The 288,358-nt window shown below is 42.0% G+C and overlaps 3 protein-coding genes and 1 long non-coding RNA gene across 10 annotated transcripts; 2 read left to right on the top strand and 2 right to left on the bottom strand.

The window, feature by feature from the left end:
* The first annotated feature begins 17,676 nt into the window (after nt 1-17,676).
* CUNH5orf63 (chromosome unknown C5orf63 homolog) lies at nt 17,677-39,190 on the top strand. The gene is made up of 4 exons (XM_036310853.1): nt 17,677-17,754; nt 31,973-32,093; nt 37,622-37,678; nt 38,551-39,190. Exons 2-4 carry the CDS (start codon nt 31,980-31,982, stop codon nt 38,725-38,727), a joined length of 348 nt encoding a protein of 115 aa, XP_036166746.1. The 5' UTR covers nt 17,677-17,754; nt 31,973-31,979; the 3' UTR covers nt 38,728-39,190.
* A 10,987-nt stretch (nt 39,191-50,177) lies between these two features.
* Nucleotides 50,178-53,507, bottom strand: LOC118655852. Its single transcript, XR_004967424.1, has 3 exons — nt 53,423-53,507; nt 52,029-52,112; nt 50,178-50,249 (listed from the first exon to the last, which is right to left on the bottom strand). It is a non-coding gene; the product is annotated as an uncharacterized LOC118655852 (long non-coding RNA).
* An 11,740-nt stretch (nt 53,508-65,247) lies between these two features.
* MARCHF3 (membrane associated ring-CH-type finger 3) lies at nt 65,248-203,247 on the top strand. Of its 5 annotated transcripts, XM_036310848.1 has the most exons (7): nt 102,210-102,282; nt 104,835-104,955; nt 112,014-112,189; nt 167,806-168,049; nt 171,202-171,406; nt 196,206-196,415; nt 202,691-203,247. In XM_036310848.1, the coding sequence occupies exons 4-7, from the start codon at nt 167,862-167,864 to the stop codon at nt 202,847-202,849; spliced, it is 762 nt and encodes a 253-aa protein (XP_036166741.1). In that variant the 5' UTR covers nt 102,210-102,282; nt 104,835-104,955; nt 112,014-112,189; nt 167,806-167,861; the 3' UTR covers nt 202,850-203,247. The 5 variants fall into 5 exon arrangements, with proteins under 5 accessions (XP_036166742.1, XP_036166741.1, XP_036166743.1 ...); XM_036310849.1 differs by lacking the exons at nt 102,210-102,282; nt 104,835-104,955; nt 112,014-112,189 and adding an exon at nt 65,248-65,465; XM_036310850.1 differs by lacking the exons at nt 102,210-102,282; nt 104,835-104,955; nt 112,014-112,189 and adding an exon at nt 159,692-159,753.
* Nucleotides 203,248-218,155: 14,908 nt separating this feature from the next.
* LMNB1 (lamin B1) lies at nt 218,156-257,104 on the bottom strand. Of its 3 annotated transcripts, none has more exons than XM_036308995.1 (11): nt 256,430-257,103; nt 241,000-241,156; nt 240,337-240,462; nt 237,695-237,865; nt 236,126-236,251; nt 230,867-231,087; nt 229,848-230,073; nt 228,842-228,946; nt 225,507-225,626; nt 221,419-221,526; nt 218,156-218,833 (listed from the first exon to the last, which is right to left on the bottom strand). In XM_036308995.1, exons 1-11 carry the CDS (start codon nt 256,786-256,788, stop codon nt 218,792-218,794), a joined length of 1,761 nt encoding a protein of 586 aa, XP_036164888.1. In that variant the 5' UTR covers nt 256,789-257,103; the 3' UTR covers nt 218,156-218,791. The 3 variants fall into 3 exon arrangements, with proteins under 3 accessions (XP_036164888.1, XP_036164890.1, XP_036164889.1); XM_036308997.1 differs by lacking the exon at nt 256,430-257,103 and adding an exon at nt 243,070-243,370; XM_036308996.1 differs by lacking the exon at nt 225,507-225,626 and having other exon boundaries at nt 256,430-257,104.
* Nucleotides 257,105-288,358: the final 31,254 nt, after the last annotated feature.

Below are 288,358 nucleotides of genomic sequence, written 5' to 3'. Positions count from 1 at the left end.
TTTATTAAAAAGAACAAAGAATTTTTGCTCTCACTAAAAAGATGTCAACATGGATAACATTTCTTTACTGAGAATAATGCAATGGGGCACAATTCATTATTTTTTTAAAAAATCTTAGTTTAATATTTTGTGATAAAATTGGGTGCAGCTTTGCTGGCTGCCACACTGAAAAAGATGCTTCTCAAACACATGTCCATCCAAATGAGAGGAAAAGTGTTGGGCTTACCAAATTGTGAAACTTCTTTTCAATCTCATCCATCAGCTATGTGAAAGTTTTTGTAGAAATTTGCTACTAAAGTTCTATTTTTCTTCCTCTATTATTTGATCTTCTGAACAAATTGGAACTTACTTTATTTTCATATATTTAATAAGTAGTCAAAATACACTGAAATGCTTTATTTTAAAATCAATTTTGAAATCATATCTCTAAATTTTCTAAGTTTGTGAAGTATGGTTTTAAAATTTTACACATTTATACAGCTTTGGCAGCAAATATAACATTAATGATGGAAGCATTTTAAGCCATTATTTTCAAAAGGCTTTCTCCATAGCACGAGTTTCTTTCAAAAAGTAATGGATAACCCTAACCTGTCGGCCCAAGGACTGAAGGGTCCTGGGTTCAATTCTGGTCAAGAGCATGTAGTTGGTTACAGGCTGGATCCCTGGTCAGGGGCACACGTGGGAGGCAACCAATCTATGTGTCTCTCTGACATCGATGTTTCTCTCTCTGTGTCTCGCCCCCTCCCTTCCACTCTCTCTAAAAATCAATGGAAAAATACCTGTGGGTGAGGATTAACAAAACAAAAAAAAAAGTAACGTATCTCATTTCAGAGGAGTAAATTAGTTTAGTTGACTGGTAAAAGTCTTCATTTGAACCCATTCTTTCACTAATTGGGTGATTTGGCAAAAGTCACTTCACCTTTCTGTGCCTCAGTTTCCTCATCTGTAAAATGGAATTAGTAGTTCCTACCTTCTAGGACTGTGTGAAGAGTCAATGACTAAACCCACTTAAAATAGAACAATGCCTATCCCATAATAAACCCTAAACAAATGAAGCATTTAAGAATGTTTAGTTTTTCAGAAATTTCCACCAAAAGTCCTACTGACAACAACTACTTATCATCACAGAATGTCAGCATAATTGAACACATGTCTTTTTTGTAGAAGAAAAATGCACAACTTTACGTTTAACTCTGCTTTAGTTATTTTGACCCAACATAACCCACAAACCTCTCTGTGACACAAAAGATTGTCATGGTTACTTCCCATTTTGTTCAAAATATAAAGATACTATTATTTGCAATTCTGTTATAATATGGTGCATAAATTTCTTTAGCTGGGCACAATAAACTACAATAGATGGAAACATGCAAATGAGAATAAACAAATGAAGATACTGCGGCAGCCTTCATTATTGGAGGACTCCTGCTTTGCCTGTTGGCCTATGAGTCACTAGATATCAGATATTAGTCAGCTTACTTCCTTTTTCTACTTTTAGATAAAATGTAAATATTAAGGAGATATCCTTTTTCTTCCGCCTTCCACTGTGGAGTCCACTGATCTGGTCCAGTGGTTTCCCAACGGGGATCCTCTGGATTCTGCCCAGAGCTTCTGAGTCAGACTTTCAGGTTAGGCCTGCTTCTCCACCAGCTCCCAGGCTGCCTTAGACTGACAACTAGATGACTATCTAACCTTCCCACGAGGGAGGTTCCCTGATCATAGCTTTGGCAGGTGGTCATCCCCTCTTATTTTGGAATCCCGTAATTGTCAGAAAATGTTTTCTTCTGGCTCCCTATCATTTTACCCACATGTAGGAGGATTTTGCTCTCTGGTGTCACACAGAAAATGATTCATGCCATCTCCTCTCCCATTCCCTCTCTCTACTCCCTATACCCTTCAACCAATCCCTATTTGACTTGGTTTCTGGGATGCCTTTCCATCCTGACTCTCCTCCCTTGGCTGTTCTCCTACTTGGAAATGTTGCTCAATATTCCATATGTCATCAGACCAGTTCAGGAGCAATGAGTGTGTGACCTCCTCCAACTGCTGCTGCAGTGGCATCGTTAATACCAGAGATTCGTCATCACCAGCTGAGGTTGATGTGTTCTCTCCAATAGGGTGCTTCATGCATATGCACTACATATATTCATTGGTAATAGAAATACCTTTTGTAAGTGAGATGAAGCATTTTCAAACTCTCACCAAGACATTCCCTCTGTTCTTGTATATGTACTATACTTGTCTACAGTGCGAAGTCTTAAAGATCTGATATCATCTATTTCGTGTGTCATAATCCTGTTTCATATCATAAAAAACAGGAGATCAAAACAAACCCGGAACCTAGTCAGGTCAACTGGTACCATCCAGACCCAGTTCTGCCGTATAACTCTTAGTGGGTCACTACATTTTCTGCATCTCTCTGTGCTTACCAATAACATGAGAATAGCAATGCCTACCCTCCTGACTTCAGAAAGTTTTAGCAAGAATTAAATGAGTTACAAATTGTGAAAGCCTTTTAAAATTATTTAAAATTTTAAATATTATTAGTATAATACAACCTGTAAGCACTTAATAAATATTAATGGGGAAAAGAAACAGAAAAATAAATGATAGAGAGCAGACTGACAACAAGAAGGGAGGATCAGAGGAAAGATAAGAGATAAGATCAGTTCAAGCCCTTGGCACCTTAAGGCAGTGTCTGTCAGTGATGGCAACACAGAAAGAATCACAGTGCTCCAAGTCCAGTGCAGTGTTTAAAGAATGCTGGGCTTAGTTTCTGGGAAGGGATCATCTCACCCACGATTTCTATAGCCCCAGGCAGTTAATGAGGCATCTGGTGCACCTGTTCAGAATTTACCCAGGAAGACAAGTAATGGGTGGGAGGCAGGAGCTAAGAAGCAGGGCTTATATTCATCAATGCACATTGCTAGTCTTCCGGGGACTGAAAACTATTTAATTGCTGGGCAGCAAATCCCATTTGACTGTTTAAGTAAAAGGTAATGATTAATATCAAGCTAAAAGTGTGTGCCTTTCTGCATTTTATTAAATAAAATACACTAATGGCTTATGTATGAAATAAAATTGCATTTTAAACAAGCTTTTCATTCTCCCATGAACTAAGCATCACAGGATATTTGGTCCTATGCATTTAGTCATCCACCCATTTATTCAAACAAACATCTCTTAAGTGAATATTATGTGCCAGGCTTTATCTCACAGAGAGCAAGGCTAAAAGATGAGTAACATTAGTCTGTGGACTAGAATAGCGAGTTTCAACCAGTGTGCTGCAAAGAGGCACACTTAGTGTGCCACAAGAATTTTAAAACATGCAATACCTGACTATTTAGTCAGAGGTACTGACCTCTTTTTCCTTAGGTTGACAAACAAAACAATGATAACAGCCAAAACAATAATAGCCATCCAGTGTGAATGAATCAAAAACATACCTCTTTTTTTTTTTTTTTTTTTTTTTTTTGGTCAGGTTAGCAAAAAATATATTTTTTGGTGTGCCATAGAATTTTACTAATTAGTTTATATGTGTCAGGAGGTGAAAAAGGTTGAAAACCACTGGACTAGAGGGTGGCGGGAAGGTGACAGAGAGACAAGGAGAGAGAACAACTTAAATGCAATATGACATAATAGCACAAAGGTTGACTCACGGTGCAGGGGGCACACAGGTGATCTTTGAACAGTAAATGACTCTGGACTTAGTTGCGGAGCTAAGAAACCACTCCAGGTGGTTTAAGTATACAGAATTAGGTGTTAACAAAATCATTGAAAGATCTGGAGGAGCAGTCCCTATACTGAGCCTGGAGGAAAGAATCTAGACTAATATTGCAGAATTGCACCCCCAAGGGGAGCTCCCCTCTCTGCCATATTGGGGATGCTTGGGAATCAAGAGGCTGCCAACATAATGTGGTCTCAACAAGTATACCTCATCAGCAGCTTTCTAGAGATCACAATGGTTGGTTCTTCAGGGGTGGGCAAACTTTTTGACTCAAGGGCCACAATGGGTTCTTAAACTGGACCGGAGGGCCGGAACAAAAGCATGGATGGAGTGTTTGTGTGAACTAATATAAATTCAAAGTAAACATCATTACATAAAAGGGTACGGTCTTTTTTTTTTTTAGTTTTATTCATTTCAAACGGGCCGGATCCGGCCTGCGGGCCGTAGTTTGCCCACGGCTGTACTAGATCCTTACTGGAAAAGAAATGAATGAATGAATGAATGAATGAATGAATGAATGAATAGTAGCAAACCACCACTGCTATTGCCATTTAACTCAGTTCTCAGCAGTGGAGAATGTAAAGTTGGAGAGATCTTAGGGCAGAGAAGGGAAAGGACTGAAGGAAGAAGGATCAGCATGTATGAACACAGCCAGCATTGGAATGACACCCGAGAGCTTCACACAGAACCAAAAGGCAGCATTTGAAATGTCACAGTCTCCTTGGGCATTATCATTACTGACATTGCAACATGAAAGTCAAACCCACAGGTGTGCAGTATTCTGGTGGAGTAAATATGAATGCAGAGGCAGGAGATAGCAATGCTCTTCCTGGCTCTGCCACTAACATTACCCCCTGGGGGAGACAGGGGGTGTCATTTAACATTTCTGACTTCACTCTCCCCGCCCCCCACCTGTAAAATAGAGTTTCCATGATTCTCTGCTAATAAATCAGTAATTAGTAAGAAACAGAAACATTGAAACTCATCATCTTGGTGTGAGTGGTTTCATACACACTAGCTGGATAGTCAATTTAATGGGGGAAGGGAAATCTTCATAGTACTTGCAGAAACTGGCCTTGGGCGCAGTAAATTCCTTTACTAATAATATAACTGCAATTTTGTTAGGATAATGTTAGAACACTGGCACCCAATAAATACTTGTTGATATGAAATAAAAATGCAATCATCATGACATTCAGGTTTCCTTGGAAATGCAAACCCTGCCATGGCTTGCTGTAGAAACCTGCAATCATGCCGCACGGATTGACCGGCAAGACAAATAAATGAGAACACAGAGCTTCCCATTGTTTGCTGGGCCTTGCGCTCAGCCAAGGTGAGTGCTTGGCGAGCGGAGTAGTCTTCCGTTTCTCCGTTTTCATGAATATGCAATTCACCTAGTCATAATAGATATATTTCATGCAGTTTGGAAAGCCACGTGTGGCTTCTGCTCCCGGTTAGAGACTAAGAAGCTCAGCAGCTGCTGAAGGTCAAGCTACCAGGAGTTACTGAGTTACAGCCCACAGACGGCTGCGGAGACCATGTGGCGAGTAAATCACCTGCAGGAGCACAGGTGACATTACATGGAGAACTTTAAACATCTCTCTCTCTCTCTCTCTCTCTCTCTCTCCCCCCCCCTCCCTCCCTCCCTCAAAAGGAATCCACAAAAGCTATGAGAGGTAATATACAATCAGATAAGCTTGGTTAGATTTTCTGCCTCAGCATCTGCACTTATGTGAGAGTCAATGATGACCAGAAAGGAGACTACTGCTAAACCAAGAAACCACAAATAACCCCAGAATTAGATGGGGGAGGGAAAAGGGGAGGGCTGCAAAAAAACTGTGAGTAGATGTCTTTAAATAGACCATTGACCTCACTATAGTGGAAGGAAAGAGTAATTTGGGGCTGTGAGCTTTCCCCCAGATGAATGGAGCTAGTAACATATTACTCTGCTGTGTCTCTGTTGCTTCATTTTTACACACTCACACACATACCACACACATTTGGTAAGAGAGAAATTTCATAAAGATGCTCTCTGCCTTAACCAATTAACAATTACAGAATAAGAAATATGACTATACTATAATTAAATTGTCACTGGCAATACAAAAGGGCAATGCCAAAGTTTTCTTGTACTTATAATGAGTTTTTTCTTATATTAAATGTCTTATTCTACCATGCTTATGCCAATTATTTTGACTAATTGGAATAACTGACCCCCACTTTCTTTCTAATATTGATATTTGCCAAAGTATTGTTATACTCCAGTCTATCTGTTTTTCCCCAGAAAGTAGCTAATATTCTTGATATTCTAAAGAAATTTTTTATATTCATTACCATCCCAAGACATTTACTCTGAATCCTGGCCAACTTGACTTGCTGTTATTAAAAAAAATGAAATATTAAAAACTTAGGAATGCCTTTTTTTGTTAATGCCTGCAGGGTAACAAGCACCAATGGGCAGTTACGTGGCTTGTTCAAGCTGAAATATTTTTTCTCTGTTTTAATCTTTTTTAAAAAATATGTCTTTATTGATTTTTAGAGAGAGAGGAAGGGAGATGGATAGAGAGATAGAAACATGAGAAAGGAACATCATCAATGGTATGCCTCCTGCACAGCCCCTACTGGGGATCGAGCCCACAACCCGGGCATGTACCCTGACTGAGAATTGTACCAGTGACCTCTTGGTTCCTGGGTTGATGCTCAACTGATCTTTTTCTTTTTTGTCTCAAGTTTTACATATGTCTCCTTTGCCCCCAAATGACCCCTCCCCCAGCCATTCTCACCCCCGAGGGCAAGCCCCCACCACCCCATCAACTGATCCTTTTAATGTGTGGTAGCCAATGGGAGTTTGTATAGAGCTATGAGAAAATGGTCTTGGACTTAGGGCAGGGCCAAAAGGTAGGTGTCATAGAAGACTAGCATCTCTTACATTGCTGGATTACTCTTTAAAGGTTTGTTATGAGGACTGATAAGGGCAGAGCAGGAATTGTGGAAATGAGACCCCACACAGGAATTATGGAAAAGAACTAGAGAGCCTGGCGCAGGGGTAAGCCTTGGGTTGAACCTCAGAGGCCATTCCTCCAGCATTCTTTGGGCCACAGAGGGACTTGTGGCTTTCCATGAGTGCTTGCTCTGTGAGGACATCTTCAGGAGGCAGGGGGCATGCAGGCCTGGTTTGGGTTGAAGGGGAAGACTGGCTGGCTCTCAAAGGCTGAAGCGGATGACTACCAGGCTCACCCAGAAGGCCCTTATTCCCTCAGCAGCCAGAGAGCACAACTTCCCTGCATAATGTGGGGTAAGACCTGGGTTAACCAACTGCTTCAGGGGTAAAGAAGAGCATTACCTAGCTACTCCAACCAACAACCCAAGCAGAATTCACAAAGTGGGAGAAGACCTTAGAGATTTCTTGTCTAAATATCCAAACATAACCTCATCTTATGTTTACAGTTTCTGAATAATTGCTCTGCTTTTTTCTTCATTTTGCCTGAGCAGGCTCATGAAGTAACTGCAATAAGGGGTGAAAGCTTCCACAGAGGCAATATACTAGCCATAAACAATACCTTTGCCAACCCCAAAGTTTCTCATTTTCTTCTGGCTGTTTATAGGAAAAAAATAAAGCTTTATTAATTATTCTAACCATTTGCCAGTTACTTAGGTTTCAAGGATGCTTTTATGTATTTTAAAATCACATTTGTGTTCAATACCAACAGAAATGAACAGAAATGCTGTGTAGGGTCATAGTACATGGAGATGGTAGTTCTTCCCCCATTTCAGCTATTTCACTCTGAGGATATTAAACTATTGCCAAGATCATCTTCCCTTCCGTGCCTCAAGGACAGATTTAATTTTGTACAACTCTCAGACTTGATGGCTAACAGCAGTAATGCCGAACACAAACATCTGGACTCACGATGGGAAATTGTGAGAGCTGGGGTGCAAACCTGAGTGAAAGGCATGAAGAGCTTCCACATCTCACCCACAGACTGAGAAATGAAATGGAAGGGTCTTCTATGAGGTAAGGAGGGAGATTGACAAGATATGAAAACTGAACTTCAAAGAACATTCTCCTGCCATCAAAGTGGTAGTCAACTTGGAATTTTTATGTTGAGAAATGGTAGAGCAAGAGATATAGAATACAGGGATTTTTATTTATTTTTTATTTTTTTAAATATATTTTATTGATTTTTCACAGAGAGGAAGGGAGAGAGATAGAGAGAGTTAGAAACATCGATGAGAGAGAAACATCGATCAGCTGCCTCTTGCATATCCCCCACCGGGGATGTGCCCGCAACCCAGGTACATGCCCTTAACCGGAATCGAACCCGGGACCTCTCAGTCCGCAGGCTGACGCTCTATCCAGAGCCAAACCGGTTTCAGCAGAATACAGGGATTTTTAAAAAGCAACTTGCGCCATAACCGGTTTGGCTCAGTGGATAGAGCATCGGCCTGTGGACTGAAAGGTCCCAGGTTCAATTCCGGTCAAGGGCATGTACCTGGGTTGCGGGCACTTCCCCAGCAGGGGATGTGCGGGAGGCAGCTGATTGATGTTTCTAACTCTCTATCTCTCTCCCTTCCTCTCTGTAAAAAAATCAATAAAATATATTTTTTTAAAAAAGCAACTTGCAAACACTCTTAACTGAAATAATACACTGTATCCCAAAATGCTGACAGAATAAAGTGAAGGGGAAGATTTTTAACAATTGTGTTTGAAACCTTGATCCTAGCCCAAAATATAAGGTTGACCCAAACCCTCATGCTAGATATTGAGGAAATCCAATATATCTCTTACTAACTGGGAAGAGAAGGGGGAGGAGGGGCTCCTATAGCCACAGAATTCCTTTTTTAAAATAAATAAATAAATAAATAAACTTTCCAGCCTTCATTGAATTGTTGCTCTCTGCGGTTTTCTGTGATCACACCCATTATATCAGTGACCCAAACATGAGACCCAGTTCCTTCTTGGTAACTTCACTTGTCACCTGCCCCCTCACCTCCACCACCAAAACATCAGCAAACACATTTAGCAGAACTTTCGCTGGAAAGGTAGAAGCCACTGCATGGGTACAATGGGGAAGATGTTATGCAGGCTGTCACATCTTACACTGTAAGAAAAGCAGTTGAAAAACCTTATCAGTCCTTTCAGCCATCCCATCTCCAGTAATTTCTTTATTGGTTGTAGCCATCCTAGCCATTTAACCTCCCTGATCCTCTCACCTCTTTCCATTCACACTTATTATGGATTGAAGTATGTCCCCCCAAAAAAGATATATTTAACCCTTAGCATCTGTGGAGTGACCTTGTTGAGAAATAGGATCTTTGGAGATATAACCAAGTTAGGATAAAGTCATTAGAGTGGGACCTACTCCAATACGACTGGAGTCCTTATTTTTATATATATATATATTTTATTGATTTTTTACAGAGAGGAAGGGAGAGAGATTGAGAGTTAGAAACATCGATGAGAGAGAAACATCGATCAGCTGCCTCCTGCACATCTCCCACTGGGGATATGCCCGCAACCCAGGTACATGCCCTTGACCGGAATCGAACCTGGGACCTTTCAGTCCGCAGGCCGACGCTCTATCCACTGAGCCAAACCGGTTTCGGCTGGAGTCCTTATAAGAGGAGAAGAGGCACAGACAGAAACACACTGGGAGAATGTCATGACCACAAGGATAGAGACTGGACTGATGCAGCTATAAGCAAAAGAACACCAAGGATTGCCATGAAACTAGAAAGAAGCAAGGAAAGATTCTACCCAGAGCCTCAAAGAGAGACACCTTCATTTAGGACTTCTGGTGTTCAAAACTGTAAGAAAATCAATTTTCTGTTATTTTAGGCCCCCAGTTTGTGGTACTTGGTTGGCAGCCCTAGGAAACTAATAAACACCACCACGACCACCACCCCCACACCCCCGCTCTTCCTTCTTTCTCCTCCCTCTTACTTTCTCAGCAGAGGCATTTAGCATCTCTTCTAATATCTTGGCACCTATCCTTGAATCCTCAGATCCTGGATCCTTGACAAGTGGCTGAAGAAGGGGTTTTCCTACAAGGACAGTTCCCTCCCTAAGAGGAATTCTGGTGCCAAAGGTTAAGAAAATATTCTTTCTCAACTACCTAGAGTGTATTCAAACTGTTCAAATAAACCATCCAAGTGTCCAAGTTAGATTTGGGGATCAAAACTCAACAAATTAGCTGTTGCTCTTGATCAAATAAGCAGACCCTTGCTTCATAACCATTGACAGCTTCCCATTGTCAATAGGGACAAAGGCCTGCAGGTTCATCAGAGCCTACAAAGCTGGCACATAAACTGGCCTCTCCCTCCCTGTGCCTCATCCTGGACTGCCCTCCCACTTCCACTCTTTGCTCTGACCACACTGGCTTCTTTCAGTTCCTCAGTTTCAACACATACTCCCTCTGCCCTCAGAGCACAGGCTCTGCTGCTCCTGCTGCCGGAACCTCTTTTCTCCAGATCCCTGCCCCCACGCCTCTCTGAACACACGCCTAATCAACCTCTGATCTCAGCTCAACTGTCAAGTCCTCTGAGCCACCTTTTCTGACGCCCCAGGACTGAGTCACGTCTTCCAATTACAGACCTTTATGGCATCCACTGTTTTTCCTTAGAAATGTTTCTTAGTTTTTAATTACAATAGAAACTCTCTTAATTGAGCTCCTCGGGGAATTAACTGATGTTTTCAAATCCATTTGTAAAATAGATTGACTGATAGATCAGAGCATAATAAGTGCTTGTGGCTTCTGCCACCTAACATATATATACCTTCATCACTTCTACCCCCACCATCTAAGATCTATCCTTACTAAGAGGAAGTTGTTTTTGTCCCCAATCCTGTTTATGGCAGTTGTACTTGATTACTATAATTATGTAGTTTAATTAAGTATCACCTAAACTGATTAAGTGTGAGCATAAAAAGAGAGTTGCTATTTCTATGAAAACTATGTTAAATGCTTTGGAAAGTGGCGGGGGGTGGGGGAGGAATTGGTCTTAAATTAGATAGGACAAGTGTCAAAGACTGGAGAAAAAAGATAATAAAAATCTAAATGAATTCAAATTACCTCATAAGTGTCTTTCAGTTCCTCCACTTTAAAGTATCTGAAACTGGAAATTGCCAATGATACACATTTTGAGTGAGCTTTATGCAAGAAAGATGATATAAAACTCCAGTTACTGAATTGATCCTCAATGAAAGCACCGTGGCCCTATCACATTTGGCAGATATATATATATATATATGTTTAAATATGTGTTCTAAATAAAAAATAAAAATGTATGCATACATACATATACAATACATATTTTAATGATTTCCCACTTTAACTGCATTTTACAACTACCTACTCAGCTACTAGTCTTGCTCTCATTGGAGAAGAGGCCTTCTACAGTAAATATTTATTGATGTGATCATTTGTTTAAGATTCATCTTTACTTGATTGTGAGTTCCATTACAATAAGGGGCATGTCTGTTTGGTTTGATCCCAGAGTTCTAGTGCCTAGCAGTGACACATAGTAGGTATTCAGTAAGCATTATTCATGAGTGAAAGATAACTTCCACCCAGCCGGGTGGCTCAGTGGTTGAGTGTTGCCCCATGAAGAGGAGGTCATAGTTCAATTCCTGGTCAGGCAACATGCCTGGGTTTGGGGCTCAATCCCCAGTAGGGGGCATGCAGGAGGTAGCTTGATCGATGATTCTCATCATTGATGTTCCTATCTCTCCCTCTACCCTTCCTCTCTAAGAAATCAATAAAAACATATTACATTTTTAAAAGATAATTTCCCTCTATTTTGTACTGTGCAGACATAGGAGATAATATAGCAAAATATTTAAGCATATTTCTTAAGATGCTCAGATCAGTGAAAAAAAAAAATTATCTCTCAAAATTCTCCTGAGCAGTCAGTGTTAACTTCAGCACTGTGGTAGGCCAGTCAGTGTGCCAGGGCATGTTGGAGGACTGAGGTGTCTTTTCTTTCCAACTATAGCCAGGACTGATAAGTCCTGTTTTGTCTGAACAGGACTCCCTGGATGGGTGTGGAGCTGAACCAGGGAATCAAGGAGGCACTGCTTACTCTTCTCTCTTCTCTTCATGCTGTGAGAAATCTATCCTCCTCCATGATCTGGGATTACTGAACATAACAGAAGGTTTTAATCCACAAAAATGAATAACTTTTCCCATTTCAACTCCATCTGCTGCTTCTCTAGGTAAAACAACTTTCCCTGAGGAAATGATGTAAATGTGCTCAAGTGTTCTTAAAAGATCCCACATAGCACAAAACAGTTATGAACTAAACCATGTTTCTTTTCATTTACACTTAAAAAGAATATGTCTGTGGTAGTGGGAAAAAAATATATAGGTAGGAGTTAGGGAATGTTTTCTAATCCCTGCTTCATTGTGATTGCCCTCCTTACTCTTTAATTTCCTTGTCTGTAAAATGGGGTTGGTAAAAATATGTCTTACCTATCTTATAGAATTATTGTGAAAGATCAAATTAAATTAAATACATACAAACCCATGAAGTGCTATAAAAGGTGATGCAAATGTTTACTGTCATTGTTACTACAAGATCCCCATGCCATTTTTCCTCAACAACTTCAGTCCTTGCCACTCTATGCTGGGCAGGCTATACACCGTTCATTTCCTTTAGCAGGGAAACAGGTAATTTCTGTTACGTAGTTTGAGATGTTGGAGGCTACTGGTGTTGCAATAGACAGTAATGGTCCTGCTCCCCAAAACCTTCTGGGAAAATCCACATCTCCTCCCGTAGTCTTTTCAAGACAGACATATGAAGAAGGTATCAGTCAAGGCCCCTGGGAAAACAGTAATTTCATTTGCCAGTATGGGTTTAAACTTGAACAGTCTTGGTGTCCATTTTTTAAGTGTCATATCTTTTGGTTCCTTCCTAGTAGCTCAAACAATAGAAAACCACAAATCCACTTCCTTTAAATAAAATGTAAAACTCTACATTCTCTGTATAATATACGTGCACTCAAGCTATACTAATTTATTCTACAATTACTTTTATTTTTTAGCATTTGTATTTGGCTCTTATACTACATAAATAATGGTGTTTACATGGGATGATGTTTACATGAAAAGTTCTTTAACTAATATAAATGGCATAAGTGGATTACTGATCAAGCCTTAATACAAATAAACATTTTTCTCCTCTTAAAATTTTCTTTACTGTCCTCTGAATGTCTGGCACAGAGTGGAGTTTTTTAAATGTCAAGGGGAATATAGAAATCAGGCTTCTGAAGTCCATTCTCCTCTGGTTAGACAGGCTTATAATTCTGTTTCCTGTGATGCTTGGCCTGGGGGAGTCAACAGTGACCCTACTGACCCAACACATCCAGACTCAGAAGTCTGTCTTTTTTTGGGGAGGTTGCCACTGTTTTTCTTTATGACCTTAAACATAACACAATATCTGGCCCTTTACAGATCATTTCCTGCGAGTTTGCAGTACTGGAGATTAGACACTCCAGAGACAAATACATAAGGACCTCACTATAAGGACCAGGGGTAAAACCTACCAGGTTTCTAAACACCTCCATTGTCATGGTAACATCACCCAATTGTGGCAATTACTGGGACTGTCCCTCCTAGTCAAAGTTCAGAATGCATATATTTTGAATGGCAGCCGGGAGCCAGGTTACTGTAAAATACAGTTGGCAAGACAGTCACCACCTGTCAGGACACACATTATTTTTCTAAGGTATTCTCAAGGGTCAGCATTGACATCAGAAAAAAAAAAAAAGGCAATTTCTTTACTCCTGCTCTCTCAGAAGTAAAGCCAGGGGGTTGGAGTGAAGAGGCCTCCCTCCACAACACACCTCTAGCTCTTAGGTGGGGAAAGCCTGGCTCCAGGTCACCTCTGGAAGAACAGGCAACATGTTCTCTAAAGTACCCTTAGAGTTATCTCAGGAGCTGCAGGCCAGACTGTGTACCAGCAGGCTTTCTACAGAACAGTCACAGTCTCAGAACTGACCATAGAGCTGGCAGGGCGGGCGATCTAAGAGGAAAAATTCAACCCAGGTGAGTTCTGAACTGACATGCCAAAACACAAAGATCCTTGCACCAGTCCTGTCCAGATTCCCAGGGTTAGTTTGTGATTGGAGTCCAGGCCTTGAGGACTGGTCAAATGCTTACGACAAGCAAGCTTCGACTGAACAAACTGTGCAAGACTCATCACTATACTAAGACCTTTACATCACTTGTTACATGTTAAAATGTGTACATATTCCATATTTAATAATTTTGCTAACAAAGAACTTTATAATTTTGCTTATGAAATTATTTAACTAAAGTAACTAATTTAAAATAAGCTGTGATTTCTCAACACTCATCATATATATTTAGAAACTCTCACTCAAGAAGAACATCTCATTTAAAAACTGTTTTCAAATTTAATGAAATTGTTATGAACACTAAATCCAGCAATGAATGAAGTTGACTCAGTATTATATTTTGTGACCATTTAATAAATGCTTGTTAAGTCTGCTTTGTCAGTTTTCTTTTTCTTTTCTTTTTTGTGCCTTTTTTTTTTTTGAGACAATAATTTTTCCTTGTCAGACTCTAAGACATCTTCCCAAGCACAGCTCATATGCCAAGAATTGTGAGCCTGTACCTACAGGCTAAACTGGTCCTCTGTGCTCCTGGCATTCAGCCAAGCACTACCAAAGTGCTTGGGGTACTGACTACAGTGAGTTCCAGGCCATTTCATGGACATCAGCCCTCAACTACTAGTAAAACTATTATGTGGACACACTAAGTCTTGTGCTATCTCTGAACTTACTAATTAAACTCAAATTCTAAAAATTTGTGAATGTTTGGCACCTTAGAGAAATTTACCATATCCAATGCTAAAAGCCTTCACTGTTGGCCTTTGGTGAAGTCATTCTTCTCCTTCAGTGGATGAAATCAGGTTTCACAAATCCAATTTATTTTGTTTTTCAACAAGCAATGAGATCTGGAAGCTGACATGGAGTTGCATTTCTAGGACACCTTTCTGTTACTCCACAACATGTTAGTTATACATGCGCCACCAAGGTGTTTATAACTAGACCCAAGATAACTTCTTTACAAATATTCTATCAGCATCTGTAGGTGGAGTGTACTTAGTTGATTGACTTTTTCCACCCCTGAAAGATTAGTTCTTATCAGAGTGTATCAACTGAAAAATAGCCACAGGTAGTCTGTTGGTGGTCACAAAATCCCCTCTTTTGCTTTCAGCAAATGCCAAAGTGATAAAGTAAGAATTTGAAAACTCTACTTTCTAGATGTGTCCTCTAACAATGTCACATAAACAATGTGGTTTGTTTAGGGGATTCACTTCTGACCTTGGTTTGTTTTGTGTCTTTTTTTTTTTTTCATCACTGAAAACATATTGAGTGTATAGTGGTAAACTCATGGATACTGGCATCAGACAGCATGAAATGGAATCCCAACTCTGGCAATTCCTCGCTCTGAGAACAGGGCAAGTTATTAAGCCTCCATTTCTTCATCTGTAAAATGGCACTAAGAATACTTAATAGAATTGTTCTCCAGATTAGCAAGTTAATGAATGTAAAGCTGTTGCTGAGCAATCAATAAATGTTAACTTTGAATATTACTCTTATTATTCATCATTTTCTCACTATTTATAGTACTACCATTCAAGCCACCACACCTACACCCTGGCTACTTAGCCACCTCCTGCCTTCCCTGCTTGTACTCTGCTCTCACCTACCCCATTGCCTTCTCAAAGTTGAGGATCCTTCAGAGTGGAGACGTAACTGGACAACCAATGGGTCAGTGTGCCTGTCACTATTTGAGCCAATTAAGCAGAGACAGGGTTGAATCATATATGAGTGTTAATTCCAGTACTGCTGGCAGTAAGGGAGAGGAGCAGGTCATCCACAAAAAATCTGCTCTGCAACCGCCCATCAGTCAGCTGCTTATATTGGGTAGGACAAAGACTACATGGGGAAATAGGAATTACCGGCATGGAAAAGTAGGCAATGCAGGCTGGGGCGGGCTCTAGTGTTTGGAAAACAAGGTTGTTAATCTTTCCATGATAATAGGCAGTTCTTAATTGAGAATGGACCAAATTCCAAGGCTGACTTCCAGGTCCAAGGTTGATTCCCAGGTCCCAGGTGGGTGCAACTTCCAGCAGGGTTAGAATGTCCTTTCTTTAACTAGACCAAGGCAATCATGGTAAACAGAGCATGATTAATGTTTCCTATAACTATAGCTAGTCCCTAATATTCTATTTTTGCCTCTAACAGAAATGCAATCAGTTCAACCCCCTTCCCACATACAAACATAAACAGAGTAAAACAAAAATCCCTCCAGCTACCTTTAGCAAAAACCCAAAAGGCCCTGTAACACCTGACTCCTGCCCAGTCTCTTTAGCCTATTTCCACTTCCTTTCCACTCCCATGCTGCTGCCATACTAGTTAGTCTTCTGTGCATTGCCCAGGCCAGACTCTCTTCAGTTCTAGCCTTCCCTAGGCCTGGAGAGCTCTGTCCCTGCCTAACCAGGTACAATACATCCCTAGCCAAAGGCTGCTCTTTAAGTACATCACATTCAGATTTTTTCATAGGTCTACATTCCTTACTTTCAAAGTACTAGATTCACTGAACACAACCTATTTTAAGGATCATTTCCTAAGGTCTGATTTGCCTATAGATTTTTAAATGCTTTTTTAAAAAATAAATCTTTGTTGTTGAAAGTATTACATATGTCCCCTTTTCCACCCGCCCCCCCATTGCCCTCTCCCCCAAGCCTTTACCACCCCACTGTCTGTGTCTATGGGTTATGCATATAAGCATATGAGTTCATTGTTTGATCTCCACCCCCGTCCACCCTCCTCTGCCTTCCCCCCGAGGTTTGACAGTCTGTTGGATGTTTCTATGTCTCTGGGTCTATTTTTGTTCATCAGTTTATGTTGATCATTATATCCCATATATGAGTGAGATCATGTGATACTTATCTTTCTCTGACTGGCTTATTTTGCTTAGCATAATGCTCTCCAGGTCCATCCATGCTGTTGCAAATGGTAGGAGTTCCTTCCTTTTTACAGCAGCATAGTATTCCATTGTATAGATGTGCCACCATTTTTTAATCCACTCATCTGCTGACGGGCACTTAGGCTGTTTCTAAATCTTAGCTATGGTAAATTGCGCTGCTATGAACATAGGGGTGCATATATTCTTTCTGATGGGTGTTTCTGATTTCTTGAGATATATTTGTGGAAGTGGGATCACTGGGTCAAATGGTAGTCTCATTTTTGATTTTTTGAGGAAACTCCAAACTGTTTTCCACAGAAGCTGCACCAGTCTGCATTCCCACCACCAGTGCACCAGGGTTCCCTTTTCTCCACATCCTCGCCAGCACTTGTCCTTTGTGGATTTGTTGATGGTAGCCATTCTGACAGATGTGAGGTGGTACCTCCTTGTCGTTTTGATTTGCATCTCTGGGATGATCAGTGACTTCGAGCACTTTTTCATACGCCTTTTGGCCTTGTGTGTGTCCATTGTGGAGAGTTTGCTGAGGGTACAGCTGCCAGTTTCCTTCATAACCTAGCTCACTCCAGACCCAGAGGAGGACAGTAACCACTGAATGAATGAGTGAAGGAATGAGCCAGCAAACGAATGAACAAATGCAGGAAAGGGGATAAAATGGAATGGACTGCACATTCTCAAAAAGTTGGCTACTGACTTTTGTTATTAAGTAGTCCCCAAACACTCTGGGTCATTTTCCGTGTCCCCCCTCCCCACCCCCACCCCCATTTTTTAACAGTTCGGCTTGGCTTGGTGTGTTTTTTTTTCTCTTTTCAAGTATAATGGAAGGCAGGCGCGGCCACCCTTCAAAGGGGCGATCTGCTCAGATCTGAGATCCACACACCGGCCTGAGGGACGGCGGGCGGGCGGAAGTGCGGAGCGGGAGCGCCCGGTTGGCGCTGGGTCTCTCTGGCGGGCGGAAGTGCGGAGCGCAGGGCGGAAGCGGCGGCTCAGGCGGAAGCGGCGGCTCAGGTGGGTTTCGGTGACCCCCCCCCTCCTCCCCCCCAGCCTCGCAGGCCCCTGCACTGAGCCTGACGCGGGCGGGAGCGGGGCGCAAAGGAGCCCCCTGGCTGTGCCGCACGCGGCCAATTTCCAGTGTCTTAGGAGAGACTTTAATTAAACCGGGAGCCATAAATCCATGAACCACCAGAGGGGGTGCAGGGATTGTAAACGTGTGTGTATGTGTGTGTCTTCTCGCGGGTTGGCGCTCTGGGAAGTGAACAAAATAACGGGCGAGAAAAGGCAGCTTTTTAAGAGGAAGCAGGAAACATTTCAACTTCGTGCTATTTACAGTGATTCACAGAGGACCCGTCCTCGGTTTAATTAACGTCTATGAAATGGCAGTATAATCTCCACGGGCAGGCTGCTGAGATGACTCTTGATTAAAATAAATATGTTTGAGCAACCATGCCGACCTTTATTGGGGGTGAAAAGGTTGAAAGATGCAATTGGGAACATTGGGAACCCAATACTCTCTGGACCTCCTCTCCGCTTTATTGGGCAAACGCAGCCCGCTGGGTGCTGGGCAGTGAGATGATAAATCGGAGACTGTACAGTTCTCAGCAGATAGCCTTGTCGGTTACCCCCGACAGATACCAGCTCATGCAATTTTTTAATCAGAAGTAGAAAAGTTCCATCTACATTGTTACTAACGTGAAAAGGCAAATGCCTGTTTCTAAGTCTATCTTTAACAAAAACTAACAAGGAGTTTTTGGCCTGGGTGATCTTTATTCTTGTTTCTTTCTTTTATAAAATTTATCTTTGTTAATTTTGTTTCTTAATAGAAAGTTCTATATAATACTTCATATTTTAGAGCACTTTTTAAAAAATTCACAGTATGGCCCAAGATTTTCAGCTTCTTTGGGGTAGCCATAGTGTCTGGGATCTGTCATTCCCCAACCCTTTTAGCACATTTACTAACGTAAGCAGGGCTTCTATAACTACACAGCCACTAGAGCCATGTCTCCAGTGTGCATGACACTGCAAGTTGAGGTGGCTCTTAGAGCCACATTCTTCTCACTTAGTAATTATCTGAGGAATAGCTTATGAACATGTATATGATGCTCTCTACCAATATTTGAAGCTGTATACATTGAGATTTAAAACATTTGGGGAAAGAGGTATACCCTGGAAATAGTGAATGATTATAGCAATATTGGAGTAAGGAATTGCCTGGAACCTGTCATGAAAATTAAAATTGGTTCTGTCGTGAAAATTAAGATTGGTGGGGTAGGTACTTTAGACAGGTAGACTCTCAGATTTCTTTCTTCATGCTTCCTGTGGTCAGTAGTAGCCTCCTGCCAAGGAAGGATCAATATTTTTTGTCTCCTTCACCAGAGGAAAATGTGGCTATGTGGTTTTATTTAGATGGACTGATGGCAGGTAAGGTAATAGAAATGAGGATTTTCCAGCTTAGGAATTTATTGGACTGTATTTCTACTTTATTCCAGATGCCTGACTCTATTGTACTCTTAAGCACCCAGAGGCAATGTGGAGATATGTCTTCAGAAAATAAGTTATTTTTTATTATTAAAGTTTTTATTTCATAATGTGTGCATACTTTAGCTGGCTTATACTCTATTGCTAGGGCTCCAGGTTCCACATGTTAGCATGATGGTGCTCTGGTACAGGTAGTAAGGTTTTTTATGTTCCTTATTTTAAATCTAATCTTGCCACTGCTTAATTCAAGGAGTGTACATCAGAGGAAGCCAAAAGCCAGCTGGAACAGTCCCTGCATGCAGTTTTAATATTGTTTGCAATTATTTTGAAGGGGAGAAACCATCTGGATCCTGAGATGTGTCGCTATACAGATAGCAGGGACTAGTGAGCTTACTTCGTTCTTCCCCTAGTTAACATGTTTGAGGGACAAAATCATTTACGGAAGAATATGCAAAATAAAAGGTTTTGGCTAAGTTTCTCATAGGTATTATCCCATATCTCTAACTCCCTATCCCAGTTATAGCCACAGGGAAACTGGAGGTATAAAAACATTACTTATTCTCTTTTTATTTCAGTTCCTACCCAAAATAAGGTTTCCAGAGATAGAGGCAAAACTCAGAATACCTTCTATTTTAAGGAAGTATCCATCTCCAAGGATTTCAGAGCATTTCACCAGTAATACATAGTAGCAACCATTTTGGCTGCTGTAGGCTTCATCACTGCGGTATTGTGTTATTTGTTTGTAAAACTTTTCTCTGCCCAAGGTGTGAATTCCTTAAGGGCATGGAAAGTATCCTAATCGCTTTTATATTTCTAGTACGTGGCACAGTGCCTGGCAATTGCAGACACTCACTATATGCTACCGAAATAAAAAGACAGTGTGAAAACATCATTGGGAATGCAGCAAGGTAGAGAAAAGAATATCAAACAATAACTTTAAGGGGTTACTAGATGCAGTTATAAATGCTGCAGTCATTAATACTTTAATAACCAGCCTGGAATGGGGAAAGGCATATTTGAGAATCCATACATATGGTCACCAAACTGCCTTCCAGGGAGATCTGGCCTGTCAGTTGCAGGGCCGTTGTTGTTTAGAATGGAATATGCAAGCTGAAAGGCTTCACCAGCCCTGTCTCCACCCTCCCTCCACCCCTGCCATGCTCAAATCCTCACCCAAACACTTGTTGAGTGAATGAATATTTGAATAGTATCCATTTGAAGATATATCAAATTATTAGCTTACCTAGGGCACTCATATCTTAGTTTGGTCCTGCCTTAAGGATAGAAGACCTATATATGGTGGCTATTTTAAGTCTGGGTTGCCCAAATAACACTGAAGGAAAGCCACAATCATCTTTTCTACTTCACTAACATTCTGGAGGAGTTCAAAATCAACTTTTTTGTGTTGTAATTGGGCAGGCATGTGGTATTTGTTGCTTCTTTTTTGCCAGTAAAATTGCAGCAGAAATCAGAATGTTACTGGAAATAAATGAACTCCCTCTCATTGTTCCTATTCTTTTCATATTAATCATGAAATAATGGGGAAATGTCAGGAGGAAAAACATGAGGTTGAATTATTTGATTTTTTAAAAACATGTAGTTCTTCCAGTCAACCAAGAGAAAGGATACTGTTATTTAATAGAAATTCAGTAAGCAGCTTAGGACATAAGACTGAAAAAAAAAAAATCCAAAATTTAGCTTTGTTTCTCCAGATTCAAAAATAAAGCTAATCTGAATGTTTTTAGGCTTAGAGATCAGAACCTCATTCTTACAGTAAAAAAATTCTGCCATCCAAAGCTGAGATTTTCCTCATTCTCTCCTTCCTTAAATTAGGCTTAAACAAATGTGGTATCTGTTATTGGTATACTCTGAGGATTAATATATAAAGCTTTTTGAAATTTTTTTTAAAGAAAGGGGAGTGAACTTAGAGATCCCTTTTAATTCTGAAAATTGTTTGTTGGTCTCATTATATATAAAAATAGGTCATTGTTCAAGGAGAAAATATAGAGAAATGAACAAACAAATGCAGTATGGAAGGCTTTGATTAAACATTAGCTTCTTTATCCATTAAGCAAAGTCACTTCCTAGTTCCAAAATATTTTATCAGTGTTAGCTGTTAAGTAACAGAATAGGATTCAGAGGATTAGAATTCATGTAACTGAGGGTTGCTAGGGCCTGACCTCAAGAATGCTTGGTTTCCAACATTCGAATTGACCACTGTACTTCACAGGCCTACGTATTGTTGGTATCACACGTACAAGAAAATGTTAGAGTTAGTAATTAAAATGTTCCAAAGTCATTTGCTACAAAATGGCTAAAAATAAATGGAGCATCTTTCAGGTCTTGTGTGGTCATGAGAATAACTTTGCCTCTTGGGCAAGATGAATTGGAAATGGAGTGTCAGTGATGAATGGAAGACATTGCCTGAGTGGACAGATTCTGAATGACAAACAGTTGTTTTTGGAAATAGGATTGTGTGCTTTTTAAACAGCAAAGAAACTGGCATTACTAGCTGGGTACAAATAAGACTAAGATGTTTTCAGGAAATTGCCTTCTTTCTGGGCAGTATTCAGTGGCAGAAATATCTTCAAAGGGAATGGGTCATTTTGGTTAAGAAGGATAATGTGGGAAGCAGTCTGCATAATTCCTTATGCTCTTTGTTCTCATCCCTTGAACTAGAATGATTTTACCCTCATCTTAATGCTATCTTTATGGAATGAAGAAATTTTCAAATTGGTTTTTAAACTCTATTAAGCCCTCATGTATGATATAGCCCAACCACATTATTCAGGTTTTCTTGGCTTTCAGACACAGCTTTGCAGCCATTATGTCATAATTGTACTGAACATTGTTGCACACTGAATTCAGGATATGCCTCTCTGGCTCCAGGCCAGATGCTGAGTCAGTGTCTTTGGGGTTGAAGATAAGGGGAAGGGTGTAATATGTGCAAGCCCTGTGTGTTAACAGGAATTAGTCCAGGATCCCCTTTAGACCTCTGGGGGCAAGAGAGAGTATATAGTAACAGTACATTACTGTTCTTAATTGGTATCTGTATTTTTCTCAGCTGAATGTTTTTCTGGAAACCCTTCCCTGACATTGTAATTTGCACTAACCCCATTACTGAGTAGACCCCTCTGAAGCAATGATCTGGAAAGTGTGACTACTAAGGTCCAAAGATTCTAAAACAAACTTTTGCCTACACTAAAGATTCCTTCCCCTTCCACTCAGTATTTGTCAGCTTGCTCTAGGCCTAGGCAAACACAGCACTGCTTCTGGATAGGGAGGAGAATGACAAGATGATGATGGTCTGCCATTAAATATCACTTAAAAAATAAATATAATTAATGAAGGGCTGATGCCAACACCTCTGACTTCAGGAAAAGTTACTTTGATGCCTAATCCAAAAGCAATTGTAATACATAAAATTAAAACTTTTAAAAAATCTTTATTGATTTCAGAGAGGAAGGGAGAGGGAGGGAGAGAGAGAGAGAGAGAAACATCAATGATGAGAGAGAACTATTGACCAGCCGCCTCCTGCACAACCCACACTGGGGATCAAGCCCACAACCCAGGCATGTGCCCTGACAAGGAATTGAACCAGTGATCTCCTGATTCATAGGTCAACACTCAACCACTGAGCCACACCAGCCAGGCAAAATTAAAACATTTTAAAAATCACTTATAATTGTGTCTAATAATAGGAAAGAATAATACATTATTCTTCCCTTTTAAAGGTGCTTTTCCATCACAGATGCTCAAACAGCTTCAGGATGAGTACCTGGTCACTCTAATGTCAGCCCTCCATTTCCCTACTCTGTCCTTTCTGAGGCCAAGGCTTCCAGTTATGATTGAGGAGCATAAAAGCGAGTTTGTGATGAGCAAGTGCCTTTGTACTTTTGCTTAGATCTGTACATAAATTTTGTTTTTTTTTAAAGGCCTGGCATTTTTAAACTGCTTCAAATTATTTGTTCTGGGCCTTTTGAAGTTTTGGATTATTGCCATGGCATTTCTTCTGCTTGTGCTTTTCCCTTCCCTGATCAGGAGGACATTTGGTTCCCAAAGCCTATGGGCACAGTTTCTCCAGGTCTCAGTTAAATAAGAGAACAGAATGAGGCATAGCCTTTCCATTTTACAGTACAGATAAAACTGAGACTTAAAGAGATGAATAATTGCCTAGCATCTCCGAACTACTTAGTGGCAGTTGCCTGTCTTTTGGGGTTTACCTCTATGAAATCATCACCTAGTGACATCCTTAATAGAAGATAAATATGTTGGTTCTTTAATTAGTGATAGCCTGTCTTAGAAATTTGTATTTCAGTGATGTCCACAATCCTAAATCTTCAACTATGTGTTTGAAATATTTTTCAGTTTTGTAATTCCCTATTTCTGAGACTGCTATACTTGTGATTTAAATCTTCCATTTGAGGCCAGTTGAAAGCACATTTCATTCAATAGATCCATCATCATCATTAATACTAGTATTAATAACAATACCTTCCTTGTAGTATTACTTAGTAATAAAATATTAAGCCTTATTTCTCTCTTCTGCTTTAAATTTATACAAATGTTTTTACTTTTATTGTCTCTTTTTAAGACACTCAATCACCTTTTGCCTTTACTCTTTCCCCCAACGCACAGCCTACATCCTCACCAAAAATATCTATTTTTAGTTAATAAGTTATATTAGGCAAGAACCAGACAGGTATTTCATTGTAGGGGTAGGCATTGGTTGGAAGATTTCATTCGTTTGCAGCAGCAGCAGACATATCTGACTTGTGGCAGATTCTTTCACTATCCCTTTTCTAGTCTGAGCACTCATCACTCTTTTTGACAATGGGCCCTCATTCTGGAAACACTTTCCCCCCTTGGTTTCTGTGATGACACTTTCCTGGTTTGCATCCTACCTCACCAACTTTTTATTCTGCCTACTTTGCTGGCTCCTCTCTACCCAACTTCTAAATGTTGGATTTCCTCAGAGATCTGTCCTGTCTTTTTCTATATTATTATTTCAATGATCTCATCTAGTTTCCTACATGTAAATACAAATCCTAAACTGATGGAGTCTTCAATTTTATCTTTAGCTCTGGCTTCTCTCCTAACTACAAAACCTGCATATGCCACTCTCTACTTGTCCCTCATTGAGGTCTGGGTTCCATACATTTCTCAACCTCTTCCTGCCTCAGTTGTCCTCATTTTAGTAAATGGCACAGCCCCCACCATAGGCTCAAGGCCAAAAACTGGCAGTGTCCTTACCATCATCTTTTCATTCCTCATATCCAAATCATTGTCAAGGCTCGTTGGCCCTATTTCTGCCCTCATCCACACCCTCCTCACCCAGGCTACTGCACTAGCCCCCTAACTGAGTCCCTACTTCCACTCTTATTCCCCAACAATTTATTCTTCATACAGCTGCTAAAGGGATCTTTTAAAAATGTATCTGAGATCATGTTACTTCCCTCCTCTAAATCTAATTGTACTTAATAAAACCGTGTTCCCTAATAGAGCCCACAAGGCCTTAAGTGATATAATCCCCAGAGACTGTTTTTGAACCCTGTCTCCTGCCACTCTTCCCCTTGTTTATTGTGCTTCAGCCACTCAATCATTTTTTTTTTTAATAAGCCAAGGTAGTGCTCACCTTGGAGCTTTTGTACTACCCTAAATGCTCCTCCTTCAAATGTTCCTCTTCCTTTAGTCTCAGCAAAAAATGACACCTCAGAGTACCTTATTAAAGGACCTGCCTTATCAATAGCACATCACCCTGTTTTACTCCCTCCCCCCCTCTCTATTTATCACTATCTGATGCTATCTGGCATTAAAGAGACTCTTTACTGTCACTAGAACATGGACCCCATGAGGGCAGATACTTTGTTTTCTTTTTTAATTATTTATTGTTGAAGATACTTTGCTTTCTTGTTCACCACGGAACCCAGCATCTATAATAGCATCTAATACATGGGAAACATCAGATAACTTGAATGAATAAATGAATGACTCTCATCCCACACCTAAATTGCCATAATTGGCCCCTAACTCTTTCCCACCTCCATTCTCCTTTTCTCTGCAATCTGTCCTGCATGCTGCTGCCAGATCAGTCTCCCAAAACTGATTTTATCACATCACATTCTTGTTCAAAACGCTTCAGTGGCTCCCATCAAACAGACCTCAGCATTCCTACTCAGCGCCTTTGTGTCTAACCCCAACTTTGGGTGCTTCCCCCTTTTTTTACATCCAAATCCTCCATGATTTAGGATCCTCCTCTAGTGGAAGCACCTCCAATTCAGCCCATGGTGCTCTTCTCTTCCTTTCTCATAACATTTACAGTAGCCCATTAGATGTCCCTGTTGTAATCTCCTATATTTACATTATTTCAGTTAAGATTTAACTCCCTGTCACCCCGATAAATTTAATTAAATTTTTTTTAATTTAAAAAAGAGTTTAACTTTTTTCTACTGAATCCAATGAAGTACATCTCTCCATGATTCTTGTTGTTTGTAACTAGTATGTGGAGTTGGTTCCTTCATGTGAGAGTTTTATTTGGAGGGAAAGAAATGAGCTAAACACCAAACAGGATGAAGAAAAAAAATGTATGGCTTAATTTTACTGAGAATTTGAAGGGTGTGGGATATGGGGGCACAGTGCATATACTAAATGCTTTATACCATCAGTTAAACTATAATCTTACCAGATAGGCAAGGCCCACACTTCAAACAGTTAAAGAACTTTTTCACAGAGCGGTGTGTTGAATGTAAATTAACGTAGCACCGGATGAGTACAAACTGAGGAATAGACACTTGAAAAATCCCACAGTCATGGTAATAATTGGAAGGGAAATGCAAAGGGATTTTTGTCTCTAGACTTGTCTGTGACCACTCATTCCTTTCTCGGACTGGTTCCCTACTGGCTTCTCTGGCCCGCTGTGTGGTGAACCTACTGGCACTGAAATCTGGAAGTAGAAGCTGCAGGGAGTATTGTGGACGTGTGGGGTGAAAGGCTGCTTCTCGTTCCCCAGGGCTGGGTGATCATTTTGCAATGTCAAATCATTATGTTGGACAGCTGAAACTAATACAATGTTATATGTTAAATATACCTCAATTAAGAAAAAGAAAGAAAGAAAGAAAAATAAAGGAAGGAAGGAAGGAAAGAAGGGAGGAAGAGAAGGGAAGAAAGAAAGAAAGAAAGGAAGGAAGGAAGGAAGGAAGGAAAGAAGGGAGGAAGAGAAGGGAAGAAAGAAAGAAAGAAAGGAAGGAAGGAAGAAGGAGAAGGAAAAGAAGGAAGGAAGGAAGGAAAAGAGGAACTCCAGAGAAAAAAGAAACGAAGAAAGAAGAAAGTCCTCCGATCCACCCTCCGTCAGTGAAAAGAGGCCCCAGGGAAAGAAGGGTCGCCCCTCCCTCCTCGCTCAAGAACCTCAGAGAGAGAAGAGAGCTCCACATCCCCCATCCCTCACATCACAGAAAAGCCCGCTCCTCCCTCCGCTCCCGAAAAAAAAGCTGCATTCCCATGCCAAATGGGCCCACAAGTGGGTGGTTAGCTCAGGGTCTTTGTTGCAACATCTTGCCTGAGTTGGCTCCACTTCCTAGGCAGTTCCTTTGACCAGGTACCCTGACTCCTGAGGCTGAGGTGAGGGCCCCTCTCCAGGTTAGGCCTTCCACCCCCACCCCCTGTTTCTATTCTGTAGACTCATTCTAGCCCTGCTTAGTCCCTTGGAATTGACATCTCAAAGTATCTGCTCAGTTTTCAGCTTTGCATGCTGCCTCTCCTTGTCACTCTTGGCTCCAAACTTGTAACCAAGATCCCAGGCTAGGCAGCCACTTGTTTGAGGAGAGGGATGTTTGGACATAGCTGACTGACCAAAATGCACATAGGAGCATTTGTCCCTGTTTCCCTGGATTAGGTAGAACCCAGTGGCCCAGAGTCCCTAAGCGCAACCCCACATCATTACATAGACTTTCAGTGATCTATCTATATAAAACCCTAATATGCAAATTGACCGAACAGCAGAACGACCTGCGGAACAACCAGTCAGCGGGGGGCAGGGCCAGTGAGCAGGTGTTACCAGGCCACCAGCCAAGGCAGATGCCAGCAGGGGGGCCCCCCCAATCGCCCCGCCGGTCACCCCGCAGATCAGCCCTGATCGCCGGCCAGGCTTAGGGACCCTACCCATGCACAAATTTTGTGCACCAGGCCTCTAGTCTAAAATACAGGCAGTCCTCGGGTTACATTGGAGATCCGTTCCTACAGCACAACGTAACTCGATTTTCACCATAAGTCAGAACCCCCTATACAAGCACCTACGTCACTCACATGGAGCACATACACAGCAGTAATAAAGTGAAACAGTAAAAAAAAATTTTAAAGAAAGATAACAATTTCTGACCTTTCCTTGTGATAAATAATAAAAAAACACAAAGCACATATGTACATACGTTGAAATGACAGAACATTTTTTTTTTAATAAATACTGTAAATGGGAGATTGCGATGTAACCACGAAACGACATGTTGAGTCTGACGTAACCCGAGGACTGCCTGTAATAGGTTTTGTTCCCAATAGGGGTGTGTGTGTGTGTGTGTGTGCACACGCGCGCGCGCATGTGTGCCTGTGCGTGTGTGTTTCTAGCCATCTGGATAAAATAGGAATGTTATACTTAGATGGTAATGAATGTGAAATGGGCACTTAACATCTCACATGGCACAAATGGCTAAATGGAAGCCCTGAGCCTCTCTTTATGGAACAGGTTCAGTGAGAGCTACGGTAATAGTGTTTGGTTAATGTCAGTACAGCATTAAATTTACATTATACTCTTGTGAAGAAGCTCCAACATTACCTGCTAATAACCAAGGTGGTACTTGGGCTTAGATAGACTTTTTGATTTTGCACATGAACTAACACTGCGGCTTGCTGATGAGGGATTATGTGAGCTTGGAGATTTGGTGTGCCAAAGGATTCTTTGTATGAATAAAAATTCTGGTCAGTGAAGGTCAGTTTCTCTACTCAAGCGAGAACAATGTTATTTCCCTTCTAATCAGACACACACAGTGTTTGAAGACTCCAAGAGTCCCATATAAGTGATGTGCAGCCATCGTCTGGTCAGCATCTCATGCAAGAAATGAATAATCCTTAATAGAGCTCAAATGACCCTGGCTTTTTTCTGTACTCTAATCAGTTGCTTTAATGGTATGCCTTCAGTGCTTCACAGGGAAAATGCTATAGAGTTAAGTTATCTTCATCTTACTTCAAGGAGGGCTGAATTGGTCCAATCAATCCTCCCCCCATGTTGTACTTGATTCTGCTATAAAGACCACTGAAGTCAGCCTCAGTTTTGTTAAAAGCCAGCATTCCCTTTCTCTTTCAGGGTGATGTGCCCCTGAGCAGCAGTGGACTTGAAACAGCAGGAGTCACCATCTTTATTGTTCGGCTGTGCAATTTGTTTTAGGCACATTCTAAATCCAGTCTTATGCCTCCTGCTTTTTTTTTTATGTGACAAAGGTGACCCAATTGTGATTCTTTGATATTATGAACACAGCTCTTTTTGCTCGTATCACAGAGGCATGTAACAAAATACAAAGGATAAAGTTATGTCTCTGTGTAGTAAGGACACATACTTCATGACTAAATTCAATGACATAATCAAAAAGGTGTTGTCCTCTCACAGTCATGAGCTAACAGCCAAAGACTGCCTTTCAGAATATTTTTATAGTGCTGAGATACTGTTAAAAAATAATAGAACTAATGAAAATGTCACATTGACAGAGTAGCTCGTATTAAGATTTTACTTCAAGAAGGCATGACTATGTGAATGTGACTTTGACAGCAATGGTGTTAGGTTTACAAAGTTAATAAAAATATTCTAAGGAGAATATTATAGAGTTTCAGTTGGAGTGTATAATTTTTTCATCTTACCTTTTATTTCTAGAACTAAGTGGACTCCAGTGTTCAGAATTTTAGCCTGAATGTCTTAGTTCTGCCTAGGAGAGGTATATGGAACTTTTTCTTTATATCAAGCTCTAATATAATTTTATCATATAAAGGAATAAGTTAATTTAACAATATGGTAAAATGCATGTGCCTTAGGACATTTGGAAAATATGCAGATAGTAAAAATTACATAACGCTAAAGTATTGCTCAGTAAATAAATATGCAATGTTTAAGTGATTAAATACATACAGAAAGTAGAAATGAAGATTAGCAGTACAAAAGAGAACTCATTTTAAACAGACTAGTTGTAGCATCACTGAAGACTTTACTTAGCACTCTGGGTTGGCTGAACAAATATTCCAGCAAATCTGGAATGAATAGCAACTCTGTTTACTATGACAGGCTTTATTTGTCTTGGGCACAACCAAGACCACATGCTGTGTTTTGTCATGTTGGAAATACTGAAGCAGATTTCCATTGTGAATGTGAATTGTTTTTTCAAGCTTTAACACCTTAGTCTCAACTCAGCTAGGTAAAAGCAATACATTTTCCTTTCCTTACCAGCCAGACATCAATAAATCTTAAATCCCTCCACCAAAAACATGTCAGGCAATTCAATGTCCTAGTTGTAGTCTCACATCACAGTCGTAGATGGCCTGATTCTTCTTATTTCCAAGGGCTGTCTTTCTGCCTTTATTCCAACAAAACTGTTAATTTCCTTTATCCTCCATATAGTACAGCTTCCTTAACTCCATACCCTACAAAGATGTGATACTGATGGCATTGGGCCTTCTCAATGATGCAGACATTTCCACCTAGTATAAACATGGCTAACATTCAACTTTCCCCCTTATTTATATCCTGGGTAGACAAAGCCATGTTTAGCAGCTGTTGTCTCCAATTACATTCACCTTTTAGAGTTGTTGATTCTGCTGAATTTATGGAAAGTGTGTATATCAGGGCTTTACATTTGTTGCGAGTGGCACAGCATATCATGAAATTATTTAGATATATTTTCCACCTTAGAGTAATGCTGGGTAGCAGATCCTTGCAAAATTCTCATCACATTCTTTGTTTATGCATAATGATTATTTAGTAAGCAGGGAGATTTAGGGAGAAGTAGAAGACTAAGGGTTTAAGAGTGAAGGAAAGGTTGTTGTTTTCACAGATTAGGATCAAATCTTTTTGTCCTGTGGTCTTTATTCTAGTTTGATATGGATTGGTGTTTTTCTTTAAAGTCTCTTATCATTCTGTCTGAAATGAGTTTAAGGCTAATCTTATACTGAGAAGCCTGGTAACCAGTAGGGATTAGCATGTAATTAATACAGTTTTGTTGTGGAGCAGTGCAGGGAGAGATTTGAGGTGGTGGTAAAGGGGCTGGAATCAGCCGCAGCACCCTCACCCACAATTTTATGGACACTGTGGAGCACTAACCTTTAGTTATGATATGACATCTGCCCAAAGAGTGACTCTGTGCACACTGAATGTCTGATCAGGGTTAGAGGTGAGACTAAAGAGGGGGAGAAAGACTCACTTCAATACTTTTAACATTCAAAGAAATATATGAACACCTACTATGTGCCAGGTTAATTGTAGATGCTTGGGGATACTGGGTGACCAGTACCTGCTCTTATAGAACTCACATTATGTATAAGGGTCATATAGGTAAAGAAAAAATTTTAGATAGTAAAGTATAAAAAAAACTATAGCAAGTATTGAAGAAAGAGGGTAGTGGGCTGACCAATAATAATTGTAAGAAAGTCACTAAGGCATCTATCTCTAAGGCATCTATCTCTGGGCATGAGCCCAGACCAAGTAAGGAGAAGCTACTTCAGGGCTTTTCATATAAAGGGACAGCAAGTGCAGAGATTCTGATGAAGGAATTATCTTTGGTCATTCAAGGAACAGAAAGAGAATCTTTATGTCTGCAACTTGCCAAGATAAAGGAGGGGAAGGTGATAGATGAAGTTGAAGAGATAGGAGTAAAGCAAAGTTATGAATATTCCAAGAATGAATTCATCTTGGGGATATTGGTAAATGATAAACTCAACAGTTCAAAGTGAAATGATCCTCTTTGTAGTTTAAGGACAAATATGGAGGGTAACTAGGAATAAGTAGGGTGTCTTATGTCAAACAAAGTAGCAGCATGAGGGAGCTTCACAGCCTAGTGTTTGACATGAAGCTATTATCAAACTGCTCTTCCTGGAATATTTCCAGTAGAAACACTAGCATATTTGTATGTTTTCAAAAATGATGGCAATTTTCTTTTAAAGTACTTCTTGAGAAGTTGAGAGTAAATTTTTGTTTCTGACAAGTTAACTCGATCTAATTCTCCCCTATAGTTCCTCTGTACAACTGTGTTTCCCATCCCCGCAGAGGGGCATAGATCTCATGACCTTCAGCTGGGGACTTGTGCTGCTTACTTATGGCTGGGTGTTGGTGAATGCTTGCTAATAAGATAAGCTATCTCAGAGAATAAAATTCATCTCAGCAAAGTCCACATTTTAGGGGATCATCAGGATGGGGCAAAATCTGCAGGTAAAATTTAATTTTGTATTCAAATGAACCCATGCAGTTTGCTTACAGAAACTAAGTGATTAGCTACACAGCTAATCCATAAGTATGGATTTCTTCCCCCATTCTAAATTTGGTTTTGTTTGGAATACAGTGAGTGTGCAGGCATGGTACAGATTTGCCATACATCTGACACTCCTGGACTTCAAAAAGCAATTCTGAAATCTTCAAATTCCATCACAGGCTTGCAGCTTACTGTTCATATTATAAAGAGCAAAGTGTAGAGCACCTATGTTTATTGGTTTGTTTTTCTTTTGGCAGAAGCAAGATGCTCTGGTTTCAAGGAAATAGCATACAATTTGCCAAGTACTCCTTTAGACTCTTCCTGAGAAATCTCTCTGCCTCTAAGACTATTCTGCCTGTGCTGACCTTATTCACAAAGGTAGAGTGAAAAATAAAATTACTGCTTTAAAAACATAAAGTATTTAGATCATTGGGTGAAGAAAATAAGAAAGAAAGACGTTGAAAGTAAAGGAATAAACATTCTTCGGACCTGTTCCTCAGTTTTTCAGTTTCAGTATCAGCAGTAGTAACTCTATTCCTCCCCAGATACCTCATTGTCTCACAATTAGAGGTTAAATTAATATATTTAGTAGTCATCTGAGAACCCTACATTGAAAGAAAAAGCTATCAGATTATAATATGATGTTTATAAATGTATCACTTGGAAACTTAGTTCTTATTATTTGTGATAGTTATGTTCTATAAAGTCGCCAAAAACACTGAATTAGCAAATGCTGGACCTTTGCTCCTAGGGAAAATACAGGGTTAGATTCCTATGAGCTTCCATTAACATTTTTGTCAATCAGTCAGTGCATAACCTTGTTCTGTTTAAAGACACCTTGTTTAATACATGTTGTTGATTCATTAATGTTGAACTCATAGCCAACAGCACTATAACTCATGCCTGAACAAAGCTTATCTAACACAATATTTTCTCCATAAGGCACATCAAAGCCTTCTTGTGCTTAGAAGCATTAGCACCTCAACACTATTAACAGGAAGCACAAAAAATAAAAAAATAAATGGCACTAAACAGATCACAAGAAGGACGCTTGTTTACACATATGAGCTGAAACAAGGAGGCAGAGCATCATCTTGTTCAATCTCAGCTGGAATGTAACTCAAAATGTGCTCTGTTCTGTACACATGCATGTCTGTGAATGACTACAAAAGGTCCATGAGTTTTTGATCTTGGGGTTACAAATAAGTTTCAGTGAATAAGTGAACTCACACACACAGAATCCACAAATAATGGGGATTGACTGTGTTTTCTTATCCCTGACACTACTTTTATTTTTTATTTTTATTTTTTTTTAAAATATATTTTATTGATTTTTTACAGAGAGGAAGGGAGAGAGAGATAGAGAGTTAGAAACATCGATGGGAGAGAAACATCGATCAGCCGCCTCCTGCACATCTCCCACTGGGGATGTGCCCACAACCCAGGCACGTGCCCCTGACCGGAATCAAACCTGGGACCTTTCAGTCTGCAGGCCGACGCTCTATCCACTGAGCCAAACCGGTTTTGGCCCTGACACTACTTTTAAAGTATAAAAGTAGTTTAAAATACACACACACTAATCTTAAAGTATAAAAGTAGTTTAAATTTTTAAAAGCTTTCCCCCCCGATATTTATAATATAAGCATTGCTGATTTTCTTTTGCTAGTTAACATTACTTTGTGTGATTTATAATCAAAAAAAGAAATAAAGTGCAGGGTAATAGAATTAACTTTAGTGAATAATACTGCAATTCAAACAAAAAAAAAGCATTGTGTTTAATAGATTTTTCATAATTCGGGCATTTTAACAATTTAAAAATATCTGATGGTTATCTAACAGGAAAGCTTTAAAAAACTTTTAAAAATTAATATCTCATTGAGAATAGTTACTCTAAACTACTTTTCATATCCATGAGTATATACCACACTGTTGGAAATTATGGAACAAAACTATTTCATCATCTGTGTCTATATATGAGAAATGCATGTGAGAATTAACCACAAAAATAAAATAATCCCTAAAGCAAATGGTGCTCATTCAGCCTAACAATTCTGCACTATTTTTCAGTTTGAGCAACAGCCAAGTTAGCTGAAAACATTTGCAAAAACACACACTAATCTTCCATTCAGCTTAAATTTTGTACTGAACTCTTTATATGTGTCATTAGGCATATAATATCACTCTCACCTTCAGGAGTTCACAATCCAAAGAAAAAGCACAGTATTAGCTCTCTTTCAGTTATAAATAATAAAAAGTACGTCCCAGAGTGGCTTAAACAAAAAGGGATTTTATGGCTTGATCTGGTTTCAGGGGTAGCTTCATTCTGAAACTAAGCAGTTGCCAATCTCTTCAGTTCACATCCTCTGGGTTAAACCTGTCTTGACTCTGCCTCTTCTCATGAATGACTGCAGTGATGCCAAGCCCCAGATCTCACAGCTTGGGTATCAGAAACTCCAGCAAAAGCCTCATAGCTATCTATTGGCTCTGATCTGCCCAATCCCTGAGCCATTCCATTTTAGCCAAAGGGATAGGATGTGCTTGCTGATTGCCTTGTTTCTCAGGAATGGAGTCCACCACAGGCTGAGAGCAGTTCCTGTGAGGCAAAATTACAGCATTCTTGCTGCAAGAGGTATGAGTGGTGGACAACCAACCCAACAAATGTTTGTTACATTTCAGGGCTAGAGTAAATAAGTGCTCTATTGGTGCCATAGAAAATCCTAGACAAGGATGTTTGAATGGTCCAGACCACTGAGTCTTACCCTTTTTCAGTTTATAGACTTCTTCAAAATTTGATGGACCTTTTCTCATAAACACACACACACACACACACACACACACACACACACACACACGATAATTTGCACAAACTTCTATGGATACTAGCTCTTAAAAACAAAACAAGAAAAACCCTGATCTAGGCTCTATTGAAGTGTTTTATTATAAAAGCAAAATGTTAGTAATATGGTATTTCTGCTACTTAGCTTGTTCTTGTTTTTCCTTTAAGAACTTCTATTGACTTTTTGAAACTTTCTCAGAAAAATGTCAACATGATTATCTCAACACATCACAGACTATTCGTAATCTGTTTATTGATGATGCTCATAGTAACAGCATGAGCCTAATTCTCTGAACCAGGAAATTAGGGCCAGAAAGATCCTTCTGAAGGAAAACTGACTTTTGATGCTGTGGGTCCTTATTTTGAAATAAGCTGTGAGTCTCAGGACTGCACCCTATTTCAAAAGACAAAGCTCTGCCTACAAAGAAGACTTTTTTATTTTAACTAAAGTTACTGTCATTTACAGTGAGTTTGGGGAAATATAAGATAAAAATAACTTTCATAGTCCTTGCATAATAGGCTACCACATTTCATAACTTTAATGGTTGTAAAAAAAACAAGGAGAAAAAAACACACCTTGAAGGACAAAATATGTGACTGCCGAAGTGTGTGTGATTTATTGTTGTACATTCACAGTCTTGCAGGAACTGAGAAGCTCACAGGTGTGGACAGACCCTATTCACTGGTTAGGCCTGTGCAGAAGAGTGTAAACCCTCTTGTGTACTGAACTGTGCACCTGATACTGTAAACATACTATAATAACAATGTCTCATATGGACATGAGAAAAATCATGGGTCAGCAGCAAGCTTTTTAAAATGTTTTTACTTAAATGTAAAGGAGAAAAAAAGGGGGGCAGCTTTTCCCCAGAGTATCATGCGTGAACCTACAACACCCTGACCTCTTTCTCTCCTTCATTGTATGAATAACCAACCCTGAGAGCACCTCTTAGAACTGGTTTTAACCTTTAGCTGCAGCAACTGTGCTGCTGCATGTGTGTGTGTGTTTGTGTTTGTGTGTGCGTGTAATCATACATTGCACATACCCTTGGACATGTGTGCATATATATGATGTTGTACTCATTGCACATACCCTCGGATCCCCACAGTTTGGTCACCCTCCCAGCTTCCCCTTTATAGTATGATGAGTTAACAAGTGATGGCCTACACAAAGTGAGACCCAGCTATTTAATCTCTTGCCAGATATCACGCCTCTTGGTGGAATTATACAGGTTTTTGTAAAAAGTCCTTGCTGCTGTCTCAGCAGCCAATCAACTTATAGGTTGTTGTTTTTTTCTGGGTTTTTGTTTTCTTTCTAATGGAAGTGTGAAAAGTTCTACATTCAGTTGAAGTTCCTGGTGAAGAACCACAATTGAAATTTTTTCAGTGATAAAAATTTGTATATTTGTATGTCAAACAGTCTAGCTAAAACTTGATGTAAATTCCTCCTTTTTTGCTTAATGAATATAATTTATTCAGTATGAAATCTTTATATGTTTCATGTGTTAAGAATAAATGTACATTAAATCTTGGTTAAAAAAAAGCTGTGAGTTAAGCTGGGGGAAGGGCCTTTCTTTTATATAAGAGCTTATCTCTTCCTGTCATGTTAAAAAGCAGATCCTATATAATAAAAGGCTAATATGCAAATTATCCCCTTGACCAGGAGTTCGACCATGGGGTGGGGCCGGCCCACCAACTGCCCGCAGCCCCTCCCCCAGGCCAGTCTGGCCTGATTGGCCCCAATTGGCCAGCCAAACCCCACCCATGCATGAATTCGTGCATGAATTCATGCACCGGGCCTCCAGTCCTATATAATAAAAGCCTAATATGCAAATTGGCCAAACAATGGAACAACCGGTGGAACAACCAGTCGCTATGACACGTACTGACCACCAGGGGGCAGACGCTTAACACAGGAGCTGCCCCCAGCCCACAGACCCCAGGCCAGCCAAGGCAGGTGCCAGTGGGCCCCCCGATCACCCCACCAGTCACCCTGCAGAGGGAGGCGACCAGCAGTGGAGTGCGAGACCAGCGGGTGGGTGATGCCAGGCCAGCCAAGGCAGGTGCCAATAGGGGCCCCCGATTGCCCCACCAGTCACCCCACAGATTGGCCCTGATCACTGGCCAGGCCTAGGGACCCTACCTGTGCATGAATTTCGTGCACCGGGCATCTAGTTTTATATAAGCACCAGGAATGTTGAGTATATTCTTAGCTCATTGCAAGAGAACCTATAGCTAGTTCCTATTCATGAAATCTAGTCCTGAGAAGCCTTTAAAATCTGCCAACAATCCATAGCATTCTCAACAGACTCCTCTACTATGTGGTTAGAGCACAAACAACAACAGGCACTAAAATGTGCTTGCTTCTCAGGTGGAGAATTATCTGGAAAACCTATTGCTGACACTTATAATGGGGAAGAGACAAGACATTAAAGAGTTGGTACATTCATCATCTGAAATATTTTTCCCTTTTTAAAGATGGGACACTCATTATCTAACTCTATTGTAGTGGGTTTATTCCTGTGGATTAGGAGAAACAGGCTGGCAAAGCTCAGTGTCCCCCATTCAAGATAGACTTTTAGCCACTCTGGTGATGTCAGCCAGGCCAGGAAGGTGCTCCTTGGAGTATAGATCAGTGAAAAATAATTTTCCCAGCTATCAATTAGATGAAGCCAGTGACAAAAAAATGTAAGCATCTAAATGTATTGTGTATGTGTATATGTACATATGTATCTATATATCTACCTGTAATACATATCTAATAAATAGATACATTTGTTATGTAAATATATATTATGTGTATATACACATGTATGTGTAACAAATGTAAACATCTAAATTTATTAGGTAGGTAGATTGATTTATGGAGACAAATCAAAATAAAACATCTGGAAAATGCTGAAAGCCCATTTACTATGAAATATTAGCTATTTATTAGATTCTATGACAGTGTTTTATTTTGGAAATGAACGTGTAGAAAACAACCTGTTAAAATACGTATAATCTGCTTCTGTGGTTTTTGTCAGGTTGCTGCCATTCTTGGGTCTCATGGCTTTATTTTTCCTTCCTGTAGGATCCATGTCCCCTTTGTGATGAAGCTAAGGAAGTGCTGGAGCCTTATAAAAACAGGGTAATGTAGTACAGTGTGGCTTTATGTATACGGGATGGATATAAGGTATCTGGATCCTTTCTTTAGGAAAAGAGCGTAAATGACTTTTCATTTACATTTTCTTTCTGATTTTCAGAGAGATAGATGTTTGTGCTAATTTCCATAAAATCATTACCACTAGGTGTTTCTCTGAGCAGTACTTGTTTCCTTACTCTTTCTTTAAAATATATTTTATTGATTTTTTACAGAGAGGAAGGGAGAGGGATAGAAAGTTAGAAACATCGATGAGAGAGAAACATCTATCAGCTGCCTCCTGCACACCCCCTACTGGGGATATGCCCGCAACCAAGGTACATGCCCTTGACCGGAATCGAACCCGGGACCCTTCAGTCCGCAGGCCGATGCTCCATCCACTGAGCCAAACCGGTTAGGGCTGTTTCCTTACTCTTAATGTGAGTCAAAGTTAAATATCAGGTGCTGTATTCATGCTTTTTCAAAACTTTTGTCCCTATTCCTTTTCTCTTATTTTGTCATTTCCATGGTTCACCTGTAGTAAAGCATGACATTTTTTAAAACCAAAACATGTCTTTCCTGATTCTCAGGAAGTTTCCCTGTGAGGACATATTTTATTTCATTGGGAATGGAGTAGTGCCTGGACGATGAATGTGACAGGTATAACAGAAAAGTAGCAAAATCTGGAGTTATGGAATATAATGAAATCAACCAAGTGGTAGAAATCAGGGACATTAGATTACTTTGGACCTCACACAAACAAACCACAATAACAAAAGCCTCTGAGTGTTAGAACCAGTCTCAGGATCAGTTTGTCACTAAAGTTATTGCATCATTCCATGTTCTCAAAAATATAGAGCTTTAGTCTGTCTCTGTTTCAGTTTATTTTACAGGAGGTGGACATCACACTTCCAGAAAACTCTGTTTGGTATGAGAGGTATAAATTTGACATCCCCGTCTTTCATTTGAATGGCGAGTTTCTGATGATGCATCGAGTAAACATCTCAAAACTTGAAAAACAGCTCCAGAAACTTGAGCAGCAAGGTACTGGAGGCTGATGAAAGCCCTCGTGATTTTCCATCCTCGCTGTCCAGAAGGCATCTTCCCAAGGAAATGACCACGGCCTTGTATTCCTTTTGTCACCTGTCACACAGCCCTAATAAGGTCTGAACTTAGTGGTACCAAATAAATGTTGACATTTCTCTTCTGATTGATGGAAGTACCAATTTGAAAACTGTTTACCTTTGGCATTTTATGAAATAAGAGGAGTGTGTTGGCAGGGAGGGTGGGAGAAATCCATTTGTTTTATTTCTTTTTCTCTTTTGTTATTTGTATTAATATGGAAACATTTCACATTCATTGGACAGGGCCATTTATAGGAAGAAGGCTCTATATCCCTGCTGCTGCCCCGAGGGCTTAACTTTTTAATGGAGGAATAAATGCTCTTCCTCTCAGTAGATAAAGTGAAATGTGAATTGTTAATAACTGTGCACAGTCAATAAAGGGATGTTTTAACAAATACATCTGCATAAGCCTGTTTCAGTGGAACTTAATAATACCTGTTTAAAATTAGAGCTCATTTTTCTGGGTAGGAGAGAATAATTATCTGAGCCAAGGAAAGCTTCATTTAAGAAAAACAAAAGAAAGATATAAACTCCCAAAATGTATATAAGGATCTCAACATGCTTTGCATGTAGTCAGTGAGTTGATTTGTAATATTTGAGTACTGCCTTTGTTAGTTTTTCAGTTACCGTCAATTGAGTTAATTAAGCTTATTATGAAACAGTTTTTAATATCTTATGGAAAATTCACTTCTGACCATAACTGGACAGATATGTCATCTAAAACCAAAATGTTTTTTGCCATTTTATGTAAAGTATTAAAAATGTAGTTGTGTACTCTTATTTATATTTAGTCAGGTTTGGCCAGTATAAGAGTGGGTTCATTTAAAAACAAAACTGCCTTTTCCTCTTAAAATCATATCATTGCAATTTTATCAATAATGAAATTCTTCTATGAACTATTTTTTTTTTTATTGACTTTTACAGAGAGGAAGGGAGAGAGATAGAAAGTTAGAAACATCGATGAGAGAGAAACATCGATCAGCTGCCTCCTGCACATCTCCCACTGGGGATGTGCCCGCAACCAAGGCATATGCCCCCGACCGGAATCGGACCTGGGACCCTTCAGTCCGCAGGCCGACGCTCTATCCACTGAGCCAAACCGGTTTCGGCCTTCTATGAACTATTTTAATGAATTTGGATATTGTGAGTTCCTTGGCTAGATTTAAATTTGACCAGTACGGCCAGGCTGGTGTTTCTCAGTGGTTAAGCATCGACCTATGAACCAGGACGTCATGGTTGGATTCCCAGTCAGGACTCATGCTGGATTGTGGGCTCAATCCCCAAAAGGGGGCATGCAGGAGGCAGCCAATTGATGATTCTCATCATTGATGTTTCTATCTCTCTTTCCCTCTCCCTTCCTCTTTCTGAAATCAATAAAAACTTTTTTAAAAAATGTCATATATGAGGAGTAATCTGACATTCAGAAATTTTCAGGGACTTAGCTTGAGGACACACAGTCAGCTGTCAGAACAGGTCTTGCCACCCACTCTAAATTACGGCTCACGGCATGGGTATCATGTTATTTCAAATAGAGCAAACTCAACCATTCTGGATCCAACACACATTAAGAAGTAACTTTAAAAACCTTCCAAGATAAGAGAAAAAAATACTACAATTGAGTAGCAATGTTTATAATTTATATATTTCTGGAACACATATTATTTGATTTTATAAATATTAATTGAGCTCTGTGATAGGCAAAATTGACCCCAATTAACCCTCATACTGTATTCCCTCCCCTTGAAGTGTGGGTGGAACTCAAGAATATGATGAAATATCACTGCTGTGATTATGTTACATGGTATGGCAAAAGTAAATAATCCTGGTTGGGCCTTACCTAATCAGGTGAGCCCTTTAAAAGCACAGAATTCTCTCTGGCTGATTATAGATGAGGAAATCAAAGAAACATGTTCCAGCTAGCTTGGAAGGGAGTAAACATCAGTCCTATAAACTGTCTAATGGGGCCACATGGCAAGAAACTGTGAGCAGCCTCTAGGAGCTGAGAACAGCTCTTGGCCAACAGCTAGCAGAAAAATGGGGACATCAGTCCTACAGCTGCAAGCAAATTAATTCTGTCAACAATCAATGAGTCTAGAAGAGGATCCTGAGCTCCAAATGAGAATCACAGCTAACACCTTGATTTCAGCTCAGAATCTAACCATGCCATGCCTAGACTTCTGACCTTCAGAAACTATGAAATAATAAATGTGTGTTTACACAGCAATAGAAGTCCCTACAACACTGAAGCACAATCTTAGGTGGTGGGATTACAAAAATAAGGTACTGTCCTTGTCTTCAAGATACTATCTCTTGGGGAGCAGAGAGCAAGTTAATAAAGCGCTACAATGTAATGATATGAGAACTGCAACTGAGACATGTAAAAAGTGGTACAGCAGCCAGATGGGAAAGTGGCAGAAGGCCTCACAGAAAACCGGAGACTTAAACTAGGTCTTGCTCGTTGAATAGAAGCAATGGGAGAGGGGCTGAGAGTGAGGAGGGTATTCCATCCTGAATAAGTAGCAGGTGGAAAAGGTAAAAGTGGAAGGGCATGGCATATTTAGAAAATGGCAGGTGGTTTTGGGTGGCTATAGTGAAGGGGAAAGGATGAATGAGATGAGACTGACAAGATTGATGAGGGTCCACCTTGTCAAGGACCTCATGAAATGTGTGGCTTTTTCCCTGAAGTGGTCCTTCCCTTGCTTCCTGGCCTCATCCCTCTGGCTCCTGATTCCTGTGTATCTGGGCACCCTGTGTTCCTCCTTCTTACTACAGGCAGTATGAGGCTATGTGACCCATTTCCCAGGGTGCCGGTCCTTCGGGGCCATCAGTTGGAAAAGTTCCAAGAGTTTCAAAACCTGCTAAGGTATGAGACAGGGAATCCATGGGTTCCATTCAGAAAGCGGGGCTGGCCAGAGAGCCTGGAGTTTGTTCTTTTGGAGCACTTCTTGCCTGAGTATAATGGAGGTGTATAGGGAGTGTGAGGACTTCATCCAAACAACAAATTTCTGACCTTAGGATTTTTAACAAGTAAACAAAAATCCATTATACTTAAGGATCTTAAAATTACGGTGTTGGCTGAGGCACCAAAAAACAATAGGTGTTACATTCCATAGGAAGTACTAGATCACATAGGATTGTTGGAGATTGGAGAAAGGATATTTTTATATTTATTTTTTTATTGGTGGAATTTTATTTTTTAGGTGTGTTCTTAGTTCCTACCAAAGTAAAAGGTTGGGGTCACCTAATGTCAAGAGAAAGGGACAGATAGTTTAATATATGTCTCTGGGTAGGAAGAACACAGTGGTCCAGTTCCCTTCTGGGAAATCATGTGAAAGATAAGCTAGCAAGCCATGTTGGGTACAGATTGAAAGGGAGCTGCTGTTGCTGCGAGTATGTCCAGAGGAAGGATGTGTGGGGTGTGTGTGTGTGTGTGTGTGTGTGTGTGTGTGTGTGCGCACGCGCGTGCTCCTTTGGGGATCAGATCTGGGTCAGTCATGAGCAAGGGCTGGCTTTGGGAAGCCTTAGGTGCAGCCAAGCCTTAGAAGAGCAGGAGCAGAAGGAAAATACTAGGTTCCTAGGGGCTGAGGAAGTAAGTGGCGGCTTAAATGGAGAGCACATTTGCCTGAGTCTAGGGAACTGAAGCTGAGACATCACCAGCTGTGAATGCAACCTCCCAAGAACCTGCAAAAGCCCCTTTGAAATGTAGTCTGCTAAATGTTTACCAGGCCCAGAAAGCTGAAAGCCATCTTACCACTTCACCAGACAGTATTCCTGCTTCTCTCCACTTCTCCTACCTTCTCCCATCCCAACCCTAGAAGAATCAGAAGCTTCCAGGAGCAAAGAGAGAAAGACCTCCCCTTCCACACCTTCCCACCTGCACATGGCTTCTCACAGGGCTAAGGGTGAGACTTAATTTTAAACCAAGGTCTAAGTTTTCATTATGACTTAGGAATAGATGCAATAACCAATTTGAAGTGACCATGGGACTTTCTATTGCTTGAGAATGCTAAGAGTCCTTACACTACCTGGTTTTAATTTTGTCCTAAACAGAGTAGGAAATTCCCCACTCAGTACATACTGGGAGACATAAATAAAGATGCTATCTGATCGTATTCTATATTCAGAGTACATACGAATTACATGTGCCTAATGTTATTTCTTACCTATAAATATTCATAAATTTACTTTATTAATTCTTATTTGAGAGAGTAATGTGGGCATGTGACTAAGAATCCTGGAGGTTTTCATCAATCCCTCTGGTCCCAACAGCGGGCAAATCAAAAGGCAGCTATCTAGAAACACAGCATAGATTCTAGAAGGTGGTTTGATTACACCACTGTTGATAAGCTTAAGACAATGTCATGTCACTTAGTATAGTCATTTTCATATGATATTTGTAGCAGCAGTTACTTTTTCTTTCAGAAATTATATTTGCAAAGATCAATTTTTTTTAATTTCTTTATTGATTAAGTTATTACATATGTTGTTTTTATATAAAGACTGTTTTCGACACAAGAAGCTCATCATAATATTCTTCCACTCCCAAATGAAATATTGATATAACCTTTCCTTCCCTTTTTTTCCTAAGCTGATGCTTTAAAAAGGAGTGGAATAAACACTGAATTTGGGACTGCATATTGCTGATCTTAGTTACAGTGCTGCTGTCTTCCAGATGTCTCACCAGATCATTCGCAGTAACTCTTTGGCCAATTTATCACAGGAAGCAGAGGTTTGCTCAGGGTATGGTTGTTCTGTTTGTTTATAATAATGCAGCAACTTGTAGAAGTCTGACAGTAGGAATCACAGTAGGGCCGGGCCTCGGGGAAGTATTCTGAAGGAACCGTAGAAATCAAAGCAGAACGCTTCTCACTGTGCCTCAGCTTCTTTCTTTTCATCTTCTCTCCAGACTCACCACTTCCCCTGCTTACTCAGAGTATCTGCTTTCTCAGAACTGCAGCATGTTCTTGCCGCATTCCTGCTGACCCTTCTGTACACTAATGGTCTGAGACTTTCAGCTTCTCTATTCTGAAATCCCAAAAGAGGAATTTTTCTCATCTAGCTTTTACAGCCAGCCACCCAAGTCATGTATTAGCTAATCAAACTTACAGAAAGAGTTACCATTGGGTCCGGTGCCCATCCCTGGCCCAATCAACTATGGGGACCAAGATCATTTGGTATGCAAATCATAGTCACTGCCCACTCAACAGAGATTAAAAGCATGGTTGGCAATAATCAGTAGCTCTGGCACACATCCAAAAAGTTGTAAGAGCATGTCATTCTACCATGTTCAAAAGTTCATTTATATCCTACTCATGAGAGTAATGAGGACTTGAACTAGGAAAATGGGAGTTAGAAAGAAATATCAGGAGATATTCTGGAGTAAGGTTAACAAAACTTCATTACTGACTGGAGGGGGTGAGGGAAGAGTGAGTAGAGAGAAAGCATGGAGCCCGGGATGAATCCCAGTCTTGCTGTGTCTATTGGGTAAGTCCTAGTACTTACTATTTGAGACAGAGAGCATGATAGGAAGGGAAAGTTAATTTTTGGTTGTGTTTGGTAGATGGGAAAGATGGGACATGGGAAATCTGCCATGCTTGTGGAACATCTAAGTAAAGATTAAAGTTGGAAGTTCAAATCAGAGGTCTGGGTGTGAAGTGCAGAATATGGCTAGAACTGCATCCATCTGGCATGGAGATAAGGAGACTAGGACTGAGCCCTGGGAAATACCAATCTTGACCACCTGGGTAGAAGAAGGGCCAGTGAAGGAAATGGGAATGAAAGGAGATATAACTAGCAGTGGGAAAAGTTCATGCAATTTTATTATTTGATGCCTTTTGTTTTATAGCACCAGTTTCTAATCACTGGAACCTGTGAATGTTACTTTATATGCAAAAAAAAAAAAAAAAAAAACAAACTTTGCAGATGCAGTCAAGAATCTTTAGATGGAGAAATTATCGTGGATTATCCAGGTAGGTCCTAAATATAATCACATATGTCCTTATAAGAGGGAAATTTGACTACAGAAGAGAAAGCAGGCATGGCTGATATGGCTCAGTGGTTGAGCGTTGACCCATGAACCAGGAAGTCAGGATTTGATTCGTGGTCAGAGCACATGCCCAGGTTGTGGGCTTAATCCCCAGTAGGGGGCATACAGGAGGCAGCCGATCAATGATTCTCATTATTGATGTTTCTATCCTTCTCTCCCTCTCCTTTCCTCTCTCTGAAATCAATAAAAACATATGAGAGAGAAAGAGAGAGAGAGAGAGAGAGAGAGAGAGAGAGAGAGAGAGAGAGAAAGCAGGAGATGTGACAATGGAAGCAAGAGGTTGGAGTAATTTATGAAAAGGGGTCATGAGCCAAGAAATGCAAGTGGCCTCCAGAAACTAGAAAAGAAAAAACAAAAAACAACAATGTTCCTTAGAGCCTTCAGAAGGAATAAGCCCTTCCAACATCTTGACTTTAGATTTTTGGCCTACAGAATAGTAAGAAATTAATCTTGGGTTGTTTTTAAGTCACAAAGTTTTGGTAATTTGTTACAGCAGCAATAGGGAACTAATACAAATGGTGACTTGACCTTATTGAGAACAATTTTGGCAGGGGGGAGGGAAGAAGATGAAAGAAAGGAAAGAGAGAGAGAGAAGAGAAGAGAAGAGAAGAGAAGAGAAGAGAAGAGAAGAGAAGAGAAGAGAAGAGAAGAGAAGAGAAGAGAAGAGAAGAGAAGAGAAGAGAAGAGAAGAGAAAGAAGAAAGAAAGAAAGAAAGAAAGAAAGAAAGAAAGAAAGAAAGAAAGAAAGAAAGAAAGAAAGAAAGAAAGAGGGAAAGGGAAAGAGAAAGGGAAAGAAAGCAAGAAAGGAAGGAAGAAAGAAAGCATTTGAATAGCTCAGACAGAGTGGCTCAGTTGGTTGAGCTGGGGGGTGGGGGGGGCACATACAAGAAGCACACAATGAATGCATAAATGGGTAGAACAATTGATCAATGTTTCTTTCTCTCTCTCTCAAATCAATAAATAAAAATTTTAAAAAGCTAAAAAAAAAAAGGGGGGGGAGTGGCTACCAATGTCAATCTACTTCTGAATTCTAAAGTCTAGAAGGGCATAAAGCTTTGGGAAAGGGCAAGTATTAAAATAATGGATTAAAATACAAAAGATGGAGAAGAACATTTCATAGGCACAGTGCTAGCCAATAAATTAGACAAAAATTAAGAAGAATTCAGTCATAAGCCCACCATGTCAAAGATGTCCCTTCCTCATGCCAAATGTTAGATTTAAACTAACATTGGAAAGCTTTCTACTTTCAGAAAGAGGGCAGGCCTAATATTAATTTGAACTTTTCTTAATGAATCAGAAGCACCAAGAAATAGAAAGGATGCAAGTTAAAGACAAGTTCAACCTATGGCCTCATTGTGCTACTCACAATGCACCAATAGACCCAACTCCCTTTAGAAAGCCTGCTGGCCTTACTGTAGCATTGTACAAAAGACCCCAGCAATGACCCTGAGTCCTCCCACTACAGCCAGCCCATGCCCTTCCCACTAAGGCAATAGAGAGGGAAACAAACGGTAGAAACCACTTCCCTCAAAACCGGGTTAAAACACAAATTGCATCAGGGGACTAGTTTCACTATCAGCTGGGAAGCTTCTTTATTCAGGACAACTTATTCCTTGACCAGGTAAGGAAGATGTTGTATGTTCTTTCTCCGGAATTTAATACTAAGAGGAGAAAATGGGCATCTCTTAATAATCTGGATAATAAAGGAAGCATTAGAAGTTAGGGAAGAACTGCCAGTAATAATGGAAGCATTAGAACTTGGGAAAGAATGAAGTTTTAGGATTGAACTCCACCTGCCCCTAAATTTTCTTTGTAAAGTTACCCTGAAAGTAAGGCCAGCATCACTCCTTTAAAGTTGGAGGAGATTAAGACATCCAGAAACCACATTCTGATTGTGGGATTCATTCCCATTGTGATTGCTGACTTCTAGTATCAGCCTTTGGTTCTGCATGACAGCACTCGTTTTCCAAACCAGCAAAATTCCTGAATTTGGCAGGGATCCTGCTCTGTGAAGCATTTTCAAGTTAGAGTTTTTAGCAATGTCACATTTCTCTAAGCCAGCAATAAGAAAAGGTTGATGAAGCAAACAAGGATGGCACTGAGTTCTGACCTAACAGCACAAAACAACCTCCCAGCCAGCAGGTGCAGGCTACACATTCAGAGTGATCATGGCCTCTGAGTTATAGAAATATTTTTCAAAATTTATTTACCTTACCAAATAGCTTTAGTAGATAAAACATAATTTAGTTATTTCAATTTTATTGTATTCATTTAAAGTCATGTTTTCTATTTGTATATGTGTGACTATGGGGAGAATACAATGTTGCATTTCTTGACATGTTGTATAACCTCTACACAAAGTGGAACCAAAGGATGCCTTCAAAAGAAATAAAGGACACTGCTGTCATTCTAAGTAAATTTTCCAGGAGAAGGAAGAGTGGAACAAATGATTATAAATGATTAGGAGGAAGCATCATTTGCCAATGGTGCAGAGCCTATAATTATGTGTAATTCCCTACTTAGACGTTTTAGTTATGCTGAACATTGAAAAAAAAATCTAAATGATGGGGAGGAGAAAAGAAAAAGGGAGAGATTTAAGCATTCAATGTAAGGCATTCATTTAAAACTGAAGCCGTCACCTCACCATACGGGACAGTTAAAAGTTTGATAGTCCCACTGGCATCCTATTGTCAAATCATTTTTTTTTAAACCATGGATTTGGGATCCTTATAAATCTTCCTTATTATTTTGAAGTCAAGAAATGGTTCCTCCTGCCCACAAAACATGATCACTTTTTGCTGATATTTCTTAATGCTCTGACTGGTTTTGCATATCTGGAAAAGATAAATCTTCAACTTTGGAAATAAATCTTCTTTTTCCTCCCTGTCAAATCCATAACATGATCATTTTCTATCACTGACAGCACCATCAGATACATAGACGTGCCTTGCTTGGTTAGAAGTATGTTGTGATTTTTAGCATGAACAAGAATGTGGTTAGGGACCCACACTAAGACATGTTCCGCACACGTTGCAAATTCTGTTTGGTTCTGTCCTAGAGGCATCCCATAAAGCCCAGTTTGACTCAGACTCATTCAAGGCTGATATTCTCCCAAATCTGGTGTTCCAGGGAGGGGAGAGAGGAGGCCTTCAAGACCTGGCATGTAGCAGGTAATCTGAAGATATGAGACTAGATAGGTACAGGGCCTGCCTCTTCAGATTCCTAGGGTCTTCTCCACCCCACACTGGAGGTGAGTTTATACCAGAATTGGTGCTCTGGGGAGGAGAGGCAAATCTGAAGATAAGCAAACCATAGAATCACTCAGAGGCATCAGAAAATGAAGTTTGAGATTCTACAACAGCTCTGATTTTTTTCTTTGTTCCCTCTCATCATTTATAAGTAAAATGTAGAACAAGAGAAGGGGAATAACAGTTAAACTACATAGAATTATATAGGATTTTCTATTCCTCACCCCTCCCCCCCCCAAAAAAAATTTTCTTCTTTCAGTAATCCCAAGATATAAATCCCATGATATAAATACTGTAATTCTTTCAGTATTATAGGAGTGGGCAGAAGTAGGTTTACAGTTGTAAAGCAAATAAATAATAATTACTAATTATACAAATATACAAGAATAAACTGTGTTTTGTGTACTCATAACTGTAAACCTACTTTTGCCAACCCCTGTATTATCCTTATTTTTGAGACCAGAACATTGAGTCTCAGAAAGGGGAAATGACCTCCATGAGGTCATGCAGTGAGTCAAAACAGCCCAAGGAATAATACCCAGTTTTTCTCTCTTTGACCCAGAATATTTACCCTACTGGCTTTAAGCATCTCTTTCCTCCTCCCTTTGGTGGTTCTCTTTTGAACCTGATCCCTCACCAACTGTGGAGTTAAGATGGATCCATGTTCAGAATTGTAGAACTGTTGTCTAAAGCTCCCCCAAAGGGCCTGTTTCCATTGCTTACCTGCACAGCCAATGTTTCAACCTGTGATAGAAATCCCTTGGAGGCATGTACTGGGATCCCTCCCACCCCAGACTGCTGTAATGAACTCTGCTAACAACTGTGATTGAATACAGTTTGTTGTAGTCATTGTTCACTGACAGGCACAGATAAGAGCCACATCACAGCAAGTGGGGTTCTAAATGGTGTTCCCTGCTTGGTTAAACTCATGACAGGCACTTGTCAAGGGCGCTGTTCCCAAACTGCTAGCAGCAGGCAGTGTCACTGCAACACCTTCCAAAACCCACAAAGGAGGCCATAACAGATCCCTAGCAAGCATATTGTCATACACTGAGAGAAACGGTTTCTAAATTTTAACTTTGCCCAGCATCTGGCTGACCCTCCTTATGGAGAACATAGGTGTGGCTTTGCATGATTTAGAGAAAAGGCAATCTCGGTCTTCCTGATCCTTAAGACTTCCATGGTTTCGGATCTTCCCCACAATAATGCTTGTAAGTGAAAGTTATAATGTGTGGTACATTCACCCTATGCTTTTCAGACATGGTGCTCTTATTAGAAGCTTATGAGCACCTGTCCGTGAGGACTGAGCCAAGAGGCAGCATGGGTATGAGATGGGAGGTATTGCCCTGGAAGTAAATCAAGTTGTTCACCCCAAAGGAAATGTTTCTAGGGAAGCTGTCTGAGCAAGAGGTAAATACTAAGTCATTCAAACAGGCCCTAAATGACTGTTTCATCTCCTACAAGGTTAGGTCTGATTCCAAAGAACTCACAAAATGGTGAGATAGTATTTCTCTTTTCAGTCAATCCTTTTAGCACAATATACATTCCTTTGTTAATGTTAATAGTCTCAAACCTTTTTTGACAAGTAATTAAATAGCTACAATTTGGCTGCTCTGTGTTATTTCAATAATAGTTTTTGCATTGATTCTAAATAACAACAAAAAACACCCCATGTCTTTTTGTGGTCTAAAATACTATATTGCATATATCTCATGCCTTCTCAGCTCTCTAGCTGCTGTTTTATGAGTCTACTACATTTTCTCAAATCTGCCTCCTGTTTCAGTACTCATTGCTGTTGTCACAGTTTAGGGCAGCGGTTCTCAACCTGTGGGTCGCGGCCCCTTTGGGGTCGCCTAAATATATCCTGCATATCAGATATTTACATTATGATTCATAATAGTAGCAACATTACAGTTATGAAGTAGCAACGAAAATAATTTTATGGTTGGGGGTCACCACAGCATGAGGAACTGTATTAAAGGGCCACGGCATTAGGACGGTTGAGAACCACTGGTTTAGGGCTTCATCATCTCTTGCCTACACACTGAAAAAGCCTAGCCTCCTCGACGGTCTCCCTGCTCACCTACCTTATCACCACCTCCAATTATCCTTCCGAATCACCACCTGATCAGACCACTCACAAACCATCATGGCTCTCCATACCTACAGTAATGAAAACCAAACTATTGAATTTAGCCTGGCAGTAAAAGCCATGTATCTAGCTCCCATCTACTGCACCCTTCATGTATCCTAAACTCAATCTATTCCAGATAACTTCCCCTTGAATGAAATCACCATCATGCCTTTGAGCATGGCTTTGGTGTCTACAAAAATCACCCTTTTTTACTCAACTCAAATGCCATTTCCTCTAGAAAATTAATCACTCTTTCTTCCAACTTCATACAGCACCATATATTACAATTCACCCCTTTAAAATGTACATTTTTTTAGAATAGTCACAGAGTTGTGCAACTATCACAATTTTAGAATATTTTAATCATCCCCCAAAAAAACACTATGCCCATTAACAGTCCCTCCCCAAGTTCCCCTCCCCACTCCGCCTCCCAAACCCTAGGCAACCACTAATCTTTTATCTATCTCTATAGATTTGCCTATTCAGGATATTTCATATAAATGGAATCATATAATACATGGTTCTTTGTGACTGGATTCTTTCACTTAGCATAACTTTTTCAAAGTTCAACCATGTTGTAGCATGTATCAGTGCCAGATTCCATTTCATTGTTGAATAATAGTCCATTGTCTGATTATACCACATCTTATTTATGCATTTATTAGTTGATTAACATTTAAGTTGTTTTAGCTTCTTAGTAATTATGAATAATGCCTCATATAAACTTTGAATATCATTTAATAGTATGGCATAGTATTACAGGGTTTTTATTTGTTTGTTTGGCCTGTGTTTAACACTTGATTATAACCTCTTTATGAACAGAAACCATCATTTTCACTCCATAACCTCCACATAACAAGTATTCAGTAAGTGTTTTACAGATGGATGGATGAATGGACAGGTATTGTAGGTTCTTATTGTTTCAATTATCATACCAGTACTTAGAATAAAAACATCAGAGTGGACCCAGTAAATTTACCCAATAAATTATAAAATTCCAACACTGGTGGTTCTTAAATAATCTTTAATCTCTGCACTAGTTTCTGGACCTGCACACAGGATACTACAGTTGATTATTTCATGGAGGCAGCTCCTTGGCTAATAATAATTGTGAACTGAATGGACAGAAGCCCCCAAAACACCAGACTTTTTCTTTTAGATTAACTCCACAGTATCTTGTTGTTCTTGGCTTGACTGAGGTTATTATTCTAGTCCAGAGTGATGATTCGAAAGCCTGGCTGAGCATCAGAATCCCTCATGGAGCTTTTTCAAGGTACTAATTACCCAGGTCCCACCTCCCAGATTATGATTGTGTATCTTGAATAAACAGCCAGGTACTCACATGTTCCAGAAACTATAAAGGTACATCTGATGCATAGCCAGGTTCAAGAATTCCTATTTCAAAAGTTGCCCTGAGGTTAAAATAACTTTATAGAGCATGTCTGAGCACTTTACTCTTGGAGAGTATTTTACTTATCTTAGGATCATGCCCACTAATACTACCTAACATATATAAGGCACTTTTTGTTTGGAAAGAGTTTTGTAGTCATCTTTTATTATCTAGGCATGCATGCTGGGTGACCTTGTACCAATCACATAATCCCTTCATGTCTCAAATTTCTTCAAATATAAACTGTAGGTGGTGATTCTGACCAATCCTCAAGAGGTATTGTGGAGATTAATGGAGGACTGTAAAGCACACAAAAATATTTACATCCATGCTTATTAGAAAGGTATGAAGTCCTCGTCACTGCCTTTTAAAATAAAACAAATACCAAAATAAACTATTAAACAAGCCTTTCCACAACCTTCATCGTCATCTGAAAGATCCTTTCCCAGCTCCAAAGTACAGCAATTCCCCCTCTGCACCAAGACTAATAAACAGACACAATCTGCAGTCACAAAGAAAACAGAGCTAATGGATGGCAGCAAATAAATATATAAAGCAGCCCTGAAATGGAGTTTAACCTCATTTATCACTCACAGTGCAATTAAACATTATATCTATAAATACACTCTTCTGAAAAATATTTTGTTTTTAATATTCTTGTAAAACATTTGTGCATAAGACTTGTTCACACAAGTCTTAAAGGTCATGCTACATACTCACCGTTGATATTAAGCCTGAAGTTGTTTTCTAGTTTGCTGACAGTTTTTACATGGCTATTAACCTCTTCCCATCTCCCCCACATGACTGAAAGAATATATGGTCAAAGTGAGACCTTAAGACCTATCTCAGGTTGGGGGTGCATGAGAATGGAAAGGCAAAGGAAGAGCCTCCAACCTCAGAACCAGTGACAGGTCTTGTATGGATGATAACCCTCAACCAAGGTCTCGTTTACATCATATTTTCAGCTTCTTGGAAACAAAAGTCAGAAAACAGACTTGGATTTTCCTTTTTTTCCATTTTGCTTTGAAAGGACCACAGAATTTCAAGAGCCAGGTCCAATTACATATTCCAACTCATTTACAATTGATGATTTCTGTGACTCTGAAGGACAATTAATGCCCTCACACCCACCATAGCTGATTTGAGCCACACATCCTAAGCAAGCATGACCTTTCTGGGACTACTTGACCTTGATCACACTCTTTCCCCTTTGTGCTTCAAAGGGTTTGGGTTGTATTCCCAAGGGCAGCTGTCTGCTTTAGTTAACCTCAGGACATGCTAACAATTAAGTGCTATTAAACAAATATGTATTGAGTACATACATCTATAAATAATACTGTAGTGCTAACTGTGGAGGCTACTAAGAATTCCTTGACATGCTTACAGGATTGCTATAACTCAATAATCTTGGGTTCTTGAGGCAGGTGAAGACCAACAACCTCCTCACAGGGACTCCTAAGGTTTGGTCAGTGGACATGCAGGTTCCCTGGGGACTCCTAGACTGGCCTTCAGCAGAAATCAAGCTGAAATGTATTTTACTTCTCACATAATGTTTTTCTACCTGCAATATCCTACAGACCTCCACCAGAATTCAGAAGCTCCCCTGAAAAGAGCCTCAATAAGGGAGCCTCATTGGTTGGGAAAATTATTTATTATGCATAGTTATTGTTTTTTTAAAATAAGGTTAATTTCAGCATGTTTCAACCTTACTCATCTTTGAGAGTCACAGCATTTTTGCTGAACTTCTTAAAGGGAGAAAGAGCCACATTGGCTTCATTTCAATAATAAGGAAAAATTAATGCTAATACATACCTTCAATGGATTCACTTAGGTATCCCAAACATTTTCTTCCATCAATATGGAAAATCCCCAGAAGTATGCATTATGAATTTTTCCTGTGGAGAGATGCAAGTGGTTACTGTAAGTTGTATAATTTCCTCTGAGTCTCATTAAAAAAAATTTTTTTGTTAATCTTCACCCAAGAATATTTTTTCCATTGATTTTTAGAGAAAATAGAAGGGAGGGGGAGAGAAAGAGAGAAACATTAGTTGGCTACCACATGCACCCCTATCAAGGTGGGATCAAGCCTGCAACTGAGGTATGTGCCCTTGACTGGAATCGAACCCGGGACCCTCAGACTGCGGGCCAACACTCCATCCACTGAGCCAAACTGGCTAGGGCCTCTCTGAGTCTTTCAAAGTCCTGTTTTCTCTATATTTCAAGGTAAGTATCCCTGTTCTGCAGATCTAAAGCCAAGACATAATGAATTAGTTCCATTGCTTTCCGTTGTGAAACATAGGCCACCACATTTCAACCCATGCTCTCCTTGAAATCAGATGGCATTTTAAGGGAGAGAAGAAATCAGGTACAATTTTCTGGTCTAGTGCTTGTTTTACATATTTTTCACAGGGTATCTTAAGAATCTTAGATGAAATTTAAGCATCTTTACATGTTAACTTTACTCTCTTTTAAAAATTAAAAGGAAAAAAACACCCAATGAAGAAACATTCAACCATTTACTCTTGGATCTTTATGATTTGGAACATAAAATACAATCTGGGCAAAGCCAAACAAGACACTGGAGGTTTGAGAGACAAGGAGAATGCTGTATATTGAATTTAGGATTTTGAAATGCCCCACTTTGGTAGTTTCCCATTTATCTTCATGCAGAAGGTCGACAGTGGCCTGTTTTGGGTTTTTTTTTTGTGTGGTAGATATTTTTTTTGCTCTAGAGGAAGATTTCTCTGACTGATCTTGGATAGGCATAAAACAAAAACAAAAACAAAAAAACCCCTCTTCTACAAAACCAGAGAAGTGCCCTATTTAATAGATGTTAAATTTTTCACTATTTTAATTTTTATGTCACCCAAGTATCTACCTACCTCCTTAGAGCATCTCTTTATTTTTTATAGAAAATTTTAAATGAAGTTATTTGTTTACTTTCTAAATATTATTTGGCAGGTTAACAATAATACTTCTCTCACTTGTATTTTAGTCCTAATGATTAACAGTAAAAATACTACTTAGTAGTCTGTACTTGGGGAGAAAAAGCTATTTCTTGGTGGGCAAAATTCAAACTGAGATGGAGACTTCATAGGTCACTTACATAAATGAGTTAGGTTTCATGATAAGGGAAAGGGATTAGGAATTGAATTGACTAAGAGAGATTCTGGTTTAGTGGAAAAACTAATCTGAGATCAGAGTGTATTAAAAATGCTCACATTGTTAAAATGTCCATATTACCCAAAGCAATCTACGTATTCAATTGAATTCCTGTCAAAATACCAATGGCATTTTTTACAGAACTAAGGTAAATAATCCTAAAATTTATATGGAATTTCAAAAGACCCGGAATAACCACAGCAATCTTGAGAAAGGAGAACAAAGTTGGAGGTATCACACTACCTTATACCCACCTGTAATATAAGGTTATAGTAATCAAAACAACATGGTACTTGCATAAAAACAGACATATAGATCAATAGAACAGAATAGAGAACCCAGAAATAAATCCACACCTACATGGACAATTAATCTATGACAAATGAGGCAAGACAGTCTCTTCAATAGGTGGTGTTAGTAAAACTGAACAGACACATACAAAATAATGAAACTGGATCATTTTCTTATACCATATACAAGAATAAACTCAAAATGAACTAAAAATTTAAATGTAATACCCCAAACCATAAAACTCCTAAGAAAATATAGGCAGTCAACTCTTTGACATTACCTTTTTTTTGATACGTCTCTTCATGCAAGGGAAACAATAGGAAAAAATAAACAAATGGGACTACATCTAAAGAGTTTTTGCATAGGGAAGAAAGCCATCAACAAAACGAAAAGACAACCTGCTGATTAGGAGAAGATATTCACCAATGATATATCTGATAATGGGTTAATATAAAAAATACATAAGGAATTCATACATCTTAACCTAAAAAAAGGGGGCCAATTTAAAAATGGGCAGAGGACCTGAACAAACATTTCTCCAAAGAGCACATACAGATGGCCAATAGATATATGAAAAGTTGCTCCACATCACTAGTCATCAGGGAAATGCAAATGAAAGTCACAATGAGATATACCACCTTACATCTGTCAGAATGACTATCATCAATAAATCAACAAACAATAAGTGTTGATGAAGAGGTAGAGAAAGGGAACGCTACCTCACTGTTAGTGGGATTTCAAATTGGTGGAGTCACTATGGAAGACGGTATAGATCTTCCTCAAAAAATTCAAAACAACTACCATATGACCTATTAATCCCACTTTGGGGCATTTACCCAAAGAAATTCAAAACACTAATTTGAAAAGATATATGCCTTCTTCCCCCCCCCCCCACCTTGTTCACTGAAACATTTTTTTAATATTTTTTAAATTGATTTCATAGAAGAAAGGAAAGGGAGAGAGAGATAGAAACATCAATGCTGAGAGAGAATCATTGACCGGCTGCCTCCTGCATGCCCCCTGCTGGGCATCCAGCCTGCAAACCAGGCATGTGCCCTTGACCGGAATCAAACCCGGGACCCTTGAGTCCGCAGGCCGACACTCTATCCACTGAGCAAAGCCAGCTGGGGCCTGAAACATTTTTCACGATATCCAAGATATTGAAACAACTTAAGTGTCCATCAACAGATGAATAGATAAAGAAGATGTGTTACATGTATACAATGGAATATTACTCAGACATGAAAAGGATGAAATATTGCCATTTGCGACATTATGGATGGACCTAGAGTATTATATTAAGTGAAATAAGTCAGACAAATAAAGACAAATACCATATAATTTCACTTATATGTGGAATCTACAAAAAAAAGTAAACAAATAAAGCAGAAACTCATAGATACAGAGAACAAATTGATGGTTGCCAGATGGGAGGGGAAGGGTGAAAAAGAAGAAGGGCTTAAGATGTACAAATTGCTAGTTATAAAAATCGTCATGAGGATATAAAGTACAGCAGAGGGAATATAACTTGTATGGTGTCAGATGGGTACTAAACTTAGGGTGATCACTCATCCTATCTAATAAAAGAGAAACATGGTAATTGGTGTACGACCGCTACCCTTCCCATTGGCTAATCAGGGCGACATGCAAATTAACTGCCAGCCAAGATGGTGGCCGGCAGCCAGGCAGCTTAAACTGAACATGTGGCTTGCTTGCTTTAGTGACGGAGGACTGCAACGTTCCCCGCCTGCCTTGCTGGCCTCTGAGCTTATAGTTTAAAACATTGTAACAAATATAGAAGCTAAACAAAACCCCAGAAACCAGCTTTCAGCCGGCTGGGATCTCAGAGCTGGAGTTGATACAGAGTTTTGATTATAGAACCTAAACAAACCAGATACCTGCTTTCAGCAGCTGAGGCCTCAGCACTGGAGCCAGAGCTAAAACTGGCCCAGAATAAAAATAAAAAAAAATAAAAAAAGGAGCAGTTGTGAGCTTCAGTCCCAGCCTGAAAACAGCCCTCAGCCCCTCACCCAGACTGGCCAGGCACCCCAGTGGGGACCCCCACCCTGAAGGGTGTGTGACCAGCTGCAAACAGCCATCATCCCCTCACCCTGATCCAGGACACCCTTCAGGGCAAACCAGCCAGCCCCCACCCATGCACCAGGCCTCTATTCTATATAGTAAAAGGGTAATATGCCTCCCAGCACCGGGATCAGCGGAGCCACGAGGCCTCCTGGCACCGGGATCAGTGTGACAGGGGGCAGCGCCCAAATCCCCTGATCGCCCTGTGGCTCTGTGTGTGACAGGGGGCCGGGCCACAACCTCCCTATTGGCCCTGCTCTGTTCCTGACAGGGGAAGGCGCCCCAACCCCCTGATCAGCCCTGCTCTGTGCCTGATAGGGGGAGCTCCCCAACCCCCTGATCGCCCTGCGGCTCTGTGTGTGACAGGGTGCGGCACCCCAACCCCGCCCCCCCACCCCACCCCACGGGCCCTGCTCTGTGTGTGACAGGGCAGAGCCATAACCTATCGGCCTTGCCCTGAGTGTGAGAGTGGCGGCACCCCAACCCCCTGATCGGTCCTGCTCTGTGGGTGATAGAGGGTGGCGCCCCAACCCCCCCCCCTCCACGGGCCCTGCTCTGTGTGTGATGGGGTAGAGCCATAACCTCCCCATCGGCCCTGCTCTGTGGGTGATAGAGGGCGGCGCCCAACCCCCTGATCCGCCCTGCTCTGTGTGTGACAGGGGGCAGTGCCCCAACTCCCCTATCGGCCCTACTCTGTGAGTGACGGGGGGAGCTCCTCAACCCCCTGATGGGCCCTGCTCTGTGCGTGACAGGGGGCAGTGCCCCAACCCCCTGATTGGCCCTGCTCTGTGTGTGACAGGGGGTGGCGCCACAACCTCCCCATCGGTCCTGCCTTGAGTGTGACGGGGGGCAGTGCCCCAACCCCCCAATCGGCCCTACCCTGAGCGTGACTGAGGGTGGCATCACAACCTCCCAATCCGCCCTGCTCTGTGCATGGCAGGGGGTGGCGCCCCAACTCCCCAATCGGCCCTGCTCTGAGCCCAACCAGGGGCTGCACCTAGGGATTAGGCCTGCCCTCTGCCACCCGGGAGCAGGCCTAAGCCAGCAGGTCGTTATCTCCCAAGGGGTCCCAGACTGCGAGAGGGCACAGGCGGGGCTGAGGGACCCTCCCCCCCCCCCCCGAGTGCACAAATTTTTGTACACTGGGCCTCTAGTAAGTTATATAAATGTCTAATCACTATATTGTACACCTAAAACTAATATAATATTATATGCCAATGATAATTGAAACCTAAAAATTTTAATGCTCACAAAACTGAAATTATCAAAATGCAGATAATTATTGTTAATTGCATGGAGGAAACAGGGGAAGACACTCTTTGTCTTTCTTTTTGACCTGGAGCTGACAACTTTAGACATAAAATAATTCCCATGTTAAGAAATTAACTTTATTTCTCATTTACTTTTTATTTCTGGAAAGACATTGAGTTAGGGTGAGGGGCATTTATTAGATGGGCATCCTGAATACACTGTCCAGAATCTGCCCTTATTCTTCCCATAAGTATCCATGAGGAAGTCAAGAGTCTCCTTCAAATTCTACATCTATCAGTTATTAGCTACATGATCCTGGGCAATTCTGAATATCTAAGTTTTTTTTCATTCACTTACGAAGGGATAATAATATGTATCTCATTGGAATGCTCTGAATGTTAGAAAAACGAACATATGGGAAAACACCTAGAGATGATGCATAACCCTTGGTACATGTTAGAATAATGAGTGAGTGGGAGAAATCTGAGATGAGTCCAGTACCCATTGCCCACAGGTTAAAATCTGTATATTTAGCTGGGTATTCAGGGTCCTAGAAACTCTGCTCCTTTCTACTGTCCACGCCTTTTTCCACAATTGCTCTGCTGTAGTCAAACATTCTCTAATACATTGAATTTGCCCACCTTTATGTCTCTGTGCCACCACCTTCAGCTTCCATTTGCCAAAATTCTACTCATCTGTCAAAGGCCTCAAATTCCATTATCTCCTGGAATCTTGGGAAATCTCACCTTTTCCTCCCCTAAACCCTGGTCCTTGCTGTCTAGAGCACTGCTGGAGATATAACCCACTAACCACTCATTGCCTCAACAGACTGCAACCTCCTGCAAAGCAGAGGCCACAGAGACAGAACCCATGTCTGTGCACTATAAAACGCGGTGCCTTGCCAAGAGTAGGTGCCGAATAGACTCCTGATTGAATGAACGCACAATTTCTCACCCTGCCCTGTTATGCTCTTGGACGAAACACTTTGCCTCTTTCAATCTCAGTCGACTCAGCTGTAAACAGAGGATAACAGCATGGATGTACTCCCCAGGTGTGCTGAGAAGAATAAACCAATGGCTGAAAAGCAATTTGAAAATGTAAAATGAAATGCCATGTATAAATGTTGCATAATCAAAATCATTTCCCTCTGTTTTATTATGTTTTATTTGGCTTTATATCTTGTAATCCTTTGTGGGTGTCACAATTTCATATATGCAATACCATCCACATTAGCACCTAAATTCTCTTGGGTAATAAATGGTTGTGTGTATTATAGCTCACAGCTACTTTTCTTGGCATACTTACATGTGAATCTGTCATAATTTGGGCTATTCATAATAATTAGTGATACAATTCATTTTTAAGGGATAATCCATTGTTTTCATTCTTTGGCTGGCCAGTTATCATTCCCATATTGCTGACTCAAGGGAACTAACTTCCATTAAACCTGAAATCCAGATGATGCACACTCTGTTTAGAGGCCAAATCGTCTAGGGCAGCGGTTCTCAACCTGTGGGTCGCGACCCCTTTGGGGGTTGAACGACCCTTTCACAGGGGTCACCTAAGACCATCGGAAAACACATATATAATTACATATTGTTTTGTGACCATAATTAATCACTATGCTTTAATTATGGTCAATTTGAAACAATGAAAATACATCCTGCATATCAGATATTTACATTACGATTCATAACAGTAGCAAAATTATAGTTATGAAGTAGTAACGAAAATAATTTTATGGTTGGGGGTCACCACAACATGAGGAACTGTGTTAAAGGGTCGCAGCATTAGGAAGGTTGAGAACCTCTGGTCTAGGGGCTTACCATCTGAGACCTGGAAAGTGGATTGGGGTTTTGAAGCACTACCTGTTTTCTATGGCCCTTTTTGTCCCGAACTCTGAATCCCTCATTTGCTGTAATGTATGTGCTACCAAGTGCTCACTGCATCCTAATTTCCTAGGTACCAAGACAAATTAGATTAACTTTCCCTCATGGTAGCAAGGCCATGCTAGTTTAAAATGCTATTTTCTTTCTTAATATGTTCAAAAAAGAGGTTGTCTATAAAATATTAATTTTCTTGGAATATCTCCAGTCCCAAAAGAATAGTCCTTCCACAGAGACAGAAACTCTGAGGAAGAAGAGACAGCAGCAACATCAGAGGATGGTCATGAGGATCAAGTGAGTCATTAGGTGAAAAGGCTTAGAATAGTGCACAGCACACAGTAAGTGCTCAATAACTGTTAGGGGTTGTTATTTTCAGTAGAAGGCCCACTATGAGCCTGACTCTGTGCTAGGAGTTACCTACAGCTTCTCGCTTGAGATTCATAACAAGCCAAGGAGAAAAATCTCATCACCCTCTACTCCCCAACCCATTTATTTGGCTTGGAGAAGCTAGCAACTTATCCAAAGTTTTGAATTTAGGAAGCATTAGAAAGAAAGTCCGACCCTTGGTCTATAATATTTCTGGAGCCTATTTTTTTTGTACTGTTTCTTAGATTGCCCTACTATTCTTATTTTTAACTTAGGTTGGGAGTCCATTTTTCCTCCCTGAGCACTTGATCCTCACTTTCCAAATGGCTGTCTAATTTCTTAGTGTTACTGATTTTGTTAGGAATTAAGAGTATTTTTTATCTCTTCTGGTGGATTCCTAATTTGTCTAGTTTTATATCAGGCCATTTCTCCAAGATCATTCTAGTCTTTCATCAGACTTGTCCTCACATAATGGCATTCATTTTTAAGAAGTTCAAAGTACTTACAGTTTAGTTTTTCTTATAGTTTTCCTTCTGGAGCATGTATGAGAAAAATCACACATTTTTGTGGAATGGAAGCTTCTCTTTCTTCCCCATCCATTTTTGTTATCACAATTTTATTTAGTTGAGCCTGGGACAATCAATATAACTCTCATATTGGGCAGTTGCACTGTCATCCAAATGCAATGAGATGTCATTGTTTTGTGAGTGGTATCACCCTGGATGCAAATATTGTGTCAGAGTAATCTCTCTGTCACAAAAATATCTTCTAGTTGTGTACAAACTAACACCACATTTTAATTTGCCAAAAATACCCACATGGTATTTTGTAATCTATACAGTAATTAGTATTTCAAAGCACCTTATCTTGAGTTTCCTCTCCTATCTCTGTGAAGTTAACCAGAAGTATCACTGCAGTTTCACAGATGGGAAACTAAGATAAAGGAAGGTTAATGGCTTGCCCAAGGTCTTAGAATGAACCCATAGCATAGCTGGTATGAGAATCTGCTTTTTCTGATTGCATTTGTTCAAATTCTGAATAATTTTCAAAGTGAATATATGCTGAGAGAGGTGGTGGAAATGGGAAAGGGAAAAGTACTATTCAGTTAAGTAAAGCCTCCAAGACGTTTGGTAATCAAAGAGTAAGGACTGTGAGGGCCCTTTTCCCTCATTTCCATTATAGAATGAAAGGACAATAACCCAATGAGATGAAAATAAATAGAAATTGCAAGCATAAAGAGGAATTGTTCAGATCGCACTATTTTCCAATTTCAACATCATTTTGCTCTTTTCATCAGTCAGTACTACTATAAAAGTCATACCGTTGAAGTGCTTTGAACTATTGTCACGGTGTCCTCCTTAAGCAGATAAACTCGGTGGACCTATTCTGCCACTGCTGTTTTATGGACAAGAAAGCATTTACCTTGGGGGCTGCTGAGATTAGAACCCAGGGCTCCTATCAGTCACACCCTACTGAAATTTAGGTTTCAAAATTTTGTTCCAGTGTCAGAGATGGGTGGCAGTGCCTGAAGGCACACGTGCTCACCATATACAAAGGGACAAGCCCTGATTTCATGGTCCCTCCTCAATCTTCTCATTGCTAAGCCATTCCACAAAAATTCCTCATTCCTTAAGGACTACTAATTTCCTTTGGGGAAACAGGTAGAACTAAACATGACTTTTACATCCATATTTCCATGGTTTTCTCTTTATTTCACACAGATAGGATTATAATGAGCTCTCAGATAAGTAACAGATCTCATTTACCCTTGTAGAGTATGGGGGTGGCCTAAACTCAAGAGATTGTTGGAAGGCCTGGCAACCAAAGGAATAGGTCTGCGTCCGGGTGATAAGCTCTTGTCAAACACCAATTATAACAGAAGATGGTGTGGAAATATGAACTCAGTCTAGATGTGCTCTGTCTCCTCCATTCTATAAGGGAAAATGAGACCAGTTACTTATCCAAGAGCCCTGGCATGGTTGTGTCTATATGGAACAAACAGATGGAAAACCTTGGAAATCGAGACATGGAAGTCATTTGTTTAGTTCTAACTTATTTAGTAAACATAAATGTCCACCCTGGCTGGATAGCTCAGTTGGTTAGAGCATATTGTCCCAATATGCCAAGGTTGAGGGTTTGATCCCCAGGCAGGGCATGTACAAGAATGCATAAGTAAGTAGAACAAATCAATGTTTCTCTCTCCTCTCTCTCAAATCAATACATTTTTAAATTTTTTCCTATTTCTTTTTTCATCATCTAACATAAATATTGTACTACAGCAAGCACATCCAGTGTTTGGATCCTATTACCAAGGTGATTTTAAAAATAATCATTGGCATCTGTAGAAAACCTTCACAGAATGTTAATATGATAAACACAGTTGGCAAACTTTTTCTCTAGTTATATCAAGGAGTGGAGGAAAAAAGCCAAGAAAATGTAGTTTTCCCCTTCACCCCCAACCCAGACCTGGACAGAGACCTGGTCTATATTCCATTCATGTGGCCTACGTCTAATTCCTTTGTTGACAAAGGCCATTCTCCCAGGCCTCTTGGCAGCTAAGACTGTTGGAATTAAATGATCTCCCTTACGTGTACCAGCCATTTGGTTCACTGGGTGAGAGTTTAAATTTTCCCAATTTCTGCTGCACTAATCAATTTTTTCAGGGCCTACTAAGACCTGTCCAGATTCTGGCTTTCTTGATCTTTTGACAGCCTGCCTTATTTATGGACCTTTCCCCACTGAGGCGGGGAGCTGAGGAGACACAATTTGAAACTCAATCCAGGCCAGAGCTCACCTGAGAGCTGCAGCCTTCCCTGTTGGAGGGAGCCATGTCGCTCCTTTTTAGCCACACCCGCAGAGGGGGAGCCCCGCGAAGACCCGGCCTGGAACTGAGAACTCTGGGCTCCCCGGAAAACGACATCCCCTTTGTCTTTTTTCTTGCCAGTGACCCTCACCAGAACCTGCATTTGAAAAGTGAGCTATGCTGCAGGTCCCTCCCTATGGGGGGCAGGCAACCGCTGAGATAAACACTTGTGGGGTCCATACTCCCTCACACATGGCATCCTGAACAGCTGTCCGCGCTGAAGGTGTGTGTCCGGGCACCAGGAAGCTTGGCCCCTTTGCTGCCATGCATACCTTCATTTCACTAACATTCCTGGGGTGTCTTACCTAGGGAAGCTGCAGCTCCAGGCACACAGAGGCCACTACCCATCCACAGCTTGCAGTTCAGGGACTACTAACATTCTAGGCTTCGGACCAGAACGCAACAGCGAACCCTTTGCTTTTTGACTACTAGGCCCACTGCTCCCTATGTGTGCTGCAGCCCAGGTAAGGCCTAAAAACCAGCGGAAGGGCTGACCAGCCCTGCCAGCCTGACGGGCTGGGCGCACAAAGCCTTCTTCCGGGGCTACTCATGGGCGAAACCAGCGAGCTCAGGCTGCCCCATGCCCGGCCCTCGGAGGTCTCTGAGCGAGGTCCCGGGACTTCCCAAGGGGAAGGGAGCGCGAACGTGCAGTGGGCAGACGCTCGCTCGCTCGGCAGCCTTCGCAGATGACAGTTCTGGCCCGTCTGGCGGGCCCAGGGGACAGCGGCAGGGCCACCGCGTGGACGCCACCCCGCAGGACAGCCGGCCCCGCGGGTTTCCATTGGCGCAACTTCTGCAGCACTAGTCCATTTCCAGGGCCTACTAAGAACTGTCCGGACCCTGGTTTCCTCGACCTCTTGACAGCCGGCCTTCTTTATGGACCTTTCCCCACGGAGACCGGGCGCTGAGGAGACAGTTTGAAACGCAATCCCGGCGCGTTCCGGCGCCGTCGAAGCCCGCGCCCCCTTTTCGCCCCGAGGGACGACAGTGCCAGGGCCTCTGGGGTGGAGCAGAGACCCTGGGCGCCAGGTGCGGTCCCCGCTGCCGGTGGTGTGGCGGGCGGGGGTGCGGAGGGGCCGGGCGGTGAACTTGCCGAGAGGTTGGAGGTGTCAGAGTTTTGTTTCGGGGGTATCCACAGACCACAACCAGAACGTTTTCCGGGGAGCCCAGAGTTCTCAGTTCCAGGCCGGGTCTTCGCGGGAGGCTGGGCGACCCCGCGCGGGGCTCCCCCTCTGCGGGTGTGGGCTTCCCCCGACTCCTGGGTCTGCTTGGAAGCAGCCAAATCCCGCGCCTCCTTCGGGCGCCGGGTATGGGTGCTGTCTGCCCGGCCTCGGCCCGCGCTGCGGTGGGGTTTCTCGCTCCACACCGAAAAGATTCGCGGGGGCTCCGGCCTTTCTCAGCCTTTCGGGGTCCCCACTTCCCCCCAGAGGCGCCCGGGTCCCTCCTCAGCCGCACCCACAAGCCGGGCGCCTCACCACCGCCGTCTCGCCGGCCGCCCGCCGCTGGCGCGTCCCCCTCAGCCCTCCGAGGCGGCTATTGGGTCCAGGCGACGGGGCGGAGTCGGACGTCGGCCCCGCCCCCGGCTTCCCCTGGCCCTAGCGCCACTACGATTGGCTGTCGCATCCACCAGTCACGGGTTGGGGCGCCCCGCCCGGCGGGGGCGACCCGAGGCTGGCCCCGCCCCTCCCGCCTCCCGGCCCCGCCTCCCTCCGGAGCCAGGTCTCCTCTGCCGGGAGGTCCGCCTCATTCGCCGAGCCGGTCCTTGAATTGTCAGAGCGCTCCGGGCGGCTGCTGAGCCCGGGCGGCCGCGGGCTGGTCGTGCTCTCTCGGAGGTGCCTGCCCGAGCCGATCCGCCCCGCTCCGCTAGGGCGAGAGCCGTCGCTGCTTCGGGGCAACTTGGGATTCAGGACCCGCAGCAGAGGCGTTGGTTTGCGATCGGGACTTGGCGACCAGGGTGAGTGCTCGGCGCGCAGGCTGGCGGCGCCTCTCGGAACTGTTCCGCGAGCCGGGGGACTGGACGCGTCCTGGGGCGCGTCGGCGCGCCTGCCCGAGGGCGGCCGCTGTGGGGAGCCAGGGCTGGGAGGGATGGACTCCTCGCCAGGTTCCCGACTCCTGAACTTCTTGTTTCAAAGCGTCGCCACTGCCCGGGACGCGACTCTGCGCGCACGCGAACTTGGCGTGTGGTCAGGGCCACCCTGGGCTGCCCAGGGATGTGGCTCCTGGCTCTCTGCGGCCGCCGCACGCCCGCTGGGTCGGCCTCGGCGCCGCGGTTCCTCGATGGCTTGCGCACGGGTTCCTGGAAATTGAACCCGCGCCGGAGTCGTCGGTGCGATCACCCCGAGTCCGCGTCTGATCTGGAGTCCGAGCCAGCGATCTTGGGGTTCGGGGGGTCTTCAACCGTCAGAGAACTTAAGTAACCAGCCAGGTTCTGTAGCCAGGTTCTGTAGCTGGGGCTTGGGTGTTTTTGCAGTTATTGGGAGGAAATGACAGCACGGATATTAAACTTTGGGAAGTAATGACTTTCTACCAGCACTGGAATCCGCATCCCTCGCGGGGTGCGCGGACCTCCACGTCGCTGCCAGGTGTGTCCAAAGGCGTCGTCAGCACCGGGGGGAGCCCCTGTCTGTCCCGGTGCCCGGAGCCCCCGGGAGCACTGGACCAGACGGTGAAATGAACCACCAGGCTGGTCGAATGGCGTTTGCCCGAGCACCTGTGTGTTTAAGTGATGAAGTTGTGACAGGAACTGACAACAGGATTTAGGGTTAAACCTGACACTTCGTTTGTGACTCAGTCTGGGATAGACTTTTTTTTTTTTTTTAATCTTAATGATAAGGAGTAAAAGCAGCTGGTTTTTCTGAGGGTAGTTACATACATGTATTTTATATTATGTGTGGACTCAATGGGATTGAATACAATATTTTCTTGTAATTCTTCTATGATGAGCTTATTGAGAGTACTTGGCCTGGAGATTTGGGATCCGAATTTGGGAATATTTTGGTCTTTGAAAATACATTAAAAGGTGGAGATGCATAGCTATCCATGTGTGTGTTTGCATATGTAGGTGTGCATATATGTGTGTGTACATATATGTGTGCATATAAAATTGACAGGTGAATGAAGTAGAGATATATGCAGAGGGAAACAACCTTGAACTTCCCCTGGGTGGAGAAATGGACCCTCTCATCTGTGGGGTGTACAATGAGTGTAAGCATGTCTGGATCTGCCTGGTCTGTCTGGGTCAGTATATGTCCATGAACTTTATGAGCATTCAGTTCAGTACCATTCGGTGCAGATTCCACGTTCCTATTTTACAGCCCTGCAGCCGCCAGCCGGCCCATCTGTTAAAACATAACATGTACACTTCAGTGGGGGCCCTAGGATGGAGCGTGGGTAGGGGGCAACCCTTAGTAGAAACATGCTACAAACAAAGCCTGCCTCTCAAGTTCTATTTTCATTCAGTATTCAGCCTGAACTTGTGATTTGGATGAGGAGGAAAAAGAGTGTTTGACTCTTCAGAAATGGCAAACCGCATTTTGTGAAATAATTATAGCCATGATTTGGGGAGGGGGAGTTTATGGGAGGAGAAAAAAATCCCTCTAGGAAAGAAATGTGGTTCTTGTCACATCACCATGCAACACTGGTTTACTGCTTTGCAGTAGCATGTATTTTAGAAACTGTGTTCTTTTGCTTCTTAAGAGAATGCATTACAACCGAATCATTTTGCACCCAAAAAAAATCATTAATAGAAGTAAACAGAGCTTTATTGCAGAGGCTACTTAATCTGTTAGAGTTAAGACTGCCTTACTAATTCTAATGCAATGTGTTTTTAGGAATTTATAACTTGCATATAAATTCATAGTCAGCCTAATCACTAGTTGCAATGGTTTACAATTTATAGTTTAAAAAATAATAAAAACCTTTATCACAAAAATTCTGATGAGTAAAAGGATATGGGAGGGGCTTAGCAGCTTAATAAATTCCTGCAGCCAAATGACTGATACTTAAAAAAACTATAAATTCCTTTAATAGCATAATTATTTTTTGGTGACAAAATAAAGGCAATATTTTTGTGAAACATAGTTGATACTTTCCCAATAATTTTATGCTCATAATTATATTTTAATAATGGTGTTCATTATATGTTGCAGAATAAACTGCAGTGGTTCTTAAGAACTCATCATGAGAAGTATTGTTTTCATTTTTATGGTACTTAAATACTTTCGGGGGAAAATGTGCAAATCCCTAATCTGTCTTTAAATTGCTGATGGACTACATGGACATAATAACTCTCATGCCTTGACATGAGTCATCTGAGTCAATTGGGTTGTTCCTTAGAAATTCATTTTATAGGCTGGACTCTAATCTCTGGGATTCGAGTCTGGGGTGGGGCTTAGGAATCTGCTTTTTAACAAGCACCTCCGAGTGATTCTTTATATAAAAAAAACAATATCCTCTATAACTTGATTTAACAAATATTTGTGTCAAAATTTCCAGGTGACATTTACTGGCCTTGTGAAATTTATAGGTAACACTTTAATTCTCTGTTTTCAACAGTGGCACCTTTTGTCCTGTGTTCAGAACTGTTTGGGAAACCTCAGCTATCCCTGTTCCAGGTTAGCCCCAATTCTAAGGAAGTCTGTCTGGGGAAGCAAGGTAATTTAAGACCCTGCCCCAGTCTTAGTCCTTTCATTCTCTACTCCAAGTCCAGTGGATCTCTGGGGTCTCCAGGATGACTTTGCCAGTCCTAATTTACATTCCTGGGAATTTCTCCTTGGAGGTTAGATGAATCCTAGCCCTTGGGAGCCACCTTTGATACTTTAAAGTTGTTCCAGGTTGGGGGCTAGAACCTCAGCAGGGCTAGTATCATCTTATCCAAGGTCAAGGATCTTCTTGGGAAGCTGTAGCTGGCTTGCTTCCCTGTCAGGAGTGTCCCAAGCCAACCACCCAGAGACACAGGGGATCTTATTTTCAGAAAGTCATCTTAGAAGTACTTCAAGCTGTCCCATCTAATTGGGTTCATAGATTTTCTCAGCATCACAGAGTGATGAGTTGAGAATTGATTGCCATCTCACCTTACAAATCAGTGTAAATTTCGATTTATTAATTATTGCCAATTTGTGCTTTTTAATGTATAGTTTGATACCAATGTTTAAATTCAGTTCTCCCATTTCAGACTGGCATAATTCTCAATTTAAGGCTCCTAGAAAAGGTTTAACAGAGAAAGGATCTATGAGAAGTTGTTGCCCTTTCCTCTTTCTACCATCCAAGTACCTAAAAAACCAAATGACTTTTCAGAGGTCAGCAGTGCCCAGAATATTTACTTCCCTGAGGACAAAAGGATGTGGGTAGGCTGGGAAACTGATCTTGGATTGTTCCAGGCCCCTGCATCATTACAGGAACTTTTACAGAGTAATTTCTGTTTTAAGGAGCACTTGATAGGCATGTTTATAGGTCGCTTACCTTCATCCTTTGAGTACCATGATCTTTCCCCCCACTTTGTTACAGATGAGCAAACAGCAACCACCAAAAGATAATAATATTTAGATCCTGTTTTTCACAAAGATGACACCAATAACTGAGAAGTTGGCCGTATGTTTTGAATTGTTGTTATTTAGCATCATAGTGAGATAGTGAAGTTCTGCTTAGTCATTTATATCATCTACAGTTTTTATTTTTTTACCTTCCTTTGCATTTTTTAAATATTGAATATGACCTTGGGATAGTTTTCTTTTTTTTCAACAGTTTTCTTTATAAAACTAACCATCATATATGATCATGGTTCAATGAACCTGACCTTAACCAGCCAGCCTTGACCCACCATGGCAAATAATTTGCTAAAGGTCACAGAGCACAATGGCAGTAAAGCCTATATGTTGAATTTTTTTTTCCACTAATATTTTAGACCTGTCATGTTTGCCTGTTGAGTCATGCTGCTAATAATGTTTTTAGGCTGGCAGGATACAGTTGCTTATATTTCACTTGACCAGTTTCTGAATGATTGGATGGACCTAAAAAATTTTAAAGCCTAAGGTATAATTTCAGCCCCTGATGATGCAATGGGACTGATTTGTAATAGTAAAAAACAACAGTAAAATGCTACTTTTCTTGAAACTGGGTCATAGGTCATTGTAAGCTTCTAAGCAACAATTTTGCAATTCTGGTTTTGTTTTGGTTTTGTTTTGGGGTTTGGGGGTTTTGGTTTTGTTTTGTTGTTTTGGCGAGGGTTTTGTTTTGTTTTGTTTTTTTGCCATGGGATACCTATGGCAAAAAGAATTGGACAAATTTTTTTCAAGTTTTGACCTTTCTTTCCATATATCCTTATGCCCATGGAAAAATCTACTTATGAAAAAATCACTTTTCAAATCAACCTGCCCTTGTTTGTTGGTTTGTTTGTTGTTGGTTGTTTTTTGGTTTTTTGATATATTTATTGATTTTTAGAGAGAAAGGAAGGGAAAGGGACAGAGAGAGAAACATCAATATGGGAGAATGGAACATCAAGGAGCATCAATCAGTTGCATGCCCCCTACTGGGGATCAAAGTACATGGGAAACATGTACCCTGACCAGGAATCGAAACTGGTAACCTTTTGGTGCACAGAATGATGCCCAACCAACTGAGCCACACAATTTGCCCTTATAACAGTTCCTAATACTAAAATTTTAGCCATAATTCTCCTCCAAAATTCTCCTTAAACTCCTGCCTTCACTTTGTGGTGGTGGTTTTTGTTGTTGTTGGTGGTGGTGGTTTTTGCGTCCAGTAACATCTAATATAGAACAGGTAGTGAGATATAGAAGTTTTACACTAATTTTAATTTTGTGGATTTAACTGTAACAATAGTAAGAAAAAATAAAAATAGGTATAATATTAAAGTTATGTTGATAAGTGTATCACATTAGATAATCCCAGCTTATAGTTTCCGTGGGAAATTTATGAATGAAGTCACAGATGCACTCATCTGTGGCCGTACAGACACTCTTCTGATACAGCCTGAGAAATAGAACTGAAGACAGCATCCTGGGTTACAGAAGAAAAACAAATGTTAAGCACTGAGAAAAGAGTTGGCAAAAAGTGAAGGGTTGTGGTGGGATGGGTTGGGGAGAGTGGTGAGAAAAAAATACCTCCAGTAAAATGCCAGACAGGATGGTAAGAAATTTATAGAGGTGCTGATGGTTTGGGGTTTCTTGGGGGCATTGATTCTGTTTTATATTGTCTTCACAACCTGCTTGCCCTGCTTGCTTTAAATAATTTATTACAGCAGCAGGCCTTCCTCTGGTTAGTTTCTTTTTTTATAACTTTTTCCTTCTCATCTCTGGGTCTAATCAGAGGCATATATAATAGTGTGGCTGCTCTAGAGTACTCAGGAAAGTCCATGATCAATATTACTATGCTACATTATAAACCCAGGGCTGTTCCTTTCTATTTTGCAGTGTTTTCTTCCCTGTTGTATTAACTCAATATCTATGTTTTAAACAATATTTTATTAATCTCTGCACAATGACACTTCTGGGCTTATTCTTCTTGGCTAGAACTATCTTTTGAGCAATCCATCATCAGACCACCATTAATCTAATGATGTATTTATTGCTCACTATTGCAGCACTGGCAAGAAACCCAGTATGGTTCTAAAAATTTGATTAAAAAGAAATCAAGTTTTTGCAGGGCATAGCCATCAAATTATGTTAGCAGCTGCCAAATATATTTTATGCTAAAATACACACACATATTTTAAGTGAGCAAAATGTGATTTTTTCCAAAAGCTTTTAAAACTTTTTATTATGAAATTAGTAGAACAAGAAGATGCCTCATAATTAGAAAAATTATGATTGCACTCTCCACCTCATCCAAAGATAAGGGTGTGTGTGTGTGTTTTTTTAGATTATGCCCCTAGGTCTAGACACTAAAATTGATAGATTTATCTTTTTAATTGATAAGATAATTTTAGTGATAAGAACTAGCTCCTAATCCTTGAACTACTAGTATCTACCAGGCAATCATTACAAATTAGAATAGACTTAATTTAATTAACAAATAGTAATAGAGCATCTATCATGGGTAGCACCTCTTTTCTGTTAGCTAACTCAAAGAGCAATTCAAGTATTAGCTCCTACTATGGGAAGCTTTTCCATGTCCTTCTTTGGCCTGCTTGTATACAGCCAGCAGGGCCCTTATTTCCTGTAATCAGCCCCTCTGGATAGAGAGCCCCTTGAGGGCAGGGACCACACCTCTCATCTTGTAGCTTCTCAAGAAGGGGTATTCAAGAAATAGTTGCTAGGTGCACTACTAGAGGCTACAAAGAATTTCAAGTGAACACTTAAGGCCTTGAAAGGATATGACAAAGATATTCACCAAAAGTATGAACGTTAGCAATAGCAACCTAAGTGCCAGGCTTTCGACGTTAGCACCAGTCTCGGCATTTCATCTAAGTATCACCTATTCCTGCCCCCTCCCATCCTCAAAGTCCCTCCTCTTCATTCCTGCCTTGCCTTTCTCTCACCACCTCCTTGTTGTGTCTTGTTCACGAATATCTCCAACTCTCCCCCTAGCCTAGGCCATCTCCCCTCGTTCTTTGTTTGTTCCCATAACCCTTGTCATATTTTGAAAAGGCAGCTAACCCGTGGGCCCCCTTTTGAGACTTGGGACGTCCTCACTCTCATATCTTTTTTTCTTTCTTTTTGTCTTTTTGTTTGTTTTTCTCACTCTATCTTTTGAAGTCTCAGATGTCTTGGTTCCTTTCACCACCTAGTGGAGGTGACCAGCTGGCTTTGGCCATGGGAGGTTTGGGGGCTTTGAAGGAACAAGGTGGTGCTGGGCCTAGAGGCTGCTGACATCCAAAGCTCAGCATAATGGGGAAACTTGACATTTGTTACGAGAAGCTTTTTTAAAAAAACAGTAGTTTTGATTTTAGAGACTAACTTTCATAATATTTTTCATTTATAAATCTCCTTTTGTTCGGGAAGTGCCCCATAGATAGTCATTTTTATGGCATGGTTCTTACCTCGGAGCTGGGTTACTGAGGTCATGTACTGATCTTGTGTCCATGTGCAGATTATGGATCAGCTGATTAAGCCTCACTGCCTGAGGTCAGGGCCATTAGGATAGCCCTTTTTCGTTAGGTCTTCACAGACTCTAAATGACTGTATCACCTGGGACATTAAGCCTTACTTAACATAGGTACTTTCTTCTCAGACCTGCCAAGAAAATATCATTAGAAAACTGAGTGATTACATATAAAGTTATTTACTAGGAGGTGTTCAAAGTAACAGAGAAGATGAGCAACTCTAGATTAGGTCATGGACTCAAATACTGGTTTCTTTTGGATCTTTAAGTCAGAAGCACCTGCCTCTGCACATCCCAGGGCTTCTGCTTTCATGTAGAAGCTGGCGCTGGAAGGCCTTGAGGAAGGCTCAGGTGAGGGGTAGTGGCAAATGTCTGTAGAACATATCGTTCAGCCCCTTCCCTGCCACCAGTAAAGGTTCTCTCTGTGGAGTCTTGCTTTGGTAATTTCTCATGTCTGCTTTCAGGTGTCTCAGATACCAAATCTTCCTCTTCTACTTTGCAAATATGTTACACAAACAGAGATTCTCACAGAATGTTCTCATCCTTAACCTTTTAAGTTTCCCCAATTCCAACTTTTCTCCTTCGTTTAGCCCCACCCTCCAGTGTTTTCCTTTTTTTGACATTCTCCTTCCCTTCTGTTCAGGTAAGAACTCTACTTTATAAAAGCTCTATTATAATCAGTATTACCATGAATCTTATCCCTTTGGGAGTAACTGCATTTTTGAACATTTTCAAAGGACTTTTCTATAGCATTCCAGTGTATTTTTCTGATGCTAAGAAAAAGATCACACTAATGCAGGATATTACATGTTCTGACAACCTTACAGAGTGTAAAAGTAATTAGTCTCACAAAACCTCAGTTTTTACCAGCCTTACCCATGCTTGCCAGTGACACCTCCCTTATCCTCCTAATCACTCTTACCACCTCCTGTGTACTTTTTAATCATTGAGAAACAAGATCACAAGTCTCTACTAGCAAGACATATTCATTACAATCAAGGAAAGGAAGCTTTCTACAAAAACCAAAACAGGTACCCACAGAATAGGGAAAAGAAAGATAGGGCTACCCTGATATCTTTAATAGCAGAACATGTGGATTGGTGTACCCTTTCTTGATAAATTCTTACTTTGTTGTTCTAACTAATCATGCAAGGCCTATGTCTCTAGAGAGGCTGGGTTATTGCCTTGTAGCTATTGTCACTTTTTTTCTTTCCCTTATGAATTATTTCTAGTAAGTTTTAATTTTCTCTCCTTCAGTTATTTAATTTAATTTTTATTTTGGGGGTTTTGGGTTTCTTTTCCTGATCTACATTCTTAAGTTGCGTTGTTTCTAACCTCTCCAGATATTCTCCTACCACTTTCCTGACCCAGACAACATGTCACAGTTAGATACCATCCTCACATTGAATGTATTTCCATTTTTGCTACAGATTAGTAATTAAGACACTAAATGGAATTTTGATAGTGACTCTTTCAAGAGCTAAGGCACCATTTATATCCTGTTTTAATTATGGTCTCTTAGGAAATCTTCCCTGTTATAATGTTCACCCCATTTTCTAAGTAATGTTTTTCAAATATGGCACTGAATTATGAAATCTGTGTGCATTACATTTTCTGCTCTCCAGTATGTGCTAAATTTATAATTCTATAATTTTCTTGTAGGAAAATGCTTATAAGACTGGAATGGTTAATTTGGTTTCAAACCATACTGCTTTTTGCGTATTATGAACCATTAGACATTGAAGTGATCTTTTCTTTTTCTTCATTCCCAACCCTCACAGCAGCTCCCCAAGCAATAATCCCACTCCATTCCTTCTTTCCATGCTCTGTGCTTTTTTTTTCTTGATGGATATTTTCTTTTACTGGGCCCATATATTTCCAACTTTAAGATAATTCTACATAGCTGAAAAAAGAAAAATCAGCCATTGTCCTTTGATGATCATGGTATTTCCCCCTTCTTTTTCAGGCATGTCTGCCTCCTGACTACAAACCATAATGTTGCACCTCTTCTCTGGAGTGCTTTTACCCCTTAATCCTCTTATCCCAGTGGAATGTGAAGCTGCTTCTGCTTCCTTAACATCTGCCTTGTGCCTGGGATCTGTGCTAGTCCTACGTGGTCTCTACTGAAATTCTTGTAATTGGATAAGGGCTCACAATCGGTAGCCTTATGTACTTCATTTAGGTCTTGGGGGAAAAACAGGTGTCTGGGCAGGTGGGAGGTAAAAGTCAAAGGTTTTTTTTTAAAATATATTTTCATTGATTTCAGAGAGGAAGGGAGAGGGAGAGGGAGAGAGAGAGAGAAACATCAATGATGAGAGAAAATCATCGCTGCCTCCTGCATGCCCTGCACTGGGGATTGAGTCCACAACCCAGGCATATGCCCTGGGAATCGAACCATGACATCCTGGTTCAAAGGCCAACACTCAACCACTGAGCCATGCCAGCCAAGCTTTTAAACAAACAGAGAAAGCCGAAGACAGAGAGAGGGGCCATTTAGTACCAGCTACCCATGCCATAGTACCATCTTCTTGTGATTTCTAGGGTTGTTTTCCCCCAGGCTTTTCTGGACGACCAGTTAAAATTCTGTATCTTCCCATACCCAGGTTTCTGGAGTTCACTGAACAAGAATCAGAAGTCCTAGTTACATTCCTAGACCATCCCAGAGACAAAGAAATTAGTGATGTTGCTGAATGGAAATGTCCTGCTAGGAGACCTTCTGGACAAAACACATGACTCCAACTCAAGTTAACTTTAACAGTAAAGGAAGTGTAGAATCCATGTGAGAAGTAGGGCTGGTGGCAGGATTGGTTGATTCAGTGACACAGTGATATCATCAGGATACAGCTTCTTTCATGTCTCTGCCTCTGTTGTCCTCACACCAGTTCATCCTAAGACTGATTCGTTACAAGATGGCTATATTGTTCAGATATCATTTCAAGCATGTCAATATCTAGAGCTTCTTCCAGAGTTTCTCTTAAAAAAAAAAAAAAATCCTCACCCGACGATATTTTTCCATTGATTTTTAGAGAGAGTGGAAGAGAGAGGGAAAGACAGAAATATCGATGTGGGAGAAACACGTCGATTGGTTGCTTCCTATACCCCAACCAGGGCCTGGGCCGGGCAGAAGCCTGCAACTGAGATACGTGCCCTTGACCAGAATTGAACCCAGGATCCTTTGGTCTGCAGGCCAATGCTCTATCTACTGAGCCAAACCGGCTAGGGCCAGGGTCTCTTTTTTAAAAAAAGATATGTTTTTTTATTGATTTCAGAGAGGGAGAGAGAGGGAGAGAGATATAGAAACATCAATGATGAGAGAGAATCATTAATCCACTGCGTCCGTACTGGGAATCAAGCCTGAAACCCTGGCATGTGCCCTGACCGGGAATCGAACTGTGACCTCCTGGTTCAGAGGTTGAGGCTCAACCACTGAGCCACACTGGCCTGGTTCCAGGGTCTCTTTTTGAAAAATAAGAAAACATTACAAAGAAGAATCTAAGAAGACCTCTCTTCTCATTTCATTGATCAGAATAGGATCACATTCTCACCTGTAAATTGGTCACTAGTGAGAAAATCAATCATCACTGCCTGAGGAAGAGAGGAGGTGAATTTGAACAAAATCAGGATTCTGTTAGTAAAAAAAAAAAAAAGTATGTGCGTGGAAATGAGGGGGCAATAGATATTGGCGGGCTTGGAAACTAACTATAAAATCCCCTTTATGACTGCTGTATTGTTTGGTAGATACCATGAACTGCATGAGCTACACATTCCTGGACACAAAATGGCAAGGCTGGGTTAACAGGAGAAAAAAGCCACAATGAAGACTAATTAAGGACAGAGAAATGAACCAAGATCAATAATTACTCTGATTAGAACCACAATAAACCCTAATAATTTTGAATGTACTAATTTATGTCTATTTGTACAGTGTAAGTAGATGATTTTTACTGAATAAAAAATATTAAAATAGTTTGTTTATTTCACAATAATTCTAAATTTCTGATATGTTATTTTGCAGTATAGGTCTATTTGAATGTAAACATTTTTATTAACTTTCTTTGCATATCATAGCATTAGCAATAATGATAATTATTGATGATTGTAATTGGCCATTATTTATTGAGTACTCTTATAAAGTAGGAATTGAGCATCCAAGAGGAGCTAGTAATTTTCTTAGGTCAAATAACTGCTGAGTGGATAAGCTAGGATTTAGACTCAGGTTCATTTACTCGTGTCCCTTTTCTGCTCTCCATGGCTTTCCTTTGCCTTGGAAGATAGTCCCAAGACTATGGCAAGGCCTAAGTGATGAGCCCTGCCCATCTCTGTGACCTCATTACTTACCCTCTTGCCTAATTCAGTTTTCTAATCACACTAGCTTCCTGTTTGTCTGATAAGCCAGTCCCATTACCACCTCTGACCCTGTTCTGTCTGCTTGGATCACACATCTTAGGTTTGTCCCACTACATCCATTCCATTAAGGGTTCCTCTTCACAGGCACCTCTCAGCACTATTCCATCTAATCTGAGGCCCACACCCACACCCACACCCCAATTCTCTGTTTCTTCCCTATTTTTTTTTTCTTTTATGATACTTGCCACAACCTTGTTTTGTGTACTTGGTTTTTTCTGTCTTCCCAACTAGAATATAAGTTCCACGAGGGCAGAGACCCTATAAAATGAATGAGCAAGCAAGTGCATAAGTTGATGAAAAGATGAATATTTAGAAGTTTTGATATCTAATAATTCATAGACAGTCTTTTTCTTTTCCAGTAGGAATAAAGTGGGATGCTGATTGTCATTTGAGCTGAGTATATGCACCTTAGCTTTTTTCCTATAAAATTTGAAAACTTAACAAAACTTGTTTTTCTTTCTCTCTCTCTCTTTCTCTAGAGAAAAGATAGACTTACTACTACAGTAGAATTACATGAATACAAGAGGAAAATTTGAATAATACTTTTAACTTTAGGTTTTATGTTGATTATAGTTATAAGGATGCCAACTCCTTTAATTGGGTATAAACCTTTAAATATGAAGGTATACATATAAGGATAAATGTAAACTGGGAGAATTATAATGACATGATAACTTGCAGTAGCAAATTCACTTAAATAAAATTGTGTTCTCTGCTTACACATAATTTTTCATTAGAACTCATGTATCTAATAAAATTTATTCTTAGAACTTAATTAGTTTGAGGAAATTATAAAGGTGAAAATTGAAAACTAGCTTTACCTCACATATTAATTTGGAAGGGGCTGACAGAAGTGAAGCTGAGTGCCCCCTCTGAGGTCCCTTTTCTCTCACATTCAGCTTAGGCCCTTTTCCACCAAAGTACGTGCCTTAATGTTCTTTCCTTCCCTGTCATTCTGAGGGTTGCTTGGTCATTTGCTAAATATGTTGTGAGCCATTATTTTCTGAGGCTTGCTGTGTGACTTTACCACTCAACTAAATAAATCGTCATTTCAACTTTGACGAGAACCTCACATTCCCCTCCTACCTGCCCATCTGCCCTGGATCTTTTCCCAGGTGACCTTGCAAGCTATAGGGTATTTCTCTGTGCAGATTATCAGCCTAAACCCAGCTGACAGTGTTCTGCCTTCTGGGGTTCCCACTCACAAAAACCTGTTAGACTCACTTACTATGAAATATACTTCTCAGCTAAACTCCCTGTATCAAATTTCCAAAAACAGATAGAAATTTTATGGTGAGTAGAATACATCATATTTGAGAGTAATTTTTAATCTGGCTCCTTCCAGATTGTTTTTCTGGTTTACATCGGACAAGTCAGAAAAAAAAAAAAAACTGAAGGGGGAAGAAAGGGAAAAGGGTGTTTTGATGTTCACGTTGTACTTTCTTCCTGAGTATCGTGGTGGGGACCTCTTTCTTCCTCACTTTATAACGTGGTTAGACATGGGTGTATGACTGGGTTAGAATCCATCAAGATCCAGGTAACAATGAGATCGGTAATTAAAGGGCTGGGTCAGCGTATCATCATCGTTTAAGTTAGGCAGGTGCCTGGTCTATGTAAGCTCTTGAGAGCCTGTTTGACAGGGTAGTTTTCGTATACAGTGGATTGGCCCTTTTATTGCTCAAAAAAAGGACCTTTTTCCCCCCTTTCTTGCTAAGCTGTGTGGGTAGGAAACAGCATGAGGTTATAGAAAATGTATAGTAAAAGCAGTAGCAAGGAGAAAGAATCCATAATGGGCACACACACATGGCTGGAATATTTCCCAAGTAGTTGGGTGAGGGGGTGGCAGTGAGGTTTCTTTGGCGGAGGCAAAGTAGAACATGTGCTTTTCCATGTGTGAATACTATGCTTTGAAAGGTTCTTTATGATTCACAAAAGCAGCTGCTTTTGAGCTGGTGTAGCACAGAGTTTTGGAAATTCACTTAAATAGGGGTATTGCAGTCTCCTGACATCTGTTTTGGAGATTTGGTTGAGTGAGGGGAATTTGCTTATTCACAAGTGACATGGAACAAGTATTCTTCATTAGAGTGTTAGACCCTTTAAGGTTTGTGGGTCAAAGCTAACCAGAAAAGACAACATTTTGAATAGTCATTTACTATTTTACATACATACATAAGTTTGCAATAATGACTTTCTTCTTAATTTTGAAAACTGTGTATGACAGTTTTACTTTGCCTGGTAAATCAACTTTCCTGAGTTACTCTCAGTTTTTTTTGTTTTATTGTAAGGGTTTCTTGCTAGGTACTCATAATCTTATTATGCATTGTTCTTTAGTGAGTTTTAATTTTACCCATAGTTTTACCGAACACATCCTGTTGTTTTCTCTTTTTGTACACCTCTATTCCATTTCTGAGTGTTAGTTTTTTTGTTTGTTTGTTTTTCTAAGTGTTAGTTTTTGTCTACTGCTCTATCCTCATTAATAAGTTGTTTTCACTTTTCTAAGGATTTCAAACCTAATACCCGCAGTGTTGTTCCCTATCACTTTCAACAAGAGTCTTATTTGTCCAGTTCCTCAAACAAGATGAGTAACTAGGACATGATTATTTCACTTTTTGCCAGTTAGTTTTCAATTTATTGGATACTGACATAATGTAGCATTTTTCACAGGTGGCTTTTTTATTATTTAAAGTGAAAGCTTTGTTTTTAATGAGTTACAACTATTATGTCTCTAAATGACAAAGCAAAATAAGTTACCTCAAAATAAGATTAATGTGGATATCTTGAACTGGAAATCATTTGAAATGTTTCATGGCTACACTTTGTGCTAAATATAAAAGTAATTGTGTTTCGCATGTGTGAGCATCAAAAGCTCCAGTTGGGAAATCACATGGTATAGCAAGTAGGTCACTATTGATGGTAGAACAGGAGACAGGAAATGTTACAGCTAAGATTAGAGGCCCAAGCAATATGTCTCGCCATGCTTGCTACATTGTTCATCCTAAGAAGTGAAAGGACTCAACAGGGTATAACTAACTTTAGCTCAATTCAAAAGTATTAGCAAAGATAGCCTTTTAATCTGTCATTCCCTTTTGTTTCTAGATAACTCACTTTTCCAAAGGGTAAATTAACTGAACTGCTTGGGTTTGCACATTGGCAGATCTCTGAATACCAATTAAAATAGCAGCTTTTACATTCTAAAAGTATAAATGGGAAGCAGTAACCAGCTATATACAGTTATAGCTATAGATTTACCTGGTGTTTGATATCACTAACAAGGAATAAGGAACCAGTCAACAATGAATTCGCATAAAATCTCATTTATCTGACAGAACAGACTGACAGCTGTCAGAGGGGAGGGTGTTTGAGGGGGCTGGGTGAAAAAGGTGAAGGGATTAAGAAAAAAACAAAAACCTCATAGACACAGACAACAGTATGGTGATTACCAAAGAAGGGTCGGGGGAGGTAGAAGAGGGTAAAGGGAGACAAATGGTGATGGAAGGAGACCTGACTTCGGGTGGTGAACACAGAATACAATATACAGATGATGTATTATAGAACTGTAAACTTGAAACCTATATAATTTTATTAACTAATGTCACCCCAATAAATTCAATAAAAAATTTTTTTTTAATAAAATAAAATCTACAACATTTTCTTTTTCAATAGAAGGGGGGAAGCATTGTCCTGTGTCTGCCCCAATGAGAGATAATACCGTACTTTGGGGGGCCAGACCAAGATAGAGCCTTGGATTCTTAGAGAAGCCATCCCCCACACACTAGATTAAGCAGTTGAACACAAGCCCAAAGAGCCAGCAGTTATTTGGATGAGTAGATGGAGGCATGCCGAGATGATTAAATTTGAATCTGTCATTAGAGCGTCGATTATTTCATTCACTTCCAGCACAGAGTCCTTCAGAAAAGTACCCTGGCTTATGGAACCCATGTATTCTGTGTGGATAGTTTTATCGCTTGAACCTCAGAGGCCTTTCTAGGCTCAGATTTTCAGAGGTCACTAATGTAGATTAAAACACTCTACTTTGAACTAGGATTATTTCATGCAGGTTATAATTTTTTAAAAAGGAAGTGGTGTGGAGACTCACAGCAAAGAGTATTTTGGCAGTGCTTTTTGTCTTTATTGCTTCTCTAACTTAAACACAGAGCTTAGATGTTATGCCTGATCCAAGGACAGGATGTTGGAAAGGGGGTTGGAAGCACAACTGTCACAGATAATCATCTGGGATGAAAATACTGGGAGTGGTTTTTAATTGGCAGTTAGAAGTCTGTTGGGTCCTGAATGGAGAAAATATATGTGATGTGGCAATCGGGCCTACTTGTGCCTGGTTCTCACCCATCATGAAACGAGTTGGTTGGCCTAGCTCATTTCCTAGGCCTCTGTCCAAGAATGTCAGTGACAGAGGCTGGTGGGAACCTCCTGGAAAATATTTAGGGTGTCTGAAATAGATTGTTGCTTTGAAATCTTTTAAAGATCCCTTTTCTAGTTTCAAAAATGTATGAATAACTAATAAATATTTTAAATGTTGTATGCCTTTAGAACTCTTTACCACCTTATGAAATTGGTTATCTAATTTCAGTTACTGCTATGAGATTTCTCTTCGATTTCAGTGTAAATAACCAGATGGCCAGGTCCCTCATTCTGCTTCAACCCCAGTCAGAACCCTGAGCCTGGTCCTGGCTCTGCCTCTGACTACAGGTGGAAGTGGAGTAAGACATGAGGCTCCTTTCTGGGCCTTATGTTCCTCTTCTGGGAAAGGAACAGAAAACTGGATCATTTTTATGGATTTGCTCCAGTGTTAACACTATATGATTGTATTCATCTTTCAAGCCTGTTTGTCTGTTTTTCCTTTTGTAGGGAAAAAGATGTAGCAATTTTCTAGTTGATAACTTTTAATCTTGAGGGCAATACTCACCAGATTACTAGTTGGCTGCTTATGTTGCTATTTTGGCTGATTTTTTTTTTTTTACCTGTTTATATGGAAGAGTTCAAATATAGTTTAATCACAAATTCCAAGCAAGAGTAGCCAACAAGTTGCATGTAAGAAGAAGCAAGACTTTTGAGGGGCAACAGGGTGGAGTGGTTGGAATTGGTGGGGCATGGAGGATCTAGTTTCATGGGAAAATAAAGACAGGGAATTCAGTATGCAAACATGTAACAGGAATCCAGTCAGGATCCACAGTTAATAAGCTCTGTCCCTTCATATAGGAAACACAATACCAGTGCTTATAAATCTGTGGGCAAGGAAGTCACACAAATAAAAACTTCATTTGTAAGGGCCATCTTGTCACTTTCTAAAAGACCTAATGAAAATGGTATACTTTTAACTGAGGTAAATACAAATAACCTCTTATTATCTTTAGTCTCTCTGATGACAGATAATGGTGGAATCTCTGAAATACTGAAAACAACCTAGATTGGATCATTTTTCTTTTTGTTTTTCTTTTTGTTAACAAGACTTTTTTTTCCAAAGAAAGAGATACTGAATGGCATCTATATTCTCTACACCTCCCTTTCCTCAAACACAGACAGAACTAATCAAGTTAACTTCCAAAGGGTGAGTTATCCGTAGCCTTTGAAAGAGTCTGGTTGTGAGAGTGGTTGACCTCTAAAAGGAATTAGAGCCCTAGTCAGTTTGGCTCAGTGGATAGAGCGTCGGCCTGTGGACTGAAGTGCTCCGTGTTCAATTTCAGTCAAGGGCACATACCTTGGTTGGGTTGCTGGCTCCTATCCGGCCCGGGCCCTGGTCAGAGTGCATGCAGAAGGCAACCAATTCATGTGTTTCTCCCTCATCAATGTTTCTCTCTGTCTTTTCCTCTCTCTTCCACTCTCTCTAAAAATCAATGGAAAAATATCCTCAAGTGAGGATTTAAAAAAATAATAATAAAACTAAAAGGAATTAGAGGCTTTAGAATCTCCTTTTTAAGAGTTCTCAAAGAACAGGAGAGAAGCTAGTGTTTTCATGGAGGAAATTTGGGCAAATTCATCTTTTGGTCCTGTCTTTATTTTAAAACTTACCTATGTTGTTGCTAGTGCTTTAAGAGACTTTACCTATAGGTAACCAAGATCTTGTGACAAATAATTTCTTCTAGATGTTTATGACTGTCCTTTCAGACTCTTGAAATAGGCTTTGGTCACTGAACTGGGTTGTCTGGCCAGTTGCCTGGCATATGACTTTGTTACCGCTGGCTGCATTCGAGCACACGAGACTCCCTGAGCCCCTGCCTTCAGCGTGGCAATTGTAGAAAAACATGTTCAAAGGAAATAATCCAGGTGATAAAAGACTCTAAATTTAGAAAACTTTTCCCTTCCATATAAGAGATACAATTTGTTTCTTCTTCCCACACAAAATAGAGCTGTCCAGAAGAACAACCGTGAAAACACATGACCCCGTCACTTCCCTCCCACTTGCAGCTGTCAGTGCTTCTAAGCGAAATGCGTGTGTGCTGAATAATTTTGCAACACCTCGCAATCACATGTTTTGTTTTGATGTCTGTTGAGGCTGAAAACTGCCAGTCCTTTTGAGGGGTGAATATAGTCTAACATGGAGACAGAGACTTGCGAACCGTATCCAGTTATTCTTGGTGAAGTCAATCAGACTACCTTCTAGGTCAGTGGTTCTCAACCTGTGGGTCGCGACCCCTTTGTCGAACGACCCTTTCACAGGGGTCGCCTAAGACCATCCTGCATATCAGATATTTACATTACGATTCATAACAGTAGCAACATTACAGTTATGAAGTAGCAACGAAAATACTTTTATGGTTGGGGGTCACAACATGAGGAACTGTATTTAAAGGGCCAGAAGGTTGAGAACCACTGTTCTAGGTGATGGCAGGAGAAAACCCACCCCGGTAACCTGCCTTCATTCCTCACTCAGTGGGCTTTTGGATGGAGGGTGTCTCCGGAGTTATCAGTGAACAGAAGTTCAGGGATTATCCAGGAACTCTTTGAGCAGTCAAACCATGAGAGCCAGTGCCAGTCTAGCAGACCATCCATAATTTTTAATTTTTGATTTGGAAATAGCACTAAAGATTTTCAAAGTGGAGTTTGCAAGATAAACCACTGGGATGTGAGGAGAAAATACTAGAACTTTTACTTATTTTTAATACCCCCTAAAATAAGAAAAATTAAGTTTTATTACTATATATGAGTTGACATTTGTACCCTCTCCTGTTCTTTATGTCAGAAGGCCCTGGGTTCTGAGAGAGCAGTAGGTTACCCTCAAAAAACAGATACGTGACTGGCCCCTTAATCTATAGCATGTTGCATTGCATTTGTATGTGTCCAGTTAAGTTTATTTGCAGAATATTAATTTGTTTCACTTAAGCTAGCCCCCAACAACAACAAAGTAAACAGAAGAAGCAGCTTTAAAAGATTCTTGCAAAGACAAAAACAAAATGTGGATTGAAGATATCACTAATTTTACAAGCAAGCACAAGGGAACAGTATGAAATGGAGGAGTTAACATGTCCTTTTAGGACAAGTTTTTGTCAGTCATGAGTTAAAAAAAACTACTAATACAGTCAGTTTTGACCAGAAGTTAGCCCCCAAATCTCAAAATTATCAAGACGGCTAACTGAAATAAGGATTTATATCTATTGTCATTAAGAATGCACATATTGGAAGGAAATGTATACTTTGCCTTGAGAAATTTTGTAATAGAAATAATGAATGATTATGATTTTAAATAATTAATGATTTTTAAAAACCTGGAGAATAACCTCTGCAATTTTTTTAAATCCAACATTAAAATTTACCTTCTACTCTTTATAAAATTTCACTAAACTAAATAGTGTTGTGAAGCCTCTTGCGAAGTTTTCTAACTTGTATGTAAAAGTTAAAAGCACACATCGAGGAAATACATGTTCTTTCACCTAATACAAGACCAGATAATATAATATGTTGAAAACTATCTAAAATGAGTTTCTTTGCCAGAAAATGCTGTTGAAAGTATTATTAAAGATATTACTTAAGGACACATTTGTAATACCTTAACTAATAAAGAATTTTAAAAAAAAGATATAACTGAAATCTTAAAGAAACAAATACTGTGTTAAAGCACGTTATGGAGGGCAAAATACTTGTTTTAAATTTGTAAGTTGTTAGATCTAACCTATTGTATTTGTTCATTTCTGTTTCACCAATGAAATACACTAAGTGCTTCTTTTTGGTAAGCCACTACTAGATGAGATTTATTCACAATCTTTATGAAAATGTTTTATGAAAAACATCGAGTAGTGTTTCCTCTTAAGAAGCAGCTGTTCGCTTTTAGGGTAATGTTAGAAGAGATAAATTCATTCACTATATCATTCATATCAAGCTAGTGCAACCAAGATGTTGAAGCCAGAGATATACAAAATACTGCAAGATGTTACTTTATTTAATTTTATAAAAACAGACCTTTAATATACAGCATGGTAGAAAACTCACTTAATACATTTTAAATTGAGAAGGGACCATGAAACTCTTTTGTATCCCACAGAGTTTTGCTGTTTATCCTGTTGAAAATTACTTGAGAGTTCTTAAACTTACAGATAAATTATATTTATTTTTCTCTTTATAAAGAGGAAAGGCTTCTACATTTTGTTAATTGTATCTGTGATAATAAGCAACTTCAATAGTGTGCTACCTACAGATTATTTAAAAGAAAGAAGGAAGCGTCATTAATTTGTCCTTTCAAGAATAAGTACGAAAATAACTGAATTTTAAAGAAATTAAAATTTAGAGAGAATGTTGTGGAAAGGTGTTTGGAAATTTTTAGATCATACTGTGATTTTATTGCTTAGCATTGTGACAACCATTAAAACCCAGCTATGTAAAATAAACTGAACTTAGAATCTGACCTTAAAATTAACATATCATAAATAATTAAATCTAAATTTTCAGACATGACCCATATTCAATCACATTGCTCTTTTTTTTAATATATTTTATTGATTTTTTACAGAGAGGAAGGGAGAGAGATAGAGAGTTAGAAACATTGATGAGAGAGAAACATCGATCAGCTGCTCCTGCACATCTCCCACTGGGGATATGCCCGCAACCCAGGTACATGCCCTTGACCGGAATCGAACCCGGGACCCTTCAGTCCGCAGGCCGACGCTCTATCCACTGAGCCAAACCGGTTTCGGCCAATCACATTGCTCTTAATAAAATAATGACTATTTAGTAAATAAAATGGGTTTGTACTATTAAATATATTTAAATAAAATAAGTGTTTAAGTGGATAAAAAAGCTGTGGTACATTTACATCATGGAATACTACTCAGCCGTAAAAAAAAAAAAAAAGGAAGGAAGGAAATCTTACCTTTTGTGACAGCATGGATGGACCTGGAGAGCATTATGCTGAGTGAAATAAGCTAGTCAGAGAAAGACAAGTGCCATAGGATTTCACTTATATGTGGAATATAATGAAGAAAATAAACAAACAAAATAAAAACAGACTCATAGATACAGAGAACAGACTGAGAGCTATCACAGAGGAGGGGTGTTGGGGGCTAGATGAAAAAGGTAAAGGGATTAAGCAAAGAAAAAAAAACCTCAGACACAGACTACAGTATGAGAGAGAAAGGGGAATAGGGGGAGGTAGAAGAGGGTAAAGGGAGAATAAATGGTTATGGAAGGAGACTTGACTTGGGTGGTGAACACACACAATACAGTATACAGATGTTGTATTATAGAATTATACACTTGAAACCTATATAGTTTTATTTACCAATGTTACTCTAATAAATTCAATAACATTTTTAAATAAATATTTAAAGTATTGTTTATTTCAATTTACCTTGTACTTTTGTCATTTTGATGTTTGTTGCGTCATGTACCTTATATAGTACATGTGTACATATCTAGTACATGAGCATGGTGTGCATGTTCAAAGCTTTTTTAAAAAATATATTTTCTGATTTCAGAGAGGAAAGGAGAGAGGGAGAGAGAGAAGCATCAGTGATGAGAATCATTGATTGGCTGCCTCCTGCACACCCCACACTAGGGATCGAGCCCACAACCTGGGCATGTGCCCTGACTGAGAATCGAACCGTGACCTTCAGGTTCATAGATCAACGCTCAAACAGTGAGCCACACTGTCCAGGCAAAAGCTTTTTAGTATTGGGATTCATGATCCAATAATGTTGGATACTACTGCCACAGATTCTTAAATTTTGGGGGTCAGGTTAATAGCCACAGATTCTTTGAGACAATAAAAGATATGTGCCCTGTTCTCAGAAAAATTATGCACACGTTCCAGCAAATAAAATTTTGCCCAGAAATTCAGGGTGGTCACATACCCACTGATGGCTATTGCCATGGACTCCATTAAACACCCTAGGTGAGGACATACCCAGCATCACACAGTGACATAGTCTGATCTTTCGATCAATACTTCCTAATCATCTGTCATTCCATGCTTTGGTCTGGTTGCTGAGGACAAAAACATGAGGATGAAACTCTTTCTGGGCCCCCAAGGAATTCATAAGTTCATTGGGGATTCCAGTGTGCAACAAATAATCATTATATGATTTATGTTTAGGAGGAACTTGTTTATTTGGCCATCATTAAATGACACCAACTGCATGAGGGTATTATGCTGAACTCCATAAGAAATGCCCTTGTGGAGAATCAAGCCCCAATTGCTTCAGCTTCCAGTGTTTTTTCTAACGCACCTTTTATATTCCTGAAGCTCGTGATGATCCTCATTGGGGTGTGCAGCTGTTTCCTTCATGTGCTAAATGATGTAAAGGGAGGTGAGGCAGGGGGTCATACTTTTTCCTGTTTCTAAGCAACCCAAGCTCTTTGTGTTTATGTACACTAATATGCACTTCTTTGCCTATGGAATAGAGAACTGAACTCTTAGATAAATTGGCAAATGGAAGAAAACAAAACAGGGAGTAATAAAGGAGGTATGGAATTTTATAAGCTTCATGATCTCTTCCCCAAAGCCTGAATCTATGTAATGAGGTAATACAACAAATTTTTGCCGGGTCTGAATTTATTCCTATTTTTTTAAACACACACACACACACACACACACACACACACACACACACACAAATGGATAGGAAGAAAGTAAATACAAAAATTTTTTTCTGCCTTGGTCATTAGTTGGTAATGTTCTGGAAGGTGATATAGAGTTTTTCTTACAGGTATTGAGCTCTGTGTAGAGACTAAAAATAAACAGAACAGCACAGGGAAATAGGCAAGCATTATTGATCTGTGTCAGGACCATTTCCACTTTAATGTTTGCAAAAGGCACAGCCCAGTTTGCAAACCTATTTATAGAGTGCAGCTTGTTCGTTGCTTTATATAGATGATAAAAACAAGGTGAATTGTCAGGTAAATTTTGGTTTATATTAGGAACAGGACTAAAGGGATCTCCTTCAGAATTAGTGAAGAGGGCTCATCCATTGTGTTCCATGGAGTCCAGTGTCTGTGGCTGTGTTGCCCGTGGACATGCTTCCAGGTTGAGTGCCTCCTCCAGTTGATGTTCACCCCACCAGCTGCCCCCCAGCCTTCCTCAGCTGCCCCCTGTCGTGGGAGCAGGGGCTAAAACAAACAGGACACCTCCCAGACTCCTTCTGCCCTTCAGTGAGCGTTCTAGTTCCCCCACTGGTATTGACCAGGCTCGTGTGCCTATGTGTTTGTGGGTACACGTGCACATTTGCGTATGAATGGAATGTTTTTGTGGGATCATCTTTTGACATTTGGTTCTCCATTTATTTTTTGGTAAATTTTTGTCATTTTTTTCTCTCTCCACTCATTTCCTACCAATGTTATTTACTCCTCTAGTACACCCAAACCCTTATTTTCTAGTTTCTTTCCATCCCACTCACCAAGCTTCCACTCTCAGTTCTTTTTCTTTTCTTTTCTTTTCTTTTCTTTTCTTTTCTTTTCTTTTCTTTTCTTTTCTTTTCTTTTCTTTTCTTTTCTTTTCTACAGCTGTCAGTTCAATGCAACAAGCATTTATTGAGTGCTGGGCACCTGCAAGGTTCTGGAGCTAAAGAGAAATAAGACAGAATCTCCATCTTCAAGTTGCTCAGTCCAGTGGGACTTGCGGTCTGTGCTCTGTCCTCTTCTCTCTCCCTCCAGGCAGAGCTTCCTGCCAGCATACTCCATTGTAGTAATAGCTAAACATTGGTTCGTTAGAAATTAATTTTGTCTTAACTCCTCTCCCCACCCCACCAGTAACATCTAATTTATAAAAGAAACTGTTCTTGTAGCAAGGAAATCACCCATCCTGAAATATGACATAGGGGTTGGATTCTGTTTGTGTTAAAAATTCCAGAGGCATGCTAATGGGCCTAGCCACCTCCTAAACATACTGTAGTAATGTTGTTTCACCTGAGGGCATAGTTGTCTAGTTTCTGGGAAATGGCCTGTTGACAGTTTCCACTGTGATGTGGTGGTCTTAGTGCCAATGCAGCATTGGAATTAAAATAACTATTTTAAAGTCAGTACAGAAAGAAGGCAAACAAACCAACCCTGACTACGCATAGCAGCAGTTAACTCCAGTTTTCGGCTCTCAAAACTGTTTTCCACCATCTCTGGAGCCATCTCTTCCCTTTAGAACTTTTATACTTATAAATCCCTCTGCCCATTCAAATACAACACCAGTTTATTTTCAATGAAAGAGACACTAAGAATAGTGACATGCAATACATCTTTCACAGCCAGTTGTATATAGGCCAGACTTAAAACAAGAAGTGAGGGAGGAACTTGAAAACTAATACACATTTTAAATATAACCCTTGTCTCTATTGCTCAGTCTTCTGGTAATCACCAGACAAATGGTATCAGAGCTGAGATAGCTGTGCGGATGGAATTCTTAACTGGTTTCATCACTTGTGATAGGGTTAATGTCTTTCTGGTGGCTGGGTATCATTGGCTTCCCAGCTTCATTCCTTAAATCCTTTTGTGCCATGTCATTCTTCACTAAGTCTACTCAATTCATTCTTGGTCTTCCTCTGTTTCTCATTCCATATCCTCTGGAATGTGTCACTATATAGTGTCCATTCTGTAGTGTGTCTCTAAGTGGCATGCATCCAAATGATTACAGCTGTCTCCCTAGGGTCTTATATAAAGTAATTCATTCTTGCCTTTCCAAAGAGGAGTGATGCTATGAGGTCACTGGCATTGCCAATTCCAAATTATTCCTCATCATGCTGCATGTTATATCACTGCCCAGCATTCTAGTTCTGATAAAAGTTGCTGGGACCTAATTCACCTTGACTTACTTGCATGCTATGGGTACACTGAGCACCGGCTATTGCGTGGAGAATAGATCGTAATGAATAAAAGTGGAAGCAAGGCAACTGATTAGGAGGTTACTGCAGTACTTCAGGTGAGATCTGATGATTGCTTGGGTAAAGTGATGGCAGTGGGGATGGAAAGAAGTGTCAGAACAAACAGGACTTGATAATGAACTGAAATGTGGGAAAAGGAATGGTATGGAAGCATGATGCCTCCTAAGTTTTTGGGAAAGGGAGATTAATGAAGGATGTATGTTAAAAGGGAGGGCAATAGCACAAATAAAGTTGGCTAAATGATGTTAAGGATCTCTTTCAATTTACTAGTGAGAAATTAACTTGAGATCATTAACATTAAAGTATATGTAATAACCTTTTGAAAACTATAAAGTTTAGAATGACTAAGGCATTGTTAGTATTTTGCTTTGGTTTCATGATATGGCTTCAATGGAGTGGGCTGATTTCTATGCATCGTGGTACATTAGTAATGGCTAAGTTCTTTGAGGGTGAGGGCAGTGCCTTATTTGTTGTACCTTCAACACTAGCAGTCGTACAATAATAGGTATTTGGTATGTTTGTTGACCAAATAGGTTAGATTATATATTTGATGTATAGAGAAGTTGACCATTTGGATGTTTTGAAAATAAACTTGAACCTAGTTTCTGGAATGCTAGTATCTTCTGTGAAATATTAAAATATAATGCCATTCACTGGGGGAGCATTTTGGAACATTCATTTCATAGTTAGAAGGAGTTTCTTTTAGTGATTATTTCTCTTTAGCATGGAGAAGGGTGCTTTCCCCCTGAAGTGGCCAGGTGCCAGAGGACCAGGGGCTGAATCAGCTGGGAGACATTACTGCAAGGTGGCTGGACGGGCAGAAACTGTAATGGCAGTGAGGTAAATTTATGCCTGGGACTAGAACAGTGAGAGTCAAATCTGAAAGTCAGTGAGAGAGTAGCCTGTAAGAGAGGAGCCTGTAAGGAGTTTGGAACTTAGAGGCCCAAGATTTAGGTCAAGTCATTGAGGACTTTGCCCTGTAAATAGACTCCATGTCCCCAAGGTGCAGGGGGACCAGGAAGTTATGCTGGACTGGCTGATTCTAATGGGCTCATTGAATGCTGGTCTGGACATTATTGCCCTAAAAATGAGCATTGTATAAGTCTGCCATCTGGGGCGGGGCGGGGGGGCGGGGGCGGGGGGGAAGAAAATGGACCCATTTTCTGCATCATCTATATTAGGTAAAAACTTCTTATCCTTATTGGCAATATTTTATGTGTTTACTCCAACTGAGACTTATAGCTCACAGACATGCCAGTATTGTAGAATCAATATAAAAATTCCTGTTGTTTTGCTGACTTAGATATTCACTGAGGGATTATTTGGGAGACAGACCTGAAAAGCAATTATGTGGAAAGTTCAATATGCTAGTTCTCTTTGAAAAGTGTTGCTTAAAAAGAACTTTCTAGGAGGCTCTCTAGTTTTCGCCATGTATACTTTCTTCCTGATGTCTTGTGACATGCGGTAATATTTCTTCCAGTTCTTAGTTTTACGTCAGTCCATCACTTTGAGGCCCCTTCAGGTAATATCCACAAATATTTTGGAGCTTGTTCTTTTAACCACAAATCTTTATAGCTTTTCAGTTTGTTTTGGCGTAGCCTGGGGATTGGCAAGGAAGGAGTGGTGCAGAGGAATAAATGAGACTTTTGTTTAAAAGATGGCCTTTTTCAAGTTGACATCCACAGGAATATCTCTTAGTTGTCCTCCTGGCATGGATTTTAAGGAATTCATGAGGCTCCTTTATCCCCACCTCCACCTTCCCCCCACCCCAACTTCATCTCCCCATCTGTTCTCCCCAGTGTGAGAAAGTACATTTGTGGCCATCTCCACCTGATAGTTTCCGTATGTGGCCTCAGCCATGGAATGCTGAATGTTTGCACTGGGTTTGCTGAGAGCAAAGTCAGGAGACAAGCATGTTGGTCAGAGGCCAAGTGCCCATCTAGTGTAGCTGCTCCAGTTTCACCCCTGATCCAAGCTGTATGCATTCTCCAAGTTAAGGGAAGCCAAGGAGTGGCTTGAAAAAGGAGCAGGAACTCTATGCTTTATTCTTAGCCTCTAGAGCAGAATTCTGGTTCCCCGTAAGTCAGCACTTTCTGATCAGCAGCCAGGCCTGGTTAACTTCTGGTTATGCAGCTCATTGGCTGCCATGTGGACCACTTGGAAGCTGCTGCTTTTGTATTTCCATGGTCTTCCTTTCTCCTTGCACAAGAAGTTTCTTTATTTACTTTGTGACCTACACAAAATAAAAGGAAACACAACCCACCTGGACCTAAGATTTCTGGGGTAAGGAGATATTTCCTGCCATTGAAGAAGTCATTTTATGATGCTAGTCAGGAGAGTTTTGAGAAATAGAATAATATTCTTTTTCACTCTCTTAATATTTCCTCAGTTCTTAGATTACCAATAGTCTCCAATGGGTTTCTGTAATAATAGTGCTTCAATATTTTCCCCTAGCAAAACAATCAGCAGATTATTGATTATGATCATTTTCTAAAATAACTGACTGGTCAATTCCCTAAGAATAGTAGCAGACAAGGTGAAGTTTGCCAGATGTACTAAATGGACACAGAGAATTACTGCTTATCTAACATAGTTCCTCAAGAGAGAGGGAGGAAGTATGAAAAAAGGATAATCTTACCAAAAAATAAGGTATCTAGTAAATTGGCATTCAGAAAAATAAATTAAATAGCTTATTCTACTGTTGCTATTAGAAACAGGATCTGAATCCACAGGAAAGATTGCCCTTGGTGCTTTCACATTGGGTACCAGTGATGGCAAGAGATAGCAAGCCTATTGATTGGGGAGGGGAATCTCCTCTTCTTATTCCTAAACTTGCAAAAAGAGGACAGTGTTTATCAAGTGGGTTCTTTTGGGATAGAGCACTAAGCAAATCTATATCATAAAAGGCCTGTGGTCGTAACGGTGTCACGACCAAACGGGCAGCAGCTCTCTCAGTGGGTGGGGCAGGGCGCGAGCTACTCATGGTGGAGAGCTACTAGCGGCAGAGACCTACAAGCGGTGGAGGGCGGGGCGCGAGCTACTAGCGGTGGAAAGCTACGAGCGGCAGAAGGCAGGGTGCAAGTGGCGATGAGCAGGGTGGCCAGCTGCGGCAAGTGGAAGCAAGCTACTCGTGTATGGTTTCGTGCGCGCTGGGCCTCTAGTCCTATATAATAAAAGGCTAATATGCAAATCGACCAAATGGTGGAACAACCGATCGCTATGATGCACACTGACCACCAGGGGGCAGATGCTCAATGCAGGAGCTGCCCCCTGGTGGTCAGTGCACTCCCACAGGGAGAGCGCCGCTTAGCCAGAAGCCTCCTTTGAAAGGGAGGCTGGTTGCTCTAATCAAATGTTACTCAAATATGAGAAGCCCAGTGCATGAAACTCATGAACAGGTGGGGTCCTTAGGCCTGGCCAGTGATCAGGGCCTATCGGGGCTGTTTTGCCCAGTCCCAATCAGGGCGAGGCCAGCCGGGGCCTGCTGGATAGGGCTTGCTGGATGGGGGGTAGGGACTGCGGGAGGTTTGCCGGCTGGGGGGGGGGGGGGGGGGGGACCAGGAGAAGTTTGCTGGCTGTGGGAGGTTGGCTGTGGGAGTGCCAGCATTGGTGGTCAGTGCACATCACAGTGACTGGTCAACCAGTCGTTCGGTCGTAACGGTCACTTAGGCTTTTATATATATAGAGATATGGCAAAGCTTTTTACCTTTGACAAAGAAAAAGGGATCAGAATTTGTTTAACGTGCATGTGTACACACTCAGGCATGCACGTGGATGGGAGTAGAGAGATTCCTAATGTTTTTTCATTGTTCTTCAAGCATTGAAGAGACCCAAGTCTAGTTCATGGGTCTTGGTCCACGTTGCTTTAGTCTTAAAGCCTTTGATGAAAAGGGAAGCCCTTTGTGACTGAGAGGGATTAGGATTTTCAGATTTTGGAATGCTTTTTTGCTTCTAGTACTAATCAGTTCTGAAACAGAATTGAGAGTAGCAAATGTCTTTTTGTCAAGTGAGCGGCTCATCATATTGTTTTCTTGTTTTCTCATTCTGTTGTCCTTTCTGTGCTTCTTCTGCTTCACCAATCCAAGCCCTAAGCCTTGCCTCCACCAGGAAGTCTTCTCTGCCTGGCTCCCTCCTTTCCTTCCCCCACTCCGCATTCACATCATTTCTGTTGTCTTCTCTTTGTCTTAACGTGCTACTGCACTCTATTGTTAGCTGTTCAAGGCTTGCAACAATAACATATCCAGTAACCACTTATTAATTTAAAATGTTTAATACTTGTTAAATTAAACTTATAGTACCTTTTACAGTATTAGCCATTGGTCCTCATAGTACATTGCAGGTCAGCCCCAGGAAGTATTATAAGTATTCCTTCAGCAGTTCTCAACCTGTGGGTCATGAACAATGAAAATACATCCTGCATATCAGATATTTACATTACGATTCATAACAGTAGCAAAATTACAGTTATGAAGTAGCAACGAAAATAATTTTATGGTTGGGGATCACCACAACATGAGGAACTGTATTAAAGGGTCGCAGCATTAGGAAGGTTGAGAACCACTGCTTTATGTGATGATGATTATCATCATTATATGCACAAGTGGTTAAAAATAAACTCAGTTACAGGAGGGTATGAGTTGAAAATAAATTTTTCCCTTTCTCCTCATTTTTCACTCCCCAGATGTAACCAATGTTAACAATTTTTATGTATCCTTCTAGAAGTTTGTATGCATATATGAACGTAAATGGGAGCCTACTATACCTACTCTTCTGCTCCCTGATTTTTAATTAACTTAAGTAATTTCTCCTAGAGATCTTTCCATTTCTTCACACTGTTGTTTATTTGTTTTTCCCTTACTGGCTCTGTAGTATCCCATTGTGTAAGTAATCAATTATTGATTTAAGCAGTGCCCTGTTGATGAATATTTATATGATTTCCGTTTTCTTAATAGTAATGATAATGCGGCAATAAAGGTTCTCCTGCATTGGTTTTTAGTGTTCTGTTTTAATGCCATATCGTGAGGGGACTAAAGATCCTGGATCCATATCCACTAGAGAGGAGCAAAGCTTCCCACCAGTTGCCCTCTTCTCCCTTCTTGTTGTTTTTTTTTTTTTTTTTTTTTCCGAACTTGACTCTTTATAACTCTCCGACCACAAGCAATCCACTTACACCGGGGTCACCACTGAAATGCCTTTATGGACAAGGCAGATAACCTACATATGTTAGAGGCTTGAGCCCTGAAGACACTGAAATTCAAAAATAAAAATGATAAAGTACCCATGGTTTTCAGGCTCTAGGAGGCCAGCCTATGATAACTAATTTAAACAAATCTGTGTTCACAAGGAACCTTTGTGCCAACTGGTTCCTCAGCCTGGAATAGCTGCAGCTCTACATCTTCCTCATCCTTCCAAGGCTCAGCTTCCATTCCAGCTTCCCAGACTATTTCAATTTCCCCTCCCCCTGCTGCCTTAGCACTGTATTTATGCCTCTGTTTATCACACACCACACTCTGCCTTCCATTGGAGGTATGTGAGTAGCTATAGAAGGCTGCTGAAAGTCTAGGCCTTTGAGCTTCTCATTCTGTTTGTCCTTAGCATTTATTTCCATATAGTGGATTCCCAATGAATGTTTTTATTGGGAGAAGGATAGGGCAAAATGAAGCCTCGCGTCAAATCACAGCCATTAAAATGGTATATTATTGTCATGGCATCCAGTGGAAAATTAACAACCATTGGATGTCCAGGACACAAATATTTTTCTGCCAAAAATAATTCTGTACAGGTCATCTAGAAAAGTATCACTGAATTATGGAAGTCTCTTTTCTCTGTGTTATGTCCAGTTGGAGTAAATAAAGATTAATTTGCTTCATCATAGAAAACAAACACAGGGCAGGCTTGAATTCTTAGTCCGAAACAATTTCTTAACTCCAGTGAGTGTGAAAGCAGTGGCATCCAGGCAGTTGGAACTCCAGGCAAAGCAAGGTAAGAACACATGTAGCACCATGCAAAATAAATAGCACCTTGGTGCCAGGGTGTCAGAAGCTCCCTCATGAAGTATGGGCTTGAAAACATCTATTGATCTACGTATTAGATGCTTTATTTAAACTACATGTCCAAGAGTGAGTGCCTGGCTTCTGAGTGCTACAACACCCAGCTTGGGAGAAGACCTGCCAATGTTGGTGTAGGAAGGAAGTTCAACAGCTCTTTTGAAGTTTGCCTTTCTTAATTATTGAGCATTTTACGCTGAGATTTTGTGCTCAAGTTGGGTTTATTTTTATAACTTACATACAGTAAAATTCACTTTTTGTGTGTGTATAGTACTATGCAGTTTACCAAATCATAAAGTTGTGTAACTACTATCACAATCAAGATATAGCATAGTGTTATCACCCCCCCAAAATTCTCTCATGCCCTTTCGAAGTCAACTTTTCCTTCCACTCCCAGCCCCTGGCTACTGCTGACCTGTTTTCCAGCCCTATAGCTTTGCCTTTTCCAGGATGATTATATATTCATGTGCTATGTATTTTTTTGAGTCTGGTTCCTTTCACATAGCATAATGCTTTTGAGAGCCATCTGTGTTGTGCCATGTATCAGTAGTTAGTTCCTTTTTATTGCTCCATTATGTGATGTACCAGAGTTTGTCTTCACCAGTTGAAGCACATTTCGGTTGTTTCCAGATTTTGGCTATTATGAATAAAGTCACATTAATATTCACATACCATTTTTGTGAACATGTTTCCATTTTTCTTACATAAATACCTAAGTGTCAGATTGCTGGGTTAAAAGACAGGTTTGTGTTTAGTTCTTATAAAGAAACTGCCAAATCATTTTCAAAGGGACTGTTTTGTTTTGCATTCCTATAATATTAACTGAGAAAGGTCTAAGATTAAGGTTACATCTACACCATTTTCAATCATTTCAACAGCCTATGGGTGCATTGAACGCAAGGGAGAGGCATGGAATAGGGATGCAGACCCTATCTCAATGGGTTAAACTTTTTGTTTATATACAGAACTTTTTTTCTGCCTGAAATGATTAAAGTGAGTGTGTAGCTGTTTGGCAAGACTCTGCCCTGATATTCAGGGGAGATTATGGCAGCTTTGCAGATAAGCTCAGCAATCTACTAGGACACAAAGTCATTCCCCAGGCCATTCAGGCAGTCATGTGTTGTGGTGCTGATGGCATCTGATAATATCAAATATTGGGAACCTGAAGATGGCACATCTTTTAAGGGTGATATTTCTAAGTTTTATTCATATTCTCAGTTGCCTAATAACTGATTTCTTTTAAATGCTTTCAAATTCTGATCATTGGAGATACTTTACTCATAGGCTTCTTATCATCTCGATTCCCTATGGTTGAAATAGGAGATTATGGATTTGTCCTCTACACCTACCTGGCTTTGGAACCTCAGCCCTAATTTAGGAGAGATGTGACTGTGCCCTGTGACTATTGCTGCAATTAGCACCTTTATACACAACAGGGAAGATCAGTTCAAAGGCTATTTGGGTTGGTGGCCTTGTCCTCTGATGGCCTCATGAGTCATGGTGGTCTGCCTTAGAATCACCTGGGTATCAAAAACAGGAAGGAAAAAAACTATTATATGATGTGTGGCCCTCTAATGCCCTTTGGTAACCTTCAGAGTTCTGTGGTAACCATATCTGCACCCTGACCTGGAAATTCGGCCAGTAACCTTCAGGAACCGGTTACTCACAGTATTCAAGTACGAACTAACTGAATGATCCTGACTAAGGAAAACTTTCAGCCAAGGGCACTGAACTGAATGGGGTTTTCATATTTCACTCACAACTCCACTTTAATAAAATAGGAAAGAGATTGGAAAGCAAATATAAAATGATTATTTTCTGTCTGATTTTCCTTCAGGGAAATGTCCATTCAGTGCCTGCCTATCAGCCACAGAGCTACAAGCTCCCTTTTCTTCCTTCCCTGAGCTCGAGTCCTCGGAGGTGTTATGGAAGGCTTTGCGATATCATTAGGGGTTTGGGGGTCGGGGAGAGGGGTCTTGTGTTTCAGGCTGATTTGACATTCTTCTTATGATGCCAATTTGGACAGATTAGTAAAGACCAATGGACACGATACCTGTAGTATCAAGAGGAAGAGGTGCGTTTTGTTTCCAGCTGCAGATTTGATGGGAAGAGGTGCGTTTTGTTTCCAGCTGCAGATTTGATGGCAGGTGAACTTTTTAGATTGAGCTATCAGAATGTAAGAACATAAGAAAAGTTGGGGTGGTGGTGTTGGGGGATAATCACAGGTTTTGATCGTACTGTATACCCTGGGGCTGTACTGTTCACTCGGCATTCACTAAACCCACAGGATGGCTTTCTCTTTTATTGTCTGGTAAATTGTTTCCCTAAAGCTGCCAGTGTTTGCAGCTCCAGTAAATTGCTCAACTTCATATATTTCATGTGGCCCAAGGAAGACCCAGTTGGCAGACCCTATTTCAAATCCTAGAGGCAGTGAGTACATGGAAATATCTTTGGGACTCTTGCTTGTTAGGCATATGGCAAGTTCACAAAGCTAGACATTTTATCAGGACAAGGAATACATTTGCCAAGGAAAACATTACAGTAAAAATGAATGTAGGGAGAAGAAAACATAATAATAGAAGTCATCATGCTGCTAAACTTCATTCTTATAAAGGCAAGTTGCTATTATTGCAGAAAACACTAAGGATCAGAGCATAATATAATAGGAAGCTGTTCATAATTATCATTGATGGGCTCTAAGTGTTGTAATTAATATATTCATACTGGTGCTATCAGTAAAACATTCCTTTCCTCCACGTGTGTTACAATTTACAGTTTGCTAGCTCACAATAGTACTGGAACACTCCACAAATCTCACTCCCCAGCCATGGAAAGGCCCCAGCTCACGAAGCATGTGGTCTATTTTTACACTGAGATTTACAGTGGACTGCCACTCACATACTGACAAGATCCACAGTGTATGGGGGATGGGGAGAGGTTACTAAAGTGTTTTTTAAAAACTTTCTTTGCTTTCTGACAAAGGAAACAATTCAGAAATTTCCAAATTGTCTTGCTGCTTGAGCCTCTACCAAATTTGAAATTGTTTCCCTTTAGTCCTATTATTATAGGTTTTCTTCTTCTTCAGTGAAGTTTGTTGGTGATGTCAGTGGAAGTTGCCTACATTTAAAAAGAAAAATCTCATTTCTGAAAGAATATTTTTGAAACTTTTTTTCTTTATCTCCTTTTCAGCTTTTGTGAAAATGATACACAAATAAATAAAAATAAAATACCACACAAATGCCATGCATGCTTTCCTCCCACCCCCCATCACCCCCTTCCCAAGACAACACCGCTCTCTGGTAATGGATGCTCAGGTGATTCCTTGCTTGATCTTTTCATTGCTATTTTTTTTTAATTGTGTCAATTATCTGTTGACCTTTTCTATTTGTTCACTTCCATTACCCTTCTCCCTTCCCAAATTGATGGTTACTTTTAATTATCCTATTGCTAATCTTTGTACTTTAAAAATAATAGTTTTAAACCTATATTTATTATTCCATCTGTTTATATAGTACATCTTGATTCTCCATTCTGTTAGTTGAAAATATTAATAATCCCAGTGGAAACAAAGTTGAGTTCACTTTTAAAATTTTCTTGTTTTCTGAATGATTTGTTTCTTTAGGAGTCAGTTATCATGTTTAAATTACTTGGCTTTTCTTTGTAGGGCTTCTAATTTGTTTTTAAAGAGGGGAGGTGAACTTTGGTTATCCACCGATATTTAAGAACAAAGGGCTGAGTTGATTTTTCTTAATACTTGGTATGGGTTTTCCCTGTTGCTGTGTATGTAGGTCTGATTTCCTGTTCTGTGCTGTCCCTGAATTGGAAGGCTGCATGGGCCATTGGTGCTGTGGGGGGCTTGTCTCCTGGTAGTTTCATGTTAGGATCAACACTGAGAAGGGGCTAGATTCCTGTCAGGAGTTTCTGTGGCTGTGGGGGATGGGGTGGGGGCTCCAAATGCCTAAGGGGAGGGATTTACTCTAGAGCAGCAGTTCTCAACCTGTGGGTCGCCAACCTGTGGGTCACGACCCCTTTGGGGGTCGAATGAACCTTTCACAAGGGTCGCCTAAGACCGTCGGAAAACACATATATAATTACATATTGTTTTTGTGATTAATCACTATGCTTTAATTATGTTCAATTTAACTAATTTCAGACCTAGAGAAAAGTTCCAAAAATAATAGAGTGTTTCTGTATATCCCTTACCCAGCTTTTCCTAATGTCAGTGTCTTACATATAGTATAATTTCCAGGCAGTTTAAAAAATTTTAATAGATAAAGAGTCCCCAATAATTTGCCCACAAGTAAGTTTGGCACAGTACGTGGACATAAGGCAGAGGATAAGGAAAAGAACGAAGGGCACTCCCAGGCCCAGTGCACCTGAGGCAGACTCCCATGAACCTCTCTCTTTTACATTCTCTTTCAGAATCTCTGTCTCTGTTGCTGCTGCCCAGTGAGCCTTGGGTCTTACTGGTTTACTGGTACATTGCCAGGCAGCTCATGCCCACCCTCCCACTTTCCCAAAGTTTTCTCCTATATCTTCCTCTCTGGTAAACCTTGGTTTTTGCTCTTAAAACCTTCAACTGATTAGATGAGCCTACATACCACGCCCCCACCCCCATCCACCCAAATTAAGGAGGGTAACCTCTTTTACTTAAAGTCAAAAATCTTAAATGTTAATCACATCTACAAAATACCTTCACAGCATCTAGACTAGTGTTTGTGCAAAAGAAGGGACACCATAGCCTACCCACATTGACACATAATATTAATCATCTACTCTGTTCTCTGCCATCCTGTCCTTGACCTCCAAAACTTTGTCAAAATCTGTCTTCTTCCCCTGATGTCCCTTTCTCATTCCTTTCACTGTTATGTCCCTCCCTCTTTCAGTATCATTTTATTATATTCTAGGGAGACAATTGCTTGTACTCATTCCACCATATTCTACAAGAAGAAAACACAGTTTATTTGTTACAGAGAACCTGATTGCTCATGCAGGTGCCTCTCCTAAAGCATTGGTGTGTCAACAGAGGTCAGCATTCATATTGAGATAAAAAAAAAAAAAAAGAATCGTGATTCAGCTCAAATGTATTTGCTTTATGTATTACTCTAGACAGATTTATCAATGTTGATGCTTAAGTATCTATTGCATTGTACTTACTTAGAATTTTTCAACTAATCATTTTATTTCTCTATCTAAATGAAATTATTCTCCTATTTGCTTGGATATAAGTCCATTCGACTTTGAAGTATTTGAAAAATCTTCAAAATATGAATTTTAAGCCTTACAATCTGAACTTTAACTTTCTTATTTTAATTTTTAAAATCATAAACAAAGCTTTTTCAAGGGCTTATTCACCTATGTAATTCAGAATACCTAGAACAGTGCTTTGTCCAAAGTAGGCACTCAAAATTTTTTTTAAATATGCTTACATTTTCCAAAAATTCTGTAGCTTTGTATAACAATGGAATAACTTAATAGGTTACTGTAGAGATTTCAAATGCTTTAATTTCTGGTATTTCATTCACTGCTCACATTTGATGCTACTTGTGGGGTTGGGAAGTAAGCAGGCATTTTTAGAACACTTGGTAGGACACGTGGGCTTTGTCTGAAGTGGTACATCATTTGCCGAGGTCATGTACCGTACAGCTTCTGAATCTGCTTGATTCCAGATCTTTTGACTCCTAATTCTGTATATTAATTATGCATATGTTTTCATATGCTGTACATCATCTGGGGAACATTAGACAATGAGCACTCTTCTATAAATCCTAGTACTGTTAGATATGCTTGCGATGGACTCACACTCAGGGCATGTTGGGCTAATGATCTAAACTATCTGTTTCTTTTATAGGAAGTTAAGTTTCCTTGGACAGTCAATCCACCCTACTGTGTCCTTGCTTCTTCCGTACCCAGGGACCAAATAGAGTCATGCATGAAAAATGCTCCTAAGGTCAGGCTCTGTCTCCCTGCAAAAGTGTGTTTACGAATCAGAAACCACCGTGTATTTTCAAAACCAGAGCCTCCTTACCACCACGAAAAACTCATCCATACATAAACATCAAATTAAACCTATCACATATTTACTAATAGCAAACAGAGCTGCAGTCCTTTCCCTCCCATATCTCCACATCTTGTCAAAAATCAAATTGTGGTTTAATTAAAGGAGTAAATGAAAAGTAATGATGTCTTGTTAAAAATAAAAATAGTACTGAGTCACTGTCACAAATATATTATTTTCTTTTTTTTAAAGAAATACCGTGTGTCTTAATTTAGTATGAAACATACATGACAAAAAGCTAAGAATAGTCCCCCAAAGTGAGGCCCCATCATTATTTGAATTAACTTTCTCCCACCACTACCTGGAAGTGGATAGGGGGACAGTTTTCTTCCCAAATACTCTTTTCCCAGTTTTTCTTTATTCCTCTTTTCCCCCCACAGCTCTGCCTCTGAGACCTCCCTCCTGCCCTCCCGGTCCCAGCCTTTCCACTGGACTCATGCACAAACTGGCAGCTTTAAATGCCTAACTAATCTTTGTTGCAAATGATGTATATTATTCAGAACTGTCTCAGGCCAGGTCTCATATTATTCCGCTTTGGTTGCCAGAGGTTTAAAGGAATAAGCAGTCCTTTAAGTACACATTTCCTGTTATCACTTCTCATATTTCAGAGCAGAGGAGCATCCTTTGGGTCTTGTGTTCCTAATCTCGAGTCTGTGACTTGGCTTTTGGGACCTGTGACTCCCCAGAGGGAAAGGTGGAATAATGTGAACACAAATGCATTTTCTCTGGAGTGGCTCTCTAGTTGTCTTAAAAGGGACCTATGACCCGGGAATGTCAAGAAGCATGACTGGCTCTCAGAGGCCCTTTGCTTCCACCACCTTCACTTTTCACTTGAGGTCTGGTCTGGGCTCTGGCATTGATCTGCAGACCCTGAGCAGCAGCCTGTTTCCTGTCTGGTTCTTCTGTTCACCTTCCCCGAGCTGCTGGGCTTCACCTACCCTGCACGCTCTCTCTGTGTGCTGCCCTTGGCTGCACCTAACCACTGCTTGGCTTTCCTTACTCCTTTTCACATCCCCGTCCTGGCGTAGAAGGTGTTCCTGTCCTAATTTTCTAAGCACCTTTACTCTGGTGTGGTTTATCCTAGAGTTTCTATACTGAATATAGAGAATCACCGGAAGTTTTTCTCTACCCTCTCTCTGTCTGATCAGTGCACCTGGCACATCCCAGAGCCACTGCCTTCCTTAATGAGTGACACATTCTCTTCCCATGGAATCGCATCCCTCAAAGGACAAGTAGCATCCTTGTGCCCTGAGGAATCCTGGCACTGTCTTCCCTCCAAACCCCTAAAACTGCCAGATTCCACATTAACATTAGAATACCCACCTCCCTCCTCCCTCCAGTCCTATTATTACAGTCAGCTTTAGTTCATGAGCAGGTTTTACCTTGCTTCAGCCTCACTTTAATAACGTCTCTCTCTCTCTTAGTCTTCTACATTTCTGGCTAATTTTTCAATTTTAGTATTGGGAAAAAAATAGCCAACCCTGTTCAAATATGTAAAAGAAGTTGGGCATAGATAAAAGATAAGAGGACATAGACTTCCAGTGCTTTCTTTTTGTTTGGGCCTCATCTAGGAGAACCCCTTGCATCCCGTGCTCCTTCTGACTTGCTGCCCGAAAGTGTCTGCAATGTGAAGGGGGCACAGCTGGAAAGTAAGCTGAGGGATCTGGCTCTTCAGCCATATGAGCCCCAGTGGACTGACCCCAGCATCATAAATCAAGTTGGCGGTGAGGGTGGATTTGGGGCCCTGAGTAAACTGCTATTCCAGTCCAAAGTTAGCTTGCCACGAGGTCTGCATTCTGAGCCTGCTGACACTTCCTCCGATAGCCTTTGCTGATATGCAAACGAGAGAATTCAAGCCCTGCCATATTTAGATCCCTGCTTAAAGTCTGTTCTGAGCTGCTGCATTGCTGTTTCCAGTACAGAATCCAGAGCTGAAGAAGTGACCAGCCTGTGGCCTCATGACTCAGGAAAGCCTGGTCATGGGCAGTGGGCTAGTTCCTGTCCTCAGATAGGGACTGGGACACCAGGGCCCTGCCAGATTCTTGTACACCCCTTCCCTCCTATTCAGAGGCCAGATTCTTGTACTCCCCTTCCCTCCTATTCCGAGGCCACTTGCAGAAGGGATCATCTGTCCCTTCATTACTGAAAAATAAGTAGCTCTCTTAGGAAACCGAAGCCATCTGGGAGGTTCTAATGTTGGTGTGGAATTTTTCTTTATTCCTCTTTTTTTCCCCCAGCTCTTCCCTGGAGGGAAGACAGTTCCAGGATTCCTCAGGGCACAAGGATGCTACTGATCCTTTGAGGGATGTGATTCCGTGGGAAGGGAATGTGTCACTCGTTAAGGAAGGCAGTGGCTCTGGGATGTGCCAGGTGCACTGATCAGACAGAGAGAGGGTATGTGCACCATCCAGATACCGGATTCCTCCATGTGTTTCTTAATCTAGCACTCCTCCTGCAGAAGAAAGATAATGAAGGCATGCACTGCTGACTCCACAAGAAGCCTTTTTTACAGTTAAGAATCATCAGTGAGACTTTGCAAAGTATTTCAGAGCCTACTGCTACCAGGTATCTCAGCTTAATCTATCTAATGGGCCTGTGGGAGGAGAAAAAATATGATCAGTTGCATATGTGAATAGGGTGTCAACAACAACCTAAACTCATATGTTACAATGGAATTTTCCTCCTGTCACATAGCACATTGAGCTTTCCTGCCTTCTATCCAGCGTCCCTCCACACACCATACTGCTTTCACGCACCACCGCTCCTTCCCACAGTGTAAGAAACTAAAGCATCGCAAAATGTTGGGACCTGGCTGTGCACCTGTCAGGATGAGTTGTAAGGTCCACAGTGCCCTCAGCCAGCTGAGTCATTTTGCCTTGCATCAAAGGAGTCACCCTAATGTGAGGCCTTGTGGGAAACAAACAAAATGGTTCTGAGTTGTCACCCAGTTTTAGCAGTGTGACAAAAGCAACGCAGAACAAGGCATATGTATCCCACTCAACCCCCCACTTTCTCAGGGCCTTCTTTGTGCCAGGTACTTTGTACTTCATGTCAAATTTAATTAATACTCAGAGCATTTTCATGAAGAAGGTATACTTAGCCCAGGCTACATATGACAAAATCAAGGGGAGAGAGTTAGTTAACATGTCCCAGGTATCACAGCTATCCTCGGTATTCAAGGTTGGCACCCAGGTCTTCTGTCCTTGCTTGTCCTACTAACCCCATGCTATTGAGGCAGGCTCTTAGATCCCGGAACTGCACATTAGAGTCTTCTGGTGACTTTGAAAATGAATAAGTCAGAACCTCTATGGGTGGGGCCCAGAGAAGAGCACTAGGGAAGAGCTGACAAGCACTCAGTTTCCCCTCTAGCACTGAGAGTATAGCTTGCCTCACCGTCATCCCAGGGCCCAGCATGGCTCCGAGCAAAATCACCTGCTCTTCTTTCCCCATCCCTGCCCTCCAGATGGAGTTGTTCCCTGCAGTTCATTCAGCTTAGGGCTCAGCCACAGTGCAGGAAAGACTGGAGCAGGAGGTGACTGAGCTGAGCAGGCAGAGCTGAGCAGGCAGGCTGTGATGTGGGTCTGGGCCAGGGAATGTCACTGGAGGGTGCAGAGGCCGGCAGGCAGGAGAAGATCTGGGGCATAGGAGAGTCTAGCACAGTGATGGATGAATTAGACTTTAATGAAGTAAAGATGACTAGGTTTTAAAGTTAGCGTGGGTAGGGGTTTTATCCTTAACTAAAAGGAGTACGTGAAAAGGAATATTTTTCCCCCCCAGCTCTTTTGTTTGGAGAGGGAAACTGTGCAGGCTGAGTCTGAGGTGTTATAAGAACTTGCTGTGGAGATGTCCACTGGCAAGTGAAAACTGCTGATGAGAGACAATAGGACTTGCTCAGTTTCCCAAATGCATTAAGATGTGATGCAGACTCTCTGAAGAAGGTGCGAAAGCAAATAGCAAGAACAGTGCACCCAGGTTCCTTTGGAGCATTCAGATAATACTCTTGTGCGTGTGTACATCTTGGAAACATTATGCTAAGTGGAAAAAAAAAAACAGACAAAAGGCCACATTTATATGATACCATTTAGATCGAGTGTCTACAATAGGCAAATCCATAGAGACAGAAAGTAGGGGAGAACCAAGATGGCGGCATAGGTTAACGCCGGAGTTTGCTGCTTTGAATAACTACTTCAAAAGTGAAACCAAAAAACGGAAGGGACATCACCCAGAACCACAGGAACGCTGGCTGAGTGGAAGTCCTACAACTAGGAGGAAAGAGAAACGCATACGGACACTCAGAGGAGGCGCAGTGCTGAAGTCAAATTCGGAGGTGCGGAGTGCGTGGAGCGGGCTGGCGGCGGAGGGCGCGGTTGGCGTTTTCAATCGGGAGGGAGTCGCAGACTCTGAGCTCCAGATCCGGGCGAGTCTTTAGGGACCCAGACTCAAACGGGAGAAGCGGGACTGTCTGGCTTCGGTCAGAGCGAGTGCAGCTTTCTCTCTGAGCTTTGCAGCGGGTGCTGGGACTCAGAGAGGCAGAGCCCCTGGGGACAGGACTGAGAGCCGCCATAACTGCTCTCTCCAGCCCACCCTGTTGATCCTGTGCGACCCGCCCCGCCCAAGCCCTGCACACAGGCATTTGCCGGATAGCCTCAGGCAAAGGCTAGATTAGCACTTCCCTAGAGGACAGAAGTTCTCTCACTGCTGACACAGCTGATTCTCATAGCCACTTGGCCTGGAGGTCAAACCCTCCCTGGAATTAGCTACAACAATCAAGATTTAACTATAAGACTGCGAACAAAGACCACTAGGGGGTGCACCAAGGAAGCATAACAAAATGCGGAGACAAAGAAACAGGACAAAATTGTCAATGGAAGATATAGAGTTCAGAACCACAGTTTTAAGGTCTCTCAAGAACTGTTTAGAAGCCGCCGATAAACTTAATGAGATCTACAAGAAAACTAATGAGACCCTCGATCTTATATTGGGGAACCAACTAGAAATTAAGCATACACAGACTGAAATAACGAATATTATACAGACTCCCGACAGCAGACCAGAGGAGCGCAAGAATCAAGTCAATGATTTGAAATGCGAGGAAGCAAAAAACACCCAACCGGAAAAGCAAAATGAAAAAAGAATCCAAAAATGCGAGGATAGTGTAAGGAGCCTCTGGGACAGCTTCAAGCGTACCAACATCCAAATTATAGGGGTGCCAGAAGATGAGAGAGAGCAAGATATTGAAAACCTATCTGAAGAAATAATGACAGAAAACTTCCCCCACCTGGTGAAAGAAATGGACTTACAGGTCCAAGAAGCGCGGAGAACCCCAAACAAAAGGAATCCAAAGAGGACCACACCAAGACACATCATAATTAAAATGCCAAGAGCAAAAGATAAAGAGAGAATCTTAAAAACTGCAAGAGAAAGAAACTCAGTTACCTACAAGGGAATACCCATACGACTGTCAGCTGGTTTCTCAACAGAAACTTTGCAGGCCAGAAGGGAGTGGCAAGAAATATTCAAAGTGATGAATACCAAGAACCTACAACCAAGATTACTTTATCCAGCAAAGCTATCATTCAGAATTGAAGGTCAGATAAAGAGCTTCACAGATAAGGAAAAGCTAAAGGAGTTCATCACCACCAAACCAGGATTATATGAAATGCTGAAAGGTGTCCTTTAAGAAGAGGAAGAGGAAGAAAAAGGTAAAGATACAAATTATGAACAACAAATATGCATCTATCAACAAGTGAATCTAAGAATCAAGTGAATAAATAATCTGATGAACAGAATGAACTGTTGATTATAATAGAATCAGGGACATAGAAAGGGAATGGACTGACTATTCCTGGGGGGGAAAGGGGTGTGGGAGATGCGGGAAGAGACTGGACAAAAATCGTGCACCTATGGATGAGGACAGTGGGTGGGGAGTGAGGGCGGAGGGTGGGGCGGGAACTGGGAGGAGGGGAGTTATGGGGGAAAAAAAAGAGGAACAAATGTAATAATCTGAACAATAAAGATTTAATTAAAAAAAAAAAAAAAAAAGAAAGTAGATTACTGGTTTCCAGGGGCTGGGGAAGAAAAGAGTGGGGAGTGACTGCTAATCGACATGGCATTTCTTTTGGGGGTGATGCAAATGTTCTAAATTGATTATAGTGTTGATTGCCCAGCTCTGTGAATATGCTAAAACTCACTTAAATAGGTGAATTGTATGGTACGTGAATTATATCTCAATTTGAGCAAAATATAAATTGTCATTATTTGGCTAATTGAAAATAAAGTCCAAACCAAAAATGAATTCTATCCAACCTTTAACTCGGGTATACGTGGGCAGCTTGGCTCCTTACGCAGAGGAAACACACCTTTTTCTTCAGCTCCCCTTCATAGTTTACCTTAATTTTCAGTGCAAGAAACAAAAACGTGTGAAGTAGGTGTTGGAAGAGCGGTTTAACATATAATTAAATTCTCTATTTAAAGAACCACTTTTGTTTGCAGGAGAGAAAAGGCCCTTGATTATTTACTGCCTGTATGTTCCCTGTGAGAACCATTCTTACTTGGGCCCTGTTTAACATATGGGTTCTTATATATTTAGGAATTGAAAAAGTGGGAAAGAAAAGGAAAGATGAAACACGGATTCTTCCTTTGGGATTTACACTAAAATGTGAATTTTATCTTGGTCCCCCATTTTTAAACCTGAAAAGTACAGGTGTTTGGACAGTGACACAAATGTTTGGACAGTGGTCATTGGGTTGTCCTTAGAACACGTTGGAACTGGGTATTGAAAAATATGAGATAACCTGAAACTTTGAAAGGCACAGTCTATCAAGTTAATTTGAAAGGAAAGGATTAACAAAATTAGAAGGTGCTGTTTGAAAATGGACTTAAATGTTTCATGAAAACGTTTGGGAATACTTCAGTTTAGAGATGCTAAATACTATCGTAATCAGGGAATGTGCTCTCCTTATAAAGTTAAGATGTGCTTGTCTGGCAGCCGATGAAGAACTCAGCTTCACTCCAGACATAACATTTGGTATTGTCCATACTTTAGTACTCTGTTACTGTTGGCTTAGGTATCTTATGTTGTTGAAAGAAAAAAGGCTGGAAAATCCTCAATTTGCTGGTGAGGTAGGAAAATTCTATTCATGCACAAACATAGATCTCTCTTCAATCTAAACTTGTATGCAACACCTTCAGTTTGAAGAGAACATTTGTTTAGCATTATTTCCCCAAAACAGTAATATTCTGCATCCATTTCACTAATGTATTTAAAGAAAAGAAGGCTGGAGGAAGTTTTCTCCAAATACTGTTCTTAGAGCTGAACTGGGAACTATAGTTCTTAAAGGCCTCAGTCTCATCGTCTAAGTTATGATTTCACATGGCTTCCTCCATCAATGCCTCAGAGGCAGTGCTGTGCAGGAAGCAGGCTGAGGGCCCTGGAGGCTGGAGTGCCAGAGTAGCTGATCCCTGAATAAATCCAGATTTATTTAGTGTTCTGCACAGCCTTGATAGAGTAATCGGCGAGGTAGAGTTCCCCTATTAGGAGAGGTTCTGTACTCCTGAGCAGCTCTTCCTCACTGGATAGCAACTATCCGAAGATGTTCTGCAAACAGTCGTGTGTTCACTGCTGGAGCTGGTTTGCTGCCCTGCAGAAGCACGTGCAATGCAAGAAGATATGTGGGTTGTGGATTTTTCTGCTGAGTCAGCACAGAGCACTGCCTGCTAACAGCCAGCTTAAAGAATGCTGAAGTCATGTATCAGTGCACACCAGAACGATTCTTTGTGCCACAGAAAGGTCAACTAGTTGCTTAAGGGAGAAAGGCACATGCAACTGTTACTGCCCGCTCTTGATTTTCAGTTCCAGGTCGTGGATAGCTTATTTCAAATCCACTGATAGTCTAAAAACAATTTAACCACTTCCCTCACCAAACCTTTCAGTGAAGATGCTAACAAGCAACAAAACTGAAAATATTAATTTCACCTCTCCTCCCTACCCTTTATCTGCCTGATGGTGCCAGAAGAGGATTTTGGATGTTCCCCAAATGAAAACTGAGTTTACAAACTGATGGCTCACAGGCCCACCCAGCCATAGAAGATGTGTTTCATTTGGCCTGTACTGTATTTCTAAAAAGTATTTGAATAAGTTGTCAACATCTAAACCTCAGGAAATTCCACATAAGATCTATGTTTCTGGTTTCTCTTACAATTCTTAAGATCTGGTCATCCTGGACCCACATTCTCAAGTGATCCTGATGGACTGAGGCAAGGGGCAGATCTGTCCTCAGGCTGGATTTGGCGCCTGTCCTGACAGCCCCTGTTCCCACTAGCCCACTCATATCACTTTCATAACCTACTAGTCACTGTGGGCATTTGGGTTTGGGACCTCCCCACCTCCAACCCTCCTAACAAGAGAAGGATCTCAGAAAAGGAAAGATTTTGCTTTCTTCAGATGTCATGGTGACACAGTCCCTATTGGTATGAAATTTGATCTACTAATGAGCAATATTATCATATACATGCCAGAGTCCTGAACACAGGAACAGGTAAAATGAGTTCCATTTAGGATTTCACTTTCATGTCTAATAAGGAATAAAGACTATTTCAAACAAAGTTGGAGAAGTATAAGGAAAAGCACACTTAAATGGAAGATGGGTAACCTTATTTTTTACTCAACTCCCCTCCCCCCATGATGATACCAGTTTTCTTACCTGCAGGTGGAAGTTAGTAGCCACCACCTGCCACCTCATTTAGCATTTGTTCACTTAACAACAACTATAGAGAGTGGTTAACATCAAGAGTTTAGAGTTTTACAAACAAGGATATGCACTTGGCACTTCCTTTTTCTCTTCTGTAAAACAAGAATCATAATAATAAACACCTCAGTGTCTGGTGTACTCTGAATACTCAGTCATTGTAAGCTTTTATCTATTTTTTTTATTAAGTACAACCTGTTCACCACACTTTGTGCTAGGCCTTGGAAATACGAGATTTTTTTTTTTAGTTGTTTCATACCAGGCTTCTAAATCTGAGTCCTGGGCATTTAGGGGATCACCCCACTGCTATTTGAGTCAGAGCCATGACCTCCTTCCCAGAGAAGTGTACACACACAATAGGTTGCATAACATCCTGGGGATTTGGGAGCCACTGATGCCCATCCATGGGGCCTGCTCCATTAGGTCCTCACTGGGTTGGTCACACAGGATGTGGAAGCAGTGATTGTAGAGGAGGTGGGTCTGGAAGACCCAGAGCCACCCACAGAAATGTTAGGGCAGTTCTGTGTGAGGGGCTGAAGTGCACAGAGGTGAAGTGGGCAGTAAGGGGAATTTTAATGAAGACAACATCTCTTTATGTTTTTTAGATAAAGAAGATATTCCTATAAGAACTAATGTAGTTAGAGTTAGCATTGTATATATGTCATGTATATAATAGTGGCTACTCTGGCACATGTTAAGTTATGGAATTATCTTCTTGCCTGTGATCTTTTCACCTCTTCCCCCCTCCCCCCCAAAATTGTGATTTGTCTTCCTGGATATGGAAACTAATTTCTGTATATATTAGCCAGACCATTGCTTTTGCATAGGGTTGCTGTGGTTTATTGTGCTTTTCCCTGTATTCTGGTCTTTTCCTAGTCTCGTCAACCTGAAGTTCCCAATGTACACAGAACCAATTGCACATGGGACCTGATTATCTGCTGGTGACTCAGATGGGGCTCATCACTCTGGGCCACCTCTGCCCCTTAGGTTGGATGCAACACTTCATTATGGTCCCTCCAAAACAAATCCAACTGCAAAGTATTGGGAAAAAGGTAGGTTTTACTGAGGCTTTGGGAGGCAGAAAGAAAACAGAATTCACTGCATTTCACATCAAAATTCCCATTATACAACCCTCAACTGCCAAAGCTTTTCCACAGGCTAGCCCCCTCATCTTCCCTCTACTTTACCCGCCTCCCCACCCCTCCACCTCTCTTCTCATCTTGTAGCTTGTGCTAATTCAGGGAATGTAGCTCCCGACACTCCTGCAATTCTGCTTCCTCGTTGTGGTTATTTAATATTGCCTTGAATTATGAGAAAGCTTCTGTGCTGAGGAGGATGATTTTGTTTATACCGTGCAACAAGCAGCAAGCTCTCCTTAGTATTCATGTTATTTGTAGCGGGGTTGAAGTTTAAATAGCAAATATATCCTCCTCTCCTCCCCCGCACCAACCACAAATTTCTTTCTTCTTCACTTAATACATTAGAGGCATCCTTGGTGTTAGAACATGTAAACTCATCTCTCATTTTGAACAGTTGTGACATGTGCCATTGTATACATGCAATATGATGTATTTAGCCATTCCTGGACATTTGCTTTTTTTTCTATTACAAACAATGCTGCAATCAAACTATTGCACACTTGTGTGACTATGTCTGTAGGATACATTCCTGGAATTGATGTTTCTTTGTCATAAATATGTGCATTATAACGTTCAGTAGATATTGCTGTCCAGAAATTTATCTTTTAACCAACTGTATAAAAGAGATTCTGTTTCAGTTTTTCATAAAATTACCTCATTTGATATGTTTGTTTATTTATGTCCCACCTTGATTTGGGAAGGGTTTAAGATGGCAGGCAAGAAAATGTAAATTAGAAGTATATAGGAAAGGAAAGTGGAAAATAGAGATGAAGACATAAAATGGACTGGTGAGTAAGGTTATAAAAATCCATGCAGATTCATTCTATCCCCAGGCAACCCTCAGGTTTGGCACTAAGCTTTCCAGCAGTGCAAAGAGGGGAAACTGACCCAATATGGGATCCATGACTGAAAACAAAGCCATGGTGGCCTCATATACAGGACATTGTACAGTGAGACAGTGTCTTCAGCAGTGTGACTTCATGTGAGCCCCATAGCATCCCTTTATCTGCCCCCCTCTTTTTTTTTTTTTTTTTTTTTTTTTTTTTTTTACCTAAAACATGTTGCCCAAGAGCAGAGGCCTGTCTTTAAGTGCACATGTGCTGATTATGTCAGGCGGTAAGCAGCCTGGCCAAGACTGATAAACCAACCCTTGCCTCCTAATGTGGCCAGATAGATAGCAGGGTGTTCAGAGCAGGCATCGTCACTTGAACATACAGACCTTCCTTTCTCCTAAAAGCTTCTGAGAATGACCTTGGGGGATGGGACTGGAAGCAAATCCAGGCCAGTGTCTGTAAACCAGGTCAGGAAAACAGTCCTGAAGGGGCATTCCCAGGTAGGACGTGTGGGCTGCCTGCTTGATGAGCAGGCAGAGGGCCAAATGGATATGCTCTCCAGGCTGCCCAGGGCTGGGGACAAGGACCTCCAAAGGGAACCAGGGGCTAGGGGCCACCTGTGCAAATTGAAGATGCCAAAGAATGGACTCCCGAAGTGGTCTGGGGCACTGCAGCTCTGGATCTTGGAGAAAGAGATAGGAGTGAGCTGAGTAAGCTGAGCTGGGTGGGGAGACTGGGCAGATCAGCCACCACAGGTGTGGAGCTGGCAGAGAGCAGGTGGAGGGTGTGACGAGGTCTAGACAGAGAGAAAGGAGAGTCAGCTTTGCATAAATCCCCAAGGGACTGAGTCCCACGGCAGAGGGGCAGATGGTTCTGCAAGGAAACTCTGACCCAAAGCAGGGGGAGTAGAACTGGACACCAAGCAGTGGAGGCGCTATAAGAGAGAGCTGGACTTGGACCTGCATTTGACAGCAGGGCAAATGGCAAGAAAGAGAGGGACTCCAAGGGTCAGGGCTGACAGAATATAAAACAGAAGTGATTGAGTCACATAGATTTTTGTCCCCAAGCCCCACTAAGCTGTGGATAATTTTACCCACAAGGTACCCACACTGTGATATGGACATCCAGACACGTCCTATTGAGGACTTACTGAGAATGTATCATGAGCAGGGGGGGCGGGGAGGGGTGGAGGAGGGAGTAAAGAACAGCCCATGAATATAGAAGGGGAAATATCTTCCTTTGTCATTCCCTGAATGGCAAAGTAAAAGACAGTAAGGCAAAGTTAACCAAGGGGAAGAAAAAGAGAGGAGAAAAAAAAAAGATAGTGGAAACCTGATTGAAGGAGGGGGTTTTTTTTGCGTATCAGCCTTGGAAGCCACAAAAGAGAGGGTTGTAAGAACAGCAGGCAGCTCCAAAGGGAGTAAAAGAAACTATTGGGACAGGCCTATTGGGAAGATAGTATGGCACGGGGAGGAAAGGAGGTACATTTTCCATTTAGAGAAGTTAGATCAAGTAAATTCCTTAGGTGCATCCATGAAGGTTTGAGTTTTGAATCATCATGCGTTTTAGCCAGAATAGATGTTCTGGGTTTTAACTTTACTCACTTAGACCCAGATCCACTATTTAAAAGCCTACTTGCCCTTCACATCAGTCTACTATTAGACTACTTTTGCTGCTATACCTGGGAGAATGGCTTTCTCATCCCCATGTTCTGCATCTCTCCAGGTTGGTAGTAAGAGCTTCCCGAGGTGTCTGGCTTATTGCATTAAGGAATGTAACTGATGAGGAAATATGACCCCAGCTTAGGTTCTGGTATCATTCCAGTACAATTTTACCAGAATATTATACAAGTGAAAACATAATTTGAACTTACATATGGGGAAACACAAAAATGTAATAGTAAACTTTCAGTGTTAGAATCTAGAATAGATTTAAGAATGAATGTTAGCTAGATGACTTCAGCTGTCATGTGTAACTTAAATAGCTTCTCATTAAGACTTGTAAGTCAGGCAAAAATTAATTTATTAGATACATAGAAAACCCCAAAGACCCCATCAAAAAACTACTAGACCTAATAAATGAATTCAGCAATGTAGCAGGATACAAAATTAATACCCAGAAATCTATGGCCTTTTTATACACCAATAATGAACTCACAGAAATAGAAACAAAACAAAAAAATCCCATTTACCATTGCACCAAAAAAATTAAGATACCTAGGGATAAACTTAACTAAGAAGGTAAAAAACCTGTACTCAGAAAACTACAGGACATTGAAAAAAGAGGTAGAGGAAGACATAAACAAATGGAAGAACATACCATGTTCATGGATTGGTAGAGTCAACATTATTAAAATGTCCATACTACCCAAAGCAATCTACAGATTCAATGCAATCCCCATTAAAATACCAACAGCATATTTCAAAGATCTAAAACAAACTCTCCAAAAATTCATCTGGAATAAAAAAAAAGACCCTGAATAGCCACAGCAATCTTGATAAAGAAGAACAAAGTAGGAGGGATCACAATACCAGATATCAAGATATATTACCAAGCCACGGTTCTCAAAACTGCCTGGTACTGGCACAAGAACAGACATATAGACCAATGGAACAGAACAGAGAACCCAGAAATCGACCCAAGTCATTATGCTCAATTAATATTTGACAAAGGAGGCAAGAGCATACAATGGAGTCAAGACAGTCTTTTCAATAAATGGTGTTGGGAAATTTGGTCAGATACATGCAAAAAAAAACAAAACTAGACCACCAACTTACACCATACACAAAAACAAACTCAAAATGGCTAAAGGACTTAAATGTAAGACGGGAAACCATAAAATCCTACAAGACTCCATAGGCAGCAAAATAGCAGACATATGTTGTAGCAATATCTTTACAGACACAGCTCCTAGGGCAAGAAAGACTAAGGAGAAAATAAACAAATGGGACTACATCAAAATCAAAAGCTTCTGCACAGCAAAAGAAACCATCAACAAAACAACAAGAAAGCTCACTGCAGGGAGAATATATTTGCCAATGATATTTCCGATAAGGGTTTAATCTCCAAAATTTACAGAGAACTCATACAACTTAACAAAAGGAAGATAAACGATCCAATCAAAAAATGTGCAAAGGATCTAAATAGACACTTTTCAAAAGAGGAAATACAGAAGGCCAAGAGACATATGAAAACATGCTCAAAGTCACTAATCATCCGAGAGATGAAAATCAAAACAACAATGAGATACCATTTCAACCTGTCAGAATGGCTATCATCAACAAATCAACAAGTGCTGTCAAGGATGTGGAGAAAAAGGAACCCTCCTGCACTGCTGGTGAGAATGCAGACTGGTGCAGCCACTGTGGAAAACAGTATGGAGTTTCCTCAAAAAGTTAAAAATGGAACTCCCATTTGACCCAGTTAATCCCACTTCTAGGACTGTATCCCAAGACATCAGAAACACCAATCAGAAAGGATATATGCACCCCTATGTTCATAGCAGCACAATTCACCATAGCTAAGATCTGGAAACAGCCTAAGTGCCCATCAGTAGATGAATGGATTAGAAAACTGTGGTACATCTACACGATGGAATACTATGCTGCTCTAAAAAGGAAGGAACTCTTACCATTTGCAACGTCATGGATGGAACTGGAGAGCATTATGCTAAGTGAAATAAGCCAGTCAATGAAGGAAAAATACCACATGATCTCACTCATTCATGGATAATAGAGACCATTATAAACTTTTGAACAATAATAGATACAGAGGCAGAGCTGCCTCAAACAGATTGTCAAACTGCAGCAGGAAGGCCGGGGAGGGTTGCGGGGCAGGAGGTAGGGGGGTAAGAGATCAACTAAAGGACTTGTATGCATGCATATAAGCATAACCAGTGGACATAAGACATTGGGGGATAGGGGAGGCTAGGGGACTGTCTAGGGCGGGGGGATAAAATGGACACATATGTAATACCCTTTGTAATACTTTAAGCAATAAAAAAAAAACAAAAAAAAAAACAAAAACAAAAAACATCTACACAATGGAATATTATGCCGCTATAAAAAAAGAAGGAACTTTTACCATTTGCAACAGCATGGATGGAACTGGAGAGCATTATGCTAAGCGAAATAAGCCAGTCAGAGAAAGATAAATATCACATGATCTCACTCATATGTGGGATATAATCAACATAATTTGATGAGTAAGAATAGATCCAGAGACAAATGGCAGGCGGGGGGGGGGCGGTTTAGAGAGCAACCAAAGGACCTGTATGCATACATATTAGCATAACCAATGGACAGACACTGGGGCAGTGGGGGCTTGCCCACTGTGGGAATGGCTGGGGGGGGTGGGGGTGGGGGAGGGGTCAATTGGGGAAAAAGGAGACATATGTAAAACTTTAGACAATAAAAACATATTTAAAAATTAATTTATTAGAATAAAGTAATGCTCAGATGTGACAGAATATGTGAAAGAAATAAATGGTGCATAGGTTATATTAAGAGACCTATTTTCTTATTTTCTCAATAGCCACAGTTTTCATCAATTTAATGTGGTAATCTGAAATCTTGGTTAGGATTCTCTGAAATCTGTTTTAAAATGAGTTCATGAGATAAGCACTGTTAAAAAGACACCACCTTTGATCAATGTAATGATTTTGATTTGAAACCCCCATGTAAGATTCTTAATCATTTCCTTGGTAACAGAGGTTTGAACAAAATACAAGGGCAAGGGTATTATAAAAAAGTTACTTATTGTTCCCTCTGCTTATGATTATCCGGAGAACAACAATGCCAAAATAGGGAGGAAAGTAGGGGCTGTTTGGGCCAAATGAACAGAATTCTGAAGTAGGTGGTAATCTCCAAGGTTTTTTCCCTCAATTGGGTGTAGCCTTGGCAAAGGCAAGTGGGACCATCATTCCTAGCAATCAGCCCTGTTGGAAGAAGAAGGTTTTCCCATTCATCTTCTCTTCATTCTGGGCCCCACCTTGTAAAATAGATTTTGCTTAATATCATGGATACGAGGTATATATTCCTCTAAGACATCCGCAGACTCCAAATTAATAATTTTTTAAAAATAATGCTCTTTTCTGCCATCCCCTTAAGCAATTTTTGTATACATGAACTACAAAGATGTATATGATGTGTTCTGACTAGTAGAGACAACTTACTCCTTTGTAACTGCAACAGAAGCAGTAGTCCACACTCAAACATATTTTTTTTCTACCACTACTGGCCCGGGTGGAGTCATTACAATGCATTTTAGATGAAAGGGATGTGAGAGTTGAGGATTGTTCCCCCACACTATCTCTGCCACCTTCTGTACTCCTGTGATGTCTGCTTTAGCCTCTCACTAGTTGAGAGGCTGAGATACCACACGAATCTGGAAGGCATGACCTCGGGCAGCCAGATTTACAAGTGCATCCCCCGTAGGTGGAAGTCTTACTTCCTCTGGTTTACTGCACCTGGCAGGAGCACCAACAGGTGGAATTTCACTGGGTTGCACTCACTGAGGCACCCACAAAGGGCATACTGATGCAGAATTTGTTTGCTCGGTTAGTGTGACCTAGCACACAAACATGTGGGCACAGGGTAATCACAACTCCCACGGCAGCCCAGAGGAAATATGCAGGTCAGGTTGTGAAATAGCACCCATAGTTATTTAGAAAGGTGTTGGAATTCATGGGGAGGTTAGTTTTGTTTTAAACTCTACTTATTTCACCAGTAGAAAACAATGAGTGTGATTGCTCTTTATTCTCCCTAACATCAGGACTTCCCAAGGGAGATATTTGCCATGTGATTCTACAAGGGACCTGGAGACATGGAATTAGATCTTGTAACCAACCAGGTATATGGCAAAAATAACTACATAAAAAATCCTGTGCATTTCAGTATAAAAATTACTGAAATTATAAGCAAAGGTAAAATATGCAAATATGAGATTTCAAAGGTATCATTTATATTCCATGTAGAAAGAGAGAAAATATTTTTAAAACTGACATGATATCAAGTGATATAAAGAAATCGGTATCTAATTTGTGCTGAGTATGAGGGGAAATGCAGTATATAAATTATGCAGAAAACAAATTTTCCCCATTGCCAGAAGGTATTTGGAATTGGTATGTAAATCCTCTTGAGTTTGCAGGGGTTTTTCAGTGCTGTTTGTTACATCCTTTCCTCAAGATCTTTCTCAGTGGGACAAGAGACCTGGGACAATAAATTTGAGCATGCAGTTGTAAAAGCCACTCTCTCCCTCCACTTACCTTGTGACAGCAGCCACAGAAGATGAAACCTGCTGGGCATGTGAGTGGATGGTGGTAAGGCTGTACCAGGTGGGAGGAATATGTTGATGGAGGAATCTGGCCTTCAATTACTGAATGACGTCAACGCCTGTCCTGTTGAATGGCAGGGCTCGGTGAGACAAGCAGTAAAGAAGAGAAAGATCATATCTTGTTAAGTGACTTAATCTCACCGCCCCCAGAACTACTGATGATTTATAACACAGAACTTCCTTTAATTTCATCAAATGCCTCGCCCAGAAACGATGCAGAGTAGAGATACGATGGATAGTGATTATGAATGAGGACATACTTTGCCCCTATCTCTGGCCATATTTCCTCTATGACTTTATTTAGGGAAACTCACTTCTTGATTTTGATGAGTTGGGCTTTTTTTGTTGTTGTCCTTTAATTTTAAGTCATCACACTCTCTGTTACAAGGGAAGTGAAAATCCCACCCATTGTCTTTCTAACTTTGTATTATAAATGCTGGACTCTGGGAAAGCAGCAACAGTAACCATGGAACTGGTGTGGATAATGGAAGCTTTTGGTCTTGGAAAGGGAAAATGAAAAGACCTGCTCAGAATTGCATGGCCAGGGAGGCTGGCTTTTTTCCTCATATTTCCAGGTGATAGACAAATTGTTAGTTACCACGTGTATAATTTATTAGTAATTGCTCTAATTTACCTCCTAAGTTCCTCAGTTGCCAATTCACTGACATCAACTATTTTGTACCCATAAAGTAGGAACCATGTGATAATTTAATGAAGTAGCTAGCCAGTTAGGGTGATTTCTGTGCAAATGCAGTAATTGCCACTGTAATTTAGAGAAGTAAGAGAAGAATAACAGTCAAATCTCTTAGAAGCCTGGTGACTAATATCACTCCCAGGAATTAAAATGCTACGTGCAACCTTTCCTCTTGTGGACATATAAATACTAAGGTAACTGGCTTTCCTTCGAATTGGGTTGCCGTCTACTTAAAAAAAAAGCTTCCTTCCTCCTTGGAGCACTGTGAGGGCTGTCGAGGGACAAATCCTTCCTATGGGTGGTCTGGGAGGCAGAGGGCTCAAGGATCCGTAAGTGAAGGTAGAGCAGAGCAGGGCCTGTTGCAGGGATGTCACAGACAGGGTTAGCATAGAGCTTCTGTTTCTCCTTCTCAAAGCAAACGTTCCACTTCTCTCAAAAAATAATTAGCTATAAGAACCTAAATGTAAAATGTCTTCTTGTGGCCAGCCTGTCAGATTTCTGTGTGTTCCTGAATCTCCTCAATTTTCCAACAGAAACATTTTCTACTTTTCTTCTCTAGTGAACAGCCAAGCAAGCTGAAGTCCCCTTCTGTCTCTGTGCCATCAGCAGAACTGTAAACTCCCTTCTGCTGCTGAGGCAGAAACACAGCTTAACTTTTGGTTCTCAGGTGGAAGCTTGTGGTCCTGGAAGTGACAGGAAGTAGGAAAATGAAGTTTTTAGCTGACATTTGAGAAAACTGGAAGTAGAGGTGACAATAAATGTGGATTGCTCAGGACATTTTGGAATGCCACTCTTTTGCCCAACTCAGCTGGCAAACATCTTGGGACTGATAAAATTCTTTTGCAGTTCATCAGAATTTAACTTTGGCTCAATCTGTCAAAGTCACAACCACATCTCTCAACAGTACCATTTGGCTACAGGTCAGATTTATTATCACAAACACAGTGATGTTCCTGAATAGCATTCCTAACACAGTGGATGTCCCTATGCACCAAATACCAAAAAATACCAGAAAAACAAAGGAATTTATATAATCCCTGCTCATTTTATTAAAATCAAGGTACTTTTCTTCTGGCTGGCATGGCTCAATGGTTGAGGGTCAACCTATGAATCAAGGGGCCACGGTTCGATTCCCAGTCAGGACACATGCCCGGGTTACGGGCTTGATCCTAAGTCTGGGGCATGCAGGAGGCAGCCAATCCATGATTCTCTCTCATCATTGATGTTTCTAGCTCTCTTTCCCTCTTCCTTCCTCTCTGAAATCAATAAAAATATTTTTTAAAAAAAATAAAAATAAAAAATAATGGTAAAGGTACTTTCCTAAGTGACCAAATGGTGTTTGGACAAATGACCATACTCCTGGAACCTGATATGAGACTCTATAGTGATTAAGAATTTTAACCAAATTTGAAATCTATATTTATGGCCTTGTGACTTCCTTAGTATACTATTAGCATGTTCATGACCAAGGAGAAACACCAGCTGAGTCTCCTGACTTAATGCTTGCTCAATCGATGTTCAGTAAGCAATAGGGCAGGATGGGCAGCCCCTTTATCCTCAAAGTGTGGTCCTAGGGCCAGCATCATCAGCATAATCTGGTAGCATGTGAGAAAGGCAAATTTATGGCCCTACCCCAGCCTATGGTAGCAGCATTTCTGAGGGTAGAACCCAGGAATCTGGGTTTTTACAACCTCTTCTAGGGATTCTGATGTCACTCAACTTTGAGAACCACTGGCCTCAGGATCTCTGGAACAAACTGTTAACTAACAATTGATGGTGCTTAGTGGTGCCTGGATGTCTTTCTCTCTGCAAATGAAAGAAGAGTGGCCATCATGCTATATCCTCTTTTGGTTTGAAATCTCAGCTGCTGATTTTTGCTTTTTTTTTCCCCCTCCACAACATTTCCCAATACCTGGATCAAAATTATGGGTTACCATACATTAAAATTAACTTGAGATGACAGTTTTGTTTTTAAACTTAGAACTGTAAGGAACTCCTCCTAAATGTGATTGAACTGTTTTATGTTATTGGTACCACATACCAAAACAGTAATACACACTTTTCCTGAATCAGCTCTCTGAACAACTCAGCCATTTGCAATATAGAGAAAAAACAGAAACTAGACAAAAAAAAGACCTGCCAATATTCAACATATACATTGAGAAACCTGTGCACCAAAGCTCCTTTAAAAAAAAAAATCTTGGAGGAGACAAAAATCTATTTACTTTTACTTTCCAAAACTAGTTGTGGCTCAAAATTGCATGAAAAGCTTTTTAAAAATCAGATTTGCAAAACCTAAGCATAAGAGTTGAAACTATAAAACTCTTAGAAGAAAATGTATGTGTAAATCTTCATATCTTGAATTGGGAAATGGTTTCTCAGATATGGCACCTAAAACACAGGCAACCAATGCAGAAAACAGATAATTAATATTGACATTTTTTGTGCTTCAAAGTATACTGGCAAGATAGTGAAAAGACAGCCTGCAGAATAGTAGAAAATACAGGGTGTCGCAAAAAAATGTGTGCTATTTTTCTAATAGCTCAATTGATGTTTCTTTCTTTTCAGATTTAACCCATTGGAATTAATAATTATTCAAAGCGTGTATACATTTTTTGAGACACCCTATATTTGTAAATAATATATCTGAAAAATTTAGCATTCAGAATCTATATATATTTTCAAAAACTTCTTACAACTCAATAGTAAAAAAAAATAATAATAATAACCCAATTTTGAAATGGCCAAAATATTTGAATAGATGTTTCTTCAAAGAAGATATACAAATGGCCAATAAGCACACAAAAATATACTCAACATCATTCACCATTATGGAAATACAAATTGAAACTATAATGAGATGCCACTTCACACTAGGATGGCTAGAATCAAATATATGGACAGTAATGTGTTGGATCTGGAAAAATTGGAACCCTTACACTGCATATGGGAATGTAAAATGCTGCAGCCACTTTGGAAATCTAGTAGTTTCTCAAAAAGTTAAAAATAGAATTATTATATGACCCAGCAATTCCACTACTAGATTTATACCCAATAGAATTGAAGACATAAAAACTTACATATGAATGTTCATAGCAGCCTGTTCATAAGAGCCAAAAAGTGGGAACCCAAATGCCCATCAACTGATGAATGGATAAATAAAATGTGGTATATTTGTGCAATGGGATATTATTCACTCAAAGAGAGGAATAAACTATTGATGAATGCTATGACTTGGATGAACCTTGAAAACATTAAGCTAAGTGAAAGAAGCCAAACACATATTGTAAGATTCAATTTATATAAATCTCCAGAATAGGCAAAACCATCAAGATAGAAAGTAGATTACTGGTTGTAAGGGGCTGGAAGAATTGGAGAATGAGTGACTGTGAATGGATGTTGGTTTTCTTTTGGGTGATGATAATGCTCTGGCATTAAATTGTGGTGATTGTTGCACAACTTTGAAATACAGAAACAACTAAATTGTACACTTAAGAGGGTTATTTTATGGAATACAATTACAGCTGACTTTTTTTTTTTTTTAAGGCAACAAGTTGGATTTGGCCTGCAGGGCCATAGTTGCCTATCCCACTTCTAGTGTGAAAAGTGGGGAGTGGCATATACATGATAAAGATAGACCAAATGATGATAATTGTTGAAATGGATGATGGGTATTTGGTGGTTCCTTATAATATTTTCTTCTACTTTTGTATGTCTTCAAACATACAAATATATTTCCATAATAAAAACATCATGTATGATGCATACTAAATTAGATATGAGAATCACAAGGATGGGTCCTAGGCACATGTAGTTTTGATAAGTTTCCAGGTGATTCTTTTGAAACTAATCAATTACTGGTTTGAACATCTAAAGTTGGACACCAATGCTCTGTGTATAGCTCTCTTAATTTAACTCTGTTAGAGGGTTAGATGAGAGGGGAGAAAGTTGTTTATAGCCCAACAAGAAAGACAGAAAATAATGAAATGCAAATATGAACACTTAAAAAGCTCAGCTCTGACTGGTGTAGCTCAGTTTTTCAACATCATCCTGCACACCACGAGGTTGCAGGTTCGATTCCTAGTCAGGGTATGTGCCAGAGTTTGTGGGCTCGATTCCTAGTATGGGAGTGTGCAAGAGGCAGCTGATCAATGTTTTGCTTTCACATCGATGTTTCTCTCTCTCCCTCCCCTTCCTGTTTCTCTAAAAATCAATTAAAAATCTTTTTTAAAAAGCTCAGTATTCTGTGGACACTTGGCATAGAAGCAAACAGTCCTGTGTGCTATTAGAAACTGAAATCATCGTTATATTACAAAATAGCACAACTTTTGAGATTAATAATAAAGATCTGGAGGCATTCAGGGAGTAGTGAATTGTGTTCAGTAAATGTTATTTAAGGAATGTAGAAGTAAACACTCATTTTAAAAATAGCATTTTAAGAATTTTCTGAGTTCTGGCCAGTGTCTCAGTGGTTAGAGCATCAGTCCTCGGACCGAAGGGTCGTTGGATTCCCTGTCAAGGGCACGTTGTACCTGGGTTGCAGGTTTGATCCCCAGCCCTGGTCAGGGTGCATGCAGGACCCAACCAATTGATGTGTCTTTCTCGTGTGCTCTAGCTCTCCCCTTCCCTCTCTCCCTTCCATCCTCTATTTTTTTTAAAAATCAATGGAAAAAATATTCTCAATGAAGATTAACAACAACAAAAAAGAATGGTCTGAGTGGTAAAACCTCAAATATCAAGAAAATTTGCTTATCCAGTTAAGATAATTAAAAAACTTTTAATAACTTTATTTTAAAATCTTCTAATTTTTTCCACTTAGATTTTATAAACAAAAATCTACTTTGCAACTAAGGAAAAATAACAGGATAGAAACTTCCTGAAACAAGCATTAGATAAAGAAAACATTTGGGGGGACAGGGAAACAGAGATGGAGGAATTTTTATTTTTTTAATGCATAATCTCTTCTAAGCCAATTGTCTTTTTTTAAAGTCAACTTTTTTGAAGCAATATTTACATATAATATTTTAAGCATATCAGCTAAATGTTTTTGACAAATGTATGCACACACCTGTGTAACTACCATCCCAATCAATATAAAGTATGTTTCCACTTCCCCAGAATTCTGTACCCCTTTGCAGTCAATCCCTACACCCCAACACCTGTCTTGTTCCAGGAAACCACTCATGTGATTTCTGTCACTATTGATTAGCATTGCCTTTAGAATTTCATATGAACAGACTCACTGTGTGTGTATTTCCTTGGGTCCAGTGTCCATGTTGTTGCTTATTACTAGTAGTTTATATCATTTTATTGCTGATTAGCATTCATTATATGAATCTACCAAAAATTATTTATCCATTCACCTGTTGCTTTCTGTTTGGGGCTATCTACACTAATAAAAGAGAAAGATATAAATTAACCATCACTCTGCTACACCCACAAGCCACTCCCACCAGCCAATGAGGAGCCAGTATGCAAATTAACCCAAATAAGATGGCGGCGGCCACGGAGCTAGCAGGAGGCTTGGGTTGCTCCCAGCAATGGAGGAAGCCAAGCTTCCCACCTTCCCTGGCCTGCCCTGGGCTCCGCTCAAGGCTACAAAGTTTCAATTATAGAAGATAAATAAATCCCAGATATGTGCTTCCAGGCTGCCCTGGGAAAAAAGGAAAAAAGGAGAGGCTGGGAGCTTGGGTCACCGGGGGGCGTGGCCAGCCTGAAAACGGCCCTCAGCCCCTCACCCAGGCTGGCCAGGCACCCCAGCGGGACCCCCACCCTGATCTGGGACACCCTTCAGAGCAAACCAGCTGGCCTCCACCCGTGCACCAGGCCTCTATCCTATATAATAAAAGGGTAATATGCAAATTGGCCCTAACAGCAGAACGACTGGGAATGACTGGTCACTATGACACACACTGACCACCAGGGGCCATCTCCTGCATTGAGCGTCTGCCCCCTGGTGGTCAGTGCACTCCCACAGGGTGACCTCTGCTCAGCCACAAGCCAGGCTGACAGCTTCCAGTACAGTGGTGGTGACCGGAGCCTCTCCCGCCTCCTCAGCAGCACTAAGGATGTCCGACTGCAGCTTAGGCCTGTTCCCTGCTGGCAAGTGGACATCCTCTGAGGGCTCCTGGGCTGCCAGAGGGATGTCTGACTGCCAGCTTAGGCCCTATCCCCCAGGGAGCGGTCCTAAGCCATCAGGTGGACATCCACCAAGGGGTCCCAGATTGCAAGAAGGCACAGGCCAAGCTGAGGGAACCCCCTCCCCCGAGTGCACAAATTTTTGTGCACCAGGCCTCTAGTTACAAATAAAAATGCACAAGTCTTTTTATAGACGTATGTTTTCATTTCTCTTGGATAAATACCCAATATTGGGCCATACGTTAAATACATATTTAACTTTATAAGGAACTGCCAAACCCTTTTCCCAAGTAGTTTCACCATTTTATACTCCCACTAGCAATACATGAGAATGCCAGTTAAGCCCAAAACCTTGGCTTACAAATTAGTAAAGAGGAAATGCTCTCTCTCTCTGAATGGTTTAATCTCTCACTGGGTCATTGTTTTATCTATGCTTAAGGAGCTTAGCCTTGTATTTATGCAAACCTTTCCTGATACAGTTTCAAACCATTTTAGGCTTCAACTAGCATTAATATTATTGTTAATATACTGTTCATCAGTTATATAATTAATATATAATATACTGTTATTAAAACAAATTTTTAGCACAAAATATTTCTTTCCTACACCAATAACTAAAAACTGTTCCTAGAACAGTGTTTATTTATGTTCCTTTCTAATGAGTAGGCAGTGACTGTTATTGAAGCCTTGACCATTCAATGTCTTAGCAATTTTTGTGGTTTACCCTTTGGAATGTAGGCTTTGTGTGGAAGCCAGTGTCTCTGTTCATGAAAGAGAAGAAGTACGTTTAGTGATAAAGAGTTTGTCAGACCAGCAAGAGAATCTTGGCTTCTCTCCATGGGCCCATTCTTTAACAAATAAAGCCTTGGTTTCCTCATGTATAATCTTGGGGGGTAGGAGGCATAATTATACATAGCTCGTATGATTGTTCTGAACACAATGATCTCATGTATGTAAAGCTTTTGGCAATGTTCCTGGTCTATATTTATTGCTCAATAAATGGGAGCTTTAAGAAAGATGTGTCCCAATGTAATTGAAGCAAGAAGTCATCAGAAGGAAAATAGGGCTGTGTTCTAGAATGTAAATTCCCTCTCCTCCTTGCTTTGACCAGGAGCATGTTCTCTCTCTCTGCTTGAAGGTCAGGGAGACTTCAATTTCATTCGCTTCCAATAAGCCCCATCCTCCTCAAGGTCATTCACTTCCCTCCCTTCACTCCTGCTGGGGCTAGCTTAGAAGGTATGACTCTTCTCTCAACAGGTTTCAGTCTAGTTCACTTGCTCAGAAGCCTCAGCTATTTCAGGTAATCTCATGCTAAAACATCCTGTTTCCTTCCATAACTCACCCTTAAGCTCCACATGCTCAAGAAACTGACAAGCCCATGGGCTGAGCGATTAAGATGCATATGTTATGTGGAGACCAGCCTCAACCATAATAGGAAAAAACTCACTGGACTCACATCTTAAAATTACAGAAAATCTTTTTTTTAAGTCTTATTTTCCAAAGACATGAACCATAAGGAAGGTAAATTCCCTAGTCTTAGACTTTCAATTTAAAAACCAGTTGGTTACTGTTTCTCTTTGCACCCTCACTTAGGGCCGTTAGGGAATAGCCAGTGTTCCATCTTCCCTAGTTTCCAAATCTGGAGATGCTGATGTCTGTCAGGAGGTGAATGGATCATACCAATAAGTAAGTTAATTAAGAAATGTAATGTGTTTATATATATCTAGCAAATAGAGCAACCAGGGAAGCTCAGGTTGAACTAGCATAATGACAGCAAGTGGCCATTCATTTGAATACCACATAAAGGCAAATCTCATTACCCTTGCCTGTATGTGTGCTGTGCCCTTTGCCCTTATGGCATTAGTTTCAACTGCAGGTCAAGAATGGATGAGGCATAGCAGAGTGGATGAGGGGAGGGAGGTAGAAGCTATCTTTTTTTTTAATCCTCACCCCAGGACATGCTTATTGACTTTTAGAGGAAGGGGAAGTATGTAATTATCATATATATGCCATAAATGATTATTGTTACATAACCTGAGACTGGAAGGGAATTGCCGTGGAACATCCAATACCCTCATTTTCCAAACAAAGAAGTCAAGGTTCATGGAAGTGAAATGACTAGCCCACAGGGACTCAGCCAGGTCATTGAATTTCATAACCAATCAGTAGATGTACACTGTGTACCTCCCGTGAACACAGGTTTCTCAAACATTGGCAATTTATGGCTTCCTTCCGAGTTAGTTATCATAGTACAAACTACCCATGTTCATGGCATAGCACCATCCTTGTTTCTTCACAAGGGTGCTGCCTTCCTAGCTCTGTAGGACCAAGTGATGGCTATTTCTGTTAAGTTTTTCAGATGACATTTTGCTTACGTTGTGAAAAAGTAACCATGGTAGCTTTAAGGTTGTGAATTTCGAGCCTGTCAATATTATTGTGTAGTGGTATCACTGAAGTTGGGAAACAATCATTAATATCCTTCCTTGGGTTTATATTTAGCAGTGACTGTTCTGGGTGTGATTATAGGATATAAACAAGCTCCACCCAAGGTGAGCTCGAATGACTAAATGATTGCCTGGGAACCTAGGTTACCCAATGCATATTGTACTCTGAAATGAAAATATCCAGCATAGACAACTTTATTATAACCATAAATTTGACTTCCTACTATTACCACTTCAAGTCAAATTATATATGTTTGATGAGGCATAATTTCTTATTAGATCCAGAGAATACTAGGGTAGAATACATCATGATGGAATTATGATTTGAATTTTAATTAAGTTTCGTTCATTCCCCAATACTAGTTAATGAAATAAATTCAACTTTAGTTATACAAATGAATAGGAAACAATGTAGGACAAAAAAGGAACAAATTATATTGCTTACCAAAAATATTTTTTATAATAGTAAACATAACTTTTGGCATTATTTCATTTTACCTTTCCATGAACCCTCTTTCGTCAGCCTTAAGGTGGTTACTTCTAAAAGACAGATGTCTGATTCTGAATCTTGGCATTTCTGATTAGACATTTAACATTCTGAATTTAGCCCCTTCATATTCTCTAAAACAGTGGTTCTCAACCTTCCTAATGCCACAACCCTTTAGTACAGTTCCTCATGTAGTGGTGATCCCCAACCATAAAATTATTTTTGTTGCTACTTCATAACGTAATTTTGCTACTGTTATGATTCGTAATGTAAATATCTGATATGCAGGATGTATTTTCATTGTTACAAATTGAACATAATTAAAGCATAGTGATTAATCACAAAAACAATATGTAATTATATATGTGTTTTCCAACAGTCTTAGGCGACCCCTGAGAAAGGATCGTTCGACCCCCAAAGGGGGGTCCACAGGTTGAAAACCGCTGCTCTAAAATTTTATTTTGATAACCTCTATGCAAACCCTGCATGTAGATCAATGTTCTTCTTTTCTGACAAAGAAAATGTATTGAAACCTTTCCAACAAAATATTGTTAGTGAAATGAAGAGGGAATATAGTGCGAAGGACTTTGATTTGCTCCATTCTGCTTGTTGTATTTCTCCCTTTTCTTCTTCATTCAGCACACCCAGAATTCAGACAATTGGAATAAATGTTTATAACAAGAGATGTCATAGAATGTATGAAGTCATAGCTGGAATTACCTCTGACACATCTTATTTGTCTATACTAATTATGCTATCAGCTACATGAGAATAATATAGATAATAGAAAATTGAGTTACCTAAATAATGAGCCATTTCTCCTTAACCCTAGCCACTTTTAATTCATTCTGGTGAGTACTTAACTTCTAACGAGAATATTTATTGTCTGGTCATTTTTCTAAATCACATTTATGTTTTTGAGTACATAAACAATTAGAATTTCATCAAGGTTAAAAACTAAGGTGGAATAAACCAGTGGAAACAAGGTGATATAATTTCAAATATTAAAACCGGTGTGTGCCACTTGACAGATAGTCCTCTCTTTTTTTAATGCACAAAAAATGGCAGAATATCATTGCTGTAAATGGCTCGGGGGCCTGGTAGTATATTGTTTTTCTAAAGTATTTAAGTCATCAAAGCAGTAGCAGGAGGTCAATGTCTAGTGTTGTTTAATAGCTGGAGGCATATCAGGATGATCTTAGATTTGCTTTTCAAAAGATTTTCACAAGGGAAAATATTAATAAAATTTTAAAAAAGAAAAGCTTTAGAATATGCATAAAATAAGCAGAAATAAGACTTATACCCTGCCTCTGTAAAGGTATTGAATATCATTTCAACTTCCAAATATTGATACAACTGTCACATTATTTTCACATTGTGACAATTTTGAGTTTTCTTCACTTGAAACATTGTCGCATGGGGTATTGTGACTGTTAAACTAATCTTTATTCATGATTTATGCTGCCTGAACCCAAATCTTTGGAACAAAATTAATAAATCATGTGTTGATGGAGAGAATGGCAGAGACTGTAGACAATTTAATGAGCAAGTTCTATGTGATTGATACCACTTATTCCCTTTAGTTTATGGAAATTTCCTACTTAGGATATAAAATCTTTTAGGACCTCCTAGAAACTATAGAAATCAATTTTCTTCCCTGATTTACTCCAAGATGGGCTGAAACCTATATATGGTCAACTCATCCTTTAAAATATGATTAACAAGGAATATCACATAGTTTGACTTCATAGCACAACTCAAGACCCTCCTGCTGCAGTTTATATCCATTTGTTCTTGCTCTTTTCTCAGAGGAGCTTTAGAGTATAACTTAGTACCCTCTGTGGACCTATAAGTAAGCAATAACCCAGGAGACAAAGGCTCATTGGTAATTAGTCCAGAAAGTAATGCTGGTTGGAATACCAAGCAGGGCTAGCTATCTGTTAATTACTAAGTTGTTTTCCGTGGTGGTTTAATAACTGCAGCTTTAAGAACATGTAGGAATTATCATTTATATTTACATAAGGTATAATTATTTTTTAAATAAACTTTATTTTTAAAGCAGTTTTATAATTACAGAAAAATTGCAAAGATAGTACAGAAAGTTCCCATATACCTCCCACTTAGCTTCTCATATTAACATCTTAGCAAATTGGGCAACCTATAAGAAATGAATAAATTTCTAGAAACATACAACCTTCTAAGATTGAATCATGAAGAAATAGAAAATCTCATTAAACTGATTGCTAGTAAGGAGATTGAACCAGTAATTAAAAAAAAAAAAAAACTCCCAACAAATAAAAGTCCAGTACCAGGCTTCACTGGTGAATTCTACCAAACATTCAAAGAATTAATAAGAGTCTTTCTCAAACTCTTTCTAAAAATTGAATAGAAATAATGCTTTCAAACTCATTTTACAAGGCCAGTATTACTCATACCAAAACCAAACAAGGGCACCACAAGAAAGGAAAATTATAGTCCAATATCTCTGATGAACATACATGCAAAAATCTTCAATAGCATATTAGCAACCCAAATACAGCCATACATTAAAAGGACCATACACCATGATCTGGGATTTATTCCAGATATACAAGAATGGTTCAACATTCACAAATTAAACAAAGTGATATACCACATTAATAAAATGAAAGATAAAAATCATATGATCATCTCAATAGATGCAGAAAAAGCATTTGACAAAATTCAGCATCCACTTATAATAAAAACTCTCAATAAGAGATAGGGGAATAGAGGGACTATATCTCAATGTAATAAAGGCCACAAACGATAAACCAACAGCTTATTCAACAGTGAAAAATTGAAAGTTTTTCATCAAATTCAACAATGAAAAGCTGAAAGCTTTTCCTCTATAAGTCCAAGAATAAGACAAAGATATCCTCTCTCACAACTTTTATTCAACACCAGAGACACCCAGTGCATGGATTCATGCACCAATGGGGTCCCTCGGCCTGGCCTGCAGGGATCAGGCCAAAACCAGCTCTCAGACATCCCCTGAGGGGTCCCAGATTGCAAGAGGGTGGTTCTCAAGTGATGCACCCGGAATTGGGCTCCTTCCTCTCTGGTTCCGGGTGCGTCACCCAAGAATCACAGCTACCAAGTCACCACAACTCGGCAGGTCCTGCATTGAGCGTCTGCCCCCTGGTGGTCAGTACATGTCATAGCTACCAGTTGGATGGTAGAACGGTCAGCTGGTAGGCCGGTCGCTTAGGCTTTTATAAAGATAGACAGATAGTATTGGAAGTCCTAGCCAGAGCAGTTAGGCAAGGAAAAGAAATAAAAAGCAACCAAATTAAAAGGAAGAAGTAAAATTATTACTATTTATGGCAAACATGATTTTATATATAGAAAACCCTAAAAACCCTGCTGAAAAAACTGTTAGAAATAATAACAAACTCAGTAAAGTTGCAGGTTACAATTATATATACAAAAATCTGTTGCATTTCTATATACTAACAACAAACTATCAGAAAGATAAATTCAACCTAAAACACTAATTCAAAAGAATATATGCATCCTTGTTTTCATTACAGTATTATTTACAGTAGTCAAGATCTGAAAACAGCCCAAGTGCCCATCAGTAGATGAGTGGATAAAAAAGATGTGGTACATTTACACAGTGGAATACTATGTGGCCATAAAAAAAGAAGGAAATCTTACCTTTTGCAACACCATGAATGGACCTGGAGAATATTATGCTAAGTGAAATAAGCCAGTCAGAGAAAGACAAATACCATACGATCTCACTTATATGTGGAATCTAATGAACAAAATAATTTAATAAACAGAATGGAAATAGAAGCATAGATACATAGAACAAACTCTCAGCTGTCAGAGGGGGGGAGGCTTAGGGGGACTGGGTAAAAAAAGGTGAAGGAATTAAGCAAAAAATATATGTGTGTATGTATATATATGTATGTGTGTATGTGTATACGTATACGTGTACATATACGTGTATGTGTATGTATATGTATGTCAGACACAGACAACAGTATGGTGATAGCCAGAGGGAAAAGGGGTGGGGGATGATGGAAGAGGGCAAAGAGGGTATAAATGGGGACAGAAGGAGACTTTACTTTGGGTGATGGGCGCACAATGCATTATGCAGATGATGTTTTGTTGAGGTGTGCACTTGAAACCTGTATGATTTTGTTTGCTAATGTTGCCCCAATAAACTTAATTTAAAAAAGAGAAATTAGGAAAACAATGCCATTTATAATTACATCAAAAAGAATAAAATACCTAGGAATAAATTTAACCAAGGAGGTAAAAGATATAGAACAGCATTTGTAGAACAACCAATCCTAAAATTCATATAGAACCACAAAAGACTCCCAATAGCCAAAGCAGTCTTGAGGAAAAAAAAAGAACAAAGCTGGAGGCATCAAACTCTCTGATTTCAAACTACATTACAAAGCTATAATAATCAAAACGGTATGGTATTGGCATAAAAAAACAGATCCATAGATCAATGGAACAGAAGAGAGAGTCCAGAAATAAACCCATACATTTTTGGCCAATTAATTTACAACAAAAGAGGCAAGAATTCACAATAAGGAAAGGACAGTCTTTCAATAAACGATGTGGAGAAAACTAGCTAGCCATAGGCAAAAGAATGAAAGTAGACTACTATCTTAGACACAAAAATTAACTAAAAATGAATTAAAGATTTAAAGGGATTAAGAAGTACAAATTGGTAGTTACAGAATAGTCACAGGGATATACAGTACAGCATAGGGAATATAGTCAATAATATTCTAATAACTATGTATGGTGCCTAGTGGGTCTGGACTTACCAGGGGATCACTTCATAAATTGTATAAATGTCTAACCACTATGCATACAGCTGAAACTAAAATAAAATAATATTGGATGTCAAAATAATTAAAGTAAATAAATTCTAACAGACAAAAAAGAGACTTGAATGTAAGATCTGAAACCATAAATTCCTAGAAGAAAACATAGGCAGCAAGCTGTCTTGGTGATGATTTTTGGATCTGACTCTAAAAGCAAACGCAACAGAAGTAAAAATAAATATGTGGGACTACATCAAACTAAAAAGGTTTTATACAGCAAAGGAAATCATCAACAAAATAAATTTTAAAACCTGATGGGAGAAAATATTTGCAAATCATATATCCAATAAGGGATTATTATGCAAAATATATAAAAAACAATTTGATTTTAAAATAGACAGAGAATCTCAATAACATTTTTCCAAAGAGGACATACGGATGGTCAACAGGTACATGAAAGTTGTTCAATATCACTTAATCATCAGGGAAATACAAATCAAAACCACAATGAAATAACACCTTTTCCAAGATTGCTAATTGTCTTGTGAACTTGACCAGGAGGTATAAGATCTCTGCATCTTTGTTTCTTCATCTGTAAACAAAGAGACAGGTTTAAAAATATGGTCAGTGGAAGTGAAGACAGGAGAAGTTGTGAGATTGGGAGAAAGATAGGAAATTTAGGGACCAGAAGAGAATGGTTTTAAGAAAGAATCTGACTAAAATTTCAGATGTACGCATTGTAACAGCATAGGAACCCCAGAAACAATATCCAAGATATATGCAGGAATTTGGCAGAGGGTAGACAAGACTAAAAATAAGCGAGAAGAGGAAGGGTTATTAAATAAATGTTTTACCTCTCATTTTGAAAAAAAATAGATTAATGCCTCACCTCATACAGATGGATACTTTTAGATGGATTAAGGGCCTGAGTGTGTAAAATAAACCTTTAAAATTATCAGAAGGACGTACAGGAGAATATTTTTGTGTCTGCAGGGGACAGATTATTTCTCAGTCAGTACACAAAAAGGACAGTTCATAAAAGGAAAGATTACATTAAGAAATAAAACTGTAAAACTCTTTTATGCAAAATCCACTATAAAGTTAAGACCCTGGATTGGAAAAAAATATATTTTCAACACATAAAACAGCAAATATGTCGGTTTCCAAACTACATAGTTGGAGAATCCTTACAAATCAGTATGACAAAGACAAACAACTGACTACAAAAATGAGCAGCAAAGCGTACTACCTTCAGGCAGTAAGCAAAGGAGATTTAAAAGACCAATAAATATAGGAAGAGATGCTAAGCCTTACTAATAATTAGGAGAAATACTTACTAAAACAGAGGTACCATTCCTCACCCATCAGAATGGCAAAAATAAAGTAAGACTGTTCAAATGTTGAGCAAGATGAATGGAACGGAGAATTTTCCCAGCTTGCTGGGCATGCAGTCTATGCACCACTTTGGAAAGCAAGTTGGCAATACCTGGTAAAGTTGTAAATGTGATCTAGGGAGAAGCAGTTTTACCCCTAGAAATATTCCCTAGACATATTCTAGAGAAGCATTTGCAGCAGATGCCTTGTACAAGGACATTCACCACAGCATTCTTTATTATGGCAAAACCTAATGTCTGTTAATGAAGAACAGATAACTTACACTATGTTCATGTTTTGTTTTCTTCATTGCTATGTTCCCAGGCACCAACCAGTACATTGTTGGTGCACATAAATATTTATTAAATGAATAATACATCAAATGTGGAGGAACACTTGCAGCAGCTAAAAATGAATTCAGGGTGGGGCAAAAGTAGGTCTACAGTTGTTTTTATGGAAAACAATATAATAATTAATAAATGATAATTCAAGAATAAACTGTTTTGTGTACTCACATCTGTAAACCTACTTTTGCCCCACCCTGTAAACTAGATCCATATCTATCAACATGGATAGATTTCAGACACAGCATTGTGTGAACAAAATGATCTTGGAATATGTACCTTATGGCACAAATTTAATGCATATAAAACAATTACTAACCTATAACTATAGAAAAACAAATTTACCAAGTGGAGTACAATATTTAAATACAGTTTTTTGCTTTGTTTTTTGTTATGTTTGTTTTTGTTGTTTTTTAAATCTTTATTGTTGAAAGTATTACATATGTCCCTCTTTTCCCCCCATTGACCTTTTCTAACTCTCCCCCATCTCCCACCCCAGGCCTTCACCATCCTATTGTCTGTGTCCATGGGTTATGCATAGATGCATATAAGTTCTTTGGTTGAGCTCTTCCCACACACCCACCCTTCCCCACCTTCCCTCTGAGATTCGAAAGTCTGCTCCATGCTTATATGTCTCTGGATCTATTTTGTTCATCAGTTTATTTTGTGCACTAGATTCCACATATGAGTGAGATCATGTGATACTTATCTTTCTCTGACTGGCTTATTTCACTTAGCATGATACTCTCCAGGTCCTTCCATGCTGTCTCAACAGGTAGGAGATCTTTCTTTTTTACTGCTGTATTGTATTCCATGGTGTAAATGTAACACAGCTTTTTTATCCACTCATTACTGATGGATAGTCGGGCTGTTCCAGATCTTAGCTATTGTAAACTGTTCTGCTCTGAACATAGAGGTGCATACACTCTTCCTGATTGGCATTTGGGGTTTCCTAGGATATATTTCTAAAAGTGGAATCAGTGAGTCAAATAGCAGTTCCATATTTAATTTTTTGAGGAAACTCCATACTGTTTTCCATAATGGCTACACCAGTCTGCATTCCCACCAGCAGTGTAGGGTTCTCTTTTCTCCACATCCTCACCAGCACTTGTCATTAGTTGATTTGTTGATTGTAGCCATTCTGACAGATGTGAGGTGATACCTCATTGTCATTTTAATTTGCATCTCTCTGATGATCATTGACTTTGAGCATTTTTTCATATGTCTCTTGGCCGTCTGCATGTCCACTTTGGATAATTAAGTCAGGATAATTAAAACATTCAGAGAGGATTAAATTGAGATTTCATATCATTTATTAGCTGTTTGGTGCCTTGTTTCCTTTAACATATGTACATGAAAGAGTTGACATTTAGATTTGAATGCATTTATAACTGGGTTTGCCTCCCAAACATTGTCTTTTAAGGTCCACTGGGATTTCCTTTTAATCAAGCCAAAATTTCATTCAAAAGGAAGAACTGTTTGATGCTGGTATTATAAGCTTTGCTGGTTACCAAGGAAGATTTTTCTTCATGGTGGGGGAAGTCCTCCCTCCTCTCTCCACACTCCCTCTTGTACGCCTTCCAAACTCCATGTCTGCAAACCAACAAAGGCGCACACCCGCAAAAACACTTCGACAAATGCTGCCTGTCCAAGAAGCCTGCCCGCACCATGACACCTTCCTCCGCCTGCTCTGGCCAGACACGGGTATCACCATCATATCAGCACTGACACACAGAGGCTCCCTCCACATATCCGAGTTCCCTTTAGTCTCTATATCCCTTTGTATGCCTGCGTCTTTTCATAACAGTCACCAAGGTCCAGGCTGCTGGCCTGTGTCTCAGGTGACACAGACAAGATAAAATCCAGGGACACTTAAGAAATAACCCCCATTGAACTATCCCAAAACTCATTAGGCAGATTCCAGGTCACAGAAAAGCTCCAGAGACACAACTTTAGGCTGCTTTCAACTCTTCATTCTCTCGTGCGTTCTTTTATCCAACATATTGTTTCTTCGAGGAGCATGGAGGTCATCAGGGGCAACATTTTCTCTATTCCTTGGTGTGTTTCTGCACAGGCACTAGTCTGGTGCACACAGTGGATGCTCAGTTATTACTAGATTGGGTGAGAAGCTGGGCAGTCCCATTGAAGACAGTGGCAGAGCCTTGCAGGGGCCCACCCAGGGTCAGGGGAGAGAGGCCCTCAGTTGTGTTTGGGGAATGAAAGTGGGCTGTTCCTGGCTCGGCACTGTCTTACTGATATAGGAAGTGTTTATTGCTTTCTCCCTCCACTAAAAATTATTTTGATGAGTGAGAATGAAAGGAAAATGCAGTTAGGCCAAGCAGTGGGTAACTGCAGGCCATTGATAGGGATGTCTTCTCTGACCACATACACAGTTGTCATGTTTAGGGTATCTGTTCTCACACTGGCTGCCTCCCCCACCCTCCACACACACACACACTCCCAAACCCACATGATAGGTGGTCTCCTAGTGGCTGTGATTTCAGTGACTGCCTGACCTGAGCATGTGATAACCTGCACAGGGGAGAGGATGTTCTTTTATTCTTTTGATCCCTCACCTCAGTGGAATCAAGGGCTTAGAGGTTCTTTTTTAGCCACGTTCGTCAGGAGGGAAAGGAGGAAAAGGGAAAGTGAATGAGCCCTGATGTTCTGCTGCAACTTCCTGTAAAGAATGGGCTTTTAAAAACATCCTTGAGGAAGATTAATTTCTTTGTCAATAAACGTCGGCAGATAATCTAGTGCCAATTTCATATGCCTGGGGAATGAGCCTGTGGAGACTTAAGGAAACTAAATCATCACGTGACGTGGTGCTTGGTTTTTTTTCCCTCCCAAACACTGACCAGGCATCTGCCATTGCTTTCCTTTTTTTTCTTTTTTCTTTCTTTTTTTTTTTAATTTCAAGGGGAAAAGAAATGCCAAATAGTGTTTGCAACTCCAAAGGGCAAATTGGATATGTTTTGACATATGTTGAAAATAAATTATTCTAAAATGTATTCACATATACAATTACCTTTCTGGGATACACCAAACTAAATGTCAATTACTACTCAGTTCCCTCGTGCACCAAGTCACTGACTGGGCAGCGATTTGCCTTGGACAGTTTTCGTTACCGAGTTTGATTCATAGTCAGAACTGAGCTTAGTAACAACAGGGCAGTTGAAGGTCCTTCGTACCCCTGCCCTCCCAGTCACACACCCACCACTACTTAGAAGAGACACTCTCCCTTCCTGGCCTTTGGCTTTTGGTCACTTTCATGGACTGTCCATTACCCTGGCTGCTAGACAACAGATAAAGGCTACGATCCTACCAGGCCCAAGGAGCATCATTGTTTATTAGAAGCTAAATAGCCTTGGAAACCAGGGGAATAAATCCGTAACAGACATTTTCCCCTCCTGAAGTAGGAGACATCAACGCTGTTCCCCTCCCCATTCTTGCAGCCCCCAAAGTTCACAGGAAGTTTCCCCTTGAAGCTGAAGCAGGTTTAACTGCAGCCTTCAGGAATAAATTTTACATGGCCATCCCATACACACAAACCCAAAACAAAACTTACCTGGCAACGTACAATGGACTATGATGCTGGGGATTTTTTATCCGGTTTCATTGAATTCTGCATCTTTTTATTTTCCCTTTTTTAATTGTTATTTTTTAGTGCTACTCAAGACTTACTAAATTGATTTCACAACCTACTAATGCCGTAGTTGGCAAACCGCGGCTCGCGAGCCACATGCAGCTCTTTGGCCCCTTGAGTATGGCTCTTCCACAAAATACCACGTGCGGGCGCGCACATACAGTGCGATTGAAACTTCGTGGCTCATGTGCAGAAGTCAGTATTTTGTGGAAGAGCCACACTCAAGGGGCCAAAGAGCCACATGTGGCTCGCGAGCCGCGGTTTGCCAAGCCGCAGTTTGCCGACCATTAAATGCATCACCACCCAGAGTATGAAAAACTAGCAAAATAGTGCTGTTCTAAGGTGGGAAGAGGCTGCAGAAACAGCCCCTCTCCCATAGGAGGTGTGCATCTGCTCCGTGGTTAGTTGCCACCAAGCAACTCTGAGCACGTTACCTGCAGCTTCACGACCACCCCAGAAGGTCTGCGTACTATAGCAACCCTTTTTTTATAGATGAGACTCAGCTGAAGTAAGAAGCTTGTCGGAGGTCTCCAGCTGGCAGAGCCAGAATTCAAATGCCACCTCTGACTCTGAACCCCACACTCATAGCCCTGACCCTGCCTGCTCAAAACCCACTGGTAGCCACCCATTGCTGCCAGGGTCAACTTACACCTCTTACCTCTCCAGCTTCTTTCTTCTCTCCTCCCACCCACTCTGCCTGCAGCCTTGAAGGAACTTCCTTCAGATGCTCTAACACCCTGAGTCTTTGCACATGTTGTTACCTCTTTCAGGAACTCTCTTCTCCCTCCCCCAGCCTGGCTAGCTCCTCTCATTATTAGGTCTCAGCTTATGCTCATTTCTCCAGGACACCTTCTCTGAATGCCTCTGCCCACTCCCCACAACCAAGGTAAGTGCCTCCCTATATGCTCCCAGACTAGTCCTTTCTATCTCCATTCTAGCACCTGTGCCATTTAACCATTTTGCTTCTGTAGCCAAAGGTGTGCTGGTAAATGTTCAACAACCAGTTCTCTGAGGAAAAGGGGAGGTGGGGAGGAGTGACTTGTAGTTTTCATAGCGTGAAATACTTCCAACTGTTGCCAATATCAAGCCATCATATGGCTTCACTGAACATGAAGTTGGAAAGAAATCGACGAGATGGTACAAGCTGGCTCTAGCACACCAGTGGGTTTCTCTCTTATCTTCTCTGGCCTGGGGAAGGGGGAGGATCATCTTTGTCTTGCTGGCCATTGTATATCTATCTCCTCAGTGAATAAAAAAAAAAAAAGGAAGGAAGTGGCAGGCAAGAAAAAGGCCTAGTATTCTGAGAAATATGAAGGTTATCAAACATGTTGCTTTCTTCACAATGAGTAAGGAAAGAATTGGAGAGGAAAGGTTAAAGGCTGTGTGTAATAAAAATAATCACCTACAATCACCCTTCCTTTTAGATTATAAAATGATTCCACATACATTGTGTCATTTGATCATTTTTGTAAAAATGTTATAAGGATACATTTTTTTTAGTAGATGAAGAAACTGTATCTCCCAGAGGTGAAGTGATCTTTACAGGGTCACAGAGTTCACACCTGAACTAGAACCACAGTTTCTTGAAATCTAACCTCACATTCCTTTTCTATTCACATTGCTTGCATATCAGCATATATATTCATGGTGTGAAAGCAGATATTGGGACATATGCAGGAATTAGAGTAGGGAGGGTAATGGTGCAGGAAAGGGTGGAGACTTTCCAGGCCTCATGAATGTTGTGTACCTAGGTGCACATGGAGCATAGTATCTTGGGAAAATAATACCAGGTGAGCGACAGAGCCATTAATGGCAAGAACCTTTAGTATAGTTGTCCCTCTGTGTCCTTGGGGGATTGGGCCCAGGACCCCCTAAGATGCTAAAATACACAATGCTCAAGTCTGTTATATAAAATGGAGTAGTATTTGCATATAACCTTTGCACTTCCTCCTGTGTACTTTAAATCATCTTTAAATTACTTATAATGCCTTATACAATATAAATGCTATATAAATAGTTGTTATACTATTTTTTTAGGCAATAATGACAAAAAAAATTCTGTACACGTTCAGTACAGATGCAACCATCATAAGGCCTAACTACATCGTAATTGTCAGCAACAACATAACTTTTTTTAATATTTTTATTGATTTCAGAGAGCAAGGGAGAGGAAGAGAGAGATTGAAATATCAATGATGAGAATCATTGATCAGCTGCCTCCTGCACACCCCCCACTGGAGATCAAGCCCACAACCCAGGCATGTGCCCTTGACTGGAATGGAATCTGGGACCCTTCAGTTCACAGGCTGACACTCTAGCCACTGAGCCAAACCAGCTAGGACAACAACATAACTTTTTATGTATATACTAGGGGCCCAGTGCATGAATTCGTGCACCCTGAAAGGAACTGTGGGCTGCGAGGCTGCGGTGGGTACAGGGGCGGGTCTCGGCCCATCCTCCGCACCCCTGCCCGGCCCCTCCCGCTGCGGCCATTGGTCCCCTGTCTGCCGGCAGCCCCACTCCCACCACCGCCTCTCCCACACACTGATAGCGCCAGCCCCGCTCGCACCCGCTGATGGCACGGAGCAATTGGGGCCAGTGCCAGCAGTGGATGCGAGTGGGGCCGGCACTGTCAGTGGGTGCAAGTGGCAGCTACTGCCCCAATTGCCCCTCAGGAGCAGGGGGAGGTGGAGAAGCCCTGAGGGGCGATCAGGGCCAGCAGCTGCCACTCGCACCTGCTGACAGCGCCAAGTAATCAGGGCCAGCGCTGAGCACTGGCAGTGGATGTGAGCGGTGGCTCTGGCGCCAGCAGCGGGTGTGAGCAGGGCCAATGCCAGCAGCAGGTGCAAGCTCCTGGCAGGACCACAGCATGTGGGAGCAAAGAATTTTCAGTAACCACCAGATGCTTGCCCCGATCACAGCAACTGACACCCCACCTTGGTCTGGCATCCTGCTCACCTGCTCCACCATCCCACCGCAGCCAATGCCCACCATGTTCCACGCGTGCCCCTGGTGGTCAGCACACGTCATACCAACCGGTTATTTGGTTGGTTGGTTGTTCTGTTGTTCCACCGTTCGGTCTATTTGCATATTAGGGTCTTATAGAGAGAGATAAATATTTCCTATCTGCAGTTGTTTGAATCTACAGATGTGCTTTCCTGTGGTCAGGGCCCAAATGCAAACCGTGACTCTGCCAGAGTCTTACTTTAATGTTATCCTAGACCTAGATGCAGCTCAGTCCTGTCTTATTCAGGTTCTACTCCATGGGACTCTGATACCACATGTAACACATGCCTTGGCTTAAGTTTTGAAAACCTAAGTATGATCAGAAAACTGTTTCTAACAAGTGTGAATTTTCCCACCTAGGTTTTTTTCCCTACTTATTACACCGCCTCGTTGGATAGATGGTGTCAAGATTTTTCTCTACATTTTAGAGATGACAACAACTTGTAAAAAATAGGTTTGAACTTCTAATCTTACCTGCAGTGGTTAGAAAGCTCCTGAAATGCAGTTCAGCACAAAAGGGCTTAAGGAGACAGAGGCCTCTTATTTTCACATATTCAGCTCAGCATCTCTCCCTTTCCAGAGAACTTAGTAATTGTTCATCGTTCTTCTACCAGATTCTGAACATACCTTTTCTGAACCAGGGGGAGTAAAGTGCACTAATGGAAGTTTTACCGGAATTATAAAAATTAACTTCTGTATCTGTTCACAACATTTTCTCCATTTCCTTTCTAAAACAAATAATTGGAGGAGATTTTGTGAACTTGTAGTTTAACATTTTCCACCAACCTTAGTAACGTTCATTTATTTTTTAAAATCAAAGCTTTTAACACCTGTTTACTTAAACACACACACACACACACACACACACACACACACACACACACACAAAATAAATAATACACAGCTGCACTACAATTGCAGCGACCGCCTAGCATAAAAATATGTCTCACTGTTTAGCATGGGAGATTACTTTCATTGAGTCCGTATCAATGTTTAAGAGAAAAGGAGATAAAGCACAATCTGCTATTGGATAAGAGATAGAATTTCTACGCTCAGTCCTTATTATGTATGGATTCCATATCTGAGAATTCAAGGACTTGCTGAAATTTATTTGTAAATCAAAAATCAATACCTGTGGTACTTTCATGGTAATATGCAGACATGCACAGAGTGTGAAAAAATTCAGTCTCCCAACACACACATTTCCAGCACAGGCCGAAGGCGATGCTCTGCCTCCTTGCTTCACTCATGATGTAAACCAGTGTCTTTTCCACAATCTATTTTTGTGGGTGTTGTTGGTAATTTTGCTCTTTAAAATGACCCCAAGCATAGTGCTGACATGCTGTTTAGTGTTCCTAAGCACAGAAGGCTGTGATGTGCCTTATGGAGAAAATATAAGTTAGAGAAGTTTCATTATCTACCTTGTATAAGAAATTGTTAGATATGTTTCAATCAGGCATAAGTTATAGAATTGTTGGCCCTGAGTTCAATGTTAGTGAATCAACTACACATTAAATAAGGTATCTCTAAACAGAAACACACATAAAACAAAATTGATTATTTGATGAAAATGTGACCAGAGGCTTGCAAGAACCTAACCCTATATTTACCGTAGGAGCAACGGTTCAGAATTCCCGAACTCAGTGTTCATGGCAATTTATAGAACATAACCACCTCAGATAACAAGAATCAACTGTATTTGGATTGCCTTTCTATTCAAGTCTTAGATTTGTGTCTTAAATACATTTAGTCCAGAGGCATCTCTGCCTGTTAAAATTACGACTACGGTATTTTTCATAATTACAATTATTTTCAAAGCACTAATAAGAATTTCTTTCAGTTCTCTATTTTCTTTATTAACACCATACCATGTTCCAGAAGGAATCATACTGAAGGTTGATCACCCAGCATAGATGATATAGGAAGGGGTAGGGGATAAGAAGGAAATGCAGAATGGATTGCAGCCAGGGGAGTGTTAATAAGTGTTCTCCCATTCCAACCACTACTGAGAACTTTCGTCTACCCTGACCAGTTTTTACCACTTAGCAAAGCCTTCCTTTCACGTGAGAAGAAAAGGGCATGCAGTAGGAGATTATGTGGGTGAGACGCTGATCCTAACCTTTTCTTACAGGGAAGGCATACCCAAGGGCATGGAGCTGTCAAAGAAGAAATAATAAAAATAGTGTTTAAGTTGAGGGTCATCTGCTTTCATTAATGCTAGTATAAGGTTATATTTGTTGTAGATATATATTTGTTATATATTTGTTGGATACTAACAGGGATTTGTGCATGTGTTGTTATTAGATACTATCCAAAAAGGAAGAAACTTCTGGCAACCTTTCTAAGGCTGCTTTTCTTAGAAAAAGTTGTTTGCAACTATAGTGACTAGTATATACACAAAATTCACTTCCTTTCAGTGAAAGGACAATCAACTTCCCCACTCCCAAAATACCTGTTCACTGTATGGTTTTTCTTGTTGTTTGTAAGAAATAAGGAACATTATTTATTTTAGCCTCTGCAAAACTGAGAAAATATTGCATTTTCTTTATTGTAATGCACATGTGAAGTTATTTCCCTCAAACCGGATTCTAATTTCCTGTAATTCAGTAGGACAGCTCACAGAACTTTATTGCCTACATTTCTGAAGTGCCATGGGGAAAAATTAAATCATTGCACAGGATGGGGAGTAGAGGAGTTGTGATGCCTAGAAAAATGTGTGATGACTCACACATATGAAGAGAAGTTTCACCCACAGCGTGAGACTTTAGAAATACTAAGGAAAGTGATTAAATTCTAAGAATCAGATCAACAGAGCTGAGAAGTATGTTCTGCTCTCCTCTAAATTAGTGAAATGTGGATTGAAAAAATCTAAAGTACTCATCAATGTCAGTGAGAGCTGCTGATACTATATATTGTGGAATTTAACCATGAAATCTTGCAGCTATTACAATGTCTTACCAAATCATTCAATACCAAGAATTCTTCCTGTTTCAAAACTTTAGTCTTATCAACAGAATATGTGCTTTTTCTTTAAGCTTTCAATTCTACTCAGCATTATTAGGGAACTCGGGAGTTTGGGGGAGTATACTTGTCAGAACTGGAGAAATCACCTACTTAGTTAACTTTGGGGGAGAAAGGTTTTCACTTTTTATTCCCCTTGCCCTACTCTTCTGTCTCACCTCACTTCACCCCAACCAGAATGACTAACAGCATCTTGCATCATATGTGCACTTAATCAGTATTAATAATAAAAGTGGTAGCAAGGCACAGCAATTTGAGTCAAAAAATGCAGTTATCAGGTTCTTCCACTGACTTGAGGGTGTTGAGAAAATCATAAAATTCCTTTCCTTTGATTTTCTCATTTATGAAACAGAAGTGAAAATATTCACCCATTCTCGTAAGGTCACATGGTTAAAATGTACAGTTGAGAGCCAGTCAATTTGGTTATATAAATCCCAAACAGGCTGATGATTACAGCTCCTGTTTATAGACTTGTCTTGTAGCAAGAAAATGATTCACATTAAGTATATGGATTTTTAATGGAAATTAGTATGTTCCTGGTTAAAAAGAAAAAAGCCAGTCAAATGTTAATTTAGGCACATTATATTTATGTGGGAGAGAAGAGAGAGAGAGGAGTATTCCAGCTGGGTCATTTTGTCTCTCCACATTGACATCTGTGGCTGCCATCTATGTGTGGAGAAGCGGCTGGAGGATCCAGTCACTAACCTGGGTCTTCCCACAAAACCAGCTCCTCCCTGGAGCAGATGCTTGGAGAGGGTTTGCTGACTTCCTTCCCTGGATATCTGTAATGTCATGTCTGAATCTATGGGATAAAGGAAGTCCTCTTGGTTACTTGTTTGAATTATTTATGATGATGGGGTGTGCTTTTTTGAATTTTGGTAGGCTTGCTCTGGTTTGGTTTGGTTGTCTAAGGAGGTGACTTAATATGCTTTCCCTCTTGAGGTTTATACAATGTTTATTGTTCTTTTTTTCCAGATATGATAAAAATATTTTCATTTTCAAAAATTTTAAAAATACTAAAAACATAAACAATAAAAGTAAAATAAGAATCACTTATTACCCAGAGAGAACCACTACTTACATGTGGGTACACCGTCTTTCCCTTTGGTAGTTGAAATTATAGATATAAATACTCATATATCCTACTTCTTTTTACGTTGCTTTATATTTTATTTTCCAGTGCCATTAAACACCTATTACAAAAGTAATGTTATGATCCATTTTATGGATGTACTCTAACCTTTTCCCAACTGTTGGACAATTGTTTTGTCTTACTAGAAAGAAACACTGCACTTCTGATTATGTCCCTAAAATATATTCCTTGGAGGAAAGGCTCAAACATTATATCCTAAAAATAGTTCCCTAAAAGGAAAGGCACAACCATTTTGAAGCTTTTAGTACTTACCACCAGATTGCTTTTCAGTATGTGTGAGGGCTCATCACCCAGGCTGAGAACAGCCTGTGTCATCTCCACCTAGCACACCCCAGGCATCCACGCTCCTAATGTGTGATCAGGGATCATACATAGCCTGAGCATCATCAAGAAGGTAATTGAGAATTTGCTTAAGTTTTACTTTATGGATTTTTCAAAGATGTATATGTATATGTATATATACTTTTTTAGATTATCAGCTTTTTGGTTGTTTATGCTGTATTAGTCAGCAGTCTTCAGAGAAATAGATGATGATAGATAGATAGATAGATAGATAGATAGATAGATAGATAGAATAGAATGATATTTATTGTAAGGAATTGGCTTATGTGATAATAGAGGCTGACAAGTTCCAAGATCTGCAGGGTGAGTTGGCAAGCTGGAGACTCAGGAGAGCTGATGGTCTACATTCCTGGCCATAGGCCGGCAGGTTTGAGGCCAAAGGAAAGCCAATGTTTCCGTTTGAATCTGAAATATTGATGTCCCAGTTGAATGGCTGTCAGGCAGGAGGAATTCCCTCTTCTTCAGGAGAGAGTCCGCCTTTTACCTTCAATTGATTGGATGAGGCCATCCCACATTAAGAATAATTTGTTTTGCCCTAACTGGTTTGGCTCAGTGGATAGAGCATCGGTCTGCAGACTGAAAGGTCCCAGGTTCGAATCCGGTCAAGGGCATGTACCTTGGTTACAGGCACATCCCCAGTAGGGGGTGTGCAGGAGGCAGCTGATCGATGTTTCTAACTCTATCCCTCTCCCTTCCTCTCTGTAAAAAATCAATAAAAAAATAAAAATAAATGTGTGTACTATCAAGTTAAAGTAGCTTTTAAAAAAAAAAGAATAACCTGTTTTACTCAGTCTCTCAATTTAAATGTTAAACTTTTCCAACAATATCTTCAGAAACACCAGGATAATATTTGGCCAAATATCTGGGCACCCTGTGGCCCAGTCAAGTTGACACATAAAATTAACTATCACACCCTACACTCATGTCACCTTTGCCTGCCTGTCTATCCCAACCATTCACTACAACAAAAAAAACATGTTTCTTTACAATAGTAGATGCTTCTGGTGGTTTTGCAAGTTGATATCAATCAGAAATAGAATGGGCAAGACTTCCTCAACATGCAAATACACTATGCTCTAGCCCAGGGGTGAGCAAACTTTTTGACTCGAGGGCCACAATAGGTTCTTAAACTGGACGGGGGGGGGGGGGGGGGGGGGGGGGGGGGCGGAACAAAAGCATGGATGGAGTGTTTGTGTGAACTAATATAAATTCAAAGTAAACATCATTACATAAAAGGGTACGGTCTTTTTTTTTGTTTTGTTTTATTCATTTCAAACGGGCCAGATCCGGCCCACGGCTGCTCTAGCCAGTTTGGCTCAGTGGATAGAGCATTGGCCTGCAGACCAAAGGGTCCCAGGTTTGATTCCAGTCAAGGGCACATGCCTTGGTTGCAGGCTCCTCCCCGGCCCGGACCTTGGTGGGGCTCGTGCAGGAGGCAACCAATCAATGTGTTTCTCTTACATTGATGTTTCTCTCTGTCTTTCCCTCTCTCTTCCATTCTCCCTAAAAATCAATGGAAAAATATCCTCAGGTGAGGATTAGCAGGAGGGAATGAGGGAATGAGGGAATGAAGGAAGGAGGAGGGAGGGGAAGGGGAAGGGGAAGGGGAAGGGGAAGGGGAAGGGGAAGGGGAAGGGGAACGGGAAGGGGAAGGGGAAGGTTTATTCCAGGAATGCGGGGTTAAGTTAAAGATTGCAACAGTAGCTCATAAGAGTCCAATCACCTAATAGTTTTTCTGAGTATGGAAGTAATGGTACCATTTCAACTCAAACCAGCGATTCTCCTTTTTTGCACTTCCAAAGTGTCTTGGATTGATGGGAATTGCTTTACCTCTGGAGTATTTTGAATCTTTATCTACCCATTCAGTCATTTAGTCATACATTTATTTTTACTTTCATTTTTAAACAATACTGTCCATATCAACTTAAGGATACTAAGTGTATATGGGTGAATAGGGAGGGGAATTAGAAATTCTTTGTTCAAGAGATAATTGCTAGCCATTTCTAGGTTAAGAGTTCAAAATCATGGTCTGCCTGTTAATTTTCCTAAACGATCTATAGATGGGATTGCCTGATTTCAAGTTTGGTAATAAACATAAAGATTATTCAAATTCAAGGAAAAAATATATAGACAACCATCAAATAGAAGGGATACTAGACTACTTAACAGGGGTGGGCAAACTTTTTGACTCGAGGGCCACAATGGGTTCTTAAACTGGACCGGAGGGCCAGAACAAAAGCATGGATGGAGTGTTTGTGTGAACTAATATAAATTCAAAGTAAACATCATTACATAAAAGGGTATGGTTTTTTGTTTTGTTTTGTTTTGTTTTTAGTTTTATTCATTTCAAACGGGCTGGATCCGGCCTGCGGGCCGTAGTTTGCCCATGGCTGGCTTAGAAGGTGGGTAAGTCATATAGAGGGTAGTGTGTATCTAAGTGAGAGGTCTGTGTCAGCCCTATGATTGTGTGACTTTAAACCTGGATCCAGAATTTGATGTCAAGATAGTGAATTTATATATTTATTCAATGAGTCAACAAATATTTTTAAGTGCTAATTATATGCCAGGTACTTGTGAAAAAGCAATGGTCTTAATAACATTGTGGGGCTTTTTCTGAATAGAGAGGGCTAGAAGGTAGAAGGAAAGTCTATAAAGTATACCTTTTAATGGAGTTTTCCCAATGACTGCATTGCCATTAAAGAAGATTGCTCATGTAAAGAAACTGTGTATGGTTTTGTAGTTAAAAAATAATACAGTTTATTGAAGCAGATTGGAGCTTTATTCCTTGAAACTAATAAAAGAGGCTTATGGGAGCTGGAAAGAAATAAAGAGAACGAGTTCACAATCATCTGTAGATACACAAGTATCTAAAAAGATGGCCTTTTTACTCGTTTTAATGAAAATATCTCAAAACCTCCACAGTAATGGGTAATTTGCCTAGGAACTCATCTTCATTATTTGTGTAACTTTTAATCTGCCCGCTTTTCGTTTCCTGTACATCAAAACCACTTAAGGGCTCTAAAAAGATACTGAGGAGAATGCCATGGTTAGAGCAGGAAGTTCTGTTATTGAATTTACCACAGTGATCATCATTTGTAAATCTGAGAAATGAGTCCAATTTATGGACAGACCAAGCTAGAGAAGTCAGCATGTCTTGTTTGCATACATACACGCTGTCATCATGGATTAATTTTAGTTGCATTTTCTCTTCCAGCAGACAGGACACATTTTATATCACCTAGAAAAGAGAACTTAATAAAAATCATGATGCAGTGTATAATCATGATGCAGTGTATTCCGGCTTCTTTCTAGTGTCCGGATCCTTATGACCCAGATACCCAAAATGTTGTAAATTTCCCCTCCCACATGTTCCTGTTTTATTAAAAGAACATGCATTTCTCCCTAAGCTACCTGGTAAACATATAAGTGGGCCCTGGGCTGAGTGCTGTGTAAACAAGATAAAGAGAGTGCCTGGTTCTGGGAATGTTGACATCAACCGATGCAAGTGGAATTACAAACTCAGCTTGGTTTTCCCCTGCAAAGAACCATCCTCCCCAGAAAAGAAGGCCACCATTCATTCGTCTGTATCTATCCTGCTTCTGAGTCGCTACCTCATTCTGGGGCTAAAATGGTACCTGGCCCTTAGACAAACCCAGGGAGGATAAAGGGAAAGTTACAGAGGTATACTGGCCGACCTGGCTCCTCAGAGCCTCATATTAGCCCTCTAGCAAAAACAAAGGGAGACAATATTCTGTTCTCTGTTGTATTGATGCTGTGTTTTAAGGTAATATTCTCTGCACACTTCACCTTACAGTCACACTTAATTGTTTTAGGTGTGCCTGGTATTTGTGTTCAGTCTCACCTCAATGTTTTTCCAGTAAGTTCTGGCCCTTCTGCCCCAGTTCAGGATCACAGCATCCAGTGGCTAAATTCATCAGGCCCGCCTCTGTCCCTCTCCAGAGCCATATATAATATTCTAATAATAATGAGAGATACCACTGAGTGGGTACCCACTGGACAAGACACTTGGGCTAATTTGCACAATGATTCTCTATGGGAGGCACTTGCCTTTTTTACAGATGGGCAAATTAACGTAAGTTAGTTATCCAAGATTGCACAGGAGTAACTGGTGGCAAAAGCCAGTATTCAAAGCCATGTACCTGATTCCCAAGCTCGTGTTTTTTTCTGCTCCTCCACTCTGCTTCTCAAAGTACTGTGTTTTCTCCTATATTAGTGTCAGTTTTGTGGTAAATGCCTTTTGGCTTAGACAGAAGTATCAAAAGCAATAGTATACCCTTGTGATATTTGAAGTTGCTGTGGCCCTCACACAATAATGGCAGCTAGCAGTGTTTGCTGTGTGCCAAGGAATGTCTGTGCTAGCGTTACATAAGTAATTTCATTTAATCCTAAAATAGGAGGTTGGGCACCATTTTATCCCCAACTTGATGAGACATAACTAATAGATGGAAAAGCTGGGTTTCAAACCAAAGAGGTTAATTCCACGGCTCACATGCTGAACCACTGCAGTAAATAGCATTCCTCTACTTCGTTTTTTAAAAAGAAAATTCTAACACTTTTCACTGGTGAGGCTAGTGACTTCTGGCTTCTATCGGTAGTCAAGCTGATTATTACCACTGGTTATGGTGGCATGTATTTTCTTCCCTATTGTGCTCATATTAGAAGTTTGCAGTCTGGATTACACTTCAGCTGCCCTAAGCTCTGTGACTGAGTCCAGAATGGTAAGAATTATGGCGAATTGTTAGCATATGGATAGCATTATATTATAATCACTAGAGGCCCGGTGCACAAAAATTTGTGCACTCAGGGGGTCCCTCAGCCCGGCCTTTGCCCTCTCACAGTCTGGGACCCCTCGGGGGATGACCACCTGCTGGCCCCAGGGAGCGGGCCTAAGCTGGCCATCAGACATCCCTCTGGCAGCCCAGGAGCCTCAGGGGATGTCCACTTGCCAGCAGGGAGGAGGCCTAAGCCGCAGTCGGACACCTTAGTGCTGCTGAGGAGGCGGGAGAGGCTCCCACCACCACCGCTGTGCTGGCAGCCATCAGCCTGGCTGTGGCTGAGCAGAGCTCCCCCTGTGGGAGTGCACTGACCCAGGGGGCAGCTCCTACATTGAGCGTCTGCCCCTGGTGGTCAGTGTGTGTCATAGTGACCAGTCATTCCCAGTCTTTCTGCTGTTAGGGTCAACTTGCATATTACCCTTTTATTATATAGGATAGAGGCCTGGTGCATGGGTGGAGGCCGGCTGTTTTGCCCTGATGGGTGTCCTGGATCAGAGTGGGGGTCCCACTGGGGTGCCTGGCCAGCCTGGGTGAGGGGCTGATGGCTGTTTGCAGGCTGGCCACGGCCCCCAGCCACCCAAGCTTCCAGTGGGGGCTGGCTGGAAGCAGGTATCTGGGATTTATTTATCTTCTATAATTGAAACTTTGTTGCCTTTAGCGGAGGCCACAGCAGCCAAGGCAGGCGGGAAGCTTGACTTCCTCCATCGCCGGGGCAACCAAGCCTCCTGCTTGCTCCAGGTCCATGGCTGCCGGCCGCCATCTTGGTTGGGTTAATTTGCATATAGTCGCTCTGATTGGCTGGTGGGCATGGCTTGGGCATAGCGAAGGTATGATCAATTTGCATGTTTCTCTTTTATTAGATTAGATTTGTTGAATAAGTTAAAGTTTTATTGAATTGAAAATAAAAGATGGCATTGTATAGGTCAGTGATGGCAAACCTTTGAGCTAGGCGTGTCAGCATTTTGAAAAACCCTAACTTAACTCTGGTGCCATGTCACATATAGAAATTTTTTGATATTTGCAACCATAGTAAAACAAAGATTTATATTTTTGATATTTATTTTATATCTTTAAATGCCATTTAACAAAGGAAAATCAACCAAAAAAATGAGTTCGTGTGTCACCTCTGACATGCATGTCATAGGTTTGCCATCACTGGTATAGGGCATGTGTGTGTGTGTGTGTGTGTGTGTGTGTGTGTGTGTGTGTGTGTAAAGATATGCTTTTATTTTCATTAGCCAAGAGGTCAGGACCTTAAAATATAACTAGAGGTCCAGCTATCTGAGTAACACTATTACTTCTGACAGAGAACTATTTGCTAGAAGGATTCTCAGTGGGTGTTGAATTGCTTTTATTAGTTTATTTAAAGTGTGCACTTCCCTTTTCACCTTTATTTCAAAAGAGAGTATATGAATGTGTGAAAGTCCTTCATTATAGTCACAGAGTTATTTACCACCCATTCCTGGGTTTAGCAGCTCTCAGTGAGTTCCAAGGAAGCCAGAAAAGAGCTGCTTCCATCCTGCTCATGCGTTTTGGCATGCATTTCTCAGCCCATTTCCCTCCTGTGTACAGCAGCGACCCCCCACACTGGTGTCTACAGGGCCATTTAGGAATCTCCTCTGATTCCATCCCGCTGTTATTTTTCTTCTCACTGTTTTGTGATTTTTCACTGAATTTCAAGCTAACTAGGAGTGCAGATGGGCACATGAGCATCTAGGTTTCCCAAAATACACATTTTTCATGAGTACCTCTCTCTTGAAGTGTGTGGACAGAGGCTGCATATTATCTTCCCGTGATCACTCTTTTTTAATGTCTAACTGACAGCTGCCTGTCAGTAAAACAAGGTGATAATGGGCAGAAAATGCCTCTGCTCTTAGGAGAGCAAAAAAGGAAAGACCCTGGATTCCTATGGGTCTCAGAGACACTTGTCAGCCATTGTTAAAGAAGACTTATAAGTGCCTCTGTGGGGAATACCTATGAATGGCCCAAACATTCTCACTCTTATTAGTGAGAAGAAGAAAAGGGAGCTGTTTCTCATACATGTGCAGACTTTACCCACAGTGCATATTCTTCCCCCAGTGGGAGCTTGCCCAGTGTGTTAATGTGTCACCATTGCAAGCCTGGAGCAGGGTGTGGCCATGCCAGATGGCACCTGCAACTTCACTGATGAGTCACGGACAAAGCTCAAGCTGATACAGCTCAGGTGGTCTCAACTAGTCATTCTGAAGGGAGTAGTTCTTCCCACCTGCTTACACATGCTTGAGGTGTCTTCAGATGTATCTAGCAAATAATATGAAAGTGGAAGCCTACAGGGCCAAGTGACACCACATGACACCACTGCTCAGCCACAATAAGCAAAAGAGAGGATATTTTAGAATTGTTCTCATTTTCCTAAGGGATCAGTAAATGCAGGAGTGTTGAGCCTAACGAAAGACTGTATCAATCATAAAGATGAGAGTCAGATACCAAAACAAGTGAGGGAAACAGCGCCTGTCTTTTCTACTGAGAGTGCTGCAAGATGGCAGGGACCATGCCCTGGACCAGTGATGGCGAACCTATGACACGCGTGTCAGAGGTGACATGAAAACTCATGTTTTTGGTTGATTTTTTCTTTGTTAAATGGCATTTAAATATATAAAATAAATATCAAAAATATAAATCTTTGTTTTACTATGGTTGCAAATATCAAAAAATTTCTATATGTGACACGGCACCAGAGTTAAGTTAGGGTTTTTCAAAATGCTGACATGCCAAGCTCAAAAGGTTCGCCATCACTGCCCTGGACTTACTGTGTGCCCCTTTAAATCACAAATCCAGCTCTCTGTGCTCAAGAAGAAGGATTATTAATGGGGCAAAGGTTTTTTACTTACGTAAAGACAAGTGGACCTTTAAGAATAATATAAACAACAAAGACAACTCAGTCACTATAGGATAAAACTAAGACACCAGTTCCTTACTCTTGAAAATTAGCAAAGGAAAGAATGAGTCCTGCCTTTTCTGTGCATATTGTATTTGAGGAAAGTCAGATTGCACTGGTTAATGAAGGAATGTTCTTCACATGAGAATTCCAGCCACTAAATGTGGAAGGGAAATTAGAACTGGAAAAGCATAACTTTGTACCTCCAAATGAAATAATTGAGTCAAACCACTATCACCAATGGACTTAATGATTGGACCATTAGAAATGTTAATAGGGAACTTCACAACGGAGAAATCAGGCTGCCGTCACCCAAACCCACTAAAGGTGGGATGGCCACACATTAGGTGCCTCCCGATGTGATGTAATGAAAAGTACACAATGAATGAAAAGGACACAATGCCACCTATGAGGCATTGTAGCTTAAGAGTTAAACTTGAACTTAATCAAACCGATCAATAAGTTTCCAGAAAATACAGGGGCTATAAGAACAAGTTAAATGATACCAAAAGAAGTCAAATTATGAAAGTGGCTATTAAGACGGGGCTCATGAGGAACCCTATAAAAGTATATTCAGCAAGACAGTGGCATGGGGGGAGTGGGGAGGTGGCTGCGGCCAAGTGAGAGGGACTTCAGAGACAGAACATCCAACTCTTGTACCCTATTTGGATCATTTAAACCAACTATAAATGATTTTTCAAGTTGGAGAAATTTGACTACAGTTTGGGTATTAAATGATACCAAGGTATTATTGTTTATTAGGTATGATAATGGCTTTGTGGTTATATAAGAAAGGTCCATGTTTTTAGAAATTTATACTGAAGTATATAGAAGTAAAATGACATAATTTCTGGGACTTGCTTAAAAATCTTAATAGGATTCCGGAGACATGGAAGCATTGAACAGAGTGTGGAATCTCAGAGGGAAGGCGGGGGAAGTAATTAACCAAAGACCTTGTATGCATATATGCATAACGCATGGACACAGACAATAGGATGCTGAAGGCCTGTGGGGGAAGGTAGAGGAGGAGGGGCAGGGGAGGGGGCTGAGGGGGCCAATGGGGGGGAAAGGGGACATATGTAATACTTTCAACAACAAAGAACTATTTTTTTAAAAAAAATCTTAATAAGATGAGAGAAAGAAAAAGAGAGTGCAACAAGTGTGGCAAAATTTTGATTATTAGATGGGAATGATGGACTATATGTAGGTTTACTGTAGTATTCTCTCTGTTTGAAATGTTTCATTATAAAAATATTAAGGAAAAAAATAACAGTTCTCTCTCAGAGATGATAGTGAAGATCTATTGGAGCTGTGACTAGAAAAAGTCACTTTATCTGGATATTTAAAATTTTATGATTTTTTTCCTTAATTTTTTGATAATATCCTTTTTATTTAAAAAAATTAACTAGTTTTGTTAGCTCTTTCGGGTAGTCACTAGAAACCAGTTACATTGCCACACATCAAGCAGTTGGAGGAGAATTTGTGAAAGCGAATGCTGATCTTAGCTGAAATAACTTGCTTTCTTCAGCATCTGCAGTGGCTGGTCTCCAGGGGCTTATCTGGCTACATGTGTTTTTCACATTTATTAGTGAAATTGGAGATTCAAGAATAAAACACAGTCCGCGGGAACATTGTGTTATTTTGTGACATGCTAGAGAATTTTTAGCCCATAAAGCAAATGAGTGAACTCTGTGGGGGCATAACTGTTATTTTCACCCTGGAAGTCAGTGAAGACCCATTGTATTTATTAAGCACTTAGATGATAGAAAATTAATAGTGCTGTGAAAATAGAAAAACACACTCACACTATTGCTATTAATAGAGTAATTTTTAACCACTTACTGGAATTGTAATGTGCTGCCAGAATTAATGTTCTTCTCCTTCCAAAAAAAATGACAGTGCTCATATTTTACACTTGTGTGATGGACTCTTTGAATAAGAAAGAAATAGAAAGGGCTTGGTGTCATTTTTCATGCCACAGTTTCCTATTTAATTGTCGTAAACCGGCAGAAATTTAAAAGAAAAAAAAGTTCAATAAGAATACAAATGTTTAAGCAACTATTAAAAATATATTGTAATTTTTTTGTCTTTTTTGAAGGAAAACAACCATCAGACAAAAATTTAAAGGTAGACCTCTGTATAATATTTGGTTGTTTTGTGTTGGATAATAATTTCATTCAGTGTCAATATACAGTTATTTTTGGTTCTATCAAACAGGCAGGACCAGGTGAAGGAACTTCACCCATTGTTTTTGGCAAAGCTAGGTATACAAAGAAATGAATAGACCAGATATTTGATTCAGGACCTTTCTTCTAGGTGGTTGAGGAGCTTACGGGAAGTTCTGGTGGGAAGACAGCCTTCTGTGTAAGTTGATGCACTGGGGCATTTCTAGAACACTCAACTCCCCTGAAGACTGGGGAGAGAGTAGGCTGGATCTCCCACTGAAAAAGTCCAGACAAAGCCAACAACACTCCAACAGATGGCAGCCATGTAAGATGAGGGACTGATGCAATTGCCAAAGTCAAGATGCACCTTGAGCTGGAACAGGGCCAAAGTCAAGAATTGGGACAGGCAGCCCAAGGAGCAAGTGTGAGGGAGGAGTGTGCTTAGAAAAAATATCACCTCGTGGCACCTTTGAAGGCATTAGTAGGCACTTTGCAGTGAGTAGGTGTTTTGTTTTGAGGTAAGCAGGAAGTAAGAAAGAGGCCTTTCCCCCACCAATTTCATGGTCCTCAAAAATCCAGGATATACAAAGGTGAAGAGATTCAAGATAAAGTGATCTCAGTTAACTCAGTCCTTGACTAAGTGTTACTTTTTTCTTGTGCTTGTTTGTATCTTGATTATTTAAAAGGAAATATTTTAAGGAACCAATAAAAAAGAATCTATGGTGTGTGTGTGTGTGTGTGTGTGTGTGTGTGTGTGTGTGTGTGTAGAGAACAGAGTAAAGTAATTCCAGGGGGTTGTGTCTGTGCTTTTTGCCTATGTTTATACAAGACTGTGAAAGCAGATGCCAGCAGTTCTGCCTCCGAGGGATTTTTGGCCTGGGAAGATAGGAGAGTAGTAAGGAGGAGTGTGGAGAGGTAGGCTAGGTGAGGGGACCTAGAGGTAGGCTCTGGAAGGGGCCTCTTTCCCCAGCCTGGCCAGGGCTGTTGTAAGATGACTGCTGCCCTACAGTCTTAAGCACAGCGGGTTACCAAGTGCCCTCCACGTGCCAAGCACATACCTACCACAGGCCCTCGGTGTCAGGAGGAAACCAGGCTTAGCGCCAAGTAATTGTTCTACGGGTAAGCTCCAGGTGGCCTTTCAAAGCCAGGACTCCGTGATCTGAAACCAGAGCTGTGTCTCCTCTCCCCTAAAGGCTCCCAAGGGGCCCCTGAATCCCAAACCACAGATGTGAAAAGGCAATGCAGAAGCACCCAGAGACTCTGACAGGCCTCCAGACCTCGTGTGAAAGAACATGAGGTTTGGCAGATTTCAGTAATTGAAACATATGATAGGGAGCCTAGTCTGTAATGCCAACGACAGGGCTGAAAAGCAAAATCCAAAGAGCTTTATACTTTGCTCTGCATTTCCTTAATATTCCTTGGCAAGGTGAGTAACTTTGGTTTTCCTTGCAAGTATATGTAGGGTAACATATGCCCCCAAACGTCTCTTGGGATATCACAGGCCTGAAAGCACTCCAGAGGGTCCCTACCCCCAGCCTGGTGGAAGGCAGAGCTTGGACACTGCCCTGTGAGAGGGCAAGACTACAGCTTCCTACTTCAACTTCCTAATGAGTGCTCTTGGTGAAATGCAGATAGGGAAAGCCCCAAGGAACCCTGGTTTAAGATAAGCTGGCAGCTGGCTTTATTCCAGGGTATGGTCTGAGGTGGGGTTAAGAATTAGCAATTCTGTATTGCTGGTACGGGGTTGTTTGTGCAGAGGAGAGTGAGGTACAACTTGGACTGGACCCCAAATCAACTTCCTTACTAGGGGACATTCACTTAAATGCTGGTAGAAAATGTGTCTGAACCCAACCACAAATTAGGAACTTTTGTTCGTAGAACATGTTCAGCTCTCATTTGCAGCTGACATGTTTTTCTCCTGTGTCATTAGATACCCTGGTCAGCAGGCCATACCCTCCACACCTTTTCCCATGCTGGACAGGTAGCTGTTGTCACTGGACACACTGAATATCATTTGAAGAATACACATTTTTTTCTCATCTCCAAGTACTGTACCATGAACACTTCATTCTATTTTGCCTGCTCTCCTCTGTTTTTTTTTTTTTAAATTTGACGTTTAAACTTTTCTGATATGCCCGGATTGTTCCCAAGCTCCCAGAACTCATCCGTGCAGCTCCATTCCCCCACCAGCTCCCGGGCTCAGCAGGGCTCCGTGTAGAAGCTAGTTGTTATTTACAAGTGTAATTCAGCTGTCACTGTGTCTTTGAACATACGGTGTTGTTGTGGGATTTTTAATTGCCATTTTCATCTATATAATTAAAATTAAATGAAAAAATGGATAGCTTCCAATATCTGAATTAATTTTATGAGTACTGCTTGAGAGGGAAAAGTATGTGTAAATACAATAATTGTTACTTGATTTGCCTTTAGCAGAACTGGAGATTGTACCTGGCGGAAAAGAAAATATAGTAATTATAAATGGGGGGGGGGGGAGATTAGTCTGATATTTCTGTGACTGAGAATCAGAATTAATGACCTGGATGGAAAGTGATAAATAACTCTAGATATGTTTCAAATAGTACACTGGGAATGTGTTACGGTAATTCTCTACAGATCCAGCTTGTCTGGTGCTGGTCTGGATTTTTTTTTTCTTCTCAGAGTTCATTATGGGTGTTTACACATTCCTCAAGAAAGGGCCCTTATCCCAAATCAAAACCTCTGTCATGCTCAGAAACAGGCAGGCATTTCACCTGCCTATTCTGCTCTGTAATAGTGAGCATGTAGCAGAGATAAATGAGACAGTAAAGAGCAGAGTTTGTGTGTGGGTTGTGTTTTTTTTGTTTGTTTTTTAATTCATTGGGCCAGCCAGTGTTTCACTTGCAGACTCATCAAGCGCCTGACAGTCATGTTTATAAAGATGTGGATGGTCACTTTATTTGAAATGACAAATTCTTCGCTCTACATAATGAGGTCAGTGAAGCATCCAGAAAAGAAATGTATAATTTGGTAGCGTGGGTCTGTAAGCACAGCCCTGCCGCGGCTATTTAAGCTTAATGAAGCAGCTACTTTGCTGCAACACATTCTTAGTGAATAGTCTCCTTGGCGTGTTTTTGAAAACGTAAACGTTGCTGGCAATCATGTCCCGGCAATCTCCTTGGAGAGCCTTTGTGCCCTGTTCTCGGAAGAAATATGCCACTTTTACATGTTAATGGTTTTGGAATTAGTCATTTGCTCCATTTTCATTGGAAAGCAAGGTCAGTATTTGATTTCCTGCCTGCCTTCATTTTCTCTGAACATTCAGAATACTCTCAGTCAGTTCACCAGCCATGCAGCGCGCTGTCTGGTTATAACATGCCTGAAAAGCCAAGGAAATGTTCCCTCAAAGAGCATTCCTATTCTCAGAGACTCTTCTTAGAATCCACAGTCTAAAAATCTAACTCAGAGGGGAAATTTCCTGGACAGACCATTATTACTATTTTTTCCCCATTTCCGTCACCAACCAACTTGTATCACCCATTCACTGGTCTCATTAGAGGAGGCCTTGATCCCTGAGCATGAGAATCCTTGAAGAAGGCTAAGGGATAGTTTAGAAATCCTTTTTGAAGCAGATTTGCTTGTGTAAAAGTAAGGTCAGGCTTCTGAATCCTGGACCAGTGTTAGTAAAGTACAGCTTTGATGGAGCAGAAAGACATCTCGCCCTTCCATGGTTCTGCAGTTTCATTCCCCCAAATCTAAGGCATCTGGTGGTTTTCCCTGAACTAGCAGGACACGATTGCTGGTGTCCTCAACTCTGCAGTCCCGGGAGGGTCTGGGGAACACTCCAGACCATTAGTGGCCTATGCCTGGGAAATGTAAAGCAGGACTTGAAATGATGGACTCTATACCACCAGGCATTTCCCAGGAAAACCTAGTAAGTTTTCAAAAAACATTTTTTAATGGATGAATGAATTAAGAAATAAATTAGCTCCTTTTATTTTCTTCGTTGATCAACTCTGGAGGTGGAGGTGTCACAGACCGGACCCTTCCAGGACATATTGGAAGCTGAGAAGCCCGCTTCTTATAATCTCTGGAGTTGGCATTTAGAGTTGCATTTGGAAATACAATCTTGCTCCAGACTGCCAATCCAAGCTTGGGCCTGCTCAGGACACTGCCTGGGCAGCCCATATGACCAGGTTAGTGCCAGCTGGCACACAGCCTTCTCATCCTACATCTAAGAGATTAAAGTTGACTTGGCACTAAAAATATAGTTCTGATAGAAGCGAGCCTGAAAAGGCACTTGAGAGAGGCTTGTGTTTTATTTTCTAGTGTATTTATCACATGCTAGACTAGCTAAGATAATGGTAGCTGCTGTAACAACTACACTAAAGTATCTTAAACCTAATAGCTTTTCATCATGTATCTTTTTTATTTATTTGTTTTTTTGTTAATCCTCACCCAAGGATATTTTTCCATTGACTTTTAGAGAGAGTGGAAGGGAGGGAGAGAGAGAGAAACATTGATGTGAGAGACACATCAATTGGTTGCCTCACACACAAGCCCTGACCTGGGCCAGGGATCAAGCCTGCAACAGAGGTGTGTGCCCTTGGCCAGAATCGAACCTGAGACCCTTTAGCCCAGGGGTGGGCAAACTTTTTGACTCGAGGGCCACAATGGGTTCTTAAACTGGACCGGAGGGCCGGAACAAAAGCATGGATGGAGTGTTTGTGTGAACTAATATAAATTCAAAGTAAACATCATTACATAAAAGGGTATGGTCTTTTTTTTTTTTTTTTAGTTTTATTCATTTCAAATGGGCCGGATCCGGCCCGCGGGCTGTAGTTTGCCCACGGCTGCTTTAGCCCAAGGGCCGACGCTCTATCCACTGAGCAAAACCAGCTAGGGCCATCATATATCTTTACTAAACATTTTCATGGAAGAATGAAACGTGTGCTCAGGAATATGAAAAAGACAGGGCTAAGGAAAAGGAGAAGTGGATATGCAAGGAAGAGACTCCCTTTGTGCTTCCCCTCTAAGACAGATGGAGTGACCCATTGGCAGGGCTCAAGTGTGTTCCAAAAGGTGCAGTGTTGCCCTAACCCCGTGTTCAGCAAACTGCGACTCGCGAGCCACATGCGGCTCTTTGGCCCCTTGAGTGTTGCTCTTCCTAAGCCTTAGGAGTACTCTAAATTAAGTTAATAACAATGTACTTACCTATATAGTTTAAGTTTAAAAAATTTGGCTCTCAAAAGAAATTTCAATTGTTGTACTGTTGATATTTGGCTCTGTTGACTAATGAGTTTGCCAACCACTACCCTAACCAGTGGATAGAGTGTTGGCCCACGGACTGAAGGATCCCAGGTTCTATTCCAGTCAAGGGCATGTACCTTGGTTGCGGGCACCTCCCCAGCAGAGAGTGTGCAGGAAGCAGCTGAATCAATCTTTCTCTCTCATCGATGTTTCTAACTCTCTCCCTCTCCCTTCATCTCTGTAAAAAATCAATAAAATATATTAAAAAAAAAAAAAAGGTGCAGTGTTGTAGGAGTCAACCAGCCATGGGGATCAGAAACAAGATGCATCCAGGCCAGAAGAAGAGCGGAAATTAAGCTTAATGTAGTAATAAAATACAGCTTTCTCTGTGTGGGGCTTGTTGCAATTTACAAAGCACGTTCACAAGTATCATGTTATTTTAGGCCTCAGATGAGTGGCTCAGGAAGTATTAGTAACCTGTTTTCAAATGTGCAAGAAATCTCAGCAAAGTCTGAGAAACAGAGTGATTTACCCTTGAGAGTAGTGAACCAGGGTGCAGGGTTGGTGTCCTACCTTTAAGAACAGAGTTTTTTGCCCAACTGGCATGGGTCAGTGGTTGGGCGTCGACCTATGAGCCAGTAGGTCCTGGTTCGATTCCTATTTAAGGCACATGCCTGGGTTGAGGGTTTGATATCCACTGGGGGGGTGCAGGAGGCAGCCAATCAATGAATCTCTCTCATCACTGATGTTTCTCTCTCTCTCTCTCCCCCTCCCCCTTCCTGTCTGGAATCAATAAAAATTAAAAAACAAAAACAAAAAAACCCAGCCCTAGCCGGTTTGGCTCAGTGGATAGAGCGACAGGCTGCAGATCGAAGGGTCCCAGGTTCGATTCCGATTAAGAGTACATACCTTGATTGCAGGCTTCTCCCCGGCCCAGGCTCTGGTTGGGGTGTGTGCAGGAGGCAATCAATCGATGTGTTTCTCTCACATCAATGTTTCTCTCTGTCTTTCCCTCTCTTCCATTCCCCCTAAAAAAAAAAATCAATGAAAAAGATATCCTCTAGTGAGGATTAACAACAACAAAAAAAGAACAGCACTTTTTTCCATAACTCTGTGACCTTTATGGAGGGTCCAGGGGCTGCTGAGGCAAGAGGGCTGCACGTCCCTTCCCTTCCCTTCCTTTTCCTTCCCTTCCCTTCCCCCTTGACCTCTGGACACATCCTCATAACGCCAGTCATGTTCCCATGGAAATCACTTACAATGGCAGCCTGTTCAGAAATGCAGCAGCGATTATCTGCAGCCTGGTTGGGTTCTTGCTTTTGTAAAACCTGCACTCTGTCCTTTAAAGGGGTCAAGTTTAACAGGCAGTCCTTTTTGTCTTAACAATTGACACACACAAAAAAATACAGAACAAAGAATTGTCTTTAGTGGGGGGAAAAAAACAATTGTCTAACCAGGCTTTCATTTATTTAGCCCTCCCTCCTTTTTTATTGTTTCCCTCTCATCTACCTTTTTCCACTGTGTGCTGCTGAATTTGGCCAGTGCCAAATTATGTTTTATTCTCAGCCTGAGTAAGAAATTATCAAGGTGTAAAGTCTGACCAACAAAGGTCCCATCCTACCAGCACAATTTGAAGTTTCAAGTGTATACAGACACCACTCCCTCCCAGCATGTTTTTGTCCTAAGAAATCCCAGAGAGCAGAATTCTTGGGTAGACAAGAAAGACATTTTCTCACAAGAGCAGCAGTAGTGATAAGAAAGTGGTCAAATGGTGCTTGAAATTTTGCACAAAGATCCGTGAGAGACCAGGCGCTGGGCTACAAACCCACAGCTCAGCTCTTTTTAGCATCCAGGCAATAGCCTGCTGTTTTCCCAGGTGGCTCTGAATGAGACAGGGGAATGCAGGGGCCATTTGTCACTGCCCCAGGTGCAATAGTCATGCCAGTTGGTACATGCAGCCTGCAGGGCCCACTCCTGCCCATGTCTGGATCAAGTCCTCTGGGCTTCCTTTTGATGGAGATTGCGGAGAACATGTCCCCTTCTATGCTCCTCCACCTGAGCCAATGATTAGATTCACTCCTTTGGGGCTGGAACCAATTCAGCCTTCCCGACCATGATCAAAAGTGCCCATGCTCTGTGTGATTCCTTCCACTCCATTTTCAACTCAAGAAACAGGGTGTTTTGTTTTGTTTTTGTGGGGAGGTGGGGGTAGAGGGGTTGAGCAAAAAAGAGAGAGAAAAGACAGCTTTTTTAGAAGTGTGGAGATTCAATATGCCAGTCTTAGAATCTCAAGGTTATACTGGTCAATGGATGTGCTGGTGTGCCCTTCAGTGCGCGCTGGACTGGAGTCTCGCTTCAGCCAGGTCCTAAGTTGGGCTCAGGGTTCTGCAGAGATGCACAAGGAAAGAGTCAGGGCTTGCTTGCAGGAGAAGGCAAAGTAGGGGAGCCTTGTGTTCCTTTTTGCCCAACTCAGTGCCTGGCGCCCACTGTGAATGGAATAAACTGATGAGATAGATAGCTGATAATAGCCCTGATGCCTTTGAGAAGAGAAGTGAACTGAAGTACATCATCCAGAAGTCAAATTACAGATATAAAATAAGATTAAAGGAAACGCTGCTTTCTAGAATTGTTTTAAGGGTATTTCATTGCAAAATGAGGTTATGCATTTAGAACTACTTCCTTTGATGAGGATTTAGTCTAGGTTATAAGTAAATGAACTTGGAGACATTATGCGCCTGAGAGACCTAAGCACTGACAGCCCTGGTCTCATGGTCTCACTCTGTGCATCCCTCCTCCGCCTTCTTCCAATTCCATCCAGTGTAGGAAGGACGCGTTTGGCTCTCTGAGTTGGAATTATGCAAAACCCCAAAATAGATGCTCAAAGTGCACCCAGACATAATGATTCCATGTGGCAAGAAGGTCACTGTGTCTGCTTTTCCTGCCAAGACACCCCTGGCTCTTAATCTATGGCTGCCTTGTGAAGCAAGAGAGCTGTGCCAGGAAGTTACACTCTGTGACTGTGAGGCATCATGAGAATTTAAAATCATGTCAATGGGGTTTTATAAGGGCAAGTCAAGGGAGTAGGATTAGACATAGTTTTAGAAGACGGTCTTTGAACATCCTTTTTTTCTGTGGCCTGAGAGCTACCATAACTCAGTTAAAATAAAATAAAAACCACACTATCTGGCCCCAGCTGCAAATCCACTCCACCCTGCCAATTCTGCCAAAAATTAAAAAGACAGCCACCCAAAAAGTGTACTGCGATTATCTGAGTGGTGAGGTTATGAGTTAGTTTTATTGTTTTCTTGGTGCTTTTCTGTACTTTCCATAGCATATACTTCCTGGTTTTCTGGTGCTAAAAAAAAAAAAAAAGCAACAACTCCTATTTAAAAAGCAAAACTATACTAGCTGATTGTTTAGGTATGTTCCTTGAATGCTCAGTAAGTACCTGGTGGTTGAGAAGCCCACCAGAGTCATGACAATGGCAGCCCTGCCTCTTCCCCCATCTCAGGACTCAGAATAGAGTTGGTGTTCACAGCCCTGTCAAGGTTCCAAAAGGCTCCTGGAGAGGCCAGACCGCAGACCATGAGAGGACTCATGGCAGCCAAGGAGCACAGGAAAGGGCGCGTGCTGAGCCAGACACCTCCGCAACAAGGAAGGGATTCCATTCCCATCCGTTGTCTTTGGTGGTCAGGCCTGCTTGACACGTGCTTGTTGGGAGGGACAGTGTCAGCTCAGTTCATCTGGAAACATTACATTCTCATCCTAAGAATGTCCAGTTGGTGCACATTTTTTTAGAAATTGGGAAGATCCTGTTTTCCAGACTTGTAGGAGTCAAGTAAAGTGTAATAAGTAGAGACATATATCTGGGAGCAAACAACCTTTTCAAGAATTTCAAAAATTCTCTTAGGGTTCGGGGGGGAAGATTCATTTAGACCTGGGGCCTTGACCATTCAGACTGGTTATTGACCATGAACTCCATCTGCCAACCAACCCTGCCTCTGTCTAGGTTGTGTCGGGCTCAGAAACTTGAGGGGAACAGGCTGAGCAGAAATGGACTGAATGGACTGGGAAACTATGTCATCTCACCCTTAGACATAAATAATTCCACATGAGATTTAATATTGAATGTAGTGGGGCTCCTCACTCCAGTGGGCCTCGCTGCCTTGAACTTGAGGTCAAGTTCAAGCCCATGCCACACAGATCAGAAACGGAATTCCTAGCAGCTTGCATGATAGACTATGTGTCAGGGAGCTAAGGCTGTCATTAAGAATGGATTATTATTGTGGGGTTTTGTTTTTGTTTTTGTTTTTGTTTTTTTGGTTAATCCTCACCCGAGGATATTTTTCCATTGATTTTTAGAGTGGAAGGGAGAGGGAGAGACAGAAACATCAATGTGAGAGAGACATATTGATTGGTTGCCTCCTACACGCACCCTGACCAGGGCTGGGGAACCTGTAACTTAGGTATGTGCCCTTGACCGGAATCTAACCCAGTACTCTTCAGTCTGTGGGCTGATGCTCTATCTATCCACTGAGCCAAACTGGCTAGGGCAAGAATGGATTATTTTTAATAGGCAGTAGAGATCTCACTTATCAGTTTCTTCCATACTCTTATGTGTTCCTTTATGACAATGCAGTGTCCATAGATTTTAGGTAGTACATAAATAAACAAAACTCAATACTAGTGTATTTATTGTAATGTCTATTAGGAAAAAATGTAATAAGATCATCCAATTAGTCATTTTATTAATAACTTTACTTAAGAATAAAGAAAATAGGTTAAGTTTTTAAGGGAGGTTAATTTTCAAGACATAAGTAGATAATCCTATATAACAAAACCCTAATATGCAAATCAACCAAACAGAATGACCAGTTGCTGTGATGTGCACTGACCACCAGGGGGCAAGATGCTCAACGCAGGAGCTGGCCCCTGGTGGCCAGTGTGCTCCCACAGGGGCAGTTCACGGCTGGCGAGCACAGCAGCAGTGGCGGGAGCCTCTCCTGCCTCCGCTGCAGGCAGGTGGTAAGGAGCGAGGGGTCCAGGACTGTGAGAGCCCAGACTGTGAAAGGGATGTCTGACTGCCGACAGGGATTGGGCCTAAGCCAGCAGGTGGACATACCCCGAGGGGTCCCGGACTGCGAGAGGGCACAGGCCAGGCTGAGTGACCCCCCCTCCCCTCCAGTGCATGATTTTCATGCACGGGGCCTCTAGTTGTATTATAAGCAAAGATATAGCAAAAGTCAGAATGGTTGTTCATTAATTGAATGATTCATGTTTGGCAAATATTGTCCTACAAGGTGTTAGTTGGCCAGATTTTTTTTAATTTTTTTCTCTTTCTCTCTCTTTTTATTAATCTTAGTATCTCAGAATTAAACTGCATGGGGAATAAATTGCTTCCAAGAATAAAATAGTTGCGATCAGTAATAATGATTCTAGTAATTTTTAGAGAGTGTCAACAAAGACTTATTGCTTCTCTGGTGCAGAGCGGGAGAGCTGCTTATCTTCTCTTCTGATCTGGCTTTGGAGCCATCATTCCCTCCTCTCTCCCAGAGCAGGGATCCTAATGTTTATGTACGCTGACATGCTCGCTGTCTTGTTCAGAGCCACCTCCACTGTTTCTTGTGACTTCTGTGTGTGTGCGCGTGCATATTAAACGGTAACAAGATAATGAGCCACGTCTAGGCTACCCCTGTTATTTATATTAAATAATGACACGATGATGTTGGTAGCCTGTAATTCTCCATTTCCTATTAACCACCCTGCCCAAGTAAACTGTTTTCTGATCTCTCTTAGATGGAAATCCTGTATGAATGCGGAAGCCATTAGCAGAGTAATTGCTGTCTGTTACCATGACAACCAGCCGCTGCAGTCACCTGCCAGAAGTGCTGCCAGACTGCACCAGCTCAACTGTGCCCCTGGTGAAGACTGTGGAGGATTGTGGCAGCCTAGTGAATGGGCAGCCGCAGTATGTCATGCAAGTTTCGGCCAAGGACGGGCAGCTGCTGTCAACAGTAGTACGGACTCTTGCCACCCAGAGGTAGTACCACAATTAACAGTAAAATAAATGAACATGTAATTGATCTGAGGGACTCTTTGTCAGATGGGGAAAAAAAGGGAATGTAATTAGTGCTCAGGTCTTTGTGTCAGGTGAGAGGTGGTAGGGGAGAGGGTGGGGGAGGGGAGACTACACAAATTCTGTTTCTATAGCAATAGGGTATAAGCTAAAATTCACGAATTTCACTTAAAGACACACTTGCAGAGAGCCAGGCAGGGAAGGATCCCTCAAGACAGAGTCCCTTGCTTTACATTTATTTTGACATTACAACAGTAATTACACTCATTGTCTCCAGGCAGTGACAAAGATAACCCTATATTAGAATAGAATGAAGGAGGCACTGATTTCAGGTGACTGAGCCAAAGTAATTGGATTTGTGGGCAAAACCTTTGAAGTGCTACTCCTGGTGTGCATGCCAATCAGCACTGCCTGATAGGAGCTCTTACCAGGACCACTTCCTGGGCATGTCTCTTCTCTGGCACATCCCCCTTGGGGACCTCTTCTATTGCTCCCTCCTTTGCTCCTCATGGGCCCCCCATGATCCTTCATACACACCCTGCCCTATGAAGTTTACTATTGTTAAAACCCCCACACTTGTCTCCCCTGAGTGATGAACCAAAGCAAAGCTAAAGGCTTTCAACAGCCCAGAAGTGGCTTATTCAGGCCAATACTTTGTCCCTGGAGGCCTCTTCTTGTGCTGTTACTGCCCAGTGACAGATTGACAGCTACAGGCTGCCTGGCCAATAAGTACACCCTGGCTTCTCCAGCTTTCTTTCAAAATGGGTAAGTGGGACCTTGACCTATGGATGTAACATGTATATCCGCACTGGACTTGCCTCCTGATATCAGCGCTGACTCTTCTAACCCTGAAATGTGGGTCTGTCACTCACACCTGGACCACATACCTCGGTCTGAGCAATTTAGCCAACCCCTCCAATGTAGATACAGGTCCACAGATCTGAGCATGTGCCTACAGCACTACCACTGGGCCACTGCCATATTTTCTATTGCCTTCAGCCTGGACGTGGTGTCCGCCAGACATGGACTCACACATCCATGCATGTCATAAACATTGTCCATGTACTTTCAATTTGTGCTGCTATGGCAAAGGGAAGTCATGGAGGGGAAGGAAGTCAATATGTATTTTTCTACCTCTTGAGAAGCTTCTACACAATTGTTAGGACTCAGAATACAATGAGGCAGTGAGCATCACTGCTCATCTGTGAACTGAGACAGATAGCTGATGTGTACCTGTCACCCTTGCAGGCATCAAACACTTCGGTTGATTGGGAACAACAGGCTACAGCAGTAAAATGAGACTTGTGAGCCCCAGTGTGTGAATGTGCATGTGTGTGGGGGGGAGGGGGGATTTTTATGTGTTCTCCCATCACGTAGTAATGTAAATGAGAAGTGGCTCATGCAAGTGGCTCAATGTGAATGAAGGAGGCCGTTGATAAAAAAGGGAGAAAAAGTCAACTCTTTAAACTTTATTGTCCTGCCCCTGAGCATGAGTGAGTCTTTTGGGCAAGTGAGGAGGAGGTCCTTTTCTCTTTTAATCCCCTTTCAGCCTTCACTCATTCCCAGGATCATCCCTGGAAAGGCCTGTCGGAAATGGCAGTGTGTCTATGACTGTTTCCATTTGGACCAAAGATGGTGTCAGAGAGTGGTGGCCATGAGCCTGGGTCACTCTCATCTTTGGGGGACAGGAAGAGGCAGGGGAGAGCGGGTAAAGAGCTTGGTCCTCAGGTTGGCACATACAATGATGACATATTTTAAAATCTAATGCCTAATAAAGGTGAGTTTGAGCAATATAAATACATGTCGATCAGAAAGAGATAGTCCTCTTAGTGGATACAGGACACCGTATCCACTGAGAAGTGAGGTCATCTTTACTTGACCCTTCCAATGACTGCTAGTTTATGGTCATTATTTGATTTCCATGACCTGAATTTTTCTACGAGTGAAAACAACACTAGCTCAGCATTTACTATATTCTGGTCCCAATTCTAAGCTTCTCATCTGGATTATCTTTTCTCATCCTCACAATCACCATATGAGGAAGGCACCATTCTCTGTACCCATTTTAGAGATGAGGAAACTGAAGTACAGAGAGATGATGTTACTTGTCCAAAGCTAGCCAGCTGGTAAGTAGCAAGCTGGTGTTCGAGCCCAGGCCACTAGATGCCAGAGCCTGCCACAAGAACCACTATATCAGGTGCCTCCACAAAACATGCAGGGGTGATTTTTTTTCAAATTAAAGGCAGAGCTCTAGACAGAGGCCACCTCGGTAAAAGGTGTCCTCTCATTACTCACTTTCAGCTTAGTGTCCTTAACATCCCAGAGAGCATCCTACGAAAGTCCTGCTACTCAGCTTTGTGCTGTGGCTCAGACCGCCCTTCTGTGTGGCGGTTTTGGGTTGGCAGCCAGTTTACTCCCCTCTTCTCAGCCTCACACCCATTGAAAGCAGAAATGAAAGGAACCTCTGTGTATTCAAGTGTCCTGGCCAGGTTTTAAAAACACAGTTTGTCCAGAAATTACAATTGGTATCATTTCAAAGCAATTTCTGTCCTTAATGGCGAGGGATGGTTTTTATTTTTTAATTGGTGTTTGCCTGGATTACATCTGTACCCAAGACAAAAATAGCATGCTGCTTGTTTTTACTCATTTTTGGCCCTGGGCCACTCCCCATTCCTTTGTATTGGCAAAAGAGATGCTCGAGGACCATGGCACTGGCCCCACTGCCAAGTACAAGTGTAGATCTAGGGTTTGGTTTGGTTTTGTTTTTTGTTAATCCTTACCCATTTCTTTTTAAAGAGAATGGGAGGGAGGGGGAGAAACAGAGAAACATCGATGTGAGAGAGACACATCAATTGGTTGCTTTCCGTACACCCCGGATCGAGCCTGCAACCAAGATATGTGCCCTTGACTAGAATCGAATCCGGAACCCTTCAGTCCTCAGGCCGACGCTCTATCCACTGAGCCAAATCAACTAGGGTTAGATCTGGGGTTTTAAAGCAGTTGTTTTTTCTGAGCAGCTGCCGCTGGGGAAGGGTGAAGGACACAGAGCCAGAGGATCATCCACGTGGCAGTGGTTTCTAGCCCAGTGACCAGTAGGTGCCCCTCCTCTCTTGCAGCCCCTTCAATGACCGGCCGATGTGCAGGATCTGCCACGAGGGCAGCAGCCAAGAGGACTTGCTCTCTCCATGTGAATGTACGGGGACCTTGGGGACAATTCATCGGAGCTGCCTAGAGCACTGGCTGTCATCCTCAAACACCAGCTACTGTGAACTCTGCCACTTCAGGTTTGCAGTCGAGCGCAAACCCAGGCCGTTAGTGGAGGTCAGTAATTGGGGCACGTCCCGAAAACTTAGCTCTAATGAGCAAATGATGTCTGCTTTTATGCCCAGATCACAAACCCTGTGCAGCTTCACTGAAGCACGGAAATAGCTTTGTATGAGAGTGTGTGCGTGCATAGGTGACACAGATGGAGAGAACTCACTAGCTCATTCAGGAGCAGCAGTAAAAGTTGACCTCCCTGAGGTGGAGACAGAAGAAGCAACCAATCAATGGGTGTATTCTGAAAGGTCTTTATGAAAAAGTATTGCTGCATAGTGGTTTGAATAGTTCCGTGACCCATGTAAGTTTCTTCACCTCTTGGAAGTGCTATGAGGATTAAGTGAGTTAATGTTTATAAAGCACTTAGAAGAATACTGGGTATACAAGTGTATGATTTTTTTTTTCAACCTCTCCCAGGAAATTTATACAAGTTTTTTTCAATTAATAACCTAGTATTAGAATCTCTTTTCTTAAAAGGTGGTGTTATCAAGCCAGCAGTTAAAATGGTGGGACATTCTCTTTTATGTTTTAGGAGCCACATGATTCTTCTTTAGACCAAGGGTCTGGTCTTGTATGAGCTGGGGAATTGGAGAATATCATTGGACTAATTTTTCCCTCTCCCGTACCCTCAATTTCTACCAGCCAATTAAAAATTGGATCTTGGCAACAATAAATATTCTAATACATTATGAAAGAGACCCAAGACAATGTGCCTATAATCCAGACATGCTGGTAACCTTCTCCTTCTCTAACAGCTGGCCCAGCACAACTTTGGCATTAAACTAAAGCTGGAAATCAAGAAGCCCTTCTGGAGGACTATTTAAAACAGTGTGTTAGCGCCTTGGCACTCAAGGCTCTGGAGAGCTCTGCATATGTGTTCTCTCGGGTTTGACCTTGAAATTTTAATCAGGACCTTGTAACTGAGGCCTGTTTTAGCTATGGCTTGCTTGCCAAATGGCACAAATTTATTTGACTTGCCCCAATAAACTCTATGCTTTTTTTTAAGACTCTGGATCAAGTGACCTCTTAATTTAGCCATCTTGCTGCTTGACAACCACTCTCAGAAATTCATATTTATAGCATGCCCATCAGGGATTTGGCCCTCTGCCACATTCACTGGGATTTACATGTCAGAACTTCTCTGCAGACGGGGGAATAATAAACAAAGGACATGAAGATTTCTCAAGCCCAATGGCAAAATTTAAAAAGAAGCCTATTTCCCCTCTCTAGAAACTTTTGGGGACTTCCCCAAGTTGATATGGCAGCTTCCCCGGGCAAGCTGGCTCCCCACAGTAAGAAAACCCTGCTTCAGTGGGCTGCATCCAATGGCCTTCTTTACTAGTACCTCCCAGTAAAGAAGACTTTGCTTTTGCTTGGAAAAACCCCAGGGTATTGTGGGTGTTACATAACAAAGGAGTGTGTGTGTGTGTGTGTGTGTGTACACACACATGCACACAACTTAGTTTTCTCATATTACACCCGTGTTGTATCACCCAGGGAACCCACTGACTCCCAGAGAAGGAATCCTATCCACACACAGATGTCTGTTGGGACACAGACTCCAGGGTCTTAGGCAACTGTCATTAAATGAGGAAACAAGGCAAATGACCTTGAGAATGTGTGAGGTGCTCTTCAAGATTTAGGGCTTCGCCTACAAAAACTTCACCCAAACGGTCGCGGGTGGTGAAATTTTCATTGCACAAATGGAATGTGACGTTTTTCAGAGTTAATGATGATTGAACAAGTTGAAAGTGAAAGGCAAACCTTCTCAAGCCGGGGGAGGCTGGCCGTTTGATCATCCCATGGCAAGATGAACTTGCTGTTTGACCACAGGCAATAAAAAGAAGTTGTCTTTGGTTTCTCAGCTGGAGGACAAATGAGAACCAGGTGCAGGGAGATTTTTAAACAGTTGACATTACTAACTGACTTTCCCCCTCACCAAAGAAAGGGTTAATCATAGTGACCATTGCTTCTCAGTATGTTTACCTCCAGATAAACATGAATCTATTAAGTAAATCATCAAAACCTGCCAATTTGTGTGAAGCATTAAAGGTTGTTGCTTTGTTTCTCATTTTCACTCTTTTAATTGCTTTAATCATTACTTTATTTACCAGTCAGGTCTGCCTTCTCATTAAAGCAAGAAAATTCCATAACATTTAATTTTAAAATCGATGTGGTAATAACAGGTCCTGTTGCCAGAGGAAGCAGTTGGAAAAGTCGTTTATAAATTTTATTTGTCAGCACCCAGACGTTAACATTGGTCAGAATTACTTTAACACCTCAGACTCCCACTCTTCAGTAACTCAGTCCTCATTCAACACAGCCCTTTATCCCCCCCTTTTTTTTGTTCTATTTTTTTATTGAATTCATTGGGGTGACATTAATTAATACAATTATATAGGTTTCAGATGTACAATTCTATAGTATATCATCTGTATATTGTATTGTGTGTTCACCACCCCAAGTCAAGCCTCCTTCCATCACCATTTATCCCCCTTCCCCCCTCCTACCTCCCCCACTGATCCTGTCCCTTGATCCTCTTTAACACCACTATTCCAAAGACACTTCTCCTTCACTTCCTTTCCTGAACTCTCTGCAGCCAGCAGTTGGAAGTTCATTTTTAACAGGTTGGGAACCTGGTACCTAAACATGGGCTGCTACATAGTCTTTCCTCTCCCTCCCACAAAAGAGTGAGTTTCTATTCATAATAGCGAATCAATGAGCTGGTTTTTATTGTTATTGTTACTGTTGTTAATCCTCACCCAAGGATATTTTTCCATTGATTTTTAGAGGGAGTAGAAGGGAGGGGAGAGACAGAGAAACAACTATGTGAGAGAGACACATCAATTGGTTGCCTCCCACATGTACCCTGACTGGGGCTGGGGATCAACCAGAACTGAACACAGGACACTTCAGTCCATGGACCAACGCTCTGTCTACTGAGCCAGACCGGCTAGGGCAGTGAGCTGGTTTTTATTAGCATGTCCAAACTGAGCATCACCTCCCCACTTTACCCCTGACCGACTGGGTGGGGTGGCCCAGTTTCTCTGAGCTGAAGTATGAAGGAAGATGAGCTAGGAGCTCTCCCTGATATCCTTGGTCTCTATAAGGCTCTATAAGACTGAAGGTCCAAGGCTATAGGTCTTCTGAGGAAAAAAAAATTCGCTCTGCACTTGAAAGACTACCTTGTATGCCCTGGCCCATGTTGCTCAATGGTTATAGTGCCCTGTGCACCAAAGGGTCTTGGGTTCGATTCCCAGTCAAGGGCACATACCTGGGTTGCAGGCTCAATCCACAGCCCCCAGTCGGGGTGTCGGGGTGTATGTGAAAGGCAACCAATTGTGTCTCTCTCACATCAATGTTCTTTTATCTTTCTCTCCCTCTCTCTCCCCCTCCCTCCCTCCCTTCCACTGTTTCTAAAAGTCAATGAAAAAAACATCCTCGGGTAGGAATTAACAAACAAAAAAAGGATACTTTGTGTGGTATATAATTTATACCTCAAGATGATTGTGTGTACATGTTTGTGTGAGTGTGTGTCTAGTTACCTGCCTACCTACATGGCCAGACTACATCTTTTTAGTCTCTTTTGGTAAATTCATTGCCCTAAATATTTTCTTGTTGTTAAATAAGCCAGTATAACAAGAGCTAGTTTCAACCCAAGAGCTACATCTGGATCATCTGGTTTTCTCTAGACATGGGTAAATGTCCTGTACAGTCCAGCTGATATAAATCTCATAAGGTCTGCATCCAATCAGGTAAAGCTTGGAAGGAAAACATTCAAACTGTACATAGCAAGAAGGAAGAGCAGGTATAACCCATGTGTTTCCTCTCTGCACAGCTGGCACAGCTAGCATGCCTCTCGTGAAGGCTACATATTTTCTGTTGGTGATGTGTCAATTTGTGAGATGAATTATCCCCAAGAATAATGACCTGGTAGAAGGCAGTCAACAGACATCCACCAACCATAAAAGGATTCCCTGAATGACCAGCCTGGGCGGTTTTATAGTCTCTTTCCTGCTCATTTTCAGTTTTCCTCATTTCTCTGAGTTGAACTCTGATACCGTTCCTTTATAAGGGTAAAATAGAGCAAACCAATAAAAATACCATGGCTTGTTTCCCAAAGTCGTGTGCCTTGACTCCAGCCTGCGGCCGTGATTGCACATCTGACTGAGCAGGTTGCCAAGGAAGTCCATCTTCCTATGTGCAAATAGCGTGCTTGCAACATCAGTTTCTGGCGATGGGAGTAACTGCTTTTCCTAAGACGTGTATCAGTAACACCCAGCCTTGCCCGGCAAACGCTTGAAGTCATAGATCAGCTCCACAAGGTCGTGATTAAAATGAAACAGCCAGGAAGTGGTGGAAATCTGGAGGAAAGGCTTCCCAGGACCTGTCCTTCCTCCAATCAGGGAGACGCGGTGATTGTTCACAGGCGGAGTGATTAGGTTTTCGTATTTCTGTTTCCTTGACGCAAACCCCGCTGACTGATAAGAATTGTATGAACAATTTAAAAGCTGTTCCCTGTGAATCAGAGGTTTAGCTGAATTGAAAGGGAGTGTTTTCACACACATCAGTTACTCAGAATAATGGGATGTAAAGCTAGGGAGATGAGGATGGAGGATTTTTTTCAAACGCTTTATTTATGATTATTTTTGTAAGTCACGGGAGGAAGCTGGTCCTAAAGCGTGCCCTGGATTCAGTGTAATCTCCAGCAACACAGCAGGGAGTAGAGTTGAACTGCTGTGGAGAAGTCACTTTGTGCCTTGGCACTTGCTAGTTAATACATTTAAGACTTCACTTAAACCTTCCTAATATGTACATATCAGACTCAGGTGGCGACATTGCTCGACTCTTATTGTAATGGGTTTTGTGGGGTTTTTTTAGTTAATATATTCATTTAAGTAAAAATGTGAGCTTGTGGTTTCAGAGTATTTCTTTTCTTCAGCAAGCCCTCGTACCATTGGGGTAATTAGGAAATGACAGTATAGGGGGTGTAAACTGATTCAAGGTGATTCCCAGGCATGAGGACCACCTATTCCATTCCTTGAAGGAAGGCGGGCAAGTTCCCCTCTTCACAGCATGTGACAGGCAACCAAGAAGCACTTGCTCATTATATAAATGGATGGAGAACCTCCCCTCCCCCAGTTGCAAGCCATAGATCGTATTCTTGGCCTATGGTTGTAAATCAAAGAAACCGACCCCTTGCCCTTACAGTTTAAGACAGACTCCGTTGGACAAGGGCTTCTACATAATACAAACTAGCAACACTGCTTTGAGCAGCACAGCAGTGTGGTGATTCTGACAGTCCTTTCTCCCACGTAGTCATCAGTCTTCCCTCCAGTTGTAAGGAAAGGCAGGTGGCAGGAGCCCCTCACAGGGCAGCGCCTGGCAGGCCTGAGAGAAGTGTGGTGGGGGTGGGGCGATCCAGCCAAATCAGAAAGATTCAGGCCCAGCTAGTATTTGTCAAGCTTTCGGGAACATAAGCACTGTGCAGGCAAACACTTCACCACAGTCGGGGGGCAGAGGGGCGGGGGTTTAGGGGCATCCTATTACCCATTTGGTAGATGAAGAAACAAGTTTACAGTGGTGATGTTACGTCAAAATGCCTCAGTGAGAAAGTAAGAGGGTCTCTTGGTCCTGCATTCAGGCCTCTCTGTCCACTCCATGCTGTGTTCTGGAGGGATGAAATGAAAGACAAGGCCACACCCAGTGTCTGTGAAATGGAACGTGGGAGGGACTTAGTTGAGTCCACAAGGAGTTCCCACTTCCCGTTCTCGTGTCCACCACAGACTGAGCTCCCGGGCGGGCTGGCACAGGTTCTTCCTGCTCTGCCACCAGGTTTAGTAGGCCCCTCCTTTCCAGCTCCAAGTACCTGGATCTCCTACCCGATCCAGGTGAGGCTAAGGCCTCACAAAGCAGAAAAAGGCGCTGTAGCATGAAGGACAAAGGATATGCCAAGTACCGGAAGGGAGTGTGTGAGGGACTTTGTGTCTATTGTATGGGCAACAGAACAAAGGTCCTCCCACTGAGTGAAACCTTTGCCAGTGACTTTCCCAAGCAGGGCTAACGTCATGACTGGGCTGCTGGTCTAGAACTGCAATACAGACAGACACCCTGGGATAGCCACAGGGAGCCTGGTTCCATCCTGGCCCCATGACCTGCACTGAGAACCTGGACAAGGTATTTCTCTTCTCTTTGCATCAGCTTCCTCACCATTGAATAAAGCAAACCTCACAAACTGGTGACTTCATTCATGCACACAGGTGTGCTCTCTTGAAATTTTTTTTTTTTTTTTTTAAGAATTTGAATGCCTTTAAGTGGGTCTTGCACTCTCCCGTTTCCCCGGGCCTTGTCTTTTGCCTACATCCACCCAGCCCTCTTCAACCTCTTGTGTTACCCATGTACTGTTTACAGCTGAGATTCCAGAGTTAGGTGTTTCTCCCACCTTTAAAAGAGTTCTCTAATGCTATGTACATTGCCTGCTGTCAGCATATCTTTCTCTCAGGGTAGTAAAGACTGAACTTTGTGATCTCTCCTGTTGTCCCCACATTATAAGTGAGCTGAAATGACTGGTTCACAATTACAAGGTAAAGGAACTGCTAAGAGATAGCATCCTAGCATGGACAGTGGTAAGAATAACAATTCAAATATCTTGCACTTGCCTATATGCCCTAGTCCTGGCCCAGCACTTCCTTGACCCCTGGTAAGGTCAAGTAAAATGCTATAAATGCTATATTTATTTTCCTCTTGCCATACACCAGCCTCCCAGTGGACTGTGTCACCATCCTTTGTGCCAGCTGTTGAGATGACATGCCTGATGACCGACGTCCAGCAATCCTTGATCCTGCAGTTGTTCAGGCTTGAATGTTTCTCTTGGCCTTGATAGCTAATTTGGCAGTTGCTTCCTTACTTAAAGCTTAGTTACAAAGAAGCTGTTTTAAGGTACCTATTAAATTCACAGCTTGCTTCATTAAAAATCACTTCATTAAAAAAGCCAGCCAACCAAAGTGTTCACATGGCCATGCCAGATGGAAGTGAGCTCACGGCTTGGTGCCTATGTCTTTAGCCCATCCATGGCTGGTGAAGGATTAATTTGGAAGGAAAATCCAGTCCCATGCATAAAAGAAATTACATGACTATATCTATTATTTTACTTTATTATTATTATTATTATTATTATTATTATTATTATTATTATTTTGAGAGAGAGAGGAAGGAAGAGGGAGAGAAAGAGAAACATCAATGTGAAAGGAAAACATCCATCCACTGCCCCCTGCATGCCCCCTACCAGGGATCAGGCCTGAAACCCAGGCATGTGCCCTGACCAGGAATAAAACCATCAATCTTTCCGTGCATGGAACTACACCCAACCAACTGAGCCACACCAGCCAGGGCCACACAACTTTTTTTATTTTAATTATTCTGTTTTTAAAAATACAGAGGAGGATAAAGAATAAGATAGCAATCAGGTGTGTACCTACTACCTAGAATTAACAAATGTTAGCACTCCAGGGAGAAAATGTAGTCTTCACTAATTTATCCTCAGGTAGTCTCAAATATAGGAGAAAATCCAGCCAGGTTTTCCTTAAGCACATCTGGGCCAAGCACAAGAGAAAGTAAACAAAATGCGAATAAAATCTTGAAAGATTTTGGACCTTTGAGCTAATTCCAAATGTAGGAACAAATAGTACAGCTAGTGTTGGACGCCAAGAGTTCCACTGCTTTGAAAAGAAGACAATTAGAAATTATTAGATAGGAGGTCAGGGTGTCTTTGTAAAGGGGAGCTGATAGAGGAGCAGTGAAGTGTCACTGAATGACTACAGTTGCAAACCATCTTTCTCCTAAGTCTTGCTGAAATCACAAAGCACAATTAGCTCCCAGGAACGGCCCTGGGTAGGTATGAGGCACCAGGATGAACTGGAGAGAGACATAAATTGCAGACGCCTCACCCTGGTGCAGATTTCCAATGCAGAGTTATAGAATATGCGTAAACCTCCCCGCCGAGGGCTCCTGCCAGCCATCCTCTTGCCTCTTCAATTTTGTGTCCACAACTGACACTTAACTCCAAAGAAAGAATACACGTTTTTTAAACAAATAATGGTGTGAAATATTGTGAGCAATACATGATTATGGTTAAATGCTGCCTAATGGACAAATGTATTAGAATGAGTGAAGTGGAGGAGTCACTTCAGTGAGGCAGTGGGAGATCTTTGGTCCTTTATTCACTGAATAACACCCTACTGTGCCCGTTGGTGCTACGAATTTCATTTTCTAGAAAAGGCACAGAGCTGGACACAACACTTCCATCCACTGGCATTAATTTCTGTTTGAGTCCATTTGCTTTTATCCTTAAGATGCTCACACCCCAATGTTTTTCCTTCTTAAGTTACTTACCGTTTTATGGGCAAAGGGAAAATATTACGTGCCATACCCCAAATGGAGCCATCTTAGTTCAGTGTCTTGGGTATCCCTGCAACAAGTATTATTCCATTTTGTAGATAAGGAAGGTGAGACTCCGAGATGTTAAGTCATTCTTGAAAGATCTTAAAAAATCCCAGCCACAGGGCTAGTAAGTGGAGGAAGCAGAAGAAAGAAGGTCTCTGGCTCCAAAGTACTTTCTGTCACTTGCTCGTTGACATGCACACGTGCAGCACGCACAGATTTGAGAACTTCTTTACCAGCCTCTTTAAGGGACTAGATATAACTCAGAAAGGGGAGAATGAAGAAAATGTGGATTAAAGCCCTGATTTCCTCTTGATGCTGAATTCCTCTCTTAACTCCAGCGCTGTCAGCAGGGAGGGAGGAATGAAGAGTGGAGCACAGAGGATTTTTTAGGGCAGTGAACCTATTCTGCACAATACTATTATGGTCTTTATACATTTATCCAAACCTATAGAATGTACAATCCCATAGTGAACTCTAATGTAAACGATGGACTTGGGGGGATAATGCTGTGTCTATGTAGGTTCATCCATTGTAGCAAGTGTGCCACTAGCTGAGGGATGTTGGAATGGAAGAGGATATGCATGTGGCAAGGCAGGAGATATATGGGAACTCTGTACTTTCCACTGAATTTTGCTATGAACTTCAAACTGCTCTAAAAATAAAGTCTATTAAAAACAAAACCGTGAGCTGTGCCAGATTGTGTGCTGGGACAGTGGAATGGCATTACTTCTCTGTGCCTCTTTATACCCTAGTCCAGCTGGGAAACGAAGCTCTCAGGTATATCATCCTATTTGGAAGCCAGAAAAGTCATTCTCGGTTTCCAAGGGACTTTATAGACCCTTTCTTATTTTTCTTTTTTTTTTCATTTCATCCAGTTACTCTTTCTCTGCATTTGAGCTTTCATTTTTCTGGGTTATTGTGCCACCAATTTCTTCTGAGATTACTCCTAAGGGAGAGATGTTATTTAAAAGCCTGTTGAACTCAATATTGTTTAAGAGCCCTTTCTCTCCTTTTACAAATGGTTATGAAGGTTCATCACTCATCCTATGCTTACACCATTTTTGGTAGGTAAATTTCTTTCAAGACTGTCATCTAAGTAATTCAGATAAAACCTGGTTTTACAACTCATGAAGGAAAACACTAGTTTTCCTCTTGAATTATTTGTATAAGTGCCTCAATTATTTGCTGCACCTTTTATGACAGGTGCAGCAGACTTGGGAAAAGATAAGAAAAAACTGTCAGGTATTTTGGCTTTGCTTTTCTCCTCCATATTTGCTGCATGTGTGTTTCTATGCCATGCCTCATCACTGCCTGCCTTCATTCTTGAAAAGATAGGGACCCTGGAGGTGGTCTGGGGTAAAGCCATTTCTGTGCAATCCATTATTACAGAGTTAGAGGAGTAGATTTGCACGCTGATGGATATATGAGAGGGAAGTTATGTTTGCCCTTGTACAAATGAAAGAGGAAAACCTGCTTTGAAGCTCTTAGTTTAGAATGCTGAAAACTGGGTTTGACTCAGAGGTATGCCACTTTTGAAAATGTGTAGATTTGTTTGTGAAGATTGAGGTCAGATGAAAAGAAGAAAACGAAATCTTTTCTGCACATTATTTCATCACTGCTTCACCTCCAGTGATGCTATTAGAAGCAGAAAGTTGGAATAAATTGTCAGGTTCAAGATCTGTTAAGGCTCCAAGGGAAATAACTAATATAGTACATAGGAAATGCTGGCAAGCAGGAGCAGCAGGAAGTTGTAAAACAGAATCTACAGGCCTTTAAGGACATTATATCTGGGAAGAATCAGTAAAAGCAAAAATTGGGAGACGAAAGGAAAACCGTCACTATCCTAGAAAATAATGCAACGCCTCCTGCTTCCAAAGGCCTGCTCATTGCATTAACGCTGGGAGATGATGGGAAAAGGATGCGAGATGGAAGTAATAAAATGGCTCTAATATTTTTCTAAACGCTGGCTTCATCTGCTTAAAATCTATGGCTTGAACGTTGAAACCCAGAAGTCATTCATTCATCAAAATATACATGTTTTCAGCTGTTAATAAGAGGTACCTAACAGATATATATATCTGAAAAGTAACCCTATGAGATAAAGATGTGGCAAGACAAAAGGAAATATCTAAAAACCAGAATTCATGCAAGATAGAGGAATTTTTCAGGGAAATCTACAGGACACTTCAATTTATTTTTACCAGGGGGGATTTTCCAGTCTTTTATTTTTTAAACAGCTTTATTGAGATAATTTATATATCATATAGTTCACCCATTTTAAGTGCACATTAAGTGACACTTAGCATATTCACAGTCTTATGTGACCATCAACACAGTCCATTTTAGAACATTTTCATCATCCTAGACTCTAGAGTGAAGCCTCACACAATTCGGCCTTTACTCTACAATCCTCCCATCCCTAGGCACCCCCTGCTCTATTTGATATCGTGTTGGATTTGCCTGTTCTGAACATTTCCTACAAACGGAATCCCACAGTATGCAGTCCTATGTGACTGGCTTCCCTCATGTACCATAATGTTTGCAAGGTCTAGTCTCAGGTTTATAGAAAATGTGTCTTAACCTTCCTTGCCATAGTTTTATTTATTTTATATTCCTTCTCATCATCCTATTTACCTTAATATATTGCTACTAGTAGTTATCCTTTGCTGAGTCCTTACGCCAGGCCGCTGCTGTAGGCACGTGACTGTTCTGCTATTTGTATGCATCACCCTCTCCATTGTAGACATGAAGAAACCAATGGTTTTCCCCCTCTTAAAGTCCTGCCTTCTCCCTGTCACAGTTTATGTGATGAAACCCTGTTCTTATTTTTACTCTTTTATTGTATGGAAATCATTTGTACATTGATTTTTTTTTTTTAATTTGGTTGCCTTCTTGATTCTGCTGCCCTACAAAATACCATATACACAGATTTTCTTTTTGCCATAGAGTTGAATGTATTAAGTGTTTAGAATTCCATTCTTACATTTAAAGGCCAACTGGATTGCCCAGAAATTTAGGTGAATTTGTTTTGTTCTTAATCTTTTCCACATTGAAGATGTAAGTAGGTCATCTGAAAGCATCAGGTTTGGTTACAACCACATAATGCATGTCTTTCTAAAGTTAAGTATTGGTGTTACACAAATGGTTCTTATTTCAGAAGCAAAGATGACAGGTGGAAGGAAAGAAGGGAGAGTTCTGTAAACGGCTGAGACCTTATAACAAAGACAGAGTAGATGCCAAGGACACCAGCTAGGGACTAACTACTATCTGAGCACTCTGAGCTGCGTAGGCCAGGACTCCCCTCAGCCCTCCAGCACGCTGGCGAGGGCCTCTTTTCTTTACCGCTCTAGCTGCTGGCTGACCCTGAATTTCTCCCAATAAAATGAGTGGGACTCGAGTGCTAATGAATTTAATTTGCCCACACATGGGTGTTCCAATTCAAAAGCTATTGCCTAGCTCCCAGCCCTGGGTAAATGCTGAACACTGTATGTGGGAACAATGAACTTTGTCTCAACAATGAGACCCTACTGCCCATATTATTAAATTCATCAAATCTCAGAAAGTTGGACTAGACCAAGGAGTGTCTTAGGACATTTTACATAAATGCTCTGGAACAGTGCTTCTTCCCCTCAGAAATGCTTGAGAACCTGAGAAAAGCTTGAACTCATTATAATGAATATAAACCACTATATTGAACTATACTCATCAAACCTGCTAAGAAACTAAAACTTAATTATTCCAGCTGCTAAAAGAAAGCATAAGTATATAATGTGATGGAGTTGCTAGATGTCTCTACAATGGCAATCATACAGTATTAAATGTATAAAATTAACATTGTACACCTTAAATTTACACAATGTTATATGTCAAATATATCCATTAAAAAACAACAACATATCATTGAAAGAAAAAAAAAAAGGCTTGAACTCTCTCCCCTGAAATGCACAGACATCCAGTTTCAAAGGGGTCACAGGTTTTCTGAAGCCCTACAGCCTAGGTCAGGGACCCCTGATCTAGGAAAATAGTTACATAAATTACAAAGTACGTAGATTTTCCAAAAATGTCTCCTGCACCCTTAACGTGTTTTAAGCATGAAAAGTAAGGGAAGCTTTTCAACACTTCACTGCAAATTCCCTCCTCTGTAAGGAGGCCATACTATAATTCTGTGGGTGCCACCACCGTGGATATAATTTGCTAGTCTTAAATGGAGAGCTAGTGATTCAGACTGCACATACGCAGGACTGGGCTAGTTATTAACTTGGGCTTTTCCATGGTTGGCTTGATTCTGCCTTGGGGACACATCGGGGGCACATGTCTCAGGATCATTGAAGCTAAAATGTATGTATGTCTCCCAGATGGAGCAGAGCTTTCCCACAGGCAGGAGCTGTGTTCATCCAGCCACTCTCCTGCTTACCCTTGTATAAATCCAGCCCTTGATACCATGGCCCATGTCATTTGAGCTGTTGCTCCTACCCCTTAAGAATGTCTTCCCTGAAGACAGCTTCATGAGATTTGTAGCAAAATGGCCTACAAATACTGAACATACTCAAGAGAATAACTCCAGCAAAATATAAAATGGTGCCCTCCTCTCTTATTACACTACTAGAAGCCCAGGGCATGGAAGTTCATGCACACAGGGGGTCCCTCAGCCCGGCCTGTACCCTCTCACAGTCTGGGGCCCTTGGGGGATGCCCACCTACTGGCTTAGGCCTGCTCCCCAAGAACAGATGATCTAAAAGAAATAATCATATCCTTGGGTAAAGATTTTTTAAAAAGGTAATGGTTGCATGAAAATTCACTGTCGGGGGGCTGAGGGGACTGGACGCCACCATCTTGTGGCTGTGGGCACCGCCATCTTGTGAGGGCATGATGGTCAATTAGCATATTCCCTCTTTATTATATAGGATGGCATATTTTTACCTAGAATTCTGATAGTCTGGGCCCCATACCTAATGAAAGATATCCAAAAGGTCCTGGGGAGCACTACACACAGATGGCTGGGTTGGCCAGGACAGAGAGAGGGAAAACCCTTTAGATGTGAGGAGGTTAGGGAAGAGTTTGAAATGTTTGAAATCTTTTTTTAAGTCTGTATTTTTTTAATGTGTTTTTATTGATTTTAGAGAGAGAAGAAGGGAGAGGGGGAGAGAGAGGAAGAGAGAGAGAGATGAGAGAGAAACATCAATTGGTTGCCTCCTGTACCCACCCCAACCGGGACCAAACCCTCAACCTGGGCATGTGCCCTGACTGGGAATCAAACCAGCAACCTTTCAGTGCATGGGATGATGCTCAACCAGCTGAGTCACACTGGCCAGGGCTGTTTGAAATCTTGATAATCATGACCAGCATAGACATAGCACAATTCAAATTACTTGAATGCTCTTGGGATCCCTTTGAAATTTGAGGATGGGAAGAGGTACCACCTAATACTACTATGGCTCATGAACTTAAGCCATTGTCTCAAGTGGAGCCTTGAGAGATTCCAAATCCATTCATTGCCGGGATTCGTCTAGTGCAGTGATGACGAACCTTTTGAGCTCGGCGTGTCAGCATTTTGAAAAACCCCAACTTAACTCGGGTGCCGTGTCACATACAGAAATTTTTTGATATTTTCAACCATAGTAAAACAAAGATTTATATTTTTGATATTTATTTTATATATTTAAATGCCATTTAACAAAGAAAAATCAACCAAAAAAATTAGTTTGCGTGTTACCTCTGACACACGTGTCATAGGTTCGCCATCACTGATCTAGTGTCAGCAAGATCAGCCAAGCCCTCCTACATATTTGGGGTCCTTTGGGCAGCAAAACATTGAACTATAGTGACTGTGAATCTAAAATTTCTCTGTTCTCACAGTTCTTCCATCTAGCAGAAATTTTTCCCTCTCTCTGTGTTCCCATTCTTGCTTACTTTGGGAGTATGTGGCCCTGGGGAGAATGTCTGTTCTATCCTTTATTTTACATTTCATTGAAATCCCTCTACCACACTCTGCTTAGATAGTTTGTTTATTTGTTTGATATGTTTTTATTGATCTTTTTGAGAGAGAGAGAAAGGGAAAGGGATAGAGAGATAGAAACATCAATGAGATCAGCTGCCTCCCGCACACTCGCTACTGGAGATCGAGCCCAAAACCCAGGCATGTACTCTGACAGGGAATCAATCCAGTGACCTCTTGGTTCATGGGTCAACACTTAACCATTGAGCAACACCAGCTGGGCTGCTTGGGTAGTTTTTATATTTACATTCTCACTACATAGTGAGGGATACAGATTTTTAAATATGTTCCCATTTTGACGACCTAGTTTTGAATTTGATTTCTCCCTCTCGATTCCTTTAAACATCCCCAGTTGTCAAAATAGGGATTTATTTTCCTTATTCCTGTTATTCATCATAGTCTCACCTTTTGTCTAGTGTTCCACTCGGGGATTTTTCTTGGTACACTGTCCTGGCACCTTTTACCGTGTGATCCTGTCCTTGTGCTAGAAGTAGTTATTGAAAGTTTCAGAAACCTGGGCTCCAGCAGCAGTGGGCAGAGAGGGTGCTAAACTCCAGCAACTTAACCAGCTGGAGGGTCAGGGGCCCCTTGAGAGCCAGAATGAAGCAGGGCTCAGGGGACTGAGAGCTGCTCTTTGTGTCCTGTTTATAAGTGACTAAACAGTATGACTCCATTGTCTCCCAAAGTAAATCATTTCCATCTTGGGCACTGTCCATCTTATTTATCAATTACTTCTGGAAATTCCTGTGTTCTTGCTCTCTATCCTCTCTTCATTGTTTATCTCCTCTTATGTTTCTGGCGTTACATTGATCACATATGCCACCTAACTCTGCAGCATCTTCTTGTTTGTCGTATAAGCAATCTCCAGTTGGCTGTGATCACTTCTACACAGTGATGATCTAAAGTAATTAGAGGGAAATGATTCCCATTTTGCTTATATCTGAAGTTGCAAGTGAATATACAAAATTATTTTGCCATTTAATCCTGCTGTGCTGCTAATCTTATCTTTGGAAAATTTCAAACCATTGGTGTGATGTGTGTAGCATTTGTTTAAATAATGCCAGAGCCGAATTATAATGTCCCAGACAGAGAGATAGTATTTATGGAGCATTATAGCCCATTAATTGGCTTATTGGCCTAAGTTCTCCAGGGAGCGTCACAAATCTCCAGGGTGTCCTTGAATATGGCTTCTGCTTCTGCCAAATCACTGCTGTAAATGCCAGAGCCACTGCTAAGTGTGTGTCTGTGGCAAAAATTACTTCACTGTGTTTGATCAGAAGAGTCGGGGTGATATATGCATGTATATATTTCAGTTAAACTCATCTAATTTCTACCCAAAGCAATCCTCTGGTTTGAGAGAATTTATATATATTGCTTCAACTAATACTTATTACGTGCAAATTAAATATTATAGGAAGTGGGGCTATAACTGTGAACAAGCCAGAAGAATATTGTGTAATAAAGCGTACCTGCTAGGGAGAAAGACACAGGATAAACAAGTACATAAATAAAAAGATTAAATGGAAGGAGACTTGACATGGCGTGGTGAACACACAATGCACTATACAGATGATGTATTATAGAATTGTACACCTGAAACCAATATGATTTTATTAACCAATGTTACCCCCAATAAATCCAATTAAAAATAATAAATACATAGATTATTTCTGGCAGTGGTCAAAGTTAAAAAGAAAGGAACTGGTTGCTGTGGTAAAGAATGACTGGAGTGAGAGAATGCGTGGTGTTTTGTGAAGGCCTCTCAGAAGAGGTGACATTCAAATGGAGGTATGAGCGATGAGAAGGAACTTCCCATGGGAATAAGCGTTCCAAGCAGAAGGAACAGCCACTGCAAAGGCTCTGAGGCAGGCAGTTCAGCATTTCTGAAACAGGAACAAAACACTGCTAAAATGCATGGTTTGAGAGGCCCAAGGCGTAAGATCCCAGGTGCCTACATTTTCCTATCATGGACCCTTTGGCAGTCTGTTGAAGCCTCTGGATCCCTGCTTGGAGTCATGTTTGCAATTACAGAAGGTAAACTACATAGGGATGCAAAGAAAGCCAATCTATCAAAACATTTATAAGACAGAGTTGTGATATAAAATGTAAGTGCTTCTTTAACATATTTTGGGGCAGATATGATAACAGACTATAAAGCAGTGATATGTCAAGATATCTGCAGTCATTGTAATGTGATATGAAATATCTGTGATTTCCCTTGGTGACAATGTCACAGGTGCTGCTCACACTACTGAGATTCTCTGCGCAACTCAATGAAATGCTAAATTTCAATTAGAGATTGTAAAAATAAAGATGTCATTTCCCCCCACCCAACAATCTCATGAGCGCTATCCTTGCCCTCCTTTGGGGTCTATGGAGCCAGGGTACAAACACCTGGGCTGTGTGGGCCATGGCAAGGCGTTAGATCAGCAATTTTCAACCACAGAATTTTAGTAATTAGTTTACATGTGCCATCAGATGAAAAGGGCTGAAAATCACTTCATCAGATTAAGTGTGATGGGGAGACATTGAACAACTTTAAGCAAGAGAAGTGATGTGATCTTGCTGCTTTCAGGAACTGGATTCTAGGGTAACAGGAATGGCAGCAGTGGAAATGGAGAGAAGTGCACAGACACGTGTTGAAGGGGGTGCCAGGAGAACTCACTGAAGGGCTCGATGTGTGGGGCAGACACAGAAAGGAAACAGGATGACTGAGCGGCTGGGTGGATGGTGTTGTCATTTACTGATATGGAGGAGACTTGGCGAAAGGAAGGGTTGTGGGATTAAGTGCTAAATCAAGAGTTCTGTTTCGGACAGATTAAGTTTGAGTTGTCTGTTAGTCATCTCCAAGGAGATGTGGAGTGGGCTGTTGACTACGCACATCTGGAGCTCTGGCAAGGGGCCAGAGCTGAAGACTGACACTTTAAGGTCATGGACAAACCCTCTGTCGAGTTTTCGTTGGCAGTGCCCTGTTTCCTGCCTGGTGAGATGTCTCCTTGGCTTCCCTGGAGTCGCAGTTTCCTTCTGTGTGACTGCAGCTGTCCTGGAAATGCAGTGATAGTTCAGGGATTTAAAACTCCGGTAGGGGTTTGTTTTTGTTCTCTGCTGTGTTTCAAGTTAACTGAAATGCGTGGTTTTCAGGTTTCAGCTTCACTGTTAATCATGCAAAGGACCTGTCACATATCTTCTGATCATTGCTGTCCCTTTCACATGCACCTCCCCAGGCAAGCAAGACAGGTTAGGGTTCGTTGTGTTGGGCTTTGAAAATAAGACCCATCCCAAAGAAAGGCGAGTGCTTGGTTAATAACGCTGCCAAGTCTCAGATTAACAGGAGGCATTCAGGCAGATAAACCCAAGTGAGTAAACATTGTGAGACCGGGCACTCCTTTTTTTTTTTTTATCCCGCTCCATAAATTTCCTATAGTTCTATCAGTTGTTATCCCTCCTCTCCGTTTCTTTCATTTTCATGATGGTTTCTCATTAAGGAGATTCATGGGGAAGTTGTAATTGATCAGAGCTATTAGCCACCAGAGTGTAATCTGGTTCTAGTACAAACCAACCTGCACAATGTCCTGTCTACCTTGGGGATTTAAGCCGATTAACTCACAGCCTGGGAGGCAGAATCTAATGTCCTCAAGCACTGCACCCCCACCACCCTTACCCACTAGCAAGGGATTCAACAAACTGACACTGTAATTAGACCCAAATCCGCAGTTAACCCACCTTGAAAATAACCGCTAGTGCCTGGCTCACCCCGGCTGTGCATTTACAGCCAGTGAACAATGCCCTGTCACTGGGAGCAGAGTGCACTCCAGTCCCTTTGCTGTCTCAGCCCTGCAGGGCTGATTACTGTGGGGGTTTCTGTTGTGTTTAGTTGCTTGGTTGGTTTTTGTAACTATTTCTAAGAGTAGATCCATCTCATGGTTCGGGGACAAGTTAGTGATTGGAATGAGATCGCCTCAGAAAAATGGGCAGTTCACCGCCAGGGCTTTCAATGGCATCTCTCCTGCTTTATTATTTTTCTTTTACAATATTTAAAATTTTTATTGAATTTATTGGGGTGAAATTGGCTACCAAAGTTATATAGGATTCAAGTGTACAATTCAGGTATAAATCATCTGTATGTTGCATTGTGTGTTCATCACCCAAAGTCAAGTGTCTTTTCATAACCCCCGTACCCTCTTCTGCTTTCCCCTAAATTTCCTTTCCCTTTGGTAACCACCAAACAGCCATACTGTTAAGAGTTTTTATTTTGTTTGTTTATCTTATTTGTTCATTTGTTGCGTTCAGTTTTATGACACATCCATGAGGGAAATCATATGGTTCTTGATTGTTTCCATCTGACTTCTTTTGCTTAGCATGAGAGTCTCAAGATCCATCCATATTGTGGCTAATGGCAGCATTTCATCTTTTCTTACGGCTGAGTAGTATGCCATTTTATATGTGTACCACATCTTCTTTATTCAATAATCTTTCAAAGGACACTTCAGTTGTTTTCATGTCTTAGACATTGTGAAAAATGCTACAGTGAGCATAGGGGTACATATATCTTCACAAATAAATGTTTTCAAATTTTTCTGGTAGATACCCAGAAGAGGGATTGCTGGGTCATATGGTATGCTTTACAGGAAAGGTGCCCTCAGCTGCCCATTGGCATCAATATGGGTGAGCCCACTAGGGAAAGATGCCATACAAACCAGTATTCTCAATCATTGACCTCAGCTTTTAAAATACAGCTAACCAAGTATAAGCTGAAGACAAAGATTAAACTAAAGATTCTTCAAGAATGATATTTTAGCTGCAAATGCTGTCCACGAGTGGCAGGACAAAGTAATGGATATTTTGCTCCAGGGGAACCATGATAAGTAAATATTCCTTCTTGTGCTGATAAAAAAACAGTTACGGTACAATCCAACTCACATCCCCTTCATCTACCCAGTGATACCCCCCCCCATTTTGTTTTGTTTTGTTTTTGTGTTTTTTTCTAATAATGATGATATAATAGAGTAGTTAGGAGTACTGTCTTTGGAGCTAGACTACATGGCTCAAAGTCAAGGCCAATCTTCTACACGTTACTTAACTTCTCTGGGCCTCAGTTTCTCTATCTATAAAATGGTGGTGATGATAATGCTACCTCTTTAAAGATTATTGAAGAGTAAACCAATTACTTTATACAGCTTATGAGACAGTGTTTGGCATATGGTAAGGTGTGAGTAAGCATAAGCCTTTGTCATTCATTCAACATTGAGAGTGTTGAGTGTGCTAGATGCCAGTGATACAGGTAAGTTTTCTCCTCGGGTCAGGCGGGAAGATGGACACACAAACCAGCCATTCTGTGTCAGCCTGCTCTTTATTGAATATTTGGGAAAGGAAGGTACTACTATAGAATGCAAATAATATTCTATGTATAATAAAGTATAACTGATAAGAGAGGCCATAGACATACATGAGCAGAAATGTAATTGAACAATTATTGAGATAACCTTTGTCTATTATAAATTAAGCCAAAATGCATGATAATATAGCTGAGATTAAACACCCAGACATCATTGGACCTCTCCTCTCTCATCTCTCTCTCTCTCTTTATGTTTCAGACACAACTAATATACAACTTATATTTATACAGGGAGTCCATTCATTATAGAAAAATAATACAAAAAGAAAAAAATAAAGATCATTCATAATTCCACCACCAAGAACAGCCACCATTTTTTTAGTTATTGTTGTTTTGTTTTGTTTTTCAATTACTGTTATAATACAACTAGAGGCCCGGTGCATGAAATTTATGCACAGGGAGGGGAGTCCCTGAGCCCAGCCTGCACCCTCTTTATTCTGCTGGTTTAGGCCCGATCCCTGCCAATTTAGGCCCGATCCCTGCTGGTTTAGGCCCGATTACGGACATCCCTTTCGTAATCTGGTTCCTAACCGCTCACCTGCCTGCCTGCCTGATTGCCCCTAACCACTCTGCCTGCCGGCCTGGTCACCACTAACTGCCCTCCCCTGCCAGCCTGGTTGCCCCTAACTGCCTCTGCCTCGGCCCCTGCCACCATGGCTTTGTCTGGAAGGATGTCCAGAAGGATGTCCGGAAGATGTCCGGTCTAATTATCATATTACCCTTTTATTATAGATATTATTTTAGTATAGATATTATATTAGTTTCAGGTGTTCAACATAGTGATTGCATATTTATATAACTTATGAAGTGATGAACCCAATAAGTCTAGTACCATTTGACACCATACATAGTTATTAAATATTATTGATTATATTCCCTTTACATCTCTGTGACTGTTTTTATAACTGGCAATTTGTACATCTTAATCCCTCCCCCTTTTTCAAAACCACCCCCCCCCAACTCTTCTCCCATCTGGCAAACATCAATTTGCTCTATCTATGAGTTTCTGTTTTCTTTCTTTGTTTTGTTTTTTAGATTCCACATGTAAGGGCGATCATATGGTATTTATCTTTCTCTTTCTGACTTATTTCACTTGCCATAATACTCTGTAGGTCCATCCATTTTGATGCAAATGGCAAATTTTAACTTTTTTATGGCCAAGTAATATTCCAGCACATATATGTACCTCTTCTTTATCCATTCATATACTGATGGACATTTAGGTTGCTTCCATATCTTGGCTATTGTAAATAATGCTGCAATGAATATAGGGGCACATACATCTTTTCGAATTAGTGTTTTAGATTTCTTCAGATGAATACCCAAAAGTGGAATTGCTGGGTCATAAGGCAGTTCTATTTTTAATTTTTTGAGAAGTCTTCATCCTGTTGTCCATAGGGGCTGCAAGGAAGAGCCATAGTTTTGCTCAGTGTCCTGGTCTGTGTCTATGTGAATCCACTATATCTATGTAAATGTCAATGTATATGTAAATATATGGTTACATATATAGGCTCATACTTTACATTCTGTTCAGTAGACTTCTTTTCCTGCTCAGCAGTATATCATCTCAGTAAATATAAAAGGTGCATTATCATTTGAAATTACTCTATGGTATTCTATTTTAAGTAAATCCATAATTTATTTTGACCATCCCCTATTGCTAGAAATTTGAGGTGTAATCACATTTTTTAAAAATATATTTTATTGATTTTTTACAGAGAAGAAGGGAGAGGGGATAGAGAGTTAGAAACATCGATGAGAGAGGAACATCGATCAGCTGCCTCCTGCACACTCCCTACTGGGGATGTGCCCGCAACCAAGGTACATGCCCTTGACCGGAATCGAATCTGGGACCCCTGAGTCCGCAGGCTAACGCTCTATCCACTGAGCCAAGCCAGTTAGAGCTGTAATCACATTTTTCTCTCATAAACTCTGCGATATAAATATCCTTTATGCTCAGCCTATTTGGACATGTTAGCAGAGGTTCTTACCATGGCACGGGGCAATTTTTTTTTCTCAACCACAGATGTTATCACTGGTCTTGCTCTAGGGGGCTGCCTTTGTGTAGGCAATAAATAACACTTGAGGTTCTGAGGAAGTCCCGGATGTGAACATAATAGTACCCGTTTAAAGAACTTCATACCGAAATATGACTCGGCAGCAAACAACACAAAGAGTAAGCTAAGCCGAAAAAAAATACATAGTGTTAATAAGGTGTAGAACCTTGGTATTGGGTAATCGTGTACATATAAAATGGCCTAGAAATTTTTCAGAAATATAGACTTAAAAAATAATAGAAAATAAAAAATCTTGGAACAAATAATTTCTAATTTGCCTTTCCAATTTATTTTACATCAGACAGAGATAGGTAGTGATACATAATTACCTCCTGCCATACCTGAGTTATTTCATTGGGTAATGTCAAGGGCCACATAGATAAGTAAGGTGCTAAATTAGTTTTAATAAAATGTATTCAGAATTCCAAAGCAAAAGAAATTGGAGGAAGTCTTAGCCACTGAGCTCAGCTTGTCTGTGAACATATGTCACTTTATTGAGAATCTACTCTGTTCCAACAGAAAAAATAGTCCAGATCTGCTCCTAAACACAGTCTAAACGGCAGGAGGAGTCAGGTCACTGCAAATTGGGCTACACTGTTTAAGAAGTTGGATTTCTGAATATCTTACAACTTATAACTTTCAAATATTTACTGATAGGACATCTGAACAATCCATGTTCATTTTAGAAAAAAAAAACAAGAAAAATAAGCAATATCCTGATCCTCTTCAATTTGACTGCTGAGTCACTTGGAGCAATCGGTTAACCTAACTGAGCCTCCATAAAGTTGCCATAAAAATGCCCAATTTGTACTCTTCATAGCAATACAATATTAATTAATATGAGTTTTTTGAATGTCTGAGGTAGCATTACAACACATTGCACTTGGTCATTTTGGTATTTATATTAAATTTTTTTAATGCTGTGTTTATATTCACAGACAAGTCAACTCCTCATTGTCTAATTTTAAGCATTTCTTCAGGCCCATTTTTGAGCTGAGGTTGACTTCTGCCAGCATCTCAACCCATTTTAAGGGGGATTGTTACTGGAAAGTGCTACGTTGGGCATTCCAGGTCATTTAATATTGGCTTCTGGCAAACACTGGAGCAAGGGCACCACCACCCCCACCCGAAAACTTCCTTCTGTGCCATTTACCTCCCATCTCTTCTGCTCGCTCCCTGAGTCTTCTGCTGGCCCTTCCACAGCTTCTTCCTTAACTTGCTCGCCCTCTTTGTGGCTCTTTTGTCTCTTCCTTCCGCCCTTGGCCCTTGAGCATGACATTCCCTTCTCTCTCCAGTCAACCCCTCCCTCCCTTTTCTTTCCTGTTCCGGTTTTTTCCCTCCCAGCAGTGGTTTTATGGAAATTGTTGCCCTGGCCACTTGGGGTACCTGCTCAGTGGCCCATAGTGCTCCCATTTGAGGGCCAGCCCACAGCACTGCTAGGCCTCCCCATTTGTTGGTAGGATGAGAAGGAAGACAGAGTCGCAGTGTCTCTTCCCACCCGCACCCCCTGACCTGTGTTTGACCCCACTCCTCCTCTCAGCTCCATGGCCTCCCTCATTATTATATGGGACAGTGCTATGAGAGTGTCAGATTGTTTGGGGGCACGTTTCAACACTAACCAGAAGCCACCAGGCCTTCTCACCAGTGTACAATGACACCAATATGTAAGCATGACTTTTCCTGGAACAGATTATGTAAAACATTTCAGCAGATATTCAGCAATTCCCCAAGTGGGAGGACAACCCTGCCCTGTAGGAATTCTCAGCTCTAGTCCTTAAACAAGCACAAAATTGTCCCCATCCTTTTAGGGGTTGGGTCAGTCAAGATGGTAGCACAATTAAGATGTCCAGGACAGTTCTAAGTAGGTGGTTCAAGGTCCCAAAACCTGAGGGAGGAGGCATGACTGAGTGCATGGAGTCAGGTGAGTCTCTGTGTGCGGGTGGTTCGCAAGTCCACCCTCAGGCTCAGCGATTCACTGGAAGGACTCACAGGACTCAGAGAAGCTCTATGCTCCTGATTACGGCTCATTACAGCAAAAGGATGCCCATTAAAATCAGCAGAGGGAAAAGATGCATGGGCAAAGTCTAGGAGAAACCGGGCGCAAGCTCCCAGGTGTCCCCTCCCAGCAATGCCACACGTTACTGTGCATTTAATTGTTTAGCAACAAATCGCAGCAACACATACAAAGCATTATCAGCCTTGGTGTCCACGGTGTTTGTTGGGGTCAGTCACATAGGCACACCGCCGCCTGCATGACTAACCTCGGCTACTCAGGCTCCAGCCCCCAGGGCAAACATAGGTGTTCAGCATAAATCACAGCATTGGCATCAGCTCTCTGATTACACTGGTACTCCGTGGCCCCGTGCCTCAGGCATACAAAACACTCATCAGGCAGAATACTTCAAGGACTCAGGGCTCATCTCTGAGGAGCCAGTCTCGAAAACCAGTCTCCCTTGGGAAGGGGCAGGAGTGGAGCAATCCGGACCTGTGAGTTTTCCTTCTCCTGCTCACAGTCCCCGGATCCAGACACTGGAAGACTTTGGCCACCTGACAGCACCCTGGCCCCTCAACTATTACCTCCCCAAAACATCCTCTACCTTTCACATAGACTCATTGTGATATATAACAATAACCATTGAATGTTTTCAAAAACAGGCCATCTGCAGCAAGGATACATTATTACTGTTATGATCATCATCATCACCATTGCCATATTATGTTATTATCATAATCACTATTATTCAGGGGGCGGAGGCATGGGAATGAGCCCTAATGCTCCCTTGTGATCTCAGCACAAGTCAAAAGTGCCTTTTTCCAGATTCTGAAGATCAAGACAAGTTCGGAGTAGGGCGTCTCCACTCCACTGGGGGTTTAACCTTGTCCTGTCTTTCTCTCTCTCCCTCTCCCTGGCAGTGGCTCAGAAACCCAGGCCCTCAGCATGAGAAGCGGACTCTGTTTGGAGACATGGTGTGCTTCTTGTTCATAACGCCCCTGGCCACCATCTCGGGCTGGCTCTGCCTGCGGGGCGCCGTAGACCACCTGCACTTTAGCAGTCGGCTCGAGGCCGTCGGACTGATTGCACTCACTGTCGCACTCTTCACTATTTACCTCTTTTGGACACTAGTAAGTATGGCCAGGCCCTGGGGACCAGGCCAGCCAAAGCTGGCAGCCCCACAGTTGGCATGGCCTCCCCTCTTGTCTGGGTCACACCTCACCTGCCCGGTTCAGGCAGCTAGAGTGTGTGATTTGGTTTGTTACTACCGGGGAGGCGGGGGGGGGGGGGGGGGGGGGAGGGGGACGTGAGCAGGCACACGCTGCTGAGACGAGCAGATCAAGTAAAGAAAAAGCCTCAGCTTCTGAGAGCCCACCAGTCAGAGACACACACCTGAACATTGCTCTCCTCGGCCACCGAGGCTCCATGTGTGAGGAGGCGTTCTCCTTCCCTTGCTTATGTTCCTCACTTTTGCGGGGATCACAGTAAATGGTGAAGGATGTGCTTGGCACTGCTGCTGTGGCTGCCTGCACAGATCATGAATCCTCCTGCTGGTTACTGTCTTACACCCTGACACAGTAAAGTCTCGCTGGGCGTGGAGCTGCCCTGCGCCTGGGGATTGTTCTGTGTTGGGATATTGACTCTGCTGCCCATAAAGACACTCATTTATCTGGCTCAGAAGCTGCCACCAAAGAAAAACCATTTCCCAGTAAGTGTTCCCTCTGCATATGAGGAAGAATTTTAAAACATCTCTCTCTTTTTTTCATTCTTTAACTTGTGGAGTTGGTTGCTCAGGCACCAGTTGGCAGCACCCACAAAGTACAGCATTTGATCTCTCTTCATGTTTCCCTCCAGGGCCTGCAGAGAAAACGTCACTATCTAGAATCGTTTCTGGAACTGGGCCCCTGCTTCCCAGCGTTACTCTCCTGTGCCTGCTGGTTTCTAATCTGAGCACGTCCCATTGTCATTCAATATGCATTTCCTGTCTGAAGTGTAGTTCCCATTTCCCACAGCACAGCGTCCGCGTGTGGGAGCTTCCATGGCTCCCATTTCCACCCAAGTCCTGCCCACCAGTGGCCATTCCTGCCACGCTGACCCAGCCCCTGCTCATCGCCCCCCCGCCCCCAACCGCCCCCTGGTGTGAGTGCTCCCTCAGTAAGTGGGGAGCACAGCTCAGTCTCAGGGAGAGGGACCTGACCTGAGCCTTGGTAGACAGGGAGTGTTCTGATGCTTCGGACTTTAACTGAGTCTTCGGATTCATTTAGGCCTCTGTTCCCAGCCTAATTAAGCCCCCAAACAAAGCTAGTATTGCCTTCTTTGAAAGTCTCTGTGCTTCCAAAGTGTATCTAATTCATTACGAATCAAGCAATGAAGCTGACTCAGAAGTCACACGGACATTGTGCTGGGAAGAGAGCTAGAAATAAGGAGTTAAATAGTCTGGCTAGCTCAGTGTAAAGTCATGTCACTGCTCTGGGCCTCAGTGTTCCCATCTGTAAAGTGGAAATGGTAGTAACACCCACCCTGCCAACTTCCCGTGGTGCTACTAGATTGAAATGGAAGTGTGCAGGGGGAAATACTTTGGAAAATAATAGTTTACCATGATTAGAGGTTTATTTGTCTACCATTTTTCTTAGACAAGTTCCTAAAATGAAGATGTAGATTTGAATACTGGCTTTCAAACCAATTGAAGCCTTTTTGAAAACCAGCTTTGTAAAGCATCCACTTACCTAACAAGGTAGAATGGGGGACAGGGGCATGGAAGGAAGAAATGAAAGAAAGAATTATGTAGATAAATATGGATGTGAGGATGTGACCCTGTTTGATCTCCCATTTGGATGAAAGGAAGGTTTGGGTGGGAAAGGTACCTGGAGTCGGTTCTTTCAGGAGAGAGATAATGTAGTACTTCATTCCTGAGAGGCAGCATAGGAAAAAGTGCATGTGTTCAAACCCAAGCATCCTAATAACTGTGTGACTTTAAACAAGGTACTTAACCTCTCTGATCATCCTTCCCCTATGCAAAAAAAAAAAAAAAGGAGGGAATGATTGATAATCCCAGGGTCAATGGGCTATTGTGAGGATTAGGTGGGATTACATGGGAACGTATATCAAAGCACCTAGCAAAGGCACCCTGGTTTCCTTCCTGTGGCTTCCCTGCTCCCCCAACTCCCACCACCACCACCCCCCCCCCCCCCCGGCCCTCTATACAATGCAAAACAGTGGAAGGAAAAGAAAGGGTTTCTGCCCTTTGACTGTTGTGAAAAGCGTGCTCAGCAGTGAGTGTAGACTCTCTGCTTCCCAGAGACATGCTGCACTGAACTGCCCTGGCAAGAGCCGTAATTCAGAAGCTGACAGCACTTGGAAACTGCCCTCCAGCAGAAACCCATTGTAAACAAGCTGTCAAGCTTAAGGAGAAAATGCTGTGAAAATGTCTTAGATAAACAAACATGGTGTCAGTCCCACTCCTCAGAGGAGCCTTCCTGGAAGGGCCTCTCGGGCTCTGTGAAGAGGGCCGTGCATCCACGCTGAGCACCTAAACTTGCCTTTGGAGTTCCTCGCCCGCTCACCTGGCCACAAGGGCTGGGCCTGGACACGGACACAAACAGGGAGTTCCGCCTTATGGAGCTGCCGAGGGAACACAGGCACCTGGGACCCAGGGGGCCAGGCCTCAGCCATCCCCACTCGGGGAGCTCAGGAGAGGGGTGCCCCAACACATCTCTGGCCACGTGGTAACCTGTTGGAAGTCCAGGGACAGCCACCAAGAGCGCTAGATGAGAACTGAGTCCACACGACTCAGTGGAAGGCATAGGAGGCCCGGTTCAGAGCTGTGAGAATGGAGGCACTGCCATTCAGTGACCACAGGAAGGCCTTCTAGTCCCTGGGTCACTGTTGCAACCAGTGCCCAGCACAGAGACTGTGCTCTATCACAGGATGAAACGAAGGGATGATCTAAATCCTCTGGCTGACTCCCCGTCCCATGGATTAATCATTTAAACTCTTGTTATAAGGGGGAGAGGCTCTAAGAGAATACTGTTACAAGGTTCCCTGTGGGACTGGCTTAGACACACCCCCAGCAGCCCGTGGCAGCGTGAGGGTGCTCAGTGTGGCCCTGTGCTGGGCATTTCTCCCCGGCTGGTGGACACCCACGCAGCCCTCTTCTCTTGCACGGTGCAATCAGAAATCAGAGACTGGACCCCTCTCTGCAATGGCAATTCACAAAGCCCCGGCCCCATCAATAACCTCACAGTCACACCATAACCTTTTGAGAGAAAGGGCAGAAGAAGAATACATAGTGAGAAGGTTTTCCAAAGCCTACTGTGACTTAGGAGCAGCACTGTCGACAGCTGTCACCTCCCTGTCCTCTCCTGTGCCCTCCATTGGATCACAACTCTGTAGAGACCTTGCCCATGACAGGAGGTGAATAAATATCCTTTGGATGAAGAAATGAATGCACTTCAAGAAACCCATCCTACAAGGAAAAGTTTTGTTAGAATAGTGGCCCTATGCTCTTTCTTCCTCCTTAAAACCCTGGGAATTTCAGAAATTTCCGTATAAATGAGGTTCCCAAGTCCCTATTGCTATAGCTTCTTTTGGTTTATGTTTATTTTCCCCTCGCTGCCTCTTTATTCCTCTAAATCACACCTCGTTCTCTCCTGTTCTATCTCATCGCGGGAGGGAGTGTCTTGGAGCTTCTAGAGATTGGGGCCCGGATTCACCCAGGCAGCTGCGCAGGGCGGTCCCTTCCGAACTTGCCCAACTTCCTTTATAAGCAGACGGAGTCATCTGCTTTTGGTGTGCTCTTCTTATTGATTGGACTTGCCTGCAAACTGTGGTCATTGGCAGCAATTAAGTTAATGCATAATAAGATCTCGCTTGTTTATCTGAACAAGTGGGCTGGTTTTTGTACTTCCTGGCCAAGGACCCGGGAGACCCACTGAGTCGTGGACACCTGTGTTCCTTGGAGCAGTGTCGCCCAGACTGCAGGGAAGGTGCCAGAACCTGGAGATCCTGTTAAAAGGCGGGCTCTGACTCCTTAGGTCTGGGCAGAGCCCCACATTCTGACATTCTAACAAGCCCCCAGGTGATGCAGGCTGACCCGCCGCCACACTGAGAGCGTCCTGAAAGGAGACAGCCCAGCCTCCATTCCCTTTACCTAAGAAGGAGTGTCACAAAGTTATCTTTTCCATACGAACAACAACAGGCCCAGCACATTCACCTGTGTGTGAGGCACTAGGCTAAGTGCTTGCTACTTAGTTTTTGTTTTGTTTTTCAGAGACAGTTGTCATGCAATATCATTAGCTTCAAGTGTACAGCATGGTGATTAGACATTTCTATAACGTATGAAGTGATACCCTGAAAGTCTAGCACCCACCTGACACCTTGCACTGTTATTACCGTATTATTGACTGTTTCCCCTACGCTGCGTGTGCTAAGCGCTTTTTATGCATCATCTCAGATGTCATTATTCACATTTGGCAAACGACAGAGCTGAAACTTGGGGGTAGCAAGCAACCCTCCCAAAGTCACGGCGACACTAAGGGGAGTTTGGGGGTTCAAGCCCCATGTGCCTGGCCCCGGAGCCCAAGGCCCGATTCCTGCCCTGTAGAGAAGGTGCTGCCCACCTGTGCCCACAGCTTAATTCTCCGCTTACCGATGCCAACCAGCGCGGCTCTTTAACCTCATGGATGAAAGGACTCTTGATTTGAAATTCAGCTTCCCTGTAATACTTCCAGGTTCCAGACTTATTGTAGCGCCAACGCTCTTCATTAGTACTTGTCTGTGTTCTGCCTCTTCCCTGCCCTTGGCCCTGAACAGCAGGCTGTCCAACCTGCTTCTCTTACATTCGTGAGGAGCCCAAGCAGCCTTAGGACAGAATCGATGAAAGAGAAGCAGGCTTTAGAAAGAAAAGGGAAAAACCCTGATCCGCTTTGGCATGTTCAGGGCCTTTTGGACAAAAGCACATCTGTGTGAGTTTAAAAGCTTATATTTTCATACCCAAATCTCTGGCACTCAGCCTGTGGCGTTTGCTTTCTAGCCTCAGAAACTTGATTTTCTGAGGCCGTGAGTTTCATGATCCTGCCATGAAGACGAGCAAGCCCTTTCGGACCAAGGGCCTGCACTCTCCTCCACTTCTGCCAACGCTCACCTCAAACCACGGGGTCAGCCCACTCTCCGACCTGCACTGCGGTCCATACAGGCCACCGCCCCAGAGGGTGGCACAGCCCATCCCCGGATAATTTGTCACTCTCAGCCCAGGGCACCTTCCTTCCCAGCACCTAGTCATCTGCATGCACTCAGCCTGGACTCTGTACATCTTCAAAAGTACAGGTGAAACTGTGAATTTCCTGGGCAGTCCATCAATGCTTCGTGCCGGTCTTCTCCAAAACAAGCCACACATGTCATCCCCTCATCCCAGTATATTTACCCGAGAAGCAAGCACTTTGGACACACGGTTGTGTCACAATTAACTGAGTTTCCTCTTCATACTGTCGCATAGATATAAAAGAGGCTTAAATCTGAAGCAGTTGTTGCAATTAGAAAGCATAGGATGTGTATTCACTCATCCATTCACTCAGCAAACTCTACTGAGCCACGTCCCAGTGCCAGGCTCTGTGATAGGTGCAGGCCTTGCAGAGATGAAAACAACACAAGCCCTGCTCTCACGATGCCAGGGAGAGAGACAGGTGCTCTGATGCCCAGGGCACGTGGTGCCATGCCGAGGCAGACACAAGGCACTGTGGCTCAAGAAGACCTGACCAGGGAGCTCAGTGCCCATGCCAAAGCGGCCCCTCTGGGAGCCATCGAATGCTGGAGCTGGAGCCACTGGGTGTCACCCTTCAGGGCCACCCAGTACAGCTTGACAGGGTTCCATGGCAAGTACAAAAGATGCCCTTCCCATCACAGTCGGTGTGCATGGGGTCCTTTGAGTTGTGCAGTGTCCAGCCTGCAGAAGGGCACGGGGAGCCCCGGCATCCTTCCCTGAGGACCAGAAAGGCACATTGCCCGGTCCCTCAGCTGGGAAGGGCTGGCACTATACCACGGTGCCCGCTGCTTCCAGCCAACCTTCTTCATCACTGATGCTTTGAAACCTAAACACCACTATCCCCAAAATAAGTCCAAACTCCGAAGAAACCTCATTTCCTATGGTACCCTGATTTTACCCAATATGAGGAGGAACGAAGGAAGCTGCCCTGTGAGCTGCACCCAGGTGTTCACATGCGGGTGCTCTTTGCTTGGTGCCCAGTGTCCCAACACTGGGCTGCTTGCTGGAGCCGTTTCAGCCAGGTCCTTGCCCCGCTGTACCGCTGCCAGCTGTTTGCAGCTCTTTTAAGTGACATGTTTGTTTTTTGATTGATTATCAGCGTCTGCTTACCTGAAACCTTCCCTTATTTTCCTCTCCTAACCCCAGGTGTCGTTTAGGTACCACTGTCGATTGTACAACGAATGGCGTCGGACCAATCAGAGGGTGATTCTCCTCATTCCAAAGTCTGTCAACATACCTTCTAACCAGCAGTCCTTGCTGGGCCTCCATTCTGTCAAGAGGAACTCAAAAGAGACAATTGTCTGACATCTGTGTGGTTGGTTGGTTGACTCGTTGTTTGGGTTTGGAAGTATCTGCATTGGGGCCATGCCCTGAGATACCCCCAAACCCTTCCCGAAGCCCGTGGGTCTAAGGACATCCAGAGCCGTGTGAGCACAGCGCCCGGAGCAACGAACTCCGCCAGGAGAAAGCGAATGCTGTTTCACTTCCAGTCATGGATGCTGCAGTCATATGATATTTACTAAGCTGCCAAACTTGTTTATTTAGCAGATACTGTATGGAACTTTCCGAACACCTCTTTTAACCAATGAGGAAGGCTGTCCTGCTGAGGATGCAATTCGATTCTTCCTTTTTATTATTATTTCAAATATATAAACTTATTAAACTTAGATGATAATCAAATTGAAAAGCCAATGTTAAAACTGGTGTCTTGGTTTGGATGGGTTTTGTTGGATTCGTTTACTTGTTGCCGGTTTCTCCTGTGGATTCTTTGGGGTCATTTGATAGCTTAAATGGTCTTTTTCATCTCTTTTATGTCCCATTCTCAAGGGGACAGCATAACAACTGCAAAACAAGTCATGTTTGAAGGATGTTTTGTACTAAATCTCATGTAAGTATTCAGACTTTAAAAGAACAAGAGGTGTGGCAGCTCTCCCCACAGTGCGCTGTTTATTTAATTCTCATTAAGGAGGAAAAAAGAAAAAATATGGTGAGAAGCACGCTCCTGTCAACTCGTGTGGTACTGACGGCTGGTCGAAGCTATTTTCTAATAATAAATATCCAGTGTGTGAAAGACAAACCCCACTGATTGCAGTACTTTCTGTTTTAATCATAAAACCCTGTGAAGTTTCCCAAGGTAGATTTTAAGAAGGAAAAGGAAAAAACGTTGGTGTCATTTAGTGCGTGTCTTAATTCTGCATTCCCAGCGACTGGGAGGATCATTAGACATTTCTAGGAACCCTGAACCTGTTTTGCATGTCAATTAGCACTCCCATTGCTCTATTGAATTTCCAGCTTGACAGGTAGATGTGGCAAAAAAAGCCTGTCCTAGCCTCTCAGACCCCTTTGTCTCAGTTCCAGAACACAGCCCCACACAGTACCTTCCCCCAACCACAGGCCGGTCCTGTCGCAGATGAAATAGGCTTTTTCTGAGGGCTGCGTGTCCCTCTCTTATCTATGGCAGTGTCAAGGGTACAGACTGTCCCCGCGTCTGTGCGCCCCGAGAAGCCGGGAGCAGATGTGCGGTCTGAGGAAGCACCGCTCAGACTCCCGCTGCCCGCCCGCCCGCCCCACGCGCGGAGGAGAAGGCAGAGCCCAGCTTCGGGAAATGCGTAAAATATGGATTTCTGCAACATGACCCACATTCCTAATATCACTCCAGCGGCTGCCTTACGCTCCCCGCCTGGGAGAACAGAAAGTGCCGAGGAGCAGCAGCGAGGAGGGTAACGATCTTTGTCTGCAGATGGATCAAGCTGATGCAGGTGTCGCCTTTGTCTGCAGAGCCCTCGGCGAGCAGGCTGCTGCCCGCGCTGCCTGGGGAGGGAACAGCTGTACTGCTCGCCGCTGCAAAACTCAGATGTGCTTTATGGCTTGTGACAATGGATCTCCTCCCACCACGCTTCACTTCGGCACTTCAATTCCAGTAATATACGCCTCGGCCCTTCTGTTTCCTCGGCCCTGCTCACCCCTCTGGGCTGTCATGCGCTGCATCACCATCAACCGTTTCTTAATTGACCTTTTTAAAATGCTGGACACCACTGGCTGCATGCAGCTGTCACACGCTAAATTTCCAGCACCAGGAGTCCAACTTGGGAGCGAGCTGGTGAATAGCAGCCCTGCAATATAGTGGATGAATGAGGTGCAGCCGGCCTTGGTCCCTGAGCTGTCGGGTTAACCAGTGGCACCTCTCCACTGAATGGCGCCCCCACGAGAGGACCACACCCTCTCCTCGCTGCTGCTGCCATGAATTCAGGAAGCGGCAGATTCCCAGCATCCTTCCTGTCAAGGTTGGCTTCGGAGAATCCCCGCTGTCTCGGTTCATAAGATGAGATATGATGTGAAATATCAAAGGCCGGCAGGTTCCGGCAGCTCGCTGGGGCCCCTGCGCTGGGAGGGTTGACACAGTGATACTGTGCTGGTGCCACACCTTTCCCCCCATGCTTGCACCGCTCCCTGGAAAACCAGGCAGAGTCCAAGTCAGAGGCGTAGGTGCCTGTGGGGTGGGGGGCCGCTGAGAGCTGAGCTGAGCCGGGGTAGCTGAGCCGGGGTAGCGTCAGTGCCTCCCTGCCAGGAACCTCCTTTTGAGAGACTCTGACCCCCACCAGTGCCAGGGCTCACCTGGGATTCTGCAAGTTCTTGGCAGACACTTCCTCCCCTCTTGGCCTTTGAACCCTGAGGCTGTCCAAGGAGGGAGAGTCTGGGAACTGTGCACATGCACAAGGCACCAGCCAGGAGGGCAGGAGGCAGTGCCAATTCCAGCCGAGGCTCTACATCTGTCACCCAGACAGGCTGCCTCCGGGGGTGACCAGCAGCCCTGCTAGCCTTTACTCTGCTTTTTTTTTTTTTTTTGAGATCAACACGAAGCAGGGAAAGGAGTGAAGAGGGGCAGGCTGAGGACCTTGTGGTTCAATGCTTCCCTCCACCAGCTTCCTACACAGCCCCATGTGTGCTCCTTGCCGCGTCCTGGCCTACCCACTTTCCTTGAGAGCATTAGGCAGAGACAAATGCGTGTCACTGTGCAGCCAGAGGGGAGACCATGCTCTCGCCTGCCCCGGGTGTGCGCATGTGTGTTCCTGCGTGTTCCCGTCGGGGGGGACAGAGAGCACGAGCACACGTGCCACTTCCACAGCTCCTCGGAGAGTGAGCAGGAGCCCGGATGAGCTGTGAAACCCAGTGAAGGGAAAATAAACAGCATGACGTGGAAGCTGCTGCGTTTGTCTTCTGTGTCCTGTCCCCCCCGCCTGCGCCCTCGCTGCCCTGCACTGTCACTGTCGTCGGGCGGCAGTCACCGTCATTTCATGTTCAGTGAAGGCAAGTTATCTGGGGCCTTGGAGGAGCCACAGGAGAAAATGGAGGACAGACAGCAGCCGGGTACACGTCAGCCAGCGGCCAGCGGCAGGTCCCATTTCTCCCCAGGCCTCTTCGTTCTGCTCTTGGCACCGGCTCAGTCTGGCCCAGGCTGTCTCGGCCTCTCCTGACACTCCACACAGCCTACTGGGCACCGTGGCTCGCACAAAATCTTTGTCTTCAACCTACCCTCCCCGGGGACTGACTACTCCCTCGGCCAGAAGGAACTAAGGAGGAAAGATCCCGAGGAAGGGAAATTGGTGCGTGCTTCCTTTCCACTTTAAGCTGGAGCGTTCCCAGGGCTACCTGAAGTTCAGCCGCTCAGCCCTAGTGCTGGGTGAGACATGTAGGCTGTGATTCTAAAGCCTTACATGGGATGGGAGCGGGTAGGGGGGGCCAGCAAATGGGACAGGGCTCAGGATTATTTCAGGACAAGAGGCAGGGACCAGGATGGAGGTGGCCACCCCTCCAGGCAAGCGCTGGGAGGATGCGTGGACTGTGGCAGGAGACGGGTGCTGCAGACGTTGGAATCGGAGAAATGGGCCCTCCCAATGGTGACGCCTGGGCAACTGCAGACCTTCTCCAAACGTGTCGGTTCTTCAGAAATACTCGGGCTGGAGTGCTCTGCAGTCCACCCTGTTTGGCTTTACAGTGTCCTGTGTCTAGGAGCTGCCTCTGGGACATCCAGCCTTTCCCTTGGGTTTAGTTGTCATGAGTGATTCTGGCTCTTTGCCCCGTGCCACGGAATGGGAGGAGCCGGCCTCGAGTCAGGCCACGAGAGCCCGATAAGGCGCCCACCAGGGGCCAGGGCATTGTTTTTACAGAATAACAACTACGATCATGTTCTTCTGCTCTGTAGACAGGAAGCTCAGACTGGCTCTGGGGAAATTTGCAAATAACTTTGCTAATATATGTGAACTCGTACGGAGATCAAAAAAGTCACTGACTTTTTCTCTCATTTACCTTCCTTCTCACTGCCCCCGCCTCGTAAAAGCCAGGCCAACCACATTTCATGCCTTCACTTGAGCAGCTGGGGGCTGGGGCAGCTCCATGAAGTCACAGGACACCACTCAGAGCTTCCCCGCCTGCCGCAGGCGTCCGAGGCTGGTGGCCAGCCGCAACCCTGACCCAGGAGTGTGGAGACCCATTAGGGGCGGCTGTGGTGAGTGAGCCAAGATCTATTGTGGATCTATTCTGCGGCCTCTGTGAGGGCGCAGGACTCAGTCCTGTGGGCAACATCTCACAACATGATCAGCGATCCTGGACAGGTCTGTGTGTGCGGAGACACTCCCCAAAGGCGCACTCCGATCTGGGAGGGGTGGCGCAGGGCCCCGGGGCTCACAGAACAATAGGGGGGAGCAGTTCTGGCTGGAGCGACCTCTGGAGGCTGCAGAATCGGGGGCCTGAACCTCCTGCCTCAGAAGCCTGTGCTAGCAGGGAGGGTGAGAGGGAAGAACCTAACAGGTATCAGTTAATCTGCTTCATCCCAGGTGGGAAGGAATCAGACTCAACCAAGGTCTGCAAAGATCAAGGGACTTTCAAACATGCACCCTGTTTGAGGGGGTTCAGGTGGGATTTATTTTGTCTAATGCACTTGGTGAGATTGCAGTGCCGTGGACCATGCCCAAGTGCAAGACCCGGGTCCTCTCTGTATATCTCTTACGGGTCCCTCGTTATGACGCAAAGTCTTCAGAAACTGGGCACACCTGATGGTGGTCTCTACAGGCCATTTTCCTGCTAAACAGAATCAGGTCCCCTGGAGAAATGTCCGACTCTAGGTCAGGGACAGGAACTGTGTAAGATACATCTGGAGCACCTTGTCACACCAGGAAGCAAGGAGACCATGTGGCGGTGTCCAGCGGACACGGGATACAACTTACAGAGAATGGGCTCCACCAGCATAAGCTGAACTACATGAGCACCACAAAGAGTAACGACTGCCCTGAACTGTGAGACATCAGCTGGGTTAAAATGCATGAGCTTCCAATGATTCTTTAAGAAAACACAACTCGCCGGTTATCTTTGGAGCCTGCTAAGTAACCAAATCATTATTCTGATAACTGCTTTAAAAAGAGACTCGTGTGTGCACTGCATCTTGGGGTGTAACTGATGAGGAGTTTTCCCGAGAGGAAGTACACATGTAGAAGTAATGTAGAGCCTAAATACTGCAGAATCTAAATGAAATAATCCACCTGCCAAATGATCATTAGAAGATGCTAAGACCACAGTTGATGGGGAACTTAGTAACAGGGGTCAGACCCTCCACACCTAACCCTACAGATCACTCCTAACTCCACAAAAAAGGAGAGAACTGCCACCACGCGCCCCTGGCTGTGATGCAATAGGAAGTATGCAGAGACGCCCATTCGATAGTCTTGCCACAAAACGGAACCGGAACCTGGCCAAGCACTGCTGTCAAGCTGTCACTCCACAGGCACCAGTGGGATAAAGAAATTGTTCGATGACACCAACAGCTTCCCTCCGGCAGCACCACTGCCCCTTCCGGCTGGATATCTAAGTCAGAGGACTTCAAACGTATGAGCAAATGTAGCATGTGGACCTTGTTTGGACCCTGATTCAGAAAAAGCAAATGTGAAAAAATAAAATCACGAGACTATCAGAGAAGTTTGGACAGTGGCCAACTGGCCTCAGAGCATCCAATTAAAAAAACCCCTGGACCTGCTGAGGCTGGAGGGTGCCTGGGAGGCTGTCACCAATCAGACATCCTACCACGGACATGAGGCAACCAGCCCACTGCCCTCCCGCAATGGGGAACAGGGGGGCAATGGCCACACCCTCCCCTGGGGCCTGGCTCTGCTTGTCTGCAGCCTGCAGTGCACTTGAACACACTGGCTTTGATCTGGGGGGTAGGAGGGGAGATTTGCACTTCAGTGGTGACAGGAATTATTTCCTCAGCTTGTTCTCAGGGTCCTCTACACATGTCACAAGGTCACATCCAGGAGGCTCTCCGATGGCCCCGGGAGCTGCACGTGCGCAGGCAGGCAGGTTTGCCCTCGGTGAGACTTCCCCAGCCCCAACCACAGAGGTCGAGCACCCTGGCAGGCAGGCAGAGGGGCCACTGTGAGGGCACATCCTGTGTGACCCATCCCAACACGGGACAGGAGGGCGGGCCCAGAGCATAGCAGGGATTTGCCAACCTAAGCACAGAAAAAGGAGAAAGTTGCGTGAATCAAACCCCATTGTGGTCCAAAATGAATTAAAAAACATCTAGACAGAGGACCTAATCTAGAAATGCTCTCCTAGAAGAAACTTACCAATTTAAGAAGTTATTCTGAACCAGAAATACACCCCACATGCACACACATATGTGCCAGCATGCACATTAAAAAACCACACACGCACATACACATGCATGTACGCGCGCGCGCACACACACACACACACACACACACACAGCCTAAGAATCCTTCCACAGGCCAACACTTGTTTTGTTAATCTCAGTGGATCTCCTAACGACAGCGCCATGTGGCTAAGTCCAGCACCACCCACAGGAGAGGTGCCTGGAACAGGGTGCGTGTGGAGGGAGGAAAACCGGCAGCAGCTGTGAGCAGCCGTAGACGCAGGGTGGGCGATTCAGGAAAGAAGTGGCCGAATGCCCTGCCGGGTCAGGGGACTCAAGATGAGGAGAGGACACATCTGTCTCCACAACTTCCTGGTGGCTCTTCTGAGAACAGAGGTCACAGCCCCCAGTGGGGCCCGTTGCCATACGATGCAAATCAATGAATGGGCAGCACATATGTTCTCTCTCGGCTCCTCCCGTCTCTCCTTGGAACTGAGGAGGCCCTTCAAACAACAACCTTCTGGAATCCTGTCCGTTCCTGGTTCCCCCAGAGACGGTATCAGCGAGCATTGACGTGTTTCCTGTGATAACCACCCCAAGTCAGTCACCTCGGGCCAGCCGTGGCCGACCGGGTCTGCGAGAGAGAACACACTGGAAGCAGCCTGCTGAGGGTGCCAGGTGCCCTTGGTACCCGCCAAAGGCCTGGTCTCATTGCTGTAACTGGGAACCCGTGTGCCAATGATGACAAACGCACTCCGACCTCCTCCCTTTGCTTCATAATTCAGTGTTTGCCCACCTTCTCTCACTCGCTTTGGGGAAAGAGCTGCCAAAGACCCAGTTACTTCTTCCAGCTGCCTGTTGGGGAAGGAGGGGGCCCTGGTGGGGCTGCATGTTGCTTTAGTATATCAGTGCCCGGGGACCCGTCAAGCCCCTGCCCAGCTGAAGGCTCGAATTATTATTTATCTCAATGAAAACCTGAAATCAGCCTATAGACACCATGCAGGACAGCGAGACGCTGTGGCCGCAGTTCCAGGATCAAGCTCAGCGAGTTGCAGTCAGCGTGTGTGCAGGGCCCACAGCAGAGGAGGCTGCGACTGCAGCGTGCAGGCCCGAGCACTGAGACGCTGCGGGAGGAGAGGGATGGCCACTGGCACAAGCCATGAAGTCTTCGCAGTGTTTGGGTCTCAGTGGAAAACTCAGAAGTGACTGCGAAGCATGTTCCAGAAACCCTCTCTGTTTCCCGTGTGCACCCTGAGCACATGGGGCCCCTTGACGGTCCCTATCATCTTTGGTTTTAAACTACAGGCAAAGGCAGCAATTGGCCAGCCTGTCACAGTGGTCCCCGGTTCACAAAGGCCGCCTTCCCCAGAGAAAGAGCTCCGACCCGGACCTGGCTCCTCCACACGATGTGAGGTGGTTTAGAGCACGTCCGTGCAATAAAGACTTCTTAGGGGAGGGCCAACAATCATCTAAACTGGGAAAATCCCAGGACAGGTCCCCAAGCCTCCGATGGGAAATGGCCTCCCTCCTAGAATATTCCATTTTCAAAGGAAAAAAGCAGATCTCGCTGCTCACAAACAGTGTTGCTTCGAGATGTCTCCAAGCGTGCAGGTTGGGAATGGGTTTCTCTTTGGGCAGCTTTAGACGCAGAAACTCCAAATTTCCAGCTGCGTCCAGGTTCCATCCCAAACCCCATCCCTTACAGCAAGCAGAGGCGAGTCTCAGAGGCGCTCAGGAGGACCCTGAATGCCACGCAGCCGCTGAACTCCCCGGGAGCACTCCCACCGGCCTGGGCCCTCAGTGCCTTTGAATTTCAGGTCCAGGACATTGGGGGACGGTGGCGGGGGGGGGGGGGGTACACCAGGGAAACAGCCGGCTGCAGGCCATGGCGCCCAGGGCATCACCCACGTGGATTCCTCCTGGAACCTGGTCGCTCTGCCCACTCCCCATCACCTGTCTCCCCTGCCCCAGGAGCCTGGCTGGAGTTCAGGTGACTAGCCCAGGGCCAGCGCACACTGGCCCTTAGGACCATCTGCTGTGTCCCTTCCTGAACCGGCACAAGGTGTGGGTCCTGGTTTTCAAGAAACTCGAGATAATCCTAACAGGAAGTCAAGGAATGTGAATACAATGTAATCACGCCTGTCCTGCTTGTGGGGATCTGTGTTGCTTAGTCCTTCTAAACGAGACGTGTCACCTCTGAGACTGCCTCCAACCAGACACATCTTTCCGGTGCGAGACCAGCGGTGCCTTCTGTTCAGAAGGCGGGGTACCCCCTGTGTCGGTGCGGTTGATTGATGCCGCCCTGAGCTGCAGGCTCCACCCCTCGGGCCAGGACAGGATAGGCTTTCTTCCTCTTTTTACACTTTATCGCCAGGGCCTTGTACACAGAGCGCCCTTAGGAAGTGCCTCATAAGTGTTTGTTGAATTGGTATTTACTCAGGACACGAGTAAACGTGGCGCTTCCAGTATTCTCAGTAGCTTTCCTTGTTTCACCACTCAACTGGCCGGGAGAAATATTAACTCGCACCAACACCGTTTTCACTTGGAGACTCACATCCACGCACGGCCATGGACACCCCCCATTTCGTACTGCAAGTCTCACCTTACCTCCCAATCCCCTAACCAAAACCTTTGAAGTAACCACCAGTTTTAAATTCCTATGGATTCAGACCTACTATGTTGGTATAATCTTTCCACGTGACCTCACTGAATCCTCCCATCCTCTCCCTGGAACAGGACTGTTAGTCTCAAGACACAGATAAGGAAGCTGGGAAGCAGGAACGCTGGCTTTTTCAGGATCACACCCCTGAGTGACGGCAGCTCCGTGTCAGTAACTGCTCTGACCTGGGCCTCCACTGACAGAGCAAGTTCAGCAGCAAGAACAACGCCGCTCCTTACGCTCGCAGCCTGTCTGTGGAGAAGGCCCATCCAGGCGGGAAAGCACAGGTTTGGGACATGGCCCCTGACTACCCTTGGCATGCTTTAAAGAATGCTTACTTCTCCATCATTAACAACAAATTTTTTTACCTCCTTTCTAATCAGAGCTGAATCACCAGTTCCAATAACTCCTGTTATTCACAGCCCTCCCCCACCGCCCACTAGGATACTGGGGGGGGGGGGGGGGAGGCGGGGGGAGGGGGGTTGCACACCCTCTGGGTCATTTTCAACAATTCCCAGATATGTTATGACCATGTTGCTTCACCGAGGCCCAACCTGCTTTCAAGTGCTTGTGGGTCCTCCTCAGTTTAGCTTACCTCATGGTGACTACCCCCAACGGGAGACAAGATCAGAACACTTCAGTTCCCCCCCCTGCCACCCCCATGTCAGGGGAAGTGCACCCTGAGCCGCAGCCAGCTCGGGGGGAGGGCGGCCACAGCCGCTGTCTGAGCCGTGAGCTGGCAGAGTGCAGTGCAGAGTGCAGTGCGGCGGGAGGAAGTCGGGGAGGGAGCCAGAGCCTGCTGAGGAAGCAGCCTCCCTTGTCTGCTCCCGACCGAGTCTCATCTTCAAGGGCTGAGAGGCACACACCGGCTAATCTGCAGGAAAGCGCTTTCTAAACTGCACCGTGCAAATAACACTTCTTACATCTGCCATTAATTTGAAGAACATTAGAAAGAACCAAGATGTAAAATAGGGATTTGGGGGTTATCTGACAGTTGGAATTGTTCCCATTCATCTTGGCGATGAACAACACCGCTTCACTTGTGAAGGACGTAAATTATTTTCGGAGCGCTGCCTGGGAGGGTAGAGCGGGCCTAGGATACTGACCTGTCGTCAGACTGAGTTCCCAAGAAAACGACTGGGTCTCCGATCTTGGTTTTCTTGGTGCCTTGCTAGGCAGTGCCCGGCAAAACCAAATCCCCGTGAATGGCTGAAGGAACGACTGAGGGAATAAGTGCGTAACCTCCGGATTAGGGGAGGTTACGTTACCCACCTGCCAGAGCAGGGTCACACACTTACCCGGTGTGGTTCCGAAAGCCATAAATAAGGTAACATAACCACCCTGGGCAGAGAGCCGGCTCTGTGAAGTCAATACCTGATCCTCTCCCTTTCGCCCTCCTTCCTCTTTTTGGATCTTTGTTGCTTTTCTTTCTTCCTTCATGAGAACGAAGCTGTTCCGCGTGTAAGGAAGAGACAATCGGTGGTGCCGTGTGCTCCACGGAGCGAGGGCGGCGCTGGCCCAGAACCCGCCCCAGCCAGGGCTCAGCCGGCTCCCCCAGGGGCGTGACACAGCTTCAGGCTCCTGCTGGAATGTCTGGGGTGGGGTCCCCCTGAGTCAGCCCAAGCATCCCCCTCGGGTGCCCAAACCCCTCCCTCCTCCACAAGGACCCCCAGGTTTGTAAGCATAAGCCCTACTTTTCCTGGTGACCCCGAGCCTGCGCTTCTCAGAGTTCAGTCTGGGGTCTTGATTTCGTTCCTGACACACAATGATGAGAACTAAGCAACAGTGCATGTTCTCAGCTCTTGTTATTTCCAAGGTTCAGATTTCCTAACAATAGTTCTCTTATCAGAACAACAACTTACAGAGAAATGATCCAACCAGGCAACCGGGAACATGGATCATAGGAAAATTTGGCCCCAGAAAGCGTTTAGGTTCAGTCCTTTGTTGACACCCGTTGGAAGGCAGCGTAACAGAGGGGTGGGGAGCGCTGGGCCGCGCTCCCAGGAGGAGAAGGCACCAGATGCCGGGCTCGCAGTCAAAAAGGAGGCTGGTTAGAGGGCGGTGTGAGGGGGGCTCCCTGGCTAGGAGGTAAAGAAGGCAGGAAGAGCCTGGCTGGTGTGGCTCAGCGGTTGAGCGTCGACCAGGAATCAGAAACCAAGATTCTAGGTCAGGGCACACACTGGGGTTGAGGGCTCTATCCCTAGTAGGGGGTGTTCTGGAGGCAGCCAATCGATGATGTTCCCTCTCTCATTGATGTTTCTATCGCTCTATCCCTCTACCTTCCTCTCTGTCTCAAAAAAAAAATCTATAATAAAAGCATAATATGCTAATTAGACTAGACGTCCGGTTCCGGCAGCCAGGGGAAGGAAGGCCTACTCTTGAATTTCGTGCATCAGGCCTCTAGTCAATAAATAAAAAATCAATAAAAACATATTTTAGTATATGTGCTGCCGAGGCGAGCACAATAAAAACATATTTTAAAAGAATGCAGGGAAAAGAGAAGGGAAAGGGGGAACAGGTGACCTGGGACGCACCGTTTGGGACACTAGATAATGAACAAGATCACTCGTGGCCACTGAGCTAGAAAGCCAGCTCGTGCCGGAGGTCAGACCTGCTCAGCACGGTGAGGTTTCTCGGGTGTGGTCGCACGGTGGACACATTAGCACCTGTGGCTAAACTGAAGCCACGGGACACGGGACTGTCCCGTTTTAAATCAAAGAAATCAACACCAATATTTGAGAAAACGGCATGCCAAACACAGATAAATCTTCAGGATCCACAGACCGGGCCCCTGGGAAGTAATACTCAGCCAAAGGAAGTCTGAAAACCACCAAAATGGGACAAGAGCTGCACTTCTCTAAGAGCAAACTGGGCTGGCACGGAACCGAGGACTCCCGTTCAGACCGGGGGAGGAAGCACTCACGTAATAAATCTGGGCGAGTATGTTTTATTGTTATAAAGTAATTAAGTCCTGAACAGGCTGTCTCCTTACATTGAAAGGTGCATTTTGTCTCTGGAGAAATGTCAGCAGAAAACAGGATTTACTGTGCTGTTAAAAGTGAGGGAAAACACATTATTGGGGACCGGAGGGGTAGGAGTAGGAAGTGAGTGATTTCACACACTGGGCCTGATGCATGTCTCCAGGGCAAACTGGCGCCCGTCCATCTCCTGTTATTCCCTGCCCTCACTCTGACCCTCCAAACAGCCAAGGAGCACCCACTCCCAGAATTGTCCCCTATTAATTCTTCCCACTCAACACTGTTCATATGCAGCTCCCTCTCCAACAACTTGAAATACGACTTCTGTGAGTTTTGCCTAAATATTTTTCCTCATTCCCATCAATTTGGCTCCGAATGTCCCTTTAGTAAGGCAGGCAAATGGCAGAAACACAGAATCCGAAATATTGCCTCCTTTGGTGCCTCTTTTGTTTTATTGGGAGAGGGGAGGAGGCGGGGGGGGGGGGGGCGGATGCAGGGGAGAGAAAACGTCCCCACTTCAGAATCCTGGGTTTTGCCAAGTAAATGTCACTTTTACCAGAACCTTATTTCAGGGGTTCAAGTTTGAACCTTAATATCCTCCTCTGACGGTACCTCCCAAAATTCTTATCCAAGGTGCCACTGCTTCATGCAATAGAACCAAAGAGAGAAGATCTGCATTTTGTTTAGAAGCCGACGATCTGGAAGCATGGATACTGAAAGATTCTTTTTAACTTCTCATTTTGTTTCTAAGGTGTACTTTGGCCAGGAAAAGAAGAGGCATTCAAATAAATTTCTTTGTAGATTTAAGATATGATGAAAGGGATGGTGAGTAAGAGAGAAACCAAGAGGAACTGACTTAGGGTAATCATATCTCTTACAAATATACCCATATATGCAAATAAATGTGTACACACATGCATTTATGTATGATGACAGACTAAACTGACAAGGAAAACCCTTCCCTCCTTCCACTATTCAGCTGGTAAAATGTACATTTCTGTTGTAATACAGAGCCCAGCTTAAGAGAATGAGACGTGTCCATAAAGGAACAAAGAACTGAACTCACAGTCTGAAATGTAAGCGTTAGGGGCTGGGAGTAGGGACAGGAACGTGGCCTTGCGTGCGGGGGCAGGAGACCACCTAGAGCGGGACTGCTGCACCCGTAAGGGCAGACCTCCAGGTGTGCGGGAGCACACAGACCTTCCCTGTGAAAAACAGAGAACACCCAGGCACAGTGTCACAGTGGGTTTCACTATCACAAGGTGAGAAAACAACAGGAAAGGCCAAACCACTGCAATCACTGGGGGGCTGGCCTAGAAACCCACCCACACCCTGGGGCACAGAAGCAACCCTTGCTGCAGACGAGGTCACACGGCTACACACCCCACCAGGAAGCAAACCACCATGGGAGGCGGGGCAGTCAGTAGAGGCAGCTAACAGAAAAATTAGCATCTTAAGAACTCAAGAGTCCTAGTTGGTTTGGCTCAGTGGATAGAGCGTTGGCCTGCAGACTCAAGGGTCCCAGGTTCCATTCTGGTCAAGCACATGCCTGTGTTTGTGGGCTCAATCCCCAGTAGGGGGTGTGCAGGAGGCAGCGGATCAATGATTCTCTCTCATCATTGATGTTTCTCTATCTCTCTCCCTCTCCCTTCCTCTTTGAAATAAGTTTAAAAGAGAATAGGCAAGTTTTGAAAAAAGAATCAAAGGAAACTTCAGAAATGAAAAGTATAGTCGATGAAATTAGAAACTTGATAGGCAAACAGATTACAGAGCTCAGAACAGAATCTGTGCGAGGACCCAAGGAAGTTACTGAGAATGCAGCACAGAGAAACCTAAACCATATGAAAGAGGATGGGCTCAATAGCAGTCGAAGAGAAATCCCAGAGGGAAGAACAGTGAATGGAGATGAAGTAATAGTCAACAACATAAGAACATCCAATTTTTTTTTTTTTTTTTAGTGGAAAGTGAGAGCCAAGCAAGAGGAATAAAAATAAATCTCAGTAAAAACAGTGGTGAAACAACAATAATCGGAAACAAAATGCAAAAATGGGGTGGGGAGTCATGCTTGTTATAAAATAGTTCACTAACCCAGCAATGCAGTTTTCGATGCTGTGTTTGCTCTTAACTCCGTTGATAGGGAGACACATGTAACACACACAGGCAGCGCGTTCTGACCCGCAATGTTCTGTGGGGAGAGCCGCGGTGCCGCTCGCTTTCAGAGATGTCCTTTTAGTCTCATCTGTCCATCTGAATCGTCTCAACAATCTACTCCCCCCACATCCAAGGGCCCAAAACAGAGTCCTGGATTTTTTACTCGAAATTTCACTAGTCTTTACTACTCTTCGGTATCACAGCTGCCAATTTTTCTTAATTCTTCACTAATGAAAGTGTCATGATTTTTCTAAAACCTAATTTACCAACGATCAAGTACCTAGAGCAAATTCTGATGACAAGAACCCCATCTTGTGGCAAAACTTTTCACAGGCAAGCCTGGCCCCACACCACGTTGCCATTCTCACTGTGAAGATAAATCTGTGTGAGAAGTTATCGTTTTATCTGCTTCACCGACGGAATTTCTAACCCAGCATTTATCTGAGTCTGTGAGGGCACCAGAGGATGCAGTAAATCTGCAGAGCACAGTAATTCTGGAACTCTGAGTTATTTTCAAGTGAAAGCTGGTAGTCTGTGTGCAGCTTACCGCAGGAATATTTTAAGAGAAAAGCAAACATTGACTCTGGCTTAGCTCCTGAAATGTTATCATCTGTTAGGTATGGTTCAGATATTCCACATTCAACAAGATGAACTCACTTAGCTAAAGCAATCACACAACAAAATTTCCCAAAACCCGTAACGAACGACACCCCAATTACCATGATACCTGACAAAGGTACCCCCGCCACAGCACACGCCTACCTGTATTTCATATCACTCATACCTTACCCCTCTAAACGGTGGCTTTTAAGCAACGTCTTTGTGCCATTTTAAAAGGCAGTAAAACTAGGTTCTAGAAGTATAATCTCCATCTTTTTTTCCTTTACCTCTTCCTTCCTCTCTCTTAAATCAATTTAAAATAAAATAAAATAAAAATAAATGTCTTCCTCAATGACTTCTCCCACTGTCCGACCTATGTTCCCATTTAAGTCTTATTGTGAAATAAGCTAAAAAGCATAAAGCACTGAGCACAAGTTAAAAAAGACAGTAGATTAATATTAAAACAGCCTTTTATTTGTTAATGTCACATAAGAAATTTAAGCAAGTTACACTATCTTAAAAAAACACAGCTAACGCATTTGAAGAGAAACCCTCCCTCCCCCTTCCCTCCCTCCCCCCATACCCCTGGTGAATTATGAATCTAAGAGAAGAAGTAACCATAAAACAAAGTTTCGTGGAATCCTTCATCCAGGGTGCTTACATGATTAGGTTAATATTGCCATCTTACAAAATTTATCTTTTCTATTAAAAAAAAAGTTGTAGCCATGATTGTTTATTACAAAAAAATTCAGTACAAAATTTCGATATATTGAAAAACGCTTTCCCCCTCCCTCACAGCACCGTTATGTGTAGCAGAGGATAGTCAAGAGCAGATTGCTAATCTAGATGGAGCAATCTTCAAATTACGCCCAAACACACAGTGGTTTAATGCCCTCCCTCCCCTTCTCTTCTCATAAGAACTTAAAAAAACAAAACACATACAAAAAAATGTCAAAAAATTTGAGGGACCCTTTCCAAACAGTACAGTGAGTTCAGTGTCAATAATTCACATCTTGCAACAAAGTGTATGGATATGATTTCTTTTACAAAACTTTCAGTGTCAAAAAAGGAAATTAAGGCCATCATTTCGCAGCTTAAAAATTCACATAAAGGAAATATAAAAATATTCTGTGCTTCTGAGAAGGCTCTGCACTGTATGTAGGTAAGGATTACCGTCCTTCTTTGCTTTGAGGAAGACAGTCGACTTGAGAAGTTCACATAATTGCACAGCTTCTATTGGTTGCTCGAGGGGCTCCCTGATGAGGAAAAGAGAAAGAGAAATTCGTGCTAAGAAAGCGGATCACAGTGTTTTAACGAGAGATGCTACAAACCCGTATCTTCAAGTGGACCCTCATCATTTCTCACTTACCGTTTTTCATCCACCCCTTAAGGAATTCTTCCCCAGAAAACTCTAACAAATTCCAGCACAGTGATTCTCAACTCCGGTTACACTGAGGAGCTTAAAGAAAATAAATTCTGATCTAGGTCCCTAGATCAATTAAATGAGAATCTATTTATATAAAATGTTAAAGTTCCTAAGTGATTCTAATATGCAACCAAAGCTGAAAACCTCTGTCCACTAACTTCCTTTTATAACTTAGGAAAGAGATTGATGGACTCCATTCTGAACAACCACATCAGAGGACAATGCGCCGGCTGGCTCCTCAACATCCCCGTCCCGAAGCATTTGCATTGGGTTCATCCTCAAATGTGAAAGTCATAGAAAAACTTCCCGTCAGCCTGCAAGGCCACTGGATTCGTTCAGCACTGTGAAGTCCAACTAGCTGATCTGTCCTTCAATCTCCCGTCTTCGGAACCTTGATATTATTTTCTCTGATCACAAAAGCTAAACACCTCACACATCTTTAACTTCTGTGTTCCTTCTCTCACCCTCAAGTTCAGCCACTGAGCTTAATGAATCTGCACTTTAATAGTTCCTCAGGGCCCTGGCCAGGTAGCTTGGTTGGTTAGAGCGTCATCCCAATACACCAAGGTCAGGGCACAAACAACAATCAACCACTGAATGGAATGCATAAGTAAGTGAAACAACAAATCAATGTTTCTCTCTCGCTCTCTCACTCTCTCTCTCTCTCTCCCCCCTACCCCCTTCCTCTCTCTCTCTCTCAATGAATTAAAAAAAAAAAAAAAAAGCAGGAACAGTCCCTCTGTACCTCTGCAATCTCCCTTGTAGAGTCAATGCCTCTGACACTGTTTCAGTTTCCCCTCTGCTTCAAAATGTGCAGCCGCTACTTGCCTGGGTGTTCTACCACCTTCAACCCCGCCTCTCTCACGCACGCCCTGCAATACAACTGGACGCACAGATACACCTCGTGTGTGAGTCTTGGCATGCCCCCTGGTGAACTAAAGATCACCACAAACTCCCTGCCGCGCCTCCCCTGAGGAAAGGGTGGAGACTTTGGCCCTCACCTGGAGCCGGCCTTACAGCTGCTTTGGCTGGGAGAACACCTGGGCCCAGCCTGTAAGGGATCCGGCGCTCTTTGTTTTCACCCTCTTGGAAGCGGGCTGCCAAGTTGTAGAGCTGGGGCTGAACTACTGAACGATGAGCAGCCACATGGAAAGAGATGTGAGGGACATTCCAGCCCCAGCCAAGCTCCCAGCAACTGCTTGATTAACTCAGTCTCCATCACGGGGAGCAAGATAACCTCCCACCTGAGCCCAGTCAAACCACAGAATCATGGGAAGGAAAAAACCATGGTTTTAAGCCACTAAGTTTTGGGGTGGTTTGTCAATGTAACAAATATTCAAACACCCTCAGAACACGATCGTCTGCCTCTCATGCCCCAACAACTGCCCGTCCTTCAAAACACTGGGCGAGCAGGTTTCCCCGAGATCTCAGCTACTCCGGGCCCAGAGAGCTCTCTCCAGCGGCTGGCCGACTACCTCTCCCGCTGAGCCACCAGTCTCGCCCCTTCAGATACCTGACATCGTTATTTTACTCCCAGTCATTGCAACGGTTTACTAAGGGCGGGAAATGGATCCCGAGCTTGTTTCTTAGTGAAGCCAAGTCTAAAGTATCTCTTCTTAAAGGGTCCCTGAAATGTATGAAGTATCCAGGCCAAAAGTTCATGCTACCTCATATAACCCAGCTCAGTGGTTCTCCGCCATGGGGACTACACGCGTAAGGTAAGGTTCGTTTGGAGTAGGATTGGGACTCATAAAGCAAAACGAGCAGATTTATAAATCTGGAGACAGTCTTATGAAAAGAGCAGTTTTGATGAATGACCAGACTCAAACAGCTTGAGAATATAAACTGAAGGCTCGTTAGTTATTAGTAATTCAATTTAATTAAAATCAAATTTGGAGCTTCTCTAAGGGCTCTCAAAAGCCCAAGCACCAGCTAAAACCTATCGTGCAATTAGATGATTAGGAACTTAATATAGCAATGAGTTTGTTTCGTTCTGAAGCTGAATATTGCTCTTTGTTATTTTTTTAAGTTTACATGCAGATGCTTACTCTAATTTAGTGGTGTACACTTCTCAATCACAGAACCCTTAGGTAAATAATTTTGAGCATGCATTCTAATTACATATGCTTATTTATAAGTGTCACACATGTCCCACCGTATTATGTACATTAAAAAAAAAAAAAAGACAAAACTGAAATTGAATATAATGAGAAAACAACGTTTTACAAAGGCACGCCAACATTTTCTTGCAGTAACCTGATGTACTCTCCTGAGGGTCTCCTCAGGAAAAGCAGCCCCCATCGTAGATCACTGTTCTGGCTCATCAGGCACAAGGGAAAACCCAAACTCCACTATTGGTTTTGGTTTTCATGTGATTCCATTGATAAAATTAAAGCAAATATATTGAAGTAATACCTGCTGGTGGAAAAGTTCTTCCTCAATCGCCACTTCAGCTCCTTCCTCCTCCTCCTCCTCCTCTTCAGGTAGGGTTGTTTTAAAGACTGTACTTCTTTGAGCAACCTCCTAAAAGCAAGAGTAGTTTGGTTTTAAGTTGAAACCACACGTAAGTGTAAGAAATAGCATTCCTACATCAGGGACTTTGTTTAAATGGCTCATCAGTAGCTTTAGCTACTGAACAGGAATTTTTGCATAATTAGAAGCAGTTCTTAGATCTTCAATATTCCCTGCAGAGAAGCTTCTGGTATCCAATTTGAAATGCTTGCTGAGAAGGTCCCACTGCTTCGTATCCCATTCTGTTACTCCAAATTCTGTAAATGATTTGGCAGACTGAATTCTTATAACACTCCATGTGAATGCAGAGTAAGGCTCTCACTTGGCTCCAGCAAAAAGAAGGTGCTAAATAAATGCTGAATCAAATAAAGTTGGAGCCCTGGCTGGTGTGGCTCAGTTGGTTGGGCATTGTTCTGTGCACCTAAAGGTTGTAGGCTCCATCCCCAGTAAGGGGGTGTGTAGGAGGCAGCCAATGGATGTTTCACTCTCACATCAATGTTTCTCTCCCTCCCCCCCCTCACTCTAAAAATCAATTTAAAAAAAATAAATATATTTTTTAATTAAGTTGGAGGCCAGCTGCTGTGACCTCAGGGGCCATGGCAGCAACAGGACTCCCTGATGAGTGAGAAGAAAAGGACGAGCTCCTTTCATTCCTTCAGCAACTGGATCCTCTTGAATGACATGGAATCAAGACCAATGAGCACTGTTTAATAACACACTAGTGAAGTCCAGTGTATTCCACACGTAAAATGGACCGCCCGTCATTCACCGTCCGTGGGACAGGAAGTAGCCATCCCATTTCCTACTGCCTTTCCTGTAGGGACTGCTGACTCGCACAGACGCAGCAGTGATTCCATTTAAGCTGCAGGCTGGCAGGGGGAGTGAGTGCCCGGGAGGCTGGGAGCACCTAATTTACGCTGTCCTGTGTCCTAGCGTCACTCAAGCACGATAACTCCTTTACAGAGGAAGGCGCTAACATGATGTCAGCGAAAGCTTATCTGAAATTTAACACAGACCAGCTAGTTTAAAATGGCAGAGGAAGAAAGCCACAGTGTCATAGCAATGAGCTTCCATGTTAAATACGTCCAAGGATACAGTGTGTGAGTGAAGTGAGGGAGATGGTAGCATTTTGTGGGAATTTTGATAACTGTGGCCGGGCCAGGAAAGATGGGCCATTTTGAGTCTCTCAATTAGCCGGAAACTTCGATTCTGTGAGATTGGTCTATGTCTACACAGACAAGGAGCCGTTTCACAAGTATCTGCCTGCTTTAACCAAAGTGTAATTTAGATCAATTACATTTCCTGGAGCTGAGCTATCATTTGGGAGATTGTGGCATACATACAAAACAGAAAAGATTCTCAAAAAGCTTCTGAAGTACCCAGCTTTCCTCAACTCATCTTAAAATAAGGAAGGACTTTTTCAAAATCTGTTGCAGATTCTTCACATTCTAGCTTCTGGAGGCTGAGCTATAAAGCATTTACTGCTTTCTGGGATATAACTACTCATTCGTTATTAGAGGAGCCGATGGTTAAGTTATATCTCTGTATACGGAAGGAATCATTTGCATAGATAAATTTCAGTTGTGCCTATATTCTGCTAGGTACAGAGAGACTGCTTTATTTTTTATTTCCCTCATACAAAGACATTTTATTTTCTATGTTTCTATTCATCCAACACTCCCTCCCTCAGTTCTCAGTCAGAGCCCCAGTCTCACTGGACACCCATCTCTCCCACGGAGTGTGACCCGCTGTGGAGGGGGAGGGAGGCTCAAGCTCCAGCCCTGTCCTGCTGGCCCCAGAGCTGGGTTGGAGGCGGGCACGTGAGCCAAGCTGGCACAGTAAGACACGGGAAGCCGCTCTTTCCTATACCAAGCCAGCTCCAGGGGCGGCCGGCAGCCACCCGGAATCCACGAGGGAGACAACGCGGGAAGCAGAGACAACAGGGGAACCTACTATCTCTGGAGTTTGGGTTTTGTGAGCCCGCGTATCCCCATTCTTTGAAAGCCAGTCTAATTGGGTTTTCTGACATTCTCAGTGACTCAGCAAGAAGAAAACAGGCACAGAAAATGAAACTGACTTGAGCCAATTACCTTCAAGGTTACAGAAAAGTGGTCTTTATGGTGATGAATACAGATCGTTGCACACAGACCTGGGACCTGCTACTAAACATAGTCTTGTGCAGAATTAAATAGCTGACAAAGTCCTCATGGCAGCCACAGAAATCAGCAACTACATTGTGAGACCGCCCTTGCTGCTGACAGAAGTCACTAATAGGGCCTAGCAAGCAGGAAGCAATCGTTTGTTAAAAAAAAAAAAAAATAGACAAACCAGCCAACGGATCTGACAGTCAGTGGTCTAATTATGAAGGGAAACCCGAGCTTCCGTTCGCTTCATGGAAACGTCACTGAGGATCCCACCTCAAGGCCTCTCCCAGGCTACGGCACCTGCTTTATGCACGTCATCGGACCTCTGGTGCGGGTTCTGAACCTGCTGCATTCCAAATATCCCCCTGTTAACATTGCTTCTAACTTGGAACACATTTTCACACAGAAGAGAACGCTATGGGTGGCAACTAGATTCCACGGCTCACGCAAGCCGATTTCATCTGTAATAGTGCTTTTCTGTCTGAGCGAACCACCGCTCCCACATGTTTTGAAAGAGACGAGTCCTCTGCCCATTTCAGTGACAAAGAAACCACCAGCACAGGAGCTACAGAAATCCGAGCGCCAAGGCGGCAGCGCCAGCGACCGCTGGGAAGGACTCCAAAGTGCTGCAGGCAGCAAGCCAGGGCTGCCGCGCGGAGAACAGGAGGGAGACCCCGCACCTGGAAGCCTGTGAATGACTGAGGGCGCTCCCCTACCCGGAGAACCCAGCAGGCATTTGGAGGTGAGTTTCCCAGATGCACCCCCAAAATTAGCACAACTAGACTGAGGTCTACAGACAAGACAGATGCCGTTCCATTCCCAGCCTCGGCCTGAGGCGAGGGGCACTCCCCATCCTGCAGCAGGTTCCTTGCGTGGAGCAGTCTAGTCATCAGCGTGCTGACAGTGAGGGAGGATGGGAAGGGGGCCGGCACAGGCCTTCCTATGCAAATGCCTCAGCCCCGTGACAGCGCTGATAATCACTTTATTTCTCTGAACTTAAGTGAAGGTCCATGTTGGATTTTTATAAAAATGTATCCAGGAAATTCTTACTGAGTGCCTAGTATGTGCCAGGCACAATGCCAGCAAAAAATGAGAATAGGTCCTTGCCCTCAGTGTACTTACTACTCTAGTAAGGGGCCCATCTGGCCAGCACAGGCCAGGGCACGAGGCCTGCACCTGGCCCTTGAGGAGAGAAGCAGCCCCCGGGACACTGGGATTTGCCTGAGACCACTCCCTCCTACAGACACTTGTATCTCCTGGTGCACACGCATGCACTCATGGGTGTGTGTGTGTGTGTGTGTGTGTGTGTGGTGGGGGCACCGGGTGACTTTACCTGACATTTGGGGATGGGTAAGGTGCTTTGACAAGAATTCTAGGACTGACATGTTGAAAACATACACATCAAGCAGATCCGCAAACTCCACACACACTGGCAGCTAGTGACAAGGTTGGTAACATTAATGTTCACTAGAGACCAGATGCTGTTCCAAGCACCTCCCAGAATTGTCTCATTTCTGTAGCTCTCATTATATTAACGTTAGCTCACTTATATTGCCTTATCTCCATTTTAGAGACAACTAAGGGAGTGAAGGAGGCTGCCAAGGGCACACAGCCGTGTGCGTGGAGACAGCGGCTTGGCCAGGCTCACTGAGCCTCTGCTGTCACCAGTCAGGGCTCTGACACTCATACTGCGTCCCCACGTCTTAAGTCAGCGTCTCCTTGAATTACATGGCAGCCCTGGTCTGATTTAAGCAACAGTCACTTTTTGATTTCTGCAAAGAAATCACACTTGCGTGATGAACTTCGAAGCGGACATGGTAGTGGGGCTGATAAAACGAATGGCCATACCTCTCCCTGAGAATTTCTCAGGATGACCTTCACGTCTTCGCCAGTGCCCCAGGAGTTCTGGTTCTTCCAGATGAGGTCGGTGGGAGGACTGGCGGTGACACCCGCGTTTGCAGCCCAGATCTGGAAACAAAACCAGGACATCAGTCTACTCAGAACCCATACTCGCATGCCAATGACAGCAACATTATGAGGAGAGTTGAACACCCAGTAGGGCTGATTCTAAAGGCCTCGGAGCTGTGCCCTAGCCCCAGACCTGCTATATTAACTAGCTGTGTCAAGGAGAACCCGCAGAACTTATCTGGGCTTCAGCTTCCTCATCTGATAAATGAAAATGATGACACAGGGCTTGGAAGTCAAGTTGCCCACATGCATATGCTCGCTCCTCTGCATGTCAGCTACCCTCGAGAAAGGGACCTTACTTTTGTCATCCATAAAATGGGACAGAAATGGTACCTAGAAGATTGAAAATTTTTGTCCAGAACAAGCAATTACCCACCCACACGGAGTGGCTGGCTTGCTCAGTGACTCCAAGCTCTCACTGTCAGCATTCTATTAGCTCTATGAGCTCATGTGAAGGGAGCCTTCTGACCCCTCCCACAGTATCTATCCTCCAGCTGCCTGCAGCAGGAGTCAAGGAGAGGACTCACTGCTCTCAGACCTTCTGGGGGAGACGGCCTATCGAGAATGCTCGTGGAAAGTGGTATGCCTCCAACCAGGAACCGTGTGAAATGGAACTCCAAACAGATACAGGAATGTGACTGCTATTGAAACAGGCAACACAAAGAAAACAATCGCATTCCCCTTTCATCGGCATGAAAATTCTGCCATATTTTTAATGTGCTTATTGGCAGAAGAATATGGGTAAAGTGGAGAAAACTTCGGAGTAGAAAACGTAGGTGTGAATCCCGGACACGGCACTACACCTCTGCACCTCAGTGTCCTCACCTGTAGGGCCATGATGCCCTGTCCTGATCGTCCTAAAAACCACATGAAAATAGGAAAGTTCTCTACCAGTAACTTGTTTTACAACACAAAGGGCTATCTGATGGCAGACGAAGACTGGAGATGGTCTAGGCCAGTGTACTTTCAAAGGTGGAAAAAATCTATGAATTGCTGATGAGGAGCCCTTCCTCTTTAGATCCCACTTGCAGCTCCCGGGTCTTCCATGGGCGTTACACATGGAAAGGGCCGGGGGCATGCCCTGGGAGAAAACTGGAAAAGGAATGCATCTGGGCAGACTTTCAGATTATGTGGAATGAGAGTGTTTTCCTAATTGCGAGCAATACTTTTCACTAGTCCACATGGAATCGCATGGTTGGTTGCGTGTTAATAATAATCATAACATATCAGCAATCTTACTGGGCAATTTATCCTAAAAGTAATTAATATGTCCTCGACCGAGCTGTGCAATATGGTAGCCACATGTGACTGTGAGCACTGCAAGTGTGGCTGGTCCAAATGGAGATATGCAGGAAGGACATCAGCTGGAAGACTTGGTTCGAAAAAAAGTAAAATACCTGACATAATTTTTTATATTGATCCCATATCGAAATGGTAATATTTTGAATATATCGGGTTAAATAAAATGTAGTGCTAAAGTTTATTTCACATCTTTCTCTACATGTTTTAATATGGCTACAAGAAAATTTACAATGACCTGTGTAGTTCTCTTATTTCTGTTCTAGAGTTTTAAATTCATCTTTGCTATCACCCTGTACAATTTTACAGATTAATCACTTATCATGACCATGTTCCAAAGAGCTTCTTCTCACGTTTCATGCTACCAACTAGAGAAAAAAATGTATTCCAGTATTTTATATGACACCTGGCTACTCCCCTAGTCCTACAGAATATGTATCTGTTTAGTCCTGCAGAACTATATGCAGTGGAAAATGCAGTGATTGGCATAATGGCTTCACATTACTTTAAAGAAATAGAGAGCACACTCAAATCTGAACCTTCTGAATTAAAATGTTAGATGCTTTCCACTACATTATGCAGCTTCCATAAGACAAATAATAAAAACTGAGCAATTTTCTCACTATAGTAATTACTACGGAGAGGAAAGGATATTGTAGTTAGGGTATTTGTTCCCATTTGTACCCATGATTATAAAATTAGCATCTGATATTTTCACAATGTGGCACCACGCTCTATGAATACACTTTTAAAAGAGAAGTTCTAACCTCTTGAGCCTTTGATCTTAGACACTAAGGTTTATATCCATCAAAATTTAAAACATGTTTAATATTTTTTAAAAGAATTGATAAAAAAGAGCCATCTTTACATTCTTTAGGATGAAAACAGTAACTTCTTAAAGATCTCTATCAAAGCTAACACACTAGCCCTAACCGGTTTGGCTCAGTGGATAGAGCATCAGCCTGCGGACTGAAAGATTCCAGGTTCGATTCCGGTCAAGGGCATGTACCTTGGTTGCGGGCACATCCCCAGTAGGAGGTGTGCAGGAGGCAGCTGATCGATGTTTCTCTCTCATCGATGTTTCTAACTCTCTATCTCTCTCACTTCCTCTCTGTAAAAAATCAATAATATATATATATATATATAAAGCTAACACATTGTTTGCTAAAGCTACTTACTAAGCTAGAGCAAAGGAACCTTGTGCTTGACCAATGAAAATGCTCTAAAAATGAGCAAATGATATTTAGTAACTAGTGAAGATGCAGTGTTTCAAACACAGCAATAGAGAACCATTTAGAATTCAAAACAGAATCAGAATGGCACAGAGCCCATCTCTCTAAACCTAGAGCCTTTGATGTTATGTAAAAGCCACGTGTAACTTTTGGTAAAATACTATGTTTAAAGGAGTGGCTCTTGAAGAGCCTATCACCTAATGACTTCTATTGAGAACGTAAGTAGCCCCTATCCCAGGCCTAGAGATGGTGGCTAAGGTGAGTGGGGCCTGGACATAAACACTGCCCGGATCAGATTCTGATGCTCATCTGAGACTAAAGGCTGTCGCTGTAAGGCAGGTCCCAGCATAATAAATAGATGGTCTTCCTAACGGTCCTCTATGCCAAGCAGTATCTCCTCAATTGCCCTGGGCTACAACTGTCAGCCAGGAGACAGCTGTTTTACATCTACTCATGTAGACAAAATAGAAAGACTTCATAGGTCAATTCTTTCACTTCTAATAGACAACTGCAGCTCTCAATAACACAGAACTTTTAAACTCTTTAACAGCATGTGTGATTTCCTAATAGCGTCAAAGATGTTTTAATGCCCGTTTCTAAAATGCTTCTCTTTAAGCCAAACATTTTCCTGAATTACTTTGTTAGGTAAGACAATGAAGTTAACTGATGACTAAAATCACTTACTGTAACAGTCTGCCCTGCCTTCAGCACATATCTTGAGGTATATTTGTAACTGACTGATGTGTCTCCAATTTTTCTGATCATCTCCCAGCCTCCCATTGGCTGATCCTATTCAGAGCAGAAAATAAAACAAGGTCACTTCAAATGCACAGAGAGTTATGGAATAATCAAACCAATGAGTCTATATAGGAAGTTAATCTAGCTTTATGGCTGGCTCCCATGATTCATATTTTCCTATTATAAAAAGAAAATATGGTGCCCTGGCCAGTGTGGCTCACTTGGTTGGAGCATCGTACCATACACCAAAAGGTTTCAGGTTCAATCCCTGGTCAGGGCACATACCCAGGTTTTGGGCTCCATCCCCAGTAGGGGCACATCAGGAGGCAACCAATTGATGTTTCACTCTCATGTCGACATTCCTCTCTCTCTCCCTCTCCTTCTCCCTCTGTCTCCTTCTCTCACCTTCTCTCTCCCTCCTTCTAAAATAAAGAGATAAAAAAAGAAAACATGGCTTCGTCATTCATCAGAACAGCAACTTCGACAACGCTGCAGATTGAATGTGGGCAGAAGTGGTCCAGATGCATTAGCATTTGTTCACTCATTCATTTAGAGAGCAAATATCTAAGTCTGGCTCGTATTTCCTTCTTTTCATGAAGTTAATGGCTGTGAAAGAATGCCCTCCATTTATACCCACACCTCCAAGTTTTTCAGAAATCTCGCAAGGGTAGGGAGTAACGATAATCCATCCTTGGGAAGGACACTGTGACAAAATGACAAGGAGTGAACAAAAGCCCTGGCTCTTCTGTAAGGAAGGGCTAATGAAGAAAATCTCCAAACCACTTAGTGCACCAACTCCTCTCCCCCATCCTGGTTTCATTTATACTTTCTTCATGAATGTAGGTGAAGACCACTGAATCCAAGTAAAGGCTGAGGAGCTATTACAATTGTAAGATAGCCCACCAGCCAGCAAAGTGTTGCTGGGGGAAGAGAAGGGGACGTTGTTTGTTACCTGCTCAGAAGTGTTCTTCAAGCGGATAAATTTCCCGTCAACATCTATCTCTTCGATACAGATGTTCCCGGTGGCTGAGGCGGAATGAGAGATGCTCACGCTGCTGCTCGCCTCGGACTCTTCCACGTCCACTCTCTTCCGTTTCCCTCTAGTTGTGCGCACGCTGCGACTTGAGGATGCTCGCGAGACTGTCACGCGGGAAGAAGGGCTCGGCGAGAGCTTCAATCTACACGGGAAAACAATGCTCGGCTTACGAAACACACTTCCCCCCCGCCTTAGAAATGGGTATCGAAACCCTGCAGGTGCACTTCTAGAGCAAAACACGACTGGCGATCTCTGAGACCAAGCCTGCGCACATCCTGACTAAGATGAACTTCTCTGCGCTAGGATCTCCACCATCATTTTTCTTTAGACTAACAGTAATTTGAATGTTCTCCCCAGGAACTGAATATAACCATAATGCAGAAGGCTCGGGAAACGGAAGGAAATCGTCCCATCGACCACCACCCTACACAAACACTGTTATATTTACTGTACTTCTTAAAATCTTGTCATGCCTGCATTTTCTTTTTTACAAAATTATAATCACAAATGTATGCAATACTGGAATTGAATGGCTTTTTATTCTAACTCAGATGCTTTTCCATTGGAACTTTTTTTCTGAGAATAGGTGTTAAAAGGACTTATACACGAATCCTGATTTGAAAAATAAGTATAAAGTCTCTTTCAGCAAATCTGATTATTTTACAACTTATTAAATTATCAAAACATTTTAAATTTCAAAGGAAAGACTTCGTCCTGACACAGTTCAGCATTTATAATAATAATAATAGACTGCTTGAGCCCCAGTTTTTGTTGCTGAGATAGAAATATGTTCTATTACTATGAACATTTCAACACCTAGGTGTTAAAAGAAATGACAGAGAAAATATTTAAAGTTAACCTTGTTTTAAAATATAACCCAATCCCCTTTACTCTTATTTAAATAAAAAGGGTGGGGCAAGAAGCAGGCTGCTCACCTCTCCTCTTCGCCTTCGAGGAGTTTCCTGTAAGCGCTGATCTCCATGTCCAGGGCTAACTTTACGTCGAGAAGTTGTTCATAGTCGTTCAGCTGTTGCTGCATCTGGTCCCTTATTTCTGCCATCTCCCTCTCCTTGTCAGACAGCACGCGCCGTGAGTTGTCTCTTTCTTTAGCAAGCAAGTCCTCCAACTCTTGAATCCTCTCCAAACAGGCTCTAGACTGCAGATTCAAGGGAACACATTGACTTTCGAGGAACATTCCCACATTAGCACAGGCGGCTATTTTAAACCACGAACCATTGCCTGGGTTAGGAAGCAAATAGAACCCTAAGGAATGTCTAACATTAGAATGCAAGAGATTTTGATTTTAAGAATTCAAAAACCAAAATTCCTCCAATATAAAATGCAGCCCGCAGGAAATGCCTTTAAAAAAGATAGAGCCATCAAATGTCATAAACATACATATAATTTTTCTGTATTTGACCAAATAAAACAGAATTCTAAACTATGGTTTTCATGAAAGTCACGTCTGGCTACCCTACACCCCTTTTAGCTCAGAAGGATAAATCAACAAAAGTAAAGAGCTAAAAAGATAAGAAACTTATTGACAAAAGGAAACACAGGGGTGGGTATGTTTGAGAGTTGCTGGAACTATTGGGGAACTGTGCAGGGACTCTGGCTGTCCCTTTAGGGAATGTGTCCCTGTGGGACTGCTGTGCTCACCCAGCCCGCAAAGACTACACAACACTGTGCTCTGCAAAATATTACTGTAAATATAAAAACTTCACATTTGGCATTTTAAAAAATGAGAAATTATACATCCTGTACCAGGAAGTTCATCCTAGAACCCTTGTGGCTCACTAGGTAATTATTCCTCTATATTTCTCCAAGACAGAATTCATCTCAGCAGCCTCAGAAAGTGACAAAGGCAATCAATTCAAAAAGACTGACGGACAGCTGAGGCCCTGGGAGTCCGGAGATAAAAGGAGCGCTACCCTGTGCAGACACACTGCGCTCTACAAGGGGGACTTATTTCTCACAGGGGAGTGGGTAATAAATTGTGAAACTGCTGTATGTGTACACTGGGTTTCAACAAGCAAGTAAACAGGATAGGAGAAACCAGGTTTCTTACTCTCAGAGAGAAAAATTACAGATAAGTGAGAAAGGGAGCCTAAAATGAACCTTGAGGTACAGGTAGGAGTCAGTGACATCAGTATGAATTTGTATTTAGCTTAACACAAATACAAGAACACAAATACAAGTAGATAAATAAGTGTGCAAACACAGGTTAGCATACATTCATGGACGACCTAGCTCTGCCTGCAGGAGGGAACCTGGTCTCATGTGCATGACCCTTCTCCAGCAAGGAGAACCAGGGCTCCTGGGAGAAATGGCAGACCTGAGGTGAGGGCAGGGAAGATACAAGATGAGCCTGCAGCACCTCAGAGCACCAAGAAGAAGTGCTCCAAAGTGCAGGGCATGGCAACCCACCCGAAGAACTCCTACTTCCCAAAGCTGGTAAAATAATGTAGTCCTGGATCATAACCCAACGAATAAAATATCCATGAGTCCACCCTGATGTGAGCCAATACATGAATAAATAAATGCACCAATAAGGAAGAAGAACTACACCTCTACTCCAGAGCTCCAGTTAATAAACGTAGACAGGCCACCTCAGGATGTGGGGCTGAATCCCTGCCCTTCACCCCGACAGCTCGAGGATGAGGGTGGGCCGGGAAGAACGGTAATCCGTCCGTGGAGAAACCTGGCAAACCCCACTTTACCCAACTGTGAAGGCTGACGTCACCAGGGATGTCACGTGGATGTCACGTCGTCCCTGATGTGATGCAACAAGAAGGGCACCTACACCCATTACCCAGGCTAATCAGGAGAAAAGCACCCGACAAACCCAGATCGGGGCACAGTCTACAGGACGCCTGCTAGAGCTCCTCAATCTGCCATGGTCACAAGAACAAGGGAAGCCGGAGAAACTGTCCCAGGCCAGAGGAGACTGGGAGATGAGTTCCCTGGGCAGAAAAATGACAGTAATAGAAGATGCGGTGAAACCCACACAGTCTGGAGTCTAGCTACTGTCAGGTCTTAGTTCTGACCATGAACAAAACGCTACCAACGGGGGCAACGGGGGGAGGGAGACAGGCGAACTGTCTGGACCATCTTTCCAACTTTTCGGTAAACCTAGAATTACGCCCCCCAAAAAAGTTGTTTAAAAAATAACCAATCGCCGAAACCGGTTTGGCTCAGTGGATAGAGCGTCGGCCTGCGGACTGAAAGGTCCCAGGTTCGATTCCGGTCAAGGGCATGTACCTGGGTTGCGGGCACATCCCCAGTAGGAGATGTGCAGGAGGCAGCTGATCGATGTTTCTCTCTCATCGATGTTTCTAACTCTCTATCTCTCTCCCTTCCTCTCTGTAAAAAATCAATAAAATATATTTTAAAAAAAATAACCAATCAATCAATTAAATACAATTCAGAGCAGCATCTAACATTCCGTATCGGAAGCAGGCCTTCATCATAATAGTGATACCAAACATAATCCCTGCCTCTGAGAGCTTGCACTTAGATGCAGTTGCAAAAAAAATGCTATAAACTGAGAAATACATTTTTTTCCTCTCAGGTTTCTTATATGTTCTTTCCTCTAAAAGAAAAATATACATAAGTCCAAAATGTCTCTCTTCACCTTATTTCCATGTGGGAGGTAGAATGGGCAACAAGGTGGAATCTAAAGGGGCTGATGAGACATACAGTAGCCAAGATTCAGGGAGAACCTCTGCGCCTAGATTTGTAAACCCTGAAACGCCCCTATGTGTTTGCCTTTGATGCTCCAGAGTTCCTTAGGAGAGAAAAATCAAAATGTAGGATAAAAAGGTTTTAAAGTTATTCTGAATCATTTTGTAGTTTAAATAGAAATATTTAAATTCTATTTTAAATAGCTGCACTGTATCTGTTATGTAGTTAAATACATAGAATGGGACATGAGAAGCAGGCCTAGATTCTCCCTCCTAATCCTGCTGTTCGCTGCGAAGGAGGCCCTGGGCACTCACTAAACCAGAATCCACATTTGGAAAGTGAAGCGGCCTAATTATCTGTAAGATCCCACCTCTAACTCTAAAATGTTATGACTGACCTCTAATGGTCTTGTTTTTTATTTTATTTTATAGTTTGTAACAATTTATTACACTAGTTTATTATGCTCTAGTTGCAATAGCAGTTTCCAGAGTCTGGGTGTAAGAAAAACAAAAATTAGACATGCTTTCAAAGTGCCTCTGGACACGCCTGCATACAAAGAGGCTCTGACCAACCAATTAATTTGGCCAAAGTAAAAAGTCTAGATAGAAATGAGAGAAATGCTGTAAGCAGTATGTAAAATTCCTAATTCCAGAACATAATACTGCTAACATGTAGTATTTAAAAATATTTTCTAAAGTCAGCATTTTAAAGGCTATGTCCATTTTAAATAAAATTTAAGAAGTACTTCACTAACATGAGTCATAACTGAAAGGAAATTCTGTGGCCTAAGAAACAGCATGATGAAAATGATATGACGCAACAATAATACTATTAAGGTGTACACCAGGAAAATATTGAGAGATGGCATTTTCCTTTATGATGATCTTTCTAAGGCTAAAATTTATCAATGAATGGAGATATTCCTCAAGGTATATTATTTATCATAAAATCTGATACCAGTAATGAACAGGGGGAAGGATCACCCCTCCCCGCCCACCAACAGAGAAATGTAAAACTCTTCTGCTTGAAGGATGTGCCCCTCTCCTATTCCCTAAGGAGCTAGCTCCAAAAATCCCCTGGGCCCTGCCTAACATCAGTTAAAATCTACTAAACTGAAGTTAACAAAAAAACTTGCAAGGATGGGCACATAACGGAGGGCACAGTCAAGTGGATTAAACAGCAGCCAAAAACATGAATAATAAAAGCTAGGGAAATGTAAAATTGAAGGAGAAGGGACAACTGGAATATAATTTATTAAATGAAGAGAAAGTAGTAAATGTCAAGTCAGAGTAAGAACAAAGAGGCCTGTTTTTTGGAAAGGTACCTGTTAAGATGCTGTAACGGAAAAAAGAGTATTAAATTCCTAAAAGAAAATCTTTGAAGAGATTGAGATCTAAAGTGAAGAACTGGACATACTTTTTTAAAAAAAAAAGAAAAAAGAAAGACAAGAAAAAAGAAAAAGCCCGGCCAGTGTAGCTCAGTGGTAAAGCGTCGACCCATGAACCAGGAGGTCACTGGTTCAGTTCCCATCAGTGCACATGCCTGGGCTGTAGGCTCGATCTCCAGTAGGGGGCGTGCGTGCAGGAGGCAACCAATCGATGATGTTTCTCTCTCATCCTTGATGCTTCTATCTCTCTATCCTTTTCCCTTCCTCTCTCTCTAAAAATCAATAAAAACATTTAAAAACAAGCAAACTAGAAACTAGGAAAGAAACCCATTGATCAGTCTGCAGTCTCTGGACGAGTTGTTAAACTCACATAGGTCTGTGGTCGGGCTGAGCGAACTCAAAGGTCCTTCCAGCCTTACTGTTCCATGAAAACTTCAAAATACTACCAGGACAAAACAAGTCTAAAATAACTTTTATATTTATGGTGTCAGTAATAAAGTTCACATATAGGCACTATAAAAGCTTCAATTTTAATTTTTTTGTATTACCTTATTTTATGTAAGTCACTGTCTGCTTTGTTTTCTAAATTCCTGCAATAAACGTTGTCAGTTTTATAATCAAGATTTTACTAAAATAAAAGAAAAAGTAAAGAAAAGTTTAATCAAGAATAAGATAAAGTTTAATCTGATATGGAAAGTTTAAAACAAAATGTCCTCCCTTAAGGAAAACAGAAGCTGAGGTTACTTTCCAAGTAAGTAAGGTGAGCAGCAGATTAATCTACTAATCTATAATAATAGAAGCATAATATGCTAATTAGACCGGTTAGCTGAACGACCTTCCAGACGAAGCCGGGGCTGCGAGGGCAAAGGCAAGCCTCAGCGGCTTCGAGGGCCAAGCCCCTTGCACTTATTTCGTGCATCGGGCCTCTAGTTTAGGAATAACGGTCCTGCTCAGAGGATGTTTAGCAACGCAAAATGAAAAAACCTGGGCGGCACTGTGAACGCAGACAAACTCCACCCTCTCTGAAAAGTGGCACCAGGCAGAGCAAAGGCAGGGGGACTACCCTGGTGGAGGTGGCTTCAAGTTCATCTTCAGTTCCTCTCAGGGGAAGATGCGGACTTACCTCTTTCTGTAGATTAGAAAGCTGAGACGAAAGGCTCTCGATTCTCATACGACTTTCCATCAGCTCTTCCCTGGCACTGTTGACAGAAGACGTGTTCATCTCTGACGAGAGCCTGGCATTCTCGAGCTAAAAGAAGAAGCAAGCGATAGTCAGCCTTATCTATGTGGAATGGAACAAACCAATGAGGAAGCATGATTCATCTCAAGGCATTTCATTTCAGACCTCAGCCCTGCTGGTAACTGGTTGATGAAACAGGAAGAGCATCATGAAGTTGGCCGACACAGGAAAAGTTACCGTAAGTGTGTCACTGTGTGAGCGTTAACAATGCTCACACACCTGGGTCTCTGCCCAACGTGTATTACTCCAATATTTTGTCCATCATATCTCTAATGTCTCAGATAATACTGCTAAAAGGAGACTGGGCAGTAGCAACTTAACCATGGTAGGAAAACAAAAATCGCATATCTCTAACCCACCAAATAATGCAGAATTTAAAGAAAATAGGCAGAAAGCACTAATTGATAAATTACTTGAAACCAGATAGAAACACTTCCTTTCAGAAGCAAAAAAAAAACAAACAAACAGCTCCTCAGGTAATTCAATATCCTATTCCTCCAAATGCCCATAATATTTATTCTGCATGTGCTCAGCACGCTTTTATGTATGCCGCCTCTCCCCTGGCTCCCTTTGAGGCCGAAGTCTATGTGACGGACCAATCCTTACTTTGGCTCCTCCACTGCCCTGCACAATGCCTCGCACTGAACAAGTATTGGGCGATTGAATATGGGGTTTCAAGGACCTCTCCCTTCCACCAACCAACTGCTGCATCATAAAATGGACTAAAAGCACATGAACAGTGTAAGGCCATGCAATAGAAATTATTTTTCAATACCTCTATGACCCTAATTTTCGAAATCTTCACTAATAATTCTTTCTAATCAAAACATGTAACATTTACCACATTGGGGTAAAATCATTTCCTAGGAAAGCTTGTACCCGTAGGTGATTTGATGGATTTTTGCATGGTCTGCTAATACAAAAATTTTATAATATTTTTTTGATTAATAATAGTGGCAGAGGAAGAAATATCAGACTTTCCATTTGGCGTTTGTTCAAAAAAGCCCCAAATATGTGTACACTGATGCCATGGAGGTCAGAACTAGATGCAGCCCAGCGCTGGTTTACAATTGTATGGATGCGCAGGACGGCGTGATTAGCACTTGCTATTGAAAGAAAACTGTTTTCAGATGGCTTGGGTTTTACTACTATGACATGACATGACTGATCAGTGGAACAAAAAGATAAACCCTCATCTCAGATAAAATTAGAATAATCCTACTTTCTTTTAATAATTTCTAGTAACATTCACTTAGCATGCGGTGAAGGCCAGGGGGTAGTGGGTGGGGGAGGAGGAGGGTCACTGGGGGAAAAAGAGAGACAGCTGTAATACTTTCAACAATAAAAATAAATTAAAAAAAAAAAAGAAAGAAAACTAGAACAGAGCAAGCATCATCAGGTGACTGAGGTCACGGCTCAGAGCCCGAACCTGCCCCCTGAAGCGACTCTTGCCTTGGCGTGGTAAGTCTGCTCCAGCTCCTCCTTGTACATCTTGACCTGGGCATCGTGCTGCTCGCGAATCTCGTGCAGGGCTTGCGCCAGCTTGTACTCATACTCAATCTGACGCCCGGAGTCCACCTCTACCAAGCGAGTTTCATGCTTCCTTCTGGTCTCATTAATCTCCTGTCGGGGAGGGGAGAGTGACATAAAACCAAGTTGCTCACCATGGCTGCCTTGGTACAAGTGTGCGTGGCATCAGAGGCACCTGAAGTTTAGGCACCCACCCTCGCATCTGTCCTAGCGGGCATGTGAGTATAGCTTTTTGCCCTCATTTTCAAATGAGACGATTTCAAGGATGAAACTAATAACAGAAATGGCAGCATCTCAAGCCCTGAGGATTCTGTTTCTTTTCAGTAGCACAGCTCTGAAAGGCCTGGGAGACATACTAAAGTACCATGCAATCATGCAAAACTATGTACACCTACTAGTAATCGTTTTTCTAAAATGTCATATTGACGATCCTAAGGACACCGCTGAGAAAAATCCACATGAAAAGTTAAACTTGTGCGGACAACTTCAACTAGCAGATTTGTACACAATAAAACTCTTTTCTTAGACATACTAAGATGCAACAATGGGCAGAGCAAGCTAATTTACATGAGTTATTGTAAGAGCTGCGGCTGAGGTATCAATACCAATTGATACAGAACCTTAACAATTAGCACTTTACTATCTTGAGTACTTATGACAAGTCACTGTTAAAGAATAGAATGTAGGCATAATCCTTTGCTCTATGTTTTAAGCAAGTGTCCAAAACTAGAATGTCTGGAGAAACACAAGCCCGAGAGTCAAGTTTCCATTCCAGCTTCCAGCTCTGAAAATACAACAGATCGTTCTTTAATGACAATAATTAAAGCGGCCACAAGAGGGGGATATAACCCATTGAAGTTCTTGTTCCCGTATCACCTTACTGCAAGTGTTTTCTATGCCTTTCCTCATCTTTCTTTTAACACTTCTTTGCAGAGGAAAATGCATTGGACAGAACCAGAAAACCAGGTTCAAATTATAGTTCTGCTATTAACCTCTCAGGGCTCACATCTATGTAATGAAGTGAAAAGCATGCAAATGAAAGGTTTAGTTCAGCAAATGTTGAGACGTACTAATAATTTTGCCCTTTGCCTCCCTACCTCCTCTTTCTGGTTTTCTCCTTCCATTCTTGCCCCTTTAACTGTTCCTAATAAGGAACTTAGGTATACTTATGGAATAGAATTATATCTTCCATGTAAAAAAAAAAAAAAGGAATATTTTAAATTCATTCTCAAATAAGGCAAAAACTAACAAGATGTTCCCCAACGGTGTAGATTACAAAGCTGAGATGAAAGGAGTCCACGCACAGCATCAGAATAAGTAGTGGTAAATTACAAACAATTTTAACAAAACAAAACAAAAATGACGTCAACTTAATATAAAAATATCTCCCTTTATAAAGCAAAACTGTCGTTAACAAGTATATGGTAGCATTCACTAGTTTACAAGGAGCTTTCACATACAACATTCCATTTTGATCTTCTCCACTCCTTGAAGAAAAAAACAGCAAGTATTGGTATTTCATTTTTAAATTAAAAAACAATTCAAGAGTTGCCCAAAGTCAGAATGCTTGGGAGAGCACTTAAATCCCAACAATACCGATTTTAATACTCTATCATTATAAAAATGGTCATATCTCCAATATTTTTCTACAATAAAAAAAAATTTAACTTATATAATAAATTCCTATTTTCAAATCATTGTTAATTATTGTTTTCAAAATTATATTACTTCTAAAAACATTTCACTATTTAACTGCATGTTTGCCCTGGGTTCATGTCAACCCCCTTCCATTTAGAGGAAATATACATTCCCCTTTCTCCAATTTTATTACTTCTTTTTTCGCAACACTTGCTGCCTTCAACCCCCAAGGTTTGACCACAGAAGGTAAGGCTTGTAAATGATACCTTAAAATACACACATATAGCTATAAATGCTATGGGTACCAGCCTTCCAGAAGGCCCCCAATGGTTGGTAGTCACGCCCTGTGTCATGGTTGGCGTGTGAGATGGAGAGTGAAGATATATCACTTCTGGGAGTAGCTTCCAGAAGATAATGAGGCCTCTGTCTTGCTCTTACTCGCTCCCTACTCGCCACTCTTGGGAGAAGCCACAGCGTGAGCAGCCCTCTGGAGAAGCCCTCGTTGAACTAACAGCTCCTGCCAACAGCCTGTGAATGAGCTGGGAAGCAGTTTCTCCAGCCCAGGTGAAAGCCTGACTGTAACCTCATGAGAGACCCTGAAGCATAACCACCCAGTGAGACAGCTCTCAGAATCCCGACCTCCAGAAACTGTGAAATAATAAAGGCCTGTGGTTTTAAGCTGCTAAGTTTTGGAGTAATCTGTGAGGCAGTAATACAAATGCTTAAACAGTAATTAACTGCTGTGACTAAGCCTTTATAAACCAGATGAAGTAAAATCATACCTGTGTTCTCATATGCAGCCTTTTAGCAGCAGTGCCTTGAAAAGTTTACCTACAAAATTTCTCCCATTATTTACATACAAAGTTATAACAAAGCCTTTTGGGATGCCTCCATTCCTTGAAGAAGTAAAAATTATACACAGTTACCTCCTCATACATGCTTTTACGGAACTCCAGGTCCTCGGTCAGGCTCTGACAGCGATTCTCCAAGTCCACTTTAAGCAGAGTTTCATCAGCTAACTGTTTTTTGGCAGCAGTCAAGGAGACTTCCAGCTAACATCAGGAAAAAGAATTGATGGGCATTATACAGCAACCATATAGTAATAAACTTAATTGCTATCGATGGATCGAATCCAATCAAGTACTGCAACTTCTCTGTATTTGCAAGTGTACGAGAGTCCCTCCTGATAACCTTTATCCTTAACTGTGTGTTCGGCTGCTGTCCCACCCACAGAGTGCCACGCCAAAACACCTCTCAAATCTGGTAACTGGCAACAGGGAATGAACAGAAACTTCTGACTTACATTTCAAAACTCAAGCCAAAGATTGAACTACCACTTTCATCTTTTCCTGTCTGCAGCGCACCGTATGACACCTTCTCTTGTCCTACCTCACATTTTGTTACGATAATGAAATAGGCTTTGAGAGCAAGAAGCAGAAGGAGCATGATCAAGACACAATGACTAAAGAGTGGAGGTGCTTTGAACATTAGCTGCCTTGAGGCCATCAGATAAGCCATAAAATAATCAAAAATCAATCAACCAAGGCAATTACTCTGCCGAATATGGTTCAAGAGGAGTGGTTACTGACCTGGCCGATCTGATCCTTCAGATCCTCCAATTCTACCTCTAAACTTTTCTTGTCGCCAAGTGCAGTAGCCAGAGCCGCATCTTTAGAATTCAGTGCTGCTTCATATTCTCGGAGCTTCATCTGGGCTCCATTAAGATCAGATTCTTTCTTAGCGTAACTGCAAGACAAGTGAAGAAGGGCAAGACATCAAATTCTACCCCTAACTTGAGGCCTTCTCCCGCCCTGCTTAGGGGGAAAGAGGCAGTTTATCTAAAACCTGCCATAACCTGCTAAAATCAGAGGAGCAATTCAGGAGCATTGTTTCTCAAGTTTTAGGTGGATAACAGCTTTCCCTTTCAGGAATTTCCCTAACAGAAGTCCACGGGGACCAATGCACCAGAATCCTGGTTATCTCTGAGAAAAAACACATGTGCTCCTTGTTCCTTAACAGGAATTACATGTTTCTGTAAGAAGACTCTTTTTTTACATATATTTCTTAATCTATTAGTCAAATCACAACTCAGTTCTTCTTGTATAAAGATGCAGTGAGGGGGAGGAATCAAAATAAAACAAAAACGGGAATTTCTTCTAACTTCTTATCAGCTATCGCATCTTACACCGTTGCCGTCAAACACACAGAGGGGCCTGCAGCCTGGAGGCAACGTCAATCGTGGTTCTGGGTTCTATTCCTACAGTCTTACCTCTAAGTTCCCTAACTGCACCTTTCAGTTTTTCATTGTTAAAATATTGTGTGAATTCCACCCAATGGTGTGATGGTAAATGTTTAATAACCAACTCTGGTGTGGTGGTGGGGGCGTCAGCATGTACTAGTATGAGACATATATGCAGACATGTACATATGATTCTCAGACATTTTTGAAAAAATAAATATTTATTATTTTTAATATAATGAATATTATAAACCAATATGAATAGGAGCTATAAATCAAGATATAAAATGAGATTAAACAAGTGGAAATAAAGTTATTATAAAAAGCAATTTTGTAACTTAGTATCATATAAAAACTCCATTGATATAAGAACTAACTGACCCCAAGCTTGCAAGCGCTTTCCATTCCTTACATAGGAGGTGATTTTTAAGACTTCCCTAACTATACATTAGGGTCTCTCTGATATTCTGAAGAAAAATTAATTATTTCAGCTTATATTATTAACTACCAAAAAAATTAGGTCTAAATTGAGGTTTCTTTTTCTTTTTACTAACTGGAGTTCTATATTATAAAATTAAGGTTCCTTTGTATATTTTGTCAAATAATTACCTCTTAAAGAAAAGTATTTTTTATCCAAATAATTCTATTATTAATTAGAAATTAATATCAAATATCTCAATATCTGCTCTTAATTAAAACTGTAATTGTAGATTATTTATACTAGTAATGTTTGAGTGGGCTAAAAGAAAAGTTTAATAACTAATAGAAATTCTTAAAATCTGTAATATTAAAATAAAGTGCACATATCTGTCCAAAGGATAAGCAAATATAAAAAGATTTAATAATATTCATGTCTTACTCATTTTGGTATCATAAAACAACTATATTCATAAAATCTCAGCAGTCATATCAGATTTTGCTTAAATCCTTTATTTTAAAAAAACCCACAAGATGGCAACCTTTCACTGAAGATTTGTGAAAAAAAAAATCAAGTATTTTTTTTAAAATCCCATGTAGTCATTAATTCATAACAAAAAAGAATGCCTCGTTGCAACAATTGGTCCTAGCTGGGAACTCCACAGAACAGAATCAATACTTGTGGAGGAGCTATTATTTTATCCCACTGTATAAATGACCAGAGCTGGGCAGGAATACATATTATAATGCATATGATTTTTAAAAAATTTTATGTATTCCACAATATTTACAAAAGCTACTGGCTCAAATTACTTAACAATTACAAAACATTCTACTGCACCACTGTCTAATATTTAAATCTCATATCATAATGTGAGATTCCACTTTGCAATGGCAGGGGAGTGAACCTGTGCTTCCCAGAAACCAAAGAGCCCACCAAGGATACTGGACACACACAAACACAACGACACGTAATATCACTCCAACTTCACGGGCTACTTACTGTATGTTCTGTGTCTTACTTCATTGATTTAATGGCTATAATTAATGTACATGGTTCCAGATCCAGAATGCTAAACCACAAGTGAAAGATACTGCGCAGCACCTTGTGGAGAACAGGAAATACGAGACGCCGAAACAATGAAGAGAGTGCACCTAATGACTGGAGTACGCTGGCTTCTTCCACAGAAATCATGACCAGCTATGACAAGGAGTGGACTAAAGGGGATGAGTAGGATATGCTTTTGATGTGTGATACCTCGAGCCACCCCGAGGTACCAGCTGAAATGTGGTGTCAAGTTCTTAGTTACTTATACTGCTGTTATTCTGTAAAAAATATACATTGTTCCACTACAGATTCTTTCCTAAAGCTGTAACTCTGACATTACTGAAAATAGTAGGAAGATACAAATCAGAATTAGAAGTGTGCTTAAAATTGCAAATGAAAGCTAACCTTATATGCCCTGGCTCAAGGGGAAAGAGGAGGAGAGTTGGATACTACGGCTGCACATTTATTCTTGCACATTTATGTTACATTTATCATACAAGTCCGTACTTAGCTACCTCAGGACACTGAGAACTCTTTGAGGGTTCTACATAGACAATGTATAAATAGTGACTGTTTTGGTCATTGTTAAAGAAACTCCCCAAATAGTCTCCCCAAAAACCCATTCTGCCTTTTTTATGCTATGTAAAATATCATGTATTTTCCTAAAAATAAATAACTGTGACACTTTTATAATCTCTAAAAGGTGCATTCCTAGATGTCCTCCCTATCGTCTGCCAATTTCCAAGGTTCGATGGATAATGAAAAAATTCCTAAGATTACACCTGATCAGAAGCCATGAGTCAGTGAGTTTGATGGGCCACATAAGCTGCCAAAATACCAAGGCCCTGTAGCAAGTTACTGTCTTGAACATAATCTTGTCAGTTTCCTAACTGCATTATTATTTTTCATTCATTCAAAGTGCTGCAGGAAGTCCTGACCTAACTGTCAGTACGTAATCTAAGTGCAGAAACCTGCAGAACTGACATCCTAAACCACACACAGGAACTGGCTGCAGCTCTCACCTAAGCAGAGGAGCCACTGACAATGCCCAGGAACAGAGAGCAACTTACACAGCAATCCAGGGGCCGGTGGGCATTCCTCCTTGACTGTATTTCATAACTGGATTTGTCCAGTGTGACTGACCTGCCTAAGGTATTCCTACCTCCAGATAAGGAGATCTTTCTGCGTTTTCATCTAAATTCAACATGAAATATTGCACTAATACTAAAAATATGCACACTGGATATAAGTCAAAAAACATATCCATTTACTGTAGATGTTTACAGAAGAACCAATATTCCAATTGCAGACAGGGAGAGAGTTTTATAAAGTGTAGTTGACCATGGAAAAAATATCCTTGGGTGAGGATTAACAAAAATAAATAGAAGAAAAAAATGTAGTTGATACTCTATCCTAATTAAGAATGCCCTCCCAACCCTAGCTGGTTTGGCTCAGTGAATAGAGTACTGGCCTGTGAACTGAAGGGTCCCAGGTTTGATTCTGGTCAAGGGCACATGTCCTAGGGTTGTGGGCTCAATCCCCAGTTGGGGGTGTGCAGGAGGCAGCTGATCAATGATTCTCTCTCATCATTGATGTTGCTATCTCTTTCTCCCTCTCCCTTTGCTCTGAAATCAATAAAAATCCTATCTAATAATAGAGAAACATGGTAATTAACCATAACTTCGCTACCCTTCCCATTGGCTAGTCAGCAAGATATGCAAATTAACTGCCAGCCAAGATGTCGGCCGGCAGCCAGGCAGCTAAAGCGAACATGAACATGAGGCTTGCTTACTCCAGTGATGGAGGAAGTCAATGTTCCCCGCCTGCCGCAGCTCAGCTCTGAGCTCCGGATGAAACAATGTTGCAATTATAGAACCTAAACAAACCCCAGAAACCTGCTTTCAGCCAGCGTGGCGTCAGAGCTTAGAGTGGCCAGTGATGGCAACAGAGTTTCAATTATAGAATATAAACAAACCCATGTACCTGCTTTCAGCCGGCAACGGCCTCAGAGCTGGAGCCTGCTCTCAGCTCCAGTGACAGCTATAGAAGGTAAATTAATCCCAGAATAAAAAAAAAAATAGGCCGAAGCCGGTTAGGCTCAGTGGATAGAGCGTCGGCCTGCGGACTGAGGGGTCCCAGGTTCGATTCCGGTCAAGGGCATGTACCTGGGTTGCGGGCACATCCCCAGTGGGAGATGTGCAGGAGGTGGCTGATCGATGTTTCTCTCCCATCGATGTTTCTAACTCTCTATCTCTCTCCCTTCCTCTCTGTAAAAAATCAATAAAATATATTTTAAAAAAAAAATAGAAAAAAGGAGAGGCTGGGAGCTTTAGTTGCCCACCAGCCTGAAAACAGCCCTCAGCCCCTCACCCAGACTGGCCAGGCACCCCGTGGGGACCCCCACCCTGAAGGGGGAGTGACCAGCTGCAAACAGCCATCAATCCATCATCCAGGCTGGCCAGGCACCCAAGCAGGACACCCACCCTGATCCGGGACACCTTTCAGGGCAAACCAGCTGGCCCCCACCCGTGCACCAGGCCTCTATCCTATATAGTAAACGGGTAATATGGAAACTGACCCTAACAGCAGAAGGAGTGGGAATGACTGGTCACTATGACACACACTGACCACCAGGGGGCAGACGCTCAATGCAGGAGCTGCCCTCTGGTGGTCAGGGCGCTCTCACATGGGAGGAGCTCTGCTCAGCCACAAGCCAGGCTGCTGGCTGCCAGTACAGCGGTGGTGGTGGGAGCCTCTCCTGCCTCCTCAGCAGCGCTAAGGATGTCCGACTGCAGTTTAGGCCTGCTCCCCGCTGGCAAGTGGACATCTCCCAAGGGCTGCCAGGCTGCCAGAGGGATGTCTGATTGCCATCTTAGGCCCAATCCCCTGGGGAGTGGGCCTAAGCCAGCAGGTGGTCATCCCCTGAGGGGTCCCAGACTGTGAGAGGGCACAGGCCGGGCTAAGGGCCCCCCCTCCCCATCCCCCCCGAGTGCACAAATTTTTGTGCACTGGGCCTCTAGTGTGTATATATATATATGCCCTCCCAGGCCCGGCCAGCTTGGCTCAGTGGTTGAGCATTGACCTATGAACCAGGAGGTCACGGTTCGATTCTCGGTCAGTGCACATACCCAAGTTTGTGGGCTCAATCCCCAGTGGGGATCATGCAGGAGGCAGCCGATCAATGTTTCTCTCTCATTAATGTTTCTGTCTCTCTATCCCTCTCCCTTCCTCTATGAAATCAATAAAAATATTTTAAAAACAAAACAAAAGCCCCACAGAGTTACATTAAGCAATTCCACTTAAGAGACTTAAATTATAAATGATCTCTTAGTTGGCGGAATAATAACATACCTAGAAAGAGTTATATAAAGTTAGTTTCTGGCTATTAATTGCATTTCCACAAAATTTGCCAAAGATTATGATACTGCATATATAAAAAAGTGGACAGGGCAATTATTTGTATTTAATAAATGTTTGCTCAATGAATATAATCTGTTGAAGATATCGGTGCTTATGGAAAAATCCATCCAAGGTATAATATTGAGGTGATAGACTTACTCCTATAGCCTTTTAAAAAGCTATACATTCTAAATTTGAGGGATTTAAAAACCATACTTAGCAGAAACAGTTCTATTAAAATTGTCACTTTTGCCGAAACCGGTTTGGCTCAGTGGATAGAGCGTCGGCCTGCGGACTGAGGGGTCCCAGGTTCGATTCCGGTCGGGGGCATGTGCCTGGGTTGCGGGCATATCCCTGGTGGGAGATGTGCAGGAGGCAGCTGACCGATGTTTCTCTCTCATCGATGTTTCTAGCTCTCTATCTCTCTCCCTTCCTCTCTGTAAAAAATCAATAAAATATATTTAAAAAAAAAAAATTGTCACTTTTAATCATATCCACAAAGATTTTTTTTTAAATCAATTTTAGAGAGAGGAAGGGAGAGAGAGTAACATCGATGTAATTGGTTGCTTTCTGTATGCAATGCCTGGGCATCAAACTCACCACCTGGGATTTTGCCCTGACCGGGAATAGAGCCCATCACCCTATGGTGAACAGGACATGGCTCGAACCAGCTGAGCCGTAGCAGCCAGGGTGCGAACAAGGATTTTTAAAGCCCTCAAAACAGACCAACTCTATATGGAGAACCAGGCCAATTAGACCAGCTGTTTGAGCTCTTGGCTTTAATTTACCTTACGGTTCTTCTGAACAGCTGTCTCATGGCAGCTGAACACCACACAACACTAGCTGTGTTATTACAGTGCAGTGATGGCCAACCTTTTGAGCTCAACGTGTCAGCATTCTGAAAAACCCTAACTTAACTCTGGTGCCGTGTCACATATAGAAATTTTTTGATATTTGCAACCATAGTAAAACAAAGATTTATATATTTTTTTAAAATATATTTTATTGATTTTTTACAGAGAGGAAGGGAGAGAGATAGAGAGTTAGAAACATCGATGGGAGAGAAACATCGATCAGCCGCCTCCTGCACATCTCCCACTGGGGATGTGCCCGCAGCCCAGGTACATGCCCTTGACCGGAATCGAACCTGGGACCCCTCAGTCCGCAGGCCGACGCTCTATCCACTGAGCCAAACCGGTTTCGGCAAAGATTTATATTTTTGATATTTATTTTATATATTTAAATGCCATTTAACAAAGAAAAATCAACCAAAAACATGAGTTTTCATGTCACCTCTGATACGCGTGTCATAGGTTCGCCATCACTGGCCTAAACTGTCTCTCCAATCCCAGCCTCTCTTCAGAGCTCAAGAGAAGTGCTCTAAATTGCCACTGACATCTCCACCTGGACTGACATCTCCCACCTGGAAGTCCAACAAACAGCACTAACACCACTAACCCTGAGTAGGGTCCCCCAACCTGCTCCTTCCCCATCCATCTCTGTTAAGAGCAACACTATCTCCCCAGGCACCTAGTCATAGAAATAATCACCTTAGACTTTATTCTTCCTAAACCGACAAATCTACTTTCTGTCCTTTCCCATTGCCTGCCTCAGTTCAGGGAGTCACCTCATTACTCCCCAAGTGTCCTTACTAGTGTTTTTACCTTTACTCTTATTTCCCTGCACAGAATACCCAGACTGATGTCACTCTTATGTCACCTAAAATTCTTGAGACACCGTATTACCTAAAAGCCAACCATCTATATAAACACCAGATATATAAATATGTATCTATATCTAGATAGATAGATAGATAGATAGATAGATAGATAGATAGATAGATAGATAGATATAGATATATATATATGGCTCTAGTTCAATGACCTATTTGCCATCCAGGACAACACCCTCTCCCAATGTTTTCCTTTAGATGTCAACTCCTACTTACCTCCCAACACTCAGCTCATCACTACCTCCCCAATTCCCCTGAGATGTCTTTGAAACCTTTGCAAAGCTCCTAGCCGGCCTTGGGTGGTAGTCTCTGTGTCCCCACAGCATTATATTGGTTAAGTAAGTAACCATTAAGTGGTTACTGCTAAGCACTTATTACACTGTATTAGTGTATCACATTTAAAGTATCACAATACTGTAGTATTTGTTGTCTACCTTCTACACTAGACTGGAAGCAACTTGATAACAGGGACTGAGCGTCCCAGCCCTCTATCCCCAGCATCTGCTCAAGGCCTGGCACATAGTGCCTGTTTCACAAATGTGTGCTTAATATAAATGAAAAGAACATTTCTATTGTTACTATTAAAGATTTAGGTAGAGATTTTAATTTCTTTTAAAATTGTTAAAGCACGGAGTAAAGCAGGAGAGTAGCTTTTTAAGAAGGGAAAAAAGAGGTCTCTCAGTACTTCATCTTCACCCTTTCCCAATTAGCAAACAAAGCCCTGAGTTAGTTGAAACTATGGCTTCCATTACTACACTCTCCTGACATCCAAAATTACGATCCTAGGAGCTATGAACTATCAAATTCACACACACACACACACACACACACACACACACACACACACACACACAGCCAGTACCATTTCCAAAAGTCGCCGCCAAACGGACCTGAAAAGTAACAATCTATGTAAGACAAGTCCCAAGAACAGATGACAGTACTCTGTGAGCCTGCTTCATGAAAGTTGGTATCGGAATAATACCTGCAAAACAGCACTGATGTAAGGATTAAATGAGGCAATACTGGTAAAAACCTTATCACAATGCTAGAAGACGGAACTAGAATCTATTTTAACTTCACCATTTATCTATCTGCTAAGTAATCCTATGCAAAAGACTTGACTTTAAGCCTCAAGTTTCCTCACTTACCACCAGGGTTATCATAAGGTTTAAAAGAGTGTTTATAAAGCATCTAGCATTGTACCTGGCAAGCACAATAAGCACAAAATAAATGTTGGCTCTTGTCCTGCATCTAACACAAGTATTTTAATCTTTCTAGGTTTCAATTTATATATTTACAAATGAATTGTTTAGATCAGATGATACAAGACCCAATAGTACTAGTAAAAGTGCTGTAATTCTATGATCAATAAACCCAAAAGCACTGACGGCCAAAAATTAAATTTAAAAAGGCCCATTTAAATATATTAGCTAAAGGAAATCTCAGTTTTCATGTAGGCCTATACCAAAAATACTGGCAGGAATCTAAGATTATAACCTGAATTTTTATCTTTTTACTTTTTTATGCTAGCAACATGAGCATAACAAAAATGACCAAGAACCTTCAGAAATTAAAATTAATTCAAATAGGAAATGGACACTCGTCTGCTACTAGTGGCATCAAAAATTGGCAAAACTGTAATAACTTTATCTAGTGGTTAACATTTAACCAGTAAATTAGTTAACATTTAACCATTCAGTTAACCATTCAGTTAACCAGAGGAAAAATCCTAATATTGTCATGGCCCTCTATGGCCTCTAAGAAATTGGGTAGCTGTACTTACCTGCAAAGCCTTAGTCACAGAAAACTGAAGTGGCCAATAAAGGTTAGTGATGAAATCTTCAAAATGTGTTCAGTAATGGTATTGCACATTTACTGTCTGACATATAAAATGTTCACAAAATAGTGTTGATGAACACAGGTTACATACCCATATTTATTATCAACCCATTTTTTTTGTTAATATGATACAGAAAATAACTTTCAGGACTTATATTTCTGGGAGACAGAACTAAGGGCAAGTTTTATTTTCTTCTTGGTGTTTTATCCGTGTTTTGTGGTTTTCCATAATGAACATATAATTTTTATGTAATAAAAAAGTTAACTCTCAAAAACTACCCATATATAACAGCTAAAACTATTGCTTACTCCTTACCCCAGTTATACAGATGAGGAAATAAAGGCTCAAAGAATTAAGTGCCTTTCCCAAGTCACCAAAAATAGGAAATTGCAACTTCAGGTAGTGCTTTTGTTTGATACTACCCTATCTCAGGCTACTGTGATGGACATTGTCCCAGTCATACTTGCTAGTAGCAAGTCGGCATGCACATGCATTCTTATTTATGAAAACACACAAATCCAAATTTCCCATCAGTAGTTTCCTTATTAATGTAGTAACAAATGCTGTTTTTTCCAAAGGAATACACTAAGTATGCTTGATCCTTCTACCTCAAAACTATCTTCCTCAAATCAATGATGCTTATGGATGGAGGTAGAAAGTCTACAAATCTTCAGATCCACATGTATCATGAAAAAAACACAATCAACATTATCCTTTATTCTATTTGGAGGGAAAAAAACTTTTATTTTCATAAGCTAAATTATATCTTTTAAAGCATCAATTGTTTTTAAAAATATGAAATTATGCTATTATTATCAACAAAATTTGTGTACAATATGTCAAAGATTATTTTGAAAACATTGGCTTTCAAGCCTAACAACTGTGTTTCCTGGGACATCCTTTTTCAAGTCATTTTGTGTGTGAGGTGTGTGTGTGTGTGTGTGTGTTTAATGAAGGAACACAGTAAGTTGCTCAGCATCTCAAATGATCCTACTGCATTCATTCATTATATTAGAGATATACCAATGAACCCATCACCATTTTTCTAATTCAGTTATAATTTTCAAAAAGAGAAACCTACAGTTAATTTTGCAGTTTTTTAAGCTTTAATATCTACCATAAACCAAATGAGGAAAAAAAGAAAAGCTCTAGAGCCCTAGCCAGTTTGGCTCAGTGGATACCGCGTCGGTTTGTGGACTGAAGGGTCCTGGGTTCAATTCCAGCCAAGGGCATGTACTTCAATTGCAGGTTCCCCGGCCCTTGTCAGGGTGCATGCAGGAAGCAACCAACCAATGTGTCTCTCTCACATCGATGTTTCTCTCTGTCTCTTCCTCTCCCTTCCACTCTCTGTAAAAGTCAATGGAAAAATATCCTCAGGTGAGGATTAACAAAAAAAAAAAAAAAAAAAAAAAAGAAAAGAAAGAAAGGAAGAAAGAAAGAAAGAAAAAAAGAGAGAGAAAATATAAATTTTAAAAAGAAAAAAATAATAAGATACAAATTGACAATCTCTTTTATGCATTTTTAGAGTTCTAAAACTTAAATTTACATTAATTCATTTGGTAACAAAACCAGACCTGAATGAATGTGAGTCTATTTATAGATGTCTTTCTCCACTTACTGTGACTATTAATATCTTTCCCTGCAGAAATATCTGTTTCATGATGACGTGCTACCCTAGACCCCACTGGGGGTGTCATACACAGTATATGCATCATATTACCTTATTAAAATTGGACGTCTTTTTACTTCCAAAACACATCTAGCAGCAAGGTTTTGCATAAAAGATATGGACCCTTATAACTGAAGGAAAAAGAAATGTATGCAGCCACAAAATTAGTTACTGAAGTCAACACAATTTTTTTGTATCTCCTTTTCCTGCATATTTGGTTAATACTGAAATAAGTCAATCTTTCTTTACTTTTTTCTTTAAAGTGTTGACTGATGGCATTCATTCTTGAAAACCCCAAAAAAGCTTCCAATGAAATATAATTAAACTCGGACTGAATTGGAGTAGCTGTATCTTAGATCAGAGAGCTATTGTCGGATGGATCTAAAGACCAGCTTCCTGGGAGGCTGTTGTCAAATTCTTTCCAGCAAGGCCAAATGTCTCCATGAATTCTTCTTTGAGGTATATTGTGTGCTGAGGAGCCCAAAGGGACTTAGTAATTTTGGAATCTATAATTCTCAAGACTGTTGACTTAATCTCAAACCACCAAAATGATAGACTAATTACAATACTCTGGCTCCAAATAAGAAGTTAAGTATAGAAAATTATTTTTAAGCAAATAAAAAACCTAAATGGACCAAAGAGAAATAAGACATTTCTTTCTTTTCATCATACAAATTATACTTCAATTATTGCTCAAAATTAACTGATTTCCGAGATGATGATTTACTATGCACAGGTATTAGCCTCCCCACTAGACCCTAATAAAAAAGCAATAAAGGCCGAAACCGGTTTGGCTCAGTGGATAGAGCGTCGGCCTGCGGACTGAAGGGTCCCGGGTTCAATTCCGGTCAAGGGCATGTGCCTGGGTTGCGGGCATATCCCCAGTGGGGGATGTGCAGGAGGCAGCTGATCGATGTTTCTCTCTCATCGATGTTTCTGACTCTCTGTCTCTCTCCCTTCCTCTCTGTCAAAAATCAATAAAATATATTAAAAAAAAAAAAGCAATAAAGTATGTGATGCACCAAAGTGAATAGGAAAGGAATTATTAGATAACATCTCAACAAATTTCTAGAATAAATGTAGATTAAAGTACCTATCACAGAACATGAACACAGGAACTACAGGGGATAGTGAGGCACACTTAGATAGAGGGATTAACTCATGGAACAGCTTTGCATGTGGCCTTGCTCAGCACCCCTTACCTTAACTGCAGGCCCTCCGACAAGCTGGCCAGCAACACACCCTATTCAATCAGAGAGATCCTAATTTGTTCTTCTATTCAGAAAATGCAGAGGAATTACCTGAATGATAACAGCAACCTATTATGTGTTTCTCACATTGATATTTCTCTCTGTCTCTCCCTCTCTCTTCCACTCCCTCTAAAAATCAATGGGAAAATATCCTCAGGTGAAGATTAAAAAGGAAAGAAAGAAAAGTTACAACCACAGTGCATAATAAGTTAAGATGATAAAGCCATTAAAATTTGTGTGTGGAACATAGAAAACATTCTGATTGATGGCAAGATATTGTACCAGAATGCATTGAGCCTATATGAAACTTTAGCAAGAGATCCCTTGAAAGGAGTGACCACACTCACCTAACTTTCATTACAGTGTATTGTTAGAACTGTTCTATTTTATTATTAGCTATTGTTCTTAAACTCTTACTGTGCCTAACTAACTTATTGAACTTTACCATAAGTACATGTTTATTGGAAAAAACTCAAAAAATAGATATAAAGGGTTCAGCACTATCCACAGTTTTAGGCATCCAATGGAGGCTTTGGAATGTAGCACCATCTTATAAGGGTATGCTACTGTACATCTAATCCTGACAATAGGCATATATATATGTACAGATTTAAGATAACTATAATCCCAGGACATTACTCAGCATCTCAGATTATTTTCGACTGTCAAGCCCTCAGACAGGCCTTTCTTAACCACACCACTGCTTCCCCGCTTTATTTTTATTCCCCTAGCATCTGTTATTATCCAACACTAAATCACATGCATTATTTCACTGATTCTAAAACACACATTCTCCCCACTTTAATCCCATTGAAACCAGCATGCATCTCCCAATCTACACATAGCATTTTACAACTAGTCAGCCAGATGGCAGTCTTGTTACTGGGTGAAAAACCTTCAAAGGATACCCTCTGGAAATATTTAAAAAGCATCAGCATCAAAATGCCTCAGATTAAATGAAATGCAATATTTATTTTCTTACTGAGTTATCTCCCCTACTCTCAGAAACATAAGGGTAGTAACTTTTTCTTGTGTTTTTTTTTGGTTTTGTTTCTTTTGGGGTCAGGGGTGTAATCTTTTGTATCCTCCACTAACTTTTTTTTTTTTTTAATCTTTGTATCCTTCACACACAGAACAGTGTCTGGCATGTAATAGATAAATAATCAGTGCTACATTTTAACATCTCTGAAACTAGGATGGATCCAACAGGATGGCTCCTACATAACTAGCCCTGATGTGTTTTTTTTCTTAGTAGTACATATAACAATGGTGAGTCATACAATAGCATCTAAGATTTGAAGAAATTCATTAACAAAAGAATTTATAGGAAAATGCAGACAGTAGTGTGAGTGAATGGACTCATTTTAAAACAGGACTCTAAAGGTTGGTAAATACAAGAAACAGAAATATAAGCTCATGATTTTTAAAAAAAGATTTTATTGATTTTTAGACAGAGAGGAAGGGAGAGGAGGAAAGAGAAATATCTATGTGAGAGTGAAACATTGATATGAGTGAAACATGATGGGCTGCCTCCTGCACAGCTCCTTCCGGGAATCCAGCCCCAGGAAACCCGGCATGAGCCCTGACCAGGGAATCAAAGTGGCAACCCTTCATTGCATGGGTGATGCCCAACCAACTTAGCCACACAGCCAGGGCAGCTAATGATTATTTTTTGAGTTATGGAACTAAATACTAAAAGAAATAGACACAAAAAGGGCCAAACATGATTGCCTCATGGAAAGATACAAGAAATTTAGTTTTTCAGTAAATCAGCCTGTATTTTTTAATATATATTATTTTTACCAAGTGCACATACCTTTTTATGAACTGTTCTTATGAATGTTTAGTAACGGGGAAGCACAGATTCACACCTACAACATCAGTGACTGAGACAGTCATTCACACGGATACAGATAGAAAGACACCCAGGAGCAGAGTCAAAGTCAAAATCGATTTTCATTTGGCAAAATTTCAATTGGCAACGAGGATGGCAATCGTGGATTCTGGACTCAAATTTAACAAATTTCTAAAGCCTGACATCAACACTAAGTTGCTTAATGATGACAATTATGTCATTTTGCTCATCAGAAAGTCAAGGTAGGATCAGCAAAGGCTTGCAAGTTTACCCTTGTGCACTGGAATGAAAGTCAGACCCCTTAGGTCAGTGGTTCTCAACCTTCCTAATGCCGCGACCCTTTAATGCAGTTCTTCATGTTGTGGTGACCCCCCCAACCATAAAATTATTTTCGTTGCTACTTCATAACTGTAATTTTGCTACTGTTATGAATCGTAATGTAAATATCTGATATGCAGGATGTGTTTTCATTGTTACAAATTGAACATAATTAAAGCATAGTGATTAATCACAAAAACAATATGTAATTATATATGTGTTTTCCGATGGTCTTAGGCGACCCCTGTGAAAGGGTCGTTCGACCCCCAAAGGGGTCGCGACCCACAGGTTGAGAACCGCTGCCTTAGGTGGAATAACTACAAGCTCTCCCTCGCCACAACACTCCACATTGACACAACACCTTTGACCTGTCCTGGCCTGCCATCACTATGACAGACGCGGGGAATGAACATGGTCTTCCACCATTACCAGAAAGACCGACCGACCATTATTTACGGGGATGCAAAAACTAGGGAAGGGGCTGCTGCCTGGGGGGGGGGGGGGGGTAGGTACACGGATCGGAGAATGGAGGCCACGACATGCAAAAACCCAGCTTGCGGTCCCGCGCTCAGAAGCACCGAAGGGCCCCGCCTGTCTCCGCAGAAAGGACATCCTTCGCGGGTGAAAGCTAACGAGCTAGAAAACCCAACTGGCCCTGCGCCGGCAGTGGCGCGCAGCTCAGACCCCGCCCCTCCTCCCTCTCTCAAGGCAGGCGCAGAAAGATCACAAAATGTCACAGGGCCCAGACTGAGCGCGCCAAGGCGGGACCCACCCCCGGGAGACCGGGACATTTAAGGCTTGTCCCTCCCCTTCCTCCCTCCGCCCAGCTCAAAACTCATTCATTCTTAAGGCGGGCGGCAAATCCTCGCGGACTAGCCACCTCGGCTCTGCAAGCCCACTAGACGCTTTGTCTCGCGCCCCGCCGGAACCTGGGGCGCGCATTGGAGCGCGCGCCCGGGCGTCACCTCCCCGCACCTAGGCGGGCACATTGCCCGGCCCCGCTCGGTATCCAGGATCAGGAAATGTGCATGCAGTCCCACCCACCATCGCTACAATTCAAGCCCCCGCCGCCACCCCTGCGCCCACTAGGAAACACTAGATTCTTTCTCCTTCCCGGAGATGGAGACCCTACCCCTACGGAAGGGCGTGGGCGCGCTGGGCCTCGATCTCCCTCTCCGGGGTTCTCGAGGCCCCCACGGGCTGCGCCTCCAGCCCCTGCGCGCGCTAACGCGGCGGCCAAGCGAGGACTCACTTGAGAAGCAGCTGGTCGTGCTCGGCCTTGAACTTGCCCAGCTCTATCTGCAGCCTGGCGCGCTCGCGGGCAGTGTCGTCCAGCGCGCGCCGCGCATCTGCCAGCTCGGTCTCGTAGAGCGCCTTGAGGCCGGTGAGCTCCCGGCCGCGCACCTCCTCCCGCTCCGTCACCTGCAGCTGCAGCGCGCTGTTCTCCGTCTCCAGGCTGCGCACCTTGTCGATGTACACCGCCAGCCGATCGTTGAGCTCGCGCAGCTCCTCCTTTTCCTGCAGCCGCGACAGCCGCGTGGGGCTCAGCGGCGTGGTGGGAGCGCCAGCGCGGCTGCCTGTGCGCGGCGGCACGGGGGTCGCGGTCGCCATGGCGGGCGGCGGGGCGATCGGCGCGGAGCGGGGAGGCCGCGGGCAGCACGGGGACACGCAGCAGGCTGGAGGGAGCGACGCCGGACCGAAGGCACACACCGGCGATCCGCGATGGTGGGAGCGGGGTTACAGCACAAAGGGCAAAGGGGATCAATCAGTCGTAAAATGCCCTTTGTAAGAAAACACGCGCGCGCGCACACATACACACACACGCACTAAGGAAGCCACGGGGCAAGGGTGACCGGGAGGGCCGATTTGGGTCCGCGCGCCGCCGCCGCCGCCGCCGAAGTCTCCCGCCCGCAGCACTTTGTTTCCTTCCAGGCGGGGCGGAGGGGCGGGCGGGCGGCGCGCGGCGGGGGCGGGGGCGGGGGTGGCGCGGCCCGAGCGCGGCAGTCACCTCCTGGGCGGGCGCGCGCGGAGCCCCACGTGACCGCCGCCGGCCAATGGGAAGCCGGCGGGGCGCTCTGGCGGCTCAGGAGCCGGGCCCGTAAATTCAAACTCAGGCCCTCCGGCAGCCGTTCGCTGGGCGCGCGGAGCGGGGCGTGGTGGAGGGAGGGCCGCTGGCGGCGGGGAGTGGCGGCGGGGACTGCCCGTCGGCTGCCCCGGCTCGGCGCTCGCTGGCGGGGCCTGAGGGGCCGGGCCCGCGGGTGGCGGGAAGGAGCCGGCCGCCCGGAGGTTTCCGGGGCGGGTCCGCGCCGCCGCCCACACCCAGCGGTTCAGGGAAATTCAAATGTAAACGTGCTGAACAGCGACCCGCGGAACTCGCGGAGGCCTGGGGGACCCAGGGCGCTGTAACCTCGTCCCCGCCCGGCGGGCCGGGCTCGCGAAGCCGTCCGGAGGCCCCGCTGCTGGGGGCCACGGAATGGGCGCCGGTGTCTGCGGTGCAGAGCCCGCTGCGCGCTCCTCCTCTCAGGTGGGACCCTGTCTCCGAACCTCTTCCTGCCCAGCTCAGGTTCGCGTGTCTGCAAGCTGACAGCTACCGGCCGCAGGGACACCGGGGCCCTGAGGTTAAAATCGTCGGCCACCAGGGCTCATGGGCGGGCCCGACCCGTTTATGCCTTAACAACTTAGGGGCTTAGAAAATCAAAACAGCGCACAAGTGATGAGATTCATATGTGATTGAGTAGAAAGCACAAGCTCTTAAAGGTCGTGCTTCACGAAAACCCGATGCATGGAAATCTAAATATGTGAAAATTTAAGTAGAAATGACCGCTTTAAAAGGGAAATCCCCTATTAAAAAAAATTTAAAATGTAATTGACAACTTGTTCTAATTACAGAATGGTCATGAATCTCTTTGAAAAGTTTTGAACTTTATGACTGACGTTTATTGAAATGTATTGTGTGCCCTGCACCGCGCTTTTCATGGATTTTGCCCGGCCACGCAGCCATTCTGTGGTATGGGCACTGGATTGTTTCCATCTGAATATTCATCCATTTTTTAAAATTTTTTTATTGAATGTATTTGGGATGACATTGGTTAATAAAATTCTGTAGGTTTCACAAGCACCATTCTATAATGTGGTTCCCACCGCAAGTCGCGTCTGTTTCCATCACCATGTATCCCCCCCATACCCTGTTCTACCAGCCCCCCCAACCCCCCTTTTACCTCTGGTAATTACCACACTGTTGTCTCTATGAGGGTTTTTTTGTTTGTTTGTTTTGTTTTGTCTGCTTAATCCCTTCACCTTTTCCACCCAGTTCCCCAACCCTGTCCCCTCTGACAGGTGTCAGTCTGTTCCATGTATCCATGTCTCTGTTTCTATTTCGTTGGTTACTTTGTTTTGTTCATTAGAGTCTACATACAGCGTTTGTCTTTCTCTGCCTGGCTTATTCACTTAACATGCTACTCTCCATGTTGGGTTCATCCATGTTGTTGCAAAAGGTAAGATTTCCGTCTTTTTTAAGGTGAGTAGTATTCCACTGTGTAAATGTCCCACAGCTTTTTTATCCACGCATCCACTGATGGGCACTGAGCTGTTTCCAGATCTTAGCTATTGTAAATAACGCTGCGTGAACATAGAGGTGCATACATTCTTTCGAATTAGTGTTTCGGGTTTCTTCAGTAAATTCCCAGAAGTGGAATCGCTCGCTGGGTCAGAAGCCAGTTCCAGTTTTAATTTTTTGAGGGAACTCCACACGGTTTTCTATCGTGGCAGCCCCTGTCTGCTTTCCCACCAGCGGTGCATGACGGTTCCCTTTTCTCCCTCTCCTCTCCAGCACTTGTTTGTTGACATATTGATGATAGCCATTCTGGCAGGTGTGAGGTGATACCACAATGTGGTTTTAATTTGAAGTTGAGCTTCTTTTCATATATTTGTTGACCATCTGTATTGTTGGGGTCCAGCCCCAGCAGGTCCAGGGGTTCCCCAAGGTGTGGATGGAGTCAGAGAAGAATGAATGACACATAGGCAGCGTTCAGGTGATCATCATAGCAAGGTTCTCCAGCCAGGTTCTGTGTTTTATTGTCTTGTTACATCTGTATTTATACCAGTTGATTTTAATCCTATCAATTTCTATTCCAAAGGTTAGGGCGTTTCTTATCTCCATTCCAGGGAGTAAAGATTATGTAGCTTAAGCATGATTGTTCATAGTTAAAGTGATTACCCGCCTGGCACTTAGTTAAGGGGTTTTATTCCCTCCCTAACTTCAGGGGAAAATCCCTAGCTGGGGAAACAACCTTTCTCAGAGAGGTGACCTTGGTTAAAACACATAGCACCAAGAAGGGGAGCAAACATATTAAGAATAGTATGCCATATATGCCAGGTCCCTTGAAACATATGCTGTGCAGATGGTTCTTCCCTGCAGTGACTGTGTCAAGCAGCAAGGATGGACCGGCTTCCGGCATGGTATGTCCTCTTTGGAGAAGTATCTCTTCAGATCCTTTGACCATTTTTTAAATTGGATTGTTTGTGTGTGTGTGTGTGTTTTGTTGTTTGTTTTTTTTAATGTATTTTTTTTATTGATATTTTTACAGAAAGGAAGGGAAAGGGATAGAGAGTTAGAAACATCGATGAGAGAGAAACATTCATCAGCTGCCTCCTGCACATCTCCTACTGGGGATGTGCCCGCAACCAAGGGACATGCCCTTGACTGGAATCGAGCCTGGGACCTTTCAGTCCGCAAGCCGACGCTCTATCCACTGAGCCAAACCAGTTAGGATGTTTGTGTGTGTTTTTTATGTTGAGTTTTATAAGTTCTTTATAAATTTTGGATATTAACCCCTTATGAAAATTCATCCATTTTATCTAATCAGTGGCGTGTACCCCTGAAGCTTAATAACAGATATAATAATGTATGTCAACTGTAATTGAAAAATAAAACGTGATTTAATTTCCAAAAATAAGAAGAAAGAAAGAAAGAAAGAAGATAAGAAAGAAAGAAAGAAATCTTCACCCTTAAAAAAAAAATTCATCCATTTTATAGACGAATTTCTATAAGGCCACCCAGTAGGCGACAGGACTGCATTTGAACTCTGCCAGTTTCAGTTGGCTCCAGAGCCTCGCCCTTAACCATAACCTAGAAGGCCACTTCACAACCTATTAGGAATGTATCTGTAGGGTAATTACAGGTTAGTTACTTTAATAATGGCAAGAATGAAGGCTGGGATGTTCCTTAAATATTAATCAAGTCACAGACATAAGAATTAGTGAAGGGCTACCAGGCCAAACATCATCCTTGAACTTCTGGGCACTGTATGAGTAAGGATACTCTCCTCATTCATGGTTCAGTTTCCTGCCCTGTTATCTCAAATACAGTGGACCCCTGAACAACACAAATTTGAACTGCCTGGGTTTATTTAAACGGTGTGTGTTTTTCAATCAGGGTATAGTGGGCCCCCCTATCCCTGGGTTTCACGTTCATGGACTCAACCAACTGCTGATAGAAAACAGGATTTCTCGTCTGGAGTTGGGAATCAGTATTTTCGAATTTGCAAACATGGAGCTCAGACTTAAATAATACCTGGGTTTTCATTTCTGACTGCAGGGTGGGTGCTCCTAGCCTTGGGGTTGTTCTAGGATCACCTGTACCTCCTTCCCTAACCTCTTGAGAGTTAGGAGATGAAAAGCTTCTATTTTGAAGTTGGTGTTAGGAGTTGGTAAGTAAGGATTCAGATAATTTGAATAACTTTTTAAAAGTCTGGGAAATCCATATTACTGAAGAAGAACTGAGTTCTAAAAAGGGCGGGTGCGGGGTCCAAGGTGGTGGAATCGATTGGAATGTAAATCCACACGCATTGAGGACCCTTACGGCTGCACTGGTTTGGTTTTCACGCTGTACTCCCTTTTACCTCAGACTTTAAAAAAATATTTGGAAATTTTCTTTTAAAATAATGTTGTCCATTTTTGAAGTTTTAAGACTGAAGGTGAAGTGGTTTCAGGTATAATCTCTACTTCTCTCAACTCCGTGAAGCTTCTCTTGATAGAATTATTTTAGGAGACTCAGGTTATATCCTAGTGTCTGAAACAGCAAACACTCTGGAGTCAGACAATTGATGATTTGCTATTGATAGCTGTTTCCTCATAGGAAAATGGGGAGTGATTCCTACCCTGACAGGGGTTTTATAAGATAAAATATATCATCTGTTAGAAATATAATAATATTGTGTCCTCAATCAAAAGCAATGAAAGAAAAAAGAGGGAAATCTCTTAACCTAAGAATTATTAATAGGATATTGTGCAAACGTTTGGTCAGGAACTTTTCTAAATGTACACTTCCCTTATTCTCTCAGCTTTTCCCATGCCTAACTCTGTATCTGCAGTAAGGCCCATTTCTTTCCTGTTCTTTCATATCCTGTTTGTCCAGTCTTCTTCATTTAAGTATCTCCTGAAATCCCATCACTGCCAATGCTTTCCCCAATGAATTAGAAGAGAAATAATAAATACTCTATAAGTTTGCTTTTGCATTTACAAGGACAGTTGTGATTTCAAATAGTCTGCCGTGTTTTCCCTATAAACCATCACTTGTTAGGGCATGTGTTCTGATTGTTGGTTAGGCCATATACATCCCCACCAAGCCCCAGCTTGCCATGTCATCATTTCCCTCTTCAGTCCTGCTCCCACAACACACAGCTACCTTACTGCATAGGGCGAGCTCATTTGACATGTGCCCTACCTTCTGTATATTATTCTGATCTGGGACAGAAAAATACAGGGTACCTATAAGATCTAGGTATAAAGGGCCCCAGGCTAGGATGGGGGTACAGATACAAAGACAGTTGAAGAAAAAACTGAGAGCTAGCAGTAGCCCACTTTTGTCCCAAGAGAGGGGAGTGACAGCTGGCAGATAGCTGAATATAACAACACAAACAAACGGGATAGCTAGAGCTGCAGCACAAAATGTAGGAAAATATTATAAGTGGTATCTCTTCAATATATATTTGCTGAATAAATGAAGAAATAAATTAATACATGGTTTACTAGGCCAGATTTCTAATACTTTGCAAAATTAATACTTTTTCTGGTTGTCATAAAAGCATAAGAATAAGTCATGTTTCAGAAATCTGAGTGACTATCCAGAATCACTTACAGTTCTGATTTTGATTTTTGGATTTTAAAAAGTGCTGAAGAGCCCTAGCTGGTTTGACTCAGTGGATAGAATGTCAGCCTGTGGACTGAAGTGTCCTGGGTTCGATTCTGGTCAAGGGCATGTACCTTGGTTGCAAGCTTGACCCCTGGCCCTGGTCGGGGTGCAAGGGGGAGGCAGTCAATCCATGTGTCTCTCTCACATCGACACTTTTGTCTCTGTCTCTACCCTTCCCTTCCACTCTCTCTAAAAAAATAAAAATAAAATAAGTGCTTATGAGCCTAGCCGGTGTTGCAGTTCAACGCTCACTGGTTGAACATTGACTCAGGAACAAAGAGATCTCAGTTCAATTCCTGGACAGGGCACATACCTGGGTTGCGGGTTCAATCCCCAAGGGGATGTGCAGGAGGCAGCCAATTGACGATGTTTCTCTCGCATAGATGTTTCTCTCCCTCTCCCTTCCTCTCTAAAAATCAATAAATACATATTTTTTTAAAAAGTGCTTAAGAGGTTTAAAGGTATATTTATCATCTTCAGTAGGATTGTTCTCTTAGCATAGCTTTATGAAGTTTATATACTGCTCAAAATTGTTTTCCAGATTGCTTGTTAAAATCTGGATATTTGGCAATAGTATGATTGGTGGAGTGTTTGGGGTTTTTTTCTTTTGTTTTTCTTTTGTTGGTGTAGTTATTTTAACTCAGTAGTTCATCTTCTTGATAGCTTATGCTTTAGTCAAAAAGAGAAATCAATTTGCACTCGAGCTTTTTAGTTTTGTTTTGCCAAAATATGGTCATAACACTAGAAAAATTTTCCTTAAAAATCTTTAAACCATTCTCATTTTTCCATCTTACAAAGGTAGGCCCCTTCACCCTATATTCTGCATCTTTGCCTTTACAGTGGTAAAAATAACAATAAAAACTGGTGTCAAAATACAAGGTTTACACACAATTCAGCTGTTTCTGCTCTGATCAGAACTGACCCCACTCAAAGAGTTAAGGGCTTTCCTTTCTAGTGATATACACTTTATTTATCTTGGTGTATAGTTTATCCCTCCCCAATAACATTTTAATATACTCATTTAATTCTTAGATTATAGAGGTGAGATTTGGATTGCCTAAAATATCTTCCCCACCAGCCTTCCTCTCTCATTTTGTCTGAAATTCCTCCATAAAACTTAGTCTTTTGGGCCAGTCTAGAAAAATAAGGGCAACGTTTCCAGACTCCACAGCTGAGTTCAAGAAAGCAAAGGGAAATAAAATATTGCATAATTTTACATAATTGATATGGTATCCAGAAAGGCAATCTGGCTGAATCAATCCCATCCATCCCATCTTTCGATCTCTACCACTCTAACCCATGTTAAATCCTCCTGTCTAGGGAAAGAGGATAGTTAGAAGCCAGATGCACTGTGGGAGTCATGCTTCTTTGTCCACCCCTGGGCTGAGTTGAGAATAGGAATTGAGAATCCAAGAGTAGAGATGATTTGTGCCTCATAACGAAGGCCCCTGTTTTCTTTTCACCTTGTTGCAGCCGAGCAGACTCTAAAAAAAGCCTTGTCCAGAACCCTGGTAGTCAGCAGCCTTAAAAAAAAAAAGGCAAAGTGTGAGGAGCTGAGTGAACAGTCTCACTTGTAATGGTTAGTTTTCTGTGTCAATTTAGCTGGACCATGGTGCCCAGATATATGCTCAAACATTGGATGTTTCTGTAAGAATGTTTTGGATGAGATTAACATTTAAATATGTGGACTTTGAGTAAAGCACATTGAATTCCATAATATAAGGGGTTTTATTCAATCAGTTGAAGACTTGAATAGAACAAAAGACTGACCTCCCCCTGAGCAAGATGAAATTCTAATAGCAGATAGCCTTCACACTTGAACTGCAACACTGACTTCTCCTGGGTCTCCAGACTACCAGCCTCCCCTGCAGATTTTGGACTTGCCAGCCTCTGTAATCACATGAGCCAATACTTTTTTTTTTTAAGTATTTCTCTCTCTCTCTCTCTCTCTCTCTCTCTCTCTCTCTCTCACACACACACACACACACACACACTCTCTCTCGCTCTCTCTCTCTCGCTCTCTCTCTCTCTCTATATATATATATATAATAGTGGCCCAGTGCACGAAATTCATGCACATTAAAAGGGAATTAATTAGAGGAAATATTTTAATATTGCTATTTTCCCTTTTCTATAATAGAAGTGTCAGAGATGAAAGAAAATTAGTAAAATGTATATGAAAATAATATATGAATTTATTAATAAATAATAACAGTGTCATGTTCCCTGGCCCTACCGCGCATGCAGCCCCGTCCACCCATGCCTGCCACACATGCAGCCTCCTGCTGATTGGTCATTATGGCATGAGGGTGTCACGACCATTTGCATATTAGCCTTTTATTATATAGGATGTGTGTGTGTGTGTGTGTGTGTGTGTGTGTGTGTGTAATAAAAGCATCCGGACGACCTTCTGGATGAAGTCAGGGCTGCGAGGGAAGCCTAGGTCTCAGGTGCCTGCATATATATATATATATATATACACACACACACACACACACACACACACGCACATATGTATATATACACATATAGATGATAGATAGATAGATAGATAGATAGATAGATATCCATTTGATCTGCTTCTCTGGAGCACCCTGACTAATAGACCTTCCCTATGCTCATAGGAAGGATATGGAGGAGCTAAGGAAGGCCAGAGATTTAAATGAGTACAAAGTACAGGGAAGCTGCGGACTGACATGGGTGAACTGGACACTTGAGACTTGGTGGAACTGTAGACACTCAGCAGAAGCATTGAGAACAGACATGACAGAGGCCACCGTAGGTGGGAACCATAATAAGTCACATCTAGAGAAGGCCAGCACAGAATGAAGACAGAACAAAACCAAGAAGCAGATGGCTCTCCCTACAGTGGTCAAGCATCTCCTTGGACTTAGAATCAACCTCAAGTAGAACGGGAAGGATGAAGAATCTGAGGGGTATTGAATGTGAATGTGATTGAAATATGAACTTAAACTGCTCCATGCCACCAGGAGATTGCAATCCAATCACCAAAATGCCCTCCATCTCTTTATACAGCTTTTCTCTATCAGTCGGTTTTGTTCCAATTATAGGCTCTCTCTCTCTCCACCAGGTGGTAGAGCTGCCTTCTGGGCACCTCAAGCCTAAATTCTCCTGTTTTCTCACAATAGAACAATCTCAGGAAAACTGATTTGCCTGTTTGGTCGCCTGCCCAGCCCTGAACCAATTACTGTGTCCAGGGCTAGAATGTACTCTGATTGGCTAGGCCTAACCCAGAATCCACCCTTTGAGAGGTAGGCAGGGTGGGGAGTCAGGAGTCACGGCTGCCCTCACCAAACCACATGATATGATTCCATCAAGAATGAGGAGTATGTCCCAAAACGTGATGAAGGGATGCTTGACAAAAACAACATGTACCTACTTCATGGAAGTAGAAGAAAAGAGTCAACCTAAATAGCCCTTTTCTGGCCTAAAATTCTCTAGAGATGCAGATATTTTTTAAATGTTAAAATGGAAACTCTTAAAGGTTTAGGATACCTAAAAAGTCTTATTCGTTTGCTCACTCATTAATCCATGCATTTATTCATCAAATGTTTGTGGGCGACTTACTACAAGGATAACTGAGGTACATGACCCCTGCTTGGAGGGGCTCAACTGTCCATTTGTGGGCAAGCAAATATACATCTAAATAAATGCTGCCTCAAAGTGCCAGGTACTGAAGAGGAGGCATGAACAATGTAGCATACACCAAGGACCAGACAGGCCTCTGTATCAGGGGCAAGGAAACCACTCGCAGACAGATGATCTCTGAGCTGGGTTTCAAAGAATGTCAGCCTCCGGGGACTGGCAAATAGATCTGGTACTTTATGGAGACCTGTAAGTGGCAGCCCAGAGCCCCCAGGGAGAATTAGAGAGAAACCCCAGATGGAATCCCTAATCTCCTTGTGGTGTGCTTTTCATTTCAAACCACACTGCATAGGGGGTGCTTTAAACTGATATTAGTAAGATGATAAGATGGAAACCAATCTTAACTTTAGGCCTGGCTTACATTAGTCAAGAAAAATGGAAAAATGAGGAAATTATAATTGAAACAAATAAATTACTTAAGCTGAGGCATTAAATAACAGTTATGCCTTGCCAAAAGCAAAACAAAAATAGAAAACCAACTAAGCAGGAAATTTTATTGAGTAACTCCTGTGTGCAAGTCACTGTACTATGTGCTATGAAATAGATTTTTTTTAAATATGAAATGTGATTTGTTCAATAAATGTATGTGTAGAAATGAAATGTAGACATGTAAATAAATAGGTTAAGCAACCATGCCATGAATGACAGAGGCCCAAAGGATTGACGTTGGTGAAATGGGTCAAAACACTGGGGCTGCTAAAATTTAAAGAAAGAAGAAATCCCTTCCGTTCAAGACAACATAAGAGGATATCAATGGAAAAAGAGGAGTTGGATTGGGCTTCGAAGTAGGGGAAATTTTATTTCAAAATTTTATTTACATGATTTGGATTATGAAAAATTAGCTTTACACACAAGATTTTCAGGAGTAGAACACTTCCGTTAAAATATATGACTATATTTTGGGTGAAATATTTGTATTTGTGTATGTTGATTATGAATATTAGAAACTGGGCAAGAATTTTGGACACCGACATTTCTGGGATTTAATGCTACCAAAAATATTCTGTTAAAGTCTCTGAAAAGAGATGACATTGAAGAATAATTAGAGACTTATTTGCATATATATTGAGTAAAAGAGCAACTGAAACTTTCATAAATTGCTGATAGGAGTATAAAATAACCACTTCAGAAAATTGTTTGACAGTTCTTTATAAAGTTAAAAATATACCTACCCTGTAGTTGGGCAATTCTACCCAAGATAAATGAAAGCTCATGTCCACTAAAAGATTTGTACAAAAAGTTTATAGTGGCTTTATTCATATTTGCCCAAATTGGAATGAATCCAAATGCGCATGAAGAGTAAAAGAGGCAGCCCTAGCTGGTTGGTCTGTGGACTGAAGGGTCCTGGTTTTGATTATCGTCAAGGACACATGCCTGGGTTGTGGGCTCAACCCCCAGTAGGGGGCGTGCAGGAAGCAGTCAATCGATGATTCTCTCTTATCATTGATGTTTCTATCTCTCTCTCCCTCTTCCTTCCTCTCTGAAATCAATAAAAATATTTTTTAAAAGAGAAGAGACAAATTAATCATGGAATAAGTACTATTTTTATTTACATATTTTTTAGTGGTAAAGAATTATAAATTTATTAGGTCATCTGGAAACTAGATGGGCTGAGCCCCCAAATGGCATCAGCCATAAGTACTATTTTTTAATTAAAAAGAGTGAGCCACAGATACATGCAGCAACATGAATGAATCTCACAAATATTATGTTGAACAATAGAGTATATTTTATATGAATACATATTTGGGCACAGACCCATTGATCAGATTCAGTACTGAACCCTAATAATCCAGGGACCTGAATTCTTTTGATGATATAACTTTCTGAGCAATTGAAGAACAGCATTGATTTAATTCAATAAAAATACAGAAGTAATTTTCAACGGGGATGGGGATGAGGAAGAAGGGAAGAAAAAGGGAGTTACAGAATCTGAGGTAGCAAAAAGTTTGACTAAATTTTCTTGATCCGACAGGCTTTATAAAATCTGTGATTCTCAACTGGGCGGGGGGCGGGGAACAGAAGGTTCCCTATTTCTAAGGGGCTTTCTCAGATTTGGGGGGCAGATGAGATTTTTATGTTTATCAAGAAATCAGAGGATGATAAAATTATGAGGCACTGCTGTGGAGAACTTAGAGAACATAAGCACAGAGCTCCTGTCCTTAATCTGACCTGGGCTCTTGAATTACATCCAGAACCATATAAGCCTGTATTTTATTACATATCAGAAGTGACTAGGTGAGCCAGCCCGCCATGACTGCAGAAATATTCTGTCACTCACTGTGACATCCACTTGGAAAAATCACCCTGTGGTAACTTGAATCAACTTCTGCAGAAGGGTTTCAGAAACCTGTTGTCGTTTAAAAGAAATTGGTTTCATTTCTCTAATTTTAACTTCTCAGTTTTTTTCATTTACTATGTACTTCCTTTAAGGGATTTAAGTTGAGTTGATCTCAAAGTGAGGGGTGGAGAAGAGAGCTCTCAATTGTTATAGGGGAAAGGGAAGTCACAGTGGTGAGTCCAGAATTTTTATTTTTAAAAGTGAAGTGAATCCTAAAATGTCTGCTTCACCCCAAAATAATTAAGGTGTCATTCCTCCTATGAACCCCTGTAGCATCATCATCTATAGCATCACTCGAAAGCATATTGCTTTTGGTCTAGCATTTCAACCAAATCCTAAGACTCTTGAAGACAGCAGAATTTCCCTAGGGATACTGCAGATCATGAAATCTTGTCACTTTTCTATTCATGTCACTGATATGGGAGTACAGCGCCATATAACAATGGGTGGTCTAAGTACCCTGGCCTTTCACCAGTCTCTCAGTTCTCTTACTCAGTCTGCCTTATCAAGTAGATACTTCTGCATAGTTCCTTTGAGCAAAGAACTCTAGTAGGCATGAGTCAAAAGATACTCTTAAAACTTCTCAAGACAATTATTTAAAAATTTTGTAAGAATTCCATTTGGAAAATTTATTTTCTATTACTCTTGTCTGAAAATAAGAGTCTGATCTCTACTGTTTATTTTAGTGACTACCTACTACTGATAAGATAGTACCAGATATAGTAAATCGCAACATAAAATGTAAGACTTATTCTCCTTAAATACCAACAGCCTACCTCAACTTTGGGTTTACTATGTCATCTCAGATGCTTCCAAGAAATTTGGTCATGATTGTTGAAGAAGAGATTGGAGAAAATCACTTGAAAAATTCATATTTAAAGAATGGAATGCAGCACGCTAAGCAATGATGTTGCACCTGCCCCAAATGGAATCTAGTTAACATCGGGCATGTTAGATTTAAAAGATGTTCAAACAATACAATAAATATCAACTACAAGAATAAGATACATGTAGTACATATTAACAAGCACAAGGTGAATGTGAAAGTTGGAAATTCGGTAGGAGAGAATTACAGAATTGCACTTAAGGATCAGAATTAGCACTTTGTTCTAGATCTCCAGCAAGATGCTATTTCACTTCCCATTTGTCTTTGAAAGCTACAAAACGGATTTGAATGTAGGAGAGTGAAGCAGTTGAAGACTTGCCATTGGGGCTGGGGGCAAGAAAGGACATGGACAATGCTGTAGAGATATAATGTGTTGATTTGACCATTACTGGACAAGTAAAACAATATTTTGGGGACCAATGGGGATATTAGGGTTCGGGTAGAATAAAGACTGTATAGACATACCTAAGTGTGAATCCTGCTCACTCACTATGTACTTCATTTCCTCATCTGTAAAAAGCAGAGAACTACCTTATAGGGATATTGAAAGGATTGAATACATTAATGTATGTAAAGTGTATGTGGTACATCATGCTCAGTAAATATTTATTACTTTCCCTTCTTGTACAAAGATATATATTAGAATCTTGGCTTCCCAATTTTGAAAGCCACTATTTAAATCTCTATATATAAAAGCCTAAGCGACCATTTGACCATTCAACCAGTAGCTATCACGTGCACTGACCACCAGGGGGCAGACACTCAATGCACAGGCCTGGAAACATGGAACAAACTGATGAATCTCAGAGGGAGGGGGGAGGGCAGGAAAAGATTAACCAAAGATTTTATATGCATACTAGAGGCCCGGTGCATAGATTTGTGCACCAGTGGGGTCCCTTGGCCTGGCCTGTGGGGATCGGGCAGGAACTGGCCCAGTGCATGGATTCGGGAGATTGGGCCAAAACTGGCAGTCTAACATCCCCTGAGGGGTCCCGGATTACAAGAGGGTGCAGGCCAACCCGAGGGACTCCACCAGTGCACAAATCCGTGCACCAGGCCTCTAGTTAGTATATAAAGCATTATAGCAGTAAAACCAGGGCCAATTACCATACTGCATTTTCAAAATGTTAACTGTTTTACTTTGTCCTGCTTACTAATATTTATGTTGGCATAAAATTAATAATAATAAGTATACAAATGTTGAGTAGTACATGTAGCGATTGACTCACTCTACCTTGATTCCATTTGACAGACTTTCAGTGAATACCATCATGGCCAGCTCAAAAGAAGTTACGGAATGATTAAGACACAGCCCCTGCCCCACAGAAACAGACTGTTCAAGGAAAGGCCGTGTGAGTAGCTGAACCTTTTTATAATTATCCATAAGCCAACCTCTCACCAAGCACAAGATGCTATAGCTGTTGGGTTTAGACTTCATAGCCAGTTTTATCATTTTATCAATTATTTTTAGATATTCAGACACAATTTGATTAATTTGGATTGATTTTGTAATAGAAAGAACAAATCACTTTCAGCTAGCATTGTCAAAACATGAATGGGCGCCTAGTTTTTGCAAAAGATAGGAGTCCTGGCCAGTGTGGCTCAGTTGGTTGGATTGTTGTTCCATGCATCAAAGGTTCCCAGGTTCAATTGTTGGCCAGGGCACATAGGTCGAGGGTTCGATTCCTCGTCAGTGTGTGTACGGGAGGCAGCCGATTGAAGTTTCTCACATTGATGTTTCTCTCTCTTCCTCTCCCTTCCTCTGTCTCTAAAAAATTTTTTTAAAGAGAGATAAGATCTATTTTTTTAGACACATATAATATTTAAACTTAGCTTTTCCCTTTGTATGTCTTTCACCACTTCCACATTTTGAAGAGAAGGAAAAGTGCATGCTTTCTGCATGACCACAAGATCAACCACTACTGCCTGCTGGACAGAAAAAGGGTGCTATTAAGGGGGCAGCCATCTGCTTGCCATAGGTTCTTGGTGGAGCAAGCAAAGCTAATTAGCACCCCCACCAGCCCCCCTTACCTCCGCCTCCTCACTGTGCCTCCACCATCTGGCGGGCCTCCCCTTCTCCCACACCAGCTTCTTACAGCATCCTCTAGCTTGGGGAGGTCAGAGATGTTTGCCTATCCTAGGAAGAGACAGAACAGGCTTCAGCAGCACTCTGGGCCATAAATTTCTAAAATATGAAAGGAAATTACATAAATTACATTCCCCTCCCGTCACCAGTGTTCTGTTTCACTCATGCCTGTTATTTTACTTAAAATATCTTTTCTTCCCTGTCCAGGAAAATTGGTCAGTCTGGAATCCAATCTGTTTTGTAATTGACAGTTATCTAATGATTGGCAAGTACCTAATTCCTACACTGAGTCTCTCTCATCTATTTTATTAGGGATTGGGAGGGACAGAAATGGGATACAAAATCATTAAGTAAATCTGATATATTTCACCATAAAGCCACAGGAAATGGTGAGAGGGTACATTTAATGTGAAACAGCAGTGACAGCTCAAATGCCATTACTCATTAAAAAGGTGTCAGATAAATAGGACATCACTGAGGCAGACTAAGATTTTGAGACTTCACAGAATAAACAGTAAACCTTCTAATTATTAAACAAATACAAACCAGCTATTAACACATAAAAAATATGATTCTCCTATTTACCTGAGAAATAATACAATCTGAATAAACTGTCATTTCACTAACAAAACTCATTGTTAACCTTGGATTTGGTTACAAAAATAAGCATTTTCCCCCTGTACTCCAATATTGTTCTGCCTTATTTTTTCTCTTATTCTACCTTGCAGTAATACAGGCTACATACTTGTGTTTTTTGTTTTATTTTTAATCCTTACCCGAGGATATTTGTCCATTGATTTTTAGAGAGAGAGTGGAAGAAAGAGGGAAACACAGAGAGAAATATCTTTGTGAGAGAAACACATCGATTGGTTGTCGCCTGCATGAGCCCTGACCAGGGCCCAGGCCGGGGAGGAGCCTGCAACCAAGGTATGTGCCCTTGTTCAGAATTGAACCCAGGACCCTTCAGTCTGCAGGCCGACACTCTATCCACTGAGCCAAACTGGCTAGTGCACAAGCTACATACTTTTTAAAAGAAAATTTGGCAGTACCAGTTTAAAGGAAGAAAGGCAATAGAAAAAAACTTTGCTAATTACAAAACTGTAAATTGTCTCAGAAAAAGAATCTGGCCCTAACCGGTTTGGCTCAGTGGATAGAGCATCGGCCTGCAGACTGAAGGGTCCCAGGTTCGATTCCGGTCAAGGGCATGTACCTTGGTTGCAGGCACATCCCCAGTAGGGGGCGTGCAGGAGGCAGCTGAATCAATGTTTCTCTCTCATTGATGTTTCTAACTCTCTATCCCTCTCCCTTCCTCTCTGTAAAAAAAAAAAAAGAAAAAGAAAAAGAATCTGATTAGAATCTTGGAGATAAGCTGTGGTTAATCTTATTATGAAAAGCTTTGCTCCATAATTATATTTCAAATACAACAATATAAACTTGAAAAAGACAAAAAAATACTGTCAGGATTTTATATCAGAATTTTTACCTCACTAAAAGAACTTGCTAAAAGAAGCTGTCCAAGTGTATCTTTTTGTTTTAGTAACAGAAAGAAAGGAAGGCCAACAAACCAGTTAGAGTATTTTTCTAAGTTGGATAAATACTAAGTTGGGAACGGAGTATAGTTTTTCTTGAAAGCTATATATTGCTCATAGAAGACATAGTGAAAGGTAAGATCATTAGTGAAGAGATATATGTATATTTCTCCTTAATGTAAGTCAGCCCCGAGGCTGTGACTCAGAGCACCAGATGCTTCCTACCTGTGAGGACATCTGTAACTTTTTTGGCTGCTCACCCTTCATCTTTCTTCCTATCTTTGGGGAATTCCTCCCTGTTTGAGTCTTAATAAGAGATAGGGTCTACCTTCCACTCTAGATGCTTAAAAAAAAAAAAAGCCAGTCATTTTTTTTTGCAGGCCTAGTAGGTTTGGCCATTCAGATGCACCAGCCCCAGAATTTGACCCAAAGCCAAGGAAGAGTGGCAAACCCATTCTGATGCCACATCCAATCTCCAAAGGCAATGGGGACAGGGCACCATCCTACATGCAGTGATAGGGGTGTGGTACAGAACCTGCTCTTTCCTGGCAGCAACAGTAACCTTTCCAGACATGTTCTGGAACTTTCGGGTATTTAGCCTCCTTTCACCTAAGACTTCTGGCTTTCCCACGATTCTGTGAGCTACCTAATGTGTGTTCAGTACATTCCTTTTCCTCTAAATTAGAATCAGCATCTGTTGCTTGCAGCCAAGAACCCTAAGGGACACAGAGCCTCTGGAATAATGACTTAGAAGTTGAAAGAGAGGAACCAGGAAAGGGAGTATAGTTTTTCTTGAAAGCTATATACTGCTCATAAAAGACATAGTGGAAGGTAAGATGATTAGTGAAGAGATATATGTATATTTTTTCTTAATGTAAGTCAGGGAGGCGTGTCCAGAAGGCTCTGTGGGGAAAGGCCAGTTTCAGTTCAGGCCTAGATAACTTACACAACTTAAAAATGCAGGAAAGAAAATTGCTATACATTTTATGATAACATAAAACAAAATAATGTACATCAAACACATTGAAATGATTGCCTGTGGGAGTTGGAAATAAGAGTGGGGAATGGAGATAAAAGGGATTAGTTGAATAATCTCTTGTGCAAAATGCAGGACTTATCATCTAAGGCCTCGCCTCTTGTGTCATTTCCTCTGCCTCGGAGATCTCGGAGAGAAGGGAGCTCCAGCTGCCCATCCCTCAGGCTTGGAGAGGAGCAGAGTTGAACAGAGCCTGAGGTAATGATGGGATTCACCACCAGGCTGCTGCTGCCCAGCTCAGGTGCAGATATGCAACAGGGACTTGTAAGAACACCTGGGGTGAGGAACCAGGGGCAGAGGGTGATGATATTAAACACCCTCTTTTACAGACAAAATTCTTTTAGTCTAAGCCTAATTATAGCATAGCAATATCCTAAACGTTTTGTTTGGAGTGAAGGAAAAGTTTGGAAATAGATCGTGTTGATGGTTATACAACATCGTGAAGGTAATTAATAGCACTGACTAGATTGTACACTTAAAATGGTGAAGATGACAAATTTTGTTTTATCTATTTTACTACGATTTTAAAATATTAATACTCTAATATACCAAAACAAATTGAGTTGTACATGTTTAATGGGTGAATTGTATCATATGTGAATTATATCTTAACAAAGCTGTTAAAAAAATCATCCTAAGCCCGGCTGGTGTGGTTCAGTGGTTCAGTGTCAACCTATGAACCTGTAGGTCACAGTTCGATTCCCTGTCAGGGCACGTGCCAGGGTTGTGGGCCCGATCCCCAGTGTGGGGCATGCAGGAGGCAGCTGATCAATGATTCTCTCTCATCATTCAATGTTTCTATCATTCTCTCCCTCTCCCTTCCTCTGTGAAATCAATATGTATATATAATATATTTATTTTATTTACTTTTTATTTTTATTTTTTTAAATCATCCTAAGTGCCCTGGCCAGTGTTTCTCAGTGGTTAAAGTGTCGGCCTGCGCACTGAAGAGTCAATGGTTCGATTCTGGTTAAAGGCATGTACTTAGGTTGCAGGTTCAATCCCGGGTTCTCAGGCCACCAATCGATATATCTCTCTCACAGAGATGTTTTTTTCTCTCTCTCTACTCAGTGTTTTTCTCCCCCTTCCTTTCCACTCTGAAAACAATCAATGGAAAAATGTCCTCCAGTGAGGATTTAAAAAAAAAAAATCATCCTAAGCATTTAGGATCTTCACTTTTAAAAATTTGGCACTGGTGCTAAACATTTCAGCCTCTTGGAAGCTGAGAAATTTTTCCTCCTGTCAAATGGATAACTAGCCACTTCCCTTTCACAGCACATTAGACACATATATCACGGACAATAGAAATACAAACATCCCAAGGTTTGGAATACATCAGTGGTTAACATTGGAAAGAAATGGAAGGGAATGAATAATAAGAATCTAGGAGAGATGGACACCCTCACCCAGAAATGTGCAGCAGTGCCAGAGGGAAGTGAAAAATTATCAAGTGAAAATGAAAACCGCACTTGGCTGTAATTGGCTTTATTTTTTTAAATCTCTAAGGTTCATGCCTAGTCAGTGTAAAACAGGTAGCGTGAAAGCTCCTTGTGCGGAATCTACCGCAGCTGCCTACCAAGTATCACAGCGTAGAGTACAGTGTCTTCATTTCTAGAAATGAAGGTTCCTGTGTTTGCCCTGTCATTCCTACCTCCATGCTATTAATCATGCTGTTCCCTACACCTGGAATGTCCTTTCTGCTAATCAGCTTATGTCCAAATCCTACCAGTCCCTCAAGGTTCAGCCAAAATAGCATCCTCTCCCTTTCCTAGTGCTCAGCTGAGAATCACCTTCAAGACAAATCAAATTGATTTTGAAATGATGACTGCAGGCACAGTTCTCAGACATTTCTGACCAGGCAGGGGTAGGAGATGGAGAGCAGAGTGTCCTGCATGACTCTCATTGCTGGCAGGGGTAAGGCCAGCAAAGTAGTACTAAGGGGAAAATACCCTCCCTATCACCCTAGCATTCTCATGTGATGCGATTCCTTCTACAAGTTTGACTTCCTAGATCACTTAATGCTCTTCTTTCATTAACAAAGAAGCCATTTCTTTGTCATTATTTATGTAATGTACTTAGTGATTTTAACATCGCAGTTCAAAGTAATGACCTCTATTTACAAATCATTCTTCTATAATTATGATGGAAAAAAAGATACTGAAAACACATTTTTTTTCTTTCCTAGGTTGACATTTAACTTTTGTTGAATTGCTATTAATTGCTGCTTTTGGTGGCTTCCAAAAAAATATTTGCATTGCCTAGAACAGTGGTCGTCAAACTGCGGCCCCTTGAGTGTGGCTTTTCCACAAAATACCATGTGCGGGCGCACACGTACAGTGCAATTGAAACTTCGTGGCCACGCGCAAGGGGCCAAAGAGCCGCATGTGGCTCGCGAGCCGCAGTTTGCTGACCGCTGGCCTAGAACAGTTGCTTCCCAATCTTTTAAAAGTCACAAACATAACGAGGGCATAGAGGGGATAAATGGTGATGGAAACAAATAAAATAAAACAATAAAAGTCACTCACATAGAAAATTATATTTTTTTTTACCAAAGACCATCCTTTATTGCAATATTAGTTTATAGTAATTGCATGGATATTAATTTCAGGAGGAAGTTTCCAGGTTAAAGAACTTGGATCCTTACCCAATATAAAAAAAAATACAATACTAAAGTATGAAAATGATGTTTTTTAATTTAGAAAAAACAAAAATAAAGAGCTGAGTCAATCATATTCCTAACTCTTCTGCACAGAGCCACAGCATATTTATTTATGTATTCATTTATTCATTCATCCACCCATTCATCTATCCATTCCCTCTTTTTTTATTGTGGTAACATTGGTATACAACATTATGTATTTTTGAGGTGTGCAACATTATAATTCAGTGTTTGTATACACTACATAGCGATCACCACTGGAAGTCTAGTTACCATCCATCACCATACTATGATCCCCTTTACCCGTTTAGCCCTTCACCAACCTTCTTCCCCTCTGGTAACCACCCTGATCCGTGAGTATGTGAGTGTGTTTTGGTTTTTAGATTCCATGTATGTCATAGAATACGGTATTTATCTTTCTCCATCTGACTTATTTCACTTAGCATAATACCTTCAAGGTCCACCCATGTTGTTGCAAATGGCAAGATTTCCTTCTGAATACACACACACACACACACACACACACACACACACACACACATCTTCTTTATCCATTTATCCACCAATAAGCACTTAGGTTGTTTTCACAACTCAGCTATTATGAATAATGCTGCAACAAGCATAGGGGAGCACATATCTTTTAGAGTTAGTGTTTTTGTATTCTTTGGTTAAATACCCAGAAGTGGGATAGTTGGGTCATATGTAGTTCTGTTCTTTTGAGGAATTTCTGTACTGTTTTCCAGTAAGCCCTCCTGGAAGGTATTGCAAGAACAAAGGGCAGATATAAGGCCTATAGGGGAAATGACCTGCTTCCTTGGGGGACCTGGGACTGTGAGGTGCAGAGCCAGGTGCTCCATGAGTGGCTCTCCCCTGAAGGCTGCAGGTCCAACCAGAGCACAGGTCCTTTTCCTCTGCTTTGTTACCCCAGGTTTCTGGGATTTCAGTCTGGCAGTTGAGATACAAACTCATAAACTTTATTTAGAAAAATCTGATGATCTAAGACTTGTGGCATTTGCTTCCTTAGATTTTCTTTGTTTGGTGTTTCCCCCGCAGAGGTGTAAATTGAGTGACTAATGTGTTTTCACAGTCCGTGGGCTGAGGTTGACAGAAGCAGTTAAATAGGCACCCTTTCCATTCCTAAATAATGGAAAGAAGGAAAATAGACCCCAAGAGTTGTTGTTTTTTTAAAAAAAAAAAAAAAAATCCCAGCTGATGAGATGATAAGGAGATTTAATAGTTCAGGAGATGACATTTTCATTTATTCATATGAAAAGCAGATATTTGTTGCAGCCTGGAGTGAGAATTTCCAGGATTCTCTTATACATACCAAGTTCTGAAAGAGGGAGAAACATTTGCTTATGTGCTTCTCTAGAAATGAAGCTAATTTATCATGTGGGCAGGAAGCTAATCCGTGCACACGTGGCGTACATTTCATAGTTTCTGACAATACCAGAGACTGAGGGTGGAGAGGGGCTGACATAATCCACTTCCTGGTAATGAAGTGTTGGAATCTGAGGTCACCGCTACAAGCATGCAGAGCTGTTCTGTGGATTTCTAGGAAAGCATTTCCACAGCCTTACCAACACGGGATTTCCATTAGGTGTATCAGGTTTAATACACCAGATAGCCATGGCAATAGACGTAGGATATTTGTGTGAGACAAAGAAGTGGGACTTCAAACAAAGACAGGCTATCAAAATAGTGACTCAGCAGCTGAATTTACATGTATGTAATGTAGGCATTGTTAATTATGGTGCTCCATCTACATATTTAGAAAGACAGCAGATAGCATACTTTTTAGATGCGAAAGATAGCAATATCAAAATATATAAATATATGGGCATGTGTCTATATACAGACTCATTTAAGACTAGGAGCCAATTAATATCCATGGCATAGGACAATAATGCTACATTTTTGGACCTTTTAAAATATTATTTATATTTAAAAACTAAATAAGATATTTGTCCTTGATAGTATGTTCATAGTAATTGCCAGTTGTTTGCCTCTCATTTGTCCCTTGCATATTGAGACGCCAGACTCATCCTGTATTTTCCGGTCTGTCACTGTACTAGGCCTTAATTAATTTTTTAAAGGTTTTGAAAATATCCCAACCGATTTGGCTCAGTGGTTGAGCAACAACCTATGAACCAAGAGGTCAAGGTTCGATTTCTAATCAGGGCACATGCCCAAGTTGTGGGCTTGATCCTCAGTGTGAGGTGTGCAGGAGGCAGCCGATCAATGATTCTCTCTCATCACTACTGTTTCTCTCTCTCCCTCTCCCTTTCTCTCTGAAATCAATAAAAAATATTTTTTAAAAAGTTTTGAAAATAGAATATTAGGAAAGAACACATTGTTTAATCTGTTTATCACCCTTTAATTGCAGTCTGTGGTTATAGTATTACAGTAAACATGTGGTGGGCAGTGGACTGGCCCTCTTCCCTCTAAGAACTTCCTACATACTCTGCCCAGATGAGTGGATTGTTCCAGGTTTTGTTTCTGTTTTGTGGTTCTACCCTATCATCGGGGCTGGCTGTCCAGAGCTGAACCCTGAGCGCAGAGGGGATAGTCACTTTCTCTTTCCCGGAAAGTGATCATTTTGACATAGAAATGTTTGAGGAGAAAATCTCTGCGTTCATGCTCACTGAGGTCCCAGATATGCCCTGGTTTTGCCCTTCCCACTTCCCCCTGCATTCTAGGAGTCTTCAGTCAAGTTGTAGAGCCTGAACATGGCCTATAAAAAGACCACTCAGAAAACTCAGGGCTGTGTGCTTGGAACCAGAAGAGGAGGCCCAAAAGCAAGCCCCAGCAGGGGAAACCATGGTGGGCTGGGGGTTGGGGGAAGGCTGCAAGGGAGAGGCGCAACCCCCTGGGACTGCAAAGACCGGACCACGCCAGCCGCTCCCCTCCTCAGGGCTTCCCACATAGTCACCACCCTACTCTTTTCAGTTGGGTGATGAGTCAAAGCAAAATTGTCTTCAAAGCTGCTAGGCTTTCTTCCCTATTCTTTTTGCCAGTCTCCTCCCATAGGTGCCTCCACCCCTTAATTTTTTTTTGCTTAAGCTCTGTTTGGTTTTGGTCACTTGTAACCAGAGAAAACAACATAACACAACACACATGTTTAATATGATCTTATTTCATTGTAACATGGAATTTCTGGTTTGTGGCAAAATGAAGATCACGTAGTCATTTCCACTTAACACCGTTCTTTCTGAACTCCAACCAGTCACGGCTGATGTGTTCTGAATTATTTGAAAGTAAGGTAAAGTGATGTGTTAGAAAATGATTTAAGGAATGGGTGGGAGACTCTGGGGTTTGTTAACTTAAATACTAACATTTTTTTCTTTTTAATAAAAAAATATCTGGTAGGTTTCCTTACAGAATCCCATCATCATTCAAGAGGCTGTTCATGAACTATCACTAAAAGCAATTCAGTTCCAAATGAGAGTCTTCTCCTTCAGTCAGCAAGAGTTTTCAGACCCACCAGCATGAATGTTCTCGCTGACCTACTCTGGATGTAAAAGTCCCAAGTCATTATATGACAATGAGCTTTCAAAAAAAAATTTTAAACAGCAGGAAGTAGAGCAGAACTCTTACCAACACATTCCGATGACGGTAGCAACCACAAAGTATGTAGTATCCTGTTCTGCCACATTCATTGGGCTGGATTATATTGTCTCAGAGACCTAGTTAACTCTGGAAGAACTTAATAGGTGTATATTGTGTAGTGTGGGGGTGGGCAGCATAATTAGACCCATAGTCTCTAAGTCTCCTCAAATTGAGATGAAAGCAACAATTTCGGTTTGTCTAACATTCAGGGTGTGTTTCCAATTAAACTAAAAACATAGTGAGCACCTCTGGCTTCTCCTTCAAGATCTCTATCATGAAAACTAATTGTATGGTTCTGCCTCTCCCATCTCCCCCCGCCCCCCTTCTTCTGGAAGTAGTAATATCTTGCTCTACCTGAAAGTCTCCACCCAGGGCACAGGTAGGCATCATAGAATTTGATCTCCTTTGTGCCCCCCCAAAATGGCCCAAAATTGGAGGCAGTGTTGGGTACTATTAGATGTGGTGACTTGGAATAGAGTTTCAACCTGTCACTGACTAGAACATCTATTCATTGACTCCTACCCCTAAATAATTAGGGTTCTTTATCAATCAATAGTTTAAAACAGAAGATATTAAAAGAATTCTTAGGTGTACCTTTTTGTGAAGATGTCCCATTAGACCACACATTCCCTGGTCTAAATGAGAAGTTCAAACATCTCTTAGGGGTCTCAATGATGAGTATTATTGTCAGCCCAAACTGACAATTCTCATCATACAGTGAGTCCTTGAGTGCCAGAACTTTGTCTAATCCACCTTTGCACCCCTAGAATCCTACCATCATGTCTGCTATTAGGAGGCTTAATAAATATTTGGCAAATACACATAACTTATTTATCTTTTCCACTAGAATTTACTTAGAGGTAGTAAGAACTATGTGGACTTAAACTTTAGATTCCACATAGGACGGACAAATTTCATGCACGGGGAAAGAACTTAAGGCGTATTTTAATACATATTTATCAAATTTTTAAAAAGTAGCAGGTTTGGCAAATACAAAGAGATTTCAAATATAAAGAATCTCCTGTCAAATTGTAGAGCCTAAACACAGTCTATAAAAAGACCACTCAGAAAACTCAGGGTTGCCCTAACCAGTTTGGCTCAGTGGATAGAGCATCGGCCTGCGGACTGAAGGGTCCCGGGTTCGATTCCAGTCAAGGGCATGTACCTTGGTTGCGGGTACATCTCCAGTGGGGAGTGTGCAGGAGGCAGCTGATCGATGTTTCTCTCTATCCCTCTCCCTTCCTCTCTGTAAAAAATCAATAAAATATATTTTTTTAAAAAGAAAAGAAAACTCAGGGCTGTGTGCTTGGAACCAGAGGAGGAGGCCCAAAAGCAAGCCCCAGCAGGGGAAACCATGGTGGGCTGGGGGTGGGGGGAAGGCTGCAAGTGAGAGGCGGAACTGACTGGGACTGCAAAGACAGGACCACGCCAACCACTCCCACCTCCCCTCAGGGCTTCCTACATACTCACCGCCCTACTCTTTTCAGTTGGGTGATGAGTCAAACCAAAACTCATCAAAGCTGCTAGGCCTTTTCCCCTATTCTTTTTGCACCTAAGGCATTACAGTGAAAATGAAAAGAGGAGGGAAAACCTCTGCAATAACATAGTGCGCTTGCTGGAAGGAGTGGCTTACTAGTATTTATTGACTTTGGCAAGTGTCCACCAAAGGTTTTTCACTCTGGTGAGGAGTTTGTGTGGAGGAGGACTGACTGCACTCCTTCACAAGCCTTCACTCCTCCTGCCTCACAAAATAATTCTTTATCTGGAGTTAGGTGGGACCAGATCTAATGGAATCTCACATGTGAAGTTTTAATTTTTTAAAGAAGACAACATGAAACAAGTATAGTACAGCCAATGCCACTGGATTGTACACTTTAAGATGGTTAATAGTTAAGTTCATATTACATGAATTTTACCTCCATTTTTTTAAAAAAATGGAGGAACCTTAATTTGCTATCTGTTAAAATCTTTCCCAGGTCATGGAATTGGTCCATCCTGCTTTGTGTTTGTAAGGGTGGATCACACCAGAGAGTTTAACACCGTGGGGAAGGCCTGGGGCCTGGGTTTCAGCCCAGCTCTGCTTCAGCTTTCACCTCTCCACCCTCCATCTTTCTCATAAAATTCCAGGACTGGGATATCTGGTCACCCAGGTCTCTTTCAGAAGTAAGTTGATTTAAAGGCAAGAGGCATTTACATCTTTCTTGTTGTCTTTCAAAAGAGCTTCTTCTACATTTCATTATCCAGCAGGTCTAGCGCCCCTGGTGTGGCAAAAGCACTGACAAGCAAGCAGATCACTTTCACTGGGTCTCCTCATCTAGGACGCATTCACTGAAAGAGCAGCTGTGTAACATTCCCATTCTGAGACACAGAAGTAAATAGAACCCAACCCTGCCCGCAGGGAGGTAGAGATCAAATTCACACCTCCTGCTTCCTGATATTCGAATTCTATGGAATTTCTACCAGAGGTACCTAATCTGATTTGAATCATAAGGAAACACCAGGCAAACCCAAACTAAACAACACTATAAAGTAAATATTGTCATGGCCCTGGCCAGTGTGCTCAGTGGTAGAGTGTCAGCCTGACGACCAAAGGGTATCCTGTTAGGTTCCCAATCAAGAGCATGTGCCAGGGTTGGGGTTTGTTCCCTGGCCCTGTCTGTGGCATGTAGGAGGCAACCAATCTCTCTCTCTCTCTCTCTCTCTCTCTCTCTCTCTCTCTCTCTCTCTCTCTCCCTCTCTCCGCACCCTCCCTCCCTTCCAGTCTCTCTAAAAATCAATGGAAAAAATATCCTCAGGTAAGGATTAACCAAATATATACAGTAGGTCCTCAGGTTATGTCAGAGATCTGTTCCTACGGCTGGACCTAACATGATTTTCACCGTAAGTCGGAACACACCTACATAGCACCTACATCACTCACATGGAGCACATACACAGCAGTAATGAAGTGAAACAGTAAAAAAAATTTAAAAGAAAGATAACACTTCCTGATCTTTACTTGTGGTAAATAAATTATAAAAAACACAAAGCACATATGTACATCCGTCAAAATGACAGAACTTTTTTTTTTTTATAAATAAATGGGAGATGGCAACATAACCACGAAACGAAGGATGTAACCCAAGGACTATATGTGTATGTATGTGTATATATATAGTGTGTGTGTGAACTAGAGTTCTGATGCATGAAATTCATGCAAGGGGCTCGGCCCCCCGCAGCCCGGCTTCATCTAGAAGGTCATCTGGAAGGACGTCCGGAAGGACATCCGGAAGGTCGTTCGGCTGTCCGGCCTAATTAGCATATTACGCTTTTATTACTATAGATATAGTCAGGAAAGAAAAAAAAGAGAGGCTTCTTTCATTTAGCATAGTGTTTTCAAGATTCATCCATGTTGTAATATCTATCAGTACTTCATTCCTTTTTTTTAAATTGTCTTTATTGTTGGAAGTATTACACGTCTCCTTTTCCACCCCATTGACCCCTCCACCCTGCACCACCCCTCAAGCCTACCACACTATTGTCTGTGTCCGTGGCTTATGCATATATTCATACAAGTTCTTTGGTTAATCTCTTCTCGCCCCCCTCTCTCCCCTTCCCTCTGAGATTTGTCAGTCTGTTGCATGCTTCCATGTCTCCGGATCTATTTTGTTCATCAGTTTATTTTGTTCATTAGATTCCACACATAAGATCATGTGATATTTGTCTTTCTCCAACTGGCTTATTTTGCTTAATTACTAAATGATAGTCTATTGTATGGATATGTCATATTTTATCTATTTATTGGTTGATGGACATTTGCGGTTTTGGCTAATACTAATAATATTGTTAAGAACATTCATGCACACAGTTTTGCGTGATCACACTTTTTTGGTTTTCTTGGCTACATACTTAGGAGTGAAATTTCTGGGACACATAGTGCATTTGTTTGTTTGCTAGGGCTGCCATAACAAAATACAGAATGGGTGACTTAAATAATATAAATTAATTTTCTCACAGTTCTGAAAGCTAGAAGTCTAAAATCCAGGTGTCGGCAGGGTTGGTTTCTTCTGTTCTCTCCAAATGCAACCACAAGCAGAAAACTATCTTTTCTCTTGCTAAAATTGTTTACTTTGATGACAGAACTTCCAAGCCCTTGTGTGAAAGGAAAATTGGGGTTTGCACATGGACACCTTAATTCCACATTTGGTTAATAACACTTGAAAACTTCTTTTCAGAATCTTTATGCCGTTGGTGCTTTATAAGAGCCTGGTGAATTAAAAAACTTGAAGAAATTCAGAGGTTGAAAGAATTTTAAGGTAGTTTTTTATCTACATATATGAAATGCCTTTTGGAATAGCTTTTAGCTATGACGCGATAGAAGGTATTTTAAAGAAATTGCTTTTTAATTTGTTATTTTTGTGTTAAAGAGTGTGATTTGGGGGGCCTTACTTTTTAAAAGGTAAGGTCTCACAGAGAGCTTGGGAAAGTTCATTAGCCACAGCTAAGGGGAGAGGTAGACGATCCCAAAGGAGCCAGGAGGGCGCCTGCTGACCATTAGTGGGTGGCTGGTCTCTGGTTCTGCTGGCCCTCTGGGTTCAGGTTGGGGACTAGAGCATCGTTCACCGCAGCTATAGTGTATGGATCCAATCCATCCAAGAGAGCACCATCCATGGAGATGTGTCTGCAATGAATTGTCAGCTGAGCAAGTGGCCCAAGGCAGATGTGGGGAGACTGTGCAAAACCAAGGGAGTCGGACGCCCAGAAAATAAGAATAAGGAAGGTCCCATAGGGTTGAGGAGCAGGAAGCTTCTGGAGCAGTTTCAAGGCTTTAGTAATTGCCTAAAGCTGGCTTTACATCCTTCAATAGACTGTTGCTTGTTCAGGCTGGATGCTTTGGAATGTTTCAAAAGTGGAACACACAGGAAGAATAAGTTTGAAAGAGGATTGAGGCCAATGCCGCAAAATATAGGATAGAATTGAATAGAAGCAGGTGGCTCTGCCAAACCAAAAAAAAAAAAAAATAGATTCAATTATTTGAGAGAGCTGATTGAGTCAGTAACTTCCAATACATTTAAAAAATAGTTTATGGACCGGCCAGCATGGTTCAGTGGTTGAGTGTTGACCTATGAATCAGGAGGTCATGGTTTGATTCCCAGTCACATGCCGGATTGTAGGCTCAAGCCCCAGTGCGGGGCATGCAGGAGGCAGCTTATCAATGATTCTCTGTAATCATTGATGTTTCTATCTCTCTCTCCCTCTCCCTTTCTCTCTGAAATCAATAAAAATATATATTTTTTAAAAATAGTTTAGGTAAGTTTAAAATTCTTGAACTCAGTTTGACAGCTGGTGTACAGGATCAAAGAAGTAAGGATATTGAATATTTGTATCTGAAGTACAATTTTTTTTTTGTCCTTAAAAATCTTTTAACTTTTCTTTGTCATCATCCTTGGTATTTGATGATTTTCTTAAGGTTTTTAAAAGAAACTGATTTCTCTTTTGTAACAGTACATCTCTGTATAAGATAATCTGTAAGAAGAGGTGTTGTTTTGTTTTTTTAGTTTACATTCCCAAAGGTTTCATGCCCAAATGGGAGTGCCTGCTCCATTATTCAAAAGGCACCCATGATCATTTCATCAATGTATAATGAGAAAAGGCAAACAGTATGTTTAGGGTATGCCAAACGCCCCAGGTATGTGTCATACACTTTATTTTGGCAACTTGGAACTTGTATATTTCCATAAGAAACAATGTGATCCTATTTATTTCTCAGTCGCTTAAGGTGAAATTGTCTCTTCCCCAAACTCAACAAAAAAATCCAATCTGTAGAAACAGATCTACAGGATTACCTTTTGTTCTGAAACAAAAGACAGATGTCATTAGAGAACTATATCAATTTGGTTGTGTCAATGTGGTATTTAGCCACTTGTATAATCTACTGGAGTCAAGAAATAAGACCCACTCTGCAAATACTGAAGGTACCATTAAAGTTATGCTAGCCAATGAGAAACCATTGAAGAATATGGGATTACACATTTCCAAGCATGGAATCCTTCTAGTTACTTCATCAAATCCACTTAGCATCAGAACTTTGGAATACTTAAAGGAATTGCCCAAAGGGAATGAAACAACAAAAGCAGATTATTTAAGTATTAATTTAGTGACAGTATTAATGCATCAAAATGCTTCAAAAATTGATTTAAAACATCAGACATATTCTTTTCTGTTCCATGAATATCCAAAATGCCTGGAAAGGATGAGGAAACAGCTGAAATACACAAAGTTGTTTTTATGGATTTTTTTCAAAGAATCAATTCCTTCAAGGACTGTGTACTTCCCCTCTCCCCCAATTAATATGTCTTTATTAATTTCAGAGAGAAGAAGGGAGAGGAGAGAGATAGAAACATCAATGATGAGAGAGAATCATTGATCAGCTGCCTTCTGCACACCCCCTACTGGGGATTGAGCAAACAGGGCATATGCCCTGACCGGGAATCAAACCCTGACCTCCTGGTTCATATGTTGACACTCAATCACTGAGCCATACTGGCCAGGCAGTACTATGTACTTTTAAAAAAATGTTTTAAATTAATTTGAGAGAGATACCAATTTGTTGTTCCACTTATTTATGCATTCATTGATTGCTTCTTATATGTGCCCTGAGCAGAATTCAAATCCACAGCCTTGGAGTATCAGGACAATGCTCTAACAGGGCCTATGTACTTTTAGACCCAAGTAGCCAAAGGGTACTTACAGATAAATTTGCTTTAAGGAAAAAAGAGATGAATCTTCCAGGAGACCTAATTATTTTCTCCTTAATAAGGTCAATATTAAAAAAGATCAGAAACACAGAGAAAACCATAACAACTTGTGAAGGGAATCTTTCCAGTACAGGACTCCAGCCAGAATGAGCAGGTCTGTTTCTCAGAGCCAACTCTTCACTGAAATTTCTGTTCCATTAGGGCTGACACCTCAGCAGAGTCGTGCGCTCAGCACCGTTCAGGCTGGAACTTCACCGCCCATAAACATTTCAGAAATACGCCTCCAAGCCAGCCTTGGCTAGGGGCCTACTCAATACAGTAATCCACTTGGACAGCTGAGAGGGTGAAGTTGGGTCAGAGATAAGCAGCGCCGCCTGAATGTTCCTGCTCACCTCCCACCTGACAAGCCCAGGCACGGGGCTGTGTGGCACAGGTGTGCTGCTGTGCCTGCCTAAGGCTTAAAGACTCCGCGTTCCAACCTCTGTTACTGTAACCACACTCACCCTGATACTTAACATTTCCCAAAGTGAGGCAATTTCCTAAATTTTATACATGGATTCTGGCTTTAACTGCTGAAATAAAATCCTCAGTGTTTTTTAATTTTAAGTTTCCCCTGGGTTTGATTTCATTCAGTCAGTAAATATTTATTGAGCGCTTGCTATGTGTTAGGGTTTTCCCTGTGGTTGAGCTAAACAGGGGAAAGAGAGCTGCCAAGGTCTGCCCTGTTCCGTTTCCTTCCAAGTGAGCAAACTCCCAAGGGAGTCCGTAGTTTGGAATTGATGTTGTCTGTGGCAGCTGCTGGCTGTGGGGAAACAAAAGTGTCAGAGCTTACGAGTGACAGATGGAAGTAATGGCTTGGGTTCAAAAAAAAAAGTGCTAGTTTATGGACCAACAACATAAAAAGCCAAGTTACACATGCTTACGGTATGAAGTACAAAAGTATAATTGAGATAAGTCCTTTGGTGTTGCCAAAATACTAGTGGATTTGGAAATTAAAAATATTGTGATGATGAAATAGTTTAAAACCCTCTGTATACTCCTTTCCTCTAATGTAGTAGCCAGCATGCTTTCTGTTTCAAGGGACAGAAACACAATTCAAAATAGTCCGAGAGCCGAAACCGGTTTTGCTCAGTGGATAGAGTGTCAGCCTGCAGACTGAAGGGTCCCAGGTTCGATTCCGGTCAAGGGCATGTGCCTGGGTTGCAGACACATCCCCAGTGGGGGATGTGCAGAAGGCAGCTGATCGATGTTTCTCTCTCATCGATGTTTCTAACTCTCTATCTCTCTCCCTTCCTCTCTGTAAAAAATCAATAAAATATATTTAAAAAAAAATAGTCCGAGAGTTTATTGGTTTGTTATAACTGGGTAGGGCTGGTTTCAGGATGACAGATCCAGGGTCTCAGATATGCTTATCAGGTCTCTCTCTCAACTTTTTTTTTT

The sequence above is a fragment of the Myotis myotis genome, unplaced genomic scaffold (assembly GCF_014108235.1).
Source record: "Myotis myotis isolate mMyoMyo1 unplaced genomic scaffold, mMyoMyo1.p scaffold_m19_p_5, whole genome shotgun sequence".
Lineage (NCBI taxonomy): Eukaryota > Metazoa > Chordata > Mammalia > Chiroptera > Vespertilionidae > Myotis > Myotis myotis.
The sequence above is the reverse complement of the archived record's forward strand: the minus strand, read 5'-3'. Positions and strand labels throughout refer to the sequence as shown.

Bases quoted from the DNA above. Each gene is read 5' to 3' on its own strand.
- LMNB1 (XM_036308995.1), bottom strand. From the start codon at position 256,788: ATGGCGACCGCGACCCCCGTGCCGCCGCGCACAGGCAGCCGCGCTGGC. The intron at 241,157-256,429 runs GTGAGTCCTCGC...CTTGTCTTGCAG, and splicing joins CACGACCAGCTGCTTCTCAA to TTACGCTAAGAAAGAATCTG. The intron at 236,252-237,694 runs GCAAGAGTCGCT...TTCTTCTTTTAG, and splicing joins AGCAGACTTACCACGCCAAG to CTCGAGAATGCCAGGCTCTC.
- MARCHF3 (XM_036310849.1), top strand. From the start codon at position 167,862: ATGACAACCAGCCGCTGCAGTCACCTGCCAGAAGTGCTGCCAGACTGC. The intron at 171,407-196,205 runs GTCAGTAATTGG...TCTCCCTGGCAG, and splicing joins AACCCAGGCCGTTAGTGGAG to TGGCTCAGAAACCCAGGCCC. The intron at 196,416-202,690 runs GTAAGTATGGCC...TCCTAACCCCAG, and splicing joins TTTACCTCTTTTGGACACTA to GTGTCGTTTAGGTACCACTG.
- CUNH5orf63 (XM_036310853.1), top strand. From the start codon at position 31,980: ATGCTCTGGTTTCAAGGAAATAGCATACAATTTGCCAAGTACTCCTTT. The intron at 32,094-37,621 runs GTAGAGTGAAAA...TCCTTCCTGTAG, and splicing joins TGCTGACCTTATTCACAAAG to GATCCATGTCCCCTTTGTGA. The intron at 37,679-38,550 runs GTAATGTAGTAC...TCTCTGTTTCAG, and splicing joins TGGAGCCTTATAAAAACAGG to TTTATTTTACAGGAGGTGGA.